We start from the raw sequence: 255519 nt of genomic DNA, 5'->3' as shown, positions 1-255519 counted from the left end.
CGAAACTACATTAGAGCTAGCAATATTGGAGTCCGCCCGAGCTGTGAAAAAGAAAACGGCACGCGTCCTGAAAGAGCTAAGCGAAAAAAACTAACAGCTCCGTCTCAAACAATGCATGCTTCGCATAGAGCGTTGTCGGATAGCGGGAGGGTTGCTTGAACTTCTGGATTAGCTCGTTTAATGTTTTATTTATAAAAACTAGTTGGGCCTGTTATCGCACACCAAAGTGAAAAATTGAAAAAGAACTTAATGCAAGATTTTAATATTGAATGGAAATTATTTAAAACTGTTTCATGGTCGATCTTTAGCTCCTGGGCGATGGTTCGACTTCTAACATGCCGATCAAATTATTTCTGAAATTTTATCAATATTTTTTTTAACATCAAAAATGCCTGAACAGCATCGACGAAACCTTAATTGCACGCAATTAGCTTTTACATAATCGCCATCATAAGCACCATTCACAATTCCAGCGGCCTGGCTTACATTTTCACCTTTATCAAAGAAAATGAAGAAGAAAAATGTACCGAATTTTCTCTTTGTTGACTTCCATTGTTAACACACTGCTACTCACAACTGAATGGAACAAACCAAAAATAGCAAAATAATTTTTTTAGTGTGAAATTTCACCTTGACAACGAAAATAAACTTTAAATTGTTTCATCGATACTTTACGGGAAATCGATCGCTACAGCCAGCTATCAAGAAAATAATGAATTTATTTTTCCCCAAAATAATATTTCATTTATTCACTGATATGGTAGGAAACAACAACGCGGCTATAAAGCTTAAAAAAACCAAGGGCAATATTATATTTATGAGCATTTTTTTTTTTTTATTTTTTATTTTTTTGGTGGTGAGGTAAGGTTCAAAATGCCTTCGCACTTATAGAGACCGTTGTCTACCGCGTCGTGGGTGTGGCCACCTCCTCTTCTTCTGGGGAGACACCCTTCGCGGGACTGCTTTCTATATTACTCCGGGAGTGCCCAGAACGGTCTCCATAAAGAACCAATTCTATTCAGCCTCGTCTGGGTCCACCATATTTGTAGCCAGCTTTCATGCTATAGGCTCGTCTTCTTGTGTCTATATCTGTGCGGCTTTCCCATAGTACGTTGTCGATGTATTTCTTCACCGCGTTCCAGCTGTCCTCGCGTTCTAACATTTTGCTACTTACGTTGCTCGGCGCGATGTCGCCAATCTGCTCCCTCAGAGCGTTTCTTTCGGCGAGCCATCTGTGAAAACAACGCTGTGTCCAGCGCCATCGCTCAGCGCTTCGTAGTACTATATATGCACTTGGAGTCGGTTACCTTGCCCATGCGGTATACGTATCTCCGGAAGTATTCGTGGCCCGAGAGAAGCTGAGTTAAGAAGTAATTCACTTCCCCGAAGTTTCTTTGGACCCATTATTGATTGATGGAATAAGTTTCGCCGCCCATCTGCCAATCGGCTTTGCCACCGCAGCATGGTTTGTTATCTCCGTTCTGAGAGGCTAGTGATGACGTGTTTCTTCTGGAATCCCACGCATCCGTTCGTTCCCGGACCATGAGGTCGTCGGGTATCTGCTCGCTGATCACAAAAATTGCTGCGCCTGAGACAGTGCGGTTGACCTAAGGCAGCTCTGAGTGCCGTTGTTCATTCCACATCCTCATTTATGAACATTTGTACGCATGTAAATGTGTCATCCGCATACGCAACCTACGACGCTGTGAAAAAACTACTATTACTACCCTTATTATTCGCGTTTTATACCCTTGCGAAAATGCAAATACCTACATGAAAATAATTGAACACCGATTTGCTCCAGGCATCATAGTGGCAATATCCAGCCAGTTAATTACAGATTATTTAATCTCCTTCGATATTGTATTGCCGTTGGAATATTCCGCACTATTTTACAATTAACCACGCGAGCCATCCCCTACACATTTGGCGTAGCTGAAAATGTTTATGAAATTGAAAATAATTCAAAGGCGGCTACATACATTAATCACAAGAAGGTTTAACAGCAGGAAAGAGAACTAGATGAATGCTGCCTGCCGCCATTTATAAGTACAAAAAAAATGCAAAGGCAACAGAAATAAATGCATGGCAGCACCTGAAAATTGGCAATTTGGGGAACAATTTGTGTTGCACTTTTTAATTCAATAAACTCAGCTGCAATTGTTTTGGTAAATTGGGGAAATTTCTGCCAAAGCTGCAGTCATTTCGATAAGCCGACAAACCGACAAACTCTTATCTGGCATGTCCGCCGCTGGAGAACCCGAACGATCCGCAATGGTGTAAAGCACATCCGGTGCATCCGATTCCGCCAAACAGACGCAGTTGTGCATTAAATTCAATTACATAAGTACTCACGTATACACAGATATGGACAGGTGTATGTATGTACATATTTTTATTCTCGTTTTTTGCATTACGCACTTTCATGCATTTGTGCCGCCCAACTCTCTCGATTGCATAACGGCAATGAAATAAATCCATTTATTTGTTCATAATTTCCATAGCGACCACAACAATCGCCGTGCAAACAATGCTTTCGTGACAGGCATTGCGGCATCAGCAGTAACAGCGGTAACAGCCACCAAGCGAGCACCTGCAACAGCTGCCGTGCAATCCTTTCGATATACTCAGTCAGCCAGCCCATTCTAACAGAAATTCGACCAAATCTGCATCCGTTGTAGTTTTCATTACATTTATTGTCATGTGTTTTGTGTAACGTTTTTTATGGTTTTGTAATTTCTGTGATTGCATTAATTTCGCGTTTATATTCGGGTTGCCTGACAGAATCGGCTGTGATGGGGGAGGCGCAGGAGTGAGAATCCACCGGAGGGCACTTGTTACTGTATACGCCTGTTCTTATGCGTATTGGAAGCGGAAGCGCGCAAACAGATAAATTTTCATTTTTTTTTTTTTTTTATTGTAGCTTAATAAAAATTATATAAAAGAAGTTAAGGTAGTCAAATAATATTGCTTGGAAATACGAATGGGTCTAGGAGCCAATAAATCTATATTTTGTTTGTCAATCATTTTAGTTGTTTATGAACTGATATATCACTAACTAAAATATCGTTTGGGGGAAAAATCCATTATTTTCTCGGTAGATGGCTGTAGTGATTGACATCTCGTGAAGTATCGATCAAACAATTTAAAGTTTATGCTTCTTGTCAAGTGACATTTCACACTAAGGAAAGTCTTTTGTTGTTTTTTGTTTGTTCCATTCAGTTGTGAGTTACAGGGTGTTAACAATGGACAACAACAAAGAGAAAATTCGGTAAATTTTACAATTTTTCTTTGATAAAGGCGAAAATGCAATCCAGGCCACTGAAATTGTGAATGATGTTTGTAGTGCCGATACTAGGTCTGTTCATGTAAAAATTATCCAGTAACTTAATTTCCGAAAATTCCCTCTCAAAGAGAAAAATATCAAAACAAAAGTGCATGAACGCAAAACCAGTAAAAATTTGCAAGTTTTACGAACAGCCATTAGAGGAGATATCGATAAATCTGCTGATTTGTTTTTTTTTCTTTCGCCGTGTCCATGTGGCTGTCAGCCCAGAATGAAACAAGGCAGTGATATCAACGAAGTGAACTCAACGAAATATTCAAAGAAGGAAGATGAAATTGCGAAGAATGCGATTGACTCTTAGAATTCACGTCTTTTGCAAAACTTCTGTGAATATCCTGGTTAAAAAATGTATCCAAAGAATATCCATTTGTAAAATTTACTTTGAATAATAAGTGGTGATTGTTTTAATTCTAATTTGATAATTAATGTGAATGCCAATGCTGATACAAATGAATAACCCGGTTATGTAATTCTGGCACATGTAAGGGTATAGCTCGCCTTATAAATCGAATGTATATTTTTGGCAAACGCAATTGTGCTAATATGTCGTTTGACAGGAAGTTGAGTGATTATCTTCGGACCAATGCTGTTCATTAGAGCTTAAGTTCGCTAAGCTAAATCATTGTTTTCAATCAAACACTTTGCAAAACAAATCGCTTTCTTCTGTGCTTAACAAATTATTGTATCTAATGAGACGAATTCAGTAAACTTAAATTACGGAAACCGGAAACTCAAATAATATGCAACAGCAGCTACGGAAACGCTATTATATTCTCGCATTTTATTTTCAGCTTTGTGCTTTTAGCAGAGTCCTAAACCATTTGGGCGATGAACGACGTCTCTTCTTAATTTGACATTTTATTTTATATCAGCCTGGTTTATCTTTGCTCACTTTCGGCACTTTCGGTGTCGTTTTATTTGCTATTTTAGGTGCTGCCGTATTGATATGCAATATTGTGGAGGTTTTTTACTGTTTTAAAATATATATTTTACAAATATTCGAGCGAAGTATCTTTACAAGAAAGAACACAGCAACAAGTGTTTTATTTATACCGCTTAAAGAGTTGATTCTTCCTTTGCTTTCACTTTTCACAGCATCACAACACTTATGAGGGAAAAAATATAAGTCGTTATTTTTGACAGTAATTTTCTTAACACCATGTTTTTTGCAATGAAGTACTATGAATAATAAGTCATGGCGTAAGTGAAGAAAACTGCAGTTATTGTTGACGGCATAAACACACGCATTATGCAAAATCTTAAGAACCTTGTCAGACTCGGTAAAAATTATTCAAATTCGTTTTAAAAAATTGCTTATGAAAGCAAACAAACCCATACCAAAATGAAAAGAAACAATCTAGTGATCACAAAGCAGAAATATGAAAATGGTGACGTCACGTACTTATCTGCTAAATTCGATTCCAAATACACGGTCTTCTTATGTGATCTGGTGCAATTGTTTCAAGACTTGTCAGCTATTCTCATTAGTCTGGCATCACTTTACTTCCGTCAAGCTGACAAACAACAAAACACTACAAAAGAGTTTAGCTCTGAAAATATTCATAGAAAGTCGCAAAACAACAAAAAATTAGATGTGTGGCAATAGTTTATTTGATTCGATTTAAAACGTAACATACAAATTAAAAAGTGCGTCGAAGAATATCTCGGCCTCCGCCAAAACCGACAGGAACAGCAAAAGACTGATTTGGGGTCGAGTAAGCCTCTGGGATTGTGCGTGACTGTTACTATTGCTGCCAAGGCAGATTACGAGGTGACAAATGGCCGGGTCTGCGCTGAGAAGGCTTATGGCGGAATACAAACGTAAGTAATGGAATTCGTTAGGTCAACTAGCCCCACCAGCTGGTGGGTTTCATTTGCAATTGAATTATTTATCCAATGAAATAAATATATGGAAAGTGTAATTTGTTTATTAAATTGTATGATTTAATGCGTAATTGATTATGTATTTTCAGAGTTGACTCTGGACCCGCCGGAGGGCATCGTTGCTGGGCCTGTAAGTGAGGAGAACTTTTTCGTATGGGAAGCGCTGATAGCGTAAGTCGCGTAATTAAGACTATTAATAACAGCTAAAAGCAAATCAATGCTAATATTTGCTCTTTGATTTGAGTTTGCCTGTGTGGTAATAAACCTAACAGCAACCGTTATTCTCAATTACAGCGGACCAGAGGGAACGTGTTTCGAAGGTGGCGTGTTTCCAGCTCGTCTTATATTTCCGCCTGACTATCCGCTGAGCCCACCTAAAATGAAATTTACCTGTGACATGTTTCACCCCAATAGTAAGTATATAATATCACCAACGCTTAGATGCTTCATAAACCGTGGGTTTATAAGAAACCTATTAAATCAAATTTTGAAGAACAATTTTATACACAATCGGAGACTATCACTCCATCAGCATCCCCTTGATTTTTTTTTTTTTTTTGAGTTCGTTTAAGGAGTTAAAGCCACACTTGCGGGCAATACTGCTGTTTCCGTGGCGCCGCAATTTAATGGCGGATTCTTATAGAACTCGACAAAAGAAAACGAAATGAAAGAGTAAAATTTTTTGATATCTCGCTTAGTTTTCGAGAAATTAAATAAAAAATAATAATAATAATAATTTTTTCTTCAGTTTCGATAGAATTCGGCGAGATAAGACAAAATATAGGAGTACAATTTGTCAATATCCCGCGCTTCAAAAAAATAACCCTCATCAGTCCAACTCCGGCTACACAATCCACAGTATTTTTGCGTAGAACTCCTTTTCGCGTGGGCGGCCTTCGGCCGTGCTTCAAAAAAATAACCCTCATCAGTCCGACTTCGCCTACGCAATGCACCGTATTTTTGCGTAGTACTTCTTTTCGCGTGGGCCGCCTTCGGCCGCGCTTCAAAAAAATAACCCTCATCAGTCCAACTCCGGCTACGCAAGCCACAGTATTTTTATTCAATAACTCGAAAACTAAGCGAGATATCAAAAAATTTTACTCTTTCATTTCGTTTTATTTTGTCGAGTTCTATAAGAATCCGCCATAAGATTGCGGCGCCACGGAAACAGCAGAATCCCCCTCTTGCGTTTGGAAGAGTGGATTATTTTTATAAATTTTATAATTTTGACGTGCTTTGTTGTATAATTCATGGTAACGTAATAACTTGAACTATTTTTTTTGTCCAGTTTTTGCTGATGGACGTGTTTGCATATCAATATTACATGCGCCTGGCGATGATCCCATGGGCTACGAATTATCTGCTGAACGTTGGAGCCCCGTGCAAAGCGTGGAAAAGATTCTACTTAGTGTAGTTTCAATGTTGGCAGGTAAGTAAACTAGGAAGTGAATTAAAAATAAGCATTATAACAAAACTGCAGCAACTAGTGTCTGTATTTTATTTGCAGCTGACATTAATTATAAATTTGCATTTTTATTAAAACAATTCTTTTTTCTTTTCGCTGCGTATATAAAATGTTAAGTATGCAATAGCATTTCACGTTCAAGAACCATTGTACCTAATGTTTAAGAAACCTAATTAATTCAAATGCGCATTAAAACATTGTACACAAACTTGTATGAACGCGGCAAAGAAATGTACTGCAAATAAGTATCAACACTGGTTGAAGCGTTTCAAAGAGATTCAAATTAAAAGCATAAAACAAAAGAAACCGAAATGGGGACGTAGAAAATAAGAAATATTAAATGCATAGAACGCTTAAAACCCACATATCCGTCCAATATTGTTATTATTACATTAAAATATTTCCCTCTCCTTTATTACGCAGAACCAAATGCCGAGTCCGGCGCTAATGTGGATGCAGCTATTATGTGGCGTGAACGGCGCGACGAGTTTAATGCAATCGCTAAACGTTTAGTACGTAAGACGCTCGGTATACCATCATAAAACGTAGGAGGATTCTGTGAACAGTGTTCCGCTACCTCCACAATAAAAAACAAATAATCAATCAATAAAGCACAACGCAACGGATGTAGTGTTACATGCAGTAGCCCGACGTCTAAAAACATACACACGCAACAAAACCAGTTAACATCAAGCAAAAATTTAACGAAGCAACAACAAAATGCATGGCGCCCAGGAATGGACGCCAAACGTCTGCAATTGTTGGAAGTCTTGAAATATATAAATACTTATATTATTCCCACGTGTTGGTTTCTGGAACTCAGTTTTATATGCTTTTTTAATCTCTGACTAACTATAAATCGAACAAACCTGCAAATGCACCTTTAAAATTCCCTTTTTGCACTTTAACCTTATTGTATTTTTATCTCAGTTGCATTTTGTAAACGCCAGAGAATTGCTACTATTTTACATGCTAAATGCATGTATAAATGCAATAGTAAAAATAATATTCATATACCGCAATAGAAACATCTGAATTATTTATAAAGTAAAATATATAAATGTTTAGATTTAATGGAATAAAACAAAAGGTAAAACAAAACGTAAACAAAATTCATAGCAAATATGCCAAAAGAAATTTAGTTTTGCTTGACGATGTCCATAAAATGATCGCTATTTGTTCAACAAGCCATTCTTATGGGCTGTACTGTAGATATTAATAACACTTCCCCCTCTAATTACTTATTTTAAATTTTCTAGATGAAATAAAAATTTGTCCTAGTTTTTGGCATTATAGAGAATTATTGTTAAAATTAAACGCAAGAAAAAAGTTTGTTTATGTATTTAAAAAAAGATATAAATGTATAAAAAATTATTTTTGAATATTTTATTTTTTAATAACAACTTTAAAATATAGTAAATACGAATTCGTAAAGAGTCAAGCATAAACATTATCAAAATATGTGAGTACGAAGTAAAATATAATATATGCGATGTATATATTTAATAATTAGCATTTTTTCATTGTTATTGTTATATGTCGGCATAGGCGATTGGTGCATTGAGGATTTAAAATCTAACGACTTAACGCAAAACTAACAGAATATGTTTTTACTTGCAACAGCATTACCCATTTTTTAAAGCACTCGATTTTTTTCTTAAACCTTTTTGTGCTTGACACACAAATAGTAGGTTGTAGGTTTTATCGACAGTAAAGGTTTTATCTTCATCAACAGCTTCAAGCTTCTCATGAAAAATTCATTAGGGTTTCGAATATGGTTTAAAATTGTATGCCAGTTAATTGTTGGGTGCATATCGGAGCTGTTGGGACCATATCGCGTCCTAGCTTAATGATTGAAACATATGGTTGGTTGCATATATTTTGTTTTTGTTGTTGTAGCAGCATAAACATTTCCCGTGCATATACGAGGAATGCTGCTGGTCCTTGGCCGGATATAACACCGTGTCGTTCCGGTTACGTAGAACCGACTGTCGACTACGGGTATATTCAGAAACGCATTATAAATGCGCAGTAATTGCAGCGCTGGCAGCACTGCCAATGTGACAAGTGTTGCAATTGATAGATTGGCAGTATTAAAATTTTTCCTGCAAATAATGCGCGACGTTTGATACAAAAATGGCGTTTTGGAACGCGATGCATTTGCAGTACTGCCATATTTGCATTTCTGAACGCATTGCCAACACTGCAAAAGTACGTTGCGCATTATAATGCGTTATTTGGCCTCTGGTGACGATACAGCATGCTTGACTGAGCTTTGTATGTGTTAGTGCAGTCGGGTGGCGTCGTGTCACACATACTTGTTGTCGGTAAAAATCAAAAATTTTAGATATTAGCGTCAATCACCCGACACGCACACATATAAACTTTTTGTCAAACAATGCTTGACCGTCACCAGAGGCCAATTGAATATACCCTACCATAGATTTTTATTTTGCAGTGTTGTTGTTGTTTTTGTAGCAGCGATACAAGCCCTGTCAGTGTAGTGTATATGACCGGTCGTCTTCGTCTAACTCATCTAAAGGTGGACCCAGGAAACATGCTGTTTCGACTTTTTGGCTTCATAGGGAGAGGTGTGTTAGATTAGTTGGTTTTGAGGCGCATGTGAAAAGGTGGTTAGCGTCGTACGGGATGCCTTCACATGCAGGACATATATTTGGTATGTCGGGGTCCATTCTGGATAAGTAGGAGTTTAACCTGCTATAATATCCAGAACGTAATTGTGCCAGTGTTACGCGGGTCTCACGGGGAAGCTATTTTGCAATGTAAGCCCCTTCTAGTGAAATACACTTGCACATCGTGAAATAATGCCATAAAGCCTTTGCAAGTATATTCGATATTCTACTTCTTCTCTTCAAAATAACTTGCTAAAGCCGACTTGATTTGGCTACCCTTAAAATTTCCAGCCCCGAACTAAGTTGCTTAAACCAATTAGATATTTTAAAGAAGGTAACTGGTCCCTCCAATGAGACATTTTGCAAATTTTCCAGGTCTTTAAAGGAATACGCGCCAAAATATTTGGCACGGCTTCTTTGAAGCGCAGGGCATTCACAGAGGAAGTTTTGTACCCAATCAATTTCTTCTTCATCTCCACAATTTCTGCAAAAGTCATTGTGAGGTACACCCATTATACTGGTTAGGGTATCAATAGTGAAGTGACCACTTATAACACTGTTGGTGGTTGATCTGTTAAATCCAAGCAGACATTTTGTCCTTTCGAGATGCAGTTTTGATCAGAGCGCTTTTAAGACCCTGCGGTTGATAGTCAGAGACCAACTTCTATTGGTTTCCGCGATTACGCTGAAGTCAATCGCAGTGTACAGTTCGTTTAGAGTAATGCTAATCCTTTACCACTCGCCGAAGTTCCTGCTCAGAGCCTTTCCTTGTACACTCATCCGCTCTGTCATTTCACTCCACTCCAGAATGGCCGGGGAACCAACAAAGTGTGGTTTTGCGTTGTTGGATAAGCGAGGGCGATCTCCTGCGGTGAGGCCAGTACCTTGTTTGCTGCTTGAGTATTAATAATAATGGTAAGGTTTGTCGGAGGTACGTCCATTAGTTTTATCGTTTTTTTTTTTTTGCTTATAGCGTAGATCTCAACTTGGAAGACGCTACACCGGTCTAGGTGTCTAACGGAATAATTTAAGGATTAATTTAAACAAGCAATCAGATGATAAAACTTCTTCACTATGCCCAAAAATAGTACCTACAATCTTCGATGCCGACTTTTCCACTTTGAATTTCTTTGATGAATTTGAATGGTCGCAACACCTTTGCACATTTCGTCCAAGTCACTCCGACATAATTCCAAAAGTTTTCCTAACTCTTGAATCATCTTTACTTGTCGAGCGGTGGGAGCAATCGGAGTACCCAATACGGACTATTTTTTTATACCCGCGCGTTTGTGCACAGCAGTATTATAACACATATTGCTACCCACTTCTTTATATCCGACTTAAATATTGTTAAGGACGTATGTTTTGTTTGACTCAAAAAATTTAATTTTACTAAAATATGCGCGGGTATAAAAGGGTCGGTACCAACCAAATTTAGCCTTCCGTGCTAGTTTTTTAAATGCAAATGTTCATGTGAAATCTCTACAAATCATTCGTTGGCAAAATGTAGTTCTGCTGCTATTTGCCAAAACTTACAATAGATCATTGAAAATTTTTTGACTTTTTGAACTTTTTGAACTTTTTTCCGGGCAGTCAGCTAGCCGACGCGGGTCAAAATAGACCAGCCCATTTCTTTGTTCAGGACAGTAGTAAAAAATCCATTTGGAGGTTGTAAAGTCAACTAAAGAAACACAGCATGTACGGGTAACATCACATTGTTATGGGAACTGCAGATATGTTCGCATAAAACTTCACCCAAACATCTTCTGGGATATAAATATGCATTTTTCCGATCAGCAGAAAACTTCCCCCAAACATTTTCTGGGATATAAATCTGCATTTTTTCGATCAGCATAAAACTTACCTCAAACATCTTCTGGGATATAAACCTGCATTTTTGCTATCAGCATAAAACTTCCCCCAAACATCTTCAAGGATATAAATTTACATTTTTCCCATCAGCATAAAACTTCACTCAAACATCTTCTGGGATATAAATCTGCATTTTTCCGATCAGCAGAAAACTTCCCCCAAACATTTTCTGGGATATAAATCCGCATTTTTCCTATAAGCATAAAACTTCCCTCAAAAATCTTCAGGGATATAAATTAAAATTTTTCCGATCAGCATAAAACTTCCCCCAAACATCTTGTTTTTTTTTTTTTTTTTTTGTTTTGTGCAAGTAAATTACAAGTGATATTTTCATATTTGAGCCGTAAGCCCTGGCAGCTAGTGCTCCTTTTTTTTTATTGTAAAATAATAATTTATTGTTATTTTCCATACATTAAATTAATTAATTAAATCTGCATTTTTTCGATCAGCATAAAACTTACCTCAAACATCTTCTGGGATATAAATCCTCATTTTTCCGGTGACGTGAACTTCTAGTGCTTCCTTTTTGCAACTATATCATATAGTGCTATCCTTTTTCTTCATATGAAGGAAGAAAATATATTTTAATTTATATTTTATACAATCAACTTTTTCTACATTTTCTCCATTATAACTTTAACATTTTCTCCATTATTGAACTTTAATTTCCTAAAGCAATACTTTTTCTTCTCATTTCCATATCCGGTATAAACAGTTGTCAATTGTCTGTCATTCAAAGCAAAACAATCAGCAGTTGGCAGCAATGCCAATTTGACAGCAATAGTTGAGGGCTGCCTCCAATTAAACAGTTTTATTGTTTGTGTGTGACAAGTTGTGCGAGTATCTTGCATCTCGCAGATACTGTGGAAAAATATCTGCTACACCAAGCCGAGGCAAAGCGCACCTCGGTCGTTGTTTTTCTTTTCGTTTTCATGCATTTTATAACTTTATAAATTTAACCAGTATCGTAATAAAATTTTAGTGAAACGTGAAAACAGTTTATTAATAGCAAAGGTATGTTAAATACTAAATTAAAGCTAAAACAAAAAGTGCCTTTCGTTGGGAGCAAGCAGTGAGCTTGGCATCTAAATACTTGTGAAATCAAAAAATTCAGTGGCCGCTTGATCGGTAAGATAGTCAAACGTTGAACGGGGAGGTAGGTGCATATGCGGTAAGCAGGCAGGCACAAGTGAATGATTCATTGAACGTATTCGAAAATGGTTAACTTGACGGCCTGCTGCCCTCGTTTTTAGGTCTATCGGTCGACGTTTGTTGGTTAGTTGATTGCTTCGCTGGCTAACAGTTTGACAATAGCGAATTATAACAGAAAAGTCAACAATTATTGGTTGCACAAGCCAACCTATCCAAGGTGTATTTTTATAGCCCACAAGTCGGAGTAGAAATAAATGAAAGCATAAAGCAAATAATTTTAATTGCAATCCTTTCAAATCAAGCTAATTAAATAAAAAATACATAGTTCAATTAATTTTTATAAATACATAAATGTTACCAAAGAAAATATAACCCTTCTCACGCATTTCATAGAATGCTAAGTTAAAAAACAAATACAATCGCTTTGATGGAACTTCAACGGCAGCTGTTGTTGCCATTACAGTTAAATAGCGATTACCACATATTTAGGATGTGTCAATATGTTTGTACTTATTTATACATATTCACAATTTCATTTTTTTTTTTCAAATGTATGTAGGTTCGTATGTTTGCAAGCATAAATACTAGCGAGCGCATTCGGGCGGAACTGCGTATTTTGCGGCGGCGACGCGCTTGGTTAGGTAATTAACGAACAGCAGCGGGGCAGCAGTGGCCAAGAGCAGGCCATAGAGCAGACATATGATGAGTCGCTGGTGTAAATTACCATATAATAGAGCAAACATATGTCGGTATATACGTACATAGGTGAGCACATACCAGCTAGAAACCACTAAATCCCATTTTGTTATTAAGGCTTTCGCCATAGAATCGGTGGATTTGCTGGGAGGCATATAGCCCGGCACACGTCGAAAATTCTTACATACATATTTATATGAGTACATTAGACGGTCAGATGAAACAAAACGTGAATTTGAAAGCGCTCAACAATTTATGTACACACATACAACCATATATTGTAAACAAAAACATTTATTGGCAAAGTTTTAATAACAAAAAATTAACGCACAAATCTGTGGGCGCGTTAAGAGGAAAAATGTACGCTTGTGCTTTTTTAGCTTATTTTTGAAATCTCAAAGAAAAGAAAGGAAATTCAAAAATAATTTTTCATATCTTAATAAAAAATCAAAACTGACCGATGCTATGTACAACCACACATACATATGTATGTATGTACTGACTGTTGTTCTTAACGCGATGCAAGAAAGAAAGTACTTTCCATTTCTGCTCTGCTTTGTTTTTGAGGGGATTTTATAAAGTGTCTTTTAAAGGACACGAATAGATGTTGTTCTAAAATAAAACTTGTAAAAATTTAGATTATTTCCGGTAACCCTATTTTTATTCAAAATTCAGCTCTTAACAATTACTATGTGTGAAAAATGGCATCATTTGAATGACAATCAGCAAATCTACAAGTTGCCATAAAAAAAATAATAATAATTAGCGCTCACACACTTTTGGTGTTTGGCCGAGCTCCTCCTCCTATTGGTGTGCGTCTTGATGTTGTTCCACAAATAGAGGGACCTACAGTTTTAAGCCGACTGCGAACGTCAAATGTTTTTATGAGGAGCTTTTTCATGGCTTTACACTCGGCGATTTGCCATTGCGTGCCGAAAGGCGACTGCTATTAGGAAATAACTTTTTGTTGGTGTTTCATGCACGGAGACTCCAATCTACGTACTTCCAAATGCTGGTCACACACCAACCCATTCGGCTACTGCGACCGCAGCAGGCTCAAGGGCTTGCTAACACATTATCGCAATGAGTTCAGCAAACTCGATCCGGATGTTGTGTTTCAGCTCTGGAATAATCTTTTGCTCATTCAAATAGACTTTACTTTTCGAAAAACTCAGAACCAGAACAAAATATAGAATTATACATCTGTCCAAGAATGATAGAGAAATAGAATGCGCCTACCGAATTCACGGTGTCGTAAGAGTCCATGAATAAACAAACAAAAGGAAGAGGAATTACTTGTGTGTGAAGAAGAAGAGTAGGCGAAAGCAATGGAAACAACCAAGCTCAAGAAATTATACACACACATACACACTTTCTTGCCACGGCGTCTTCCTCATAAAAACCCAACAAACTGCATTTGGAGGCTTTCTATTAATTTGTGCTTTCAATTTAAAATACGGCTCTTGGTTTTCAGTAGTTTGTTTCGTTTTAATCTCACAAATCACAATATTACCAAGCCATCCACTGACTTTTCATCAACAGATCATTTCTTCTCCTTTTGTTTGTTTTGTATTGCGAAGGAAGCTTACGACAGACTTGTAAAAATCGCGAAAAATAAAGTAACTGTTTTTTAAATTCACCTTGCATCTGTCTACTTGACAAAATGAAACCAAAAAAAGACGCCGTCTGGAAATCATCAACTACTGGCATCTACATAGCTGCCACTTGTGAAAGACGCTTTATTACATAAACTGTTAAACTTTACTCACATATACTGATGGGTGAAGCGTATAATACAAAAACTCGTGAAGTTCTGACTTCATAAAGTTAATTTTTGTTTGCTTTAACCAATTTGATTCTACTATTTTGTGATTTAGATATCGATGCGAAAAAAATCCGTACAAACCCCCTTAAAGAAATATTATATAAAATCTTCCCGCGTTTAACAGAATACAGTAGGTTGGTCATAACACACTACCCCTCACGTTGTAGATAATACAAACGTGGCGCTATCTCAACACCGCTGCTACTGTGCTTCGGCGAATTTAACAAATTCCGGTGCTTTGAGTGACGTCAACACAGAAAATAAACAAATCTGTGCGTGCATAGTTGCTTGCATGTGAACAAGTCAGTGAGTATTTAAAATTTTTGTTAAATTGTTTTTTTTTTTATTTTTTTTTATTTTTTTTTTGTTTAGTTGTTTATTTGCCTTTGAATGGATACATTCTTACAGACTATGTTAAGCTAATATACAATAGTTTAATAATTACTAAGAAATAAAACGGTTTAAGATGGTTGACTAAGATGCCATACGGCGATGTAAAATTCACCCTGGTTCTTAAGAAGCCAATTTTCAAGGTTTCATACTATCGAGGTTTCTTATAGGGAACATCAAATTGAATTTTACTCAGAAGGAAAGGGCAATCAATAGTTCCAGTAATGATATGGCCAAGGCCAGTATAGGAAGCCTGCATCGCGCTAGCATATTTACGATATTGTTCCAACTCCAGTATATGCAACCTTATACTCCATCATTCTTGGGTTATTCCGTTAGCATAAACCCTGCTGCCGTAGAAATGAACTAGTTTGGCTCTCACAATTTGGTCAGCCCTTGACTATGAATGTATGTTAGTCGGAAAATTGAGAAAAGATATGTTTGTTCGTTCAAGAATGGGAAAAATTGCAAACTACATAATATTAATTTGAAACCAGCAGTTTATTCAGCGGAATTCGGGTATAATAATATCTACGAGGGCGGTTCAATAAGTACCCGTGTTTGATGACAGAGGACATTCCAGAGGGAAGTTGGTGTTAGATTCGTGTGCTGTCATCTATCAAAAGAAGGCAAAATAAATTTCAGACTGATTAATAGGTTAGTTTGGATTTGGCAGCTATTCGAGTGAAACGTGTTTCGAGATTTTCGCTAAGATGGGAAAAGAGCAGCATCGTTCGGTAATTCCCTTTTTGTTTTTGGATGGGAAAAATGCGAGGAGATAAAAGCAAAGTTGGATGCTGTCTGTAGGGACGCTTCGCCACCTATGACCACAGTTAGATCCATTTTTGATGAGGAGCGACCAGGACGTCCGGCAGACGTGGTTACCGAGGAAATCATTCAAAAAGTGCACGACTTGATTTTCGAAAAAATTGTCTGCCCGATGGGTGCCACGATTGCTCACAAGCAACAACAAGCAGATGCGGCTGTTAACTTCGAAACAGTGTTTGGAGAAATTTGAGCGAGATCCGAATGAATTTGTGTCACTGTTGATGAAACCTGGATTCATCATTCCACTCCAGAAACTAGAAACTAATGGATTTCTCCGGGTGAATCTGCTTCAAAGAAGACGAAGACAGTCCTATCGGCCGGGGCCGGAAAGGTCATGGGGATGATTGTTTGAGAAAAAGAAGGTCAGCACCTTCACCCCGATAGCGCACATTCATCCGGGGTTGTCGCCACCAAACTACATGAATTGCGTTATTAATTGCGGACGCACCCCACGTATTCACCCGATCTGGCTCTCTGCGACTTTTTCTTGTTCCCTAGCATAAAGAAATGGCTCGCGGGGAAAAAATTTAGTTCAAAGGAGGAAATCAGCGCCGCGAAAGAGGAGTAGGGGGAAGTGTATTTTTCTAAAAGGGCAAGGTTGAAGTGTAAACCACATTTTCATTCGTTCATTCAACAATCGTGGGCAGAATACGAAATGGGTGTTTTTCCAAAACAAAAACTATTTTTTTTTTCATTTTAGTTCTTAACCTCCTTTTACTACTTTCGAAAATCTTTTCACCAAATGTTAATATTTTCAATTAGTATTAAATTTTACAAATTTGATTTTCACGAAATAAATATTGTAATATTCTAAAACCTCAAGTTCTAATTTTTTTTTTTCGAAAATGTTTTTTTATTCAACTTTTTTTAATTTCATTTTCGTCAAATAAACTTTTTAATTTTCTTAAAACTCTCATCTCAACTCAAGTTTTAAAATTTTTTGTTTAATTATTTTTGTATTAAGAATATTTTTTAGTAGTAATAACTCCAAATTTTAAAATATATTTAAAAGTAATCTTTTAATACAATTTTTGTTTTTTTAATTTCATTTTCGTGAAAGTAATTTTTTAAAACTTCCACCAAATTTTTTAACTTTTTCATAAATTATTTTTTTATTACAAATTATTATCACTAATCGTTGAAAAAAAATTGAAAAAAAATTTAAAAAAATGGTGTCTTCATTTCTAACACGGGTACTTATTGAATCCCCCTCGTACGTGTAAAGATCCCAACTGCTTTATCTATGGAAGTAAACCGAATTTACACTATTTTTTTTTTTTAGAATGAATCCTGCACTACACATTTCGTCCTCTTTTAATATACGAGAAATATTTTTATTTATCTTCTTCCAATTTTTTGCTTACTTATAATCAGATGAAAAAACGAAATGAAGTAAAATCACCCTTTCACCTTCTGCTGGGTTTACAATTACATTTACAAAACCGCACCAGATGAAATTATGTAAATATACACATATGTATATGTACATATATGTGTGCAAAATTCTGCTTACACGCTTTGAATAATGCGAAAAAAAAAAAATTGCAAATAAATGTACGTACGTCATGTTTTTAATGACGTCGTTTACTGTACGTTTAATAAATACCTTAATATTTTAGTTCGATAAGAGTTCTATTATGTACAAGCACGCATTTGTTGGGCAAACTGAAGCCAAAAAGTAGTTTTATAATTATTTACAATTAATTGAACAAATTAAATTCATACTGGCATAGTTTCCACAAAATTAGTTAGCAGGAAAAAAATTTTTTGTTATTTTTAATATATTTCCTAGAAATACTTTTCGCTTTGAATCTATTTATGACGTGAACTTTTTTATCTTCCGCTTTTTAATTTTATTTCAATACTGTTGAATAGGGTGTTTGGATGTTTTTGTTATTTGCTTTGTATTTGTTAGGCAAAAACCTTAGACTCTGCTCCAGCATTTCTGAGAAGAGTCATGATTTGTATATAAACTACATATATAAGCTTCTATATACATATGTATGTATTGTATTGTATATATATTGTATACGTGTACAACTAGACCTTATGAATTAGTGACTAAGGTTTTGACGTAACCAGACCTTAAGACTTGTTGTAGCTAGAGCTTAAGACGTATGCAGTGTACAAAAATACAAGTAAAGACACCCTTCTTTTTTCCAATTTTTTTTTTTTTTTGCAGACATCTAGGTGTGAGTATGACAGGCCCCTAGGTGTGTGATGGTGTGAGCGCTTGGTCGTTTTGCTTAAGCTTATTGGCGGGGTTGCTATATATGTCAAATTAGAATTTTTATAGTAACATTAAGAAAATATACAAAATAAAATCTTTGACTTTTAAATCTTACAATAACAAATATTTTTAATACATTTCGTAGCTATAATAATGTTTTCCTATTGAGTAATATCTAAATTTGTATGGCAATTTTTGTAGCTTTTTGATACGAATTTCTGTGAAATTAAGCATTTTTTATGCAACCATGTTATATGAGTATAAAAGAGCGTTTTGGAATCAACTGTCACCCTGTGACTGTACAATGACCTTAAGACAATTATCAACAATAATCAAACACGGAAATAAAGATTAATTCGATTTGAGCAGCAAAACACAACAGTCATTTTATTTGTGCGGTAAACTATTATGTTTCAACTTAGCGTTTTTCAATATTGGTACTTACATTGAGTAAATCGGTTAATCCACACAATGAGCTAAATTAACCACACTCACTTTCAATTTAGCGGTAATTATCAACTAAAAACCCCTATTTCATTATATATATATATATAATTGGCGCGTACACCCTTTCTGGGGGTTTGGCCGAGCTTTTCCTTCTATTCGTGGCGTGCGTCTTGATGTTGTTCCACAAATGGAGGGAGGTACAGTTTCAAGCCGACTCCGAACGGCAGATATTTTTATGAGGAGCAGGCAGAAATACACTCGGAGGCTTGCCATTGCCTGCCGAGGGGCGACCGCTATTAGAAAAAATGGTTTTCTTCATTTTGGTGTTTCACCGAGATTTGAACCTACGTTCTCTCTGTGAATTCTGCCGGCCGCTATTTCATTAGCCAGTGAAAAAAATACGCATGGTACCATCTTACAACAAACGCACATTTATGTAAAATTTCTAAAAAAAAGGTTATTTTACACTTGGATATGCAACTAGTCCTGCTAGATATAACGTTCGCTTTAACCACCAAAAAAACTTCCTGCTATTTGGAGCACATTGACATTTTTAGCATTTCAAGTAATCGAATAAAAGCTTGAAATTTAGTCCGCTTATTCGCCATTTTATAAATCGCGTTCTAAAAATCACTCCAACTTTAGCGGACATCCTCGTTCGCTGATGAATCATTTTAAGCCGATTTGCACCTTAAATATTCAATCGCAATTTTTATTTACATATTTGTGGAGTTCCCAGTCTCACATCGGACGCGTGCCCAAGTGGCGGATAGGCAACCGCTTGGCAGTTATGCAGGGTATATGGGGGAAAAATACCACTCACGGACCAAGAACTGGGATATCTCAACGTCTGCCCCTAAATGGGCGGTTGCAGAATGCGTCTGACTCGGATCGAGCGGCTTAAAATAGCTGTTCGCGCCAATTATACCAAAGGTGGAAATATCACCGCGTGGATAGGAATTGTAGGCTAATAACCGATTACTCTGAATCGAATACTGTTACTGAAACCAAAAGGCACAATGCGCCCACCAGGTGGCGATATAGCAACTAATTATTACTATAATTAATTTCTATTTTAAATGGCTCAGATTTAGAAGGTGGCACGCTCATCACATATTTTTTTTTTTTTTTTTTTTTTATTATTATTTACATTGTAACTAGTTAATAAATTATAAACTAACGAACAATTTGGATTTAATTTTGTACAATACAACTAAATTTAAAAATACTCTGCATCAGGCTTGCAGGGAAATGGGCTACTGCGTGAGTTGGTGCGGTTTTTTTCGTTTCAGCCTTTCTTTCCATTTAACGGGGTCAATTAGGGCTGAGGCTTCGCTATTTACATGGTGGCGTAGTCTTTCCATATGAGACTTAGCGTTGATGTTGATCGAAGTGGCAACTGATTCGATGCCAAGGTCGCGTTCGATATCGGTGTTACGGACGTACCAAGGTGCATTAACAGCGCATCGTAGTACCTTATTTTGGAATCTTTGGATGGATTTTATGTTGGTTGAGCTTGAGCAGCCCCATAGCTGGATCCCATATGTCCAAATTGGTTTAAGCTCCTGCTTATATAAAAGAATTTTATTGTTTGGGATAAGGCTGATTGGTTGCCCATAAGCCAGTACATATTAAAAAAGATTTTTTTTCTTTCATCAATTTACAAATAATCGTCAATTTAAAAGATTTATGCATTAATTTTATTCCAAAAAATTTCAAATTTTAGCAAAAAAATCCTTAGTTCTGCTCTGCTTTCCGTGACATCTCTTTAAGTCTTCGCGGAAAACATCAGACCACTTTCCACATAAAAAAGACTTTCTTCGTCAGCTAGTGTTCTACTTACATATAGTAAATATGTCTATACATATTAGGTAAAGTTCGACTGGGGTTATTTGAGCATCTATATTAGCGCGTCTTTGAGAGTTGAGATTAATGGGAATATTCATTTGAGGCTCATTAAATTGTCGCGGTGTGCCGTATCATCCTTTTAGAAATTTCGTTGCTTTTTGTTTCCAAGCTCATCTTGAGATGATGGAACGGATTTGGCAAAGTTCTTTTGCGACTAACAGAAAGTTGAGTAAACATATGTAAATTTGATAAGTAAATTTTAGCAATTGTCTATGCATTAAATCGTATACTTTCCAAAATGATTTAAGGGGACAGATACCTGTAAACGGCCATATTTTCCCTGATTCTCATTAAAATTATTTAAAATGAAGAAGTCAGCATATTTTTTTCAAAATTGGCATACAGTTTATTTATACATTAAAATAATATACAATACATTTTTTTTATTTTAAACATTTAAAATGGCGGATGTGCACTCAATTCTTCCAGGAAGGTCGCAGCGAGGCTTCTCAATCGGCTTTGTAGAATCGGCGTCAGTGACCTAAATACAAAACACCAAAAATTTTTTTGTTTGCTAATGTCATAATTTCTATATGAATTAAAAAAAATGGAAAAAAAATTCGTGGAAAAAAATGCTTAAAAAAATGAGTTGTGGGGCAAATTTTCCTACTATTTTTGCTTCGAAAAAATTTTTTTCGAAAAATTTTCGAAAACTTTCGAAACACATAGAAAGTAATATCATAAAAAATATGTGTGCAAAATTTCAGGAAGATCATGAAAAAAAAAACAAAAATTGTTTTTTCCAAATTTTACAGTTATCTTTCCCCTTAAACGTTTGTTTCTTAAGGTATGTTTGCAAGAGAATAAAGCACAATTATCTTCCAACTACCAAAGTATCCAACAACATCCAAAACATGCAAATCTCGTTAACAAATGGATGGCATCTTATTTACGTTAGTCGCATGCAGAACTCACAAAGACAGGATTTTTTGCAGTCCAATTTTACTAAACGTTTTGAACATACTCCCTATTGAATTTCTTACTTTTTACTACGTATTCAAAAATCAGTTTTTCGCTTTGTTTGATTTTTCAAATTGCAACTGCCTTCAGTCAACTGTTCTTTGCTTGCAAACAGGAAAACAAACACTTTTCCAGCAGGAATTAGCAACTTCCCCTACAAGTCAACTGTCACTTCGCGCACTCAATTTCCCCTACTTTGCAAGTTTTTTACGTACGCGAACGCAAAACTTGATCATTTGTGATAATTTCCGATAATTTTCCATTAAAACAAACCGGTACTTATTAACAATGAAATATAGGTATTTGCTTTTCCCTCCCTCTTGAATAAAATACCTGATTGCTTAATTTTTTCATTCCACACGATCACTTTTACTCTTCTTTATAAGCGCACATTTGTAAACAATTAATTTTAATAAATCAGTATCGTATTAGTGCTGCATTAAATAATTTCGTCACACTTCCGGAGTTCTGTTTTGTTTTTATTTGCAGTGTTTAGTAATTTTTTTCATGGTTTATTTAAAGCCACGTAAATAGGTACGTTTTTATATAACTAAGCTCTAATTGAATAAATATACCCATTACTCATGTGACCCTTTCCTGTAGGAAATATAATTTATATATTTATAAATAATCATGAAAATAGCTTCATTGTTTTTCAAAATATTCACCTAGGAAGTCAGTACACTTCTGCATTCGCTTCAACCGATTTTCAAAGCACTTTGCCACTGAGAAGTGGTTACCTCCAAAACGCGCTTTTTAAAGGCTTCAACGAGGCGTTCTATTTTTAAAGTACAACAAAAATAAATGCTTAGGTACCAAATCAGAGCTGCAAGGCGGATGAACCATTAATTTGATCTTTTGAGTGCTCAAAAACTCTCTTGTATGAGCCCATATGTAAGAGCCCTCGGTGAAGGATAATGCATCACAAAATGAAACAAACAGAGAACAAAAACAAAATAACGTTTGAGGGGAAATGTTTCACGTTCTGTCATGACAAATTACAATAGCGCCATAATTGAACATGGCAGAACCTCATACCGAATCGTATAGTTTTCTCTGAATTGAATTTTACAAAGTAAGAAGGTTAAAAATTTAACTATTACGAAAAATAATTAAGATTTAGATGGCAACTAGTTTTGAAAAAAAAATCCAAAAAGCGGTCCAATAACTCACTATAATATTGTCCAGTGATCGTTCTCCTTTTTTTCTAAAATCTCTATGAGGATAACGCCGTTCGCATCCCAAAAAATAGTCGCCATGAGCTTTCCGGCTGATGGGACTGTCTGCGTCTTCTTTGAAGCAGATTCAGAGGGCGAAATTCATTAGTTCTGGAGTGTAATGATGAATCCATAAAATGACGGCCGCCGTAGCCGAATGGGTTGGTGCGTGACTACCATTCGGAATTCAGAGAGAGAACGTAGGTTCGAATCTCGGTGAAACACCAAAATTAAAAACAAACATTTTTCTAAAAGCGGTCGCCCCTCGGCAGGCAATGGCAAGCCTCCGAGTGTATTTCTGCTATGAGTAAGCTCCTCATAAAAAATATCTGCCGTTCGAAATCGGCTTAAAACTGTAGGTCCCTCCATTTGTGGAGCAACATCAACACGCACACCACAAATAGGAGGAGGAGCTCGGCCAAACACCCAAAAAGAGTGTACGCGCCAATTATATATATTTATATTATCATGTAAAATATTAATTGCCATTCCGGTCGACACATCTATGGTCTCTGTTACTTCGCGCACTTTCGCTCGACGATCAGTGAGAATCATTTCGTGGACTTTTTGAATGATTTGCTCGGTAACCACGTTTGTCGGGCGTCCTGGTCGCTCCTCATCAAAAACGGATGTTCGCCCACGTTTGAATTCGTTGAACTAATATCTAACTGTGGTAATAGATGGCGAAGCGTCCCCTTAGACAGCATTCAACTTTGCTTTTATCTCCTCGCATTTTCCCCCCTCCAAAAACAAAAAGGGAATTACCGAACGATGCTGCTCTTTTTCCATCTTAGCGAAAATCTCGAAACACGTTTTACTCGAATAGCTGCCAAATCCAAACTAACCTCTCAATCAGTCTGAAATTTGTTTTGTCGTCGTTTGATAGATGACAGCATACGATGCTAACACCAACTTCCCTGAAGAACGCCCTTTGTCATCAATCACGGGTACTTATTGAACCGCCCTCGTGCTTGTTGTTGTATTTTTAAGAGGCCCTTTCCCTTTCAACTAGTAGAAAAGTACTCATTTCCAGCCGGAAATGGGCAATAAAAATAATTTCACTACTGGGATTCACTTAGCATTTTGAGTGTATGTAAAATATAATTTTTTTTTATTTAAAATATAATTCAAATTATACTAATGTAATCGCACTAGCTACCAAGGCTATCGGCTAATTGTAAAATATATTCTATTAAGTTTCTGCAAATTTATCGACTTTCACAAACAAAAGCAGCATCTCCTGAGCTAAGGTATGCACTGCCAGCGCCAAAATAAAGTGTACAACACATATTGAAATATAATATTTCGACTATTTATTTAGTTATTTTTTAAATTCTTTTATAAAATTTAGGACATAGTAAACTTATATAAAATATAATTAAATATTATATAAGCAATGAAGAAAATACAGCGAAAACACCTCAGCGAAAAAAATCGTCAAAAATTACGTACATTTTGAGCCCCTTGAAACTTGCACTTTGTTAGACTAAAATTTAATGGGCTATAAAACTGCATACCCAGAATTTTTCTAAACTAAGAAAGACTGAAATTTTGATAAAAATTTGGCCATTTTTTATAAGTTTTGTACTATGATATATTCGAAACTCTGCGTACATGGTTTTTGTTATAGTACAAACTTATTTGATTGATTTGATATGCTTTAACAAAAAAAAAAAAAGGTATAAATAGGCAAAACTTGTCAATATTGGTGTGCACTTTATTTTGATGCTGTCAGTTTGTGCTATGAAGTGCGTCTATTTGATAGAAATGAACTGCATTCACTTACATACATAAATGTGTTAATATAATATGAATATATAGTTACAAGTATACTTTTTTTCTGTTGTTGGAGGCACGTGTGTATGACACTCGTATTTATTTTTAATTATAAACAAATCAACAAATCGCATTCACACAGCACACATCACACATCGCCTAACAACTTAAGCCAATATCAGATGTGATAAGCACAAAGGAAATGCCTAGGCACTCACACCGGCTCATTCAAACATTGCCATTAATAAATATGTACATCAATTTAATAAAACCCGGAATATCACACCTAATGAAAGCAGTGAAGTAGTTGGTTGATAGGTAAGAAAAGTAAAAAAACAACATCAAAGTACTTATTCTAACGGCTGGTGAATCGAATCGAATGGTGCATAGAAACCTTTCAGCGTTGATAAATAACCCCAAAAATAAAAATTCTCGCATGTTATGCAAAACAAACAACCACAAACAAATATGTACTCGAACAATAATGCGGCGTACGAATTTAGCCCCAGTACAGTGCGCAACGACATTCGCTTATTTGCAGTCAAACCACACATACATGCATATGTATGTATACATGTATTAAATAGCTATCTCACATAGTAGAATACGAATAGGTTAAAAAAAACATATTTTTGGTCACTGTAGGGACGCCTCGGCTTTTACCGCAGTGCTATTCTCGAAAACGTTTTTTTTTTTTCAAAATCGGACAGTGGGCACTTGTGGAACAAACTGTGGGAAAAACAGGAGAAATGAGGCTGGAGTTAAACTTTTTTAGCCACAGGGGCAGTTTGATTGAATATTAAACTGGCCGAAAAGACTAGCATTGGATGCCGCAAAGAGAGGCAGGTCATACATGGATGTTCGCTATACTTTTATAGAAATTGGGACTTGAAAACAAGACTTGTAATGTAGTTGGCTAGCGCCACCATAACACCAGTTTTATCCAAAGCGGCAATACAATGTGAAAACGGAGAGATCTCTTTTTCTTTCATAGCGTTACTACGCGGGGTGCGTCGAAGCTTCCTCCAAAATGCTCCTCTAAAGCGGTATATCTTGAGCTGTTGCTTCGTAGTTTAGATTAGGTAGGACTCCATCAGACAGTTAAAAAATTAGCAGTGGAACAGAACTCTACGTTTGCCGGAATAAGTTCGTAGCATTTATTACCGAAGACTGTTATTTAAACAAAAAACAATAAATATATCAATAAGTTAATCAATTATATATTCGCCGTTGCTGGTTATAACCTCTTCCCACCGCTCGACCAATTTGTTGATGCCGTTCTGGCAAAAATCGCCTGGTCTAGTGTCAAAGAAGTTGTGGAGCCAGTTTTTTAGGACCTCTTTGTTATCGAAGGTAACGCCCTTCATATAGTTTAACAGGGAGCGGAAAAGATTGCAATCATTCCATGCAAGGTCCGGAGAATACCGCGGATGCTGAAGGACCTCCCAATCGAGCTCCTGGAGTGCGGCTTTGACGACTTGTGCAACATGGGGCCTGGCGTTATTTGTCGAATAGCCTCATTCCCGTGGTGTAGCTGGGCAATGTACAGCTTCTTGTTTACCGTGGCATTCTTTTCAAGCATTTCCCAGTACACCATGCCCTCCCAGTCCCACCAAATACATTTCATGATCTTCTTTGGTGAAGATCCGGCTTGACGCTCGGCTTTGGCGTACCTCCCAGAGCCACCCACTCTTTTCTTTGCTTTATATTGACTTATAGGCACCAGTTTTCATCTCCTGGGTCGATTCGGTACAAAAAGCGCTGGCTATGACCGCGCGTCGCTCGATTGCCGGCGAAATGCTGAGAAGCAATGTGAAGGCAACATTCTGAGTTTTTTTCGTTGAGCTCGTAAGGCACCCGGCTCGAAATTTTTCCCTAAATCTCATTGAATGAAGGAGGTTGAGAATGGTTTCATGATCGCAATTCATTTTTTTCCGCCAATTCACGACTGGTTTGGTCACAGTTCTCCTTCAAAAGTGATTTGAGACATTATTCATCGAATTCAGAAGCCCTTCCGCTGCGGGACGTGTTATCGACGTCAAAGTCGCCATTTTTGAACTTTGCAAACCATTTCGGTGCAGTAGACTCACCTATGGCACCTTCTCCATACACGACGCAAATGTACTGGGCTGCTTCGACAGCTTTTTGACCTCGATGAAAAGCAAAGAAGATCAGGTGTCCATACAAAAGCAAAGAAGAACAGATGTAGAAAATTATGATTTTTGCCTCCTGAGTATTCCATTTCTAAGCCTCAAAACTAATAAAAAAATAAATAACTCAAAAATACTATTAACATAGTTTTGTACAGGAGAAAGAATGAAAAGCCAAACAGCAAACAAATCGTTGTAAAATAAAATATAAAAAAGCTTTGAACTTATTCCACAACCCCGTACATGAAAATAGATTCAAAAGTAAATGCTGTTTATTTTTGCCCAAAACCGTACCACTGTGCACCGCAACAATTCCACCTTTCGTCTGCTTTATTAGCGTGTAGCCGTACACACGCACATAATGGCTCGTGAGACTGCCATTATCACTTTTTTGGTCGCGTTATCAGTTCTCCCGATATGACTGAACTAACCAAACTATTATTTATATAGAACTTGCGCGCGTGTGTATGTGTTTGTGTTTTACTTACAGCGTCGGTTTGCGGTTGTGAGCACTTTTATAATTTTTGTTTGTTTTTAACGATGGAATTGACAACAACAACAATTTGCCTGCTAACTGGTTGTGGAAAAAACAAGTTATCGTTATTGTATTTCTACATATTAGCCTACATTTGATGTTAGTGCGGGGATACTAGCTGACTAACAAGCCCACCACCACTGTCACGAAGCATCTAATTAAAAATGAAAAATATGCGAATACCCGTACATGCAAAAGCATACTAGTAATTATATCTGCACTGATGTTTTTGTTTATTTTAAGATATATACTAAAACAGTAAATTTCAAGCTGCGCAACAATGACGTCACTAATCGCAAAATATTTATGCGCATACATATGTACGTGATGATACATACGTACGCCAACCATTTGACGGGGTATCTGAAAACGACTTTTAAGTTGTGTTTCGCTTTTCGCAATCGCATTACTAAATTTGTAAATCGTTTGACCAACAACAAAGCAACATTTCGAAAAAGCTACATATTTGTAATAGGCGTTGTACATGTGGTTTATTTTTAAATTTTTTTTTATTTTTTCATTGCAAATGCGGCTGTTTGCGCAGGCGGCTAGAATTTGCATTGAATTTAAGTAGATATTCCGTTTGGGCAGTTAAAAAAATGCTGTTGCAATCGAAACGCATTGAATCGTTAATGTTTCGGATGACGCGGTACAAATAAACGCATACATATGTATGTATGTGTGTATCTCTGTCGCTCTGTTATTTCCCCAACCACTTTTGAGTGCATCGCTAAATTTCTACGCTGGCGTCTTTAGTGCGGTAGGTTTTTATGAAATAATTTACATCTTAATCATAAAGGAACCAATTCATCGATTTATTGAAAAAATACGATTTTTGCAATTCTGTAACATTTAACTTACAATAAAAGTCATTCAATCCAATAATTGAAATTACAAAGTGTGCGCAGATTAAGATCAATAAATACATATGTACGAGTATGTATATGTGTATGTATGTAAGTGTATTTCTATACAGATGCTATTACAAGGTGGCGCAAAATTAGTCATTCAGTTTTTTTTCAAATAATTTTTTTACTAAAAAAAATTATTTCGAGTGATAGATGTCTTTATTTTACCTTTCTGCGCTTCATTGCTTGTCTGCTTGTATACTGCAGTGTCAAATATGATTGACGGACGTCGACATTGGCCAAAATTATAAATTTCCCGATTTTTTTTTCCTTGTTCACTCCTCTTGGAAGAATAGGGCTTCGACAAGACTCAGTCTTGCGTTGGTTTCGTTAATCTGTTTTTGATTTCTGACAGGGTAGGTGATTAGCCTGTCGCTACCAGTCCTAAGTAGTGGGAATGCCCACCTGTCGTTGCTTAGTAACAACGCCTTCTTACTGCTTGGAGCGCCATCCGTGTCCCACATTTTTCTGGCAGAAGGATCGCACAGATGGTTGAGGACTTCGTTAAATTTCGTGTGCCTGCGCTATTACCGCGGTCGTCCGCTTCTTCTTGCTAGCGCCACTGATGCAATGCGTAACTGTGTGTGTTTCTTTGTTTTTTGCCTGTTTTAGCAGCCACAATGCAAATAATGCGCAGCCTATGGTACGGGAGTAAGGATGGGAAGAATACGTTTTTTTTGGGGTTGAGGAATGGAGCTAGAGAATTTTTTTTGTTTTTTTAGAAACAGGGAAAGTAGGTAAATTTGAAAAAGTGCGAGGACCGTGCTTTACGTGGGATTCGAACCCACAACCTCTGGGATAGTAGGCTAGTGTACTTACGCTAGGCTAACGAGGCCACAATCTCTCTGAATCTCCCAATAGCGTGATTAATTTTGCGCCACCTTGTACATTTGTATATATGTATGTGCAGATGCGCCTAAGTGCACTTATTTGTTAAAGCAAAATGTTCACTTACCTAAACATACTCGTACATGTGTATGTATTTAGATATTTGCTTATATCAATTTTCGCATGAAAATTTAATTGCTGAGAAATTAACAACAAAGCGAGCCGGTCCGAAAATTTCCACTTTAACACGTGAACGATTGAGTCATTTGTTATTGCCGCACAAAACACGTTTAAATTAATTCAGTTTAGTGATAACTACACCGTAATCTCGATAACCGACCGGACAATTAGAACCCGAGTATAAAAATTCCTTGAAAATAATAATATTGTGATCAAATTGAAGACTCTTCTAGGTTCGCACTACAGTTGTGTAGTGTTCTTCTTAAAAATGCCATCTAAAAGTATATATTAGGTCTGTTCATGTTAAAATTATCCAGTAACTTAATTCTCGAGAATTCGCTCTCAAAGAGAAAAATATCAAAAAAAGTACATGAACGCAAAACCAGTAACACTTTGCAAGTCTAACGAACAGCTGATTGTTGGCGGGCAAATCATAAAAATTCAAAAATTTTTTAGTTGAGCTTGAGCTATCTCGTATTAAAAATAAATAAATAAATAAAGCAAATAAATTGCGAAATATATTCAAGCTTAGCATCACTTCCTTTTATGTAGTATGTGCACATACATAGGGGAGGGGCCCAGTTGTGACGCAGGCCCAGTTGTGACGCAGGCCCAGTTGTGACGCAGCTAAATATTTTTGACATGCGGTATGAAAATGACAGTTTGAGCCCTGCCAATCATGTTCGTTTGACGTTCAGCAGTTTTTGTGCAGACACCAACGTTAGTAGTCGCATTGTGTATACACGCACCAAACATCGTGTTGAAAATCGTGCGAAAAAGTTATTTTGATTTTTTTCAAAGTACCAAAATTTTGTGAAATTAACAGTGAAAAGGCGAGTGTAATGCATCAAAATATTGTATTTGCCGTATATTTTGTGATTCTATATGGATTTATGTGATTATGTGGTGTCTACAAAAAACTTGCTTGTCATACACAAAATAGCATCGTGACCCGGTTGTGACTCAACGGGTGGCCCAGTTATGACGCACCTTTTTTTTGCACTACGATCATATAGAACTGCCGAATTCCTACATTTTTGTTGTTGTTTAAAAAAAACCAACTGCCAACTCGATCAATTGCAACGTATGCAAGCGTCCAGTTCATTTAAAGTGCGCCAACATGCAGGCAAGTTATTTCACTTGCAAACACTGCGAAAGTGACGTGGACGACGACTAGGAATATTTAGATGACGATGATGAATAAAAATCGTTGTCATTTATGGCCATTGAAGGACATTTTCTTTTGTATTTTTCATTATTTTTGCCATTGAAAGCCTTCAAAATAAATAAATCATTAAATCACAACAATTGGTGTGACATTCCTTTCATATTTTCTCATTTCCAGTAAATTTCTTGAGGTGCGTCACAACTGGGCCACTTTTTTTTGTCCTAAAAAAAGTTATCCTGAAAAAATTTGTTCCAAAATTTTTTGAGTAACTCAAATAAACATACTTTCTTTGGAGAAAAGTTGCGTTTGGTTAATAGTTAAATGTTAAACTTCTTCATTTTTCAATTTGCGGAACTGAGGAAAAAATTTTAATTTTTTTCAAAACCCGCGTCACAACTGGGCCCCCTCCCCTACATATATTTCCAAATTAGTTAAAAACCAAGATACTTCAATGCTTTCGATTTGTATTTCGGAAACTGCAGTAACTGTGACTGGAGGTTGTGGTTCAGAAGTACAAACCTCTTTATCATTGGCCGATTCCGATTTAATATATAACGTCAAATAAATTTTGAAAAGTTTATGTAAAATATATTCACTTACAATAGATTCGTCATTTTAATCACAATTTTTATTTAAATTTAGAATTATGACTCAATTAGGAAATTTTAATTCGTGTTCTTTTTATTTTGCGATCAGCTGAAATGTCATTTTGCTCTCTCACTTTCCCCTACTTTGCAAGTTTTTTGAATACATGAAACAAAACAAAACTTTATAATCTGTATGCATAAAATTGTTTTTACGGATTGATATTTCTCCTGCGAAAATGTTGAGGAAATATTGCGTAAAATTTGTGGCGACCTGGCTTCGTCAAAAAAACGGTACAAATCCAACAAATATCAATAGATGTGCAACACGTCAAGGAAATTAAAAGACTTGGAGTTCCAATATCGTTGGATTCCCATTAAAAACTTTGTTTCTATTATTGACATATCGCATGGAAGAATCCAAGACAGATAATTAAGGCTTAGGCAGGTCTTTTGTTCCAACAATGCGCACTCTCTTTGAAAACAGCATCGCAATAGCATTTATTCAACCACTCGTGAATCATCCAGCTCGATATTGTTGTTGTGGTTGTATGATAGCAGCATAAAAATTCCACATGCTTGTAAAAGGACTGCTGCTGGCAGTCCTTGGCCGGATATATATCCAGGTCGTTCCGGTTACGAAAAACCGACTGTATATATACTCGTATATGGCAGTGATAGATAAGTTCTATGTAAGCTGGTGAAATTACTGATGCAATTTGGCAGACTATTGCGCAGACATTTCATGTCACCTTAAAAGCTGTAGTTGGCAGTTAATCTTCATCGACGGTTCCAAAGCGAATTACAATTCATTTGTTGTCGTGAAAGAAAGTGCGGCATTCATCAATCCTTTCAATGTGTGCATCATCACTCGGTTTCTTTCCAAAGAGCATATATTTCGTTTTCTCTCAATTTATACGTAGACCCACTTCTAAAACTGAATTTTTCAATCGCTTAAATAGCTTTTTGACAATATAAAAAACATTATAAGTAATTGGCGCTTACACCTTTTTTGGGTGTTTGCCCGAGCTCCTCCTCCTATTTCTAGCGTATGTCTTGATGTTATTCCATAAATAGAGGTACCTACAGTCGACTCCGAACGGCAAATTGTTTTTATGCTCCTCATATTTTCATAGCAGAAATACACTCGGAGGTTTGCCATTGGCTGCCGAGGGGCGACCGCTGTTAGAAAAAAACTTGTTCTATCTTTTGGTGGTTCATGCACGGAGATTCGAACCCGAATGGTTGTCACACCCATGGTTGTCATGCTATATCCTATCTATCCAATAATTTTAATTCCTTCTACCTGTTATCTCTTTTTTTGCCTACCCACACCGCGATGAAAATCATTTGCTGTCAACTACTCAACCATCCAAGTCTCATATGTTTTATTATGCGAGTAATCATATCAATCATATTGTAAGAGGCACTTATTAACCAACATTCCTCCTTCTCCTCTCTTCCAGTTCAATATGTTCAAGATTAATACGAAAACGGATGCCATCGCCATACAGCGTCAAGCAAAGGCCACACCGCTCGTCGATGACTATGAGATCTCCAACAAGGTGCTTGGTCTGGGCATTAATGGCAAAGTGGTGCAGTGTACCGATCGCAAAACTAAACAAAAGTATGCACTAAAAGTCCTGCTCGACAATCCAAAAGCAAGGCGAGAAGTAGATCTGCACTGGCGTGCGAGCGGTTGTCGGCACATCGTCAATATCATCGATGTCTACGAAAACACATATGGCGGCAATAAATGTCTGCTCGTCGTGATGGAGTGGTGAGTTGTGTGGTACACAATATTAAATATTTAAATTATATTTATTATATGTACATATGTATGTAGATAATGATGTATCTAATTTATTGTTTTTATTTTCCTGTCTTGCTTGTTAGCATGGAAGGTGGTGAACTGTTCCAACGCATACAAGACAATGCCGATGGCAATTTCTCAGAGCGAGGTAAGTACTAGAGCAGACATCATCTTATCTAAACCCATTTTAAATGCATTCCATTTTGATTGCTTAGAGGCTGCACAGGTCATGCATGAAATCTGCATTGCCGTACATTACCTGCATAGCCGGGATATTGCACATCGTGACTTAAAGCCCGAGAATCTGTTGTACACCAGCAATGATAAGAATGCGATATTGAAATTGACAGATTTCGGTTTCGCGAAGGAGACTCTCGTGAAGGACACATTGCAGACGCCTTGCTATACGCCATATTATGTTGGTTGGTATAACTTTGTAGAGGTTTTATTTTATTTACATATTTCAAGTCATAAACATATTGGGTTGGGGAATAAGTTCGTAGCGTTTTTACCGAAGACTTTTATTTAAACAAAAAACAAGAATTGTATCAATAAGTTATTCAATTATATATTTCTCGTTGCTGTTTACAACCGCTTCCCACCGCTCGACTAATTTGTTGATGCCGTTCCGCCAAAAATCGGGTATCTGGTGTCAAAAAAGTTCTTGAGCCAGTTTTTAAGAATCTCTTTGTTATCGAAGGTAACGCCCTACATATGGTTTGACAGGGAGCGGAAAAGATAGTAATCATTCGGTGGAAGGTCCGGAGAATACCGCGGATGCTGAAGGATATCCCATTAGAGGTCTTGGAGCGCGGCTTTTACGACTCGTACAACATGGGGCCTGGCGTTTTTTGACCATGTCGACCAGGTATTTTCAGTCGAATAGCCTCATTCATGTGGTGTAGCTGGGCAATGTATTTTCAAGCATTTTCCAGTGCACCATGCTCTCCCAGTCCCACCAAACACATTTCAGGATCTTCTTTGGATGGATATTCGGCCTGACTTTCTGCTTTGGCGAATCTCCTGAATCCACCCACTCCTTGCTTTGCTTCATATTGATGTATAGGCACCAGTTCTCATCTACCTTGACGATTCGATACAAAAAGCGATGTTTATCACCGTGCGTTGCTCGATGGCGGGCGAGAGGCTGAGAAGCAATGGGAAGGAAACTTTCTTAGTTTTTTTCGTTGAGCTCGTGAGGCACCTAGGCTCTCAAGTTTTCCGTAAATTCCATTGAATGAAGGTGATTGAGAAACGTTTTATGATCGCAGTTCATTCTGCATTCATTTCCGCCAATTCACGACTGGTTTGGCGACCGTCCTCCTTCAAAAGTGATTTGAGACGTTCTTTATCGAATTCAGAAAGCCTTCCGCTGCGGGACGCGTCATCGACGTCAAAGTCGCCATTTTTTAACTTTGCGAACCATTTCCGTACTGCAGACTCGCCTATGACTCCTTCCCCATACACGTCGCAAATGTCCCGGGCTGTTCGATAGCTTTTTCACCGCGATGAAATGCAAAGAAAATCAGGTGCCGAAAATGTTAACTTTTTTTGGTTAAACCTAATTTGCAGAATATGCTGTACGCTTCTTAACTTACTCTTACTTTTTCCATAAGATAATGTTGAACAATATATAAAAATTAAATTAAGGGGGAAAAACTACTATAAAAACCCTTATGAAAAAAAAAACAAAAAAAAAAGACAAAGGGAAGTTGTGTACAGATATATTATGCAGATATTTGATGACTTAAACATGCTGAAGCAGATCTAATATTAATTCGTTATTACAATAACTACATTTTATCTTAAACTTATCATTAAGTTTTTCGATTCGTGAGAATATCATTTCTATTTTGTTTTCGTTGTGTAACAGTCTTGTTGAATAATCCCATGGTAAATTAAGCATCATTCTCAGAAGCTTATTTTGTTGTATTTACAACGTCTTTATATGTGTTTTTGCACATGTTCCCCATACAGGACATGCATAGAGCATAATTGATTGGAAAATTACTTTGCATATTACAAGATTATTTTCAGTACTGAGCTCCGATTTCCTGTTGATTAAAGGATATAGCATTTTGATTCCGATATTATATTTATTATTTATGTGGTGAATGTGATCACGGAAGATTAGCTTTTTGTCTAATACTACGTCAAAATATTTAACGGTGCTTGACCAGGCATGATATGCCTATTAATATTTATGTTTATGCTGGGCAAATTGCATGGACTTCTTTTTTTGATAAAAAATATGGCTTGCGTTTTACTAACATTAAGTTTTATTTTCCGTCTGTGAAAATAATTTGCGATATGATTCAGCGCTCTTTGCATTTTACTCACTATGTCATGAGCATACTTGTGCGAATAAAAAATACCGATATCGTCAACATACATGGCGTAGTGACAGTTGTCAAACTTAGGGACATCAGACACATAAATATTAAATAAAATAGGTCCTATAACTGGTCCTTGAGGGACACCAGCTGGAACTTCCGTTAGGTCTGAAAATTCATTATTTATGCAGACACAGAAATAACGATTTTTTAGAAAGCTTTGAACGATCTTGATAAGTTGGATTGGAAATTTAAAATCTATGAGTTTAATTATCAATCCATTGTGCCAAACAGAGTCAAAGGCTTTTTCAACGTCGAAGAGGACTAAGGCGGTGGACTTTTTATTAATGAAATTAGATTTTATATGGTTGCAAATTCTCTGGATTTGGTGTGTTGTACCGTGAAATTTTCTAAATCCAAACTGTTCAGCAGTCAATACATTATTTTCATTAATAAATGCTGTAAATTTATCTTTTAGTACTTGCTCGAATATTTTACCGAGACTACTTAAAAGGCTTATTGGTCGATAGCTTCCGATTTCATTTGGGGGTTTTTCGAGCTTTGGTATTGGAGTTACTTTTGCCGTTTTCCATGTATCCGAAAAATACTGAAGTTTAAGGCATGAATTGATAATAAATGTAAAAAAATAACTGCTATTTTAGGCAAATTCAGAAAGAGTTCTGTCGAATGCATAATTAAGTACCCTTTGCCAAACAGCACACAAATCGTTGTAAAATAAAAGAAAATATAAAAACGCTACGAACTTATTGCCCAACTCAATAGTAGTAGTTATTGTAGACCACTTAGAGATACACTCAAGAAATAGTGAGGACTAAATCTCAGAGAGCTTTGAGTGCCGCCTGACTGGCGCTCAGAGTGGAAATTCGCTCAATCCAGAAATTTCTCTCGAATATACATAAATTACCGTATCTATGAATTTTTCCAAATTCCAGCCCCCGAAGTGCTCGGCCCTGAGAAGTACGACAAAAGCTGTGACATCTGGTCGCTGGGCGTCATCATGTACATACTGCTCTGTGGCTTTCCACCATTCTACAGTAACAACGGCCTCGCCATCTCACCAGGCATGAAGAAGCGCATACGCACCGGTCAATATGACTTCCCCAACCCCGAATGGGCCAATGTCAGCCAAGCTGCTAAGGATTTAATTAAAGGCATGCTAAATGTAGATCCCACCAAGCGTTTGACAATCGATCAAGTAATCAGAAATAAATGGATTGCACAGTATACACAAGTGCCACAAACACCGCTTTGTACGGGTCGCATGTTGAAGGAAGGCGAAGAAACATGGCCGGAGGTACAAGAGGAAATGACGCGTTCGTTGGCCACTATGCGCGTCGACTATGATCAGGTGAGCGAAAAAGTAAATGCAAATTTGATTTAAATCAATGCATTTAATTTAAATCAATAACATTTTACAAAATTTCTCCACTCCCAACAGATGCACGTCAAAGCGCTAGACAAATCCAATAATCCATTGCTGACAAAACGACGAAAAAAATTCGAAGAGGACTTGGCGGCACAAAATAAAAAGTAAATAGCTTTTACTAAAAAAAAATGCAATTAACCCAAAAACAAAACAAAAACACATATATGCATATATTAAAACAATAAATATTTGTAAATGGTTGCACTCAAGTACATAAGGTTTCTGGCCTACAGACGCGTTCGTACGGAGTGATGCAGCGAAATAAACTACTTACAAACACATTACATACTAAGTGGATGCGAAATCATAGATGTTATATAAGTGGACTTGATTGAGGTGCGTGCTAAGCTTACGCATTCCAGCGACCCATTGCACATCGGAGAGTTTGGACAAGTGAAGCGTACAAGTTGACGCAATTTTGACGGTATTTTGTGTCATTTTTACATGGATGCAATGCCTAGTATTTACAAATAAGTGAATACATATACATAAAGTACATACATACATATATAAAAATATATGCAATAATACGAAAGTGCTCTTTTTTCCTTTACTATGTAAAAGCTTAATTTAGTAGACTAGAAGACGCGCGTTGGCGGTATATGCAACAACCGCTAATTAATAAATAACTGTATGTACGTGCATACATAAAATTCAGTACAATGCAAACACACAAGCACGCAAGCATATACATACGTATGTATCATATTATAGGCAAAAAAGAAACTGCTTCAAGAGATGGCAGATAATTTTTTCAATGAAAAATCGTAAAATATACTTATTATGTACTCGTATATGACATACATACTACAGAGATTTATACACATATATGTGTGTAGGTGCGAAAAAAAGTTTCGCAGCTGTTGGCGCATTTTTTTTCTTAAGAGCTTTTATACGCATACATATATAAAATCATATAAAAATATGTACCATGCCAACTTGGCAGCAAATTATGCCTCATATGTAGTTACAATGTGCCCACATGCCAACCCATGTATATTTATGTATGTATGTACATTTCTTACACGACTACATATGGCACGTTTGCTGGAAGAACGCCTTATTTCCACTAAAAACAATATCAAGAAATTCGACTATAAAATTTTCAGTTCACTGTTCCGCACTAAGTGAAAATTAAGACAGATTTCGCCCTAACGAGAAACTGTTAATGAATTTTTCACACATATATACTTATCTCAAAAGTATTTTTATTTATTATTTTTTTTTTTTGTTATGGCTCGCTTTTAGCAATGAGGTTTGACTATCTTCCAGCAAATAAACAATATGTACAGTGCAATATATAAGTATATGTACGTAGGTTAGCAGTTAAGTGTCTGTACCTCAGTAACTAACTAAATTTGTATTGTTGATTAAAAATTCTGTTATTTCAATGAAGACGTATGCAATTATTAATTACTTACATACCAACATAAATATTTAAACTTTTATGTTTTATGGTGAAAAAGTATTGTACGGATATATGTATTACAAATTTACTTGTGTGAAAATTGTGGAATGAGAATATTTTTATTGTATGTATTGAAAAACATTAATAAAATATTGACTTAATTTTTCTAAAAGGATTTTAAAACACGCGACCTTCAAATAGTGGCTAGCAATTATCCAGGTAAAGTAAGCGTATAATTAAATATTCTACTGAAATAATACTGGTTGAACACACGGGCTGAAAAGTGCCGAGCCTAACAAAGATAACTCACTTTTTTTTTTAAACTTAGCTTTATTCATCAATGTGATGTCCATCAAGAACAACGCAATACTTCTAGCGCCGCTCTAACATTTCAATACCACTTTTGTAGAACGATTTATCTTTTGCCTCAAAATAGGACACAGTTTCAGCGATAACCTCTTCATTCGAGCGAAAATTCTTCCAGCCAGTAGTCGCTTGAAAGCCTTGAAATCCAACGTAGAATCTCTCTTGCCAACAAGTGATACTTTGGACTAAGTAGGGAAATAAGTAGTCAAATCCTCTCTCGAAGAACAAAACTAACACTGTACAAGGCTCTTGTCATGCCCGTTCTAACGTATGGCGCAGAAGCTTGACCGATGACAACATCCGATGAAGCGACGCTTGGAGTGTTTGAGAGAAAGATTCTGCGACGGCGAATATCGCAGGCGATGGAACAATGCTGTATGAGCTTTACGGCGCAATAGACATAGCGCAGCGAATAGAGATCCAGCGGCTACGTTGGCTGAGTCATGTCATCCAAATGGTTACAAACGCTCCAGCTCTGAAAGTGTTCGATGCGGTGCCAGCTGGTGGTAGCAGAGGAAGAAGAAGACCTAATCTGCGTTGAAAACATCAGGGGGAGAAGGACTGGACTTCACTTGGTGTTTCCGACTGGCGCCGGTTAGCACGAGAAAGAAACGACTGGGGCGCTTTGCTAAACTCGGCCAAAATCGGGCAAGCGGTTATCGCGCCAATTAAGAAGCAGAAGCAGTCGCTGGGAGCCAAATCTGGCAAAAACTGTGGATGTGAGAGCATTTCAAAGTTCAATTAATGTAGTTTTGCCATCGTTTTGATTGACTTGTTGCACGGTGCGTTGTCTTGATGAAAAAAAACCAATGAGCAAACGCGGCACCCACTTTGAACAGAGCTTTCCCAGAGCTAAATGTTCATGCAATATAAGGCCTACTCAACCTTTGGATATCTTCACGATATCAGCTAACTCACGCATCTTTACTTTTCGATCATTCAAAACGATTTTGTGGATTTTTTTCATGTTTTCTGGTGTTACCGGCTCATTAGGACGTTCAAAGTCAGCAAACCATCTTCTTCTTCTTAATTGGCGCTATAACCGCTTACGCGATTTTGGCCGAGCTTAACAAAGCGCGCCAGTCGTTTCTTTCTCGTGCTAACCGGCGCCAGTTGGACACACCAAGTGAAGCCAAGTCCTTCTCCACCTGATCTTTCCAACGCAGAGGAGGCCTTCCTCTTCCTCTGCTACCACCAGCTGGTACCGCATCGAATACTTTCAAAGCCGGAGCGTTTGTATCCATTCGGACGACATGACCCAGCCAACGAAGCCGCTGGATCTTTATTCGCTGCGCTATGTCTATGTCGCCGTAAAGCTCATACAGCTCATCGTTCCATCGCCTGCGATATTCGCCGTTGCCAACGTGCAAAGGTCCAAAAATCTTACGCAGAATCTTTCTCTCGAACACTCCAAGCGTCGCTTCATCGGATGTTGTCATCGTCCACGCTTCTGCGCCATACGTTAGGACGGGCATGATGAGAGTCTTGTAGAGTGTTAGTTTTGTTCGTCGAGAGAGGACTTTACTGCTCAGTTGCCTACTTAGTCCAAAGTAGCACTTGTTGGCAAGAGAGATTCTGCGTTGGATTTCAAGGCTGACATTGTTATCGGTGTTAATGCTGGTTCCTAAATAAACGAAGCAAACCATCGCTTTGTAGTTATTTCTGATGTAGCGGAGTAACCAATTAATGAATAGGATGTAATGAAATTTTAAGGTTAGTACTAATTGAGAAGGCGATGAAGGCAATAAAACTAGTACCATCTATGTGTTAGGCCCGGGACTTTTCAGCCCATGTGTTATTATTTTCTAAATTAGTTTAATTTTTAATTTTCTTACGCTTCCTTTTATAAAGGGCCTTTCAAAAGACGGGTCTGGATGTTTTTTTAAGATAAAATTTGTAAAAATTTGGAATGTTTCAGGTTTCACTATTTTAATTCAAAATACGGCTCTTATTCAATTATAAGTGAACAATAGCACCATCTAAATGTCCACCATTAAATGTCCGCCAAGCAGTCGATTCATGAGTGCCTAATTGTTGAGAACGTCGAGATGTCGATGTTAAAGGTTGTTCAGCAACACTTTGTGCTACAGCAGCAATATTCTCCTTTTTTTATCCTCGACAGAACCAGTTTCTGGATTTTTTTTCACCAAACTTTGAGTTGTCGACGCATTCGGACGATTATTTCAACTAAACTTTCGGACGGGGATTTTTTAGTCCAAATTTTTACTATTAATGAAAACATTGTTTTATCGAAGGCCAATTTAACTCATTTTAAAAACCACAAAAATTCTATCGAACCTCACTTTTTGGTTTTTTCAAGCGAAACAGTGCGAGTACCTTAAAATATTAGCATCTGATGGGGGGGGGGAAAGTAATTAAACTGATGCCTCCCGAATAATAGCGTTGCTGAAGTGAAAGGGTCTAAGCCGGAGCCTGAGCCATTGAGCCTAATAACTAAAGTGAATCTTCAAATTGTCACTTCGTCACAATTACTTTCATTTTGTAAGGAAAAAATAAAATTAATAAAATTGTAGAAATAGGCAGAATAGAAGTAAAGGAAAAATCATCACTTCTAACCGTTAATTCCGTATACGCCTTATCGTGCTTAATATTTCGACGAAAATATTAAAATAGGTCTGTTCATGATAACAAATTTCAAATTTTAAATTGTAACAAATGTTGCAAATTATCAAGTGCAAATTGCAAAAAACACTTGCAAAGTAGGGGAAAGTGAGAGAGCAAAATGGCATTTCATTTTGAGGAGAAGTTGCAAGTTTTTAATGGATAAATTTTTACTTGTAAGAATTTGCAAGTGAGAAAAACAGCTGATCGCAAAGTAAAAATAAACGAGAATGAAAATTTGCGAATTGCAATTGCTGATAGAATATTCTTCATCTGACAGCAATGATGAAATGGGACAATGGGCCGCAGCTAATCAGCCAAGTATCAGCAACAGGTCATCAAAAAGTAACAAGATCGCAATCAAGGCGCATTCATTAAAGGTGGTATCACTAGACCAGCAACAACGATTTGCCTTGGTCGCAATATTGTTGTAATTATTGAGTGCTGCAAACCGACCCAAAGTGTTAACATTTGGTTGATTGAACGTATAATTGATGAACACCAATGTTGCCAGAATTGAGAACGTGATGATATCCCTCAAAAAGTAACACCGTCGCAATCATTGAAGCTCCCGTACCGTTTGGTAAATCTATTTTGAAAGACTAGGGATGAAGAACTAAGTATGATTTCCTAATTTTAACCGAGTACTCTCTCACACTTACTCAAATTAGCAAAACAACTACCACACTCCAGGGATCTCATCATGCCCGTCCTAACGTATGACGCAAAAGCGTGAACGATGTCATCCGATGAAGCGTCGCTTAGAGTGTTTAAGAGAAAGTTTCATGCAGTTTCATATGTTTATATAAATAACCGGCATGCGCCTTTTGTATTCTCTATATGCCATATACATGTCGACTTGTTTCGACATTCCTTCCCCACAGAAATGTGATTTATATCATACGCTTCACAAAAGTATCAGTAGAAAGTCTGCTGACAATTTCTTCGACCTTCTTTTTAACTTTCTTACAGATCATAACTGAAATATTGCATTTACTTTAGTTTAATTCATTAAATTTATATTTACACCAATAAAATTTTGAGAACTTCATTAAATTAAAATTTGTCGCTTTTAAAAACACAACTAAATACTACAGAAGTGATTTTTAATGAATGATTTAGTTTTTTTTTTTTTTTTTTTTAAGCAAAATATAATATTGTAACAAATAATCAGTATAATTTAAGAGTAAAAATTCAATCGTTTTCTGATAGTCAATAACTTAAATATAGTTTGTGTTATATTGGTATCGATATTGCCCTTCGACCTCATATATCCACACTCTGTGCACAGATTGTGATGTATTTATACATATGCAAACTAATTAAAGGTACAATTAATACATTAAAACTGCTTAAAATGTATGTAACAGTTCCAACCCACTAACGAAGTTTAAGCTATATTTGGGTTAGTTGTTTAACCTTTCTTGGAATGTTTTGTTTTTTTGCCTTTCTTTCCAGCCACGCATGGATACACGTAATCTCCTAATACAACCGAAGTAGGTGAAACAGGTGAACGAGCAGATTTCTTTTCCTTCTCAACTTTAATTGATATTTTCGGTGAAACAGGATTTTTCTTTATCGTGATCACTTTTTCCAGTTGCTGATCCTGCCCTTTTTTTTCTAATTCATTTTCCTTCTCATTTGCTTTAATTTTGTCATTGGCAATTGCTGCATGTGGTTTGAGTTTCCAACGCATTTCTGCCTCTAGTTGTAACTGAGCTGGATCTCCACTGAACATTTCAAAGCCTAACTCCATATTGTTGAGATCAAAGTCGCGACTTACAGAACACATTTCAATGCCGCCATAATAGAGTTCACCAGAAGTTACGTGCACAGATTTATCTAAGAAAAATACAGTTTGCATCCAGTGCGTACGCATTGCACAAGGGTCCGTGCTAAAACCCATTGGCGTATGCGACTTTGTAAAGAATACATGAAAATATGTAACGATGCCATCCATGTAACCGCTGCGTCGCATTTCCAACATATATTTACAACGGAAATTTAAATCCTTCCTTGTAGCTGTGTACATGTTCAGGTACTTAATGCCAAATTGTGTACTCAACAACTATAAGAAAAAAAAACGAGTTTTCAGACAAATTTCATTTGTGAATAAATTCTTGCGCCTACTTGCTGTGGCTGCACCAACTGAAAACTCGGTTCGGACAATGCACACTCACGCATGCACTTCATATTTACGCCATATACATCGTTCCACCATTCCACCCGCTCATTTTTAATTTTATTTTCCTCCACAGCAGCCATAAATAATTTTGCTACATCCGGCAAAATTATGCCATTCTCCTTCTTCAGCCATTTGTCACGGGCATAAATTACCATGCCGCAAGCCGCCTGAAACAACATGGAATAGCCCAACCAATTGCAGATAATAATATCGACCTCCGCAACTGGCAATTCTATATTCGCCAAAGATCCCTTAATTACGTGTATCACACCGGCATAGCCATTGTCACGCACAATTTGTTCTGTATAGTCTAAAACATTTGAGGAATCTACAGCATAAACATGAGCAGCACCAGCCTTAGCGGCGAACAGTGAGAGAATGCCAGCGCCGCAACCTATGTCCAATACCGTCCGTCCTCGAAACAGATGTTTATTTTGTATTATGGCCGCCTGGTAGAAATTGATGCAGCAAAAGTCCTTCAATTGCTCACCAATCACTTCTACGTGGGCATTGGTATCCATTTGAAAATCGCGGGAGGTCATAGAGTATACAGGTTTTGCTGGCAAATTGACGAATTTTGGAGACCGACACATCTGTTCTTGTTTTAGAGTCTTCGCCTTATGTTTTGTGGGAGTGAACTGTGGAGTTGACCTGCGCGCATCACCCCTTCGCGTCATCATTGTAAAAACACACAAATTTTTCGAAAATAAACTCTTTCAAATTAAGTTAAGTACAATTCATATGATTTTTAACGGAAAAGCGACAATTTTGGCGCAGAATGCAAACAGGACATTCAAATGTTTCTTCTTATTAAATTACAGCTGTCAATAACTGACAAATGGAAACAGCTGAGCGAGCTATTTAGTGATTGAGATCCCGATTGGCTGATAGTCAACAGCCATTGCTTAACAAATAGGCTGCGTTTGTTTCTTTTTCTAGCAATAGTTCTTGCGTTGGGAAATCTTAAAACAGAAAGCCGCATACTCCGCAGGCTAATAGTTTATAAGTAATTTATTGTTAAAGTTGTGTAATTCAGCGAAAAGTTGGTGTTGCCAGACACCTCACATAAGCACGATGTTCGCATGCAGAGACGTTCACTGGAAGGTTGTTTATACAACTGTAGTACTTTTTGCTTTAGTTTAGAATAGAGAAACATTTTTGAACATATAAACATAAAAAATTGAATTTTATATGAGCATCGACTAAAAGGGTTTTTGTGAATTTGTAAAATTTTTGTATGGAACTGTTCTCCTCGTGGGAGAACTCCGCCCGCGCTTCAAGAAAATAACCCTCTTCAATCCAACACCGGCTACACCATCCGTTGTATTTTTGCGTAGAATTCCTTTCCACGTTGAAACCATTAAACCAAAAGTTAAAGCGTCATATGCGTAGCTGTGGCAAGGATGTACAATAACCCCTATCCCCATCATCAACACTAAACTGTAATACTTCACTTTGTTCATAATTTTATTTTCATTTGAAGGTATCCGTCAACACTATTGTTTCTATTCCAATGAATTGTTATTCTCATTTACAATTGGAAAGTGATGATTTTGATAAATGTTTCCACGACAGTCGGTTCTACGTTACCGAAACCACCCGGATTTATATCCGGCCAAGGACTGTCACTCCAGCAGCATTCCCCATATGTAAGTATGGGGAATGTTTATGCTTCTACAACAACAACATAAATGCATTTGCATTTAATTTTCATTGAACTATTACGAATACAAATCTAAAAATAAGTAAAAACATGCGTGTGTGTGTGCATTTTGTGAATTTAAGTGAAGTTTAGAAAACTATGTATTATAATGTGCCAAACTACAGTGAAATTCTCGAAGGCACTTTGAAGGCAAATAATTATGAAACTTTTTATTCCGGAGTAATTGGAAGTTTGTACTTTGCCTAAAATTGCCCATGTCGCATTATAGTAAGCCTGACGCTTTTCGCTGTGAACGTGACATGAAGGTGAAGATGCTTTTACCAATAACATTCAATTATAAAATTTATTCATATTCAGTTATTTTCTTATTTTTTATTATTATTTTTTTTATTTATTTATAACAAAACCGTTTCTTCATATGCTACATTTGTTCAAATCTATTTTTGACGTGATAACGTCTTATAATTCGATTTAGCCGATTTATTTCAACAGAGTTGTTCTTCTTTGGAAAGAAATATTAATATTAAATATTAATTATACATAGCTGCATACAGTGGCTCCTATTCAAAATCGTCCAGTGTTTTCTTTTTTGGAACCTTTACTACATTTACTACATATAAATCCTAATTTAAAACTTTGTGCTACTTAAAAAAACATCTGAAAATTTCATCAAATTCATCAATTTTTTAATCAACATTTTTAGAAACTTTACGGGTGTATAGTTTTGTAACCTCGCAACTATACTCGCACTTGCACGCTTGCCAGAGGTCTCTTTCATTTCATACCTTTTATTATTTTCATGTCAAAGCATTTGACATTTCTTTTCATTTTTTCAACAGAGTTGTTCGAAGGGAAAGTTTAATGGAAACGGGAGAAAACATTTATAGAGAACGAGAATTAACCTCCTGGATATCCCGAGCATGTTCTTGTTCATAAACACACCCTTTTGAAAACGAAATGATTTTTACCACAAATTTTACTTTTCTTCCGCTTTTACTCGAAAATTTTAAAGCCAGCAACCCAGTGTTTTGCTAAAGGAGCCAATTTCTTAAGAGCAAATGAGAAAGCCTTACAGAGCAAGCCTTTTATTGTGTAATCACTACGTTGGTATGCATACTAAGAATGGTATAAATTGTTATTTATTGACAACCAACATCTTTAAATTTTTATTACAAACCGAATTTTATTATAAAAGTTGTATGCCATTCACGGTAGAACTTTCTTTTGTATTACAATATCATCACTGGGTCATTATCAATGATATTCACATCAAAATCGATAGTGAGTCTTACATCGCTAAGAGTGAAGATTAGGTAACAATATTTGTGCTAGGTAAACGGTAAATGGAAGCGTTGCTCTTTTTAATTTTGTAGGTTTACCGGCTGTAGAAGAAAAGCTTTGACATTTGACTGTGTTTGACGATAACCGCCGTTATCTATCTCCACGTGTTGTTATCGAGTTAATATGGCGCTTTTCGGTGCAACAGCAACACTGGTACGAGGTTGCTGCCGCCAGCAACGACCGCTCGCCATTTTGGCAAAAAAATCGAATTTTCTACAAACCGGAATCGAAGTCGGACATATTAATTTTCGACTTCAGTCTCAAATAGGATTTCTTGGTGTTCGTTTCGCGAGTAAATTTAATAAAGGCAAAATGGGTCTTCCCCGTGTATTTTTCGATATGGCTGCCGATGGACAACCACTTGGACGCATCGTTATGGAGGTAAATAATTTATTTTCATTTAACACCTGCGAGGAATAAATTCATTTAAATTAGTAGAAGCATGAAATTGACCACTTCTTTCACTAAATTGGTATTTTATTGTGTAAAGAATGGCGTGGATATATGTGGAAATGGTGTAGTTGGATGTTTATTTTTTTTGGAGGAAAAATGTGAGGTTAAGTTAATATTACGGAATGTGCAAAAGAACAATAAAAATGAAGGAAATTGATTAAAATTGCTATTTGGTAGAGTAGATTAGTGGGTGTGTTCCGTCAGACGTTGTACAATTTCTCTATATGGTTGCGCATACTGACACAAACGAAGAGATACGTGTACATACATATTGGGTTTGCTTATGCCGGATTTTGAAAGTGTGCGTTGATGCGGTGGCCGATGACGCCAAGCTTTCGGTTAAGTGGCCTGTTTATGACTTGTAAAATTTTTTAATTTGTGATTACCTTCGAAGATATTTGGTAGAATTTACATATGGCAAGCTAATAAAATATATTTAGAGCCGGTTCTATTAATTTGCTCTTGTTTATCACATTTTAAGTAGGTAGTATTGTCACGTGTTCATTGAAATTAAAAGCGTGGTAAGGGGTCGAATTTGTAGCGTTTCAGTGGATATCTCGAAATTATGCTATTCAGTAGGTTATAGAGGGAAGGCAAGTTCGGCCGGTAATTCAGTTGAGCGTATATACTAATGAGCTTGTATTCGTGTGAGTACCGATGTTTGTACATGTGGATGGGTTACGCTGTGTATGTGTATGTGTGTAAGGTTCTAGAAAAGGGAGACTCGAGATTAGTAACTTTCCATTGCCGACCTTCAAAACCCATCCCAATAGAAACTGGTCAGCAAGTTTTTGAAATGTGTGAAATGCATTGATTTTTTTTTTGCATTTGGAATTTGTATATGCATATGCATGTAAATATATGCACGTGTAGCGTTCAATGAGAGTACATTATCAAAATGACCATGTGACCTTGAGTGAACAAGTTGTAAATGGCATTGCAGTACAGCACAGGCATAAGAAAGAGATGGTAATATGTAACTAGCATTTTGTATCTATAAATGCTATTGGATGTCTCGCAAAATTTTAATTTTAACAAAATATTGATTTTTTTGCAGTGTACATAAGTTTTTGGCAAGTTTAATTTTAGCCTACTATTTTAGTTGACGAATAAATTATGGTTGATTATGGGAAAAATGAAGCAGCTATTGGAATCTGGAATGTAATCAATTATAATTATGCAGTGCATTTATTACAAATCAATTTCAATTGCCGTTTATAAATTATAAAACTACTAACGCCTCAACCGAATTAACAATAGCTGAAAAGCATGGCTGGAATAGTGTACAAACAAAACAAATTAATGCGAATAAATATTTCCTTATTAGAAGTTTAATAATAACGCAACATAGCAACCTCTAAAATATATATAATATGTATATAATAATAATTTTGTATCTGTGGTGTTCCCAATGGCCGATACTTTTCGACCTAAAAGATCTATTGTGTAGTACATGTTTTAGAAGTATTTAATACTAATCCTATTGACTGGCACTACTGCCCTAGCAAGTTCATTATCAATTTCATTACCTTTTATTCTAGAGTGACCAGGAACCCACGGAAGTACAGTTTTATATGTTGTACTAAGCAGGTTAAGTTTCAGCTTGAAATACGTTAAGGCATTTGCTCATTGATTCGGAGATTTTCGTGTTAGGACCTATATCCCCTCACCGACTCCAGTGTCTGGTTTCAAACCGTCTGTGAACCACTTGAGACTTTTGGGATCGGCCCGAGTTCCTCCCAGTTCCATTTTTACGGGTCTGAAGTTATTTTTTTAAACACGGTTAATAATGGTATGTTAATGAAGAAGTTATATTCTGATCCGGCATCTCTGTTATCATACTTGTATGACTAAAGTCGGGAAATTTTTAATGCACTTTTGGCTGCACATTTTTTAAGTAAAATTTGGCTTCTATAGCAACTGTTATTGGCCAAGCAATATGTTAATGTACGTATTGGGTGATTTGTTTTTTTTTTTTAGCTGCATGAGAACTGTCGGTAGTTTGAAAACTGAGTATGGCAAACTGTGTTGACATTTGTGGTCTATAAGGTTTGGCAAGTCATCATGAATAGTTTAAGGACAGAACACGCTGCCACATTGTGGAAATTTACTCTGAAAAAAATAAATCTGTTCAAAAAATTCTTTCCAACAATATCTGTTTTGTATTATCATTTTAAATTCTCAAGCTCTTAAAAGGACACTCTATATATCTACAATCAAAATCAATAAATACAAATTGGATACAGGAAATTTACATATAAATTATGGCATTTGCTCTTTTGTTATAACTTATTGGTCAATTTTACTTTGAAACGAAATAACTTAAAAACTAAATGTTTTCTAAGGGTGCGGCCATCGCTTTTAGAATGTGGACGACAGCCTTTAACAGTGGAAACACTTTGTTGAAAAATAATAATAATAATGATAATTTTACATTATAAAAATGTTTGCATTGAAAATGATATGGTATTTTAAATACAATATGTTGAATAAATTTACTTAAAGGGTCTTGATTTGAGTTCTATGAACAATCTTGATTAAGTTAACAGGCTTTGCTCGAATTGGTTCACTCTACCCGGATTCTACTGTATTACGTTTGATTGATCAAATTAAATCAATATTCATTAATTGTATTTTTTATATTTGTAATAGTATTGAATGATATATGTAAGTGACTAAGTTAATGTATGATTCATGATTTTCTTTCAGTAACTTACTAAAGATTTCTGAAATTGAAATATTGTTAATGTTCACATAATTACATATTTGAAAATGTACGTGTGTGTATGGGTAATAATTAAGGGGTATGCAATTGTACTCGGACATGCAAATGTAGTACATACCTTTTTACTCCTCAAAAAAAAGTCCAACTTAAATTTTAACAATTCATACACTTGTGGATCGATATGGCATACCCACTAAATGTAAATTGTGAATAATTTGTCGATATTTACCATTAGGATTGGGCCACAACAAAACAAATTTCACATGCTATTTATTATGTCTAGAATACATACTGCATACACACAGCAACGTACATATACAAATACTCAAAATTTGGTATGTACATGGGCAAACGAAACGATTATTTTACAGAAAATTTGCGAGGCGATGAGGAAGTCATAAAGTCGATTCATCGATTTAATTGTTATTAAATTTTAACCAAGTACTTCAATAAACGCCATTAGTTTAAACAATAAAGCTAAAAAAAAGTCAAAAAACTATGTCTGTAGTTGTAAATTTAAAATATAGTTTTTGGGGTAGATTCTATGTCCAGATAAGTACTAATAAATTTAATAATAAAATGTATATTTTCAATAAATAAATCTTGTTTAATCAGCGCAGCATATATAGTATTTTCTATCTGCCGCTTCATCCGACAGATGAAATGATAAAACACAAGCGTTAGCAAATTATAAAACCAATAACAAAATGTGTCACGTTCTAAATTAAATTGTTCTATATATCTATATATGATTTAAATAGGATTCGAACCCAACCAATCTTTTTTTTATATCAAATCTGCAATGCAAATTCTCAACAAGCGGGTTGTAGAGTTCTCAATTTATTATAAGGAGCACTTTTTTACATAGGGTCATAAGGTTCTTAGATATCAAGTTGAGATATTGGTAATTCTGCACTTGGCCTCGAAGGAAGTTCTCCAACTGGTATCAAATGAAATAATCTTAACTTTTATTTAAAAATATTTATGTATCGTAAACTAGTTTAAATTAAGATTAATTACATAAAATAAAATTTATTCCATTTCCGTAATTTAATTGATATGAAAACTTATAAGTTTATCGAAAAGTATTATATATTTACTTAGCAACGACACAATTATAATTAAATACTATTTTGGGGAAAAAGAAATCCATTATTTTCTCGGTAGATGGCTGTAGTGATCGACATCTCGTAAAGAATCGATCAACCAATTTAAAGTTTATGCTTCTTGTCAAGGTGGCATTCCAACCTAAAACAAATTCGTTTGCTGTTTTTAATTGGTTCCATTCAGTTGTGAGTTACAGGGTGTTAGCAATGGAAGTCACTAAAGAGAAAATTCGGTACATTTTATAGTTTTTCTTTGATAAAGGCGAAAATGCAAGCCAGGCAACTGATGTTAAAATATCGATAAAACCACAGAAATAATCGAAGTTAACGGTATCTTTGTAGTCATGGCATCACCCAGGCGCTAATGGATTTATTTTCTCCCAAACTAATATATAAACTTGTTAAATAAAAATTTTGTATATAGAAATTGTAAGGCTAATAAATTGTACCAGAAAGTGGTTAATCGGGGGTATTATGAAATTCGATTTCCGGAATCGGATTGTACTTGCACTTCAGAGGTCCTATCGATTTTATATCGAATTCTTTTGTTGAATAAATCTGAATAAGTATTATTAGTTGACACAATAGGTACTTTAAAAAAAATTTTTTTTTAATTTTTTGTTTTTATTTCTTTTTTTTATATTAAGCTTCATTGTTTATTTTTATCGATAAATCTTTACTTAAAATGCATCAGAGAGGCCAGTTTATTACTATGATAACGCAAAATGTTTCTTTTTATTATTACCGAATACCTTTTAGATTCCGAGTCAGAAATTCAAAGCAATGCGAAGGTAATTCCGAACACCCACGAATCCTTTCTCGAAAACTCCTCAACTTCAGCAACTGTTCAAAAATGAGTTTTTAGGAAATGATAAGAATCAAATGATAACGAATTTTATTGTAAGTTTATAATTTCGGGTTTCGGGAAAGAATTTTTGTATGGGTAATCTCGCTTATTGATTACGGATTGGTAGTTAAGCTCAGAGAGGTATATAAACTAGTTATATGTGAACCTATTACAAGTCTCACTCACATTCAATACATAAATATTAAATTCTTTTGTGAGCTCACGCGCACATTCAAGTTTATATGTAGTAAATAGCCAGTGTACTGTGTACGCCCGCATGTTCATTTATTACAAATAAATTGATTAAATGATAGCATTTGATAGATTTCCTAATGGATTGCATTGCAATAAAATCGAAGAGTTAAAGGATATTGCCATCTATTGCACTTTTACCAATCAATCATTGCTTATGGTCTGTAAACACTTCTTTCATAGACTGATATTTCCATAACAGCCGTTAGTTTAGTTGTAACTGTATATGTGCTTATATAATAGATTGAGTCACAGCTTGATTTGACTTTTAGAATTAGCTTACGTAACCCGAATTTGATGTCATATTTTAAAAAACAGGTATACATATGACAAATGTGTGCGTAAGCTTTGTATGCAACACGGTTAATAAATTGTGTGCATGTTTGTTCATATATATTTGTGCCATTACTTGTTATAAATGAATGCGAATAATTGGAGTGAGTCAGAGCCTTTTCAGTGTGAATCTCTATAAATTTTGTAACAATAAGTTTGAAACTACACCCACACATTATGCAGTATGCAGGAGTTTCCTAATTCCAACTCTCTCAACAACACTCTTCTACATCATCCTTGTAGCTTCACACAGATGTTGTGCCCAAGACTGCTGAGAATTTTCGCGCACTATGCACCGGTGAGAAAGGCTTCGGCTATAAAGGTTCATCCTTTCATCGAGTGATACCGAATTTTATGTGCCAGGGCGGTGACTTTACACAACACAATGGTACCGGAGGCAAATCAATTTTCGGCAATAAATTTGATGACGAAAATTTTACATTAAAACATACGGGACCTGGTATTCTATCGATGGCCAACGCCGGTCCAAACACAAACGGATCACAATTTTTTGTTTGTACTGTAAAAACTACATGGCTGGACAACCGACATGTCGTTTTCGGACAAGTAGTAGAGGGAATGGATGTTGTTAAACGTATTGAGGCACTTGGTAGTCAATCGGGCAAAACGTCGAAGAAAATTGTTATCGAAGATAGTGGACAATTGGAATAAGAATATTATAAGAAATAAGTACATGTTCGTTCGTATTAATAGAATGACTTGAAATATACACAGTACATACTTACAAATGAATTAAAATTAAATCACTTACTTTATTTGTATTAGAATTGATTAGCTGTAAATATAAGTACTGCAGGAATGTGGTGTAAAGTTTGAATGCCGTATGAGTACAGAAGTATACATATGTATGTGGGAGTGCCAAGTGATTTGACTTGTTTAAATGTGGTGAGAGGTCTACATGCTAGGTGCATGAGTGTTGGACCCGCAATGAAATTGAATTATTCTAAACTTAACGTGTGATGTGTTTTGTCGTCTATTCCGTAAATAATTAAATAAAAAAAAAAGTTTTGCGCAAAAAGCGCTAACAAAAAACATACTAATCAATATTAAATTACAATATGTTACAGCTCCGTCCCGATGTTGTGCCCAAAACTGCTGAGAATTTCCGTGCCTTGTGCACTGGCGAAAAAGGTTTCGGTTATAAAGGCTCCTGTTTCCATCGTGTGATTCCCAACTTCATGTGTCAAGGTGGTGATTTTACGAACCACAACGGTACTGGTGGAAAATCCATCTATGGCGCTAAATTTGCTGACGAGAACTTCTCCTTGAAGCACACCGAACCCGGTATTCTATCAATGGCTAACGCAGGACCCAACACCAACGGTTCGCAGTTCTTTATTTGTACTGTGAAGACAGCTTGGTTGGACAACAAGCATGTGGTTTTCGGCAAGGTTGTCGAGGGCATGGATGTAGTTAAAGCTATTGAAGGTTTGGGATCACAGTCCGGCAAGACAAGCAAGAAAATTGTAGTCGCTGAGAGTGGAGCGCTTTAAGCAGCGATTTAAATTAACATCCTAAAATATATATGAAAGCTTAAAGTAGCTAAGAATAATATAACATTCAAGCCGCATTGTCGCATTTAAATTTATCAGTACTTCAACTTTCTAGTAAAGTATTTGGAAACATGAATTTAATGATTTTCCTGCAGTGTTTTTTCTATCATGAGCGAATAAAAAATAAATTTGGAACTCTATTAGAATAATCACAATTTTTTGTTTAATTTTGTACCAACTAAGTCTATATAAATTCTAACGTATTTGGTGCCCAGGTCTTTCTCTTCTATTTTGACTAAGATAAATGCAAATATCTGTTACACGATTATAGGTGGTCATGTTTCGACATTCTAATAAAATGTATTTTCCATTAATTTAAATTGTTAGGGGCTAGCGAAATCATTTGTTCACTTTTGGCAAAGGACTGTAACTCACAACTGAATGGACCAAACAACAGCAAAAAAAGTTTTAAGTGTGAAATGTTACCTTGGCAACGACCATAAGCTTTAAATTGTTTGATACTTCACGAGAATGTCGATCACTACAGTCATCTACCGAGAAAATAATGGATTTATTTTTACATAAACTAATATAATATCTATATATATAATTAGCGCTTACATTCTTTTTGGGTCTATGACCAAGCTCCTACTCCTATTTGTAGCGTACATAGCTCCGCACTTGGAGGGACGACTCCGAACAGCAGATATTTTTTATGAGGAGCTTTTTCGTGGCAGAAATACACTCGGAGTTTTGCCACTGTCTGCCAAGGGGCGGGCGAAAACTTTTTCTATTATTTTGGTGCTTCTTCATGCACAGAGATTCGAATCTACGCACTTTCGAATGGTAGTCACGCACCCACCCTTTCGGTTACGGCGGTTGCCGTATATAAATATGTGCGTCAAAACATTACGACATTCCATAGACAAATTTACTATTTTTCAATAAGATCTGTTGCGGCGCAGCAGTCCCGAATTATTTATGTTCTCTAAATACTGCATTAAATCCAGTACGTCAATTAAAGTTGTTTTGCCAAAAGTCCACAGATTTGGTCAAATATCGGAAGAGTAATCAATTATATTTAAAAAAAAAAATGGAAAGCATTTTTTTTCTTACATGAAAAATTCTTTCATGTGAATGTCGAAACATATCAGTATATGTACATACTTATTTAGAATTTGAATTAAGATTTGCCCAGACGTAATGAAACCTATCCGAAATTGCAGCTTCGCACGGATGTTGTACCAAAAACTTGTGAGAACTTTCGTGCTTTATGCACCGGCGAGAAAGGATACGGCTACAAAGGTTCCACTTTTCACCGAGTCATTCCTCATTTCATGTGTCAGGGCGGCGATTTCACCGATAATAATGGCACTGGTGGGAAATCCATTTATGGAACCAATTTTAAAGACGAAAATTTCACTTTGAAACACGAAGGACCAGGAATCCTATCCATGGCGAATGCTGGTCCGAATACCAACGGCTCTCAATTTTTCATTTGCACTGAAAAGACTGAATGGTTGGATAATAAACATGTCGTTTTCGGCAAGGTTGTCGAAGGCTTGGATATAGTGAAGAAAATTGAAGGCTTCGGTTCGGATTCTGGTAAAACAAAGCGCAAGATTGAAATTGCTGACTCTGGTGTTCTGGATTGAAATTTTACATCAGAATTTAGTCTCTAGTTTCAAATACATACATTTCGTGAGTTTGGTTCGGTTGTTGTGCTGGAGTGATATCGATCGACTGCATTAATTAATAAAATTGTCTTTCCATTATACATTTATGAATTATTTAAAATAAAGATTGGAATAATAATTGCCTTTGCACTTTGACCAGCAATACTACACATAAATGAAACATTATTCAAATTTACACTCATCAGTACACTATGCATTGCTTTAAAATAGTTTGGGAGTATAACATTTTCACGCAATCACACATCCTGGCATTGTAGAAAACACTAGTGTGTACATTTTCGATCCCATCCGAGCCGCCGAACTGCATATAAAATATTTGCGTTAACTGTTAAAAAACGTTTTACCAACTAGTGTTTGCCAATTCTGCATAATTATTTTCAGCTCCGCAAGGACGTTGTACCCAAAACAGCAGAGAATTTTCGCGCTTTATGCACCGGAAAGAAAGGATTTGGTTATAAGGGATGCACATTTCATCGTGTAATACCGAATTTCATGTGCCAAGGTGGTGACTTCACAAACCACAATGGCACTGGTGGCAAATCCATTTATGGTGACACATTCAAGGATGAGAACTTTAAACTAAAGCACACTGGACCCGGCATTTTGTCTATGGCTAATGCTGGGCCGAACACCAACGGCTCGCAGTTCTTTATTTGCACCGTGAAGACAGCTTGGCTGGATGGACAACATGTGGTCTTTGGTCAGGTTATTCAAGGCATGGAAGTGGTAAAAGCCATGGAAGCATTGGGGTGTGCGAGTGGAGGACCCATGAAGAAAGTAGTTATTGCTGATTGCGGTGAAATAAAATAGTTTACCGAACGAATGTAATTGGATAAAGTATTGTAAGCGGAGCAAATGTGGTTTTGTGATAGGCGTGACTGGAGTTTTGCCACAATGGGCGTGAATTAAATACATATATACATATATAGGTTTATTAGAGTTGTACGCATTGCAACGCATTCGATTTAAAATTTGAAACTATGTGACGTTGTTGTAGCAACTCACTATGTGATAGAAACTGTTGCTTGGAAAAGAAAATTTATTTTATGACAGCAGATTTAGGAAATAATACCAAAGGTTACATCAATTCAAATATTCCAGAGAGTATAAATAAATCGTAAGATATACATACATACATATGTACATTATATTAAATTAGACAAGGTTAGGTAAATAATGTAGAGGCAGCAGAGGAAGAGGATGGCCTCCTTTGCGTAGGAAAGATCAGGTGGAGCAGGACTTGGCTCATTTGGTATGTTCAACTGGCGCCGGTTAGCACGAGAAAGAAACGACTGGCTCGATACAATCAGCCACGCCACGCTACTAGATGACATTTTACAGTCGACACTCCCGCCAGGGCTGAAGAGGTGGACCGCGAACTACCTGAGTGGTCGTCACTCGTCGGTGATATTTCGAGACCAAACCTCCAAACAGAGAAAAATAAAGCAAGGAGTACCGCAGGGTGGTGTCCTTTCACCCTTGCTTTTTAATTTCTACATTTCGAAACTCCCCCAGTCACCAGAGGGAGTCTCACTGGTCTCATACGCCGACGACTGCACGATAATGGCGTCGGGCAATGACATTTATGGCCTATGCTCTAAAGTAAACGACTACCTCGCCCGCCTTTCTCGCTTCTTCACTGCGAGAAACTTAAAACTTTCTCCCACTAAATCCACAGCGAGCCTTTTTACCACCTGAACAAGGGAGGTCAAGCTGCAACTTCAGGTGCACGTCGATGATACCCCAATACCGACGGTTAATAACCCCAGAATTTTGTGAGTCACCTTTGACAGCTTGCTCTCTTTCTCAGCGCACACAACCGCTATTGCAACGAGAGTACAGAATCGCAATAAGGTCCTCAAGTCGCTCGCCGGCAGCACTTGGGGCAAAGACAAAGAAATGTTGCTGTCGACTTTCAAAGCAATAAACCGACCGGTTCTCAACTATGCCGCGCCTGTCTGGTCGCCTGTGATACGCAGTGGACGAAGCTCCAGACCTGCCAGAATACTGCCATTAGGACCGCGACAGGATGTCTCCTGATGTCCCCAATTCAACATTCACACGACGAGGCTAACATGCTCCCTGTTAAGGAGCACAACAAAATGCTCGGCAAGCAGTTTCTGCTAGGGTGTCACCGTAGGCCTCACCCATGCAGACACCTGCTCGAGCCTGAGCCACCTCCCAGGCACATCAGGAGACACTTCCTCAACTACGTGGACGAGATCCTGGACAAAACGGACAGACAACTCCAGGATCAGACAGTATACAGACAGGCCATTAACGACATCCATCGGAAGACCCTTACCACCTTCTTAAGCTCCCGACCCCCGAATGCCGTTATCAGAGTGTAACCACCACCCATCGCAGATGAAGAGCTCCACCTTCCCCGAGAGTCCCGCATAACCTTGGCACAATTACGTTCCGGATACTGCAGCAGGTTAAACTCCTACCTATCCAGAATCGACCCCGACATACTAAACATATGTCCAGCATGTGAAGGCACCCCGCACGACACTAACCACCTTTTCACATGCCCCAACAAACCCACTCATCTAACACCCCTCTCCCTCTGGACCCAACCCGTCGAAACAGCCAGTTTCCTGGGCCTACCGTTAGATGAGCTAGACGAAGACGACCGGTAATTACACTACACTGACAGGTCGAAGATACTGCTACAACAACAACAACTGGCGCGCTTTGTTAAACCCGGTTATCGCGTCAATTAAGAAGAAGAGAATCAATGACGACGACGTTTTCGTTTTGACACTCCCTTGAATTCGAAGGAGATGGTCTCGCAATCTCTTTTGAAGGAGGACTGTCGCCAAACCAGTCGTGAATTGGCGGAAAAAATGAACTGCGACCATGTCGTTTCCACGACAGTCGGTTCTACGTTACCGAAACGACCCGGATTTATATCCGGCCAAGGACTGTCACTCCAGCAGCATTCACCGTATATAAGTATGGAATATTTATGCTGCTACAACAACAACAACAACAACAACTGCGACCATAAAACGATTCTCAATCACCTTCGTTCAATTGGGAGCCTGGGTGCATCACGGGCTCAACGAAAAAAACAAAGAAAGTTGCCTTCAAATCGCCTGATCGACATGGTCAAACCATACTCCTTCACAACAACGTCAGGCCCCCTGTTGCACAAGTCGTCAAAACCGCACTCCAAGAGCTCGAATGAGAAGTCCTTCAGCATCCACGGTATTCTCCGGACCTTGCACCAACCGATAATCACTTTTCCGCGTTATGAAGGACGTGACTTTCGATAAAAACTGGCTCAACAATTTCTTTGGCACCAGACCAGTGGATTTTTGGGGGAACGGCATCAACAAATTGATCGAGAGATGGGAAGGCGTTAGAAATGGAAGCAGCAACGGCGAATACATAATTAACTGATTGATATAATTATTGTTTTTTGTTTAAATAAAAGTGTTCATTAAAAACGCTCCGAACATATTGTATTTCCCAAGCCAATATAAAGAAAAATATGCTCATTTCATTCAGGTAAGGAGTAAACGAAAACTAGAATAGCACCAACTCATTAATAAACCCAATCTAGAACAGCACCAACAAGATGTTTTCAATCAACTGCAAAATTGAAATTGGAGGAAGCACTGATAATTCAAGTGAATAAAACTACAATATTGCAACAATTTTTAATTGAAATATTTTGACGTGATAACGTCTTATAATTCGATTTAACAGGCTGCACGCACGAAAAAATGTGTCGTTACCTTGCTCATTAGTGTTACCTTGCTCATATGTAGTTACCTTGCTCATTAGTGTTACCTTGCTCTTTAGTGTTACCTTGCTCATATGTAGTTACCTTGCTCATTACTGTTACCTTGCTCTTTAGTGTTACCTTGCTCATTACTGTTACCTTGCTCTTTAGTGTTACCTTGCTTATTAGTGTTACCTTGCTCATTAGTGTTACCTTGCTCATATGTAGTTACCTTGCTCATTGCATTGACTGAACTGCAAATTCTTTCACCATTCGAAAGCTACATCCTCCACGAGTAACATGGATTATATTTTATTTTGGAAATAGGGCTCGAGATATAGGTCAAAACGTGGACCCGGGTAACCTTCGGATGTGTATGTACAATATGGGTATCAAATGGAAGCTGTTGGTGAATGCTTTAGTCCAGAGTATTTTTCATGCCGCTCCGTAACTAGGGTCTCGAGATAGAGACCAAAACGTGGACCCTAGAATGTGTTTGTACAATATGGATATCAAATTGAAGCTGTTGGTGAATGCTTTAGTACAGAGTATTTTTCATGCCGCTCCGTGACTGGGGTCTCGAGATATAGGTCAAAATACAATATGGGTATCAAATGGAAGCTGTTGGTGAATGCTTTAGTTCAGAGTATTTCCATCCGCTCCGTGACTAGGGTCTCGAGATAGAGACCAAAACGTGGACCCTAGAATGTGTTTGTACAATATGGATATCAAATGAAAGCTGTTGATAAGTGCTTTAATACGGGGTAATTTTCATACCTATTGATGACTAGGGTATCTAAATATATGCCAAAACGTGGACCCGCCGTGTCTTTGAACCGAATTAAACCAAACTTACACACATTGTTAAGTAGGTATTGAAGATGATTTCCGTATAGTTTGAATACCTATTGGTAGATAGGGTCTCAAGATATAGGTCAAAACGTGGACCCGGGTAACCTTCGGACGTGTATGTACAATATGGGTATCAAATGAAAGCTGTTGATAAGTGCTTTAATACGGGGTAATTTGTTATGTTATGTTATGTTATTTTATGTTATGTTATATTATGTTATGTTATGTTATGTTATGTTATGTTGTGTTATGTTATGTTATGTTAAAGTAATATATATTATGTTATGTTAATGTTAACTCATTCTCTATATCCATACAAAATATCTATCAAACAAATAAAATTAAAATTTTCTTTTGAAAAATGCAACCATTCAATCAGTATTTTCTTATGACGTTATCACGTTAAACTATCGTCAGTAAACCGACTTTACAGACAACCTCTTTTTTTTTATTATATGTACTATTTTTACACATTACTATGTGAAATGATGATGAATAAAATCACATACATACATAAGTACATTATATTGAAAACATAATATGATATACATATGTACATATCGTCACATGAAATCAAAAAAGCCCTAAGTTACATTTTAAAAATTTTACAGGAGAAGCAAAAAACCTTTTAAAATGAAAAGGTTTTATTCACCGTCACCGGCTTTTCGAATTTTGTTTATACCAACGTCATTATTGGTTGTTGGATTATAAAATTTTAAAGGAACATGTATAGGGTGTTTTTTTTAGAGGTTAGGTTTTCAAGTTGGCACTACTTTTTTCGTAGATGGTCTTTTTGACAGCTGTCACTTGAATTATGCTCAGTTTGGTTTACCATTTCATAATGAATAGACTTACACCTGAACAACGTTTGCAAATCGTGCAAATTTGGGCCCAAAACGAGATGGCCACCGATCCCGATTTTCACAAGAAAATTTTGTTCAGCGATGAAGCTCACTTTTGGTTGAATGGGTATGTCAATAAGCAAAATTGTCGCATTTGGAGTGAACATAATCCACAAGCCATTGCTGAGACGCCGTTACATCCTCAAAAAGTCACTGTTTGGTGTGCTCTATGGGCAGAGGGAATCATTGGTCCATATTTCTTTAAAAATGAAGCCGGCCATAATGTTACAGTCAATGGAGAGTGCTATAGAGCCATGATTAATGACTTTTTCGTGCCTAAATTGGACGATGTTGATGTGGACGACCTTTGGTTCCAACAAGACGACGCTACATGCCATACAGCCAACGCAACAATCGATTTATTGAAGGAAACTTTTGGTGAGCGCATTATCTCGCGCCGTGGACCTGTGGCGTGGTCTCCAAGATCGTGCGATATAACACCGCTGGACTATTTCTTGTGGGGCTATGTGAAGTCGTTTGTCTACGCAGATAAGCCCGAGACGATTGATGTCTTGGAAGAGAATATTGGGCGCGTTATTGCTGACATACGGCCCCAATTGCTGCAAAAAGTGGTCGAAAATTGGGCCTCTCGGCTGGAATTTATTCCAGCCAGCCGCGGCGGCCACTTGCCCGAAATCATTTTTAAAACATAATGGCAAACCCTTATCTTTATAATAAAGCTAAATTCTTGGCCATAACATTAAATTATATACGTTTTATTTCATCTTGAAAACCTAACCTCTAAAAAAAACACCCTATATAATGATACGGTGCATAATAATCAACTAAAAAGTCGATTTTGAATTTTTTGTAACTTAGGGCTTTTTTGAATTCATATTATGTATATATAAGTGGTAACTGATGTTCTTTATGTTGTAACTGCATACAAAATTTAGCTCAAGAGGCAGCTTGGTCAACACATCTATAGAAAGATGCACATGCAATTTTTTATTTTATTTTTTCAATTAATATTATATTTTGATTTCAATATTTAAATGTTTTGTTTTAATACTTACACACACAATATTTAAATGTTTTGTTTTAATACTTACACACACACACATTGTTCTCCGTTGATTGTTGGTGAGGTCCAAGCAGGCGTGTATATTGCCTAAAATATCCATAAAGAAAGCCAAACGTGTTTGTTATTGTGTTATTTAATTTGCAAATTTATTTCGCTTGTGGTGGGATACGGTACACTAGGAAGGCTAGTTTACTGGGGCGACAGCCCTTGGTCGGGAAAGCCCCGAGTCATTCCGGTAACGTAGGACCGGCTGCCATGGGAATGATTTTGCTTGTATTCTCACCTGGTATGGCGATAGTGTACTACCTCCTATTTCATTGTGTTATTGATTGGGGGTACTGGGTTTGATTGTGCAGACAGAGTGATAATCTCCTAACAATTTAATCCATTTTATTATATCTTTGCGTTGCTTGAAATGCATCCCGCGAGTGCGTTTTTCCAAACCACACCAATATTGTATTGATGTAGGTGTGTATTTCGCACATTGTTTTCAATTATATGGTAGTTAAGATTTACCAAAAACGTATTTTGTTTTAAATACGTGACACACTAATTTTATCTATTGGTACTTTATTCCAATCTCATTTAAAAAACGTTTCTCGATCGCTACCCCTTTGTATAGATTCGCCTTGGTTTCAACAAATTCCGAATTCCATTTTTCCCCATTGTTTGTGAAAATGGGTCCAAGCTCAAAATTCTCTATTTGTAGTTGTAAAGCACAGATGCGAGACGATGCACTTGCGCGGAAATTAAAGACCTGAAACCAAAAGTATTAACACTGGAAAGTTGCACTTGCGCGTCTATGCAAATGAAAATAAAAACTTATAAAAACCATTTATTTACAAATATCCCAACATAACTTACTAATTGGAGTGTCAGGTGGCCGCGAAATAAAACAAATGTATCATTAATGCTTCCATCCGGTAATACCTTTTCAACTAAAACAAAAACATAAATGGTAAACATGGGAATCAAAACAAAAACTGTAGACTGTCAAAAACGCAGACGAATTCTTGCAGACGACGCACGTGTAATTCTTTAGTTTGTTTTACCCTTTCAAACTGCACATTTTAAATACAAATAATATAGAGCTTATAAAACGTTTTTACATTAAAAAATGGTAAAAAAGAAGATTGACAACCGCATACGCGTCATGATTGAAAATGGCGTCAAGTTGGGGCATCGAACAATGTTCATAATAATAGGGGACAAAGCGCGCGATCAAGTGCCGATACTCTACGATATTTTAACGAAATCTACGGTGAAGGCCCGCCCGACAGTATTATGGTGCTACAAAAATAAAGATGAGGCCATATCTAAGTATGCAATGAAATATATGTATAAAGTTTTGATTTCATTGCATTTCTATTGGTTTATTTTAGTCATGGCCGTAAGCGTGCTAAGAAGATTGCGGCTGGTAAAATTGATATTAACGATGCAGACATGTTTGACACATTTCGAGTATCCACAACTATACACGGCCGCTACTACTCGGAAACGCACGCTGTTTTGGGTCGCACTTATGGCGTATGCGTGCTGCAGGATTTTGAGGCGCTCACGCCCAACCTGTTGGCGCGTACTGTGGAAACAGTTGAAGGTGGAGGTTTGATAATATTATTGCTAAAAACCATGCAATCACTTAAACAACTGTATACAATGAGCATGGATGTGCATAAACGCTTTCGTACCGAAGCTCACCAAACGGTTACTTGTCGTTTCAACGAACGTTTGATACTCTCGTTGGCTGAGTGCAAGCGCTGTCTAGTGGTCAACGATGACTTGACCGTGCTGCCGTTAAGTTCGAAAACAATCAATGTTGATGCTGTTAATGTAATTTTAAAATTGAATTTTTAATATATTCCACTTGCATTAATATATACAATTACAGCCCGCTGAAATTGACAAATCTGAGAACAATGAAATGTTGCAAGATTTGAGAGAAAGTTTACGTGATACACCTCCCGCCGGACCACTTGTAGCTCAATGCCGCACATACGATCAAGCAAGGGCTGTTGCCCAGTTCATTGAAGCTTTGGCGGAGAAGCAGTTAAAGTAAGCAAATTCCAAATCTTAAATTTTCTAATATCTAAATGTAATGCTTAACTTTTCAGACCACCCACAACGCTCACCGCAGCACGTGGTCGTGGTAAGTCTGCTGCCATGGGACTGTCAATCGCCGCAGCAATAGCCTTCGGTTATGTTAACGTCTATGTGACTTCTCCTCATCCGGAGAATTTGATTACGCTTTTTGAATTTGTTCTTAAAGGCTTTGATGCTCTGGACTATCAGGAACATTCTGATTATACTATTATACGTTCCACCAATCCAGATTACAAAAAGGCCATCATTCGCATCAATATCAGCCGTTCAAATCGCCAGACCATACAATATATTGCACCCACCGATACACATCTATTAAATGCAGCCGATCTGTTGGTAATTGACGAGGCTGCAGCCATACCTTTGCCTTTGGTAAAGAAAATGATGGGACCGTATTTGATATTCATGGCGTCTACTATTAATGGCTACGAAGGAACGGGACGCTCGCTTAGTTTGAAATTGATGACACAATTGCAAAAGGATAATAATGCACCACCACCCGTAAGTATGTCGTTAAAAATAAATGGCGTTGAAATACAAAACCGATGTCTCCTAGATAAAACTCGAAGAGTCGATTCGTTATAGCGAAGGCGACGATATCGAAGCCTGGTTAATTAATTTACTATGTTTGGATACCACTACTGTACCTAACATCAGTTCGGGTTGTCCAACTCCAGAGGCTTGCGATCTCTATTACATAGATCGTGATGCCTTGTTCTCATATCACAAAGCAGCCGAATCCTTCCTTCATCGATTGGTCTCCATTTACGTAGCTTCGCATTACAAAAACAGTCCGAATGACCTACAAATGATGAGCGATGCACCGGCGCATCATCTTTTCTGCCTTTTGGGACCTATTCAACGCAAGGATCAACTGCCAGAAATACTTGTTGTCGTTCAAGTGGCACTTGAGGGTGAAATTTCTTCACAAACAATAAGCGACTCATTGGGCCGCGGCAAGAAAGCGAATGGTGATTTAATACCGTGGAATGTTGCAGAGCAATTTGGTGATCGTGAATTTCCGAAGTTGTCCGGTGTGCGGGTGGTGAGAATTGCTACGCATCCGAACTATCAAAGGGTAAATTGTTAAAAAATTTAGAACCAAATTATCTTAATATTTGGTGCATGTAAATTCTAGATGGGATATGGTAAACGAGCAATTAAACTGCTGCGAGATTATTATCAGGGTAAATTTACAGACATAAGTGAAAATCCGCAAGGTGGAGAAAATGGGAATGGTAAGCAAAAAAGCATAACGTCTTACAACAGATAATATACAATATATATTTCACATAATTCCACAGGCATCGAAGAAGTTGACGAAGACCAGTTGGGTATTCTAAAAGAGCAAATACGTCCACGTCGCAACATTCCCACTCTACTGAAACGTCTGAATGAGCGCGTCCCGGAACATATCGACTACTTGGGCACGTCATATGGACTAACGCAAGAGCTTCTTAAATTCTGGAAAAGTTTGGGGTTCGTGCCCGTATACATTAGGTATGAGTTAGAAATTTCATTTAATATAATACCTTCGATAACTATTTTTTTCTATGCAGTCAAAAGTCCAATGACATTACTGGGGAACATTCCTGCATTATGTTGCATACACTAGATAAATCGGGCGCGTCTCCAGAGAAAAAATGTGCAGAATGGTTGAGTTTATATTTCAACGACTTTAGACGTCGTATTATCAAACTGTTAAGTAAAACTTTTAGAGAATTCTCAGCCACTTTAGCATTATCTATAATCGATAACAAATGGGCGACATTTGAGCAAAAGGGTAAAGCGCACAAATCAAATAATGAAATTGTTTCCTCTTTCATGCTTCATGTTTCAAATTGCAGCGCTCGACAAGCATACGCTCGATGTTTACTTCTTGCCCCATGACATTGAACGGTTGGAAGCATATTCGCGTAATCAAATTGAATATCGCTTGATACTAGATTTAGTGACCGACATAAGCTATATTTATTTTCAAGGAAAAATGCACGAACTTCAAATAGATACTTTGCAAAAGGTGGGTATAAAATAGCGGAAAGAAAATACCAGTTTGCGTGAACGAAATTTCTTTCGTGGATGGCATACCATGTCACACTCAATCTTAATTAAAAATATGCATAATTTCAGGCCGTCCTTCTCGGTATCGGCGTGCAAGGAAAAACAGTTGATGCAATTGCAGCAGAGCTGAATATGCCGGGCAACCAGATTTTGGCTAAATTTTATGATATGATAAAGAAAACTGCCAAGTATATGCTTGGTGTCATCGAAGGTCACATTGAGAGCCATATGAAGAGTGAAACGCAGTTGAATCGTGGTGAAGAGTTTGTTCCAGTTTCGTTGTCACTCAATGATGAATTGGAAGAAACTGCCCGGCAATTATCTAAGAAACAGAAGGAAGAGCTGAAAAATCTAAAAAAGGAAAGCCTGAAAGAATTTGCCATTAAGGGTACCGATGAAGACTGGTCAAAGGCGTTGACGAATAGTGATGGTAAAACCAAGCTTATATCTGTTAAAAGGTATAGTTTTTAATGATATCTTCATATATAAAATGCTAATATACATTTTGATTGTTTGCTATAGTGGAATTAAACGGTTGGAGGATGGAGTAGAAGATATTGCACCCAAAGATCAGCCGAAAGCGAAAAAGGTCAAAATGGGGAAAAAGATGAAAGCCTCTATGAAGTCTTTGATTTAGTTAATTTCCTTTTAATATGAAAGTAGTAAATCTTGTTACTACAAATATTGGAAAAAGTAGCTTATAATAAAATATAATATACCTTAGCCGGTAGTCGTTTATTTAAATCCTCTTTTTTTATTGAATATATTTTCATTGACTATTTACTTGAAAATTGTATGCAACACTACTCAAGACCTTTTAGCGTCCATTGCAGTTTAATTTGTGGCACTAGAGCTGCAATTAAATAAAATCAGTACACATACAACAGAGATTTAGTCACAATATACCCGCAATGCTTTACTACAATTAAATTGTATTATAGTTTTTTGAACCATTAAATATCCTAAAAAGCCTAAGCGCTCTCCTGCTTCTCGATCTTCTTTTGACGTTCGAGTAATCTTCGCTCGCGTTCGAACTCCTTCATGCGGAGTACATAGTCCTCATATTCGCATGTGAGATAATCGTGTTTCTCGTGATGGCATTTATATACAAAGGGGAAGGTATCGGCGCGGCAAGCCCGATACTTTAACAGCTTGTGTGCACAGTAGTCTCGATCTTCCAGGGGCAGTTTTGCGGATTCCATCTCTTCGGCCGTGGCGATCATGACACGTTCCTTGCGCGACTCAAAACCCAACATTGGATCAAATGAGGGCACACAGTCAGGGCCGGGCGTCACATCTGGCTTAATAGCACGTGCATAAGCATTACCCATATTGTCCTTGCTATATCCGCTTTGCTGTGTGTGAATAAAATTAGTAATTTTACACAAATTAAAATTTTTATAAACAAATTACGTAAATACGACAATTTCTGGCGAGCTCTCTTCTTGTAGGCTGTTGCAGACAAACGTCAAAATCAGATTGGTTTAACTGAGTTGTAATAGATTTGTGAGAATGCCATTTATTTCAACCCAAGGCGAATTTATTTATTAAATCCACCTTGTTTCAACCGTATTGAAAAGAATTGCAGTAAAAAATTATGGCAGCACTGTTCAAGTAACACCATCAACTGGCGGCAATGATTTGACAGCTTTCAAAATTAAATTTTATGCAGGTTAACGCGAAGCGGAATTTTAATTTGAATTTTTTTCCCAAGTTGGTCCCCAAAATTTTGTTAAACAAGTTATTATTTGCACGAATAATTTCTAAAAGGAAGAGCGAAAAATGGAGACACCACGCCGATTGACACGTAATATGCACATGCAACATATTCAGAAGATAAGTACACCACTGCGGATACCACCGTCGCCGTTTATGAAGAATCTCGGCTACGGCACTGGTGTCAATGTTTATAGATTAGAGCGTTCGCCTAAGTGTGGCCAAAACCGTTCTCCTTGGGCTGTCAAGCGTATTTCCAAAAGGATATGTAATAATGAGAGTGCGGCGGAAATTTTCAATTCACGCATTCACGAAGAAGCAGAAATCTTAAGGTAATTTTTTCAATTTCCACGTTAAAACTTCAATTTTATTAACAATTTTTGCAGAAAACTCTCGCATCCAAATATTGTTGGATTCCGTGGAGCAATTAAAGGTGCTGATGGATTACAAACTTTAGCCTTGGAATGTTGCAAAACCTCATTAGGTTCTATATTAGAAGATCGCAACGAGGATAATCTGGGGCCTCTACCAGCAAAGTACACCATCAAAATGATTGTTGATATAGCTCACGCACTCGATTATTTACACACCGAAGCCAAGTTATTGCATGGCGATTTAAAATCATTTAATGTGCTGGTGAAGGGCGATTTTGAAATGTGTAAATTATGCGATTTTGGAGTAAGTTTGCAAATTGATGAAAATGGTGTAATTAATTTCAAGAAAAATCCTCATTTACGTTATGTTGGTAAGTAGAATGGAGGTAAAACATCTCATATAAAAAAAAATATATATTCTGATATTAATTTCAGGTACAAATATTTGGTCAGCACCCGAAGTGATAGATGAGTTAGAAATTATTGATTGTAAAGCAGATATTTTTAGTTTTGGGCTTGTCATCTATGAAACAGTTGCACTAGTACCACCTCATACAATAGATATAGTAGATAATGAAAAAGATGAAACTAAGAATTCAGCCGAATGTTCTAATATAAGTAGTTCAAACGAACATAGTTTAGTTACGTCGGAAACAGAAGAAGGTGAACTCGAACGTATGGAATCAGCCTGCGGCACGCGCCCACCATTTCCGCAGGCATTTGAGCTAACAACTGATTACAATCAAATTATTGAGCTATTTTATTGTTGCACGAACGAGTTGGCAGAAGATAGACCAACCGCAAAAACTATATGGTCTATGCTGGAAAATGAGAAAAACTGTACTGATGACAAAGAGAATCGGGAATCAAAAAATATGAATAACTAATTTGTAATAAATAAGAATGTATCAGTTTTCAATATGAAAAGTCCTAATAAATTCATAAAATTATTTAAAATATACTGGAAGTATCGGTAGCATAGAACAAACATTTATGCGGATGTTATTTTATTTAGTAGAATGCAAGTTACACTTATTATCAAACATTTAGTTTGTAGCTCGAATAGGTTAATACCAAACGTCGAAAAAGCAGTACAGGTATCCCTCGTATAACGCGATAGTTACGTTCCAGAAGAATTGCGCGTTATGTAATTCCGCGTTATCTAAAACATAGTTTTCATATATTGTAAATTTGGGGGTTATGTTCCAATAGGTTTTTTTTAATCAAATACATACAAAATAACAGATGCACATATATTTCAACTCAATACTAAAGTTCAGACTTTCTTATACAATTAAAAACACAAGATATGAATAATAATACATATGTACATACATATTTCAAAATTCAAAAAACAAAATTTAAATAATTATGTGCACATTAAAAATTTTAAAAACAAACTAAAACAAATTAAAGGTTTATTAAAAACTTTATTGTTATTCTTCAAACTTCTTATGGTAATTAATCTATATCACTGTCTTCAAAGATCTTTGCACGTGGGCGTTTTGGAGGAGCAATAGCTTCATCAGAAGATATTTCTTCAACATAGTTTCCGCTATTGGATAAGAAACTAGTTGTGGGACCTTGTGGTTCTTCTACTGGTTTTATAATTGCAAAATCTGTTATCAGTTTTTGGTGGGTGGTTTTTTTAAGCTCCTTTTCTGGTATACTCACACATGTTGTGAAGGCAAAAAAGGGTAATTCCCGGTTTACATTAAAAATACATTACATATTATATATATGTAGTACGCAAATTAGTGTTACCAGATTTTATAATTATGTATTTTTCCCTTCGCGTTATATAAGCCTAAATTTCGCGTTGTACTGAAATCTAATTTTTCCAAATCGCGTTATATCGAAACCGCGTTGTATAAGACCGCGTTATACAAGGGATACCTGTATATTGTGCGTGAAGTTAAGCGTCAACCGATGTTAAGTGCGCCTAAACTTGCCGCTGATATTTTGTCAATGTTGGTTAAAATCAATGGCCGAGTGGGTAGAAAAGTCACAGTTACGTATAAAGGAATACACGAAAAGGCTGCGGTTGACTTTTGCTTGGGAGCACATTAAACATGATGAAACTTGGTGGAATGATGTCATTTTCCTGGCTGAGACCAAATTTAACTTAGTAGTGGCGGGGAAAGTCATGGTTTGGCGGAAGCCTAATTAGGAGCTGAAACCGACGGAAAACACGGCGGTGGCATATGAAGGAACTGGAAATTTAGTTTTTCTAGGGGTGATTATGAATAAGGAAATGTATTTGAATATATTAAGGCAGAATTTGAAACAGCCAGCAGAGAAAATGGACATTATGCATACTTGTATTTAAGTTTTAAGCTGTACCAAAATAATGACCCTAAGCTTAAAACCCCTATTGTACGAGAATGTTTGCTCTATAACACAGGCCGACAAAATTTAACCAACATTCAGACCCAGAAACCAGACTATATATTTCCGAAGGTTTATGATGCGCTGAATCCAAATCTGGCCTCAGAATTGCTCTATTAGTTTGAGTTTTCGAGATATCCTAACCTAAAAGTGCAAAAAACCCCATTTTTGCCCATATTTGAGGTTATGTAGCCTTGCAGATGTTTTCTTTCACCAAAATTAAAGGATGGCATCTTTAAATACAATCCTTCTTTTTTCAAATGGCGTTTTGTTTGCTCAAATATCATTTTTTTCGCAGAGATATCGCATTTTGAAATTTTCATGTTTCGAAATTTTCCTACACCTGAAAATCGATTAAGATAACATAGACATGATATATTCGATTACTAATTTTCTTGAATTGAGTCTTATTTTTCTTAAAATTTTGTCTCACACCATAAGTGTGCTGACTCACCACATCCCTACACTATCTAACCTTTGGGTACCGAGTCACACACAGCCCTAACCCCTAGAAACCACCCCTATCATACCGCGAGCAGGCTAACCCACATAACCGCAAGCAGGCTTTCCCACAAACTCCAAATTTACATACTATTAATCCATATATTTCAGGCCCTCAAACCCAAGAAAATTAGTAAGCGACTATATCATGTCTATGTTATCTTAATCGATTTTCAGGTGTAGGAAAATTTCGAAACATGAAAATTTCAAAATGCGATATCTCTGCGAAAAAAAATGATATTTGAGCAAACAAAACGCCATTTGAAAAAAGAAGGATTGTATTTAAAGATGCCATCCTTTAATTTTGGTGAAAGAAAACATCTGCAAGGCTACATAACCTCAAATATGGGCAAAAATGGGGTTTTTTGCACTTTTAGATTAGGATATCTCGAAAACTCAAACTAATAAATTAATTTTAGTTATCAATCCGAATTTTGCATGGACAGAGAAGCAGATATTAGTTTAAATTATTTCGGATACTTTTCCTTGTAGACTAGTGTAATTGGCCAAAAGTTATTGCTACCCCTCCCCAATCACGCGATCTAAACCTCATAGAAAAATTGTGGGATCAGTGAGTGCGACAGATACCAGTTTCTTCTCTTAGGGAACTAAAATATGAAAAACAATCGATTTAGTATTAAATATACATTTTGTTAATTTTTAGCACTTTTTTATACTTATTTTGTTACCGTATTCAAAAACTTTTAAACTATTGCAATATATTGAATTGATATAAATATGTCAAACCCCAATCTAATGAAAAAAAATACATTTTTAAATTTTATTTAAGAATAATTCAAATTTAGGACCACACAATAAAAAAAACGGATATTAAAATTCCCCACTATATAAATATATTACATTATATTATATATGTATATACATGTATATACATATACATATATGTATATCTTTCTAATCATAGGTTAAGTGTTGCTTACAAGTTTAGCGACAAGTGCCTGATAAACGCCTACTTGACCGCAACAATAAGCACACATATATGTACATACATAATTGATTCTTACGCATGACCCTAGCCGAAAATAATTTCAGTTTAATTCCAACAGTTTTTGGCTTAATACAGCAATTTATAAAAAAATTTAAGTGAAGTTTACTCCATTCCGTATAAGCATTTGCCCGAAGTTACATCTTTGTATAAATATGTTAAAATTGTATGAAACATTTCAGATAGCTTTCAAAGAGACGGCCATGGAATATTTGCAAAACGCTAGCCTTAATGGATTTCATTTGTTATACTACGTAAGACGACATAAATATCAACGGTAAGCCACACTCTTTTAAGTTTTTAATTCTTACGAAAAATACCCGTCTAAGGGATGCCTCCGCGGTAAATTATCCCTGTGCAGTGAGGCGGATTTCACCCCTCGTCTATCGGCACTGTTCAGAACTGTCATGGAGCCTCTCCCTTGATCCGCAATATATTTCTGCTGCGCCCACCAAATACGGCTCCACGTGAACTCTAATGCGGTTAGATATATTTAGTGCAAGGGGTGGTGCCAGCTTAATTGCCTATTCGTATCTTAAGATACACCATCAGGTGCCCTGAGCTTATATTTTTTACTTGCGCATCTCCACAAGTGACAAATGACTACGTCGCACCCTGCTCTTGAGCAGACAATTTCACTTGTCTCCACACCCCGAAATGCCACCCTCCACCGGCATTAAGCTTCGACAACTGAAATGCAATGGACTCTTGAGCAAGATTATGGAGATAACCGATTTTATGAACAGAAACGAAACTCCACAGCAGTTCTTCTCTGATTACGAATGACGGCTACAATGTGCACCACAAGGATCGTGAGCGAAGCAATGGTGATTCTTCTTCTTCGTTGGCGCGATTTTGGCCGAGTTTAACAAAGCGCGCCAGTCGTTTCTTTCTCGTGCTAACCGGCGCCAATTGGACACACCAAGTGAAGCCAAGTCCTTCTCCACCTGATCTTTCAACGCAGAGGAGGCCTTCCTCGTCCTCTACTACCACCAGCTGGTACCGCATCGAATACTTTCAAAGCCGGAGCGTTTGTATCCATTCGTACGACATGACCCAGCCAACGTAGCCGCTGGATCTTTATTCGCTGTGCGATGTCTATGTCATTGTAAAGCTCATACAGCACATCGTGCCATCGTCTGCGATATTCGCCGTTGCCAACGTACAAACGTCCAAAAATCTTACGCAGAATCTTTCTCTCGAACACTCCAAGCATCGCTTCATCGCAATGGTGATTGCTTAACGTTTATAGTACACTGAGTGGTATTGTCTCGATCGATAAACCATTCCGCGCATTATCGCACCTAAATTAACTTTGCACTGACAACACCTTCACGACTATTCCTACTCTTATAGATGTACGTATTGGCTAGCGTACATTCGCAAGATGATCACTGCTGTTACGGCTCGCTTCGTACCTACTGGACGATTGACGCAAATCCGTCAAAATTTCCCAACGAGCTTGACCAACTACCGGAGAATCCAGAATAAAGGTTCTCAATTTGGGGATTCGCCAACTGGTAAGCCACCATAAGCAGTCTAAATAGGTGGAGCACCTGAACACATGTAACTTAATCTCTGGTGTAAGTAAGCTCTGATCTACCGTAAGGTTTGTTGATTCAGGCAAAGCACAATGTCAGAGTGGAAGAAGGCTGTATTACTTTCCAAAAACATCATTTCACCAGCGGAGATGTTAAGATGGACATCAGGAAGGTAAAAACCTTCGAAGACATTGGATGCGATGGTCTAAACATTTTGATGGTGAGGAACATAGGTCCACCGGGACTAGGTCTTCAATTTGTATACAGTCACTCTTAGAATCCCTGAAAAGATAAGAACAGGAGGAATGACCACTACTGAAGCCTGGGAAACTCGCCAACCAAAGGAGTCCTCTCGCTCGATATCTCTCCTTTCCCCTGTAGTGAAGACATTTAAACCTCTTCTACTCCCGATTTTCATAAAGCGTCTGATCTAGATATCAACATGGTTTCCGTAAAGTGCATAACACTCGCACAGCACTTAATGCCAAAAACACATAGGCAAACCATAGATTTAACCAAAACCACCCCCAGTAGCGTTGGATCTGTCTAAGGTTTTCGATACAGTTAGCTATGCCACAGTAGGGTCCCATTAGTAAGTTGATATTAAACCATCTACTCTCCCATAGGGACTGAATAGGTGGTCCGTAAATCACATATGTATGCTGGCGATTGATTGACTGGAAAGATTCAATATATCTGTACCAGTGTGCACGACAACCACTGGACCTCCCAGTACAAATACCACCACAACTTTCATCGGAAGTCGCTTACCGCCTTCGGGAGTCGCCGAATGCTGTTATCGGCGTCCAAGTACCACCCATTGCAGGCAAAGGGTTATCTTGTGAAATCCGCGTTTCTCTGACATAATTTTGCCCTGGATATCGTAGCAGGTTAAACTATTTGTTAAGCGGCCTAATGTAACAGTCGCTTACTGTTTATTGTATCAGCTCATTCTTCTATTCTCTTTCTATCTGCATTTGGACAGTTATTTTCATACTTTCCAACAATGTTTTTCTTTAATATGTAAAAAGTATTGATACATATGTATGTATGTATATATTTTCCGTTGCTTATGAATAAACAAACTGTTCACACTAAGCATCTATTCACGTGCCCCCTTAAACCCACTGATCTAATGTCCCGACGGCGACCGGTGACTTCACTCCTCTTAACAGATCTTTCTAAGCTAAATAAATAAATTAAATGAAAATGAAATAAGTTGCTATAATAACAACACAGCGCATACATATGTATATGCCTATTCTCTTTGGAGTTTGTTTCATACAAGATTTTTTAAGAATTTCATAAGAAAAGTGTAAGATTAGACATGCTGTTCTTAAAAACATGGGCCATAGTGTCTGTTGTGGTATCAAGGAAAAATTTCCTATCCGCTTAAAAATTACATACTGGAACGACTAAGGTAGGAAAAGTGTCTGAGTACTTACATTTAAAATTTTAGCATATTTTTTAGTCCGATGCTTGACTTATTGAAAACTTTAAACGCTTTTTCTCGAAACTTAATTTTTCAAGTGAGATTATAACTAAATTTTCCAGGTTAACAAAGAAGTAGTTCTCTAAAAATCTGCAGCGCGTTCTTCGAAGTGTTGAAAGGACTCTTCCTCAGAAATCGTAAATCGAACCTGTGAGATGCCGTATATTTGTTTTTATGGGTCTCAGTTAATTCTTTTAGTCTACCTACCGTTAGTAGCAGTTCTAGCCTTGCTTTCAACTTGTGAAAGCTGGAAGCTCGTATGCAGGACCCAAGCCCTGTCTCAGATCGTTTCCTTATTTCACGAAACACCACTACATATATCTCATATTCTGACGCCATCCTCGTACGGAATAATATTTACAACAATTCTTTAAACCATTATGCATGTACATATTCATACGTATGTATATACATTTTGTCAAAAAAGTCTCGGGAATTGTTCATTTAAAAAGCGCGCGTTACACATATGTATGTCTAATTTTTTTGCTAGAATGTTGCTACAACTGTGCTCTATAGTGTCGCAGAGTTTGAGCGCGATCTGTCAATGAGCTTGTTTTTGGCATTTAATTATATCAGTCAGCCGCAGGTATGCTATGCGATTTTCACTATGGATAAAAATATCAAACAAAGAATTCGTCTTAAATTTTGTCTTTTAAACGGAATTTCGTGTGCCGAATCGTTGAAAATGTTGCAACAAGCCTATGGCGGGTGTGCTTTATAAAAATCACGGGTCTACGAGTGGTATAGGGCTTTTGGAGTGGGCCGAGAAGATTTGCCCCGACTGGTCGCCCATCAATGCCTTCAACGGATGAAAACGTCGACAAACTCAAGGAAATGCTGCTGGAAAACCATCATGTAAGTTTGAGTGGGGCGGCCGCCGTAGCCGAATGGGTTGGTGCGTGACTACCATTCGGAATTCACAGAGAGAACGTAGGTTCGAATCTCGGTGAAACACCAAAATGAAGAAAACCATTTTTCTAATAGCGGTCGCCCCTCGGCAGGCAATGGTAAGCCTCCGAGTGTATTTCTGCCTGCTCCTCATAAAAAATATCTGCCGTTCGGTGTCGGCTTAAAACTGTAGGTCCCTCCATTTGTGGAACAACATCAAGACGCACACCACAAATAGGAGAAGGAGCTCGGCTAAACACCCAAAAAGGGTGTACGCGCCAATTATATATATATATATATAAGTTTGAGTGCAATCATTTTAAGTCTTGCAACATTTTACATTATCAATTGGGCATGAGAAGCGTGTCTGTTCAACTCGTTCCAAGAGACTTGAATTTCTTTCAAAAAATCTATCGAAAGAAGGTGGCTGAAGACATGCTGGGACCCAACGTTTATCCAGCGCATCATAACAGGTGATGAGATGTGGATATATGAGTTTGACATGCAAACCAGTCTACATGCAACCAGGCGGCTGAATGGCGCTATCCACATGAGCCGAAACCCAAGAAATCCCGTCAAAGTCGGTCAAAAGTGAAAGTCATGCTACTCTTTTTCTTTGATTATCATGGTGCTGTGCACTCAGAATTCGTTCCAAATGGTTCTACGGTAAATAAATAATATCATTTGGAAGATATGCGACGTTTGAGAGAGAATGTGCGTAGAAAACGGTCCAATTTGGGGAAAGAAAACTCATGGATATTGCACCATGATAACGCACCGTCTCACAAGGCTCATATTGTGAACACTTTTTTGACCAAAAACTCGACAAATATCATCGAACAGCCACCGCATTCGCCGGATTTAGCGCCCTGTGAATTTTTCCTTTCCCAAAACTTAAATTGCCGCTTCGAGGACGCCGCTTTGAGTCCATAAAGGCCATTTAGGAGAATTCGCTGAAGAAACTGAAGAAGATTTCTTCAAACGCGTTCAAAAGGCGCTTTGATGACTGGACTAATCGTTGGCTTATGAGCATTGCTCTGAGTGGAGCTTATTTTGAAGGCGACAAAATACATTTTGATGATTAAACAATTATTTTGCGTTTTATTGAACAATTTCCCGTATTTTTTTGACAGAATGTATATATCATTTTTATTACCATACAAATCAGTTCTATCTAATAAGCAAATAAACGTACACAAATCTTTACATATGATTTTTTCATATTTTGCAGACTGTTATGGTGTGTTTTTCTAATGGCTGGAATTATTTGCGGTAATTATGTAACGCTAGGAAGCGTTTTTGAAATTTTAAAGGAGCCAACTGTGACCACACTTGAATCGAGTCAGTACAGCGTACAGAAAGTGCCCTTCCCATCGCTGGAAATATGCAGTGTAAATAAGATGAGCCGAAGTGCAGTGAATGCATATATAGAGGAAATGTAAGACGGACATTCTTTAATATGTTTTGTATATTTCTAAATATGCATATTTTTAGGCGCAACCAAACAGATCCACCACTATCTCAACAACAGTGGTTACAAAAAGTTAAATTATTCGCCGGCTTCTTCGACAGTAGTTCCGTAGATTTCAAGGAAGTTGCGGAATTTCAAAAGACATTTTTCAACAAACAAAAATATACTGTTAGGGAAACTATAGCCAAGGTATAGTAGACATAGATATAGTAACGTTCATTCATTAATTCAAATTATTCACTATTCTTTTTACAGTTAGCGCCCAAATGCGAAGATCTCATATTGAAGTGTATTTGGGAAGGGAAAATCTACGAATGTACTAAACTTTTTGCTATGCGTTTTACGCCGAATGGATACTGTTGCACCTCCGAATTGTACGACAATATACTATTTTATAAAAAAGACTAATTAGTTTTTCAGTCAATGACTTAGGGTCAGTTTTATAGTAAAATATTAACCTTGCTCTTCTGAATATAATAGGACTTGGTTAAACGGCTAATAGCCTACCCATAAACCTGACCAAACCAAGTATGTATTATTTTCTTCATTATAAGAATTAGGTTGAATGGGTCAATTAGTAAGTTCGTTAAATGTCAAGGTCTACATATCTATCTAACTATCTCCACTTATCTTACTCTGGTTACTCACAGTAAGATTGAAAGAAAGGCACTCGGTGCTATTGATTGATGATCTCACTGAACTGAATGTAATTGGTCAGCCAACCCGGAAAAATATCTGCATATGTGCCGTTTGGTAAATATGTGTTGAGAGACACAAACATGGGACCAATTTGGTGCACCCTATAACAAGTACATTTAGTAAATCTAAAATTTGTGTAGAATAAAAAATCGTTATTTCATTCCGATCAAAACAAATAGCCGGTAACCTGATAAATGTTGCAGTAACTTGGCCCCGAAATCTTTAAATTAAACTGACCCTTAGTAATTGAAAATGAATGATTGTGCTCAAAACTTGCTTTAGTTAAAAAAAACTTATTTTTTAATTTATTTCAAAGCCATGACCAACTAAAGTCTCGAGGCGGTGATACCATGTTACAGGGTCTCTCCTTGCTTTTAAATACATCCACAGATGATTACTTCGTAACGGATCGCAGCTTTGCTGGTTTCACATTACAAATATTTAACCTAGGTGATTTCCCTGATGCTTCCTTAGGTGGTAGTGTTCAGGAATCGTTTATACCACGGGGCAGTGATGTTGAATTGCGTGCGAGTGCCTTCATACAGACAGCCACGAGTGAGTTGAGCATATATAGTGTAAATCAAAGGTATTGCCTTTTCTATGGTGAAGTTATCCATGGTGGCAATGTAAAGTACAGCAGAGACGTGTGCATGACACGATGCAAGTCCCGTGGTACATTACAGTTATGCGGTTGTATACCATATTACACGCCTTTGAGGGTTTTTAAAAAAAATACCACCCCTGTTGAGTATTGTACGCTAGCGGATTTGGAGTGTTTAGAGCAACATCGAGGTAAGTGGTATGAGTAGAAAGTATCTATGTAAGATCAATCTTAGATTTGAAATATATCAAATGTTGGCATCAAATACAGTTAATTGAAGCAGCTAAGGTTTGTTTTGTTTTTTGGCATTTAAGGTTTGCTCACAATAAATGGCTCCCAGAGTTGTAAGCATTTTTATGTAAAGACGGTCAGCTGCAAATTTTATGTCTTTGGCTTGATTTTTTAGTATTTGCTATTTCTGCTATAAATAAATGAGAATAGTTAATTCGTGCGTTACAGAAGACATATAAAGAAAGGGTATTTCAAAAGACGCGCCTAGATGTAGTTTTAAAATAAAACTTCTAAAAGTTAAGATTCTTTTAGGTTTCACTATTTTTGTTCAATTATATGTGAATAAACCCATACACAGTTAGAATTAAAAAAAAATTATTTTGTTGTTTTTTCTTAATGTACATATATTTAAGAGTACACACACAAAATTTAATATCGGTCCGGTTAATATTTTCGAAGCTGCACGCAAATTTGAAAAGACGTTTCAGAGAATTTGTATCTTATGTAAAGTGCTTTTCCAACTTTAAACGGGTTTTTCTCAAAAATGGTGTTTTAGAAATCGGGGACCCACATTACTCGAAAACGGCTACCATTCGGAATTCACAGAGAGAACGTTGTTCGAATCTCGGTGAACCACCAAAATTAAGAAAAACATTTTTCTAATAGCGGTCGCCCCTCGGCAGGCAATGGCAAACCTCCGAGTGTATTTCTGCCATGAAAAAGCTCCTCATAAAAATATCCGCCGTTCGGCTTGTAACTGTAGGTTCCTCCATTTGTGGAACAACATCAAGACGTACACCACAAATAGGAGGAGGAGCTCGGTCAAACACCCAAAAAGGGTGTACGCGCCAATTATATATATATATATATATATAACACTAAGTCTTCAAATACAGTTAAAAGATAACATAATATGTGTACAAATTTTTTGGTCAATAAATTCAAAAGCTTTCCAGAAAAAATTCTGGAAAATTCGCTTTTTCGGCCTTCTAACTGTGTATAACCCCTTAACTGCGGTACCCCAGAGTTATATGCCATATGTACATACTAGTTTTAGGATAACTGAGTACAGTGAGAGTTTATTTTAGACGAAAATATAGGAATTGCGATTCAACAGCCAAAAAAAGGGCTTCGGAGTTTGATTCCTAGTGTTTTGCGTTTAGTGAAATATGCGTTTTCCATCTTAGATGCATTCCGACATATTTTGTCACATTACTTTGGGTGGGCAAGTATTTCGCTTAAGTGTAAAGGTAACTTGAACAGAGTTTGTGTTATTTGATTTTATTTTCCATTTATTTTATTTTAGGAATTGAGTTATTTCATCAAGCCTTTTTTGGCGTAAGAGGGCAGCCACTTCAAGAAGGGAGTCATATTCATGTCGTGTCGATTCATAAATGCCTAATTTTTGATAATGTCAAGATATCGATCTGGAAGGTTGTTTAGCAACACTTTGCGCTACAGCAGCAATATTCTCAACAGAATGTCAAGTTTTTGGTCTGCCAGTCCTTTTTCTATCCTTAACAGCACCAGTTTCTTGAATTTGTTCACCAACCTTTGAATGGTCGACTCATTCGGACGGTTAGTTCCACAAAAAAACATTACGAGTTTTACGATATGTTAAAGATTGACCGTTTTCATAATAAATTTCAATAACTTGAACGCATGGTTCTATCGTGAAAAATTGTAGAGCTGTCTACTTGACAAATGTAAAATAAAAAAAATATATCGTCACTCATAAAACCTTGGCATCAATTTTGAAAGATCCTTTATTATTTTGATAAAAGTAAAGGGAAAAATTTATGTAAATTTTCCATCGTAACGAACAAAATTAATAATCCCTCTTTTGTTTATACAGTTATAACTCTGGCTTCCCCTAAAAGTATCTAGTAAAAAGTGTTCACATTTGTAATGCGGTTATAAATGTTAGCATAAAATATAAGATTAGGTCAACAAAGCATAATTAAGTTCGTTCTGAAAGAAAGTTTACGATAGATACCTTTCTTAAATGTTAAGCTCAAACTGTAGTTAGGATTTAGCGGCAATACCGTATGGTAAAGATTAAGGGGTTAGGGGTAGTCATAGGCCCGAGAAATGATGATGATTTTCAATATTTTTTTTTGCTAGTCAATTACTTTATTTTACAAAAATAAAAACATAGCATTAATACAAAGACTTTCCCAAATTTCAAAAAATTAAAAAAAAAAATTATAGTAGTAAAAGTTATCGCTGTTTGTGTGGAGCCCGTCGCTCCAGAAGTCCCTTGCGGTGATCATAACAAGTCCTTATAGATTCATCTAAAATCAATCAGACAAGAGAAATTAGTTTTATTAATAGATAATCTTGTGCCTTATCGAAACCTTTTTTTCCAAAATTTGATCAGGCACTAGTTTTTTAAGTTTTTCAAAAGCAGTATAAATTTGATAGAACTCTACCAAGCGGTTTTTAATATACAGTGATCACCAGTTCAAAAAACATTGAGAAAAACGCACTTAAAGTTTTGCTGTCAATTTATGTAGAGTCATACGAGTTATTTCATTAGGGCCATATAATAGTTCTTCAGCCGTCATAGCAGCTTCCAAAATATCGATTTGCTGTTGCCTACTACGTAGCATTCTACCTTATCGAGTGTTATCGTTAGCGCGCTTATCTGCCACTTTCATACATACGTGCAGCATCCATTTTTCCAGGATACCGATGAGAATTAGGCGAGAGAGAATTATACCTTCATTGAATATACAAGTAGCTATGTATGTATGCAGCAATTTGTGCGATAGTATAAAAAGTATTTACTGTTTTTGGGCATATTTTCCATACAATTTAAAAATATAAATAATTGTATGCATTTTCTTGGTATTTTTGCAGTTACTTTGAACACATATAGCCTTCTTGGACCTGCTACCGATCAGCCTGTGTCATGGCAATCACTTGATTGTCCAAATTGCTTACCTGTATGTGAATATAATTCTTACTCTTTTCATAAACTAGTATCCCGCCTGTCGGACGCATTTTTAATACCATTAAATATGAAAATTCTGAAATTAATCGATAAGGAGCGAAAAAGTTCCGATAAATTTAATTATTCTTATGACGCTTTGTAAGTAAGTCTTTGCAAGAGTGCAAACTAAGATATATGTGGACTCATCTATTTTTAATAAGTATTTGTTTACAGAGAAGCACTTATCAAAAGCTCGGATGACCTTAGCCTTGTTAAAATTTATTTTGATACATTGTACGCTACCCAATATTCGAAACGGTCACTCTACAATTGGTACCAAATGTTATGTAAGTCAAATTCAGCTTAAAATGGCAACTTTAAAAATTTAATTATTTCTTCCTTTTACTCTACAGCAAATATTGGAGGAATTATTGGAATTTTTATCGGATGCTCGCTCATTAGTGCATTCGAAATTATTTATTTTTTCAGCTTCAAGCTAATTAAAAACATTCGCAAACACAACCAAATTACAAGAACTTCTTATCAGTAATTTATTTATTGCATAAGAATAGGCAAGGCGCTTTGAGCATAATTACTTTAGTTTATGTACAAATTTCGCAATATAATTTGGAGTGCTAGTATTGCGATTTTATAAGCTTTACCGTTTAAAGCTGGTTGGTTTCCTATGCGATTAGTGATGCAATTTTTTTTTTTTTTGTGAGTAAGGTAGGGCACAAAATGCCTTCTCATTTACAGCGACCGTCGTTTATTGGTTGAGTGGGTGACCACTAAAACAACCCCTCCTCTCCTTCTAGGGAGAGGTAGTGACGCTATAATAATAATTATAATAAAAATAATATTTCCATATTATTAATAATAATAATCCCTATTTCTGTTCTAGTATCATAAAACATTTACTAATTGCCAGAACTTAGCGGAATAAATATTCGGTCGTTCTGGTAACGCAGACCCTACTACCGTGGGAATGCTGTGTAGATTAAGATTCGACCTAAACGAAATCTATATGCAGATGTTAAAGAAGTTAGGATCAAGAGCTAAACTACAGTAGCTTGATATTTATCACTGTCCTATCAGGAGTAGCTCTCTCCTAATGTCTTGCGCTAAATTCATTTAAAATTTGCTCTTGGTTTTAAGAATTTCTATTGAAACTTTTAGCAGAAAGCGTTTAGAAATGTATATGCTTGTGATAATATTTACACAAGTTGAAATAAAATTAGCAACATTTAAATAATTTTATTAAAAATATATGGATGTGTTGCTGTTGTGGTTGTTGTTGTAGCAGCGATACAAGCCCTGTCAGTGTAGTGTATATAACCGTTCGTCTTCGTCTAGCTCATCTAACGGTAGGCCCAGGAAACAGGTTGTGTCCAGAGGGAGAGGGGTTTAGAGCGGCATGTGAAAAGGTGGTTTGTGTCGTGCGGGGTGCCTTACATATGTTTGGTATGTCGGGGTTAATTCTGGATAACTAGGGGTATAACCTCCTACTACAATATCCAGCTGGAGCTTTTTATCTGCTGTAGGTGATGAAAGCAGAAAGCAGAAACTGTTTGCTGGGTAGTTTATTGCGCTCCTTTACTGCAAGCAGTGTTGAAGAGGGGGCATCAGGAAGCAACTCGTCGCATTCCGAATAGCAGTGTTTTGGCAAGTTTGTAGCTCTATCCATATGGATGTGTTTATGTGTGTGTACGTAATTCAGGAATGTGCAGTGGAACTACATTTCTTATATTCCCACACATTTTAACTTATAGTATTCCCACTCCATTTTCATACAAAATATTATTTTGCTATTACCGGCCGCCGTAGCCGAATGGGTTGGTGCGTGACTACCATTCGGAATTCGCAGAGAGAACGTAGGTTCGAATCTCGGTGTAACACCAAATTAAGAAAAACATTTTTCTAATAGCGGTCGCCCCTCGGCAGGCAATGGCAATCCTCCGAGTGTATTTTTGCCATGAAAAAGCTCCTCATAAAAATATCTGCCGTTCGGAGTCGGCTTGAAACTGTAGGTCCCTCCATTTGTAGAGCAACATCAAGACGGACACCACAAATAGGAGGAGGAGCTCGGCTAAACACCCAAAAAGGGTGTACTATGAATTTCGCTGAATATTTAAATATTTCAAAGATTGAAAAAAATAAATATTTGTGGTCGCAAATACCAACCGCATAAGTGGAAAATATATTTTCGAGAAAATTCACTTTATCTGCACTTTTTAAAAGCACTGCTAGTTAGGGAAGCTATTGGCTAATACCACAGAGAGTATTTCTTTTGATTTACCATCTCAGCATTCATTACTTTCATAAATAAGCTCACTTCAGTAATGAGTTTTATCTACAATTCACTCCTACATACGCTCACATTTATATATACAGTTGTGTTCAAAAGAATAGGAGTGACCTCAAGATAAAACAAAAAAATCTATTTAATAAAAAAAAAATTAAGAAATAAATTTAAAATAATTAAATTTTATTCAGTAATTTTTTTTACCACACATTGTTCATTTTATACAGCCTCTTCATCTCTTTTTTATTAATATTATTTGAATATAAAAACTCAATAATTCACTGTTAAAAATAATAGGAGTGTAACACAAGTTAGTTCTTTTTTATTTATTTTTTATTACTGCTGCGCATCTGCGTGGCATGGAATCCATGCCTCCTAGATTGTGTTCCATAAATCTGTGGTTGGTCTTGTTGGTCTACGATCTGCAACACTCTCTTGATATCCATCCATAGATGTTGTACAGGGTTGAGGTCAGGCGACTGAGTAAGCCTCAACCCCCTTGCCTCGTGACCACTCCTCCTGTATTTTAGGTCGTTGTCTTGCTGGAACAACCACTCAATGGCATATCCCATTCAGCTTATGGCAGCATTACATTTTCTAAAATTCCCAAATACACCTGCTGATCCATTTTTCTTTTATCAAGTGGATTGTCTCAACGGCACTATTAGAAAAAACTTCCCCAAACCATCATTTTCGCACCGCCATATTCGACTGTCTTGCCCGTCGTTCCCCCGACAGTCGGTTCTACGTTACCGGAACGAGCCTCGTATATGCACGAGGAATGTTTATGCTGCTACAACAACAACGACAACAACTGTCTTGCCCGTGTATTGGGGATTATATTCAGCATTTCGCAGACAACGGACATACTGCCTAGACTCAGTTCCTCCAAATACACCAATCTGAGTTTCATCCGTCCACAAAATATTTCTCCATTTTTGCTTTGGCCAATTTACGTGTGCTTTCGCAAATTTTAAGCGAGCCGCAACGCCCTGTTTAGTCAACAAAGGCACTAATTTGAGCTCCAACAAATGTTTCCGAACTGTTATGTCGCTTACATTATGATCTGGACGTTTTTTTAATTCTCAGACGACGCTGTCTTCTCTGGTTATTTTACGTGCGACCACATTTTCCGGGTGTATCTTTATACGACAGGGCGTTTGCTATCACTTGATTAGAACACACGAGTACTTCCTTTATTTCTCTATATGTTTTTTTCTGTTTTTTAGTTATTCTTCGCTGCAGTGTTTTCCTTGACTCATTTTTAGAAATTAAAAACAAGAGGAAGTGCTTAAATCTTAATTATTCTTATCTAATTTGTTTCTTTTATACTTACTTTTCAGTTTTCTACATAAATGCTAAATAACAATTTTTTTTAATAGTTTCTAACTCACACTCCTATTTTTTGAACAGCACAGAAGCAAGTCTCGCACAGAAATGAATGTGTAAAAATACTTTCATAGCAACTACCTCAAGATTATGCTTCATATATTACTTGGGGAATCCTATTAGAAGCACCGTTCGAAGACTGCATTGCGTACATGTTTTTACATGCTAGAAAATTGTGATTGAATATAGTTGGCATAGGCAGTGCTTTTATTTTAGACACAGCTTTATATGTTGGAACCCGAAAATATAGGGTTTTCCAATAACAGGAAATAGCGTTTTTCTTAGAATATCATAATAACACCTCTTATTAAAAACCCCTTTAGTTGACCACCTACAACTCTATTATTAAAACACCAATCGACTTTAGTGTCAAATATTTTTTGTCCCCGTGGGCTTTATTAAACAAAAAACAATCCTACCGCTTGCAATAATGCATATTGTAGAACTAATATATATAATATGTATGTAGGCATGTATAAAATGTGTTTATTTCACAAAATTACTTTTTTACTCTCAATCGGTTTTGACAATTACAATAATATGTAGCTTAAAAATTTATTTTCTAATTCAAATCAGCATAAGCTTTTTAAATATTGCTTAAAATTCTCATATCTAAATCTCTGGTCTTTTCTATTTCGTCATTTTGTGTGTTACTTTGCTATAAAATCCATTACATATGAAGGCATAAATTGATAAGTCTTTCGAGTGGTTTCTATTTTATTTGCTCTAAGTTATTTTACAATTTTTTCAGTTCAATAGTACAGAAAAGTAGAAAGTTGTAATTTTATGTATCTAACCACTAATGGACGAGCGTAAAATAGGATCGAACTGTCTTAATTGTTATTTACTGGTATGTGTGTATATAGGACGTATAGTATTGTATAAGTACTTTAGTTCACTAAAAGGCTATAAGACACATGCAAGTTGATGTTTTACTTTACTGTTTTTGCTTTGCTTGACTTTCTAATTGCTATTAATATAATTTAGTTATTTTTTAAAGGCCATTTGATTTTTAAGTGAGCGAAGAATTTTTTGAAATTACCAACTCTTTGGTGAATTTAAAATGATATCTCTAAATTCGTGTAAAATAAATAAAAAACTTTAGCTTGAGCAAATTTTTTACGGAGTTGTACAATTAATTATTACGGAATAATTGCTTATATTTCCTTTTTTTATTATCAGACGTTCATATACTGTGCACTGATGAAATATTTTTCTAGTGATAAATTTATGTGTAAAAATTTGGTTAATACGCTCCAAGAGAACTAATTTCAAATAATATAAGAAATCTCAATTTCACGAAATTTTTTCATAAGAACATCGTGGTATGAATAGTGTATGTGTAAACAATTTTAATAAATCTAACACTCAAATCAAATATCAAGTCAATAAGTATAATTGACGCTGACAGTAAATTAAATTGGATCTTGTTTGCCTTGATAATTTCGGTATATTTACTAAAACTTGCTGAAAATCATATATATAAGATTTTTACTTAGCTTTGTTTACTAAAAAATAATTATGTATGCTCAAGAATTTCATGAAATACATTGTACAGCAAACATTTTGCGTTCCAAAAAGGCATCATAATACAATACAAGGAAAATTTTGACACGAATTACATAAAATCACAAATTTCTTTTCGGAATGTGAAGTTTTAAGGAGCTTCATAACGTACACTGTCAAATAATACATATGTATGTATATTTTAATTCAAAGAATTGTATGAAATAGCACAATGAAAACAAACTGACAATTTAACACTAAATTTAAATGTATGTGTATAATAAGTAAGAAGACAACTACAATAAAACATGATTAAAAATATTAACAACACACGTTTTTCTGGCATCTATGCAGATATGTATGTATGTAACTATGTGTATATGTGCCTAATAATACAGTTTGTGTAGTTAAATCGCGACAACGGGCATAGTTTTTGAACATTAACTCGTAACAATCTGTTCAATCGCATAAATAACTTTTCACTTTACACATTCATTTATAATTAAATAGTACTAGTTTGGAATGTAGAAATAAAAAATAAAACATGAAACATGAAAATTTGTGTGTATATGTCTTTTCTCTTTTATGCCTAAGATTGCTTAGATTTTTGTAGACTTGAAAACTTTTTCAAATTGTATATATATATATACTTCGCACTTCTACTTTGTTCGATTTTCGAAAGTTACATTTGCCCTCGCCTAAATATGTCGATCTTTTCATTCCATTCTCAATATTGATTTGCCGCTTCTCTTATTCCATTCAAAGATGTAGTATGCCATCTTTGGACTCGCCACCACCTACAACTGTAGAAGCTGTTGATGACGTCTGGTGATGTTGTGACGTGATAATCAATGCCGGTGAGGGCACCGTTGACTGTTGCTGATGTTGCTGTGAAGTAACATTGTTGTGATCATCGAGTGTTACACCGGTCAGATCAACAATTTCATCTTGCTCGTCTTGTTCATTCTCATCAGATGTATTAGTCTGATTAGTATGATGTGAACCACTCGATAGTTGACTTGTGCGCGAGAATGAGCCGCGCCGTGGCGAGGTAAGCGTACGTTGGTTTGCCGGCTTTACGGTAATTATTAAATTGGAGCTATTTGCCACCATCATATCGGTGACCTAAAAATTTTAAAATAAAGTTTTATTAATGAGTACAATACATTGGGAATTGTCATTAAATCGCACCTGATCCAGCGTTTTACCAGCCACTTCAATACCATTTACTTCTATAACCTCATCATTGACTGCTAAAAGCCCAGTACTTTCAGCAAGGCCACCAGGCACAAGCCGCGATATGAAAATACCAGGTTGTTTTTCTAGTCCGTTTGCGGTTACGCGTACCGACGTTCCATCTCTGTGTAAAGAAAGACATTGTGAATATTGATAAATATTTTATAAGGTCGTAATGTGATAATTGGAAAGTTTGCTTTTACAAACTCGGTTACATTTTAAATGGATGTGTTATACCGAATTTGTTTCTTATTTGAAAATTGAAAGCTCAAACCATTAAAAATTGTTAATATATTGTTACAATAATTTAATTAAAGCTCGAACTAACGGGTTATGATTGTGACTGATCTTATATATTTGCACTGGACGCGTTGATATTAATTTATAGGTAAAAGCTACACGACAAGAAAAAAGAATATGAAAACGCACGATTTTCTGAATTCATATCAATTTTGTTTAATAACGTTTAACACCTCCAAATGACGGTGGGACTATGCTTCTCAATATTGTGTGTCGTTTCCACGACAGTCGGTTCTACGTTACCGAAACGACCCGGATTTATATCCGACCAAGGACCGTATGTAAATATGGGGAATGTTTATGCTGCTACAACAACAACAACGGTGGGACTATATTTCTAAATAATTTCATAAATAAAAGTTCTACCAAATCAAATTATCCTAAAATTAAAATTCAAATCAGTGGTTAGCTAGAGATTTCTAACCGATTTAGAAATATTTGAATGCGCATATTGGTTTTGTTTTTTGTTTGGTAGCATATCAATTTTCCACATAACATAGTTCAAAACTCATTTTTACTTAGTTTCTGTAATTTATATAACCTACATAATTACTAACATTGGGGAACTTGCCTTATATAGAAACCCAGCGGTTTATCGCTACCATGCTTTAACAATCGTACACGACGATGCGTTTCAGGAACAATATCGACATCAATAATAGCCGATACTTGACGGAAATCATGTGGTATTGAAATAGTTGGTGCCTTTGCCTTAACTGGCGTCTGACCTAGTATGCTGCTGATTAGATTGTTGCGTGGCTTCATTGTGCCAAAACCCGGAAACTCCTCCAAATCATCTAAATCAAGAAGGAGTAATAAAAACGTAAATGTATTACAAAGCATCTACTCACCTTTACGTTGCACGATTATGCGCAGCAATGGCCGTGCAATTTTTAACGCTCTACCAAAGTTATCATCATTATTAATTGGCAACAGGTCGTTGTCACGTGGATCAATGTATAAAATAATAAATTGTAGGGTGTGCAGTCTATGCAGTTTTTCAATGAGGGCAGAGAAATCCTCGAAATTTTGTATATCGCCATGACGTTTAAAACTCCAGCGACGAAATTCTGCATCAAACTGAGGAATATAACAAACAGAAAATTACATTTTTTAATTTTTCATTAATTGAAACCTAATTTATGCACATGCATACACATATTTGATGTCTTTGGAAGTTATTTTTCCATGTTCGAAAAATATTAGAATTAGCATTAGTGTCTATATAAGATATCAATAATAGCGGCACAACCGTTTAAGGAATTCGCTGAGTGACGGCTTTGAATAAATTATTGGGAATGTAATGCGACTTCTGGGCTATAACAAACACTCCCCCATAACATGAATGTTCGTGTGACTTTAGGTACATACCTAATACATATATAGTTAAACAATTGCGGCAATGAAAACTGTTTTATTTTATCGAGGTCATGAAAACTAGAGTGTTTATACGCTATCACATTGTATCTTCAAATATGCAGTATAGCTACACGCACTTGATTTTTTATAAATTATATAATATATAATACTCAATACAATTAGTGTTTTTATTTTTTAACAATTATTAACTTTTGAGGATTCTATTTTTTGTTTTTGGTTGTTAGAACGTTGCTTAGGGTGGCCTTGTGAACCCACACAGTCAAAGTATTCTAAACTTATCTACGCTCACAGGTGCCTCGATATTTGCTCGATACTGTTCTAAATTTCTAGGTTTAATTTACCAACGCTCTGGACCAAACAATTATTTTTTAAATAGTTAAATTGTCGAAGATAATGCAGTACGTCGATAGATTTAAAACTCGATAGTTTATGAGGACGCCTGTTGCGATTATGAAGAGCAGGAAGTTAATATTAGATGTTGTTATAAATATGTGTATATAACACGGCGATTTAAGAATATGTAATTTGATTTTCAATGTAAAGCTTATCGCTTTATGTTGCAAAAAGCCTAGCCCAACTTAGCGGCTAGCTTGACAAAATTACCGACGGTGGCGGTACAGAAGGTGGCAATGGCGCTGCTATGAATCATACTGCTGTGCCCCGATTTTACAAAGCAAATTCGAACTACATATATCGCTATTATTTTGATCTAACAGTTTAATAATCTTAAGATTTATGAGTTGAATTACACATCTTCAAATCAACACTATTCAACGCTTATAGGTAGTAATTTTTCTTCTTTTTGTACATTTCTCTATTTCACCTTTGATTTCACTTCAATTAGATTTGTTTCTCCGGTCGCCATCGAATTCGTTTTACTTTTCGACATTTTGTTTTATAGCATTAAAATGCCAATACACCAAATCGAATCTTGCTTATTTTTTTATTGTTATTCACACAATTTTTCACAAAACTAACAGAAAATCTAAAATTGGTTAAAATTATAAAAGAAAGAACGAAAAGCAATGTAACTCAACAACAAAAAATAAAAGATGATAGGGATTTAAAGTGCAGAATACGAAAATGAAAAGCGCAAAATTTGTAAAAGATTACCTAAACTTCTATTGTGAATATATTCAATTGAGTTATTATGAATGTTGTTTTCAAATAAATTATTATTCAATGGGAAATATTGTATCTTTTTCAAAGCATGGAATTAATGTATATTTCTTATTATAAAATTATATTTTATAAGAAAGATATCTATTTATATTTATAAGAATGTTATGTGAAAAAATAGCAGTTGATATTAAAAAATAGCTGTTTGCATGTCAGATTCAAAATTAACATATGAAAAAGTTAAAGTTAACAGAAACAGATGACGTTACACGTTCCCACGACAGTCGGTTCTACGTTACCAGAACGACCCGGATTTATATTTGGCCAAGGACTGTCACTTCAGCAGTATGGGGGATGTGCAGTATGGGGAATGTTTAGGCTGCTACAACAACAACAACAACGCCGGGTTATAATAACGGTCCACTAGAGATGGCTAGTTTATAATTATGTTCTGGATAAACTCCTATTTATCCAGAATTGGCCCCGATATACCAAACATATGTTCTGCATGTAAAGGCACCCTGCACGACACTAACCACCTTAAACCCCATTCATCTAACACCCCCTCCCTCTGGACCCAACCTGTCGATACAGCATGTTTCCTGGGCCTACCTTTAGATGAGCTAGACAATAATGCCCGGTATATATGTACACTACACTGACAGGGCTTGTATTACTGTTACAATAACAACGTCGGGTTAAATATTTTCATCACTAAAATTTTTGGCAGAAGTACCTCCATATTAGCAAAAAATGAAAATAAATTCTTTTGTAGTTATAAGTGATTTCTGTTATAAATATTCTTTATTTTAATGTTCTTTATTTAAAACAGAAGGCGCTGGCCCCCTTTTTTGGGTGTTTGGTCGAGCTCCTTCTTCTATTTTAGTATGCGTCTTGACGCTATTCCACAAATGGAGGGATCTACAGTTTTAAGTCGACTCCGAGCGGCAAATATTTTCTATGAGGAGATTTTTCATGGCAGTAATAGACTTGGAGGTTTGCCATTTCCTGCCGAGGGGCGACCGCTTTTAGAAATAATCTTTTCTTGTTTGGTCCTTCACCGAGATTCGATCCTACGTTCTCTCCGAATTTTGAATAGTAGTCACGACCAATTGATTCGACTACCGCGGCCTACAATATATATATGTATATATCTGTCATTAATATACCAACTATAGTTTACATTGGTAATTCTTCTGTGCCAGTTACTATGCAATAAGAATTACAAATTTAATATTAAAATTCATTTGAATAGCAAAATTAATCAAAAGTAATTGAAGGATACAACTCTGCGTCGTCTTTGCGCATACACCAATAGAACTTGCATACATTTCTCTTCACCACTCATGTACGAACGCCGATATTAAAAGAGAACGTCAAAATACGTTTTTTAGGTTTTCGTATTAACAACGTTTTGCGTGGTTTATTTAACAATTTTCACTAAATTATTATTAAAAAATGGATGCTCGACCAAATCAAACAATTTACATTAATAATCTTAATGAAAAAATTAAGAAAGAAGAACTCAAAAAGTCGTTGTACGCCATTTTCTCTCAATTCGGGCAAATTCTAGATATTGTGGCGCTAAAAACGCTTAAAATGCGTGGTCAAGCGTTTGTGATTTTTAAAGAAATTGCAAGTGCATCGAATGCGCTCCGTACTATGCAGGGATTTCCGTTCTATGATAAACCAATGCGCATTGCTTACTCAAAGTCAGATAGCGACATAGTGGCCAAGATAAAGGGTACATTCAAAGAGCGTCCCAAGAAAGTCAAACCACCAAAGCCGGCACAAACCACAGAAGACAAAAAGTAAGTAAACTTAAGTTTTTTTGTTAATACTAAGTTGTATTTTAACAACGTGTATTTTTTTATTGCAGAGATAAAAAGAAGAAGACGTCAAATGCTGAAAATGCGAATCCAAATACACAAACTGAACAACCACCAAACCAAATTCTTTTCCTCACCAATTTGCCGGAAGAAACAAATGAAATGATGCTTTCCATGTTGTTCAATCAATTCCCTGGCTTCAAAGAGGTGCGTTTAGTGCCAAACCGTCACGACATTGCCTTCGTAGAATTCGCCACCGAATTACAAAGTAATGCTGCGAAGGAGGCACTGCAAGGCTTCAAGATAACGCCGTCACATGCTATGAAGATCACATTTGCCAAAAAGTGAGAGTTTAATCACGGGCTAAAAGTGTTTAGAGGTATATACACGGTAGATATACATAAATTTAACTTAGCACTAGCATTTTTTTTATTTGGTAAACTTCCATACGTGGAATTCCAGCATGTGAATAAACTTTTCCAATATAAAATAACAATATTTTTCCTTTACCTGAACTTGAAATGATTGAATTAGTATGCTCATGCTATTAAAATCACCGCCTTTGAGGATTTTTTTGGTTTAGCAAAAGTTCATTTATCTCTGAATCCATTCAAATAAATGTACGTTGAAAAACAATTTTAATTTGGAAATAAAGTGCATGCCATGCTTGGCAGAGTAATACAATATGTAAGTTAATTCAATTTATTACGTTAAACACTCATTTTTGTAAGTATATTCAGTATTTTCATTGTATAGAATCAGTTATTTAGTCAAGAACTGGTTGCTCCTCCTCCAATATCTGTTCGGCTTCAGCAATCTCAGGCATATTTTCAATAGGTATTGGCTCGCCTACATACTTTTCCATGTTCTTAACAAGTTTCTCAGAGTTGCCGCCAACAAACACATCAATAATGTGATTATCCTTGATGAACACGAAAGTCGGCATGCTGTTAACATTGTATTCGAGAGCAATTTCTTCACAATCGTCCACGTTTACTTTCACTACAACTGCTTTATCAGCATATTGAGTGGCTAATTCTTCCAGCTTCGGGCTGATAATCTTACAAGGTCCGCACCAGTTTGCAAAAAAGTCAATGACCACCAATTGACCGGAGCTGCGTGCTTCTTCGATCTTCTTGTCCAGGTCCTCTTTATTTTGAATTATGTATACCATGATTTCCGGGTTGCAATCAAATTGATTTCTCGATATATGTAGCAATTTCTTATTTGGACGAAAAATTTATATTTTTAATATTTTCTTTATTTCTTTAACAGCAAAATCACAACAGCGTGGTTGTGAATTCAAACGAATTTTTTTTCTTGAGCAAAGTGTTGTAACGGCACAAACATCCCTAAAATGGCGCTATTATAATTAATATAATTATACTCGTATATAATTTTATATTACAAATTAATCAATACACCACAAATTTTGACAAAATCTTGTGACAGACGCCTAAACAATATATTGTACATAATATCATTAATAATCGATTATGCTGATTAACAATATATGTATGTACATACACACATACATATATTTAATTTATTCTTCCAAAACATTTTTAAATATTGTAAATGTTAGCTATGTTAGCGATGTTTTTGTTGTTTGTAGAACCGTTAACGTTCGCGTCAGTTTGCCGAGCTTCTTCTTTACTATTGTTGAGGCCCATTTGCCTCTTCTCCGCTATTCATAGGCTCTCCCACATACTTTTTGATAATGCTAACTAATTTGTCCTCATTGCTGCCAGCAAATCTTTCCAATACTTGATTCTCCTTTATCAATACAAACGAAGGCATCATAGTAACTTCGTTATCAATGGCTATTTGTTCACAATCGTCAATATTTACTTTTGCAATGATCAACTTGCCTTTATACGTAGTGAGTAATTCTTCAAGTTTCCTATTTATTAGCATACAAGCTCCACACCAAGGCGCAAAAAATTCTAGCAGTAAATGTTTACGTCCGGCATCGGTTAGAAGTTGGTCATAAGTATCCCGATCAGATATGATTACTAGCTCATTTACCGTATCATTCAAAATTGGTGATGGAGGCAACGCAGGTGGAACCGGGTCAGAAGGAGTTGAAGGTGGTTTATGTGCTGATGCTGGTTCGTTAGCTGTTGGGGGTGTTTGAGACGGTACTACTGGTGCTGGGGAATTACCAGTGGTTGTCGTGGTTGCTGGTGTTGCTGATGCTGAAATAATTTGAGCTGCCATATTTTGAGCCGTAGTTGCTGGATCATTTCGAACAGATTCATCGGGTACGGAAGCCATTTGGGCTGGTACAGCAACTGTTGGCGCGTTTCGAGCCGCAACCGCAGGTGCACTTTGAGCAGGTCCCGCAGACAGTGAAGCTCTGAGAACATTTCTGTTGGATGGCGCACGCCGAGAAGACATGCTAAAATAGCTTATTTAAAAAAAAAAAACACGCCAAAAAATAAATATAAAAATTTTGGTGCTTAAATTTGTCAAAGAAAATATTTTCGAAAATTAAAAAAAAAAATGAATATGTTAATAAACTCTGTAAGACTTACATATGTATGTATGTATGTATGTGTGATTATAATGTTTTGCATTCTGTGTTATTAATAAAGGGTCTTTCAAAAGTGACACCTAGAGTAAGTAAGGAATAATTCCGAGACGGTACCTTTTTCTATGTAATTTTAACCATGGATACAACAACATCATGAAACTTATTATGAAAATAAGAACTTTAAGAACCTAAAAAATAAATAAACAATTCGCGTTTACATTTCTCTTAGATGTTTGGCCGAGCTCCTCCTCCTATTTGTGGTGTGTATCTTGATGTTGTTCCACAAATGGAGGAACCTACAGTTTTAAGGTGACTCCGAACAGCAAATGGTTTTTTATGAGGAGATTTTTCGTGGCAGAAATACACTCGGAGGTTTACCATACAATCTTGTGTTTTCTGTATAATAGATCATTATTTTTACGAGTGTAAAGAAAAACGTGAAAGCAAAAACTAAATAAAATGCAAAGAAAACAGTTTTTAGACATAATTATTTTTAGAAATGATTAACTTTGCATTCATATAACGAAAAAAGCGTGTGTCTTCTTATTACTTATTATAAAATGTAATATCGAATTTCGAGTGCGTATTGCTGCCATAATTCTTTGAAACCTCAGTAAACGTCGTTTACGGATTTCCTTCCACTGTTTATTATTAGCAGTCAATTGCGGAATTAAATTATAAACTATTTATATCTTTAATAAGAATTAAACGAACAAAATACCGAAATGTTCCACCAAAATAATTTATATGACGATAAACTTTTCACAACAGTATTTCGTTCATTTCGTTTATTTCAAGTCTAAAACGTAATTATTGTTTTTACAGACCAGACTTAGAACTAATATGAGCTTAAATTAATACAGATAATTATTAAATAAGTTTAAAAAAAGTTTAGAAATTTATAAAAATCGCTCTTTGAAACCGAAAAGTCAAGCGGAATAGAACTCGAGATCTCATTGAATTCTCTTAAAGTGCGGGTAATAGGACATTACGCGCATAATTCGCGTTAAAAATTTAAGATGAAATGGGTAAGTATTGCGTAGAGATCTAGTAGGAATATGAAAGTGAATGCAACGTAATCTCTCCTTTAATTACACTAAAAACAATTGACAGCTGATTGGCACTTTTGCAGGTAATCTGCCTTATGCGAACGTACTTTTAGACACATCGTTTTTATTATTATTTTTAAAAATAATTGCGAAAGCACGATCTCATGAATGTCCAAAAAATTGTACCGTATGCTTTATTTACAAACAAAAATTAAGTATTTTTATTGAAGCACTGCGAAAAGACTCAACGCTTAAGGGGGGAGCCTCATGTAGAAGCCTCAAAAATCGATTTTTTTTTGTTTCGATAATCTGAAAAAATAGTATCTTAGGAATATACTGTGAAATTTTGATGCCGAAATTCTCAATATTATAGCTTCTACAGCCCACTCACTAGGTAGAGAGCGGTCCGCGCGCTCCTGTACCTCAAACTTTAAACTCAATTATCTCGAAACGACTTTTTTAAAAACTGCTCGTGTTGTAACTCGAGTTAAAGTTATCGACCGATTTGTTTGAAGTTTGGTGAAGCCTTTCTGTACATTACTATCGGAAGGATAAACCTAAAATTTCAGATATTTCACGTTGATAAATTTTTTTTTGGGGGTTAAAAATGTCAATAAAATAGCCCTAAATTCTGACTTTTTTTCAAAGGCTTATTTTGCAATTATTTTTATACTTGTTTTTTTTTTTAATTTTATAGATCCTTTCCGTAAATATGTTATAAAAAATCAATTTCATTTTTTTGTTTCAGATCGATAAATCAAGAGTAATAAATAGAGCAGATTGGGACCTTGCGCCGTAGGGAGCCGAAAAGAAATGATCCTGAGCCGCCATTTTGAAAAAAAAATGAAAAAAAAAATTTTTTGTACTCTCGCAAGGTTAAATATAGTTGTGTTCAAGCTTCAAAATAATATAATTAATAATTTATCCCCTTTAAAAATACAGTGCACTCGCGGTAACTCGAATAGCCGCTAAGTCGAACGACGTGCTAACTCGAACACATTTTTTCCCCTATTGACTTCTTTGTAACTCGAACAATAAAAAAGCGCTATAACTCGAACAAAAAAACAAATTTATTTGTACACACATTCTTTTCAAACATGTACATTTTGTACATAGATACATATGTAATAGTATATGTATATAAATTATATCTATACTAGTGTATTGTCCATATGAATATTTCGGCGTTAATATCCCGTTAGTTTTCTGGGAACAACATCTTGCATTGACCAAATTGCTTTAAATTTGTCATTTGTAGTATATCAGTGCACGTGAGTAATGGATCGTAAAAGGTAGAAGTGTTTAACATTAAAAGAGAGGGCTGAAGTCCTTAACAAAATTAAACGTGGACGTAGTGTTACTTCTCTAGCGAAGGAATATGGGGTAGCCAAGTCCACCATAAGTCTTATAAAAAAGAAAGATAAGGCAATTTATGGCTTGCACTAACGCTACCGGCAACCATAAGCTTAAACTTCTCGTTATTGACAAAGCAAAAGAATTCCTCGTGTTTTCAAAAATTTTAACTGTCCGGTGGAGTACAAAAATTCCAAATCAGCCTGGATGACTTCGGCGATTTTCAAAGACTGGTTTCATAATTCGTTCGTGCCGCAGGTAAAATCCAGATTCATTAAAACAATTTTTTTAACCAAGTTAAATGACTTTAATATTTAGGTAAGAAAAAATTTGAAAGATGGGGATTATCTGAGAAGGCTCTTCTTCTAATTGATAATGCCCCATCACATCCCAACGAAATCGAATTAAAGTCCGAGGATGGTTTAATTTTAACTATGTTTATGCTGCCGAATGTGACACCATTGATCCAGCCAATGGACCAAAATGTAATTCGTATAACGAAACTATACCACAGAAATTTTCTACTGGCTTCCATTTTCAACAATCGATCGAAAAATCGATATCGATGACTGTTTTTTTAACATAGCACACTCAATTGATAAGTCGAACAAATTCGATAAATCGAACAGCGCCTGTTTTAATTAGTTCGAGTTATCGCGAGTGCACTGTATGTTTAAAAAATTACCGATTTTGAGGCTTCTACATGAGGCTCCCCCCTTAAAGAAAAAAACAAATTAAAAATAACACGAATTTTAATCTCGTATCAAGAAAAACAAATTGTTTGGGCTATAACTGAAACCCCATAAGTATCGGGTTATTTAGAAAATTTCAAAGATGGAATATCCTGCCTCAGATTTTTGATTGATTTTGATTGAGCAACATTCCAAAGGAGTGGTACTAATTTGTGGAATTTCGTAGCCAGAATAGATTAAGTTCAGAGGAAACATTTGAGCTAGAATGCTTAGAAAATGAGTTTGCGGCATTTTCTGCAGTTTCACCGTTTGATCTTTGAAGAAAAGTGTCATTAGGATATTCGAATTTTTTTTTAATAAGTAATTATTATAAAGTTTATTACAAAATTATGCAAGTAACAATTGAGGATTTCCAAATAAAATGAATTTATTATATACGTTTATGAACACGGCATATTTCTTGTAAGATCCAATTCTTAGATGTTTTAAGTGCTTGGTATACCATTAGCACATTTAATATTACTTGGCAGCATTTAAATTAGAGAAAAAATACATACAGTTAATGTTTTCGAATAAGCTATATAAAAATTAAAAGATAACAAAAGATACTACATTTAATTGATATTGATTCCAGTATATTCTATTTTGGTACACGAAACCATTGATTGTGGTTGAAGGTAGCGATATTGGAAAGCCAGACTGGGAGCTTCGGGTCTGCCGGAGGGGCCCACGAGAGGAACTATAAAGAAGAAGAAACCAACGATGTGCATTACTTAAAAGGTATTTAACCTTGTTATTAAATTTTCTCCCGCCTTCGCCTAGGCCACACAACACAGACCCATGAACATATCTTAAAAAGAGAAAATCACCCTATCTGTACAACCTGCAACACAAACCAAACATTGGACCACATCCGCAACAAATGTCCAAATCACGCCAACGCAAGAAAAGAAATACTAAACTCAGAACAAATAAGCGACATCCTCGCCATTCCCAGTCACTCAAACATCGAAAAAATAAGCAAATTCATTAAAACTATCGAAATGACAATATAACAAATAATCCAGACACCCACAGACGACACAGAGCTGATGGCCTCTGCAGCCAATGCTCAAACATAATTTTAGTACTGGTATTCATACCAGTCACTAAATAATAATAATAATACAATAATAATATTGAATATAATTTAGTTGAAAAATTTTTGGGAATTCGGAACGAGATTTTGTAAATTAAAAAGTAAAGCCTTTTGAAAAAATATTGTGTGCGAAAATATTTTAAGTGATACAAACTGAAATACTGTCTCATTTATAAATTTTCCAACGATTCCAATGATTCCAATTTTTGCAAATCGGATCAGAAAGTGTTGAATTTCCTCATGTTAGAGACTATTTACATTTTTTCTCCTTAATAAAAAAATAAATAAATAATTAGCGCATATACTTCTGTTAGGTGTTTGGCCGCGCTCTTTCTCCTATTTGTGATGTGCGTCTTGCTGTTGTTTCACTTCGAACGGCAAATGGTTTTTATGAGGGCTTTTTCAGAAATACACTCGAAAGTTTGCCTATTCCTGCCGAGGGGCAGGAATCTACGCCTTTCTGAGTAGTAGTCGCGCACCAAGCTATTCGGCTGAGGCGTTATTATTCTGTAAAAACAAATTAAAAAATTTACTTAAGTCCATTTCCGTCAGTTTAATCAGGAGCCTAATTTGAACGAAACCGAAGGTCATGTAAAAGGAAAATATGCACATATATCATACTTTAAAAAAAAAAATACATTTAATTTGGAATGGCTGTATAACATTTTCAGTTTGTATTCAATCTTTTTTAAAATAATCGAAACTTTATTCAAATTAAATTTATCTTTTTTAAATTCAGTGAAACTTATAAAACCATATTTATGTATGTATTCTGGCGTTATTCATAATTAAAAATGAATTTTGCAACTCTGGTTCATTATTATTAAAAATGGTTCAATTTCATTTGAGAGGAGTTTCATTTAATAGAAAATGCTGTAGTACATATGAATATATATAATATATGTATAAACGCCCGCATAATCCTCGTAGCGTCGACTCGACAGTCGAAGGAACACTCGTATGTAAACAAAATTCCTTCGACTCGCTGCAGAGATCTGATGAGTATAAGCATTTCTATAGCAAACCTACCCAGAAATTGGGAACACTCTAATACCAATGCAAATAAAATAATCTCATTCGTCTATGTATATATTTAGTGTTTATATGTCAGCAGATGGGTTAAGTACAAGTTAAAAGTTAAGTATGTAACACATAGGTACTATATTACATAAATTCGACAACCGTTATATCAATTAACGTTGGACCTTGAATGCGCTTAGCTTATGCCGCTATGAAAATGTTACCTTATAACATAATTATTTTGTGTAAGGCTCGCAGAGTATTAAGACGTCGCAGTTGAGTTATTAAGACTCTGGTGCTTATTTTACTGTATTCCTAATTATCTTGTAAAAGTTTTCTTTTAATTTATATTTATTTTATCTGAAAACAACAAGTTTCTCTTCTATCGAAATGCTGCACACTGTCCGAAGCAATGCTGATTTTGATAGGCAATTGGCAGCCGCTGGCGGTCGTTTGGTGGTGGTCGAATTTACAGCCAGCTGGTGTGGTCCCTGCAAAAGTATTGAGCCCAAAGTTAAAGCTTTGTCGCGAAAATATCAAGATCAAGCATTTGTGCTAAGAGTGGACGTGGACAAGTGCAGCCATGTGGCACATGATTTCCGAGTGTCTTGTATGCCGACATTTGTATTCATACGAAATGGCCGTAAGGTTGATCGTTTTTCGGGAGCTGACGAAAGGGAGTTGGAGTACAAAATGTCCAAAATGGCAAAGAATTTGAAAAAGTGAGAAGAAGGAGAGAGAGATTAGAAAATAGAAATAGGGAAATAATGTAACTGTGTATCCAGAATGTTTTGTAATCGTAATTGTGTTAATTAATTTTGTTGAAATTTTATTGAACTTGATGATGATGTTGTAAACTTAAAATAATGTAAAATGCATCTGGTATGACATTGAAAATCTAAAAGAATTTTGTAACACTATAGAAGTTAAGTAATTATTGATTAACTGAGAAATATAATAAAACAGACATTGAGCTACAAAATCTGGATAAACCATTTGCAGAAATGCGCACACACCTTCATGTTTGTGATTTATTGTTCGTCAGTTCGGTCAGTTTATTTAAATTTTTTTATATGAAGATATAGAATATTCAAATTAGAACGGAAAATTTGAGCTATAAATATAATATTCAAAGCAAAGGATCATGGAAAAGCAGATTAAAAAAAACTTAAAATTTGTATACATGCAAAGGAGGGGTTTCTAAGAGCTTGAGAGCTTATAGTGATTATACAAAACAGAAATATTGTTGGAATGGATTTTGTTTTACGAGTACTATAATCTGGTAGATAGTTTGATGGCATTTATTTTTTGAATATGATATCCGGCATATGTCCACCGCGGCTACGAGTTACATGGTCCATTCGATCAGTCCAATTCTTAACTACTTTTTCCAATTAATTTAAAAGAGCTGAATCAGCAAAAAATACAAGGTAAACGAAGGTCATTTGGCTTCAATTCCTGCACAAGCTGTTTTTTACTGGCACGTGACTCAAGTAAATTACGTAAAATTTTCCACGAACATATTTTTTTCAAAATAAATTTCCACACTCCGGAAACATGGTTCTGACGTTAAACGGTGAATGATGACTTTCCAAATCTTACTGAACAGAAATGTCAACATATTCTCAGCTGTCAAGCCATAGTAATCGATATCGATAGTTCTCATGCAGTTAAAAAATACCCGATATAACATAAGCTAAATTGATTAAAAAAAAAACCTTGCCTTCGTAAATCTCAAACTTTAAATACTCTTTCAAATTTTAATTCTGATCTCTAAAATATTGTAATGTTATGTTTTTGATATATAAGTTATTGATTTTGATTAAAATTTGTAATCTCTTATTTATCTGTTGTTAGAACATCACAGAAAATCTCGTAAGCCTTATTCTTTTGTAAATCACACTTCTATTTAAAATGGCCAAACCAACTCCATCTAAACTTAAAAATTTGCTATTTCATCATTAACACTTTCGTACAAATTAATTTAATTTTCCTTTATTGTGGAAATATTATACAACTTTAAGAATGCTTTGGTCTTTCACCGAATTTCGAACCTCATGCTCTCTGAATTCCGAATATAGTCACGCACCAACCCACTCGGCTACGGCGGCCGCCATAACTATGAAATGAGTTAATATAGCTATGAAATATATACATTATTTGTGACATTATACGTGACTGCATTGGTGCGTGACTACTATTCGGTCTTGCCGAAAGTGACACCTTCCGAAAAGCGCTACATTATTTTTGACGAATTTGACAATTGTGTGACGTCAGCACAGAAAAGAAGCAAATGCTTGTGCGAAAATGTATGCGCACGTTGACGTTATGCAGCATATGTGTGCACGATTTATTGTATATTCTGGGCTACTCCCTCACTTTCGTCTCTTTGTTTATTTATTTTTTGCTGCTCAAATGGCAGCTTTACTTCACTCGTTTGAAGCGCTTTAAAGCATCGAGTACTGGAATGTTCTATTTGACAGACCCTTTAGGCCTCCAATTTTGTATTACTAGCTTATCTTCCAGTTATTACCTTTGGCTACTGGGTTGCTTTCATATTGCAATGCACTTACTCTTTCTTATTAACATCGCACTTTATTATTTTGAAACTTGATATCAATTTTTCCTTTGAAAACGTGTTTCGTTATATATTGGCAAAAGTCATATACAAGGGATGTGCGTTTGGATGAGTTATGGAGTAGAGGGCACAAAATAACTTAAGGTCAAAGTGCAATCTTCCCTGTTTTTCATTAAATTTTTATTTTTTTTTATTTTTAAAAGCTTACATGATAATAAAATTATAAGTAAACTCAAGCAAATGTAGCGCTAGCAGGAGAGGTTTTCGACTGCCATTTAATTTTATTTCACACTGAGCATTTACGCATAGGCGAATGAGCATAAGCTAATAGCGGTGGTTCGTGTTTTCCTTGCGATGCGGTAGTTTGAATGTTGAAATGATCTGTTTCTTTATTGTGGTTTCGTTTGTTTGTTTACATTCTGATGGACATTTTGGCAACCAAACCACCAAATTGCTCAAACAAAATACAGTGCACTCGCGGTAACTCGAATAGCCGCTAAGTCGAACGACGAGCTAACTCGAACACATTTTTTCCCCTATTGACTTCTTTGTAACTCGAACAATAAAAAAGCGCTATAACTCGAACAAAAAAACAAATTTATTTGTACACACATTCTTTTCAAACATGTACATTTTGTACATAGATACATATGTAATAGTATATGTATATAAATTATATGTATACTAGTGTATTGTCCATATGAATATTTCGGCGTTAATATCCCGTTAGTTTTCTGGGAACAACATCTTGCATTGACCAAATTGCTTTAAATTTGTCATTTGTAGTATATCAGTGCACGTGAGTAATGGATCGTAAAAGGTTGAAGTGTTTAACATTAAAAGAGAGGGCTGAAGTCCTTAACAAAATTAAACGTGGACGTAGTGTTACTTCTCTAGCGAAGGAATATGGGGTAGCCAAGTCCACCATAAGTCTTATAAAAAAGAAAGATAAGGCAATTTATGGCTTGCACTAACGCTAGCGGCAACCATAAGCTTAAACTTCTCGTTATTGACAAAGCAAGAAATCCTCGTGTTTTCAAAAATTTTAACTGTCCGGTGGAGTACAAAAATTCCAAATCAGCCTGGATGACTTCGGCGATTTTCAAAGACTGGTTTCATAATTCGTTCGTGCCGCAGGTAAAATCCAGATTCATTAAAACAATTTGTTTAACCAAGTTAAATGACTTTAATATTTAGGTAAGAAAAAATTTGAAAGATGGGGACTACCTGAGAAGGCTCTTCTTCTAATTGATAATGCCCCATCACATCCCAACGAAATCGAATTAAAGTCCGAGGATGGTTTAATTTTAACTATGTTTATGCCGCCGAATGTGACACCATTGATCCAGCCAATGGACCAAAATGTAATTCGTATAACGAAACTATACTACAGAAATTTTCTACTGGCTTCCATTTTCAACAATCGATCGAAAAATCGATATCGATGACTGTTTTTTTAACATAGCACACTCAATTGATAAGTCGAACAAATTCGATAAATCGAACAGCGCCTGTTTTAATTAGTTCGAGTTATCGCGAGTGCACTGTATGTGTGAAGTTTGTTTTTTAACTCCCTGTATTGCCTTATATTAATTCGCTTTAATTTACCTTTTCAAATTTCTCTTTTTCCAGTTGCTGTCGACAAGGAAACAAATGATAATTTTCTCGTCACTCAAAATCAAGGCAAATCTTGTGCAGGATATCAGCACAAAATGAAATGACGAAAAGCCGTTCCATTCCTTCCATCGTCGTAAACTTCTAGCTCCAACTAAATGCCGGCTGCTCAATGTAGTTCGTGTTTTTATTATTATTTTCTACTTTCTTTTGTCGTAACATTTTAATGTAAAAAACTTTGTTGTTGCCTACCGTCTTGAGATAACAATTGTATAAAACTGATGGGCAATTTGCAAAAGTGTTAGTGTTCTGGTAAAAAATATGTGTGTTGGAAACTGATAGGCGAATTGCCTGAAAAGTTGCCCATGTAAGCCTAGAGTTACTCCTTTTAAAATTATGTTCCACAAAGAACATATCACCACGTTGTTTGTGAATACCTAAAAAGAGGAGAAAAGAAGAAGAATAATTTATTTTTTGTCTACAGGCTTGTTATTTTCAATTAGAATTGAAAAAGCGTTCGTACAAATAATCTTATAAAGATTGAAAAAAGATGAGTTCGCCAGGAGAAAATACACACGCCACTACAAAAGAAAATGTAGCCGAAATGGAGGAAATAGATGAGGCAGAAGTAATAATTAAAATTGGAATGGGGGTCTTCATCAAATTTTTATAAATATATTGTGTTTACTTATTTTATTTCAGGAGGAAGCTTTATTGAAATCTGACGACGAGTATGACACTGTGCGTACAAAGATCCAACCAGTATTGAGTGCTTTGGCTCCTCCAGCAGCAATACTCACAGATGAAGATTCACTCATGAATGAAGCAGTACAATTGCAAGATGATGCAGCGGGAGCTGATGCCGGCTTGAGTGATGAGGATGAAGTAATGACTGAAGCACAGGAAGTCTTGGCAGGACAGCTTAAGGGAGGTGGGCTCGATAGCGATAGTGATGATGACGACGATGAATCGGACGAAGCGGAAAAAGCACTTGTGGCATACAAAAAGTTAATTAAAGAGCTGGAAGTAAATCAATATGTTTACGATAAATATGTGCAGCTCTGCGAATTAGCACAGTAAGTAAATTTGAATGTTGATATAACGAAGAGAAAGCGCGAACACTGAATTTACGGTCAAATAATTGCAGCAATACAGACGATCTGGATATTATACGGGAGGCATATAAACGTTTTTCTACTGCATATCCCTTGTCACAAGATTTGTGGCTTAAGTATTTAAGCGTTGAAATGAATGTTGCGTTATCGCCCAAAGAAATGGAATTTGTTGAGGGCCTATTTCGAAAAGCTTTGGATGACTATTATTGTGAGTAGAGGAGACGCGTTTTTAAGGTACGAGTGTAGTTATTGATTTTTTCTTACTTTTAGCAACAACCATTGCGCTGGAGTTTGCATCAATAGCCCCACGTTGTGCCGATCCTGAGAAGATATGGCGTGAACTGTTAGGCACTTACGGACTGCACTGCCTTGATGGCCAACAGTTTTTTAAGCTATATCGCGAGTTTCTCACAGCCCATAATTCTATGAGGTAAAAAATATTTTATATTGCAGATATTATGTATGCAATAACATTATATTTCATGCAGTTCGGAAGCAAAACAAGAGGCGTACATCAAAAGTTATTTGCAAGAACTAAAATATCCCCTCTTTAACATGGAAGAGAGCTACATAGAATTTAAGGTTTTCTATGAAAAGAACAAAGATCAGATAAAGCATGAAATGAGTTGGGAACTCATCGACAAAAATTACTTTAAAGCTAAGGATCACCTGCGCAAAATTTTGCACTTCGAACAAAAACTTAAAGAACTGGATGTCAAATGTTACCGCGAACGTGCGGAAGTGTATATCACTTACATCAAAGAGTCGGATAAATTCCTTGATGAAAACGTATTGCAAACAGTTTACGAACGCATGGTTGCCGATTGCTGCTTAAATATAGATTGCTGGCTAACATATATTGACTTCATTGCATACCGCGATGCATATGGGCGTCCGGAAGAGCTACAAAATTTACCCACCTTTCGCCAAACCGCAGTGGATGTTAATAAACGCGCTCTGCGGAACTGCACATGGTCGGAAAAGCTATATGTAAAGTACATGCTACTGCTGGAACAGATGGGTCGGTCGCGTGAGGAGGTGCAAGAAATTTTGGAAAGCGCAATGTCAGCTGGTTTTCAAACCGCTGAGTCTGCTGTGACTGTTTGGATGGAGTATTTGACATATTTGCGGCGGCACACTGACTACGAGAATGAAGACGAGGTAGATGTTCTTTCAATACACAGAATAGAGATCAAATTTATGCAGTTATTTAAAAAATTTCAGTGCGATATTTTGCGGAAGAATTTCAATTTAGCCTGGACAATTCTCGGCCAACAATGGGGTGTCTTGGCCGATTGTAATTGTGAGATATTATTACTCTGGGGACGTCTAGAATATGGGCCACTATCCGATGCGAAACGCGGCAAAGAACTTTGGACTACCGCAATGGGTTTGTATAGTGATTTTAAATAAGTTTAGTTTTAAAATAGTTTGTCTATTCATAATGTGGCAATGTAGAAAGTTCCGACAACGCGACGCGTTCTGGTCTGTGGATAGAATTTGTGCACTTAGAGCTGCGCAGAGATTTGGAAGCGACGAGAAAGTAAGTAAGCTGAATAATATAAACAAATATTATTTATCAATTTCATCCAATATTTACTTGCAGATTGTACCGTAAAGCACTGCATTCACCGGGTCTTGACAATCCATCAGTTATCGCTGCGGCTTGGGAACGCTTCGAGCGTTGTAATGGCACTACGAAAACTCTTAATAATTGTACAAAAGAATGTACCGAATTCTTAATTCAATATCATGCACAAATGAGCCAATTTAAGACGGACACTGCGACAAGTATGAAGGGTAATAAAGCTACAAAGCGCAAGACAACAGCTGCCACTGAGTTCGCTGTACCGGAGAAGAAAACAAGAACGGAAGAAAAAAAGCAAGACATGCAACCGAGTGGTAGTGGCGGTGGCGGTGGGATTGGTGGTCTGCCTGGACCAAAACGCCTTGAATCCGCCACATTCAAAGAACACGAAAATCAAGAAATAGATTTGACAAAAGATCATTTACGTATATTCCTTAGTAATTTGGATTACAGGTAAAATACTTAAATATTAAAAAAGGTAACTAATAATAAGACGATCATACTTTAGTTTAACTGAAGACGATATTCGTACCGAATTGCGAGACTTAAAAGTTGTAAATGTGACACTGATACGCTCTGGGAATGGCAAAAGTCGCGGTTTTGGCTATGTAGAACTAGAGAACGCGGTACTAAAATGCAGTTTATCAAGCCATTTGCTGGATTATAGAATATTACACTTACATTTCAGGTTGAGGTTGAGAAGGCTTTGTCGCTGGACAGAATTTCTTTGAAAGGTCGGCCATTGTACATATCCAGTGTTTTGCGAGATAAGGAGAAACGGCAAAAGTTCAAATATTCAGGTTTAGTTTTTAACTGGTCCAAATCTTGTAATTAACGTTATTAAGAGTGTTTATATTAATGCAGATGATTTGGAACCAAAGAAACTTTTTGTAAAAAGCTTGCCTAATGACACCAAAAAAGAAGAGTTGGAACAAATTTTTGGAGCATTTGGAAAGCTGCAGGATGTTCGCTTAGTATATCACAAGTAAGCAACTTACTCTTTACACATAGTCATATAAATATATGCTGTAATTTAATTTGTAGGAGTGGCAAATTCAAAAATATCGCTTACGTGGAGTTCAAAGAAGAGGCAGCAGCTGGCAAGGCAGTTCTTGGTACTGATCAGCTTGAACTGCGCGGTCATTCGGTATGTGCTTAAGGAAGTCACGTTAATTTAATTAGTCAATTCTATTTCTCTATATTTAGATTTCAGTGGCGATCTCGGCACCACCACCTAAATCTGCTACTTCAACGATAAATACAAATAAACTTCTGGGTTTGAGCAACAAACGTAGCAAAGCGTTCGAACAGAAGCCTCGTATGTCGCTCATACCAACAGCAGTGCGCAAACAATTTACTACTGCGCTGGATTCTAAAATCTCACATATAGTAAACAATAAATCTACCAATGGAGCAGCTCTGTCAAAAACAAATGATGATTTTCGCAAATTATTACAGAAATAAATTAGGTATTGCTCGTGTTTGGATAAAGATCGTAATGCGGAATTTTTGTTGAAAACAACTAGGATTAGTCCGTGACTCATACCTTACCAGAGACAATTGTCTACCGTATTGTGAATTTTAGTGATTAGAATTGAAATATTTAAAAGCAATACAGAATATTACTATGTATATTTAACTTGATTTAATTTATTTCCTTCCTTCCATATTAAAATAAAGGTTAATATATTTTTTGTATGAACAACGTTGCGTTGTGATTGGAAAATTCCTATGAAATCCAGTTTTTATTATTAGAAAATAATTGTAAATTTGAAACTGTTTATACTTTGAACTTGACACTCTTGCTGACGGTCGCCTTGATACCGGATATTTCGCCACCGTACCGCTTCGTCTCCTTGCGTACAGTGCGAACTGCTCCCTTGCGTCGTACCAACGCTTTGCGGAACTTGTTGCGATGCTTGACACGCGGATTCCGCAATTCTTTCTTTCGTGCTGGTGTGAGACCCTTATTTTTGGCGATTTGATAGGTAATACCACGACGTGTATCTTCATCCGCCTCCTGTACACCATCTGTAACTTCCATTTCGTCGCCTTCTTCAGCGTCATCTGTTGCCGCTTGTACTTTGTCATCAATTTTAACTTTTTCATCGTATTGTTTGAGTATTCCTAATTTAGGTTTCTTTGATTTGGTTCTTTCTATGGCATCCTTCACTTCTAACACTTGAAATTTATCACCATCAACAATACGCTCCAACAGCGCCTCTAATTGCGGACGTATTATGTTGTCATATTTGTCTTGCAGCTGCTTTATTAGTTTCTTTAGTTGAAGCAATCGCTTTGTAACTGGATGATTTCGTACAGCGGCACGTTTAGCTTTAAGCAGCAGATAAAACGCCACATTGGAACAATAGCTTAAGGCTATATTTTGATACAGTTCTGCAAATTGCAATGCCGGAATCATCGGTACATTATTTTGGCGCACATATTTCATCACTGGCGATACCAGTTGCTCCACCTCCGTTAAATAGTTTTCAAAATCGTTCGTAAGTGGCGCGAATTCTGGTGAATCTTCTTGAAGCAATCGTAATTTATCCCGTTTCGCTATACCAGCTAGGTCAGCGCTGACTTTGATTGTTTCCACTACATCTGCCTTTACCTTTTTGTCCTTTGGTTTGACTGCATGAAGTAAAGCATCATCCAAAAGAAAATCCTCTTCTTTCATTTGTTTCGCCAAACGCATTTGTATTTTTTTAGCCTCCTCTTCTTCTTCCTTCGCCATCTCTTCCTGCTCTGCAGTGTAGGTGCTGTAATCGGGATCCACAAAATCTGTATTGTAATAATTCCTGCTTTTGTTGCCCCAATCGGTGGTATCCGGAAGGTCATCATCACTTTCGGCACCTTCTATGTCACTATCGCGCATTAAGGCGCCGACATCATCGCCATCCTCATCTTCTTCGTCATTACTTTCATCAAAGGCCATTAGCTCATTTTCATTTGTGTCATCGCTTTTCCTACGGCTTTTTCGAACCTGGCGCAACAATTCTTTCTCCTCTTCGTTATATTCATCTTCAGAATCAGTAGGTTCATAATCGTCGGCATCATTATATTTTCTTGTTTTATCTATATAAATTTTATCACCCATTTTTCAATTAAGTCCAAGCACAATACTGTTGTTATTGGCAAATAGTTCCAGGTTCAAATTGTACACGTGAAAACTCACGTTTAATCAACAAACAGCTGTTTACTATTTTTTCTGCTTCTTATGTGAAAGTTTATTCACTGTAGCAAATGGAAGAAATTCAATGAAGGGTTGCCAAAACTCAATCTATGAATATTGTGTAATATGCTTCTAAATACTACACACAAAGCCTGGATTTGCAGATTTTGGTTTTGAGAAAATTGCCCACTGCTTGCACTACGTGTTTGATGGCAATTGTGTATGAACTGTAATTCGTTTGTTTGCTTTCTATTATTATGATATGTGACTTGCTACAGGGGGTGTGAATTATATGTCTCTTTTTCCAATAGCAATTTCATATAAGTGAAAAATATATCTACTGTACTTTTAACGCCAAGGCAACTCATTTGAATACTTATAATGTGGCTGCTCTGAAAAAAGTTCTAGTATGAAATTTGGCTGTTGTTGTTGTAAGGTCGCTATAGCCGAATGAGTAGATGCTTGGGTAAAAGTGAGCTCGGATCTCCGTAAAATATAAATTTTATAATTTCTAAATAAAACATTTTAACGAAACTCCTCAGTCTGATTACTTTTTAACGGAATTGAGGAGTTATTGAGGAGTTTGTGTTGATTACTTTTTGATGACGAAAATGAGTAGCTGATGGGCCAAACTACTCATTTTGATTACTGATTACTTGTTGAGAACAAAAATGAAAAATGCCTTTAGAGCATAGTAGATATATTTTTCAGTTATAAGAAATCGCTATTGGTAGAAGAGACCGATAAGGGGAAGCTATCAGAACTTTCCCAAGGCTAGAACAAAAATGTATAGTTGGATGAGGATAGTGATGTTGATAATATGAGTCCTTATATGATATCCAGCTGCCTTGTAGGGATTGTGCACAAATATATGCTCGTATAAATGTATGTGTGTGCCATTTATTTTATATTCATGGCTTTCCACTAAATTTCTTTTATTCTTCCTCTTCTTGTAGTTTGCTTATTTTATGTACTGACGTCACGGCACATGGGTATATGCAATCTTTTATGTATTGTCTCATTACTTATGGTAAATGGGGATGAAAAAATAATATTTTACGATAATTCCTAAATTTACAAGTAATAACTTTTTTCCACCTCAGTAGACGTTTTTTGCGGATTTCCTCCAACTGTCTTTTCAGCAAGCAATTAAATTAATTATTGAGTCTCTTTGCCTTCCTTCATATCGTGAATAATTTCATATCGTTATATAATTTTTTTTATTATATTCAATATAATAATTAATAATTATTAAACAAACCAAAAACACTAAAATATTCCACCACACCAATTTCTATTTCGTTATCAAAAGTTCACCGATAATTAAATTCAATGCACAACTCATAGCAAAAAAAAGAGCTAACAATTTCAAATCAAATTGAAACCCTTCTTATATTAATTAGAAAATGTTCAGTGATCACAATATCTTGAATTTTTGTCATATTTCTGACGATTCCTGTTTTTTATTCAATCACTCATGTAATATCGGTATTTGAAATTTGGAAATATACCAAGATTGTAGCAATTCAGAAACCTGGGTCTTATCCAAAATATGTTCGTAGCTACCGTCCAATTTATTTGCTTTTCGAATATTTTCTGGTATGTTAAAAATTATGGACAAACAAATTTTTAAAGAAATGGGTTTTCGCAACTTTCATTCGACGAATCATACACGAAATTTATTTTCAGATTTTGTGTGTTCAAGTTTTAACCGTCGCTCGCAGGGCTACATTAGCTGTCAGTCTCGATTTAGAAGAAATGTACGAGTACGATTTACCTACCAACTGATTTAAATACAAATATTTTTCTTATTTTGTGTAGATTTGCTATTTCATAAATGTTATTTACTGTAAAAAAATTTGAATTCGCTTCATATTAAATGCTGCAATCCAGTTACTCGAAAGAAAGAGAGGGAAACTTATTGGGGCCACTCCGGTGTGTTTGGTTTGTTTGGTTGCCTTGGAATAAGCCAACAGCTTCCCGATGAAAACAAAAATAAAACCTCGGATGAGGCGATCCTTCTTTGATGACGATTGGCAATCGATTTAAGGACTTTGATTTGAGAGCGTGCACGTCTTTGCCGTTATTAAAGAGGTGCGTTGGATGGGGCAAGGCAATTGAATCGTATCGAATCGTGCGACGTGTCGGATTTCTAGTTGGAGATAGACTTCGCCGTCGAGATGTGTCTTTCACTCCGATGAACGACCATCTCGGCATTATTCTACATATATTAATTAAAGCGAGATTCTTCAAAATTTCATTCATTTGGGACCACGCCCAATGGAGGGGAAAGGCGGTGTGACTAAAGATTTTACCCAACATTAACTGGAATCGCCATCTTGTTGCGGCCCAGATCCTTACTAGACAGTAAACTCTTGCGGGGGTAGTTTTGACATGTTTTGACATGACAGCCGCGTTTTCTACCCTCTACAAAAAGTGTCAATGATGATGGTTGTTTGACTGCTTTTAAGGGGACAAATACCTATAAACGGCTATATTTTCCCTGATTTTCATTAAAATTATTTAAAATGAAGAAGTCAATATATTTTTTTCAAAATTGGCATACAGTTTATTTATACATTAAAATAATATAAAATTATTTTTGTTTTATTTTAATCATTTAAGATGGCGGATGAACACTCAATTCTTCCAGGAAGGTCGGAGAGTCGGCGTCAGTGACCTGAATACAAAATTTTGTTTTTTATTAATGTCATAATTTCTATATGAATTAACAATAAATGGAAAAAAATTCGCCGAATAAAATGCTTCTAAAGAAAAACTGAATTTTGGGACGAATTTTCCTACTATTTTTGCTTCAAAAATTATTTTTTCGAAAGATTGTAAATTCACATATTATAAAAAAGATGTGAGCAAAATTTCAGATCGGTCAATAATTTTTCGAGTTATCGTGCACGCCAAGTCAAAAAATATAGTTTTGAGAAAAACGCGTGTAAAGTTTGAATACAACGTAACTATACCTCTCCCAGCGCTCGAACGCAAAGAATAGAGTCGTCACAGTTGACAATCTATAATATAAGAAATACTGAAACTTACGTTCTAAAATTTTTTTGACATATTCTTAAACGATTACATATATTAACATTTTATGGAAAAAAATTATGTCTTTTCCCTTAATTTCCCTTTGTACACACTTCGTCAAATTCTATCAAAAACTTTAATTGTTCCAAAAAATAAATGTAAATCGAACAGTACTATTTTTTCCAATACATTATTTATTTAATTATATCCAATATATAATTTGTGGAAGGGTTCAATTTTTGTTGTTCCTTTCTCATATGAAATATGTAACATTTTCCCACATCGTGTCATATAATGGGATGACATTTTAGAGAAAATTATATTCTCGCAATTTTATCATATAATACGATGACATTCTAGACAAAACAAAGGCAAAAATATATTTTCTATAAAAAAAATTAGGCTTATTAAATTATTCCGAAATTTTCCCAAATAATTATCAATTACGTGTGCAATATGGGCCAATACAAATTAACAGCCCGACCTTCAATTTTGCAATAAATATTCTGCGTATTGTACTTCGATCCGCTTCAACGTTGTCAATATTTTTTTATTATCTACCATAATTATGTACGCATACAGATGCAAGTAATTTTACGATCGTAAGCATGTATGTACATACATACATACATATGTATTGAAATACCAAAATTTCCAAGCTGAACTGCCAAGTATATACCCGGAAGATCAAGGGTCACCTTATCACCACTCTATTCAATAAAGCCCCCTACAACCAATGCTCGCACAGCCTCAATTTCATTGCTGCAGACCACAGCTCATTTGTCAGTGCACAACAACAATTGCGTTGTAAAATCATCGTGGCCACTCAGATAATGTTATCACTTAATTTGTCGTGAGCCGCCACCAAGCTCGCGAGGCATTTACCGAAATACAATATATTGCATACATACATATGTGTATAATAAATACATATCTATGCATATACAGTTGTGGTGAAAAAAATTCGAGCACCGAAAAATTCCAATTATGTTATTTTTTTTATACATTTTAGTTCGTTTGGTATAAATAATAGGGCAGTTCATAATTAAGTGCCAATGACCTGCAAATACTTATTTACATTTAGTTGTTGCGCTAGCATTGTAATTCGTAGGCCGTAATACTATGTTATTCGCACTTAATTGAGAACTACTTCAATGTGTACATATATTTTTAGTTGGCAATAGAAATATGCTCTCATTTCGTTTTCTATAAAACATTGTATTTCATTATTTCTGCCATTTGGTGGCTTCTAATTATCAAATAGATTTTTTTTTTATTGTTGTCACGTGCTTTTGTTTCTTTCTGATTTAATTTTAACATTCAAACCGCTGAATTGCACAAACAAAACATTTAAATGTTGTTTTTGCTTTAATGACTTCACTTTATGCAGATTCGCCTTGGTATAGAATTTTTTTTTTTTTTTGGGTTGACGCCTGTGGAGAGGCAACTCTCATGAGTAGATACTGTTATACCGGCATAGCAGCATGCACGACATGTAGCCATAGCCTATACCTACGTACTAAACAACTCCCCACTATCTACCACTCTCACCGCTGATCTGCCAAAAAGGAATTATCTCACAGGGCTCCATCCAAGTTATTGTTGGCGCCTACGAAACTCCTCTCCGCACATTAAATCGTCATGAATGTGTATTACATATATGCAGGCAGATTATAGCTGATTTCAACATAAAATCCACAATATTTTCTTGGCTTTAAATTTTGAACGTTTTGCATAGCGTGGGCGTGAGGTGATCAACATCTTCTTCCTTCTCTGTGCAGATGGGGCAATTCGGAGAACTGCCATTGCCAAATCTGGTATTTTGGTATAGAATAAAGAAATATAGAATTGATTACTGATACTGCTTTGCATAATGCCACAAATGTTTCCAGGCGGCTCAGACCTGGATAGGACCAAGTTTGTGCTGAATTTCTAGGCTTATTCAAGTGATTCGTTTCCTTGAACGGGTAGCAGAATGATCCTCAATTCAGGCAGTTCGTAGAGGTTGGAAAAGACAGAGAAATTGAAAAGAACTGTACAAGAGGGATTGCAGCGAATGAATCAATAGGCCAACGGTGTGATCTTTAAAACTCCTCGAGTGGAAATTGCAACAACTTTAAATCCTAAAGGTTTTTTGGAAGGTAGACGTTTCGCTCCAGGTTAGGAGCGGTCTTTAAGACAGGATGGTCGGTCCGCAGGCCATAACAGAATATTTACACACCTATATAGAAATATGAATACAGTTACTTCGTAATTCAGTTTTTTTTAAATATTCAAAATGTTATGCATTATAAAACTAGGCGCAAATTAGTTCTCCAGCTAATTATGCCCCTCATTACCTACTCTGAGGTGGTATACAGTAAACTTGACTCCACATCCTGCCATAAACTTAATGTGGCATTTAATAATGCCATGCGGTATGTATATGGGATTGGTAGACATGATCATATATCCGCCTGGCGAACAAAGTTACTGGGCTGTTGCCGTAACAGTTATTTGTCTGCTAGAAATTGCATATTTATGTGCAAACTTACATTGTTCACGTCCCCTCCCTACCTGACAGAGAAGTTGATACCAGTAAGATCTCGCAGACACAAAAAATTCATCGTTTCAACATTTAATTACCTAACATCCTCTAGATTATTCTTCATTAACGCTGTTAAAGTGTGGAACCCATTACCGGACACTGTGAAGGCTGGACTTAACAGATTTAATTACAGGGCACAAGTCTATAATTACTTTAGAAGTGTTTGACTACATTGAATTAGGGCAATAAATTTCTCCCTATATATTCTAATATCAACTTTTTCTTTTCTAAATTCCTCTTTTCTTTTCTTACTACCAAAGCCTTATCGTCTTACTATTATAGTTAAGTTACAAAAATTGGATTATTTATTAATGAACTAGTAGATAAATTTAGACTAAGTAACTTTCATGTTAAAATCATTCTAGTTATACGAGAATATACTAATGTTGAAGTACTTTTAAAGACCTTAGTCTTACTTTGTACTATTGATATAAATAAATAAATAAATAAATTCTTGGATTCTTGCAAAGCTCCTATAAGATTATTGCATGTTAAAAACCTGCTTTCCTATGGGAAAGCTTTGCCACATTGAATATTGAAAATGCAATTCATACATTACATTTTTAAACTTTATCACCTTCAAGCACCAAAAATTTGCTATTGTACCAATAAATTATGAAATCCTTAAAAGTAGAAAATGCGGTCGCAGTCCGCTCATTATTTTGTTTTTTTCTACGAAAGCAGGCCGTCCATATGCATGTAAAAGGTGGCAATTTGAAATGAATTGTTTTTGCATGGAAATGCAAATGCGAAATCCGTAATGTAATAACATAACTCTTGTGCGCCACGTAAACAAAATTCTTACTACCAAACAATTTGCATTAAAATTGAACAAAATTTATTATTTTTACAAAACTAATTTTTATATAATAAAAAATTACAAAAATAATTTTTATATAATAAAAAAAATAATTTTTATATAAAAAAAATTATTTCTGGAGTGGAGTTAACTGCTTCTTCGAATGTTCCGACTTGAACAATAAGAGGGAGTCTGCGATCTTAAAGACGCTCCCTTCCAATATACCTACAAGTAAAAAAACAAATGCATATAAGACACCCGGCTGTCAATTATAATCATAGCGCTTGAATGCTGCGATTCCATAAAAATTCTTATTTTGCAAGCAATATATACATATACCTATGTATGTATGTATGCAAAAGTAAATGGTATGTAAATTTGTAGACATTTTATGGTATGGTCTGATGCTTTGTCAATAAAATTTTATAATCAGCATTAATTGGCAAATAATGTTATCAAGTCAATTTCAAATAATTTTGGAAAAATTCACAAAAACTGACATTTGAGCGATAACGGCAAATAATATTAATTATACAGAAGCTTGTGTACGCAAACATATTTAAATAAATCAATAAATAAATATTCGCACAGTTCAGTGCGTCAGTGAATAGTTTTCTTAAATTAAATTAAATCCTTGACTGTTGAGAGTCAAAAGAGGCGTTCATTTCTTTATTTCTTGACTTCATTTATTACTTACATTTTTGATAAAGCACTTTTATATGGCTTAAGTTTATAATGGACAAAACGGCAGTTAAACACACTTAATTCCAAGTTTACGCTATTGAAATTCGTTCGCTAAGAGCAAGCGGATGATCCTCTAGATTAATATTGACCTCTCTAAAATTGTGGCGTAGAATTTTATTTGAATTTGTGATTAAAAATCATTTTTGGGGGGCATTCATGAATGTACCCACAAAATCTTATATTAAAAAAGTGATTTAAAAGTTGTATTAAACTTTGTTATCTCTCTTATGTGACCTTTTTATTCCCCATACCCTGCTAGTACACAATAGCAGGAATGGCGAACCTATTGCACACGTACCAGAGATTCGTTGTACAAAAAAGGGACGGCACGCGAGCTATACACTTACATACATATTAGAAACAAAAGCTCAAAATATTAAAATCCTAAAATGTTTGTGTTGCAGATGCCAATTATTTCTTTTCAGAAATACTAACAGTTTAGTTTGGGCTCCTTTCATTTAATTTTTTTATTATGTTTTTGATTAACATGAGTTTTATTTACATATATATCTCGCATGTGCGCCATTAAGTTTTCAAAACTCTATAAATTCCCGTGGCGTAAGGGTATCTTCCTTGTCGGGTTTCAGGAAACATTCGACATTTTATGACCGATCCTGAACGCATTAATAAGAAATTTGGCAACCTAAGCCTTTTTAAAGCAAGTTAATATTTGTAAAATATGCGCTGGGTATAAATAAAAAGATCGCTTTTGCCAGAACTTACACACTTACACACTTCCATACTTGTTTATTTATTTTCTCCACCACGTGACGAGTAGCCAGAGGCTCGTACCAACGTGTTCATCGGGCTGATAAATTTCGTGTATAATGGAATGAAAAGTGAGGCGTGTTTGCGAGAGATGCATATACATACATATGTACCGAGATACTACATCTGTATGTAGGTGTGTATGTATGTGAAACATGCGGTTTTCGGTATACCTGTATGTCTTATTAGCATTAAACTGGTTTTGTTAAGTTAAGTTATGGAATACGAGTTTGCATTAAGGCGAAATGAAGGCTTGACATGAATAAATACGAATTGTAAGCTGTATATGATATTTACTATGTATCAGAACCAATTAAATGATACGAGAAACTCGTGTTTCTTGTAAAGCAGTTATTTTTTAATAAACAAAGTTATAATTACTATATCTAGTTATGTAGTTATTGACATTTTTTTTTCTAAATCCGAATACACTGAGCTTAAAAATAAAAAATACAGCGATAAAAACTCTTAATTCGACGTTTAAGGGCCTGCTCATTAGACCTCAAATGTTTGCTATAACTTCATAGATACGAAATCGTCGACAATACCCTTTTTAAGGGCACCAATCAAGAATGAGGTATCATTAAATTGTGCGCCACCCGCATGCACCTTTCGTCACAACTCATCCCACACATTCTTCACAATATTTAAGTCGGAGAGTGAGGTGGATACGCAAAAATGTGTACTTTGCGGTTTCATGAAATCGGTCGAAAAATATTTGAGAGTGGAAGTGCAGAAGAGAAACTTTAACTCGCAAATAATTGAAGGCGTGTAGCTTTACTTATGCCATTAGGAGCTGGTTCACTTGTTACCTTAACAGCATAGGTAACAGTGAAGAAATTTTAAAAGTGGATTTTGTTTTTTCTTAAAAGATCCGCCAATACTTCAGAAATTACTTACTGAGATAAATGCTTACTGAAATAGAAGTGTTTCTATTTCTCTCAGTCCGATGCGTACCATATCGAAAACTTTAAACGTGTTTTCTTCGAAACTATTGTACAATATATTTTTCAAGTACACCTGTAACGCCGTAACTCATTGCATCCTATTTTTCTCAGCAGGTTGAGTGGAATTCGAAACCGCTCTGTTTCTTCTTCTTCTTTACATGGTTCATGTATTTTCATACTGTACACCACGTTTTTCCCGCAACTCGACACATTTCACATAAAATGGATGCCTACAGTGTGATTTCGGCTAATTCGATTAGTATTTTCATGACTGTTCAAATAGTTTCCCTGAAGTAGACCTTTTACGAAATCTTCTATTTGGCTGTTTTCCGACGTACATTTTGTGCAAAATAGAACTTAACCCTCTATCCAGCAGAGACTATAAATAATCGTCAAAAAATCATGTAAGATTCATATATCGTTAATTTTGGTACGCTAAAAACGAACATTTTTATTCACTTTTACTGTACCAAAAAGTGCACAAAAAGTATTACATGTGTATATGAAAAATTAGCCGTCATGCGGAATAACCGTCTGTAGACGGCCAATAAATACTTCACAAAAATCACTTTTATTTTTTCAGTTTCACTATAACTAATAGTTGCATTGAAAAATATACAGAAAAACATACCTGTTTTGAATTTTTGAAGAAATTTCTGCAATGTTTGGTCACTTTTTCACAAACGAAAAGATGAAATTTTTCAACTGTAATTTTTTCGACTGATTTCAACGACGGCCATTACTAAACTGGCGATAAACATCAAAACTAAACAAATGAACACTATAAACGATTTGGAACGGTTCCGTCATAGTCGTTTCAAGGCAGCCATGCCGGCTCCCACGAAAAAAGAAAATTACATATAAAACCCACGAGGGTTTTATGATGACCGTCTGTAGACGGTCTTAGTGGATAGAGGGTTTATTGTTTTAGATATTAAAATTTAAAAAGTTAAATATTTAATACTTATTATTTGTTTGAGAGCGGGATATAGCTCTTCTTCCCATCCCTTAGCACACTGCCCATTTGTTTAACGTATTTTTCCCCCTCATATAAGGAGAATCTTTTAATTATGTTATGCACCTGCACCTAGATCCTCCCCTTCTATGGACTTCTATGTTTTAAAGTATGTGTGTACACAATTTGACAGTAAAATGGTGGATCCACCACCCTCTGGTCAAACGTTCAAATACCCAATTGAAAATATTGGCTTCGTCTATTCGTCACTTCTCTTCCCACTCTCTTTCTGATCGGATCAGTTGAAGAAAGATTTGCGTATGAAAGCAAAAACAAAGTTATCGAGTAAGTTTCGCCGTTTCCTTCATAAAACTGGCATAACTCACTATTTTACAAACAAATGTAATTTTTCGCAGCTCTATTCCAGCGCTGCCAAGATATGTTTATTTATCCAGTTGCTTCATCTATTCGCCACTCGCTTACGTTTGGCGAAAAGAAGAGGCATTATGCCCCCATAGTAAGCCGCCAAATAATATGATATATATACATATGTACATTTATATTTGTACAAAATCTTTCACAAATGCGGTATGTTTGGGTCGACCTTAACATGTGACGCTATTTTCTTCAGTGCGCATTCTGCGTAACTACTTTGATGAATGGGAGTTAAAAGAAGTCAATTGACTGTGAAATATTATATTTCAATTATGTTCTGATGTATTGTTGATTGGTTTTTCATGATTCGAAAATGTTTACTTCTGACCTGCAAGAAAACTTCACATCGTTTGATATGCCTGCTTTGAGAAGAACTAGACAGTCATACACTTTGTGTCACCACGACTTTGCTATTGACAAATGAATATCTCATTTCGCTATATCTTTTACAATGTTTTATAAGATACAATATGGTACCCTATCTCTGGTAGCACCCAATCAGCTGCGCAAAATGTAAAAACTAAAATGAAATGAATGAAAACAGTAAACAACTCAGCGGAATCTTATTGGTGAACAGTGATGGGCTCGTCTACTGCAGATGTAAGTGTATGTGTGTGTGCATATGTCTATTTATACTATGTAATATACGTATGTATAAATGTATATATATTGCTTTTGAGCAGAGGCCAGAAGGCACCAGTTTCAGCTGTTTATCAACGACAAAATACAACAATATTTATTCCATTATGGTCAGCTGATTGGATTTTTTGCATCATCTATGATATACGTACAGTAGTGTGCAAAACCTAAGCATATTTTTTGCTGCCAAGTTATATATGAGAGCTTTTATCCAAGGTAATACTCGTAGCCGCCGTAGCCGAATGGGTTGGTGCGTGACTACCATTTGGAATTCAGAGAGAACGTAGGTTCGAATCTCGCTGAAACATCAATATGAAGAAAAACATTTTTCTAATCGCGGTCATCCTTCGGCAGGCAATGGCAAACCTCCGAGTGTATTTCTGCCATGAAAAAGCTCCTCATAACAAATATCTGCCGTTCGGAGTCGGCTTGAAACTGTTGGTTCCTCCATTTGTGGGGCAACATCAATACGCACGCCACAAATAGGAGGAGGAGCTCGGCCAAACACTCAGAAAGGGTGTACCTGCCAATCATATAGTACATATATATATATCAAGTACGAACTGTTTAATGGGATTGACTTGAGCGTAATCGCGGAAACCAATAAAAGGTGGTCTCTGACTACTAACTGCAGGGTCTCCAAAGCGCTCTGGCCGACTCTGAATCTAAAAAGGATTACAGAATCTTGTATTCAACAGATAAACTACCAACGTCCTCACAGGTGTTATATCTTGTCGCTGCACTATTGGCAATCTAGCCAGTAGATGGGTGTACCTCTCAATGATTTCTGCAGCAGTTGTCAAGATATAAAAATAAATTGAGTCGGTATAAAACCGCTTCTGTGAATGTCCTGCACCTCAAAGAAGTCGTGCCAAATATTTTGGAGATTATTTCTTTGAAGACTTGGAAAATTTGCGTCACTAGAGGCCCTAATTACCGTCTTAAAAAGATCTAAAGGGCTTAAGCAACTTAGTTAGGGGCTAAAAATCAAATGCAGGTATCACAATGGTCCTTAGATCCACCGAGCGCCTTGTCTTCGACAAGCAACCTGACTAACATAACCTAACCTGGGTGAAGTACCCAAACGCTTAACGCCAGCGACTGTTAGCTGCCGGAAAAATGTTAAGTGTAACAAAAGAGCTATGAATGGAATTGGAAAAATTGCAACTTATACATTTTCACTCGATTCATGAAGGTCGCAAATGGTTTTTATGACGCGTTTTTATGGCGAAAATTCTCTCGGTCGATTAATAGCCACTAATAAATCCACGAAGACCGCCTATATGTACGAGTACGTTTAACCAAGTTACTGTGATTATGCACAATACTGTACATATGTAAATACATATTTGCATTGCGCTATGAATTGAGCGGACATGTGATCTTTAATCGACTTTGGAAATGGAGGGTTATCAACTCGATTCAAAAATTTTTGTCACATTTGCTTATTCAAAGTCGTAGAAAAAAGGGCATCGACTGGTACTAACTACACAAGTGGGTGTGGAAAAATATATGTGCAATTCTATTGAAACTGATGGATGGTGAAAGGTGTGGGTATCATTAATGCGTGTCATAAGGTGTCAAAAAACTTATTTAAATCTCTTTATATTTATGGGAAATTCATCATTAAAAACGAAACGAGTTCTCCTTCAAAAGAGTGTTGAAGCTGGGGAAACAAGAGTAGATGGGAGTAATAAGTGAGTAAGGGAAATTAGTGCTGTGTACTCGTATATTTATATATTTGTGTAAAGTAAAAAAACAGTAAAATAGAGCATACATTTCGAATTCGGTTATATTTTGTGTGGAAAAGGGGTTTATCTTTTCAATAATGCATACATAATTTCGTATATACATTTGTTTTGCTGCAAATATGTATTAAAATTTCGGCACATGCACATACATACATGCATAGGTGGGCGGATGGGTGTGTGCGTCAAGCATGTGAAAATTTTAAAAATAAAAATTAGATACATATGGAACTACACTCTGACGACGAGCGTGTATATTGTACTTACTATACATACATACATATACACAAATGTATTTGCCTTCTTAACAGCATGTGTGGACGGTTTTTGTAGATTTTGTTCGCCATCCCACTTTTTCAGTTTCATCTTATTTTTTGGCGCGTTCATTTTTTCGTTTCACTTTTAAAACAGTCATATGAATATATTATGAATGTGTTTACTTATACATATGTATGCAGGTATGTATATATATGGATGTACAAATATAATATATTTTATGTGTACGAACATACATACATACATACCAATGAATATGAGGTCTATGTACGCATTTTCATACTTATATTATCAGTGCTACGCCTGATTTAAAAACATAAAAATGTATTTTTTTCTTATTTCTTTATATACTTTAATACTTCTTGTTTCATTCCAATTTTTGAATATAAACAGCGCGCCGACATTTTGTTAAATCATTTGGTGCAAGGCAATATTTCGAACCACACACATTGTTCAGTAGAGTGATTCGAATCTAAGCGTATAATATAAATAAGTAAATATAATTAAATTTATAAACATACGCACAAATTTCTAGTGACTGCTTTAAGTGACATTTTGCATTGCAAGTTATTTAAAATAACGACAAGCGTAAACAGCAAGCAACATTTCCATAAGAAACGTCTGAGAGGAGGTCTAATTGTGATAGTACCAGGCACCAGTAGCAACCAGTCATATTTTTCCAATCACTACGAACTATCGGAGCAGCAGATAACTTAAGCTGTTTTGCATTTAATTAAATTGAGACTATATTTAAAAAATACAAAAAAAACTGAATACATATATTCAAATATATATACTGTGAATGTTGATCGGCAATCGCATTGGGTGCGTGGTAATAAGCAGAAATTATTCGCCTGTGTGCATCTTGTCAGCAGCAAAAATTGATTTATTTAGTTCAGCGCAAGTTAGTGATCAACTCAGTTGTTAATTCGCAACTACGAAGTAAAATAAAAGTCCGGCGAGTTCGCAAATACCGCACAGTAGCCACATATGAGTTTATAAGAGTTCCTCTACAAACAAAAAAGTAAGTTTTTCCACTTATGTTTTAATATGCATGCAAATTCATTCATTACACATTGAAAATCATTCATTGCGCCATGCCAAAAGTCGTTTGAAACTCGTACAGTTTGTGCGTAAATTTTATTTTAGCTTTTAGTCAAACGTCGATAAATATTTAGGTATTGCCTTGTGTGTGGTATGAATTTGCACTAGCCTCTCGAATACCTGTTTGTGTGTTACAGTGGTGGGCATTTCGAAATTACCAAATTTATGCCACAGAAAATATTCAATAAATTTAGCTAGAAAAGATTATTTTAAGGTGTTTGTTGTCCGTATTGTTACAAACGAATTTGAGGGGAAATACCATTAAAACATCTCCATCTCCATTGTATGCAAAACGGGATTACTTATGGGACTATTAACAGTTGACCGGAGAGAGTGAAATGAAATGTTCCTCCTCATTGTTTAGATTTCCATATTTATGCGCGTAAAATACACAAACACATACATACATACATATCTCTTAACTTACCAAACTAAAAATCTTTGTGATCTCCAAAAAATTAAATATCTCTTCTAAACATACGTAAAAGTATTAAAATCTCTAACTACTTATTAATGCAGTAAAATACTAGTTTTAACCACCATTGTATATGCTACACATATGTACATATGTATAATTAAAAGCTGTGGATGTGTATAAACAAAACTGGTCGTTTAAAGGTCAAGTAAAAATTGTGTAGACAGAATTGGATTGTTTTGCATATTTTTCATGGTGGGTACGTAGCCTGGTGCACACTTGTGTACACACACTTGTACTTACACGTATGTGGGTAATATCTACTTTTCACATTTGAATATGAGAAACAAAAAATACTGAGAGAATTAGAAATACCTACGAAATAATATACATATGTACATACATTTGCTTGTTATGATTTTGTTTTCACAAAAGTAGAAAATAAATAAAAAAATTTATGTATATTAAATTAATTAAAATTTTAAATGTCTGAGCGTAATCGGTAACGAGCGATCCGGCATTTATATAAAAACAGTTAAAATTATTCAACAAGCGCTTGTCGTACCCTGTAAACGGTCATGCATTCCTACTGATCTGTTATAGGTATCGCTAAAAATGCAAAATTTTATTGTTTTATAGAAGTTAATTAGATTAGCAGTGAACTTATCACACTTGAGGCTAGCATAGTTTTGCATAGCACAGTGCTTTTAATAACTGTAAACCATATTAACCCACCTATATGAGAGCATATTACACTTATGTATGTATGTATATGAAACGCCCAGGAACTTCTTCCAATTCTTGTCATAATCAACAGCTTGCTCTTAATAGTTCTTTTGCGTCCGTTGCGGCAACGCATTTTACCGACGTGTCGTGGAAAACGTGCCGCGATGCCATATGAAAGTATTGCCGCATATAAACAAAAAAAAACAACACATTTGTTCCTATTGTGAAAGCAAATATAATATTCGTTGTGCCTAAACAGGTTTTTGTTTTATTATAAAATTAATGCTTATTGAAGCAAAAGGGGGTTTGAATAGAATTTATGGTATTCGTAGACGTTAGGCGCGGCCATAACTTCGAGATCGGCACGCACATACATTTTTCAGAACAATTTGGTTAAGCCTAGCCTTTCCTGTACTCTTTCAATTAATTTAAATTCCATTTATTTTCTACATTTCATTTAATACAATAAAAAACACCATCGATAAGAATTTGCGCTATACAAATTTGATATTTTTCAAACATTTGCCATTTTCGCCGCACTTACCGTACGGCAAAAGTAGAAAGTTGCCATTTGGGCATATTAAGTGGCGCCTTCGACTCAAATACACATAAACTATATACATATTTTGCTGTCAGTCAAACTCGTTACCGCAACGGAGCCATTGTGACGGGCCTATAAGTTGCGCGCTCTTAAATGGCAGGCTGGGTATACGTTTTTGTCTATAGTTTATAGCTAATGCTTAGGGTCACTCAGACATTGTATATATAAAAAAATTTGACACAAATTCATTGTAACTACATACATACATGCATATGCAAGTGACGGCATAGGTCTTAAGTTCTATTTTTTTTTAAATTAAATGGGACTGACATCGCTTAGTAAATAAAATAAATGCGATTATCTTACAAAACTATACATACATACCACACTTAGAGCATTTAAGTATGACTTGGATAACAACCACATCCGAACCTTGACAACCAAGCTTTTTGCTTAATGTTCGTTTTATTGATTATAATTCATTGCGGCTATTTAATATTTGTATTTTTGTATTTGGGATGTTTTTTTTTTTATATTTGAAGAATATATCCAAAGTATTCAAAATGACAAGCTAATTAATCAAGTTTTTGTATTTGTGAACAAATCATTGAATTTAAATTGCGGCTTTTTTTTAAGGCGAATATTTTTTTATTTACTTGGGAATATATAACAAAACATTTATATCATACTCGTGCTCTATTAACTGTTGTTCTTTTTGAGACATCCCACGTTTGGTTCACTGCTTCTAAATCACGAGGATTAGGACCCTAGAGGTATTTCGTGGACGACCGGGTCGGTCGTTTTTTTATTTGAGGGTTCCATTTCAACGCTGTTCTGCTTATGCTTTCCTTGCCCTTTCTGAGAGTGTGCCCGATCCTACGCCATTAACGACCTCTTATCATCTTCTGGATTGGTTCTTGCTCGGTGATCTGTCACAAGTCGGCGTTTCGGATAGTGTAAGGTGAATAAACATATAATCTGAAGGTATTTGTTTGGAAAGCTTTGTAACTTCCGCGTAATGCTTCTCGACACCAGCCGCTTTTCACTGCCATACATACATATGTATGTATAAGAGTGTGGATTTTACACATGTGTTAAATATTCTTATTTCAGTTTTCTGTGGAATTAGTCCACTTTTCCAAATTGGCTGTAATCGCCCAAAAACTGACCTAGTTTTACGCAGACGATTTTCTGCATCTTATTCAGCTCCTCCGTTAGTCGATACCCGCCTACCGAGATAGCAGAAACTTTCAAAGCAGTATGCACTGCTGCTCCCTCGATTACACTATTGTTGGGATTTGTGTTATTGAGTCGCATTGCTACCACTTTTTTGCTGTTTATTTGCAGGCCAACGTTTCATGCAGCAATGAATAGTAGATCGATTTTGGCCTGCATGTCGGAATAGATGTATGAAAACAGGCAAATATCCTCAGCGTAGTCGGGGTCATGTAGTTGGCGGGATGGCGTCCAAGTGATGCCTTGGCTCCTTTTATCTACTTTTTGCATTACTTCGTCAAGTGGCGAATATGGAAGATATTCTTTGTATTTAAAGATATATACTTTTTTTTGCAATTTATAAATTGGCTTACACACAAATTTGTATATCATTTTTAGCTTAAACGACATTTTGTAGTAGTTAAATTGATTTAATAACTTTGTTAAGTTAGTTTAGTTCATTTTTACTTGAAATTGTTTTGCGTTTGCTTAAAAACGAAATTCTTCGCTTCTTCTAGCACAAGAAGAAAATGCTAAACACAAAATAAAGAAGTGCTTAGCAAAATAAACGAATAGCGCTCAAACCGATTGTGTTTCTACATGACATAATGTCCTGAAGGGTGCTGAAAATGAAAAGGTTTTTTTCTTAGAGTGGACTTCGCTCTTTGGAAATTGCAAACCTACGGCCTCAAAGTGCATTTCTTTCACGAAAGGCTAATCATAAAACCATCTTTGTGGGACAATATCAATAAGTACACCACAAATTGAATATGAAGCCTGGCCTATCAGCTTTTATTTGCGCTATTAATATTTTTCGAAAGAAACAAGCTCACTTATATGCCAAAAATCGAACCAGTTAACACAAAATTATATGCAAATTGCATACATACATACATAAATACATAAAAAGTATACACGAAATATGATATTCATTATCAATGCAAAATATGTGTTTTTAAAATTAAAAAAAAAATGCTAAGACCGGTTCAACAAAATGGAAGCTGAAATTCTTTGCAGCAGAAAAGCAACTCAAAAGTTGTTATATTATATTAGTGCGGCTGTGCTCAAGCCCATTTGCGTCAATTTGCATTAAGCATAAACAACTTTCATCAATGCAGATGCTCTTAATATTTGTTATACGGTATTCTAAACACATTTGTATTTGCTAATAAATATTTTGCTTAAAAGTGCTGCGCATATTTCTGCAAACCCTCTTATTTTTGTTTGTGTGTTTACTCTTGGCCTTCTTCTGTGGCCACATGAGTACTTGAACAACTCTACGTCAGCGAGTATTGAATTGGCATATGAAATTGCGTAGGCTCCAAGGAAATTGTTTTAGCTAAAATATGTTTTAAATAAAAAATATTTCTTGCTGTTTTTTGCATACATACATACATATATGTATGGATGCTAAATAAGAATATAGCGGAAATTTTTCGATATTTCCATTGTTTGGCAGAAGGCCAAAAAATATCCTGACGACAGTACTTTTTTGCGCAGAAATAAGAAGCACGGGACACAAAAACAGTGGGTGTTGTGACGCGGCTTTCTAAGCTTTTCACTGCCCGAACACGCACACCTAGAAACTCGTGTTTACATACACATACATATAAATGTATGTACACATGACTTCGCAAATACTACAAAAGCTTTTACGTACTTATGTATGTATGTATGTATGTATGTACATTCATAAATAAACGTGCGTCATAGCAGCATGCCATGTGAGTATCTACACGGCACCAAACGTATCGCAGTGACAGAGCGGCGTGTAGTATAAGTAAATAGTATTTCAACATTTTAAAGCTATTTGCAATATTTTTAAGATACGAACATATATGAGCTTCACAAAAAATGCAACTACATGCATACATATGTAGGTATATTATTATTGAAGAAAGGTATACATTTATATATTTTTGCACGAATCGATGATCTTAGGGCTGCCTAATAAAGACTCAAAATCCTTTTCTTACCGTATTCCTGTCAATTAGTGAGTCAGCTACATAAAATGTGTTGTTGTTTCCTTGACTTCTAAATGTAGTCGCATTCTGTTTTACAATCAGTACACACCCAATCTACTTTTTAGTCGAACACGAAATTTATCATCTCATCAAGTAGTTTTTCGATTGTTTTATTTGTTTCCATATTAAGTACCGACCTTATCATGGTTATTTCGGAAATAATCAATTTTTTTTGGCGTTTTAAATTAAAACTCGAATCACAAAATCATGATGACACAAAAAAAAAAAATAAGTTTTTACCAAAAATAAATACATAGCTGATTATATTTTTTGAAATCAGTTAATGCCACTTTTGCTCATATCGTAAGTAAAGAACTTGGGTGACAGTTAACTTTCAAAGAACAATAATATGTTCGAATGGACATACATATGTACATATGTATGAAAGAGTATACATGAAGAGCAAGTGACGATGAAATAAAGAATATTTAAAAACACTTAATTTTAAACTGTGTGTTCTAGGTTTTTCGAATGTGTAGTACAAATGGAACTGTATCTCTGCATATCAATAAGTTTGTATGAATTTTTTATGCACGCAATCGATAAGCTTTGCACTTTTGTCTTCTCATTTCCATTGCGCGCCAAATGAATGCCCTTTTGTGACCTTCGTGCACATCGAGATTAGTTAAAGCAGAGTGTAAGCAACAGCGAACGAGCCCACTTTCTGGTGGCGCATTAATGAACCGACGTCATGCAAAGGCAGCAAAGGCAAATAAGAAAAACCAACAAAAACCTAGCCAACCGCACAAGCCGAACAAAAACAAAATATATGTACATATATATGTCCATATGCACATATCTATATGTACATATACAATGTCCATAAGTATAAGTATATATAAATATGCACACATATTTGTTTGTGCTTCTTTATATACTGGTATGCCGATAAGAAATATACCAAAAAATAAAATCCATTGAAATTGTGACTTGCAAAAGTAGAAAAAAGCTACCCTGCGAAAAATTGTGCAACTAATCTTTAAAAAGAGTACTGGGGGATTTCGCTTCATGGCTCAAAATTCAGACTAACCTCACTTCATACCAGTTCGGGTATAGAGGGATACAATCACTTTCTTCATAGGACATGCTCAACCAAAAGGGAACAGTTCATTCCATACAAAAAGATTGAAAGTGGCAGTAGCCGCATGTTCCTTCCCAACTGATCCCGGACACATCCCGTACAAGTCACAATTTTCGCAGGTTACAGTCATTGCAAGAGCTACAGATAGTAATAATGTGCATGTATATTGCAAAAAAAACAACAGCAAAGTGCACATTCCGAGCATTTGAGCATACGTGTTCACATAAGAAAAAGTATAGTTCAGACTAATTGCGTATATTTATGTGAATGCATTTAAACTGTATGCCAGTGAAGAGGGCAGGTTTATGTTGAAAACCTAAAAAATGTAATTTTCAACCTTTATCCCATGTGTACTCACAAACATATGTACATACATTTTACATGAATGTAAAAACATATACCTACATACATACATACATATGTATATCACAGATGCATATACATATAATATTGTGTATGTATACTTTTAAAGCCACGCAATCACAATGCGCATACTCGTGCAAGCGCCGTCAGACCAACCTCCAGTATTCGAGTCGAGCCCCCTTAACTGGATTTGGTGAATAATGTCGTTGATGAGGGAAGAAAGAAGGTGGGTAAGAGAGTAGAAATCGAACAACAATGGCATAAGAAGGAGAAGAGCGGTGCAAACAAGCGGAATTCTTTAAAGCAATAAATGGCAGCTGTAAAGACAACAATGAACAAAAGATTTGTTGAAGAGAGGAATGTGGACAAGAGGTAAACCAGATACCGAGACCGCTTAGTATTTGTGTTTGTATAAGTAAGCAAAGAGACTGACTTAGCTATTTGCAGCAAGCAAAATTGTATGTACTAGGCGTAAAGTCGTCAGTAAGTTGGTGCTTTTGCTCAGTACATTGGAGCGCTCATATTGGCGTTGCGGAAGAATGTTGGGCGACAAGCAAATATGTATGAGTATATACATACATATGTATGTACATAAAATGTGCATTTACATTTATACACACATATACTACATATGTATGTATAATGTATAATATGAATACGGCAAACTGTTGTTGTTGTCGTCGCACTTGTGCAATGTAATTCGACGATTTCTCATTTCTATTTTAACCAGCTCTGAGTGTTTAATGTATGTACATATATATGTATATGTGTATACATACATACATGCGTACCTAAGAAATGCGTACATAATACATGTGTTGCTCCATGAGAGTGTGAGCTGTATCCAGTCGTAAAGCTCCACATCGGCTGTTGTAATTTCACAGAAAACTGATGATATTCCGTTGGCAGATAACGAGCTATGAGAATGAGAAAAGAGAGATAGAGAGAGTATATGCGTTATACATACTTATGTTCGTATGTATACCATATTGAATGCTAAAAATTGTGAGCACGTTTTGCTAAAATACTGTTAAAGCAAACTCCTCCTTCCCTTCCAAAACATTATTGTCTATAAATAAGGGGTGTTTGCGGTTTTATACATAAGTTTAAAAATAGCAGTGCAGAATAAGTAAGCATGCAAGTACATACGAGTATAGGATATGTACGTACATATGTACTCGTCAGCATCCTGTGACCAGAATAACACTGAATGAGGAATGAAACTAACTTGGGTCGAGATGGAAGAGGGAATATGTATGTATGTATGTACCCGCATCTTGCTTAACCACGTGGTTTTACGTGTGTATAACAGTTAACATACTGTTTATTTTTCAAAATTACATTTATGACGGCAACACCGATAGACGGTTTGCGCTATGCTGGCAAGTGATTTAAAATACATATGTATTTCAATATTTACAAGGCTCAAGTCTTAATACATACATACATATTGATACATTCACCTTAACACGCATAAACGCTTTCATACATTGCATTTATACATTGTTTGGCAAAAACAAGGGACAGAAAAAAGATATATGTAAATATTTATTAAAAAGAATTAAGAAATGTGTATAATTTGCAAAATGGCTTAACAAACAAGACCAGATTGGCTGGATACTAAGTATACTATTATTATTTATGTGTGTATTTTTAACAATAATGTGTTGAGAACAAAAAATAAAAAGCCAAAGAATTTAATTTTATGATTTTTTTTTTAATTTTATTAAATTCTTTCAATGTCCTAAGTATCGGAGCGTAAGAGGCATACACCGTTCTAACCCGTTCCAAAAAGAATGAATTGGGTAATTTAAAAACAAATGCATTCTAAAAGAAGAGGGGAATCAACTACTATTCATAATATCAGAAATAAACCAGATCGAAAGAATACTCCTTCTATTTCGTAAAGCGTCATTTAAAATAATAAATATTTAACACATTTTAGCTGATGGCAATTCACAAACAAGCACTTTGAAAACATAAAGAAAATTTTTCAGTCCCACTTCCGCTATATCGTGCTTTAATCGCGCCTGCATGGTGCTGATAAAAGTTCAGTCATGCTAGTTTCAAAGTTCATGTATGCATACATGTACATTTACATATTTATTTGTATGTACAAATACAGAAATGTGGTGGGATTGTAAAATGCGCATACAGCGCATACACTTTCTTTTATGTGAAGGATTGATTGGGCGATAAGTTAAAAACAACAAATAAGTGACAACTATGATTGTGCAGGAGACCGATTACACATAAAATGAAATTGATTCCCCATGATCAGCAGTGTTCAAACACTTCGTCGGTATTTGTGTGTGTGCATACACACATATAGTACATATGCATATATCATACATTGTCGACCAGATTATACGATACGCTGATTCATTACTGAAAATTTTATCACGTAGCCCATAAGACACAACAGATTTTCAATTATCCATTCAGTATGAAAATAGAAGAGTTATTATTTGGATATGGAAGGGTATTATGTAAGAATGTATTTAAGGAGACATTTGGAAAATATCATTTATCATTAAAAAATTGTAGATGCTCTACTACAAAAGCCAATAAACCGATAACAAACCCCTTTCGAAATACATATGAATGTATATGTGTAATTTAAATATAAAAAATTAGTTCGATATAGAAAGACTCCGGATACATTTAGGTGGTTTGGGTTATCATAAGAGGACTGAGATAAATTCAATAGGGTGGATGTACATATTTTTGGTCACCGTTTAATAGAATTGTCGTTTAAAATACTTCAGTTTGTTATTAGTGAATCGATTTTAATAGTGATGTAAACGCCATATTCACTTTAGTATAATATAATTAATTCTTGTAAATAGAATTTAATTCTTTAAAAGGAACGAGATTACAACGAAATATTCATTTAAGTATAAGCGACATTGGCTTCATTTAGATTTTTTATAATCGAAAAACAAAAGAATTCTGCCTAGAAAAAATCCAACTGATTAAGGAAATAAGCTTATTTTATATATTGTACATATGTATGTATGTATATGCATGTGTTAGGTTAGGTCAGTTGACCTGGCTGGCTGAAAGCTACCACATAGACCTATTGATCCTTAGTGTTACCAGATGGAGCTAGACATTTACGTTTATTTGTCTACGTCTTTTGTGAAACTAAGTATACTTTGGAGCTCTATCCCCGAGATGTATTCTAACTTCTCATTGTAAAACTCCTAAGCATTTTAATCTGGATCTAACTAATGCAAGGAAGGTGTTCTAGCGTTTCCCTCTTTTCTAGTTCATTGCAAAATCTGCAGCTATCGTTGTTTGTAATTCCTATCTTGCATGCGTGCACCGCTAGCAAATTGTGGCCTGTCAGCATACCTACGATAGTTCTGCTTGCTTTTCTAGACAGAGCTAGTACGAATCGGAAGTATTTATCTGCACTCTGTGTACACATGATTTTTAGCGGTTTTGCAAGTGGCTAGACTATTCCACCTCCTATCTATCCGTATTTTCATGTCCACAGCGATGTCGTTGTATACCGTATTTAAAGGTTTCAGTATGTCGTTTTCTTGTTCGAATTGTCTGTAAATAGCGCTTTTGGCAATCTCATCTACAATTTCGTTTCCTGCAATGCCCTTTTGTCCGGGTACCCAATAGATATGCAACCGTCTATCACCGGCTAGCCTCTCTATGGCTTCCCTGCTTTTTAGAACATTTTTAGATGAAATTTCATATGAGTTCATTGCTTTTATCGCAGCTTGGCTGTCAATGTATGCATGTGTATATGTATATAAAAATGAAAATCTGTATTCTAAAATTTTGATATACCTTTAAGGACTCTCAATCACAATATGAATTGTTTCTCTTTATGGGGTTTTCAATCGCGTTTGGAATTTTTCATCTTTCTTTCAACCACAATTCACATATCTTGCCATTGATAATGACAAGAATTTAGTACTAAAAATATTTCTTCTCCCACATTAAATCATTTGAAGTGGACTTTTTAAGCCCTTGTCAGCTGATAGTTCGTATAAGTGTTTTGATAATTAGTAGCGAATGAGAAACTGATTACCCTAGCTTTTCTGAACTTGGGAGCGTTTAATGTTAATAAATCAGTGCTGACAGATTTCTTATTTCCCCTGATTACAGCATCCCTTTCACACAATTCGTAGAATTAACACAAGTGGTTACTTTTTTTAATGATGTTAAAAATTAAGATATGAACTTAAAAAACAATAATAATAATTTACATAAATATTCATAGTATGCACATTTGGGTAATTATTCTGTTCCAAATAATCCCAATTCGAATATGCTGATACAGCACCAGTTGCGCACCACATTTTGTCTAATCGTCTATTGCGTTTGCGTTGCCAATGTAGGGTGTTTAAAAGCAAACGCCCACTGGGCCCTCGTATGTATGTTTATGTATGTATGAAACTGTCGGCAGAAAATGCAAATACACATATATTACTATACATATAAAGCCACATATTCCGAAAACCTGTCACTTATACGTATGTATGTATGTATCTATCATAATCCCCGCCACCGCCTACCTATTTACAAACATATGACTGATAGCACATACATACATATACTCGTGCATACATATACATACATACATATATACATATGTTTGTATACCATCACAAATTCCGCTCAACTAGGCACCTACCTATGTATGTATCTTGACGACCGTCATTTGATAAGCGGTGCGCGCGTATTGCTCTGCCATAGCACGTTTTACGCAAATTGTATTCACAGTTGCGAAAATATTTATGCTGTTTATGTCGTCTGCGAACGAACTATTTTTAACATTCGAAAATACGTGTTTAAAAGTACATATTCAAGTTTAAGAAAAAATAATAATTTTGTGGCTCACAACAGTTTGTAGCCATAAGATGTGCATCTACCTACATACATAGGATGTACGTACATATATACATATCCATATATGTTACATATGTATGTATAAGTATATCGTTGAAAAGTGAATAAGTCCTTCAAAACCTTCAAAGCCAATTGAATGTCAGCAAACTTCTTATGCTTGGTAATTGGATGAAAACCTTGCATTATATGTATTTACTGCTGCGAAATTTAAAATTTTTTTTGCCATTCAATTGTTTTGCATGTTTTGTTCTCTTTCTTACAATACAAATATACATACATACGCACATATATATCCGTATATATTTATGCACATCTGTACATGTGTGCACTTTTTCTGGATACATTGTACTCGTATAAGTACATACGAGTGAAGTATCGCGTACGCACCAAATTGTTGTAAAGCCTTCATGGAGACATAGTATAAACGTAGCGCAGAAAAAATACTGAAAGCAATAACTAAGGAATATGCCAAAATAGAACGCCTTGAATCACCACTTCGTGTATATGGCATCCATATTGGTAAATAAGATGAATATACGAATTCATGAACGTTTCGCTTTTTGGAGGTCTGTGCACCACTCACTCGGTTAAGTGGTTACTGACTGATGCATACTGACAGTCGAATATTTGCGTTTGTTTACTTTTGCGTATGGCACTGACATACATACATACATACATATGCACAGCAATTGACCAGTATTTAATACCTGTTTGGGGAAGTTTGCTGCTGAGCTGTGGCACGTACGGCACAATTGCATGCAAGAGCAAAAACAAAAGCATTTTGAACCAGCAACGCAGCTATGCACATACATACATACATCATATATATATGTGTATGTATGTACATATATACCCTGCATATTTGTGCTCATATGAAAGAAAAGATTTAGTCGAGTTAAGTGAGACTGAGATTAATAGCCTTTTAGCGGTGTTAAATCTTGCAGATCGCAAATATTTTACTTTTCAAGCATTATCTTGAGTCTTTATTAACAATATTAGCAATAGTTTCAGCTCACAGAGTTTTCGCCACAACAAATTATCATAAAAATTACTCAAAACTAAATACATATATGTATGTATCTCATAACTGGCACTTTCGACTCCGGCTGTTTATCCAAATAACTGCAGATACGTATTGCGAATGTGTGCGTGCGTACATTTACCCAATTGTAATCTTACACAGTCACATTCACTTGTGCTGTATGCACTTACAAAAGGTGTTTTTAATGCATTTCACGTTTACACACACAATCGAATAGGAACGAGCCCCGATTCCTGGAAAACAAATACGAACGTGAAATAAGTGGAATAAGCCAGGGTATTTTTCTTTAACGGCTATTATTTTTTCTATACAATTAAAATCACAAAGATTATGCTCTGAGTAAAAACCCCCGTTGGCTGTTGAAATGTGGGTACGTGAGATACATTCTCAACGCAAAATTATTGATACACCGTGAGAATAAAATGAAAACAATTAAATGTAAAAAAGTCCATAGGTAAAATGAATGGTTAGGTTTAAAATCTTAATAAAATAAAAAATAAATTAATAAAATAAAATAAATAAAAGATTAACATAAAAAAAGTTGAACCAAATAAAATAGAGTATGTGTGTATGAAACATACATACATATGTGCATATTTAATTGAGTTCAACTAGTGCCTTTCGTAATGTAATATAAATATTCATAATCATATTTCTTATAAATAAATAAAATAACTGAATTTGAAAATAATATGAAAGAATTATGTGTACGTGTATGTGAGTATATGCATGATTCACCAGGTTTTCCAATAAGTAATACCCTGCAGCCGGAGCAGGGCAAAACACCCAAACCTATAAAATTTGTTATTTTGAACATTGAAAGCGCCCAATGATTATTAAAATATTATTGTCTTATTACTACGAATACATACTTGGACTTCGTGCCTATACGATCAATTAGTTGCTTGTACTTATAAAAAATATGAAACAAAGACGAATCTAGCTTGGGTCTGCATTCAATTGCAAACCAATGGGGCTTACACACATACATATGCATTTTAATATGTACGCGTAAAGTAAGCGGTATATTCATAAATAGCCAAAATTCTCTATTAGCTAATGAAATATCGAGTAATTTAAAAAAGATAACACATTTATAGGTTGACAACAGCAATGTCTGAAGTTATGTTTTGAACTTTGGCAACACACATGCGAAATGAGAGCGGGTTGGGCGTGTTCGCAATAGTTTCGAGTATAATTGGGGCCACATCAATATGTTAGTATAGGCTATAGAGGGGGGTAAAAACAACATTCCAAGTGCAAAACTGGTATACTAGTATCATACTGTACGAAATGAGAGTGATAGACAGTTAAAAGCATAAAGAATATGTATGTATGTATGTGTTTTTATAAATGCGAGGTATGTGTATAAAATATTGAGAGTGAACCAAACGCGCCTCCAAACTGAACGTATAAACATATACACACCCAGTGTGTATGTATGAATGTCAGCACGTGTGCTGCGAGCTTAATGCAAATACATACACACATATTTAGATGTACATATAGAAATGTGGTATATACACGAAAGGCAAGAAAATACGAGTTTGTGAGTACGCAATTATATTATACATACATACATATGTATTATACTCGTACATTGCCGTGTTGGCGAATAGGTGGGTAACTGCGTGTAGTTGGTCGTGGGTTGGTAGATTCGGCATACACTCGCACAGACGCGTATTTGCCCACTTTTTCTTTGGAAGTTAGCTGAGTCATGCGTACTCGAACGCTCTCGGCTCTCGTATTTTGCTTCTCCAGCTAAATTACCAATCTATTATTAGTATTTGTTTTTGTTATTCTGGTGTAGAGGAATAAAATGCTCAGACGTATTTTACTCGTATGTTTTTCTCCATTTTTTTGTAGTCTCTCTTCCATAATTTTCAATACTATATCCATGCTAACATATACATATATATAAGCATTTTTGTACTCTCATACCTTTATACAATACATTTTATACTCACTCAGTACGTACAAGTTACTAATTGTCAATTTTGACCTTCAAGGTTCCTTCAAACTCAACAACGGAGCCGCCGCAACGAGCTGTGAGCTGTGAAAACGAAACTGAAACGGTTATTCAACCAACAGACTGAATTGATTCCGAGGCGAACGTTTAAAGACGACGGTTGGTCGAGCGGGAAATTAAAATATCGTGCAAACCAGAAGTCTAAAGAAAGAATTTTGAAAAGAAGAAAACTTAGAAAATTTTACAGTGGAAATATATTTTATAAACTCCACATCACTAAGGACGATCATTAAGCATTAGTGTTGCAATACCGAAGTGCATTTTGGGATAGATTCGTGTGTGATTCGTGCATTTATTGGTTGTGTTTAATTTGTCTTTGCATTCGTCTGCATTTTGAGCAAAACAAAAGCCAACAAAACACAATATACCATACCAAAGTATTGCGAATACGTAAAATCAAAAAGTTGCATATCCAACAACAATTACGTCTAAATTGCATCAGCAAGCAAAATAAGTGTAAGAGTACAAGTAGAAACTAGAAGGTAGAAAGCTTTTAAATACCTTTTGAAGAAAAAGTGAGCCAAGAGGAAGGTATAGGAGTCAAATATCAAAGCTAATAGTGAAAAGACAACCCACTATTGCTAACTCTCTTGTTCACAATATATCTGGGAGATATTGCAACTACGCGTATACCCCACAGCAGCGCGCAGGTCTTTAGCGAAAATAAGCGAAAACTATTTCAGAGTAATCAAAAGCTGTGAGAGCATTTACAACGTATTTGCGAAAAACTAATTGCGGAAGCAAATAAAAAGTGAAAAAAGTAGATACCTCGTAGTACAAAAGCTAATCAAAGAGGGAGAGATGGAGAAAGATTTGAATGGTGCAATGCAGAGCATGTCTATTAATAGCAACGGCAGCGCAATTGTCAATGGCTGCTGTCGCGGCTCCGACTGCATCGTCAGCGACAAGCTTTCGTGCCACAGTCAGCAACAACAATTTGGCGGTTGCAGCAACCTGAGCAACAGTCAAAACAACGGCCATTGCGTGGCTTGCAAGTGTAGCGGCAACATTAAATCCGCGGACGAGACAGATAACATACACGTTGGCACATTCGGCAACGGCGCAGTTGGCAGCGTAGCCAATGTTACATCCAGTTTTTCGTACAAACCGACATCTGCGCAGCAGCTACAGCAACTTCAGCAGCAGCAACTGCAGGCACAGCCACAAATACCATTTCCACCATACGCTAACGCTAGTGTCGCGGAAAAATACAAAATGGTTCACGAGTTATGTCAGCAATTATTGTTAACGGACGAACAAATCAAGGAATTAACTTATCGCATCCTGCATGAAATCAAGCGCGGCCTCAATAAGGACACACATGCCAAAGCCGATGTCAAGTGCTTCACTACGTATGTTCAAGATTTGCCCAATGGCAACGAGCGTGGAAAATTCTTGGCTCTCGACCTTGGCGGTACCAACTTCCGTGTGCTGCTCATTCATCTTAAGGAAGAACACGATTTCCAAATGGAATCACGCATTTACGCCATACCACAACACATCATGATTGGATCCGGTGAGCAACTCTTCGATCACATCGCCGAATGTTTAGCCAGCTTCATGTCCGAACATAATGTATACAAGGAGCGCCTACCACTGGGTTTCACCTTCTCCTTTCCTCTGCAACAATTGGGACTCACCAAAGGTCTATTGTCCACTTGGACGAAGGGCTTCAATTGCTCTGGTGTGGTGGGTGAAGATGTTGTACAACTTTTAAAGGACGCCATTGCGAGACGTGGAGATGTACAAATTGAAATTTGCGCTATCTTAAACGATACCACAGGCACACTCATGTCATGCGCCTGGAAAAATCACAACTGCAAAATTGGTTTAATTGTGGGTACAGGATCGAATGCTTGCTATGTTGAACGCGTAGAAGAGTGCGAGCTGTTCGAGGGCGCAGAAAACGGTAAGCCACATATGCTGATTAACACCGAGTGGGGCGCTCTGGGCACTAATGGTATGTTGAACTTCCTACGCACCGAATTCGATGATGAAATTGATAGACACTCGATCAATCCGGGCAAACAGCTGTTCGAGAAAATGATTTCTGGCATGTACATGGGCGAACTGGTGCGCTTGGTGATTGTAAAATTGGTTAAGGCAGGCATACTCTTCAATGGACAGGATTCGGATGTGTTAATGACACGCGGCCAATTCTTCACAAAATATGTGTCTGAAATCGAAGCCGACGAACCAGACAATTTTACCAACTGTCGCATGGTGTTGGACGAATTGGGCCTGAATGACGCTACCGATGAGGACTGCGCCAATGTCCGCTACGTCTGCGAATGTGTCTCGAAACGTGCAGCGCATCTAGTATCCTGCGGCATTGCGACCCTCATCAACAAAATGGATGAAAAGAACGTGACCGTAGGCGTTGACGGTAGCGTATACCGTTTCCATCCGAAATTCCATTCGTTGATGGTGGAAAAGATCACAGAACTGGTCAAGCCAGGCATTAGCTTTGACTTGATGTTGTCCGAAGACGGTTCCGGTCGTGGTGCAGCGCTTGTGGCGGCGGTAGCGTGTAGGGAGGATAACATTATAACGAAGTAGAGGCAATCAGCCGTCAAAAAGAGTATGTGAGTACGCCAGCAAGCGATAAAAAGGCGCAAGCTACCAGTGCCCCCCCTCCCCTACACAACATATGTATGTATACATCTGTACGTGAATTAGGCTAACGCTGACACGCCAACACAATAACAGTAACGTTAATTCTTATAAAAAAGTGGCGGCCGTCACACAATTTAAATAGTAGAAGTAGTGATGTAACAAAAACAACAAGAAAACCACAAAAAAAAACGAAACAGAAACTATGATGCAGCAGCAATAACATTACTTGGCGTTTTACGCGCAAACTCAGTAGTGAAAGCAACAAAGTGATAGCATAAAAATAAAACAGGATACAAAGGATGGAGAGGAGTGCTGTGTGTGGAGTAGCAGTGCAGAGCAAGAGTGTGAGAGATAAGGAAGGCCGCAGGCAGCCCTCCAAAGCGTGCAGTGATGTGACGAGTATTGCCGCAAAATTTGTAGATAAAATAGCAGCAACAACAACATAATCAAACAGTTGTCACTCGTTTTGTATATTTGTTGATTTTTTAGCAATAAAAACCAAAATTATTATAATTATTATATAATATATAAAAGATAATTGTAAATTGCACTATTTTTTGTTTAAGAATTTCGTTTTAATATTCCTATTTAAAAACGAAGGCAATTAACGAATTTGAAACATTGTAAGATTTGGCACAAAAACGTATTTTTATTTAGTTTTATGTTGCCCTTGAGCCTCTAGACTACATATTTATTCGGTTACATTTAGCAGACAAAAGACAACTGCATTACTCTGCTTTAAGGCAATTTCGTATATTCGAGTAGATTTAATAAAAATTTTAAAGAAAATAATGGATTATGCAAATTTTTAAGAACATGTGCAAGGCACAGTCATTGAAATAAGTAATATAAAAAGTTCAGTTTGTGCCGTTTTACTTTGTGAAAAAAGCAAAAAGTATAAACGAAAAATTAAAAAAGAAAAAACAGCGAATAAAATGTATTGCATCACTGAACAACCTCCTTTATTTTCATTCATCAGAAAAAGAAAATGTTCACTCATACATTCATAAAATTGTAAAAATGCGCATCCCTAATGTAGAGTTAGTTTGTTAGTTAATATTGTATAATTGTATCACTTTTTATGATTCCAATTTTAATTTTCCCATTATTTTCGTTTTAATTAGATAAAGTAAAAGAAAAACCCACAACTATGTGACGCATTTCCGTTTAAACAAAATTTATGTTTATGAAATTTTACTTTTTATTTCGAATTTCGTGTTGTATTTCGTTTAACTTTAATGGCTACCCAAGATATTCTCTCTTTTATTTATATATACACATAAAAGCATATATTACAAAATGTTTAGGTAAATATAATGATAAAAATTAAAATAAATTCCTATTTTAAGTTTAAAAACTTTTTAAAGCAGCAAATTGTTATGCAACGTTAATACAAGTCTTGCTTTATTTATAGTTTTAAAATTATAAATATATATAAATAATTAAAAATACATACCTGAGTAAATAAATTGGCATTAAAATGCATATTTATATAAAACAGTAAAAACACGTTTTTTTATTATTTCATTAAAGAGTTGTGTGCTCATATTTCATTTGGTTGGATTCATTTGTATTGATTTCTAATTTCAGCGGTTTTATATAAATTTTGGTTGTGACTTAGTTCAGCTTTAGATTAATTTTTGATGGCAGTTCGTGTTAGATGAAGAAAAATTAAATAGAAAGAAAATAAAATGAAATAAAGTATAATAAAATAATATAGAGTAGATTAAAATAAAATCAAATAAGGCATTGAATAAAAAACAAAGTATTTATTTGAGTTATTTGAGTATTTATGTGAGTTATATATGCAAATATTTTTTATTTAATTTTTCTGTTTTTATATCGAGCTTTAGGCAATTACCATTTTTCGGCAACCAATTGCCACATTTAACCTCAGTTGAACTCGTTGGCGTTCAATTAAAATTACATCGCCTTCAACATACTACAATAAACGCAAAAAGAAACGTAGAGAACTAAAAAATATTAGTGCCATTTGATAGAAAACTGAACTTCAATAAAATCGAAAACGTCAAAATAATTTATACTGACAATGCCATGAAGTGTTGCATTCAGTTCTGCAGCATTGAAATGCAGCTAATAAACAATAATGCATACTAAAGCAAATTAAAGCATTCTAATTGGAAGACGAAAATTGAAAGATAGGAGAATGTCAAAACGGCATGTACATACAAGTACAAACACACATGTATGTACATATGTGTGTACATTAGAGCGCCCACCAAATATATGGGATGTGCAAAAGTATTGTTCTTTTCGCTTCCCTGCCATTGGCGGATAGGTCGCGTTTTTAAATAAGATTTGCATTAGAAAATATTTCTTCCTAAACGATCCTCCTAGTGAAAAATAGACATTTTAAGCTGAAGAAATGTTCTGCAAACGAGCCTTCTGTAGAGCCGAAAGTGAAGCGCTGACACTGGGTTTTCATTTATGTATCTTAATTCAAGCAAAATAATTACGATCTTAAAATATTCTTTTTTAGGTTATAATTACATTAAAGTGAACACGAATTTGTTGTTACGAACTATAATATTAAGATTTATTGTACGTAGTAGCATAATTTTGGTAAATTTGAATTTTTTTTAATTATCGTATAAATTTGTTAAAACGTGATCTATTCAAAAATTAGCGAGGAGCGAAAAAAAATAATAATTTTGCACCTTTGCGTGCTCTAATACACATATCTACATACTCGTATATGTAAAATCAAGTAAATCGCATTATTTTCTTGTGGAATATCTATGCAAGTATTTGTATAATTTTCTTGCTAAAATATGTAAATAAGTAAATATGCATATATGTACATACATACACATATACTACATGATATTCTTGAACATTTTTATAGATTTATTACCTACATATATGTATGTATGTATATAGAAAATAGCAGCACATTTGCTCAGGCAACAACAAATGAGCAACTGACAATATGTTAACAACAGATGTTACCCAGCAGGCCATTATATTTGGGTCTCATTTGCTTTGGGTACGCAAAAGCAAATCATTTCAAAAGACTCGAATAAATACGGTCAAAAGGCTAATGTTACAAAGCCACTTCCGAGCCTAAGTAATTTTAGCGATATGTGCATATGTTGTAAATACCGGAAATAAAAGCAATAAACTAAAACTGAGACCTAAATGGGATCATAAAATCAAACAAAAGTGAAGAGCGATTAAATATAACAAAAATGAGAGATAACAGAGAATCAACAAAGCTCGTTATTATTAAATATTTAAATAATTTAACGTAATACAAAATTTATAATGCATAATTATTGAAATTTAGTGTTTGTTATACTGAAAATAAAAACGATAACTCAAAATTCTGAAGTAGAAAAGGTGTAAAGAAAGTTTGCGAAAATCAAAGTCTGCGCAGAACGATGCTGAAAGGAAAAAAATTTTGTAAGTTTATAAAAAATACATTCAGATGCATACTTACAAATATACATTTCTGTATATGGATGTATATTTTGGAACGACAGCTATAGATGAAAAACAGTATTAAGACAAGTGAATTAGTGATGTGCCGCTATTGGGTGCTTAAGAATGCATACCTGTAAATATTTATGTGTATGTATATGCATATGTAAATATTAAGGTGAACCATCTTTTTGGCGCATACTCAAAATAAACAGCTGTAACATTTGTTGCGAAGTCTCGCTTATTAAATTACGCAGTTTACTTATTCAAGTTATTTGTCGTTATGTTTTGTTCTTGTAAATTTGCCGTTTATCATTTCTCCACCTTAAGTTATTCGTCGTTAATTATTGTAAATTTGCTGTTTCTTATTGATCCAGTTTATGTACATATATAACCATCGTTTTGTAAACCGGGATGCGTTTCCCCCACTTTTCTGGCTGCTTATATTAATGTACGGTAAATGCAATTGGTGAAACCGTTCACCCAAAATTGTAAAGGATGGTTAAGTTTCAAGGGCCGGTGTTGATTTTGAATAAAATACAACTTTTTAAGAAATTATTGTCATTTATCTTTATTATGATAATATTGGTATGGCTCAATTACGTATGGAATAAAATATCGGCCAAATGTTTCGTTAGCTGTGTGACAAGTGGCACCGTCCTGTTGCAACCACATACCGTCCACATTCATATCTTCCAATTCGGGCCATGAAAAGTTCGTTATCATCTCACGATAGCGAACACTATTCACAGTAACTGCCTGACCGTCCTCATTTTGGAAAAAATACGGCCCAATGATGCCGCCGGCCCATAAACCGCACCAAACAGTCACTCTTTGTGGGTGCATTGGTTTTTCGGCAATTACTCTTGGATTATCATTCGCCCAAATGCGGCAATTCTGCTTATCGACGAATCCACTGAGGTGAAATTGTACGCACATTTGGACGATTAAATTGGCAGAAAAAATCACGAAGTGCTCGATATGCATTTTGATTTGAACGCCCGTTTTCATAATAAACCTGAATAACTTTAATGCGTTGCTGGATTGTGTATCTTTCCATGGTTCAAATTGAGTTGATCTGGAATTGAAAACTGTCAAATGAAATGCAGAAAAAAACTTGAGGTTTAGGCGTGGTTCATATTCAACATCTGCCCTTAAAATTTAAACAGGACGAGAGCATATGTATGTATGTACTTTAAGCAGTCGCCGGTCAGCTAGGAATGTGGAAGAATGCATCGCGTTGAGTATTTATTAATTATTTATAGTATGTACGTGTTAATTTAAATTTTATAAATAAACAGAACCAAGCGGAATTGTCTATAGATTGGATCTTGTTAAATTTGCGCCACTGAATCGGCGATACCATTGTATTGTAATTTCGATGAAATTTTTTTTCAAACTAACGCGATATAAAACAACAAATTCATATGGAAATATAAGCGAAATCAAAATTTTAATATTAATTAAAGGGTGATCAATTTAAAGGTACCGGATTTTAAATTGAAATGAAACTACGAAACCTCAAATTGTTTGGGCAATCTTTATTATTTTTGTGTAGAACCATTCATGACATTTATTTTTGAAAGATAATCCCTTTTAAATGTGCGGCGTAATTCGGCCATCCGTAAACACCAATTTTGAATGACTCGCGACTCGCTGGAGGATTTCGGTCGGTGTATCGTGAATAATTTTAGTAATGCTGGCTGACAATGCCACAATCGAAGCTGGTTCATCCACAAAGCATTTAGACTTTACATATCCCCACAAATATTAGTCCAAAAGTGTGATATCACATGATCTTGGTGGTTAATCCAGTGGTGCGAGAAGAGACGACGCAGTAAATCCATTGTTGCACGAGCTATATGACAAATAATGCCCTCTTGTTGTGGAGATCAGGGACTTAAATTTTCCGCATCAAAAAGTCGCTTACCAGTGCGCTAGAGCGTTCACCATTCACTGTTACATTGGCATCAGCCTCGACTTTGAAAAAATATGGGCCAATGATTCCTTCCGCCCAAAGGCCGCACCAAAAGGTTGTTTTCAATGGATGTTAAGGTTGTTCTTTAATACCTAGTTGTTCTTCAACCCAAATATGGCAATTTTGCTTATTCACGTAGCCATTAAGCCAAAAATGGGTATCATCGCCGAACATCATACAACAATCACAGAGCGTCGATTTTCGTAATACAATTTCACGATTTGTAATCGTTGCTGAGGCGTAAGTCTCAAGTGAAGGATGAAATTTCAAATGAATACTGAAAAAATTATGTATTGGAAAAAGTACTTCCAATCTGATCACCCTTTATAAGATTTTTTATTGCGAAATGTGAATTAACATAGAAAGAATTTGTATAGTAGTAATATTGACCACTAATCTATAGTGGTAGTCCAAATTGTCCGCATAATGTTAACTGAAAACTTGATTATACTTTCGGTAGTAGTCTGGTCAAATAATCATTTTTTATAGATATTTTTTAGGAATTTTTTTTAAGGAAATAAAATGCGATCGTTTTGATGTTATGTTATTATTGACATCAAATCGAATACAAAAACTTCAGGACATCTGAAACGAAAAAGTTAAACTGATTATTTTTCTGTAGGCTTGTCATTCTGTCAGGTGCTACTTTCGTTTCTTTTCAGCCCTAACTTTCCATACTACAGTCTGATTTCCACTCCAAAATCATAAGTTTTTTTCAAAAGTCCGCCATTTTGTTAGTATTCGAATAAATTAAGGGCAGTTAATGGAATATTTAACTTTTGGAATTGAAAATACTTGAGCATACATACATGATGGGAAAGGTCGGGGCCTTAGCTATCGTGCAATGAAAGGTTCAAGGCAATCAGGGCGAAATTGAGGGAGTTATGGCACTTTTACTATATTACACGCCCTGCATTATTCAGCCGCGTCTTGGAAAGCAAAAGAATTGGTTTTGAAAAATTCTACTTTCAAGCTCCCTTAAAATGACAGAACCAATTCGCGTATCTTTAAACAAAAAGTTTTTGAAAATGCATACGGCGGTTTGTGTAACATAGTGCATTGAAAGTAAATAATATTCAATATTCAATATTCAATATTTTTGAAATGCTTTTTAATTTACGAGCAATAAATTGTAATAAAATGAAAAATTTAATAATCATTGTCTGCATCTTCAATTCCTTAAAGAGTTATTTTACAGCACTTCTTCTAATACTTTTCCAATCATGCCACGATATTTTGAGCGGTTATGTACAGTTGGAAGGCTGAAAAAAGCGAATTTTTCAGAATTTTTTCTGAGAAAACTTTTGAATTTATTGACCTAAAAATTTGTACATATATTATGTTATCTTTTAACTGTATTTGAAGACTTAGTATGAGTAAAAATATTTTTTGGAAAGGAGCTACAGCTGATCTCCGGGAGCTCCTCTCAAAAAAGACATTTTGCGGTGACCACTATATCACTGAACTGGATCCTCTTAAATTAAAAAACCAAACAGATTTCGTTAAAGTTATGTTAAATCTAGTAATTAATCGAAGGAATAGGCAAAATAAATTTTTTTGACAAAATGGTGGTTTCTAAAAAACACAAAAATCGATTTCTGACTAAAATTTCGGACTTAAATTGCATATAAAGAAAAAATACAATATTTATCGGTGAGAAAAAGTTTCGATTAATTATATATATATATATATATAATTGGCGCGTACACCCTTTTTGGATGTTTGGCCGAGCTCCTCCTCGTATTTGTGGTGTGCGTCTTGATGTTGTTCCACAAATGGAGGGACCTACAGTTTTAAGCCGACTCCGAACGGCAGATATTTTTATGAGAAACTTTTCATGGCAGAAATATACTCGGAGGTTTGCCATTGCCTGCCGAGGGGCGACCGATATTAAGAAAAATGTTTTTCTTAATTTTGGTGTTTTCACCGAGATTCGAACCGACGTTCTCTCTGTGGATTCCGAATGGTAGTCGCGCACCAACCCATTCGGCTACGGTGGCCTCCTTTCCAATTAATTACTAAAAACTATATTTAAGAAGCTCGTGTTAAAATTTGAGACTAATCGGTTTAGCCATTTCCGAGTACTGTTGGTCACCGACTTTGAAATAACCATTTTAAGAAAAACGCGCTGCCGCTTCGGCCTTGTACTTTCAAGCACTCTGAAACTCTTTTCAAATTTGCGTTTAACTTCGAAAATCGTTTCACCGGAACGATATACAATTATCTACATATATGTACATTACAAAAAAAAAAATAATAAATAAAAACAAATCGATTTTTTGAAAGTTCTAACTGTGCATAACCCCTTAAACTAAACTGATTATAATTAAATAAGTATCACCTTTAAAAAAGATGGGTCACCCTAATGTATGCACGTACTGCGTAAAAGTATATACGAGTACATACTTATGCGCCAAGAAACCGCATTGAGAAACTGCAAAGTAATCAAAGGTAATAGACGGACTCCTATGACAATTATATCTACAATACTTGCAAATGAGTTTGTATCGAAATATTTAAAAATGTATGTGATTAAAAATGATTGCTTGGTTTCGATTAAGTATTGCGCAAATAAAGATATGTATATGTAAGTATGTGTTGTATGCATGTATGTATGTATTTAGTTGTGGTAAGTTTAACCGAAATGCTGGTGTATGTAAATCGAGATTATGAGAGGAATGCCCATATGGGAGTCGCTAGGTAGTGAAATGGATGTTGCATAGTTAGAGCAGTTGTAAAATATGATATGTACAAATGTACATATGTATGTATGTACGATAGTATGAGGGAAAAATTGTTAGGCACAAAATTTTATGATAAATAATGAAATATGGTAAGAAAGATAATTGGCAAAATATTCAAATAGAAAAAAAGTAAAAAAATAACAAAATGGCGTTTTAATATTGGCAGGGGAGGGACTAACGGAAATCGTATGGGGATGCTGCAGTGCTAACATCACTCTGTATAGAAGCGAGGCGCACTATTAGTCCGGGAGCCAGAGGTCATTTTGACCTTATCATTTCATGCCGACTGATTTTAATACTGAAGGCAGACGCCATCCAATAGATGTCGAAACCAACCGTCAGCTGGTCCAGTAGCGGTGGGTACGTGCGTGGGATGCTGCGAAACGTGTCAAAAAAAAAAAATTTAACAACTCATTTAATACCGGCAGAAATTTTTTTTGTGTATTGTTGACATTTAGAAGAATAAAAAAATAGTCAACTGTAGTAGTAGTTTTACTTTTTAATTTATTTTACAAGTTCGTCAGCTTAACGTATTTTCCCCCCTCTATTGACTACTGACTATTTTTTTTTATTCTTCTAAATGTCAACAATTTGCAAAACAATTTCAGCCGGTATTAAATGAGTTGGTAGAAATTTTTTTTCGACACGTTTCGTACCCTCCCACAATCACACCGATATTCGATATTCATGAAAGCTAAATCATAAGTATAGTCAAGAATTTAACGGTAGAAAAATACAGTCCAAAATCGACCTCTGGCTCCCGGACTATGTAATCGAATTAGAAGGTCCAATGCTAAGCAGCTAGCGGCCGCTCGGCGCTTCGCTATTTAATAGACACAATTCATTTACGCACCGAATTCAAAGATTATAACATCAAACATCTTAAATGCATTGCCCTCGGTTTTATCGGCTATTTTGTTACGTACATAATCTCCATGCCCAAGTTGTAAAATAAACGATCAAAATGGAACAACCTTTTCCCCTCAGCCCTACCAGTTATGCGTTCAATGCACTTACATGCATGCATAGCTTGAATAAAGATATTTTCAAAATACGAAAAATAATTAAAATGCCATCAAATATTTTATATCGTGCATTCAGACGCGAGTAATGACTTTGAAAACCAAATATACAACAAATGCACAGCTTATCCATACACGTGACGCATTAACAAAATTTTTTTGTACAATTCAATTGTTTGACGGATATATTAAACAAATTGCAGACCATTGACTTGTCATTGCTTTTGAATAAATCTAGACAGATGATTGAGTTTTTGACGTAAATGTACAGTGACGCACGGTTAAATGCGCCCTAAAATAGGCACAATTGGGTGTATCTCTTTTTTTTACACGGTTCCTAAGAAAAGCGTGCAAAAAAACAATTGTGTAAAAATATATATACGATATATGGCAAATTTGGGGATATGTTTCACTATTTTAAAAAGTCGTGTAAGATGGAAAAAACTGTAAAAAATTGTCCCAAAAAACCGTACAAGAGAAGTAATAATGAAATCCATTGATACATAAAGATTTATGAAACAAAAACATTTCATTTTTACTGCAAAAAAATGTCAATCCATAAGTACAAAACATATAAAAATTCAAATAATGAAGAGAAATGAAATTAGGAAAAAATCAATTTTGCAACTACGGGATCCGGCACTCGAAGTGTAACCAATTAAGAAGCCCATAAATTTAGTTTGGAAAATTACTTTTATTCAATTCAAAGTAAAAATTGTGTGAAAATAATACAAAATTAAGAATCAGTTTATTTTTGCTCGATAAGTCCATCTTTTGCCTTGACTTTGGCCTTGAGATGGTCCAGAAACAAATCGCTAGCTGCCCGAATGTGACTCGCAGGCATTTTGGCCCACTCGCGGACGCGGCTTTTTTCAGCGTCCCGAGACTGGTAAAGCTTTTAGTTCGGCCCTTGTTCACCAGAATGACTCAAAGAGAATACACCATCGGATTTGCGTCTGCTGAATGTGAAACCCATTGTGTGGACGTTATGAAGTTCGGAACGCTGTTTTCTAGTCATTCTTGGTGCACTCGAGTTTTGTGAGACGATGCTGAGTCCTGTTGAAACGTCCATGGTCTGCCACCGAATTTTTTGTCTGCCACGCCTTCAAAGCAACTTCCAGAATATATATGTATATATAATTGGCGCGTACACCCTTTTTGGGAGTTTGTCCAAGCTCCTCCTCATACTTGTGGCGTGCGTCTGGATGTTCCACAAATGCAGGGACCTACAGTTTTAACCCGACTCCGAACGGCAGATATTTTCTATGAGGAGCTTTTTCATGGCCGAAACACCCTCGGAGGTTTGCCATTGCCTGCCGAGGGGTGACCACTATTAGAAAAACTTTTTCTTAATTTTGGCCTTTCACCGAGATTCGAACCTACGCTCTCTCTGAATTCCGAATGGTAGTCACGCAACGGCAACGGCGGCCGCAAGAACGGTTGGTAAAGATAATTTTGCATTTCCTGCTATGTAAAAGGTGGTTAAATTTCAAGGGCCGATGTTGAATGTGAACCACACCTAAACGTCAACGACACCGTTGGACTTTTTTCTTTGGGGTTATTTCAAAGAAAAGGTGTACGTCGATAAGCCAGTAACAATTGAAGAGCTAAGGGATGAGATAATTCGGCACATTAACGGCATAGAATCTCAATTATGCCGCAGCGTCATCGAAAATTTGAACCATCGGATGGAGGTGTGCCGCCGAGGCCGTGGCGGCCATTTGACCGATATTTTGTACCATACGTAATTGAGCCATACCAATAATATCATAATAAAGAGAAATGACAATAATTTTCTAAAAAAATTGTATTTTAATTAAAATCCAGCCTTTGATACTTAACCACCCTTTATAATATTAAATCCATTATTTTCTCCATAAATTCACTTTACACACTAAAAAAATTTTTTTTTTGTTCCATTCAGTTTTTTGTTTGTTCCTTTCGGTTGAGTACAGGATGTTAACAATGGAAGTCAACAAAGATAAAATTCGGTACATTTTACAGTTTTTCTTTGATAACGACGAAAATGCAAACCAGGCTGCTGAAATTGTGAATGGTGTTGCCGATACTGTAACAGCTATTTACGTGCAATTGTTCCAGTAATTTTTGATTTAAATAAAATGTCGATAATGTCGACAAATCCAGAGAAATAATCGAAGTTTATCGGCATGTAAGTAGTCGTAGCATCGCCCAGGAGCTTAAGATCGACCATAAAACTGTTTTAAGCCATTTGCGCAAAAAATTTACGCCAAAATAATGGATTTCTTTTTCCCCAAACAAATATTTACATTCACACAATGCTTAATGGGGTAGTCAGAAGCCCGAAAAAATGATGATTTTCAATAATTTTTTTTTGCTAATCAGTTGCTTCATTTTACAAAAATAAAAACATAGCATTAATTAATCATGTTTTGACTTCACTTAAGCAAAATTTAAAACAAATAATTGAATAATTGTAAAAGTTATCGCTGTTTGTGTGGAGCCCGTTTCTTCAGAAGTCCCTTGAGGTGATCATCACAAGCGCTCGAAGATTCGTCTAAAATCAATCGGTCAAAAAATTAGTCGAAGCTTTTTCTCAAAATTAACAGAAATATTTTTCAAATTTTCGAGAAAAAAACCGTCAACTAATTGTTAAAAAAAAATCGAAATTTTTGAAAAAGAAATACTTCAATCTGACTACCCCAAACCCCTTAATGCTAACACCCATTCACAATTTGTTTATGTAGTTGCTTACGTCCGTCCATAATTGCTTTTACCTGTTGTTTATAATTTTTTTTACAAAATATAACAACGAATTTTGCATGCGTATTGCTGCAATAATCCTACGCAACCCAAGTAGTCACCTTTTTCTGGCTTCTGCCAATTGTTTACTACAGGCGGTCAATTGTGCCATTAAACAAATTGCTGTAATTTTTTGCCTTTCTTCCATGTTATTAAGATTACTTAACCAAATTTAATATGATTCAGATAACGTGAAGCTCCAAGTAAAAAAAAAAGTACAAACTTGACAGCTAGTTTAATTAATATTATAATAAGCCTGCCTGTGAAAACTGTTTGGTTAATTATAGAATAATACTAAGACAAATGCATGTTTGTGCAGGGCTATCTTATAAGCGGTGTTAAAAGAGAGAAAAATGCTATTTTTTAATATAAATGATCGGATGTTTATTTCATTATAAAGAGGTAGAGGAGAAGGTGTGCCATTAATAGTGGAAAATAACATCAGGCAAATGATCACCACGACCACGCTTATAGGACAATATCCTTTTCATGAAATTTTCCATAGCCGAATTGCAAAGTGGCTGCTCTATGTCCTCAATAGCCTCACGAATTCCATCTTTGAGGTTTTGAATCGACACTGGGCTGTTGGCGTAGACCTTCTCTTTCACGTAGCCCCAAAGAAAAAAGTCACAATTGTGATTACCTCTTCGAGAGATAACACGGCCCGGAAACTTTTCCCGTAAAATATCAATGGTTTCGTTGCTTGTGTGGCACGTGCCGCCGTCTTGTTGAAAATAAACGTTGTCCAGATCCATACCATCCAATTCCGGCCATAAAAAATCGTTAATCATCTCTCGATAGCGATAGATAACACCTGTTATTGGAAAACACTTTATGTATCTAATATTGTTTTTTCTATGCCCCTGCTGTTATGCTTTTCGACGTTAAAAATGTCGGCATCTGACGATTACTATCACTGAACGGGTTTCTCATTTAGTCAGCCCTTGCTAACTGTCGTTAATCCCAGCAGTGGAGGGATAATTTTAGTGGCTACACGACGCAGTAGGCGACAGTCGCTGTAAGTGCGATGACATTTTGAACCCTACCTCACCCACCAAAAAACAAAAACAAAAAAAGAAAAAGTGCCTTAATCCGGGGAGTACTGTATGAGTATATAATTCATTATAGCATTTGCTTATTTTATTTACTTTTATCATTTTAGCCTCAATCGGCGATTGAACTCTGGGTCATAACTCGTCAAGTTTGTATTATTTATGGGTTGTAAATGCCTCTGCAAGTGTATAATTATGGGCGGAAAAGGAAAAGCAATTATACGAGCAGTTGTAGGTGTCTCATTGTATATATGCATACATATGTACAATAAGTTGAGTAGCCCCTTATACAATCCACAAGTGTTAATGAGTTATACAAGACTGCACAAGTTGGCTGCTGGAATCTGACTAACTTTATTGAAAAATATAATAATATGACGCAGACATGTTACAAAATGTCTACTACAAGGAAACGTAAAGGTCTAGCTCCATCTGGTAACACTAAGGACCAATAAGTCTATGTGACGGCTTTCAGCCAGCCAGGTCAACCTAATCTAACTTATCGAAAATTATATTTTACTCTTAATCTTAGAAATATAAAAGTTCTTAAATGTATTGATTTAATTCTAAGAACTGCAACGGCAACCGCAATATCAGATGTAGTTGTTGCTGTTGTTGTTATTGTTACTTCAGGAACAAAAAAATATATTTGCGACCAGCTTTGGCTGCAACGGCAGTCACAGTTATTGTTGTTGTTATTCTTATTATATTTCAGCTGCAACGGCAGTCGCAGCTATAGATGTTGTTATTTCGGGAATTTAATACCTTAGCATATTTTTTTTAGTCTGGAAAACGCCAGCAGTTGTGCCTCAAAACGGCAAGCGTTGCTGACCATCAAATACTACTTCTAGTGGAAATGCCGTTGGCGTGGGAGTCATGTTTAACTTGTATTTTAAATTTATGTATTGTATTAAAAACAATTTTCTAAAATTGCTTATTGGTTTGAAAATTTATTTAAAATTGAATGATTTTCGGTCTGCAAAAGTTACAAAATCATAACATTGGGTATGGGAAATATATATATTTATAATTTATATTTATATTTATAATTTAATAACTTAGTACATTCTGCTAGTAGCAGTTTGCCAGCACGGTTTGCCATTTACGATCTGTCTAGGGCAGGGTAATTACACTTTTTGCTGTTTCCTCAACGCTGTCCAAGAAGTGCATCGAAAGCAACTCACTGAATACTGGGGTTTCCCAAGATTCTATGGACCGCATTTTCGTAAGTTCATTAGTACCAAAAAGTCATTAAAGTCCCTCGAAATTAAATGTGATATACATATGTATGTATGCACTCCGAAATTCATTAAGGGGCCAAAACAGCTGCAGCTTTCGCTTCAGTTGTCGGCTTTACTCCTTGTCTGTCATAAAGTTGCCCCATTTCCTGCACAAGTATATCTATTGTGAGCTTTCCAGCGATTACGCAAACCGCATCGACTGATACCGTCCTGTATGCGCACTCGACTCTTAGTGCATTTCGCCGGTGCACTTGAGCTACTGGTCTAACATTCGATTGCTTAGCTCCTGCCCATATAGGATAAAGGAGATAATATGCGACTTATTCATTGTGATAATTATCGAGTAAATGCCTGATTTGCTATCTGCAGCTTCGGCTGTACAAACGAAGGCATAGCTAGGGATAATGGCCGCTTTAAATCTAACATAGAGGTCATATATCCATATACCAGCCCAACTATAAAATGGTTAAGTTGGGTGAAGTGGCTGTCCTTCGACGCACCTAGGCCAGTTAGAGGACCCTTGCGACACCAACGTAACTTTCCAATCTTTACTCTACTTGGTACTCTCTAAACCATTGTGGGGCCTTTAAAAAGCTGACTATAGAGTCAAACCACGTCAAGTGGGCCCCGAATTTTCCATCAAATTCCCGATTTTAAAATCAAATGCATTTTTGGATGGAGAATTTGTCACATAATAATTGCTGTGAATAGTTTTTTATTTCGCTTTTTGTTTATGTAATTAACAATTGAATTTTTTTGCATGATATTCTTGTAAAATCAATACAGTGCACTCGCGATAACTCGAACTAATTAAAACAGGCGCTGTTCGATTTATCGAATTTGTTCGACTTATCAATTGAGTGTGCTATGTTAAAAAAACAGTCATCGATATCGATTTTTTTCAATTAAATTTATTTATTTATTTACATATGGATATGAACATGAATATGTTTAAAATAATTAATTCGTTTCAATATTTTTCATCAAATATTTGGCAGTCTTTGTGTCAGTAACACAAAAAAGTCAGTTTTTACAGAAAAGTTAGGCCGAAAAGAAAGTTGTAATGTGTGTTTGTCTTTTCTTGCCTGCAGCAATGTTGAATATGACTTTTTCACGCAGCAATTGAAGAGTGTTAACCTTTGAGGGGCTTACTTGTTCAGTTGTGGCCCACTGAATTACCTTATTGATAGAGCTAGCCTCCTCAGATGATATCCGCTCACATGTCTCAGTTGTGTTGTTAAACTCAGACTCAGAATCACTAGTTTCAATTATTACTCCTGTGTCGGTAAATTCGGCACCATCATTCCATTTGCTAACATCATAAAGCGAAAATTCGACCTGTAAATTATGTTTTTCATGTTATGTTCTTTCAAGATGAGTCCACTTATTGGGTAATTCTTTTTTCTTTGGGACAGAAACCATTTGTATAAAGCGGCTTTCATTTTAGGAAACTCAGAAGCTTTTAAAGTTCCCCTCTTCCCAGCCCCAAAAACGTGTTGTTTACTGCTTTTAAAATTGCCTTGTCTTTCTTTTTTATAAGACTTATGGTGGACTTGGCTACCCCATATTCCTTCGCTAGAGAAGTAACACTACATCCACGTTTAATTTTGTTAAGGACTTCAGCCCTCTCTTTTAATGTTAAACACTTCAACCTTTTACGATCCATTACTCACATGCACTGATACACTACAAATGACAAATTTAAAGCAATTTGGTCAATGCAAGATGTTGTTCCCAGAAAACTAACGGGATATTAACGTCGAAATATTCATATGGACAATACACTAGTATACATATAATTTATATACATATACTATTACATATGTATGTATGTACAAAATGTACATGTTTGAAAAGAATGTGTGTACAAATAAATTTGTTTTTTTGTTCGAGTTATAGAGCTTTAATATTGTTCGAGTTACAAACTAGTCAATAGGGAAAAAAATGTGTTCGAGTTAGCACGTCGTTCGACTTAGCGGCTATTCGAGTTACCGCGAGTGCACTGTATCTCAGAAACTACAATTGATAATTTTATGAAATTTATTTCGGTTACAGAAAAATGTGTACTCTATCGATTTAACGTTCATGGAATGTGTATTTGTTGAAACAATAATTTTTAATACAATAATAATTTTTTATAAACAATCACAATTTTTTTTGCGTTCTTCACGCTCTAAATAGACAATATTACAGTCAGATTAAGCGAACAATGCTCACCTTTAATAATCTGTAAAAAAAACTTTGTTCATCCAATCCGTTCTGAAGATATCGAATTTTTTGTCAAACTGTGTAAAGTTCTGATGCGCAGTACAGTCTGGTGCAACGCGCCGCGCTTCGCAGTTGGCCTTGCATTGTCCCATGGGATCATACGCTAAAACGTATAGCACTTGAAAAAGACATCAAAACGGATTAAAGATTCAAAAATGAGGTGTTTCATTACTAGAATTTTTATTACATACATCCATATCTACATGAAAACATACAAAATTTAATTAGTAATAATACTCTCGAAGCAAGATGTGTACTCGGAGAAGATTTTACTTTGAATCTTTTTGTTACTTGCAGGTTCAAAGTGATGAAATTGCCGCGTTTTTTTTGATAGCTATTGCCTTATTGAAGCGTTTGGACATTTTTTTCCCTGTGCATCTTGATCTTTTTGCGAACAAAAAACGGCAATTGAGCCGAGCACTGTGCGAGAAGCGGCCGCAATACGCGGAGGGGCATGAAAAAGTGATTCTACAGCCCGGCCTCACGTTGTCAAACCCGTTAAAACCCTCCTGGAAACACTGAAATGGAAAGTCCTACCCCACCCGCCATATTCTCCAGATATTGCGCCGTCCGATTATCACCTGTTCCGATCAATGGCACCTGGTCTAGCTGACTAGCAGTTCCATTCATATGAAGACATCAAAAAATGGCTTGATCCGTGGGTTTCCCGCCACGGTGTACGAGATCTAACAAAAATATGGGAAAAAGTAGTAGCCAGCGATGGGCAATATTTTCAATGATTCACTTGTAACCAAATTTTTCAGAATAAAGTTGTATTTTCACCAAAAATAAAAAATAGTTTAAAAAAACTAAAAAACACGCTTTTATTGCTAATCGAACTAAAAAGTATAAAATAAATTTTAATGATAAAGAGACCTATAATGAAGTAGTAGCAAATCGAACGATCAGTCATAGTCAACTACCTCACAACAGAATTATAACAAAAATTAAGATACAAATGGAGTAATTCAAATTAGAGTTAAAAGCGTGGGATGCATTTTGCTTCACTTTCATAACCTTCTGTACATAGGTAGTTGCCAATAGAATGATTGTAATATTTACTATATCAAGCATCCCACATTATTTTCTACTTTTTAGTTCGATTAGCAAAAAAGCGTGTTGTTTTGTTTTTTTTTAAACTATTTTTTATTATGAATGAAAATTATTGTTATCATTGCAGTCAGTGAATTAATGATTCGATATATTCGTGTTATATTTAATTCCTTTCTTATCGACTGTGAGTCTAAAGCTATGCCGTTATCGGCCGTGATAAAGAAGTAATCGGGATGAAGAACTTATTTCGTGGAGGGAGCCTGAGAAACGGCTACCCCACTCCATTGGCCAGTTTTTTTCGATTTCGCGGTGTGGTGCACTATGAATTCCTTCCACCTGGCCAAACTGTTAATAAGGAATATTATTTGAGCGCTATGCGTCGTTTACGTGAAGCAATTCATCTAAAAAGGCCAGCATTTTGGGCCAACAACTCTCACGATAATGCACCGTCTCACACTGCACTCGTTCTTCGTGACCATTTCGCCAAAAATTCCACGCATATCGTTCCGCAACCACCGTATTCGCCTGATTTGGCTCCGTGTGACTTCTGGCTATTCCCAAAACTCAAGAGACCACTCCGGGGAACGCGTTTCGAGTCGATTGAGGAGATAAAAGCTGAATCGAAGAAGGTGCTGATGGCTATACCGGAAATGGACTATTTGGCATGTTTCGGGGATTGGAAAAATCGTTGGCATAAGTGTATTTCATCGAGAGGGGATTGTTTTGAAGGGGATGAAATTGATTTACAAGAATAAATAAAGATTTTTCATTTTAGAACCAAATTCACCTTACTTTCTGCCCACAGGTAAAAAAAGAAAATATTAATCCTGGCAATCCTAATAAGGATAATGGAAAACTTTTATCAAATTATTGCATTGTCATCGGTCCTTGATCGGTGTGCAAAATTCCAAGTCGATCAGATTTTTAGAAGGCAGTGAAAATTAAGCTCAAAGATTCCGTTACATACATACATACAACCCGACCTAATAAAAGTGTGTTAAAAAGCGAGAACTTAGTTGCGCACCTAATATATTTTTTCAATTTTTACTTTAGAGATGCGCCATTTCATTATAAACAAAAATATTAAAAAAAAAAACTTATGTGTGTACATATGTATGTACTTCGCTAGCTATCGTTATGTATAATAATAAATAAACAAAAGTGTTCATAATTTAAAATTTACAGCAGTTTTTTGTCCCGCCGTCAACCTTGAAATAACTCAGACGTCATCCCAAAAACCCCACACAGCCGCCGATTTGAAATTAATCGTTCTAAAAAACGATTGCATATACTTCTACATACATACAATATGCATAATCAATCTATTTTTCCTAATCTCGATTTCTTTAGTAATTTCCTGAAAAGAAATTCAAGAAATTGAAAATTGTTTTTCCGCCTCTAAAGTGAAGGCTTAGGAACTACGGAAGAGTATATGAATATGTATATAAGTATACTTGTATAAAGTGGCCTGACATCTTAAAGATTTACACCGCTTTTTTATTTAAAAATGAAGGAACTACAAGCAAAACTATGCCGAATATAAAATTACCGAATTGTTAATAATAAAAGACGCAGTCTCCTTCCTTGAGAGAATTTTTATTTTTGTCGCTTGTTGATCAATATTTGGCGCGTGTATGGAGTCAATTGAATTAGCGGTTGTAACTTGTTTTCGGCGGTACCAAATTTGTCACTTTCAGTTTGCGGGAACATTCATTGAATACCGAAAACAAGATTGCAATCGAGTTAATACATCTCATTTGCGTCATATTTTGGTTGGTTTCAATTAAATTACAAAGCAAGCATTCGAGTACAGTGAAATTTGGCTAAATGCTACTTTCTTTGGTAAGAATTTTTTTTAAATTCTCACTAAATACGGAACTCTACTTTTTTCATAATATCTATGTAAGGAGCTTTAGACATGCTGACGATCTTACGGTCATAGTCTCAGGCAAATTTGGTGGCACCGTTTTTAGTTTTCATGAACCAAGCGCTGATCCTCATTTCAGACTGGCGTCGTACTGAAGTATTATCTATTAATCCCAGCAAGACAAACAATGTTTTATGAAAGGACAGAGGTAGGACAGTTGGACCGTGGTAGGAAGTCCATGTGCTATTTTAGGTAAACGTCTAAATTGGAATTTTCACCTCGAAACAGTGATAGAAAAAGCCACTAGAGCCATTTGGGTCTGTCGAAACCCTTATGGCAGAGCATGGGGTCTAGACTCCAAAATGATTCATTGGATGTATACCATGATGATTAGACTGATTATCACCTATGGTTGCTTGATAGCTAAAGATGCTGATGTAATGGAGAAGATTAAGTTAAGGTTGGAGCATTGCTGCAGGTTGTCGAAAAAAGGAGCGCCCAGTGACCTTAATCGTCTAGCGCAGAACTCGAACATTTACAGGGAAAGTGCTCAGTTTACCTCTTTCTGGCAAGCTCATCAGCAATTTCTTTTCCCTCTATGTGGAAAAAGTGTTAATATCTCCCTCGCTCGGACATTTCCTAATCAAACTCCAGTTTTTGAATAAGAAATCTGTACGAAGTTCCGTACAGTGCTACCATGTTCCTTGACAGATTGCCTCCAGCTGCCAACCTCCTTTAACCTAAAGGCTTTTTGGAGCAGTGATGGAAATAACGTAAAAGTCAATGACATTTTAGGATAGCACTGGGGCAAAGCAAAAGCAGGGCAGTTAAGGAGAAGGTGCTTCGATGGTTCCACCTCACCTTCCATCAACTGACGCTAAAAGGACTCGAAATAATGCCGAGTTTCACAGCATGCGCACCTCCCGGCCGCGAAATTCGAAAACTGAGATTTTGTTAACCTCAGGAGAGCGCCTCCGATTCTCTCGTGGCCAGATATATTGCGCAACCTTACAAATTTGTGTACTTGCCCAGTGTTCGCTGAGTTGGCGCGAGGCTCACCTTTCCAGAAGCAGACCGCAGGTAGCCAACGGGGTTCCAATCCTCTCGTTTCACGGGGTAACTACCTTGCAGTTTCCTGCAATGCCACTATGACCAGGTACCCAGTGAGCCTTACATACATATATCGAAGAATTCGGATGCGATTGAAAGTGAAGTCAGGCATTCCCCAAGCAGTTTCGAGTGCATCATCATCGAGCCCAGGGTTGTGAAAGCCTTGGCTGTTTGGGGTAGATATTAACCTTCGTGACAGTTATTACACAAGTGGGCAGGCTTCTTTTATTGCCGATACCTCGGCTTGGAATACACTGCAGTGGTCGGGTAACCTGAAATTGAGTGTGATGGGGAGCTCTTTGCAGAATACTCCTCCGCCAACCCATGCATCTAAATTCGAGCCATCCGTAAACAGGTTCACCAAGCCCTGTCTCCAAATATTGCATTCCGCCCACTTTTCCCTTGAAGGAATGTTGATCACTCGCCAAAGGGACTAGTTCTTTAGGGTACTTGAGTGTCCGTAATTGAGGTTAAGCTTGTAGCCTGAGCCTCTGTAAAATATCTGTAAGTCTTAGAAAAAAAAATGCATAATAAGCATCTGTAGTTCCCATAGATAATCTAATGATTTCAATTTCGTTGAAGGCTTCGTCGAAATCCACAGAACTGGAAAAGAGCTCTTAACTTTAGCCAGATGTAAATTATTTAAAATTCAAAAAAATAAGCGTATGAAGCACCCTATACCGAGTACGAGCAATACCCAGGAGCCAAGAAGTCGTCGATTTACATATAACGCCAGCGTTATTTTCGCAGAGTAGTTTAGAATATTCGATTGAATTATACCACTAGATATTTGCGAGCTAACTATAAATATCGGTGCATACGAATGAGGAGTCCATCAAAGATTGTATACAAACAAACATTTGTGTATATGTATGCATAGAATTTTTTATAGCAACGGCGCTATTAATTTCAATTGATATAAAATTGCTGAACAACAGAACATATGAATGTGTCAAGTGACAATTGAGGACTCTGTTTCTCAATTAAGGGTACCGATGTGGTGGATAATTTGCCAACTATCAAGCAAGAGAAGCTTTTTATATACTCATTTGTTACGTGTATGTGTATGTAAGTAATAAAATTTTTTATAGAAATTAAATGTATACTAGAGATGCGCAACGGAAAAAAGTCATGCTTGCCGGCAATAGGAAGGAAGTACGAGGTCCTCTTAAACATTTAAGAAAAATCAAGATGATTTTCTATACGCCCCACAAAGGTTTGGATCATATCGAATTTTAAGGTCCAGAGTTTCGCGAGTGCTTCCCAACGTTTGGTGTAATCGTAAAACGGTTAGTGTGAAATAAAACCCTTAAGAAATCGCCCAGAAAAGAAGAAAAATATGCAGGTTATTTCTTCTGGTATCACTTGCAAAATTATGGCGGTTGACTGAATATTTGCAAAGATGTTACGATGAGAATCCTCTGAGCGTAAATAAATCTAAGCTGCGATATGTTAAAATGACTTTAAAAGCTATTGCGTTGATGTGAATCGCTTTACGCTCGATTTAGTTTAGCTTAGGTTAGGGTAACACTATTTAGGTTAGGTTAGGTTAACACATTTGGGCTCTTGGCCAGTTGGAAAATCTTTAGCTTTCTACATCTAAAACTCTTGAAATTATCGAATAGGAGCTGGGTACTGACAGAAAAGATAAAAAATCATTGTCCCTCTCTTCGTCTCGGCAGTTTCTACAAAAGTCGTGTGCCTGCATGCCTAGTCGGTATACATACTTGCCTATCAGACAATGCCCTATAATGACAAATATTTTTAAGCCAATATTCTACTTATTTAGGCTTAATATGAGTGCTTTTTGTGCTAAGTGCCAGTGACAGTTGTTTGGCAATTTTATAGGTGTATTCATCACGTCATCTAACGCAATTTTAATCATATCCCATACTTAAGTGAGTTTTTCAGATATAAGTGGTTATGGAAGTTTGCGAGGCAATTTCTAGTTCATCAATGAATTTCTCTAACGGATAGTTTGGTGCTGTGCCACACAAGTTCGCACCATACGCAAAGGCACGGAATTCACACTACACCTATTTTTGGGTGAAACGATCGAGTGATTTTGCTAATAGATCTACAACGTTTCATGGCTACCATGAAAATTGTCTACCCATGTGAGAAATTTTGTAATAAAACAGTCCAAGAAGCTTCAGGAATCGGTTAGTATCCTATCAGCTAAGGGTTCTGATGGCATATTTCTCCTCCCCATATATCAAACTCACAGAAAAAGTATTATATATTAGTAAAATACTCGCATAAATATCCCGGTTTAAACTCGGAAAACGAAAAATTGTATTGTCATGACACCCGGTTCTATCATAGGTTACATAAAAGTGGACCCAAAAGGACATAAACTAGCCATAGGCATGACATTTTTAATAAGCCGTTATTTGGAAAATACACTAAGTGGCGCTACATGTGAGAGTGAGCATACATGAAAAGGCCTGATAACTTTGTACGTGTAATCAACCATAAGTTTGGGGTCACTTAAATTTGTTTGTGGAAATATTAAAAGGTTTTACAAAACGAGGTGTTATTTTGATATTCAAAGAAAAATGCTATTTTTTTAATATAAATGATCGGATATTTATTTCATTATAAAAAGGAAAGTATCCTTTTCATGAAATTTTCCATAACCGAATTGCAAACATAGGGCAGCCATCTCCTCGATAGCCTCACGAATTCCATGTTTGAGGTCTTGAATCGACCCTGGGCTGTTGGCGTAGACCTTCTCTTTCACGTGGTTCCAAAGAAAAAAGTCACAAGGTGTTAAATCACAAGATCTCGGTGGCCAATTGTGATCACCTCTTCGAGAGATAACACGGTCCGGAAACTTTTCTCGTAAAAGATCAATAGTTTCGTTGCTTGTGTGACACGTAGCGCCGTCTTGTTGAAAATAAACATTGTCCAGATCAATACCATCCAATTCCGGCCATAAAAAATCGTTAATCATCTCTCGATGATAGCGGGCTATTCAAAATAACTGTTATTGGAAAACCCTTAATTTGGGAAAAAAGAAATACATTATTTTCTCGGTAGATGGCTGTACTGATCGATATCTCATGAAGTATCGATGATACAGTTTAAAGTTTAGGCTCGTTGTCAAGGTGACATTTCACACTGAAAGAAATTATTTTGCTATTTTTTGTTTGTTCCATTTAGTTGTGAGTTACAGGGTGTTAACAATGGAACAGAGAGAAAATTCGGTACATTTTACAGTTTCGTCGATTCCGCTCAAGCATTTTTGATGTTAGAGATGCACCGGAAATGTTGAAAGATGTCGAAAAGATCGATAAAACCACAGAAATAATCGAGGTTGACCGACATGTTAGTAGTCGTTGCATCGCCTAGAAGCTATAGCAAACATTTCATGCAAAAATAATGGATTTCTTTTTCCCCAAACTAATATTACTGAATAGTGGAAGTGAAAGAGTGAGAGAAGTGCAAAATTAGTTGGCTCGGGATTGAATATTTCGCTTCACACCCATCTCTAATGCACACACACATATATATGTACACAGATTTACGAACATGTACATACGTGTATGTACAACCACATTTACCCTATAAGTCATGAGAGCATTCAATTTGGCCATGACTTCCAATCGTTTCTTCAAGAGTCGGCTAATTACTTCAATCGAACGCAGATAAAAGTTATTTAAAATAAATGTATTCAATATGTAATATACTTTCCATTTAGAACTACAAATGTATTAACATTTCATAAGAACCGCATAAACTTTTTCAACAAAAAAAAAACTTTATATACCATAAAAAATTATAAACTCAGATAAATAAAACTCATCGGTAACACGTTTTCATCATTGACACTGACTCAGATTCAAAGAGGGCTTAGCAATTACCTACGAAGCTTATGCACATACTTATGCACTTCCATGTATACATATAAAGATGCATATCACTTAGCCAAGCCCAGTCAAAGCTTTTTAATGGCAATCGTAATAAAATTCTCGAAAAGGGGAATTCCGTGTACAAAATTACGGATTACTCTTAAAGTGTACGATGAATAATTTTTTTATACAAACTGAAGAAGTAATAAGAAATAAAGTACCGCAGAAGACAATCCCCTTACAAGCAGTGCAACTGCATATTTATTTATGGGAAAGGCAGTGATAAATCAGCTAAGTAAACCACTTATAGTTGATATAATATTTTATTTATAAGCTGAAGTGAAATTTTAACTAATATGGCACACATAAATTCTTTGTTCGCATATACTTTCAAAAACTTTATCGATTTTTTCGATCACGCCTATAAAAATGTCACAAAAAAGGCCGTTAAAAAATTGACGAGCCTTCAAAATACTATCTAGTTTGTGTTTGTCCTATAAAAAGGTTCTATTAAAATGGCCACGGAGAGAGACAACCATCATATCAGAGGATTTACTTCGCAAGTACCAAACGGCCAGGCCCCACAAGATGATTACTTTTTTTCTTTGCTTTTCAGACTTCTGAGTCTGATCCATGTATTCAGTGGCCGACGAGAACGCGCCGATTTAACCTTCCACGATTATGCAGCCTTAGCCATGGATTTTTGTAGCAAATGTTTTTGTCGGTTTCTTAACCACGACATCGGTAACAGACAGCGCTCGTTGTTGGCGCAGTAACCGTCTAAACATTTTCAGGTACTTTAAACCAAGCACGATTCGCTGCTGGCTGCGCAGAGGAGTGTACGCATCTTGGCTACAACAGAATACTGAACTGGGTTAATGTTGAGTCTGGAAGCGAATCTGCTGTGTGTCACAATATGATTGACAGCAGTGTGGCTTTATGGATATTTTCGTGATGAAATCTGGTATTGCAAACGACTATATTCCAACGAAGACGAATGTTCCAACTAGGAGATGTATTTCATGTCCACTGTAGCTTTAAAACTTTCAAACACGATTTGTATATCGTAAATATCATAAATCCAAGCGGTATTTGGTAACGTCGTCTTTGACCTCGTTGGGTTGGGCGTCAATTAGCGAGATGTTGAAGAGTTTCTTTTGGGAAGAAAACGAGGGTTGTTTTCATACCCAAGGCAGGGACCAGACCCCTCCACGACTCAGCCAAGGACTTTAAGCTTATAAGTCTTACCTCATTTATCCTAAAAGTGCTTGAAAGATTGATTGATTATCATATCCGAGAACATATCGAATCCAAATTATCTCCAGCGCAACACGCTTACCTGAAAGGGAAGTCCAATGAATCAGCCTTACACGAGGTCGTAGGGACTGTGAAAAATCTCTGGAAGGTAAACAATTCACTTTGGCAGCCTTCATAGATATAGAAGGTGCTTTTAATAACATCAGGGCGAAGTCAATTATCACTGCATTAGATAGACTAGAGGAGGCAAGATCTATCTGTCTCTGGATCTCGTCCGTGCTTGGCTGCAGGGAAGTTAATGCATTCGCAGTCCCTCTTGCGTCACTAGATTCGTTCACAGGGGGACGCTGCGGGGAGATGTCCTTTCGCCCCTACTTTGGAAAGTTGCTATTGACGAAGTTCTGATAATGCTAAATAAGGGTAGAGTTAAGGTAGTAGCATACGCCAATGGTATCTGGACCGTTTCCCTCAGTCATAGCTGAGATTTTGGAAAGGTCACTGGATGTACTTAGTCGCTGGGCTGCCACTTGCGGCCTCCGAGTCAACTCTGACAAAACGGAACTGGTGCTATTTACCAGAAAATATAAATCTCCACCCTCTCGACTTCCCAAATTAAACAACCACGTTCTCCCGCTTTAATTAGAAGTTAGGTATCTTGGAGTGATACTTGACTCCAAACTTTATTGGAAGCTACACATTGAAAATCGGGTAAAGGCCAAGTTTTGCCAATTTTAACGTATGGATGCCTAGTTTGGTGGGAAGCTCTTTAGAAGGTCTTTAATAACACTAAACTGGGGAGGGTGCAAAGGACTGTATGCATTGGCATCACCGGAGCATGTCAGACTTGCCCCAATGCTGCCCTGAATGCCCTTTTGCACTTACTTCCCATAGACTCTTCAGTTATTTCCATCGCAGCTCAAAGTGCAATCAGGTTAAAGGAGATTGGCCTCTGGAGACAATCGCTCGAAGGACATGGTAACATTTTCTTGGCAACTAACACAGTGTTCCTCCGAACTTCGAACAGATCCCTCTATCCGCAAACTAGAATAGAGCAATCTTTCCAAATAGGCAAGATTGGATCGAGGGGAAAATCTGCACCGAAGCTTGCATCTCTGTATACACTGACGGTTCCAAAATGGAATCGGATGTCGGAGCAGTGGTTTTCTCTAAATCAGCCAATTTATCCATTAAACTGCCAAACACTGCTAGAGTTTTTCAAGCACAAGTCTTTGCGACCCTGCAGGCATACAAAATGCTTAGGGAACGCGGGAGCGAGGGAGATATTAACATTTTCTTCGATAATCAAGCCGCGATTAAGGCTCCTGTAAGGAGGAGATCAAATCTCTTGGGTGTGCAGGTGATATTTTTCTGATCTGGGTTCCAGGACATAGGAATATAGACGGAAATGAAATTGCTGATGAGCTTGCCAGGAAGGGGACTGAATTGGTCTCAGAGACCTCCTACCCGGTCATCGGCATCCCCCTGATAGTTGTTAAAGGGGAACTGCACAAATTATTTCTCAGTGAAGCGCAGAAAAGATGTAGCTCCATTTTCGCATGTGCTATTTCGAAAACCCTTTGGTCCCAATACGATATACGAAGGACTCAGAAAGTCCTTCGCAATTCAATTTCCAAACTCGTAGCTGTGTTTACCGGTCAATGGATAATCGGCACACACGCCGAAAAGCTAGGGTTACCATTCAACTTGAAGCTGTGGGGACCTTTCAAAGAAGGAGACTGTTGAACACTTTCTCTGTAAATGTCCGGGTTTGGCAGCTGGATGATTAAGGCCACTGGGCGCTCATTCCTTCGACAGCCTGGGGCAGTGCGCCAACCTAAACCCAATCAATCTCCTCCATTATATCACCAGTCTGGCTGGCTGTACATATGTAGATATCTGCCTATTGGAGGTCTCATAATGGTATCAAAACGGCGCTTCAATGCTACTTGAGGAATACCAGACCGGCACTTTAACCATTTCACCTCCCTACCTACCTAAGGAAGTGTATGCCCCCAAATATTAGTCGTATTAGTTAAAATGTTTGTGGTTGTCGTCTTAAAAAGAGGGCTTCCTCTTGTAAAGCTTTGCGCTACTTGTCATTGGAGATGGTTTTTGCGTCGCTGGTTTCAAGCTTAGCGCAATACCGCGTTCTAGGGCGTCTTATTTAAGAAAATATTTATGTAGCGAACCATTTTCTCAAAGACAGACGCTCGCTTACTGATGAGCCCTGCAAACCTGGTGAGGGTCTGCTGAGGGCTTATACGAAATACTTTATCTCGCCCTCAACGTAATTTTTGGTTGTTACCCAGATGAAATTTGATAGAAGTCCCAAGTTTTGAGCAGCTTGAATCGTGTGCGAAAGAATTCTTGCTGGTCATTTCCAACTGAATGATAGTCAAAAACTATTCCACCGACTTGCACTATATGCTCTACTATACGTGATAAGCTATGCAGGCTAAATACGTATTCAAGTTGATTCTCCAAAAACAACAACAAAACATTATCAAAATTAAAGTGTTACTATTTCCAACATAAACAGCTACCTGGTGCTACTAAATTAGAAAGCGACACACCTCCCCAAAACAAAACCAAATCAAAGTGCACATCAACACTTTGCATATACATTTGTATGTATGTGCGTGCATATGTATGAATGTTCGGGCCTGTGATGAGGTTATCGCTTCACTTCAAATTTGCTGAATCCATATGTCTGTATGTATTTACATATATCGTACATACACACGTTCATAATCGTATACGTACTTCAAATTTTTCAAGGCCTCTGGCCATTTGCGACACTATTATCAAGATATTTTCTGGTATCTGAATTTGTCAATACGCGCACAATAAAAATTTGCACAATGAAAAAAAAAACAAATACTCCACTTTATTTGCTAAAATTTAAATAAGCCCTGGCAATAAAAACGCCACAATGAAGGTGACTCTGAAGGTATATGGGGATGTAAGTATATAGTACGTTTTTATATGAGTATGCATCATACATACTTATGTGCACATAAATAAATACAATAAAGCACATATATATGTATGCCAACTGATAAATCAAAAATTAAATTTTATAGGTTGGCTATTTCACATTTATTTCGACGTTATTGTTCGTAATTTGTCTTTAATTTTACACTCGTGTCGGTGTAACCCACCCTAATTAAGTTTGATTAGCTGGTGCGACGTGCGACAATAGCCCGTGTGTGCGTTGCAATTAAGTACTGTATATACATACTTAGGTATACATATGTTTGTATAGATATACCTATCTATAAATTTATAAGGAAATTCATATTTTATAAAATGTATAAAAAAAACTTCTAGGCTTGTCAATCACAAAATTTTTGTTGAAGTATCAATAGCTTCGCTACTTGTGAGGATATTTTATTAAAATGAGATGGCAAAAGTTAAAAATATGTATTTCGTCAGAATGTGCAATTTATGCAATATTTATGAAATCGAACATTATTTTCCGTTACTGACCACAAGCCAGCGATAACTTAGGTCAGCTAAGGTTAAATGAAGAAAAATAATTCACTTTAGGCTGAATTTTATCGTTGTGTTAACACGTTCGCGGACGGGAAAGCTACAGCATTTATGTTCTTAGTGAAGCAAAATGACGTGAATACGAATAAGTTTTTATAAGTAATATATACATTTCAAATAATGACCAATTGATTCATATTATTTTACCTTTTCCCCCATGTATTTATAAATTTCCTTAAGGGGACAGATACCTGCAAAATTTCGAAAAAAAATGTTTTTTTCATAAAATGTTAATATAATCCATTAAGAATATGTCAAAAAAATTTTAACGTAAATTTAAGTATTTCTTATATTATAGATCGTCAATCGTGACGACTCTTTTCTTTGCGTTCGAGCGCTGGGAGAGGTATAGTTACGTTGTATTCAAACTTTACACGCGTCTTTCTCAAAACTATATTTTTCGAATTGGCGTACTCGATAACTCGAAAAGTTATTGACCGATCTCCTTGAAATTTTGCACACATCTTTTTTATGATATTACTTTCTATGTGGATTTACAATTGGAAATTTTTTCGATAAAATAATATTTTCGAAGCAAAAATAGTAGGAAAATTCGCCCCAAAATTCTTTTTTTTTAAGCATTTTATTCCGCGAAAATTTTATTTTCCGTTTTTGTTTAATTACACTAGTCTACAAGGAAAAGTATCCGAAATAATTTAAACTAATATCTGCTTCTCTGCCCATGCAAAATTCGGATTGATAACTAAAATTAATTTATTAGTTTGAGTTTTCGAGATATCCTAACCTAAAAGTGCAAAAAACCCCATTTTTGCCCATATTTGAGGTTATGTAGCCTTGCAGATGTTTTCTTTCACCAAAATTAAAGGATGGCATCTTTAAATACAATCCTTCTTTTTTCAAATGGCGTTTTGTTTGCTCAAATATCATTTTTTTTCGCAGAGATATCGCATTTTGAAATTTTCATGTTTCGAAATTTTCCTACACCTGAAAATCGATTAAGATAACATAGACATGATATAGTCGCTTACTAATTTTCTTGGGTTTGAGGGCCTGAAATATATGGATTAATAGTATGTAAATTTGGAGTTTGTGGGAAAGCCTGCTTGCGGTTATGTGGGTTAGCCTGCTCGCGGTATGATAGGGGTGGTTTCTAGGGGTTAGGGCTGTGTGTGACTCGGTACCCAAAGGTTAGATAGTGTAGGGATGTGGTGAGTCAGCACACTTATGGTGTGAGCCAAAATTTTAAGAAAAATAAGACTCAATTCAAGAAAATTAGTAATCGAATATATCATGCCTATGTTATCTTAATCGATTTTCAGGTGTAGGAAAATTTCGAAACATGAAAATTTCAAAATGCGATATCTCTGCGAAAAAAAATGATATTTGAGCAAACAAAACGCCATTTGAAAAAAGAAGGATTGTATTTAAAGATGTCATCCTTTAATTTTGGTGAAAGAAAACATCTGCAAGGCTACATAACCTCAAATATGGGCAAAAACGGGGTTTTTTGCACTTTTAGGTTAGGATATCTCGAAAACTCAAACTAATAGAGCAATTCTGAGGCCAGATTTGGATTCAGCGCATCATAAACCTTCGGAAATATATAGTCTGGTTTCTGGGTCTGAATGTTGGTTAAATTTTGTCGGCCTGTGTTATTATAGAAATTTTTGGTTTTTTGTATTCGGGTCACTGACGCCGATGCAACAATGCCCGCCGATTGAGAAGCCCCGGTGTGATCTTCCTGGAAGAATTGAGTGTACATCCGCCATTTTAAATGGTTAAAATAAAAAAAGAAATATGTATGCCAATTTCGAAAAAAATATATTAACTTCTTTATTTTAAATAAATAATTTTAAAAATGAATTCACATAAGAAGCGAACGCGAATATTGAGACTATTTCATGATTCTAATTTAGATCCAGATATAGGTAAGTATTACGGTATTAAGGGAATAATTGGAGAGGAAATCAGTAAAGTTGATGGAGACCTTTGTGATAGACTATGGGCCATTCAGCGAAAACTCAAAAGAGTGTACCCCTATTTGGGTATGGGAATAAATTTCCGTCCTTTCTTAGCCAAAGTTACGAATTATTTAAACAATTAAATAATACCTGATTTTATTATGTGCCATTGAAAGCTACAACTTTACTCCACCTTTCAGCCAGCATACGGATTCCTCTGACGAAAAATTTGAATTCTTTTGACTTCATCCATTCATTGAGTCAATTTGCGATGCTCTCGTAGGAAGTGAACCGCTCTTCAAAAAGGGGTGACTGTATTGATCGGAACAGAAGGTAATCCGAAGGTATAATGTCTGTGGAATATGGCGGGTGGGGCAAGATCTCCCAATTCAGCCCTTCTAAATATTTCTGGACCGATTTAGCAATGTGTGGCCTGGCGCTGTCATGCAGCAAAATCAGTTTATCATGTCTACCATCCCATTCCAGCCGCTTTCCTTTAAGAGTTCGATACAAACGCATTAGCTGCAGTCGAGAACGATTGTCAGTGATGGTTTCAGATGCTTTAAGGAGTTCATAATAAAGATGACATCCTTCTGATCCCATCAGATGCACAACATAACCTTTGCAGCATGAATCGTTTTTTTTCGCTGTCGGTGGTCCTGGTTCACCTGGCAGGCTCCAATATTTTTGACGCTTTGGGTTATCATAATAGATCCATTTTTCATTGTCAGTGACGATCCGATGCAAAAAACCTTCTCTTTTCTGCCGTTCAAGAAGCATCTCACACGTCACCAAACTGATGTGGCGCCCAGTTACCTGCTTTCTGGATCACTCAATCTATGCTCACAATAAAGGCGAAAAGTAAAGTATAAGGTGCCTTCCTTCTCTGTAGTGGATTCTGTGTTTATGAGACTAATGCAATCATATCTATCGAACGGCAAGTCATTATTTATGGATAACTATTGTACTATAATAGTGTCCGACTGAGCAATCGACATACCAATCGCAAAATGAATTCAAAATTCGTAATGCAGAAAAATTAAAAAAATGTGAACATATATGGAGAATACAGGGCAACGTCTATGTTAGTAAGTGGAAGTACAAACGGGATGTGCTTTATATCAGAACGAAAAACCATCCCAAAATAATTGGCGTGGAGAATTAATATGGTATCTCGAAGGAAAAACCAATAGAGATTGCTAATTATAACGCAAATATGTCTGGTATAAGATATCAGTTGGTACAAGAAGGTTCTATACAATCTATTAGATATTTCTGTATGGAATTCTTATTACATTTATAAGAAGATAAATGAATAAAATATTAGTCTCCTTTATTTTGGAGACAGTCTAATAAATACGCTTGACAATGGCAAAACAACAAACATATGTAATGTTAGATACGCTCCGGCACCTTTAGATTACAAACATAGAACCTGAAGTGCCACGCAAAAAATAATAAAACTCACATCATACCGATGTCAGAAATGTCATATAAATGAACCTCCACTGTTTCCTGGAAGATCACAATGTCTACAATTCAGATATGGCATCCTAAAAACATCATAATGTTGGACAGAAATATTTAATTTTGTTTTCATATAGAAATATTATGAAATTATGGATTTAATTTATTAATTTTTTATATGTAGACAAATAAAGACCTATTGATAGTTAAGTCTCATCGCATGAATTGAACGTTCGATAGTTCAATTTCCGGTTAAAGCATCTGCTACTATTAAAAGTTACGTATTTGATAGCCTTAGAAGCTGCATCGAGCACTTCTGTCTTAGTCCACTTAGTCTTCTTGTCCAGCGCTCGCTAAGTGTATATGTGGCACACTTTTCCAAGAGCATTGAAGCATTCAGATACGAACAAAAAGGAAGTGAGGCATTCACAGACTAATTTCGAGCGCACCATCAACATCAAGTATGTAGATTCGAACCTCCGTGCATGAAACCACAAAATTATAGAAACAAGTTTTTTCTAATAGCGGTCACTCCTCGGCAAGCAATGGCAAACCTCCAAGTATATTTCTGCCATGAAAAATTTCTCATAAAAATGATCTACTGTTCGGAGGCGGCATAAAATTGTAAATCCCTTTACTTGTGGAAATTCATTAAGACGCACACCAAAAAAGGAGGAGGAGCTTAACAAAACCAAACAGACTCTTCATATGAACGTATGTGAAGTTTCAGTTCTTCTGTCAATTCATTCATTCCTTACAAGTCATTTAGTATCGACGTGCCACAGTACCGTGTCACCTACAATGGAAAAAATCAAGTATAGTGCAGTGATTGAATTTTATTTCTGGAAAGTTTAGGTTAGTCAGGATGCTTGCCTAATGTAAGAGATACCTGCATTTGATTTCCTTCCCTTAACTAAGTTGCTTAAACCACTCTTCCCTTCAGTGAGACATTTTGCAAATTTCCCTGATACTCAATGAAATAATTACCAAGGAAAGTTTAAAAGCAAAAGAAATTTATGATCGAATGTTGAAAGTGTCTAAGGACTTTTCGCTATCAAGTAGTAGTACAGTAGAAAGATGGGTTACTGAATTTAATGGGTTGTTGGTCATACAAGCCTTGAAGACGATCCACGTCAAGGACGTCCAAAAAGAGCAACACCAAAAATCGTAGAAAAAATACAGGATATCGTATTTGAAAATCGTTGAGTGAGTGAAAGAGATTTCATAGAAGCCCTAGGCAACGCATTGGGCAATGTAAGTAATATTTTGACTGAAGTATTGGGTTTCAGAAAGGTATGTGCACAATGGGTGCCGCATTCGCTAACAATGAAACAGAAACTCATTCGAATCCGACTTTCTCAGCAAGATTTAGAGCATTTTTGAAATGATAAAGTGGATTTTGTGCATCTATTTATCACTGCGATTGAGACTCGGGTCTATCACCATGATGCTAAATCAAACCTAGGGGCTAAATAGTGGTGTGAACCTAGTTTTTCGGTTCCGAAACGAATTTGTGTCCAGAAATCGGTTAAGCAGGTGTTAGCATCAGTTTTTTGGAATGCGGAAGGAATTTTATTTGTGGATTACTTAAATTCATAAACAAATAAATTCTGAACATTATTATAACCTTCTAGACTAGCTCAATGAAAAAAATTATTGAAAAAATACACAGTTTGCAAAAGAAAAAAATTATTTTTCATTAGAACAATGCACCGTGCCACAAGAGCATTTTGACAATGGCTAAAATCATGAATCAAAGTTTGATTTGTTGGAGAATCCACCGTATTCACCAGATTTGGCCCTTAGCGACTTCCATCTGTTTCCAGATCTCTAAAAAAAATGTATGTGAGAAACGAGTTTTTTATCAAATGATGAGGCCATAACTGCTGTGGAGGCGTATTTTGCAGCCCTTCCTGATTCTCATTTCAGGGATGAAATTCATGAATTGGAATCTCATTGGAACAAGTTTATTGATGTTCAGGGAGATTATACTGAATAATAAAGTGTATTTCAAACCATAAAATTGTGTTTTTCTTATCGAACCGCAAAACTTATTGAACAACCAAGTCGTATATACAAAAATGCCGAAATATCAACAAGAATTTTCTCAAAATGGCAAATGCGTTCTTTTTTTTCTTGTGACCATTTATCAGATACTATGCACAATTTATAACCTCTAAACTGTTGATTACTTTATCGAAGCTTTTTTTCAAATTTCAGACTATGCGGTCTAAATAGGGCACCCTATATACATACATATATGCCTGTACTTGTATGTACACATACCTACATAAAGCGTACTTTTCTAGTTCATGCACTTAAAATGAACCACTTTGTCGCATATACTTTTAAAATGCACACACACACACACACACATTCATACCCACATATTGTTTTGATGCAACCAATCAAAGGTATAAAAATAAGATCAACACTTAATGGCATGTAATTCTCTTACATCATGCGAGTGTGCAAAACACATTGTTCCGACCACGTGAAGCGCAACGATATGCCAACAAAAACAACAAACAAAAAAATGATACAAAATAAAACGCTTAGAAATCAACTGTGGCAAAATGTTGGAACGTGCGAAATATTTCGATCTGATGGGAAGTGATCACATGAATACTGACTAGGCCTTGAATGGGCATATGGGGGTGTGTACAGCGTTCTACGCCCTGGGTAGCCAATGGGGAAAGTTGGAAGGTGGCAATAATAGGCAAAGCATTTGAGTGATTCAAAGATAATAGGCTTAGATAATTTTCGCAGGCCAGTGCAAATGAATAGTGTTAGTAAATAAATAAAATAAACATGCATGCAATCATATGTCGGCAAAAATTAAGATACAGTTGTGCTTGTCCATATATACACTAAATAGGGGTATACATTCATATATAAGTATGTAAATCTAGGTATACTATAACGTGTGTGACGAGGATATTACACAATAGATCGTGCCATTTGATGGAAAATGGATTTCCCGCTTTTTACTTTAGTGTATTCTGTCAAAAAAGTAGTATCGGTAACTGATAATTTAAAAGCCCATTTTAAGAAATTGTCAAATTCCTCAAAAGAGAACAGCATGTAAATAAAGAATATTAGGTCGGTTCATGAAGCAAATAATTTGTAAGACGTTTTGGTGTTCATGTATCCAAAAAACTTGCAAAGTAGGGGAAGTGAGAGGGCAAAATGACATTTCATTTTGAGGGGAAGTTGCAAGTTTGTACTGGATAAATTTTTCCTCATAAGAATTTGCAAGTGAGAAAAAAAGCTGATTGCAAAGTAAAAATTAACACGAATTAAAATTTGCGAATTGAGCCAATGTGGTAAATTGGAAAAAAGCTGATTAAAATGGAGAATGTAAGACAATATATTTTATATGAAATTCATAAAGTTTACTTGAAGTCATATATTAAATAGCACAGCCCCAATCTTTTTTCTTTGTTTTTTTGTCGGGACAGACTAGCAAGTACAGCACTCAGACACAATTAAGTCCCTTGTACTGCACTCGGGTTCCCTGTTTAATTTTCTTTAAATCTACGCGATCTCCGAAGAAATCTGAGTAGATTTTGTGGCGCTAAGAAGCCAAGGAAGTTAGCCTCAAAGCCCATTCTGACTAGAGAGTCAGAGATCTCGTTACCCACGATATCCACTTGTTCCGGAACCCATGTTAGCATCAGGTTATTATGTCTACCGACATAGTTCAGCCTGAATTGACAGTTCCCATTGTGTTTCAGCCTGCAGATGGCCTTCAAGGCCTTTCCTTGGATGAAAACATCAAGTGGTGGTAGACTAATCAGAGCATCTAATGTCGGCCCTAAAGTAGTTGCTCCGAAAAGCTCCGACGCAACAGATGGCCCCAGTGCGTTGTAGTCTCGATAAGGTCCCACGAGAGGGAGTCTACTCATGCAGACCACTGATGCATAGGTGATAATAGCTCTTATCATAGCCGTGTACATGGATCCATAGGACCTTGCTAGGAGAAAGACCCCACGTTTTTCCAAAAACACCCTTGCACTGCCAGAAAGCTGTCAGAGCTTTGGATGTCTTTGTTTCAACGTGTGATTTCCAAAGAAGTTTACTATCGAGGATTACTCCAAGATATTTAAATTCCTTGGATAGCTAGATTGTGACTCTTTTTAGCTTAGGCAGATCGAGTCCATCAAGCTTCCTTCTTCTGGTGAAGAGGACAATACCAGTCTTGGTGGGATTTGCCGATAGCCCATTCGCACAGCACCAAGTGTCAATCATATCCAAAGTTTTCTGCACTTTCCTACAAATGTTCATAAGCGAAGGGCCTATTACCAACGTCGTCCGCATATGTTTGTGCGTAGACTCCCGAGTCGTTTAAGGTAGTGCGCAGAGGATCGATCACCATGCAAAAGAGCATTTGGAGACAGCACACGCCTTGAGGGCAACCTCTATTAGCCCCGGCTGACACCAGCAGATCTTCCTCTGCTCGCACCGAGACGATTCTTTGGGCCAGCATCGCACGAATCCAATCACCATTGCTGCAGTCTCAGAAAGCATTGAAGGTATTTTTTGTGTTTTATGCTTCTACTTCTTGGTTATTAAGTAATTTGGCAATATACGAGTATATACATACATACATGCATAGACGGAAATGCAAGGAAAATATGAAGAAAGCTGTGATTGCCTCAATACAATTGCTAATGGAATGTTCTTCATCTGACAGCGATGATAAAAGGAAAAAAACCAATGGGGGAAAAATAAAATCATGTGATGCTAAGCTCGTTATTTTGCATTTTATTTGCTTTATTTTTGTTTTTTAATTTCATAGGAGGTAGCCCAACTGAAATTATTTTTAATTTTTGTGATTTTTCCCGCCAACTATTCAATCAGCTGTTCGTAAAACTTGCAAATTGTTACTGGTTTCGCGTTCATGTACTTTCTTTTATATTTTCCTCTTTGAGAGCAAATCCTTTCAAATTAAGGGGTCCCGGTGGTCTAGAGCTCGAAAATTTGGAGTATTTTCAGACATTTTTTACAATAAAAATAAAGAAAAACGATATACATATTTTTTAGGCTTTTTATTTAACTTCTTTTACATACAAAAAGTAAAGAAAAAAAGTTTTCTAATTTTAATAAATTTAAAAATGGCGCTGAAAATTACCCTGCAAAAAATTAGACCTGGACGGTGTTACCCATTTGGCTCTTCTATTTATCTGAAACACAAAGCTATGTCTCGTACTAGAAAAAATAAATTGACAAAATGGCGCGGTTTAGAATTTGGCACTCTAAAAATGGGGCTTTTTCAGTTTTTAATAGAAAAAAAACGAAATAATTGAAATAATAATATGATTCTAGTACGGGCGATAGCCATTGATGTTGTGAATAATATTTTAAAATTTCAGACGATTCGATTGAATGGTTCTTTTTTTTGACAACACCAGGTCGAAATAAGTAGTTTTGAGATAATTGAGTTTAAAGTTTTGACCATTTAAATGTGACCATTGATGCCGCCGCGTGACGAATTTGACTCTACCTGCTAAAACGGCTGTAGAATCGAAAATACTGGGAATATCCTTCCGAAAATTTGACAGTATATTCTTAAAAGTCTATACTTTCGAAATACAAAAAAAATTATTTTTTCGAAATTCTAGACCACCGGAACCCCTTAAGTTACTGGCAAGTTATTGGATAATTTTTACATGAACATACGTATTATCTGGGTGTTATGCAACAAAATGGTTATGAGAGAGCAAATTCGTCGAAAAAGTCGCGATTTGTGGAAAAAGCTCTAAATGAATTTCTAGTTAGGTGGGTTGAAAAGTATTGAAAACGACACCTATTAACCAATAGAGGAATCAAAATTTATAACCATTAAAAATTTCATGTTTCATTTGAATACACAAAAAAAATTATTTCGTTCTGTCAATTCATTCTTTATCTACGAACCATTTGAAGCTGACGTGTCAGCATATCATGGAAAGAACCGAACTGTGATAAAATTCTGGCGAGATTCCGAAAAATCATTACAGAGATAGTATTATTCATTTTATTTTTGCGTTCTTACTTATTTGCATACAAACTTATAGCTTGGGTGAATTTTTTCTCTTCTCAAAATTCAAATGACCACTTCGAGACCCTGTTTTCGAAAGATGTGATCTGATGACTGGAGAGTTGTTTTTTTTTGACGTGATAACGTCTTATAATTCGATGTAGCCGGCTGCACTCACCAAAAAATGCGTCGTTATCTTGCTCATGTGTCGTTACCTTGCTTGAACTGCAAGCGAGAGCGCGGAACGAACGACAAAGAGCCACAATCGGTCCCCGCGTTCGTCAACGTTCGACATCTGGCTCTCTCCTACTTAAGTGAGCATATATATGTATGTATATGCGCATATGTATATAAATTCACATATTTGTATTTGCATGTGCCTTCTTCCTGTGTGCATGTTAATGAACCATTTCTCTGTTGAGAATAGGACGATGATAGGAAAAGTAGGAAATGAAAGAGGGTGTTTCGAGTGTAATGTGTCTTGAAAAAGGCAATACCATGATGTTGCCTCTTAGTGTTGTTGACTTATTAACGTCCGATGCACAATCGAAATTGAACATATCTTTCATGAATTTGATAAATGTTTCGTAACTTTTCACGTTTGTGTAAATGCAACTTGATCAATTCCATAGCGATTCCATTTACCTCCTTCTCTATGCCCATACAAAATATCTATCAAACAAATAAAATTAAAATTTTGTTTTGAAATCTGCAACCATTCCATCAGTATTTTCTTATGACGTTGTCACGTTAAACTATCGTCAGTAAACCGACTTTACAGACAACTTCTTTTTTTTAACAGAAGGTATGCATACAAAAACACCTATTTATTTTTATTCCATATTCATATTGAGTATTACGTTACATTTAAAACGAGAATTATTGGAATTGTAGAGATAAGACTATTGTTTACGGCAAAGTTATCAGACAATGACTACGATTAAATAGTAGAGTGCTTACAAGTTTACTTTTGCAATAATGTGCAATTTTAGTGTAAGCCCACCTACCTAACGGCACGCGCGTAAAAACATGTAATTTATGTGAAGACATACATACTCACATATATATATATATATATATATGTATTAGGCGTTTGGCCGAGCCCCTTCTCCTAATTTTTTTTGGTGTGCATTTTTTTGTTTTTCTACGAATGGAGAGACCTACATTTTTATGGCATTCCAAACGACAGACGATTTTTATGAAAAGTTTTTTCATGGCACTCGTGGCTTTGTCATTGGCTGCCGAGGAGCGACTGCTCTTAGAAATAACCTTCTCAGCCGTTTAGTGTTCTGTGCCCGGGGTTTCGAACGCCAGCCCCACCGAATGGTAGTCACGCTCCAACCCATATTATTTATTAATCTGCACATACGTAAATAAAACTGCCGTGTTTGTAAGAGATTTACAATATTTTAGTGTTTTAGCGATTATTTATATCAGCGAAATTGGTAATTTCCGTCTGTCAACAGGATGTCATTCAAGTGCGAGTATAAGAATGTAATTAAGATTTTCTAGAAACATTAGAATATTGTAAGACGCACTTATTGGCATAGTATGAACATGAAATAAATACAATTTTATTACATCTGGACAAGTCTGCTATTCAGAAAAGTATCAAATAGGGACCTGACAACTTTTCAAAGAGGTATGAATTATTGTACCCATGTGGACCTCAGTGCCTACAAGAATTTTTCTAATATCTATTAATTATACGTCTTTAAAGAATTATTTTAAATTAGTTACAAGCGCTGACTAATAAATAACGAGATGTACATCATTTCATTTTGATTCCCCTTCAATATACATTTCTCCTTCAATCTCCGTTGTTCGAAAGAGAGCGAGAAGTTCTCTACCTACCAGCTTCTCTCTCACAGCTTCAACGGGCACAAATCTGGCTACTTCTAATGCAGATTTCACCTTAGAAATTATGAGAATGTCGCAATTTTTTTCAAGAAGTTCAGTGAAAACTCTAAAGTAAAAGTGTTGATTAGGTACACTTTGAAGGTTTAAAGGCGAAATATGTCTTACTCAAAAATACTTCACTTAGTTGTCTCATTCTGATAAGAAGTGTTAGACCACTACTTGTATATACTTTTAAAGTTTTAGCTTTTGTTAATTTTGCCAGTTCAGCTGTTGAGAAGAAGAGTACGACTGAGAAGAGGAGTACGTCTGAAATAAAGTGTTTCTAACAAAATCTATACCACAAGCAGAAGCATTGAAAATTTTAACTGCAATAGTAAATACAGTCATACTACTGGTACTATAAAGAGTGTTCCTATTGTGTTTATAACTGCCAAGTTTAGGTTATCCTTCCACCTCTGTGACTGACGTAAGCGTCGAAAAAGTTAAGAATATTGCACTCGAAACCCGACGTGAGAGCATTAGGGAGATATCAGCCGAAACTAGATGACTTACTTGAGTTTCAAAATGTCCCTACAGCCCTAGAACTATGGTGTGTTATAATAGTTCTCGTCAAAAAGTGCTTTAAAGTCACGAATTCGAAAACTCACAACATTTCTCATTCCTTGTTGCAAAGTTTGGATGAAATTAAAGATCTTGGCGTTATTTTTTCGAGTAACTTTTCATTTAATAGACATACATTTTAAAGCTTACTCGGTATTAGCTTTTTTGAAGCGAATAATTTAAATTCACTTCTTTTACACTTATTTATTTACTTAAATTATTATATCGTCTTTCATTCGATCCAATTTGGAATATGTTCTTTCATTTGGGTACCATCCACATAAACAGAATTGAACGTATCCAAAAAAGTTTTCTTAAATACGCTCTCCGTTATTGAACTTTATTGAACCGACTCACACCAGAAAAAAGGCGTCGTTGGACCGCCACTGGTAGGATCGATGGAGCAGGTTACCTAAGGGTAGATGGACGCATGAATTAACGCCCATCCTTACGACGTGGTTAGAAAGGAACCATGGGGGAACAAACTACCACCTAACTCAATCCCTGTCAGGACACGGGGTATTTAGAAAATACCTCCATAGATTTGGCAATGACAGTTCAAAAAACTGTCCAATCTGCACGGAGAGGGAAGAAGATGTTGATCACGTCTTGTTCTAATGACCAGGCAATGCTCCCGTACTCTTTGAAATTTTAAGAGGAGAAAATATAGCTGATTTTGTGCTGAAATCAACTAATAACTGGAAGAGAATCTACGCGCATGTAACACATATTCACCACGATCTAAGGCGCGGGGAGCTTCGTATATATGAACAATAATTATAAGCCTTTGAGCTAGTCAGTCTCGTGAGGTTATATCTTTTTGACAGTTCCGCGGGGGTAGTGGTAGATAGTGAAGAGTTGTTGAATACGTAGGTGTAGCTGAGAGGCTATCAGTCGTGCATACTCAAGGATGGTAGATATCAGGTTTACTCGATATATATATATACATATATATATATACATATATATATATACATATATATAATTGGCGCGTACACCCTTTTTGGGTGTTTGGCCGAGCTCCCCCTCGTATTTTTGGTGTGCGCCTTGATGTTGTTCCACAAACTACGGCGGCCGCCTATGCTCGATAGGTATGGTGAAAAAACATTTTTGAGGGGAACTTTGGATTCTACGTCATTCGTTTTGTGTTTTAAAAAATTTAGCTTTAGCAAAACGAATGACGTCGGCATATCTGTCAAATTCGCTCAAGGCCGAATAACGGTTTGCTAGGTAGTACACCTCTAAAAATCTTACGCCATGTTGCATACTGATATGCCGTACTCAAGAGAGTTTCGTCTTCAAGATTGTCATCCCAGAAAAAAAGTCGCAAATAAAATACAATAGTCATCAACCTATTCCTCGGTGCTTTGAAGGTCGTCTTCGAGCCTCCTGTTATTCAATCCAACTAGTTATTCAGACAAATCAAATCTATTAATCGTGTATACAAACTTATTAAGTTAATTTACCTGCATTCCACTCATATTTTTAATTCGAATTTCTTTTCCACTCTTTTATTGTGCTATTATTGTTGTTTATTATCATAATAAACGGAAATATGCGCAAAAAATTTGCAATAAATTTTCTTTTACGATAAGATATAATATTTTTATGTGCGCAGTTTAACTCATTGGACCCCACAAGTTATTATTGATATGAAGACTCTGCAAGTCCATTTGTCAAAGATAACAAACCGCTCTAAACATACGCTGACAATGGCAATTCAAATGTTTGTACACCAACAAGATAAAATTGATATTATGCACCGTAGTTAAGCACCACGATTATTTTACCTTGCAATAAAACCGTTTTTAGTACACTGTAAGACCCACCAGCCAAGAGTTTGTACCTTATCAGAATTACTTGTCGTTTACAACTTGAATAAAATTGTACAAATACATCAGTAGGTTGATGATATTAATTCATATAATTACATACCCCACTCAGCTCAATAAATTTATCTTTACTAAGCATTTATGGAAAGATAATTGTTCAGCTATGCCATATACTTATAAAAGAATGATGTCGAATTGGGGATATAAAGTGGTGGATAAAATTTATTTTTATTGGATAACAGAACGCCTTCGAGTTAGTTTTTAAGTGATGAAGATAAATATGCATATATGTATATATAACACTAAGCTGCAATGGCAGTAAACATTCATAAAAGCCGTACTTTGACGGAAGAAGAAGAATATGATAAATGATTGTTTTCCTAATTTCTTGTTTTCACATTTATTTCGTGGAAGTTGTTTGAAGTTAACTTTAAGCCAAGAGCCTACATTAGCAATCCGCAGAGGGAACATTGAAAGCAAAGTAGCAAATCCATAAACATACCATCGTGAAAAGATTTTTAGAGGTGTACTACCTAGCAGACCGTTATTCGGCTTTAAGCGAATTTGACAGATATGCCGACGTCATTCGTTTTGTGTTTCACTTAGCTAAAACTAAATTTTTTGAAACACAAAACGAATGACGTACATTCCAAAGTTTCCCTTAAATATTTTTTTTACCATACCTAAAGGGTAAATCTGGTATCTATTATCCTTGTATACATACATATCCCCTGAAGCTGCGTTCAAATATGCATCAACTCCAAGGATGATACATAGATTACCAGGTTTGCTATTTAGCTATGGTGAAAAATAAAGTTGTGAGGGGAGCTTTGCCTGTCGTGTCACTCGGGAATTAAGCAACTCAAGGCCTTTCTATTCGCCATGTCCCCGCTCGCTATCTTTGTGCTCGATTAAATTGCCGAAAAAATTTCATTTGAAAGCAACAACAAAGTGTTGCCACTAGCGAGAGTGGCTTTAGCTCATGACGCTGGTATAACTCACTGTCGTACAAACACATGTCGTTTAAGGCAGCTCTATTCTCGCGTTTGCTATTTAGCTATGGTGAAAAAGAAAATTGAGAGGGAAACTTTAGCTACCACGTCACTTGGGGATTCGGCAGCCGAATTCTGCACGATCATTTCACATGTCTACACACAGTCGTCCAATCAGTCGTTGTTCAAAGGGCATTGCCATTGGTTGATTTTTTTGTTATATCAACAACACAGTTTCAGCTTTTTGTTTACACACCTGAAATTACCAAAAACTTTAGGTTTTGTTGAGAATATTGCTGCTGTAGCGTAGTGTTGTTGAACAACCTGCAACTTTGATATATCGAAGTTCCCTACAATTAGGCATTCATGAATCGACTGTTTGGTGAATTTTACTTGTTAAGAGACTGGATTTTATAATTGTTAAGAGCCGACAATCTAGGCTCGTTTTTTTAAAGGCCCTTTAAATCTAATTTTCAAAAATTTAATAAATTTTCATCAAAACTTCACACTTTTCAACCAGAGTTTTTAAAAAAATTCGGGTATACAGCTTCATAGACCTTCGCAGTCACTCAAGAATCTCGTTTTAAAAATTTTATTTGCTGAAAAACGTAGAATTCTTTTGAAATTGAATTTATAACAAATTAAAATTAATTCGGGATTTTGTTAGTATAGATTAAGTAGCTAAAGCGAACTTTTAAAAATATTTAAATAAAGTTTTGTAATTCGTTTGTGACTGATTGATAAACAAGGTAGACAATAATTTAAAAAACGTTTTTATTTGATTGGCTATAATTAATTGCTTAAAATGGATAGCCGAGTACTGAATCCAAATTTACTGCTGAATTCATTTATCGGATAGTCGGCGGAGAACTAAAAATTATAAAACAACGAAATTTTTAGTATTCTGATTGATGCTTGTTTGTTGTGATTAGTTTAGTTTTATTTATTTGTTTCATTTCGTATCTTTAATTTTACCTAGAACTTATATTTTTGAATGGATTTTCAAAATAGAATTTTTTGTCTGCGCTTGAGGAAATTCACAACTAAAGTATGAGTATAAAAAAACGCCAAATCAACTTTATATGATCGAGTGTCAGATTTAAAATTATCAAAAATAAAAGATATTTTCTGCCTCCAGAAGAGGAGAAGAAAATAACGGAATGGATAATACAAAAGTGCAAATGCGGTTAAAGAGACTAGGCAAACTCGGCTCAAGTTACTTTTCAGAAAAAAATCAATGTTGGTTCGTAGAGACACGGAAAGCATTAGCAAAGCCAGATCAGTCCTATCAGAGAGTTCGTTACGACAATGGTTTTCAGTTTAGTATTCAGAAATTGAACAATATTTCTTAATTGCTGTAATCCTTCGCATACGAAATGCAAAAAGAACCCCCGAAATCGGTTATGTTTTACATTTATTTACAGTTGCTCCATTTTATTTCTTTTTATTTGTGTATTCAGCAGTTGGACGTCTCATTTCGAACCCATACTCGGTGATAGCAATAGTACAAAACTCAAATTTGCACATTTTTGCATGCATGAATTTTGTTTTTGAATTTTGTTAGATGGAGTGTCCAAATTTCATTTTCATATTTTTGCACGTATTTGTTTTTTTTTTTTGAGTATCAAAATGTAAACAAATTATCTAAACAACAACAAAACGCAGATCACTTGTACATTGAAAGAAAAACACAAATCAGATGTTCTACTGCTATCACCTAATTTTATGTGCATATCCAGCAGTTTAACGTTTAGCTGGAATTTCCCCCTGAACTTTCCTTTCATATTTGCTGCTCCTTAATGTTCCCCAAATAGAGAGACCTACAGTTTTATGCCACCTCCTATGGTTCTTATGAGGAACTTTTTTATACAATGAAAATAGAAATATACTCGGAGGCTTGCGACTGTCTTCCGAGGGGAAGGCATACTGGTTATATCAACTCAAGCAGGATATTTTGTGTTGTTGCTTTCCACGTAATTCGCTGAATTTCTTAGAGTCTTTTGCAGGTGGTGTGCTAATATCTATTCAAATTGCAATGCCTTTGAACTTTTAACTTTTTAGAGAATTTTGTAATGAATATTGTAATTATTTTATGTTTATTTATTAATTAGTTAATGTTTTTAAAATATGTTCAGCCTTGTTAAATAACTTTTTTGTTTCAGAAATGTTAAAAAATATGTTGATTTTTCCAATGTCCGACTACTGAAGCCTAAGTGTCCGAGAACTAAACAAAATACGTAACCGGAACGATCCGGATTTATATCCGGTCAAGGACTGCACGGGCAATGTTTATGCTGCTACAACAGCAACAACAACAGAACGAAAAAAAAGTAACGCCCTTCTTAAGCAAAACGATTACAGTGAAACCAACCATGGGCGGGCACTAACCGTCAAGCAACTTTTGCCCACCCATGAGAGGTGTCCGCTCAAGGGTAAGGTGCTTTTTTCAGAACTTTTTAATTTTTTAATTATTTAAATAAAAGATATTGATATTGATATTATATCATTTAAATAAAAATGTGTACGTATTTTTTCAAAAGTACAGATTTTATTAAGGTGCATAAGTACATTTAAGTAACAACGAAAATAGAAATAAATATTACATTTTAGTCAATAAACTAGATAATTAGATTCATTACATAAAAACTTGGCAATTGTCGATTGAAGTTTTTCTTTTTTCCTCACACACAGTCATTGTCCTCACACATCCACTTTGACGATGAGTTTTTCCAGTTTGCAACCTGATAAGAAAAATCGGACGCATACATACATATATACTAAATGTAATGAATTCATAATTTTTTATCTGGAAAAATTATATAATTAATTAAGACAGACAAATTGATTTCCTCATAAGCGTTAATAAAATCACGGCGCAACACACTAAATGTGGGCATACAAAAAGTCACATCTTATCCGGTAAGTCCCCTCTTTTCCATTTAGTAAGTAAGTAACTGCTCACTCACATTTTTTTTATAAAGGGTGGTTAAATTTCAAGGGCCGATGTTGAATGTGAACCACACCTAAACGTCAACGACACCGTTCGACTTCTTTCTTTGGGGTTATTTGAAAGAAAAGGTGTACGTCGATAAGCCAGCAAAAATTCAAGAGCTAAAGGTTGAGATAATTCGGCACATTAACGGCATAGAACCTCAATTATGCCTCAGCGTCATCGAAAATTTGGACCCTCGGAGGAGGTGTGCCGCCGAGGCCGCGGTGGCCATTTTGTTCCATACGTAATTGAGCCATACCAATATTATCATAATAAAGAGAAATGACAATGATTTTCTAAAAAAATTGTATTTTATTGAAAATCAACACCGGCCCTTGAAACTTAACCACCCTTTATTTGTCCGCCTGTGAGGATTCCGCGTCTGTCAAATCGTGTCAATTTTATGAAAAATAACTTTCCTTGTCCGGAGAAGAGAGTACCCGCTTAAGAGAGAGTAATTTGTTCCGAAATTTATACCTAAACTTGGTGTAGAAAAAAATATCCCCCTAAGGCAGATGTACGTCTAATAGAGGTGTCCGTTAATAGAAGTTTCACTGTAATTAAAAATAATGAGTTTTATAAAAAAAATATTTATTTTTAACTGATATTAAAATATTTACTGAATTTAAAATAAGTTTTATAGTAAGAGTAAGCAAAACATTATTTAAGTTATGATTTTTTGTAATCTGAAATAAGTTAAGTGTTCGACAACTAATTTCCTAATTTCCTTAATTTTCATTAAAAAAGTAGAAAAAGTGGGTTTCTATCAATTTTTTCATCAATTTTGTCCTTCAACTCGCATAAGCGAGCAAACATTGTGGATCCGTGAGTTGCCGGTTGTGTGAGGTTGGAGTAGCGTTTATGATGATATGTACATAAATATTTAAATTTGTATCCCATTTCTAATGCTGTGGACTAATATTTGGCTCATAGCATAAGCAAAAACTCGGACTAAGTCTGCCAACAATTTCTTGTTTTATATTGGTCAATATTTACGGCAAATTATAGCCAGAAACTTTACTTTCATTTTAACAATAGACGGAAGACTCAAAAAGTCTTAGGGGACTCCACGCCATTCAATTTCCAAACTCGTAGCTATGTTTATCGGTCATTGGACGATCGGCACACACGCGGAAAAGGTAGGGTTATCATTTAATCCCCATTGCAGAAGCTGTGGGGAATTTTCAGAGAAGGAGACTCTTGAGCACTTTCTCTGTAAATGTCCGGGTTTGGCAGCTGAAAGACTAAGGTCACTGAGAACTCCTTTCATCGACATAACCTAAATCCCATCAAACTTCTCCATTACATCAACACCTCTGCCTGGCTGTAGATATCTGCCTATTGAAGCTCTCATAATGGTATCAAAACGGCGCTTTAGTGCTACTTGGGGAGTGCCAGAGTGGTACTTCAGCCATTTCCCCTACCTACCTACCTATCACTAGCAACGTTGAATAACTCAACGGAAAAGGTCATACCAGACGTAACAAATAAAGTGCGCAGTTTAGTTTTATGCATACTATTGTAACTACATATGTATGTACATATGTACTTAAATATGATATGACAAATGTTTGTAAACTATTCTTAGGTTGTAGATCAAACTTGCTTTTTCTGTTCTCAAATTTGTTGTAATTCGTCGGAACAATATCCATGCAAAGCCGCATTTTCATTTTCGCTAGAACCCCACTAGTTGCTTGATAAAGAACAAATTTGCACGAAATCAGTAATACGTACAACAACAGCTTTATTGCACTCAGGAATAACAAATAATATTTATTATATTTAATATATTGCTGTCAGTGCAATATAATGAGCAGCGCTAGAGCAACAAAATTTTGAAGCAATTTCCTGTGCTTTCATTCAAAACTGCTTATCGCCTTGTACACGTTCTACAATGCACTAACAATAATTAAAACACGAAGAAAAAATGAAGTGCATCACTTTGTTTTGCCAACTGTGTTTTTAATTGGTGAAATTCATTTTGCATTAGTCACTTCTATTATTATTTATTTTGGTGTATATTTTTCTACACTTTTAATTTTCATGAAATTAATTGAGTAAGCGTTTCGATCACGTTTCTGCATTTTTAACCTGTTTTCTTTGCTTTGCATTTGTTTATGTTTATGTACTTTATTTACCTCTACGCTATTTTTTACCTCTTTGCCATTATCTGCCACATTTTATTCGTTATTGCTTGTAATTGATTACTTTGCACCATAAAAACAAAACGAAAACTAATTAGGCAAACAGTAATAAAAACAAATACAAAAGATTTCTCCACTTAAGCGGCTTTTCATAAATCAGCTAATTTGTATACTAACAGTAAGTAGGCAGGGCATAAAGTCACAGGTATATGCACATATTAAATATTATGACAATAAATTTTAAATTTCTCATGTAAAGAATTTAAACGCGGGGCTTCCCTCAACCTACAACACTCATATTAATAAACAACTAATGTTTCTAAGGAATTGTGTAAGCAAAAATGATTTCAATATAAGCAATAAAAAATAAGATTTTCTCATTTGTTGGGTATACAAGAAGCACAAGCCTTAAAAGTTTATTTTTATTTTTTTTTTTATTTATTTTATTTATTATATAAATAGAAAAGTCACGGTGAATAAATTTGAACAGGTAGGAACAATATAACGGCACTTATTCACGTGGATACATTTTTAACTTTTTTTTAATTTTCTTACTGTAGACTAAGGCTAATTTATAGGTAGATATTGAATGCCACTCTGGCACTTCCCAAGTAGCACTAAAGCGCCGTTTTGATACCATTATAAGACCGTTGGAGGCAGATATCTACAGCCTGCCAGAGCTGTTAATATAATGCAGAAAATTAATGAGAGAGAAGTGCTCAACAGTCGTTTTCTCCGAAAGGTTCCTACAGCTCCTACAATGGAGATTAAACGGTAAACCTAACTTTTCCGCGTGTGTGTCGATCGTCCAATGACCAGTAAACACAGCTACGAGTTAAGAAATTTAATGGCGTAGAGTCCCCGAGACTTTCTGAGTCCTCCTCCTATTGTACTGGGGTCAAAAGGTTTTCGAAACAGCACATGAAGAAGTGGGGCTCCATTTTTTCTGCGCCCTCCTGAGAAATAAGTTGTGCAGTTCCCCTTTAACAACAGTCAGGCGGATGCCATTGACGAGTAGGAGGTCTCTGAGACCAATTCAGCCACCTTCCTGGCAAGCTCATCAGCAATTTCATTTCCCTCTATGTTCCTGTCTAAGTTCAGAGCAGACTAAAGTTTGCATTGATATTGCTGCTACGAAGTAGTTAATTCAAACCCTAATTGAGATGTATGCAAACCCAACACAAACACGCTGCGAAAGATGGATTTGAAATGGGATAGAGCTATGATATTTGTACAGAATTTGGCAATTGTTTTGTGCTTTTATATTTCATAGGTGTTGGGGTAGTGCACTACCCTCAAATGGCCTTCTGAAACCAGACTAAGCCTGTTTGTTTCCATCACCTCTCGCCGCAGGCCTACCGTCAAGTTTTATGTACATCGCTGAGAGGGAAGGCGATTAATTGCCGCTGCTGTGTCTCAGCCTGTCCAAACGCCTTCATGTTCCCTTTTATATGTGTATAAAAAAATCAAAAATATTCTAAAACTACACATGTACATATATTGGATGTGCCGGCTGTTTGGAAAATGTACAGATTTTTGAAAAGCTAGCGGAATGTTTAATACGTAAGTTTATTTCTAAACTGATAACTCTGTACTAGGGTCGCATGCGTATGTTAAGCATTGAACTGTATATATTTTTCGCTACGTAAAAAGAACAGAAAAATCATCCTGATTAGACATAAGCATGTGGGCTTCATACACGTTTTAAATTCACATGTTTTATGGAAATTTAATAAAAAATTTCCTTTAGTGAAGTGATAAGCGTTTATTACAAAAAAAAAGTACTTCTACGATGTCGTATTATATACATATATTGTACATATGTTCATACGCTGGCGAGTATATGTAAATTGAGAAACTTTATCAACGAATAAAATAATCGCATTGTCACCCATACGTATAAATCGACTAACTGAATATATAAACACATAGATTTTTTACGTATTAATTTAGTATTTAATTAAATTAAGTCTTTTACAAATATGTACCCTCTGCTACTAATCAACTTGACTTTCGCTTTCAAGCCCATTCTGATTATAACATACAAGTAGCTGGTAATCAAAAATGCCAGACACACATACTCACATAATGACACTTTAATCATTTATTGACTCTTATTGAAACAACGTCAATTGGGGGTAAATAATCAGTTTAAGTCCCTAAGGTTAATCCAGTTTTTTTGGGAACTTTTTAAGAAAAATAGAGCTTTTTAAACAAAGAAGAAACATGGCCGAAATTTTTAGTTCTTTCAAATACCAAAAATAAAATTTAAATTAAATTTTTACGCAAATTTATGGTCGATCTTTAGCTTCTGGACGATGCTACGACTAGTAACAGGCCGGTCAACTTCCATTATTTCTGTGATTTTATCCACATTTTTTTAACATCAAAAATGTCTGAACAGAATCGATGAAACCAAAATAGCACATAATTAACTGTTACAGTATCGACACCATAAACACCATTCATAATTTCAGCGGCCTGGCCTCGCCTTTATCAAAGAAAAACTGTAAAATGTACCGAATTTTCTATTTCTTAACTTCCATTATTAACACCCTGTAACTCACACAAGGTTTCAGACAGAGTGACTCGCTGTCGTGTGACTTCTTTAACCTGATGTTGGAGAGCATCGTACGAGCCGCAGAACTTAATCGCTCAGGCACAATATTTTATAAGAGCGTACAATTGTTGGCGTATGCCGATAATATCGACATCATCGGCCTTAACAACCGCGCTGTTAGTTCTGCCTTCTCCAAACTGGATAAAGAGGCAAAGCGAATGGGTTTGGTGGTGAACGAGGACGAAACGAAGTACCTCCTGTTATAATTTCGAGGTTGTAAAAGACTTCGTTTATTTAGGAACCAGCATTAACACCGATAACAATGTCAGCTTTGAAATCTAACGTAGAATCTCTCTTGCCAACAAGTGCTACAAGGACTAAGTAGGCAACTGAGCAGTAAAGTCCTCTCTCGACGAACAAAACTAACACTCTACAAGACTCTCATCATGCAAAGTAGTTTTTTACTATGAAATGTCACCTTGACTACGATGATTCTTTGATCGATACTTTACGAGATATCGATCACTAGAGCCTAAACTATTATACCCAAAAAATTAGCAACCCCAGTCACTATAGACGGAAAATCGAAACCACTGATTAGATTAGATTCCCCAGAGATTATAGGTCTCTTTCATTTAGAGGCACAATATCGCGAAGTGGCTGAGAATTGTACTCTGGAGCGATATCGGGCGATATGATTCCCCTTGACAGACGTTTTCACCTCTTATAAGCAATTCAGGTATAATTAGAGGGACGAGCGACTAATAGATAACCTCGCTAAGATAGTTTACTTCCATTTTGTCCAGATATTTTACTCAGAGCATCTGCATACAAAAATCTATGTACAACTCGTCTGAGTTATCTTGGATACAAATGAATGAGATGAATACGTAATTGATTTTATCAATTTAATTAATAAATATGTAAATAAATCAAACCTCCCAAAGGTACAGAGCACTTCAGTATTCATGAACGTGACTAAAACGCTCGTCGTTATGCTCTAAGGTAGTATTTTGGGCCCGTTGATATTTCTCTTCTTTATCAAGGGCATAAAAAAAAACTGTTTTCCATATGCAAAAGTTTTACTTTATGCGGTCGATCTTAAAATCTATGCTATTGTAAGAAATTTATTCGATTCACAAATCCTCCAAAAAGAGCTTGATAAAGTTCCTTGTTGTTGTTGTGCACGTTTTTAAGTATTTCGCCCAGTGTTTTTCTCCTTTGAAAGCATTTTCTTTTATCTCTAATTGTTGTCTGTGTCACTGAAGTTTTGGACTTAGAAGTTATTTTTGACCCAAAGTAGGATGTTTAGTCATAGTTTTATTTTATACAGGTGAAGGCTTACTAGCAACTCAAGAGATTTTAGGGCAGCGGTCTAGACTTTAGAATAGAGTTTAAGGTAAAGTTTCCTACGCGAAAGGAATGGAATTTCAATTCATTAGTCAAAGGGAATACAACTGCACTTTACACTGACGAATCCAAGATGGACTGCCGCATCGGCGCTGGTGTATATTCGAAAGGCCTCGAAACACCCGAGATTTATCGCCTGAGAAATTGGAATAGTAACTTTCAAGCAAAAGTTCTCGGGATTAGGGAAGCTTGCTGGATAATTAAAAACCATCCACAACAACACTCGGAAGTATATATTTTTCAGATAGTCAAGCAGCTATCTTAGCTTTAAAGTCACTTATAACCAATTGAAAAATCGTCAGATAATGCAGAGAAGAACTAATGCTATAACGCGCACAGAAGGGAATTGGAAAGCGAATGAACTGGCAAGACAGGGAATCCGAAGCCGTAGAAATAGGTCCTCCCCAAGGCGTGCGACAAAGGGAAATCTTTGGAAAATCAGAAGCAGACCGCAGGCAGATGGACTAATACGGATACCTGCAAAATAACTAAATAAACGTGGCCCAATTTCAACAAATCTAGAACTGACGTGATGTTAAAAAAGCCACGAGCAGACATATTCAGAAATACGTCAAATAATCCCCATGCCACGAAGTTGGGGGTGCCCGTAAAACGATAGACGTAGAAGCTGCAATCAAGAAGAAAAAGAAACAGTCAGAATGCTGGGTGAATTATCGATGATTAACTTGAAAAAAATTGCACAAAAGAAAAAAGACGGTATAGGCAGATTCATAGTCAAATCAAGATGGTTCGACTAATAAAAGGCAGTGGTTCAACAAGTGGTGTACCAAAATGGCATCTTTTGTTCTAATTGTATCATTTTGTTCTGGACTGTGTCACTCAGGCAACACTTCCACCACAACTACTATGACTTTTTTATCGCAAAGTTTGATATCTTTAATGATAATCGCACTAAGAAAATCATGTCATACAGGAGCTGTTTGTATGGTTTACAGGTACTTGAAGTATTCATCTTGTTAAAAAACTGGAATGTAATTAAATCGTGAATTTGAATATCTACATAAATTGAACCAACAACAGTTTGCCGAATTTCGATGTAAGGCATTTGTCTATAGCACGAATTTCGTGAAGCACGTCAGAAATTGTTTGTTGTGCCAAAGTGTCATGGATGATACGGTAAGATTGAGACATACTGGGGCACAATCGGTTCCAACAAATGAAAAAGTGTGTTGATATTCAAATAAATATTTTGAAAAACAATAAAGCTTTTTTTATAACACTTGTAAATATTTTTTTGTTATGTGTCTATCTAGCAAATTTCGCATAGAAGTATTTTCGAAATTTTTGCTTTGGTTTGCTTTTTAGTTCTGTTACAGATCGTATCACTGATAATCTGTTGCATAACCTTTACATGAGCTTTACTTTCCGCGTTTTCGAGCGAACTCGAATGCATGTGCCTGTTTGCCTTGAATAAATTATACTAATTTGTGGTATACATTCTGTCAAAAAAGTACCGGGAATTGTTCAATCAAACGCAAAATAATTGTTTAATTATCAAAATTTATTTTTTCGCCTTCAAAATAGGCTCCATTCGAAGCAATACACTTACGCCAACGATTAGTCCAGTCATCAAAGCGTCTTTTGAACGCGTTTGAAGAGATCTTCTTCAGCTGCGTCAGCGAATTCTCCTTAATGGCCTCTATCGACGAGTGGTAATTTAAGTTAAAGAAAAAAGTCACAGGGGGCTAAATCCGGTGAATACGGTGGCTGTTCGATGATATTTGTCGAGTTTGTATTCACAATATGAGCCTTGTGAGACGGTGCGTTATCATGGTGCAATATCCATGAGTTTTCTTTCCACAAATTAGGCCGTTTATACAAATATCCTATATTTACCGTAGAACCATTTGGAACGAATTCCGAGTGCACAACACCATGACAATCAAAGAGAACGAGTAGCACCACTTTCACTTTTGACCGACTTTGACGTTGTTTCTTGGGTTTCCGCTTATGAGATTAGCGCCATTCAGCCGCCTGGTTGCATGTTGACTCCACCCATCATTTACCCGCGTCTCATCACCTGTTACGATACGCTGGAAAACGTTGGGTCCCAATTCACTTGCTCAAGCATGTCTTCAACCACCTTCTTCCGACGAATTTTTTTTGAAAGAAATTCAACGCTCTTGGAACGAGTTGAGCAGACACGCGTCTCATGCCCAATCGATGGTGTAAAATGTTGCGAATTGATTCGTGGGACACGCTGAGGTCACGAGCTATCTCTCTCAAACTTAATTTATGGTTTTCCAGCACCTTCCCACTCGTAGACCCGTGTTTTTGATAAAGCACACTCGCCATAGGCTTTTTGCAATATTTTCCACGATTCGGCACACGAAATCCCGTTCAAAAGACAAAATTTAAGACAAATTCTTTGTTGGCTATTTTTATCTATAGCGAAAATCGCGGAAGCACACCTGCGGTTGACTGATATAATTAAATGCCAAAAAAAAGCTCATTGACAGATCACACTGAAACTCTGCGGCACTATAGAGGATAGTTGTACCAACATTCCAGCAAAAAAATTTAAACATATATAATATGTAACGCGCGCTTTTTAAATGAACAGTTCCCAATATTTTTTTGACAGAATGTAAGTATAATTACCAAATGTTCGTTTAAAATAATTGTACATTTTAATTGCGACACAGGTGATTTTTCAAACAAAAATCACCGAGGAGCTAATTATAAAAAATCAAACATGTATATACATACATACATACATATGCATCTCTTCATATATAGTTACATATTATAAGAGGTGGTGCAAAATTAATCACCCTATCGGAAGATTTACAACTTTGCGAATGGCGACGTACATCAATCATATTTTACACTTTTAAATTTGACTACTGCGGTATGCAAACAGACAAGCAATGGAGCGCGTCAAGGTCAAAATGAAAATTTCCATCACTCAAAATATTTTATTTTATTTAGTGAACAAGTTAGTATTAAACTGTGCAATTATTGGAGTTATAAAAATAAATAAATAATTGGCGCTTGCACTTCTGTTAGGTGTTTGGCCGAGCTCCACCGATTGGAGTTATAGCGTTGGGAAAATTAGACAAGTTTCTTTCAATCTCTTGTCTAATGCTGAAGAACTGAAAAATACTACGTTATTTTGTGGGAACTGAATGCAATGAATTGAGTTCAATTGGACTCGTGTGGCAGAGTTTTATATGGAACAAGACACACAACACCGCCAGCCAAAAAACAAAAATGTCAAAAAATCAATTCGATATTCGAGCCACTTGAAACTAAAACTTGAATTTTTTTTTTTTTGTTCACAAAGTTTAAACTTGGATTTATTAAGTTTTTGAAGGATAATGAACTATATTTTTATAAAAAAATTATTACTAAGTTGCGGTTTGAAAATTATAATATATTAATATATTATTATTATTATTAATTAAAATATAATTAAAATTATAGATTAATCTAATATAAAAGCTCTAGCTACCAGGGCTATCGGCTTAGTCAAGTGATAGTAATTGTAAGTAAATATGAATTGTAAGACTAAATAAGTTGAAATATATTTATAGCTTTAAGAAAATTTGACAGTTTTATTATAAAGGGAGGTTAAATTTCAAGGCCCGATGTTGAATGTGAACCCCACCTAAACCTCAAGTTTTTTTCTGCATTTCATTTGACATTTTTCAATTTTAGACTAACTCAATTTGAACCATGGAAAGATACACAATCGAGTAACGCGTTAAAGTTATTCAGACTTATTATGAAAACGGGCGTTCAAATCAAAAGGCATATCGCGCACTTCGTGATTTTCTCGGTCAATTCAATCGTCCCCTATTTCCCCCCGTGGATCCGCCCCTGATCCAAGTAGTAGTCGAAGTTGATAGTATGGTAGCGGAACCGTGCGGATTTACTTCTTTGTATTCATGCTTGTAGATATACCAATTGGCGCCCAGCTGAGACTTTAAAGCTCTGGAGTATATGGTTTTAATTGATGTTGTACTAAGAGGATTTTAAAAGTGCAAACACGATTTTAAGGCAAGATTTGCGGCATAGTCAGCATGATGATTGCCGAGTATGCCCGAATGTCCGGCAATTAACAATTGTTGCATGTGATATATTGGGCCTACATCCATTCGAACGTTTCTTGCAGCACTGAACACTGATTGGCTATATGTGCATATAAAAACCTTTTGTTTAATCTTTACAAGATTTAATGCTGAAATTATGCCCTGTAATTCAGGGTAGTAGTCCGTGAGAAAGGGTTTGTAACAGCAAATGCGATGCCATTGACTTGCTTGGTGCCATCAGTGAAAAATAGATTCCAACCACTTCGTTTCAGAGGGTAATTATAATATAATTATCGTTAATGAACCTTGATTGGCAGCCACTATTTTCGAATAGTTTTGTGATTTGCGTGACTACTATTCGGCAGTTTAAAAGCCACTGGACATGAAACATTAAACGAAAAAAATTTCTTTTACTAAAAGCGGTCGCCTCGCGGCAGACTTTGGCATTTCTGCAATGATACTTTTATAAAACTCATCAGAGGCAGATTAAGAGCAAGAGGCACGCCATACATTGGAGTAGAAGTTTGGGCGAAACAGAAGATATATGATCCAATTACAATGGAACCTCTACATACGGACCAAAGTCTAATAACTAAGTTTTAGACTGGATTTTTAGAGCAAAACCCAATTCGATAACCGAAAATTCGAATGACCGAACGCGGACGCTTGCTTTCTTATTTTTACGTTTTCATCATCTGGGTAGCAGGCAAGCAAAATATTAGTTTGGGGAAAAGAAATCCATTATTTTATTGGTAGATAGCTGTTGTGATCGATATCTCAAAAAGTATCGATGAAATAATTTAAAGTTTATGCTTCTTGTCAAGGTGACATTTCATACTAAAAAAAGTGCGTGTAGTACACATAACAGAAGAGAAACTTTCAAGGCGGGCAAAGAAAGAGGGGGAGACCCGAGAGAGAATGAGAGAGAGAGAGAGAGAGAGAGAGAGAAAGAATATATATCTAAATAAATTCACAACATTTGCAGAAAATACAAATAGACAAAATTTACAAAAAACGGAGAAGGTGTAGGTAAAGGCCGGACACAAACCGTGGCAACAACGCGCACCACTCCGAGCGTTTATCACCCTCACAAACGTAGCGATTCCAGGACCGCAGCAACGGCACAGATTACGTCAAGGCAATACCAATCCGGAATGGACCGCACTTTATAGTACGCATAAGCACTAGCCAGGAAACGGAAATAAGCGCCAAAAGTAGGCACCAAAAAAAAACGCCAAAAAAATTGGAAACAAAAAACGCCCCAAACAGTAGGCACCAAGGAAATATGACGCCAAAAAGTAGGCACCAAAAATATATTTCCTACAAGTTTGCGCCAACAAACAAGCGCCAAAATGTAGGCAGTGTTATTTCTCACTAGAAATTAGCAACCACAAGAAAAAGCTCAGGAAAAATAGCCTAAAGTGTATCTAAAATATATATATCTCTCTCCTTTTCCTCTACGTTATATCTTTTTTCTCTCTAGCGGAACAAAAATACCCAAAACGTTGCATGGCCTTGAAATTTTACTCTCCATTCTCACTACAACAGCAAATTGCATGCAATTTTGGTTTCGTCATTAAGTTCAGACATTTTTGATGTTAAAAAAATGTGGATAAAATCACAGAAATAATCGAAGTTGACCGGCATCAGTAGTCGTAGCATCGCCCAGGAGCTAAATATTTACCATAAAACTGTTTTAAACCATTTGCACAAATATTTTACGCAAACATAATGAATTTATTTTACCTCAAAAATATATTGCTTGCCAAAAATGTCAACAAAAAAAAACAATAAAAACCTCTAATAAGCAGACACGAGACTCTTATTCGTAGGCATCGAAGAATTAACTATTCTTGCATAAAAAGAATACTAAAATTGAATGATAAACCAATAAATTGTGAAAACTTGTCAATAAGTCCTAGTCGAGCAAAACTTCCTTTGATGTGACATCTGGTCAAATATGTACATATAAATGTACTCGATTTTGTAGGGGAAACTGCGAGTTTTGCACTACTTGCATGGTAGCATTTCAACGCCCCACTAAGTTTATAAACTGATAAGGAATTAATTATTCTAGGAATTTTCTGTAGCAATAATAAGAAATCGTACCGATTAAAGAGGCAGAGAAATTTCAGTGCACTAAAACGGAAAACAAGCCACCACATTAGTTCAAAGAGGTTAGACATGGTTTCCACATTCAAGCATAGGTACATACCATATGGGTACTCGTATAAATTTACATGAACGCATTGTGCGATTTGAGCCGTTAATAAATTGAATGCCAGGTGCTTAATTAAGAAATCAATTTGAGTCACAATTTCTGCCCGAATGTAAATGTTTATGTAAGATAGGTAAGTTTTAGGAACGAAGCTGTTTGAGCCGATTTCTGTTTATAATAAGTGAACCTATGCATGGACCTGTAGTTTTTGAATCATTAATTCACATTCTTCAAAATAATTTCATATATTTTATCGTTTTCACATTGCTGGTGCGATAGGTCTACGAATGCTTGCTTATCAAGTCATATAACGGAAATTTAAAAATTCCAGCAAAATAGATTACCGAAATGTGTTTCGCCTGAGACGCATTTCCTACCTTGTTAATAACAGTGACTAAAATTAACTTAACGGTGGTATTACGATTTAATGCGCACTTATGATTTACCACACTGAGTGTGTATACATACAAACATACGTTCAATCCCGTTTGTGTTGCGCCTAACGAGGAGAAGTGGGCGTTGGCATTGCGATCGTTGCAGGTGTTGGTCGTTTGTCTCAGACAAATATACCTTAGTATACGAGGTGCGGCTATTAACTAATGAGACAGACTTAGTAAAATATTTCATTTTGATGTTGTAGTTTATTATTTATTAATACGACGGTTGCCTTTTATATTTTCGACCCAATAAAGAAAACACAGTGAAATATTAACGAAAATGGTTTTATTGTGTTTCAAAATATTCTCTCGGAAGTCAATACATTTTTCCATTCGCTTGAACCAATTTTCAACGCCCTTCTGCCACTTAGAAGTGGATATCTCTAACACGAGCTGTTCAAAAGCTTCAACAGCTTCTTCAGGCGTTGAAAAACGTTGACCGTGCATTTTATTTTTGATGTTTTTTCCCCTTATTCACTCCTCTCGGGAGCATAGGGCCTCGACGAGACTCAGTCTTGCGTTGATTTCGCTAATCTGTGTTTTGATTTCTGACAGAGTAGGTGATTAGACGGTGACAGCTGCGCATGTCATAGAGAATGTGAAGATCCCGATACCCCAATCGTTGACGACGGAATTGTCGTTCCGTTACCCGACCATGACGAGGTGAGAATAGCGATAACGCGGCTAAAGAACAACAAAGCCGCGGGCGCCGACGGACTGCCGGCTGAGCTATTCAAACATGGCGGCGAGGAGCTGGTAAGGTGCATGCATCAGCTCCTATGCAAAATATGGTCGGATGAAAGCATGCCTGCCGATTGGAATTTAAGTATGCTCTGCCCAATCCATAAGAAGGGCGATCCTGCAATTTGTGCCAATTACCGCGGGATTAGTCTTCTAAATATCGCCTATAAGGTTCTAGCGAGCGTATTGTGTGAAAGGCTGAAGCCCACCGTCAACCAGCTGATTGGACCTTATCAGTGTGGCTTCAGACCTGGAAAGTCTACCATCGACCAAATATTCACAATACGCCAAATCTTGGAAAAGACCCATGAAAGGAGAATCGACACACACCATCTTTTCGTCGACTTCAAAGCTGCATTCGACAGTACGGAAAGGAGTTACCTGTATGCCGCTATGTCTGAATTTGGTATCCCCGCAAAACTAATACGGCTATGTAAGATGACGTTGCTCAACACCAGCAGCGCCGTCAGAATTGGGAAGGACCTCTCCGAGCCGTTTGATACCAAACGAGGTTTCAGACAGGGTGACTCGCTGTCGTGTGACTTCTTTAACCTCATGTTGGAGAGCATCGTACGAGCCGCAGAACTTAATCGCTCAGGCACAATATTTTATAAGAGCGTGCAATTGTTGGCGTATGCCGATGATATTGATATCATCGGCCTTAACAACCGCGCTGTTAGTTCTGCCTTCTCCAAACTGGATAAAGAGGCAAAGCGAATGGGTTTGGTGGTGAACGAGGACAAAACGAAGTACCTCCTGTCTTCAAACAAACAGTCGGCGCACTCGCGTATCGGCACCCACGTCACTGTAGACAGTTATAATTTCGAGGTTGTAAAAGACTTCGTTTATTTAGGAACCAGCATTAACACCGATAACAATGTCAGCCTTGAAATCCAACGTAGAATCTCTCTTGCCAACAAGTGCTACTTTGGACTAAGTAGGCAACTGAGCAGTAAAGTCCTCTCTCGACGAACAAAACTAACACTCTACAAGACTCTCATCATGCCCGTCTTACCTTATGGCGCAGAAGCTTGGACGATGACAACATCCGATGAAGCGACGCTTGGAGTGTTCGAGAGAAAGATTCTGCGTAAGGTTTTTGGACCTTTGCACGTTGGTAACGGCGAATATCGCAGGCGATGGAACGATGAGCTGTATGAGCTTTACGACGACATAGACATAGCGCAGCGAATAAAGATCCAGCGGCTTCGTTGGCTGGGTCATGTCGTCCGAATGGATTCAAACGCTCCGGCTTTGAAAGTATTCGATGCGGTACCAGCTGGTGGTAGCAGAGGAAGAGGAAGGCCTCCTCTGCGTTGGAAAGATCAGGTGGAGAAGGACTTGGCTTCACTTGGTGTGTCCAATTGGCGCCGGTTAGCACGAGAGAGAAACGACTGGCGCGCTTTGTTAAGCTCGGCCAAAATCGCGTAAGCGGTTATCGCGCCAATTAAGAAGAAGAAGGTGATTAGACTGCCGCTACCAGTCCTAAGTAGTGGGAATGCCCACTTGTCGTTGCTTAGGAACAACACCTTCTTACTGCTTGGAGCGCCATCTGTGTCTCACATTTTTCTGGCAGAAGGACCGCACAGATGGTTGAGGACTTCGCTAAATTTCGCGCTATTACCGCGGTCGCCTGCTTCCTCTTGCTGACGCCACTGATGTGTTGCCATGTGTTTTTCTTTCTTTTTTTTTTGCTTGTTTTAGCAGCCACAATGCAAATAAAGCGCAGACTATTGTGCGGGAGTAAGGATGGAAAGTATAAGTTTTTGGAGTTGAAACAGGGAACAGGTAAATTTTGAAAATTGCGAGGACCGTGCTTTACGTGGGATTCGAACCCACAACATCTGGGATGGCAGGCTCACTTTCGCTAGACTACCGAGATGATGTACGAGAACAAAATTAGATTATATATGTATATATATATATATATAATAGGACTATGAATAAGTTCGTGCGGTTTTTTTTCGAAATTTTAAACTTTATTGACGTAAAATGGATACAAATTTAATATTCAAAATATTGTCCATCGCTTACTACTACTTTTTCCCATCTTTCTGGCAATTCACGGATTCCCTTTGTGAAAAATTCGGTCGGTTTTGCCGCAATCCACGAATCGATCCATTTTTTGACTTCATCGTAATTACGGAAGTGCTGGTCAGCCAGGCCATGTTGCATCGATCGGAAGAGATAGTAATCGGATGGCGCAAGGTCTGGACTATACGGCGGGTGGGGTAGGACATCCCATTTGAGCGTTTCTAAGTATGTTTTGACCACTTGTGCAACACTTGTGCAACATGACAATGCAAAATAACTTTGTCGTGTCTATCGGCGTATTGCGGCCGTTTTTCTCGCAGTGCTCGGCTCAAACGCATCAATTGTCGTCGGTAGACATCCCCCGTAATCGTTTCATTCGGTTTCAGTAGCTCATAATACACAACACCCAGCTGGTCCCACCAGATACACAGCATAACCTTCAGGCCATGAATATTCTGCGCCGACGTCGATGTTGAAGCATGGCCAGGGTATCCATACGTTGCCCGACGTTTTGGATTGTCGTAATGGACCCACTTTTCATCGCCAGTCACAATTCGATGCAAAAAACCCTTTCTTTTGTGCCGTTGAAGCAGTTGTTCGCATGCCATAAAACGGCGTTCAACGTCTCTTGGCTTCAATTCATACGGCACCCAATGGCCTACCTTTCGGATCATTCCCATGGCTTTTAAACGTTTGGAAATGGTTGATTGATCAACTCCCAAAGTTTTTGCAACCTCTTCTTGCGTTTGAGCCGGATCTTGATCGAGCAATTCCTCCAATTCGGTATCCATGAACTTTGGCGGCGCACCCTCGCGTTCTTCGTCTTCCAAGCCAAAATCACCACTTTTAAAGCGTGCAAACCACTTCTGGCACGTTCGCTCAGATAGAGCATGCTCACCATAAACTTCCACCAAGATACGATGACTTTCGGCTGCTTTTTTCTTCATATTAAAATAATGAAGAAGAATTCCCCGCAAAAACACATTATTTGGCACGAAATTCGACATTTTCAAGTGTGGTAAAAATATTGTTGTTTACGCTTCAAATAAAAAACTTATACTGACGTTTGTGCCTTACGACAGTAGCTCTCCAATGAATGTTTGGAAATGTGGATCGATGGAATAATAATCAAGTTACGCCATCTGTTGTAAAACCGCACGAACTTATAAATAGACCTATTATATATATATATAATTGGCGCGTACACACTTTTTGGATGTTTGGCCGAGCTCCTCCTCCTATTTGTGGTGTGCGCCTTGATGTTGTTCCACAAATGGAGGGGCCTTCAGTTTCAAGCCGCCTCCGAACGGCAGATATTTTTATGAGGAGCTTTTTCATGGCAGAAATACACTCGGAGCTTTGCCATTGCCTGCCGAGGGGCGACCGCTATTAGAAAAATGTTTTTATTAATTTTGGTTTCACCGAGATTCGAACCAACGCTCTCTCTGTGAATTCCGAATGGTAATCACGCACCAACCCATTCGGCTACGGCAGCCGATTACAAAAATAAATTATTAAGTGCCAAATCAGGGCTTTGAGACGGATAACCTATTAATTGCATCTTTTGTGTGTTGAAAAACTCTCTAGTGTCAATCGATACTTTAGAGCTCGCATTGTCTTTGTGAAGGATGACTCGTCTTCGACGGTTGGGTTTCCTTAATTCTCCGAAAATGTCTGTCAAAGAAATGGTTGCGTGCTACTCATTCACAGAATTTACTGTTTCAAGTTTCTCTAGTGCTACAATTGAGACAAACCAAATTTTCTGAAAAAAGAGACGATCATTTACTTTTAAGTGCTTCTTCCGCACACACCTTTTGTTGGGTTAAGCTCGTCTTGGAACACGAATACTGTCAATTTCTGTTTTGTTTTAGGTTCACATGTATAGATCAAAGATTCTTCAACTGTAATGATGTCATAGACGTGTTTGACCCACCGAGTTCAACGTGAGTTTCTTTAATATTTTTTTAAGTTTCACTAATCTCCAAGGATGCCTCTATTTCGCGATATGTCACATGACGATCTTGCGTTATCGATTGACGAACAGCATCGATTATTTCAGGCAGAACAGCCGTTTTTGGATGGCCTTTACGAAAATCATCTTGCAAGGATCGATGGAGCTCGTTGTACCACCGTTTCAGAGTGTCCAAATGTGGTACTTCAGCGCCAAGACGCAAAGTACTCTTAAGTTGAGCCGTGCACTCCTGTCTCGATAATCCACGTGGAGAATCGTAATTCATCATCGCTCGAAAATGTTCACAAGTTCATTCCTCCTTTTGGGCGAGATGAGTTTTCAACTAACTGAAAAAAGAACATATAAAGCTCGTAAGTGAAAACGTTATATGTAAGTTTATGCTACGAAAAATCCAAAATTTTCGATAAATATATCATCACACGTAGTGTTGCAAAGGCGCAAAATATTAAAGGCAATCGTCAAATAATTAAATCCTCTGGAAAAAATGGATGTTTCAACAAAATTATTTATACTTTGATTAACTCTGTACCTTGCACTGCTAATATTTTGTTGGAAACGCCTTACTACGTCTTGATCTTTCGCAAAGAAAACATAGAAAATAGTTTAGCCTATCGCATGAAATTTACATTTCCTTATAAGAAACGACCTCGACACAAATACATATTTTGATTTAGTCCATCAGATCATTCCCATCAGGGGAGTAAATAAGTAAGTTTTGTACTTATTTATAATTTTACCTTCACGTATCAAAGCTTTTTTACCAAAATACGCTTCTCGGGGTGTTTTCCATGACCCACTTAGCACTACAAAAAGTAAAACATGAAAATCCGAAGCCAACATACCGTTATTCACTCATTGTTGCTTGCAAATACTGGTGTTTGTAAACGCATTTGCAAAAATAAATATTTTAGAATAGTAAAACTACAATCGTAGATAAAATGCTTTTCGGGGAGCTGCTCTTACTTGGCTCGCAATTGCATATACTATACATACAGCATATATGTATATATACGGTGTGTTCAAAAAGTATCGCGATTTATGTGTTTTTTCAAAAATTATTTATTCATTAATACCTATTTTGTCCCCTTCAAAGTAGTCCCCATGAGATATTATGCACTTGTGCCAACGTTTTTTCCAATCTTCGAAGCACTTCAAAAAATCATTTTTTTTTTATCTTTTTCAGCTCCTCCTTCGAAGCCGTCTTTATCTCGTCAATCGTAGCGTAGCGTCGTCCTTTCATGGGCCTCTTCAGTTTCGAGAACACAAAAAAGTCGCAGGGGGCCAGACGCACAGTGCGGCCGATTCCCGAAAAGCTGGCCAAAACTTAAAAAAATAAGTAATTGATTCAAAATTTCTTACTCGGGGGTTGTCGGGGTCGCTGATTACGAATTTGATCTTAAAATTTTGAAAATCCACCCCCTTCCACCCCTATTGGCCACCCCCTCACGTGAAATAGCGTATATTCTAGAACATAATCAAGATACATGTAAATTTATATGTTTTCGGGGTCGCTGATTAGCAAGTGGTAGCAGCTGAATCTTGTTTTATTCAGTAACCATTACTTTTTTGAGTAACCTTTAACAGGTTTCAAAGCAGCATATGACGGCGTTGTATTACTATACAGTTTGAAAACTCAAATTTTATTAAAAAAATTGCAAAAAATGTATCTACGTATTGCTGCAGCTAAAAATTTTGTGTCGAGGTATTGATATGTACTAAAGATTTCTCGTATTTTACTAACCTTCCGAAGATGATTCCATTTGGTTTTGTTCAATTTACTCCATTACAAAATCTTTCAAATGTGTACAACTTTCACTATTCACCGACAGTAATACGATGCTCAAACGAAGGCCACGTTGCGACTGAAAATACAGAGGATACTTAGGGTACAGGACGTTGCTATGAACGGTTTTCCCTACTCAAGGCATTACTGTAGCCAACCCAAAGACAAAAAAAAACTCTATCTAGAAACTTTTTTTTCGACTTTTGGCCAGCTTTTTGGGAATCGGCCGCACTGTGAGACGTGGGGAATACGGTGGCTGTGGCATCATTAGTGTGTTGTTTTTAGCCAAAAAGTCGCGCACAAGCAACGATGTGCAAGCAGGGGCGTTATGGTGATGCAAGAGCCAATTTTTGTTCTTCCAACGGCAGAATTGTGGCGGATTGCTTCGCGCAAATTGCGCATAACTTGCAGGTAATATTCCTTATTGACCGTTTTACCCTGTGGCAAGAACTCATGATACACAACGCCCCTAATCATTGGAAAAAATCGAATGGCACAAGCCAATCGATATGTCTAGGTCCTCAGCAACATTTCTAACGGTGATTCGACGATTGGCCAATACCATTTTCTTCACTTCATCAATTTTTTCGTCTGTTGTTGAAGTGCTTGGGCGTCCGGCACGCTTTTCGTCGTTCACATCTTCTCGGCCTTCTGAGAACATTTTGTACCACCGATAAACGTTGCTTTGGTCCAAAGCAGCTTCTCCGTATGACCGCGCACTTAATTTCGTTTTTCACCTAAAATTTGATACAGGTTCTTTTTGAATAGGTAAAAATCGAAGACGAGCCGAAACACGTGCAAGCAAAGAAACTGTCAACAATTAACTGAACATTCAAATTGGCTGAACTCGTCGGCATGAGTGAGAGACATGAGTACCCACATATCACCACAAAAAAATCGAAATTCGAATATACATAGGTAACCTGCGAAAATTCAAAATTCGCGATATTTTTTGAACACACCTCGTATACTTACATCTGAGGGTAATATAATATTATATATTTAAACTTGCACTTTTACAGCAAACTGATTTGCATACAAGCTGCATGTGGTTGAGTACCGTCACTAAGTCAAATATAAAATCAGACGCGTGGGCGTACACTACCTATTGAGAGCCTAACACTTAATAGGTACTCAAAATGCTTAGTTTCATTAAGCACATAACCACAGTTTTTGTGTCATATGACTTTCGGACACGCGGTGAGTATATTTGAGAATGGTGAGGTCAGTTAATTTCACGGTAGAGAGAATTCAGAAGTTGGCGACATCCGCAAACCGTTATCCCGCTATCAGTGAATTTGACAGAATCAGCTATTGGGCTGACGAAATAATAGGTAATTTATTTTCATTTTATGGTTGTAGTGTTTTTCATTTTTATTGCTTTACGAATTTATCGTTTTACACCGTACTCTTTCTTGTGTATCCAACTGCTACGTCAAAGCCTGAAATACTCTCACGGATGTCGCAACCTTATAATCTGTCATTCTTGAGTTAATTTAAATTTTAAGCTAACCTATTGTAATTTTTTATTTATATGAACTCTATGAGTGTGGGTGGAGCAACCTCCTGGTGTCAAAGTGCAACTAGCCTATTGCCCGAGACTCTCCCAGATATAGACGTGATAGTTTACCCGACTAGTTAAAGTTTTAAAGCTGCACTGGACTAGTCTAGTACGCAGTTTTAATACTTGGCGGTCTAACAGGTTGGGGAAATAACTACAGAGCATCACTGGATATGCAAAGTGGATATACAGTTGGACTGCTACACTCAGTCCAGACAAAGAGAGCCATAGACGTAGCAGAAAGAGTATATGTATCTATCACCTGCAAGGATGGTAGATTTCAAGATTTGCTGATAACTATGGTAGGAGTACTTCGGCTGCCACGTCTCTTCGGATATGTTTAATATGTTTTTTAACAAAATTTTTCTGGTGTTCTTGTCTAGGTCTGCTACATAGACCGCCTCTAAAAATATGTAGTTTAACCATGTATCATATGATATAAGCTAATAGTAGCATCACAATTTTTGCTCCTTACTTTCCGCCATCTAATAGGTTTTACAGCATTAGTTTACAGTGAAGAGATAAGTCTACATCTGCCGTTCGGGGACGATTTACATGGTCTAAATGAATGTCATAAGAGCGTTTTAAATCATGGACCACAATGTCATTCAGCATATCGATGCAGGGCTTTTTCTGTAAGGCGGATAGAAATATGCGTAAGAATTGAAACACCAAAGTTCTATTGGCTTCTCCTTGGTGCCTTATTGCCAGCCTCTCCGTGGAGACTTTGCTCATTATAATAAATATACAATCATCATCATAAACTTGGTTCTGCAATTTCGCTACAAGATTTGCAAAGTCTGACTAAAAGATCATGTGCAAATTACTGAATTAAGTCAGAGCAAAGCAATGTGATTAAGATAACAAATATACGAGAGTTATATAGAAAATATACATACATACATGTATGTATACTGAAGATAAACGAATCAATTGAAACTAAGCAGGCTATAATAGCACTGATATGAAATGGTAAAAAGTCATATATTTTTGGCTTGACCATCAGTTGATTGAACCAGCAAGCCTTCCAGCACTTCTTGACAAGTCACCTCTTTCAAGGTTAGCTTGTCAGGAGAGAATTAACAAGCGTTCAAAAACTATAGAGGGATTAACAAGTTAGTGGAAGGGATAACAAGTAAAGTGCACTCCCCATCTGTCGCGACCTGTAGTTGCGTGTCATATGCCGGTCCTGTCCACACAATGTCTGTCGTCTGCTATACCCGCTTACACCACCGTTTCCGCCAAGACCTTGGCTTATTTAACGCGCGTGGCTGTTTATATATGTATGTATGTCATTTAATATTCCAGCTAATAGTGCTGGGTGTATACATATGTATGTACATGCATGCATTACTCGTGGCGCGTAAGCAATGTGATTGGCGCAAAACGTAGGTGTGGCACAAAACTACACGTAAAACAGACGAATTCCGAGGTATAGTCAGCAGACAGAATACAACGCGCGAACGGCTTGGTTGAGCAGGAAGGGTTTGCCAAACGGTCGAAGAGATATGAAAGAGACCATGAGGTTGTTGATTCGTCGCGTAAAGGTAAATGAAGACGAGTTTTTGTGGGATGAGTATAAGAAAATACTCGTGAATATGTACGCATTAAACATATGTACGAGTCATGTGAATATATCTACATATATGTATATATATAGAAAGCAATGTCCGTCTCCCTTTCTGTTATCAATTGAAATGTGAACATCAAATTTCATCAGCCACTTTTGAAGACAAACAAGTTCATTTTTGGATAAGGTGACATTTTGCATAACGTTTTAGTACTTAGCAGCTAAGTTTAAAACGCAATTGATGCATTCTACCGACTCATCATTATTCCTTGTCACTTTTTCATTCTACTTACTCATGTATGTATGTATCTATACGATTTCACTCATTCACATTCTTCCACTCGTCCCCTTAGGAAGCGCATTGCAAAATGCCCTTGAGTTTGTCCTTTTCGCCCACATCCCAAAACCACTCAACATACATACAGTTTCCTCTTATATTGAGGTGATATTCTTTTTCAGTTTTGACTGGTTTTTATTCTTTCTTGGTTTGGGTCATCGAAAGCACAAGACGACTACGTGAATGGTGGAGAAATTTCTAAAATATAACGAAATTCGTAAACTGGCACAGAACTGGAATGTGGCTAGTTCTTTTTCAAACGACGAAGAGGTCATGTGAGAGATAAACATAAACATTTTGTTCTCTGCAAAGAAGAGAAATAAACCGTGCACCCGAAAAATCAAAGGTAGAAGGAGAGCAGATAGAAGCAAGACGTCTGCAAAAGCACACGAAAGCTTTGTCATTGGACCAAACAAAAAATAACTATGACGAAGGTCGGAAACAGCTGGTATAACAGTAAAGAAGGCTTGTCCGTACAATGGAACAAAAATCAATGCTGCAAACAGTAGCAACAAAAATACTATGTACAAAAACAATGAAGGACGCCGCAATAAGAGATGCGAGAGCAGTCGCGTACATTGAGTGGGCGCCCCTATTGGATATACAAACATATGTACATACATATGTATATTGGAAGCAACACCAGAACGTTGCAAACTGCCGGGCCTGGAATGAATGTGAACATGTCAATGAATGACTACTGCACCAGCGCGTGACTCTTTCCTGACCTAGTGACGACAGAAACGAGGGCGGGGTCCTAACACCCAGAAGCGTTGATATACTCAACTAAGGTGGCTAACGGATAGTATGACGCGTTGGTTGCCTTGGCGCGTGTTGATTTTATAGTTTTGAAAAACATACATACAGAAAACAAAGAGGCTATACATTAATTTAACATACATACATACACACATATATATACATACATATGCATTTATCAAAATATTTACGTGCATTCGATTGTGAATATGTGTGGGTAAATTTGGATACAGGGAAGAACTAATAAAAAATTTAGGAAATATATTAAGCATGAAAAGTCTTAAGTTGAAGCTTCAACGATAGCAGAAAATAATGAAAGTTGGACGAGTAATACAGAATGTACAGTTGCACATACTAAAGTGCATGCACATACACACGTAGCCAAAATTATATGTAGATACTGATTCACAAAATAATATTTGTTTATACGAAAAGAAAAAGTTGTATTCTGTTTATTACGATAACTCAGTCTTAAAGCCCACTTACCAAAGTTTTGTCCTCCCACCTGTGCGTCCTGGGTTGGACATAAATACATATTCGGTAGATATCTAAAGCAATTTCTCTTACACAGAGAGTAGGGCATATTTGAAAAGCCCATTTCGCTAAGAACTTGAGCCTTTCTTGCGTACACGCCAAAGGCTGTGCTGCTTTCACACATATGATACTTTAGCGTACGCTATGAAGCCGGCGCTTCGTAGTCTTGTGATATGCCAATACAGGGTCCGGCACTCGAAGTGTAACCAATTAAAAAGGACATCAATTTAGTTTGGAAAATTACTTTTATTCAATTTAAAGTAAAAAATATGTGAAAGTAATACAAAATTAAGAATCAATTTACTTTTGTTCGATATGACCAACTTTTGCCTTGACTATGCCCTTGAAATGGTCCAGAAACAAATCGCAAATGCCCGAATGTGACTTGCACGCATTTTGGCCCACTCGTGGACAATGGCTTTTTTCAGCGCCTAGAGACTGGTGAATATTTTAATTCGGACTTTGCTTTACAAAATGGTCCAAAAAGAATAATATATCGGATTCGCGTCTGGTGAATTTCAGAGCCGTTGTGTAGACATTCTGAAGTTCGAAACGTTGTTTTTTAGCCATTCTCGGTTCACTCGAGCTTTGTGAGACGGTGCCGAGTCCTGTTGAAACGTCCATGGTCTGCCACCGAAATGTTTGTTTGCCCACAGCTTTAAAGCAACCTCCAGAATACGTTCCTGATAATATTTTGCATTTACGTTGACGTCAGGCTCGATGAAAACGATTTGATTGCCTGTGGCGGATGCTGCCTCCTGGTGGCCAGTAGATGACTAAAATTCTCGTATAAACGGTCGCTCAAATAAACCCTATCGTTTTGGCAGTTTACAAATTGCTCAATTTGAAAAATTTTCTCGTCAGAAAACACAATGTTCGGAAATAGACCGCTTCCGGTCAAGCGAAGCAACTCCTTCGCTTGCTCAAGTCTGACTTGCTGCTGCTTTGGTGTGAAATCATGCGCCTTTTGGATCTTGTAAGCCTTGACTTTGAGATCACTTTTCAGTATACGGCGGATGCTGGGGTCAGATTTTTCAGTTCTTTCGCCATTTGATTGGCACTTCGTCGAGGATTTCGCTCAAGTCACTTCATCACTTTTTGAACCATTTCACATGACGTTGCAGTCTTATGATGACCACCTACCATGCTACCAGTATCATTGTAACGAGTAATGGTGCGATAAACAATCGCTGATGGTGATTTTCCAGTCAGATATAACGCAATCACACTATTACGTTTGAAATCCATTACAGCTTTTCTTTTTTCGCGTTTATTCTCGGCAAAATGCTTCCGCGCGCTTGTAAACAATACTCTAGATTGTCCTTTAGCCAATTAACAGACAGCAGAAGCCTGTGCATCAGCTACGCGAAAGGTCTGAAGTTGTCCACACTAGATAGTACACTTTCAAGTTTGACCCTTGGAAGCACACAATCTTCAGAATATCGTTCTCCGGCACTTCTGCGAACAAAATTTTCTGTTTTTGTGACCGCTTCCAAACGACATTCGTCGCTGAAGATGATCTGTAAGAAGAAAAACAAAACCACAAAAAAGTGTGAATACAGACGCCTTAGATATTGTAACGGTTCTTGCTATGTCTACATAGCTCAGGTTCTTGGCTTTCAAAAGAACTGCAATTTGTTGCTTTTGTCCCGATGTCAAATCCGACTTTCGGCCGATTTTCTAAAAAAACTGGTAAAATTGAAAAAAAGGATAATCCACGTGACAAATTCAAAAGATATCTATATTTTGTACTTACTGTTGTTATATATTAGATATATTCACTATTCAATTCTTTCACTTTTCAGAAGATCTCAATTAGTTTTTTTATGCTCTTCACACAAGATCGAATTAATTTGCACTGGCACTTGCACACTTAACTTTTCACTTGTAAGCAAATAAACTGATCCTTTTCTAATCGTAGCTGGCCAATTGACCGGAGATTCTTAAAAACATCTAAGAACAGGTCAAAACCCCCTTAATACCCTTTTTTATTTGGAAAAGACCAAATTAGATTGAAAATTTTACCTGATATTTGAAGTTTGAAAGAAAAAACATAAAATAAATCTGTTCGCGAAGTTAATAGAGCACTACTGCCCGCATCTTTCGAAATGAGTAAAAGGAGCTGCCGTTACGGTGAATGGCAAGCGCTATCGAGCCATGCCGACTGAATAATCATTTGACATACAGCGCGCTTAACAATCAACAATCGATTTATTGCAATATTCAAGCCACCATTGACGCCATGCGGCCAAAATTGGGCTGATCGAATGGATCGTGACCATGCAACTCGTAGCCACGGCGGACATCAGGATTCAATAATAAAATATTTGCTCAGTGAACAGCTTTCTCGTTCCTTCTTGACAAATCGGCTCCCTTAGCAAGACACTGGGTTAACTTTTGAGGAAAAGAAAAATTAGTAGGAAAAGCATTTCATTTCCAAAAGTGTGTGCATATGAGCAAGAACTTTCTATACCGAGGACGCGTCCAGGATCAAAACGATATGAAATACATTCTGACACCGCTTAAATCAGGATATCATAGACCATATTTTTGGGCAACGCGTGAGTTACATATGTAAAACCAAGCATTACATATATAAAACCAAGCATAGATGAATTCATTGCAAGTATAACTAAAGACAAAATGTAATATTAAACCAACTTCCGTTTTGTTTGCAAAAATTATTATTAAATTCACAAATCAAAATTATTTTTCGGTCGCAATTCCAGGAATTGCAACCGTTCCAAAATTAACTAACTTTACTGTCCACTACAATAAATATTGTAGTATCAGCATTTCCGTTCCCACACTAAAATGTAATATTAATAAGTATTTTTTCATAAGCCAATGTAATTTAGCAAGTAAGAAAAACAGAATATATCGAGTAAGCAAATATGTAAGCTTTGATTAAACTTGAAGTAAAAGCATAAAGTCAGTCTTGTTCCTCCCTTTCAACGGAGTAGTTTGTCGAATTGAATTAAATAAATAAATTTTAATAATCAAAAACAGAATTAGTTTTTTTTTACGCAACTTAACGGCAAAACACGTAAATGGCGCAGTCGGTAGGATCCTTTTAAACAGTAAAAAAGGATCCAGTGAAACGAATTCAGCAACAACACCAAATACAGGATAACGGCAAAAGAGAAAACATCTTTAAAATGATAAACCACATGCCAACGTTTACCGGTACAGGAGAAGTCACGGTCAACAGCTTCTTCAGCAGCATAGAATACCTGTTATCAACCATACAAGAGGAAAGTCTAAAAAAGGAAGCGGTCCGAACAATATTCTACAAAGTCATACAAGGACAGGCCAAGGACGTCATCATAAATATACCGACACCAGACAACTGGCAGCTGATTAAAAAACTGCTAAAACTTAGATACAGGCCAGATACGGAGCCACATCAAATATACAAAAAAATTAGTGAACTAGCTATAGAAATTCAGAATATTAAATATAAAGCGGACGAACTAGTAATATATCATAGGGACGATCATGGTATAGATTTGAGTAACATAGATAGTATATTAATAAATACAATTAAAGAAATGTCGCAAGGCACCTTACTCGATAAAATACACGATATGAGGGATTTAGGCAACATATTGGACATAATGACCAGACGTAGATACGAAGACAGTTGCATTCGACCAGAGTATAGAAAATTTAAGGTGAATAAATACAATAATGCAAATATGAATTATAATAGAAATCAGAATGAAATTCAAAGCTATAACCGCCCTAATAATTATAATAACAATTTTAATAAATATAAAAACAGGTATGATAATAATTATATGAATAGAAATTTTAATTCTGGACACTTTAAAGTCCCAAAAAATACTTCAGGAAATTTCCAAAGGTCTCCACAGGTAGGAAATCCCAGGGCAAATTCCGGCCATTATCGCTGGAATCAAACCGGGCAAAACCGGAGCGAGCCGATGGAAATAGATAATATCGAAGTAAATCATTTTCAAAGAATCCCACAGATGGGAAACCCCAGGCCAAATGTCAGCCAAAATCGCTTGACTCAACCTGGGCAATATCTAAGGGAAACAATGGAACATAATGAAAAAGATAACAATGTTAGAGAAAACCAAAATCACGAAAATATTTTTTTTCGGAAACAACCTCAGACTACTTACCCATCATAGAACTTACTATAAACAATAAAAAATATACTGCCTTAATAGACACAGGAGCAAGTGTAAGTATAATAAATAAAGATATACAAGATTTTAGAAAAATACCGTTAAGACAACCGATCGAATTTAAAACAATACTAGGAAAAGGTATAATTGAATTCGAGGTCATCTCAGATGCACCCGAAGAATTTAATGTGAAAGACGCAAAGATTAAGTGGAAAGTCGCCCAGTTAAGAGGAAGAACATATAGTTTTATAATGGGGACCGATCTATTAAATTGTTTTAACACAATGATAAATTTAGTAGACGGAAATGTTTCTTTCAATAACAAGATAACAAATTTTATAGTAAACCCATACAAAAGTCTCCAAATATGTACTCTGGAAGGAGTCAATTTTGACTGGAATAGGTTACATCTGGAACATCTGAATACTGAAGAATATAAAGAAGTCATGAAAATTTTAAATAGATTTAAAAATTTGTTCTTTAAAGAAGGTGACAAACTGACTAGTACAATGAATATAAAACATACGATTAGAACAACGACGGACGAACAGATAAATGCTAAATTATACAGGTATCCACCACAACATGAAGCTGAAGTAAGACGACAAATCAAGGAAATGGAAGAGCAGGGTATAATCAGAAAAAGTTGCTCTCGTTTTGCGAGTCCATTAATAGTTGTACCAAAGAAGTTAGATAATTCAGGAGAAAAAAAGTACAGGATAGTAGTGGATTATAGGAAATTAAATGAAATAACAATAGATGATAAATTTCCACTACCAAACATCGACTCAATTTTGGACAAGCTAGGAAGAGCACAATACTTCACAACCCTAGATCTAGCTAAGGGATATCATCAAATTTTAATAGAAGAAAAAGACAGGGAAAAGACGGCTTTTGTTACACCCCACGGACTATATGAATTTATACGAATGCCGTTTGGACTGAAAAATGCCCCAGCGACATTCCAACGACTTATGAACGAAACATTACGCGAATTCATTAACAGAACATGTGTTGTTTATCTGGACGACATCCTAATATTTAGTACATCTCTAAAAGAACATGTAAAAGCAATAACAGATATCTTCAAAGTATTAGAGGACGCAAATTTAAAAATACAAATAGACAAGTGTAATTTTATGAAGAAGGAAACCGAATTTCTAGGTCATATTTTGACAAGTGAAGGATTAAAACCCAATCCAAATAAAATAAAAGTAATTCAAGAATTAGATATACCAAGAACAGAAAAACAGATAAAAAGCTTTCTGGGTCTTACAGGATACTATAGGAAGTTTGTAAAAGACTACGCCAAAGTGGCCCAACCGATGACGAAATATTTAAAAAAAGGCGTAAAAGTGAATACAAAAGACCCTACCTATGTCGAAGCGTTTGAAAAGTTAAAACAACTGATTAGTTCTCATCCAATATTAAGATATCCCAATTTTGATAGACAGTTCACATTAACTACGGATGCATCCAATTATGCAATTGGTGCTGTCCTTTCACAGGAAGGACACCCGATTTGCTTCGCATCCAGAACATTAAACAATCACGAAAGAAATTATTCAGCAACAGACAAAGAATTTTTAGCAATTTTGTGGAGTGTAAATTACCTGAGACCATATTTGTATGGTAAGAAATTTAAAATTCTTACTGATCATCAACCCATTAAGTTTTTATGTACAAAATACAAAGGAAAGGATATATCGCCAAGACACCAACGATGGATACTCAAACTAGGAGAGTACGATTTCGAAGTAGACTATATAAAAGGTAGAGAGAACAAAGTAGCGGATTTTCTCAGTAGAATAGAAAAAAGTGAAGATAATATTTTAAAATATGAAGATGATGACAGTTCCAATAGCATAAACCTAATTTCGCTCGATGGGGAGGAAGACAACGTAAGCATGGCAACAGTACATTCAGCAGAGGAGAATTTGGGTGATCATTTTTTTATAAAAGAAGAAATCGTGAATAAATATAAAACTCAAATAATCTTAACGAATAATAAAACAGAAGAATATAAAGAAATACATGGGAAGAGAATAATTTTTATTGCAGAGAGTGATTTTGAACAAATGGGAGAAATTTTCAGAAGATATATTCTAAAAGGAAAAATTGGAATATTTTCGGAACTAACCGACCACAGCTATAACATAGTACAAGAAAAACTGATTAGTATGTATTCGAATGACAACAAACTTCAATTCACTAAGTGTACAAAAAGAGCACAAGACATTGAAACAGAGGTTGAAGCCATAAAACAAATCTCCTTTTACCATGTTAGAGAAAGTTTACATTCCGGTATTTTAGAAACATACAATCAAATAAAAAATAAAATCTATTACCCTAAGTTAATGGAATTGGTTCACTTGGTTATAAATCAATGTGAAATTTGCCAAGAGGTCAAATATGATAGGAAGCCTATAAAACCGAAATTGAATTTCTCAGAAACGCCAGTAAAGAAAAATGAAATTATTCACATAGATACGTATATTATGAAGGGAAACCACTTTTTAACAGTTATAGATAAATTCTCAAAATTCGGAGCAGCGTACCTCTTGAATGATAGAAATCATATTACCATTGTTGAACAGTTAGAAGAACATTTTGCTAAATTAGGGAAACCAAGGAAAATAATTGCAGATAACGAATTTAAGGCCGCGAGAATAAGAGAATTTTTGGACACTGAAAATGTAGAGCTTCATCTTACAAAACCTAATAGCCATACTGGCAATGCCGATATTGAAAGGTTTCACAACACGATCGCGGAAAAGTTTAGAATTTTATATAAATTAGAAAAAGGGTTATCAATTAAACACTTAATACAGAAAGCCATACGAAATTACAATGATAGATTCCATTCAACAATAAAATGTACACCAAACGAAGTACATGACAATAAAATAGATCCGGAAATAATAAAAAACAATTTAGAAGCAAGGAAGCATAAAATTATAAGCAATCTAAATAAAACCAGGGAAGACTATAAAGAAGAAAGAATAGAAGGATTCATAAAGAACTATAAAGCGGTTAGGCATAAAGAACAACCAAAGTATAGGAAGGAAAAATTAGAAAACATTCATCCTAACAATATTAAACGACCTTTAAAATTTACAGACAGGGATCATGATGATAGCAATAATACTAACAATACGACAATGTAAAGGTTTAATGGCTTTGACGGAACTAACGGAACAAACAGGATTTATAGATTTACAAATTAGAAACCAAGAAATACCCAAAGATAGTGACATAGTACTACACATGATTGACGTTTACAAATTAGAAACTATTATCAACGAAATGACGGACAATATAATATTAATGAAATTAGAAAATAAAGAGACACTACAACGAGAGTTGTTAGACATAAGGAATAAGTTACTAACGCTCATGCCAGTAAAAACTAGAAATAAACGCGGACTAATTAATGCAATATGTATGCAGTATGTCAAAATGGTTTTTTGGTACAATGGACGAAGACAATAGACAAAATATACAAACGCACTTTTTACAGACGAATGACACAATGAACCAACAAATAAAAATAAACAATTATTTCAGTTCAGCTATAGAGCATCTCAAAGAAATTGTTAAAAGTGATAGAGTAAAAATTGAAAAAGAACTTAATTCTATTAATAAATTTATGTATGACGAATATAAACAAAATTTATACTTAGACCAGTATACAAAGATTCAGTTATTAAAAAGTAAAATTGAGCAAATACAAGAAAATGTTGTATCAGCCAAATATGGAATATTACACCCAAATATTTTATTGATTATTATTTATAATATTGATTATAATAAGCTTAAGTATCTACAATTAGGCACAGCCATTTTAAATAACACCTATCTAATATTCGGCATTAAAATACCTAAAAACTTTGAATATGTAAAAATAAGAAAGGTTATTCCAATACCTAATAAAGAAAATAATGAAATAGAAGCAAAAATAGAAGAAATATTCATTTATGCAAATAAAACTTTATTATTTGAAGAAAATAAATCTTTAAAAAGATTGAAACCAAGTAAACACTGTATATTAAAACAAAACTGTCACCTCACCAGAAATAAGGATCTTGAAATTCTAGCCATAGACGTAAAAACGATTATTGTTAAAAATGCTGTAAATTTACAAATGAATCAAACATGTAATAAAGAGAAACCAATTATGAACGGAAACTATATCATAAGATATAATAATTGTTCAATTAAAATTAGTGACTACTATTTTTCAAATTATATCGAAAACATAGAAGAAAATAATGAAAGTGTAAAATATGAAGACATTCGGAACTTTACAAAAAAAATTACATTCGATGAAATATTGGAGGAAAATAGATCAAATATAGAAAACATTTTTAAATTCAAAATTCATAGTAAAATCTCACATATCTGCAATGTACTAAGCATTATCATAATTCTAATAACTGTCATTGTTGTAATCAATAAACACAAACGTATAACTATTAAATTAAATAAAAGAATTCAGGAGAATTCTAATTTAAGGGAGGGAGAAGTTACATATGTAAAACCAAGCATTACATATATAAAACCAAGCATAGATGAATTCATTGCAAGTATAACTAAAGACAAAATGTAATATTAAACCAACTTCCGTTTTGTTTGCAAAAATTATTATTAAATTCACAAATCAAAATTATTTTTCGGTCGCAATTCCAGGAATTGCAACCGTTCCAAAATTAACTAACTTTACTGTCCACTACAATAAATATTGTAGTATCAGCATTTCCGTTCCCACACTAAAATGTAATATTAATAAGTATTTTTTCATAAGCCAATGTAATTTAGCAAGTAAGAAAAACAGAATATATCGAGTAAGCAAATATGTAAGCTTTGATTAAACTTGAAGTAAAAGCATAAAGTCAGTCTTGTTCCTCCCTTTCAACGGAGTAGTTTGTCGAATTGAATTAAATAAATAAATTTTAATAATCAAAAACAGAATTAGTTTTTTTTTACGCAACTTAACGGCAAAACACGTAAATCGTGTGAAAGATGGACATTTTGACAATCTGAGCCCGATACGTTTCAAATATAGGTGGCGGGAGTACTTACTAGGTTGCTTTAAAAATACAGAAAAACAAGAGTTTATTTAGCAATAAGCAATTAATCACAGCCTCCGAATTGTAGATTTTTATGAGCAGCTTTTTCATGGCAGAAATACACTCAGAGTTTGCCTGTTGAGGGGCGACCCCTGTTAGAATAAACTTTTGTGATGAATCCGCCTCTTCTATAAACTAATCCATTGGGGTCATAATGTTGAGGCACCTTAAGGGGTTATATACAGTAAGCAGGCCGAAAAAAGGGAATTTTCCCGAATTGTTTCCGAGAAAACTTTTAAATTTATTGATGTAAAAATTTTTACACATATTATGTTATCTTTTACCTGTATTTTAAGACTTAGTATTAGTAAAAATACTTATTTGGAAAGGAGCTACAGCAGATCTCGGGGAGCTTCTCTCAAAAAAGACGTTTTGTGGTGGCCACTATATCTCTGTACTAGATCCTCTGAAATTTAAAAACCAAACAGATTTCCTTAAAAAAATGTTAAATCTAGTAATTAATATTTTTTTGATAAAATGGATAATGACTTTGAAAACACTTTCAAGCACTCTGAAACGTCTTTTCAAATTTGCGTGTAGCTTCAAAAATATTCACCGGAACGATATTAAATTTTTCTTAAATATATGTACATTAAGAAAAAAAAAAAATTAAAAAAATCGATTTTTTGAAAACTCGGCGTTATTTTGGCGAAACTTCGCAAATTTGCGATGAGTTTTGAATTTAAAAATTAATTCACAAAATATAATTCTGGGTGTAAGTAAAGTCTTTTTTTTCTAATACCATACTTGGCAATTTATTATAATTTAATTTGTTACCATTTTAACCAAAACGGTATTTAATTCTTCCACTTACTTCGCCCTTCTTAAATGCGACCTTTTGTAAGGGACTGTCAAAATTCCAATGGCACAAGTGAGCAAACCTTTGATAAATGAATCACTCCAACAATATTTTTGTTCTGTACTATGATTTTATGTTCTCAAGGCTTAAAAAAAACTTCCGATATATGAACCATGCCAGTTCAAACTTCTTTTAGAAATTAGCTACTTTCGATTCACCAACATCTAGCGAATAGTAAACAAAAATGTGTAAAAACTTTGCACGCAAATGTAAATACAACGATGAGATCCTGGGACAGATACGGTTCAATTTATGGTCCGTTTTGTTCGTTTTGTTTTTTCTTCATTAAAACTGATCCGCGATACTGAGCTGGATAGCCTGAGGAAACACGATAATTGTTGTAGCTTTCACATACAAATTTTTCGCTAGGCGAGCAGAGAAGGGGTCAACCGAAAGCAGCATATGTAAAAGAAGAGGTATTTTCAAATATCATTAATTTAACTGGAGTTAAAACTTGGGTACTTCAGCATGCATTTCCATCAAACTAATTTAAGCTTCAGAGCAACTTTTCTAAAAAAAAAATCAAGGCTGAATCAATCAAAATGTATTCGTAGAAAGCACAATTTCTAATCTGTTAAGTGGTTGTAATTAAACGAGCTATACTGTATACACATTTTACATTGCATATTTTTAGGCTCAACTACGATGGAGCTCATTGATAGCAAAATTAATGCAGTACTGCTTCTAGGCAAATTCCAGTCATCGGTGGATAGTCTTTCGCTGCCAAGTTAAATAAACTACAAATTTCTTGCTGTTTGGATGATTCAGTCGGTACCCAGTCCAGACCCGCGCCCTGCACATGCTGCAGTTGTTGTGACCTGATGTTGGAAAGCAGCCGCGCCAAATGGAGTGATTGCGGGTGCAGAGCTGTACAGCGGAGGGTGATGTCGTCACTTGTCCTATATCTAACGTTATGCAGGCCAGAACATCACCGAAGATGGCACCAGCCACTTGATCCATGTCAAGTTGCGAGAACCAAGTGCTGGAATTGAAACAGGATGGGGGTAGGGGTTCGGGGAAAGTAAGAAGGGATGAGTGATGTTACTCTGGTGCTGGGGATAAGGTACACTAAATAGGGCCATTTTATCGGGGCGGCAGCCCTATGTCGGGAAAAACCGAGTCATTCCGGTAACGTAGAACCCGCCGCCGTGGAAATGGTTACTACTGGTACCCTACTCTACCTACTTCCTCAGGTGTTCTTACTTTGTCCTGGCATGCCGTTTATGTCTAACAGAAGACCCCTAAAGAGACGCCCCCAAGCCACCCGAAAGTTTGTGGAGATCTCCTAACTGGTGCTGGGTATCTCCTCCAGCCTTACTACATCCTACTACCATCCAAAGGTTTTAGGTTTGTCTTCTCATTTTTATGGCAGTCCAAAAAATTAAGCAGGGGTTTAGGTTTAAAAGGAGCTCGTTACGCCGTAGATCATTACCCAGAATGTACTGCTCGAAGGCTATGTGTTCTATACATATCCAAGTAGCTTAGTTTTGTTTCTCTTATCAATCCCAAGGGCTGCGCCGCCTTTGCGAGCCACATCTCCGATGTTACTCGAGAAAATGTCAATCGGGCTTTAAGAGTTTTCCACAATCTATGAAGTCTGGCTAATAAATGTAGTCAAAAATTGTCACTGTTAATCTCATCTAACGAAGCAGCTGACGCTCTTCGTCTGAGATGAGTGGTTGTTGTTGTAGCAGCATAAACATTCCCCATACATATATGGAGAATGCTGCTGAAGTGACAGTCCTTGGCCGGATATAAATCCGGGTGAGTGATGAGTAGTGGTTGAAATCGGATGAAAGCATTCAGTGGGCGCGGGTTTAGCAAAGTAAAAAAAAGACTTCAATAATGTCGTTCCACGCCTGTCTGATCAAGTAGTTGTAGTTATGACCATGCGGGTGCTCCCGGTGTTGTTATTGATGATTAAATTTTACAAGCTCCCCTCACAATCTTGAATACTGTAGTTCTACCTGTCATGTGTTATTTATTCGAATAGTATTGTGTACAAATTAAAAAACAAAAAAGTTGTGTCAACTCTTACTCATTAGATTGAGCTTAGAAAATATATATGTAAATATAAATAAATTTTAATATCTACATGTTCTCTTTGTTGCTGTCAGTCTCCTCATCCTTTTTACCTTTTACAGATTTACATTTCTCCAGAAGCGCATCCACTTCATCGCATTGGGTTGTTATTTCCTCAATTGTGTTTTGTAATTCGGTTAATGCGTTCAGAAATCCATTAAGATGCATAGCGCTAACACGAAGTTGTTTCTGCTTTTGACGCAAAATATCAGATTCATTATTTTTATGATAATAATCATAGTTATTAACACAAAAATGAGTTTGCTGTTGCAAATCAGAAATCTTGTCCATTGCTTGTTCAATGTATGAATTCATCGTGGAATTTTCTGTAAAATTTTGCACAAACAAACGATTTAAAGATTTTAGTATGTGTTTTAACTTACTTTTTATAAATCGTTTAACTGCCAACAAAATAAATCTAATTAAATGCTCTTTTGAAACAAATTTACAAGTAAAGACATTACGCGGGCGCAAGCTGTCAAAATTGTCTGTTCTAAGGTAGGCTACAGACGATCAACATGCCATAGTCGGGGTTTGCCACAGACGGCGAATAGCTCACATGTGGTTTTATGCTGATGGCGTAATAATACGTTCACATATAAGTAGATGATCTACTTTTTCCCGCTTAATTCAAAATCCATAATTAAAAAGCGCGATTTCCCATACAAAATTTCTCTCCCAAAATCTGAGATTATAAAATAATCCTAGATAATAACCATAATTTTCGAAATGTAAGGAGAAACATCAAAATAAAAACTATATGAAATGGATGCCGGCAAAGAAAACAGGTCTGTAAACATAATTCTAATAAAATTTTTGTCAAATATTATTAATTATGTATTCATTTTACAGAAAAAAGCGTGTGTCCATAAATGTTTTTTCCTCTTATTACTTATTATAAAATGTAATATGGAATATCCCATGCGCATTGCTGCCATAGATTTTTGCAACCTCAGTAAACATCGCCCACGGATTTTCTCCAACTGTTTATTATTAGCAGCCAATTAATTGCGCAATTAAATTAGCTATTCCTTCTCCTTGTATTTTCTTCATATCGTTAATAATAATTAAATAAAAACACCGAAATACTCCACCAAAATAATTTCTATGAAGAAAACCCTCTCAAAGCAGTATTGACAGCTGATTGTAAATTTTGCAAAAAAAATATGGCAGCAAAACGCATTCGAAATTCGATATTGCATTTTATAATAAGCAATAAGAGGACAAAGCGTTTATGCCCACGCGTTTCTTTCTGTTATATGAATACATGAATAGTTAATAATACCCAACAATTTTTTTTTTTTCAAATTATGCCTACAAACCTGTTTTCTTTACCGGCATCCATTTTATTTAGTTTTCACTTTGACGTTTCCCTTTACATCCATTTTACATAAAACACAGTGTTGTATGTCAAAAAGGATGGTAATAATCTAGGACTATTTTGTAATCTCAGATTTCGGAAGAGAAATTTTTTATGGGTAATCTCGCTTTTTATTGGGAGTTAGGCACAAAAAATTAGATAATCTACTTATATTTGAACGCCTTATAAGACACATTTAGTGGAAGGTGTAGATGTGGAGTAAGCCACAAAAGTTGATAATATCGAATTTGCCCTACTTAGTTCAAAATACTAATAATGCCGTAACTACGAATATTGGACTTTATCATATCTTATGATTTAAACATAAAAGGGACTCGATTTCATATAAGTGAAATCTCATATTTTGTATTACGTGTTGTACGGTTATGAGAACATTAAAAGCATTAAAAATGGTGGACTTACGGTGGTAGATGTGGAAGAAATGCCTTTTAGCAAAAAAACAAAAAAGTTAGGCCTACCTCAAAAGTGCAAGAATGATAGAATAGTAATAGAAGTAATTTATCTTCCTTTTGTCCACTTCTTTTTTATCGTTCAGCACGACAACCAGTTGTCACAATCGCAAATATATCGTAGCGGTTTTCGTAAGACACCACCTTTAGTTTTTGTACGTCGGAACAAAAGTGGTGGATTCCGCACATTGGTTTCATAATTAGTGTTATTATTCTCATTTTGAATTAGAGTATGTTTAATAAATGAACACCGCGTAAAATTTCTTCAATATAATTACGAAGTAATCAAAATTAGGTTAATTTTTATATAAATATTTATTTTAAGTCGTAATAGTAGCCTCATATGCTGTTACATAGGCACACTGTTTACTGAGCACACTCTGGTTGCACAAAGCTGTCAATAAGTTTGGTATGTTTTGACATTTGTTCTATCACTCCAAAGTTTATTTTATTGTTGTCATAAGCAGAGCACGTGGTGACATCGCAAAAGTTTGCCAAATATTAATATCTCAACAATTTAAGTAGAAAAAAATGGTAATAATGAAAGCGAAAAAGATAAAGAAGCCCTTCAATTCTCGAAAGTTCTTGCGTAATTCGGATGTTGCTGAAAAAGATGCGGCGAAGGAAGAGTCTGAAAGCGAGGTGGTACCTGAACACATACGCATAATTGAGCAGGAGGTGCAAATTGTACGTGCGCTTGCATGTAACGATCTCAACAAACGTAATCGTCAAATTCGTAAACTACGAAAATGGCTAGAACTACGCGCGTGCAGTTCTTTTCCTTTAACGGAGGATGACTTTCTACGCATTTGGAAAGGACTATACTATAATATGTGGATGTCGGATAAACCATTGGTTCAAGAAAATCTAGCCGAACAGCTGGGAAAATTAACTGAATGCTTCGATGGGGACGTGAACACTAGTGTGAACTTTTTCGGAGCGTTCATGCAGACAATGTGCAATGAGTGGTTTGGAATCGATCAATGGCGTATTGACAAATTCATGATGCTAGTGCGCCGAATGTTGCGCTATATGTTTCGTGTTCTAAAACGCAGTGGCTGGACAAAAGAGTCCATCAAGCTCTTTAATGACCATATGAAGTTGACAGTTTTAGCTGACGAAAGTCCTGCAATTGGATTAACGATGCACTTTCTAGATATATTTTTTGAAGAATTAGCCAAAGTGTCGGAAGGAGATATTAGCGCAGAACAAGTGGGAGACTTTGTGCGCCCTTTCGTTACGTATTTGGCAAAAGGTCGCGATGCTAAGCTTGTATCACATTGTCGCTTACAAGTGCTAAAACATATGCTATATCAAAGCGCTTTGGGACGTGAATACACCGAGAAATTCAATGCATGGGAACGTATGGGCTTCCCAACTACTTCTATTAATGATTTGGAAAAGGTTGATGAAGATAATGAGGAAAACGGAGAAGAAGATGATGGAACAGAGACCACACAAAAGGAGCAGCACTTGGATCCACGCGCCGGAGATGTTGACGTATTTATGCCAGAACTGCCATTAGATGCCAAATACGTGATTGAAGAATTGGAAAGACTTATCTATAAAGATGACGATATTAGTACTAAGATCAGAAAAAGTTTGCGTAAGCAATTGGATATTTTCAAAACATATCAGCAAGGCGAGTTTCCGTTAGGTGTCAAAAGGATTCAACGTTTTAAAGCAAAAGCAGAGAAACCATTGATGAAAGATAAAATTGAGCAGCTAGAAAATGTTGAAAATGAATTATTTAGTGTAGGGCGTAAACTAAAGCAGCTGAATAAAAGAAAACGTCGAAAGTTGCTAAAATCCCTAAACTTCGAAGAAATAGATGAATCAAATTTTGATCAAACAATTCTGAAAGCAATACCGAAGCAATACCTGAAGGAACGTAAAAGAAAAGCAACCTCTGGAATGAGTGGTTGGGTGGAAGAAGAAATCAGCGAAGAAGATTTATTGCCTAACAAAAAATTAAAAGGGAAGAAAAACATTGAAGTAGCGCCTGCACAAGATAGTACGAATACAAAAGAGCACGAAACACAAGACGTTGATGAAATAGGAGTGACCACTCATATCAATAAAGAAGCAGAGAGAATCCAGCTGGATAAAACTAAAACAAGTAAAACTAATGCTTTGAAGGGACCCATAGAGCAAGACAAAACAAAAGATAAGCCCATCAAAGTCCAAGGCGTGACGACTCAGATCAACAAAGAAACAGAGGAAACCCAGCCTAAAAAAAATAAAGCAAGTAAAACTAATGTTCCGAAGACACCCCTAGTAGAGCAAGACAAAGCAAAAGATAAGCCCATCAAAGTCCAAGGTTTGACGACTCAGATCAACAAAGAAACAGAGGGAACCCAGCTTGATAAAATTAAAACAAGTAAAACTAATGTTCCGAAAGCACCCATAATAGAGAAAGACCGTACAAAAGATAAGCCTATCAAAGTCCAAGAAGCACAAGCAAAGGAAGCAAAATCCAAGTGGGATACGCCATTGGCTGAAGGTGAAGTAGAATATTTTATACCTTCACGAAAAATACAATTGAAAGAAGCCAACGTAAATCTCGTACCTAATCCGATGGCGAAGAAATTGACGAACAAAACATCAACACCTATTAGCGCCAAGAAAGGTAAAGCTGCATTCAGCACACCAACAATGGGCAGCGTGAAACGAGTAAAAATAGCACTCAAGCACAACACTATGCAGAATCCCAGCGAGTACATAAAACAAATTAAAAGTTCGCCCAATTTACCATATGATGCAGACAAGAAGCCTGGGAAGGGATTGCTGAAACCCAATTCAATGCCTAGTCCAATCAACCCATTCTATAAAAAGAAAATTGGTCTACGCTTGGCGAATGATACTATTTGAACTATATACTTAATATGGTTAGCTTTTAGATGTATTTAAATTCTGTAGAAATTAAGTAATTTAAATATACTCGTATATTTTCGTAATTGAATTGTCTCAATTAAATAAAGTAACAAATATTCCAATAATCGAACAGGTGCAAAATTTTTTGATTGGTTACTTTTAACACAACATTGTTCGGAGTACCATATCTAGTCGAACTCGAAGACTGGTTTTCCCTCATTATCCCATGTATTCTTGCATTTACGGAAAGCGCACACTAGGTAAAGGGCTGTAAAAAAAGTAAAATGTGTTACGTTAATATATCGATTTTAGGTATACCTATGTGGTGGCTACAAATATGATATTTGGAAATATATTTTTTAATGAGTTTGTTCTTAAGAAATTTATATTTAATTTATAGCGACCACAAAATTTATTTATTTTCAATATACTTGTAGCTTCCCATTCCGACTTTGAAAGCGTTCCTACGGCCTTTGATGGACTGCTTCTTGTTAAGCTTTTTAAATGCTGAAACTCAGGATCTTTCCCACAGCGATTAGGGTACACAGTTTCCAGCCCGTTCATGCGTTGCAGCAGTGACCGACCTATAAAATAGTTATTTGTTCTAATTTTCTATTTCCTTAAATATAAAGTAGCTTACCTTTTTCTAACGACTCCTTGTAATAATCAGGGAAAGTGGTTCTGCGCTCAAGTTTTAAACCATGTTTACGGCAAAGTTTAACTAATGTTGGGAAATGTACCAAAAATTCGGGACAATCAACAACACCCTCCAAATGGAATTGATATTTAGCACCAAAAAGCGGTGGTGGATCTGTGTCGCATGCAAACTCGATTTTATAGAGCTCATTGCCAATGCTGCGGGCATTTGGCGACTGCCGCAGACGACGCATTATTTCGTTCGCATCCGGGATTGTCGCTATAAAGTATCCACCGGGTTGCAGACATTCGGCCGCATTACGAACCATGCACTCCGCTTGAGTAAGAGATTCAAATGAATAATGAAAAGCAAATTGACATGACACCAAATTCAATTTCAACGATTTGTCCATATAACGTTCGCGCAAGCGTACCAATGTGGCATCACACGCAAAGAATTCCGCTGAAAACTTATTGGCAAATTTAGTTTTGTCAGCTCGCGATTGCATTTGTTCATATCGCTTTTTACATTGATCCACCGACACTTCAGCAATATCTGTACATATAAGATGGGTAATATTTGCTTTTTCCCATTTCAGAAGGTCACCTCCCTTGCCACAGCACAAATCAAGAACACGCATAGGGTCGCCCACGCGAGTTTGTTCTTTGATGCGATCCAAATACTCTACAATAAGTTGGCTCTTGAGCCAATTATTAAAATTTCGCATATATACTATTCGCGATTTGAGTCGCTCTTTGCGTCCGGTCTCTTTCAATTCATTATAGTGCGAGGCAACAAGGCGCATGTTACCATCTGGGTTAGGTTCGATGGTATCTTCATCATGATACCCATCACTTTCATCATTGGCAGTGCTTTCGGCAATAGATTTTGCCGGCGGAGGGCCATCGCTATCATCACTGTCAGCTGAAAGAGAAGCAACCTGTTGTTGTTGCAATCCAATATGTGTTTGTCGAGCGGATGAAAACTTCCGTTTTTTTGCTTGACGTGTTTCATCCTCACTGCTCTCATCATTATAGTCTCTAGTGCTATAATTTTCGGCCATTCTAATAGATACAATAAATAACAAAATTTACCACTACTACCATTAAACGTAAAATAACTGTCCGCAGAAAAAATTACAATTCTATTTGACAGCGAAAAGCTAACTGAAAAAAAGGTTGCTTCGAGCACATCAGGGCGAACTAACTGAATACTGAAGGTGGTGTATTCACAAAACAGTAGCTATATTTTGACAAGTCTGAAATTAAGCTCCTTTCTAATACGAACAAACGAACAAAAAAAAAAAAAAAGAAAGAACGAACGTCGCTTGTTAAAGTGTGAAAGCAAAAATTAATATAATGCCTCCAAATGCTGTTTTTATGCAAATGATACCGTGGCAAGAAAGTGTGTGTGTGTATAATTTCTTGTGTTTGGTAGCTTTTTTCTTTCGCCTACTCTTCCTCCTCAAGAAAAATCCCTTCCTTTTCTTTGTTTATTCATGGAGCATGACGAGACAATGAATTCGGAAGGCGCAATCTTGTATTCTGTCATCCCTGTAGAAGCAGGGCGCTTTGACATTGAAACCAGCAAATGGGAAAGCAAAAACAAATCAGCTGCTATGGCGAAGGCACTTGCAAAATGGCTGCTCGATAAGAAGGTCGCATAGACCTAACGGGTACAACAAAAATAAATTATACAAGCCAATCTATCTACAGAGAATTCCGCTGAAATTAATGTATATGTATATACATACAATTTTCATTATACGTTCGTGGATAATCTTCACAGATATTGTATGATTAATGTATGAATAATATTCACGGGAAAGTGGTATACAGTTTGAAGCAAATGTCCTGTTATAATATAACATGCCCTTTTAAAATGAACCAATTGAAAATAAATGTAGACTTAAAAGTCAAAGGGTTTTATAAGAAATTGACGAATTGAAGCGATCACATAAGTCCTGGAAACCGAATTCTTCATGGTTAACAATCTACAAAAATATCTTTAAATATTCGCCAGAAGCTTTTTAGAAAATTTAAGATGAAAACTATTGCACAGCGAATTTTACAGTAATTTCGGTCTGTTAATCTTCTGGCAGAACGAAATTACGGTAAAAATCGGAAAATAAGGAAAAAGTTTGAAACTCAGAAAAAGAAAAAAAGGTATATCTCTTTTATAAATGAAGCAAAAGTATTCAAATTTAGTAAAAGTAAATATAAAATAGAAATATGATGAACAAATGTAATCAAATAGACTCCAAATTACTCCTTGTCAAAGTAGGTGACGCGATTGCTAAGCTTAATTTGTCTTGCTCCTGTAATTTTGTTGATTGTGCATTTATAAAGGTCGCGTCTACAGATAAAATCCGTCTAACAGTCGTTTGAAGAATGCATAGCTGTTAAGATGTCGAGATACCTATGTTGAAGGTTGTTCAGCAACATTTGGCGCTACAGCAGCAATATTCCCATCAGAACGTCCAGTTTTTGGTCTTGGTCTGTAAGTCCTTGTTCTATCCTCGATAGAACAAGTTTCTTCACATATTTTTTTATAATACTTGAATCGCCCGCTCATTCCGACTATTATTTCCACTAAAAACACAAATTTTGCAATACGTGGTTTCAAAGATCGACCATTTTCATAATAAGTTTCAATAATTTTTATACGTATTTGTTCTATCGTGTAAAATTGTACTACTGTCTGTTTGACAAATGTCAAATATTATTTGTATTGGCAATGCTCAACTCAGGAGATTAATTCAACAGAAGAATTATATAATACAAGATTGCGCTTTCTGAATTCCCTGTGACCTGATGCCCCGAGAATATACAAATAAAATGAAGGCAAAGAGAAGGCGTAAACCTTACAAACTATCAAACCTGATAAATATCATGCACACAAACATTTTCTTACTACGGCATCTCGCCATAAAAACGCAAAACAAGTGCATTTGAAGATATTTTTATTAATATTCACAATTTTACTCGTGGCACTTCGTTTTCATTAGTTTGTTTAGTTTAAATGTAATTTCTCTTTCTTTTTTAGGTTTTAATCATTTCTATTCTTCTTGTGTATGACGTCAACCGTGTCAAAATCGCAAGAATTAAAGTAACGGAAGGCGCCACCTTCTGTGTTCAATTCGTCTTGGTGGTAACCAAGGCGAATTTATTACAGGTGACAGCAAACACATATAAGTAAAACCCTACATGTATTTGTTGTTGCGTTTGGTGCAAGCATCATGTCAAAATCAGCAAGCAAATGTAAACATACGAATGTAAACATACCAATACATACAAACAAAGCATATCATTTTGACGCAAGCCATACCTACGGCGAAAAATTCAGCTGGGTGAATGCTGTCACCTTATTAAATCCACCTTGGTGGTAACCAACAGCTGAACCTAGGCGAATTCATAAATGTGTAGATTCGCCTTGGGACAAGGTGGTAATAAATTCGCCTTGCCTTGGGATGAACCATCTGATATTCGCCTTGGCTGAGCCCAAAAAAATAAAAATAAAACTGGAACAGTTGAGTGTGTGCATTTATTTTCATAGATGACCTTAGTTTTATTGTTGCTTCAACTTTCTGAGTAGTTTTTTAATATTCTGGATATATTTACTACTCAAGTTAAAATGTTTCAATTGTTAATGGCAATAATAAAGAAGTACAAAGTTGAAATTGACTAAGGAAAATAATTGTGAAATCCACTGTAAAGTAAATTACAAAAAATTAAATTACGACCTGACAATATGAAACTGTGAAAGCAATATCTTTTGATCAATGGCTAGATAAGTTACTTGCGCGTGATAAAAATTATTTAGGCAAAAACATTGAATATTCTTATGAACGTTGCTCATTGAAGGGCCAAATGTAATCATGTCCCAAACCGGCGGGTTAAATGAGGAGAAAAGGGCTGCTACACGCCAATGGATCGAACGGCAAGAACAATTAGGTAGTGCCGAAATAGAAGAGGATGATATATCTTCATTAGCAGAGTCGTCCATCATATCCAGCAGCGATGGCGACTACGAGACGGAAGCCGAAGCTGATTTCGACACTACAAATGATACCTTAACAACTAAAATATTGGGAAATCAGTATTGTAAGAAAAAATATAAAAAAATTCATAACTTTAGAAATATGTTTATATATGTATTTGCTTCATCTGCGCAGCTCCCACCGATATGGCTGTGGTTATAGATAATCTGCGTGAACTACTGAATTCGATAAATAGTGTGCAAACTTTGGAAAATGTACACATCGAAAATTCTTCAAATGTTAGAATTGGCAACGTCACAAATATTAACGGAAACATACAGATTATACAACGTATTAAAAGGCGTTTGCCTGAAATATCTCGCCAAACTTCAGCCGTATCAGCAGGGGCCCGAGGAAATGCTAGCGATTCGCTAATACTGCAGGAAAGCGAAGAACAAGAGGAGCGTGTAAAACGAGATGCATTCATCGACAGTATAAGTTAATACCTTGACGACTTCGCTAACTAATGTGCCACATAAAATTATAGACAGTCCGACGATTGATCTAGAATTTTTCGAAAATCATTTTCCGTTAACTGAATTCTGTGACACATTCGTTAGTGATGGTTCTGATTGTTGTTGGGCTAAATTACCTAGTTACATTTATTGTTTACATATTTAAATTTTGAAGAGTATAAAATACCGAAAGATTTGTGTGCTGTCATACCACGCAGTACTTGGCTTGCACAGAAGCCCATGGAAGATTATGATTTCATACCAGAACCAGTGAATTTAGTGATTATATGTGAGTATTGTATACAAATAATGAAATGGTAATTCTTCTTTTTTAAATAAAATGCATATGAATTACAGCACATACCGCAACAGAGAGCTCCGAGAAGCAAGCAATAAATATACGCATAATCCGTGACATACAGGTAATATATAAAATAATTAAACTGCTTAGAAGCAGACTGTACTGGAATTATTTTTACGATTTAGATAATCAGTTTTTAATTTGTTTTATTTTATTCAAACTGAGTGCTTCACACATATTGCACAAAAAAAGATAATAAATTCTGCCTTGCCATATTGCATCATTTGTCTTAAAGTATTTATATGTCTTTATCGATATTTTAAAACCTTTCTTCACTTTTGTTATTTAACAAGAGTTAAACATTTATCACTTTACAATCATCATATCGAAAATCCGTTAGTTGAATATAATACGAGTGTATGCATTAAGGCCTACGCATTTGAATGAATCTATGAATTTGAATGCGTAGGATAGGGAATTTAATGCGGTAGTGAATTCAAATCACAAACCAGCTAAAACAAGTTGTTATCTTTTTCCTCAGTGCTTTCATATTGAATCACGCGAATGGAACGACATCGCTTATAATTTTCTAGTCGGCTGCGATGGTAACGTGTACGAAGGCCGCGGATGGGGTGCGGTTGGTGCTCACACAATTGGTTACAATTCAAAATCCATGGGTATCGCATTTATTGGCTGTTTTATGCGCGAATTACCAACCGAAGCTGCGATGAATGCATGCAAACTTTTTCTTAAGAGGTTCGTATTCTTCAAGACTTTTGTCTGTAACTACTGTATTATTCGATTTTGTCGCAGAGGTGTGGAGGAAGGTCACTTGGCACCTGATTACAAACTTATTGCTCATTGTCAGTGCCGTTCGACAGAGAGCCCAGGTCGTAAGCTGTACGAGGAACTACAAACTTGGGATAATTTTTACAATATTGGCGAAGACCACGATGAAGCGTAGTAGGAAATTACTATTGTTATACATACATACAGAATTGTAAGAAATTAAGCTGGAATGTCGTACGAAGCCTTCTGAATGCGTTTCTCAGCGCTTTATTCAGCTCATATAAATAGTTTACGAAAAATATAGTTGAATAAATTGATGAAAACCGAACAACTGTGGGATTTGGATGTGTAGTTCTAGCTTTAAAATTTTCGGAAGTTTATTATATTATATAAAGTAATTGCCTTTGATAATATTTTACACCAGCACATTACTGTAACAATAAATGGTAAATCATTGGTATTATCAATCTAATTATATTCTCTCTATTTACCATAAGCTTTAAATTTTGATTGTTTATATTTTTATATGCACTAGCATTACATGCATTCCATGTACCTTGATTTGTATTAAATAAATGTAAGCATTTTTTATGAATATCTCATATTTTTTTATTTATTCTTTTCCCATCGTATGTAGAAACGGAAATTCCTTAAATACAACTCAAGGGGACAGCGTTGATGTTGGGTGTTGCGAATAAATGCCGCTTACGCGTCTTCAACAGCGCGCCCTGCAAAATAAACTTATTATACTTATTTGAATATAAAAATTATTTACATACATATATAAAAATATATGCTTTCACATGCATATAAAATGTGAGATAAACTTGGAAACAAAGCTTAATAAGCATAAACACTGGTTTGACTGGGGTTGATTAGTAAACATTCCGATATCTAGTTAAAAAAAGAAAACACTAAAGGGAGTGTGAGTGACACATGAAGTTATTCATTTCTACAAATTCGGTTTTTTTTGTAAGCCTTAAGTTGCTTTTTATTCTGAAGCGTTTTGCATCTTGGTTATGCACTTTGCGAGGGAGTGGGATTTTTTCAACGTTAAAATTTCATATTCTAAATCGATTGGGGAATCACTAATTATGTGCAAGTCACTCTTTGTTATTGTTGTATGATATATGTATGGGGAATGCTGCTGCAGTAACGGTGGAACCGATTGTCGTAAGCGGTCTCCAAGTCGGTCTCTAAAAATTATCAATCGATTATCTGTTAAAATAAATTTCAATATTTTCACAGTGGGGAAGTTTTGTTTTGTTTTCAATTCTTCGCTGAAAAGTGAACAAAGCATACAAGCAAATTGTTTTGAGGCACAACAAGGACATGTTAGTTTTAGTTAGTGTGTACGTCTCAACAAAATATTTGGGAAGAAAACGACCAACTGATGGTGATTTTAACTTACTACATCGCATACTTTTTTATGTTAACGTATGCAAATATTTAGCTCCGTGATATTTTACTTCTCATCTGTAAATTCAATGATATAAAATACGCGCAAAATATATTAAGTGGAAACAAAAACAATGAAAAAATAACAATTGTAAAAAATTTGATTTCAGCAATTATTATTGCTAAAGTGTTTTCATGAAAGAGTTCCGTAAAATTGAACTGGTACATCTTGTGCAATTTATATAATACACGTAACCAAGTACTTTTGACACCACAACTTAAGTCGACTTAGCACTTTCTATTTATTAAGAACAAAATTTTCGTATTCTAGTGAAATATTTAAAATATTCTTAATTCATAACATCTTAATAAAAATGCAAAATTTTCGCATTGCTCAAAAATTAATATCCGCTATAGTCAGTTAAGCTGTTTTGTCAAAAGTTACCAGATATGTAATTTTACACCCAATAAACTATAGTTCTTTAAAAATGTGGAACGAAGTAAAAAAAATAGAATATTTGCATATCACATCGGAAATCAGAAAAAATGAACGAGACGGTTTGTCCGCCTCCGTTATGAAAATTTCGATATAGTCAATCCTCCGACAAGGCAAGTGAGAGTATTGCGATTCCTCTTAAATAATATTAAATACTATACTTACGTGCTGGTTTTCCATCGCTCCATGGAGTGAACTTAACATGAGTCTCGTTCCGCTTAGCAGCCTACGAAAAAATATTAAATCAATCATATCAGATTCCTCATTCGATATTCTGCATTTAACTTACATCGGCTCGCAGATTGCTCTTAAGTGCCTGGCGCACAACGCGAGCACAGATGTTGGAGTATTGAATGTAGCTGGAAAAGCAGAAAAAAAAAATTTCAGCATGTTATATTGAAATTACGTAATGTGGAGCTGGTATTGGATGTGCCCACAAATGGTGGTGCAAAACTTTATCACCAGTTTTCCATTGTTGTCTCATCATACTTACGTAAGCCCAGCTGCTCTCCATGCGTTGGTCATTTTGCTATTTGTTTTCTTTTAAGTCGTGAAAAAATGGGCAAAATTTTAGACAAACTACTGCACTCACCAACACCGCTGAATTTTCCAAAAAAAATCGCTGTTTGGCAATTGGAAATGTGACAGTTGTAGCTGGTTGTGTTTACAAGTTGCTGTCAGTTCATGCGATTGTTCTTCTTCTTGATTTGCGTAAAGTAGGGTCACAATGAACTTGTCAATAGAGTTTGGATTAAATGTTTTTCTGGAATTTTTAATACCTAAAAATCAAATTCTGAGATTTAAATAAATGGATTGGGTTTCCATCAAGGCGAATCTATTAAAGGTGGTGTTGGTGAATCAGCTGATTTGTTTTTTTTTCTTTCGCCGTGTCCATGTGTTTGTCAGCTTAGAATGAAACAAGGCGAGTTCATTATTTGTTTTCTGTTTCCCAATACTTTGCTTTACCAATCAAACATAATGTACATTGTTGTTGGTCTAGTGCCACCACATTTAATGAATGCGCTTTGATTTTCATGGTAGTGACGAAAGTTTTGCTTATAATGTGTAATAAATTTACTTTTAATCGCTTATTTTAATTACAAAATATGTTTGTTAAACCGTACAAAATTAATGGGCGGGACGAATTGTCTAAGATATTGAGAAAAGAATAAAACTGAGCTGAGTTAACCAAAAAGAAAAAAAAAATTATAATACTATTTATTACTTTGTCAAAATATAAAAAACTGCGTAAATATAGCGGGGATTATATTTATATATTGTATTATAACGGTAACGCGTACACCCTTTTTGGATGTTTGGCCGAGCTCCTCCTCCTATTTGTGGTGTGCGTCTTGATGTTGTTCCACAAATGGAGGGACCTACAGTTTTAAGCCGACTCCGAACGGCAGATATTTTTATGAGGAGCTTTTTCATGGCAGAAATACACTCGGAGGTTTGCCATTGCCTGCCGAGGGGCGACCGCTGTTAGAAAAATGTTTTTCTTAATTTTGGTGTTTCACCGAGATTCGAACTGACGTTCTCTCTGTCAATTGCGAATGGTAGTCACGCACCAACCCATTCGGCTACGGCGGCCGCCGTATACACAAGAATACACACAGAAAATTTAATACCGTTCCAGGCATTATTTTCTAAGTTTCACGCAAATTTTAAAAGGCGTTTCAGTGTGCTTGAAAGTGTTTTTCAAACTTTAAACGCTTTTTTCTCAAAATGGTGTTTTCAAAGTCGGAGACCAACATTACTTGAAGACGGCTAAACTGATTAGTCTCAAATTTTAACACGAGGTTCTTAAATATATTTTTTAGTAATTAATCGAATATATTTTCCCACCGATAAATATTTTTGTTTTTTATAAACAATTTAAGGCCGAAATTTTAGTCAAAAATCGATTTTTCTTTTAGAAACGGCCATTTTGTCAAAAAAATGTATTTTGCTTATTTCTTCGATTAATTACTAGATTTAACATTTTTTGAACGAAATCTGTTTGGTTTTTAATTTCAGAGGATCCAGTTCAGAGATATAGTGGTCACCGCAGGGCTCCCGGAATCAGCTTTAGCTCCTTTCCAAATAAGTATTTTTACTAATACTAAGTCTTAAAATAGAGTTAAAAGATAGCATAATGTGTGTACAAATTTTTAAATCAATAAATTTAAAAGTTTTCTCTGAAAAAATTCTGAAAAATTCGCTAACTAAACAAGTGTTTTAAAAGTGCAGGTAATGGCAAACCTCCGAGTGTATTTCTGCCATGAAAAACATTCTCATAAAAAGATTACCGTTCGGATTCGGCTTGAAACTGTAGGTCCCTCTATTTGTGGAACAACATCAAGACACACACCACAAATAGGAGGGGTGTACGCGCCAATTATATATATTAAAAGTGCATATTTTAGAACAGTTTTCGACAAAAAACTAAAATCTCTCAGTCGTTAATTATGCATATTTATCTGGTTTTCCGTTCCATATAAAAACAAAAGAAGGTTCACATGCAGTTGGATTTATTTTTAAATAATTTGGCTGTGCTTTTATTTCAAAAGAGCTATGAGAGAGATGAAAGAAAAGATTTAAAATAGCCAATTTACAGTCACTCACACCTTATTTGACGCATATACGACTTTTTTGTAAAGTATTTCGCGAAAATGGAGAAACAGAGTATGCAGGCATCTTATTTATTTTGTTTTATTTCATTTCTCAACAAAAAATTAAAAAAAAGGGTCTACTAATTTCATTGTAACGCAAAACAAACTAATAAAAACAAAGTGCACAGAAATTTCATGACGAATAATTCAGTTGCCAGAGTTTGCTCAATTCATCATACCAATTACAAACACTTTTAATTTACATTTATAAAGCTTAATAGTAATAGTTTTGAACGCTGTTTATTTTCATTGCCCGCATGTGTATAGATAACATAATGAAAATTACTAACTTTCGCTTAAATTAAAAAAAAAAATCATTCTCATTATTTGCCACCCTTACACGTCACTTCGCACTCGACTAGTATCTAATTACATACTCAAAGTATTTTGTAGCATACGTTTAGGAAACACTCGCAACCTGCTCTTTGTAGATGTTAAGAGGGTCGCATGGCGTATGCGTGATCTTCACTGATTTGGTACAATGAAACGCTGAGCGAAATGAAAGTTTTTTTGTCTTGCTTTTAGTCATTTTTAATCAAAAATATGTTTAGCCACAGACATAATACATACGCGTACATCCATGCATACATATTTGCATTCTTATAATCATTTAATTCATTTAATTCTACTTATGGCTACCGGAATGCAAATAAGAATTCTGCTTTGAATAAATGCCCGTCACACGTCTCAAAGCTAAAAATCCTACTATATATTTACTGCACTAACAACACGCGCATATTTTTATTACTCTGCAGCTGACGGAATTATTTGCTCTTAAGTGTAGTTGAAATGAAGAAATAATAAAGGTCTTAAACGTAATCTAAAAGGAACCTGCTTGACGTTTTTATTACTAACTGCATGCTAAAAAAATAAAAATTATAGAACTAAATGAGACGATAATAGATTTCAGCCAACTTGGAATAGTTTTTATTGCTTTATTTTGGCTTCCATTAAAGTTTGTGTTTGCACTTTCCTAAAGGGCCACCAGAATATGAAATTAAAGGCATCTGAGGGAAATTTCTTTTAAAAGTGGTAGCGCTTTATACATTAGGTTTAGGTGCTTGCGACGGTGCTTTGAAAAGCGCAAGGAAAAATATAATGGCAAAAATAGAAGAAAATAAAATAAATAAGAAGAAATGAAGAAGAGAAAAAGTAGAACGACACCGCTAAAGTGGAAACAAAGTTATGGAAACTTAATCTTGCTGAAGTGGTTTAGCTGAATAAATGATGCTGAGTCGATTCCAACTCATCATTTTGTAAAGAGATAAATGCTTTAGAGGGTATTTGGCCAAATTACTCTTCCCATTTATGATGTACGTCTTGATGTTTGTACCAAAATGGAGGAATCTACCGCCATTTAGTGTTCCTTGCCCGGGTTTCAAGTCCGGACACTTCCTAATAGTACTCACGCACCAACTCATTCGGTTACGGTGTCCCAAAATAGGGAAATTAAATAGAAATTATGATATGTTGAGTTTCAACGTAAAAATTTTTTGTCGAGAAGTGCACGGTTGTATTATCAAAAGTTGCAGATTGTTTAGACTGAGAAGCTCTCTCGATTGCCACTGATGCATCCTTCACACCAGAAGAACATTGCAATATTACATTTTCTGATTCTTAAAAACCATATGCTGAATTGAGGGTAGTGTTTATGTAAAGGGTGATCAGATTGCAGGTACTTTTTCCAATAGAGTTTTTTTGACAGATCATGCTGGACTATTGCCTAACTAAATACGTAATTTTATTCAGTATTCATTGACATTTCATCATGGAGAGACAACAAATCGTACAACTGTATTACGAAAATCGACGCTCTGTGAAAAGTGTTCATCGCGCGCTCAGGCCAACTTATGGTGTTCAGCTTACACCCTTTTTATGTGTTTGGCCGAGCACCTCCTCTTATTTGTGTTGTGCGTCTTGATGTTGTGCCATAAATGGAGGAACCTACAGTTTTAAGCCGACTCCGAAGGGCAGATATTTTTTATGAGGAGTTTTTTCATGGCTAAAATACACTTGGAGATTTGCCATTTCCTGCCGAGTGGTGACCACTATTAAAAAAACGTTTTCTTCATTTTGGTGTTTCACGGAGTTTCGAATCTATGCTCTCTCCGAATTCCGAAAGTAACGCACCAGTCCATTCGGCTACAGCGGCAACCGTTTTGCCATATTTGGCGGAAGAGCAACCCGAAGCCATTCAAAAACAGCCATTGTATCCATTGAAAACTCGACTGGAGGAATCATCGGTGGCACTTACCATAGAGCACAGCTCCTTCTAGCTCAAGACTTCTAAAATCCACAGGACTACTTCCTTCGAGAAAAGATTTAAGATTAAATTGGGAAAGCAGACAACTTGGGATCTCTTTAACTCATTTATTTATATTTACATAAGACAGCTATTTCTGGATGTACGCTTAGTAAGAATTGACATTGTAGAATTTCAAACAGCCGGTGGCATATGAATCAGGGTTTCAGAAGTCAGTAGAAAAGAGCCTGTGCCAATAGGCAAGTTTCCAAATGTTTTTTAAAGCTAATGGTGTAAGTCTTCGTATGTTGATATTTTTCTTACTTACTTCATTGGCTGTAACAACCCGCTACCAAGCCAACAGCCTGCCGAATAATGTCTCGCCAGGGGTCTCTGTTTACCGCACAACTTTTCCAGTTTCTTAACTCAAGAGAAACCAGATTATCTTTGATTTGGTCCTTCCACCGGATACGAGGACGTCTTCTTCGCCGTCGGCCACCAATTACCGTCTCAAAGACCTTCTTCGCCGGAGCAGTTATTCCCATACGGACGATATGAACTAACCACATTAGTCGCCGTAATGTGACTCGTTTGACTATGTCTATATAGTATCTCCGTCAAGCTCATACAGCTAATGGTTCATTCGCATGCGGTAATCGTCATCTATCTAGGCGAGCATGACCAAGAATTTTGTGAAGTACTTTCCTCTCGAAAACTCCAAGAGCGGCTGTATCTGATTGTTTGACTGTACAGGCTTCAGCGCTATAGAGAAGCACCAGGATGATAAGGGCACTTTAAAGTATTATTTTTGTTCGCCGAGAGAGGCCTTAACTACTAAGTCGCGTATTCGCCCAAAGTAACACCTGTTGGCAAGAGTTATCCTATGCTTGGTTTCAAGGCTGACATCGTTGTTGCTGGTAATAGCGGGACCCAGATATATGAAGTTCTTGATCACATCGAATTGCAAGATGTTAACTTCGATCTGTGGTACAAGACACCGCGGCTGCCTGTAGGACGCCTGTATACGAGGTATGGCGATATGTTGGTACTCATGTCTCTCACTCATGCCATCGAGTTCTGCCATTTTGAATGTTCAGTTAATTGTTGACAGCTGCTTTGCTTGTGTTTCGGCTCGTCTTCGATTTTTACCTAGTCAAAAAGATGGCCGCCGTAGCCGAATGGGTTGGTGCGTGATTACCATTCGGAATTCACAGAGAGGTCGTTGGTTCGAATCTCGGTGAAGGCAAAATTAATAAAAAAAACATTTTTCTAATAGCGGTCGCCCCTCGGCAGGCAATGGCAAACCTCCGAGTGTATTTCTGCCATGAAAAAGCTCCTCATAAAAATATCTGCCGTTCGGAGTCGGCTTGAAACTGTAGGTCCCTCCATTTGTGGAACAACATCAAGACGCACACCACAAATAGGAGGAGGAGCTCGGCCAAACACCTAACAGAAGTGTACACGCCAATTATTTATTTATTTAAAAAGATGGATCAAAGAACCTGTATCAAAGTTTGTGTGAAAAACGAAATTAAGTGCGCGGATGCATTCCGAATGTTGACTGTGTCATACGGAGAAGCTACTTTGGACCAAAGCAACGTTATCGGTGGTACAAAATGCTCTCAGAAGGCCGAGAAGATGTGCACGACGAAAAGCGTGCCGGACGCCCGAGCATTTCAACAACAGACGAAAAAATTTATGAAGTGAAGAAAATGGTATTGGCCAATCGTCGAATCACCGTTAGAGAAGTTGCTGACGACTTAGACATATCGATTGGCTCGTGGCATTCGATTTTGTTCAATGTTTTGGGCATGAGACGGGTCCCCGCAAAATTCGCACCAAAACTGCTCAATTTCGACCAAAAGCAGCATCGCATGAACAGTGCTAATGAGATGTTGGACTCTGTGCGCGACGACCCAAGTTTGCTCCAGTGACGAATCGTGGGTTTATGGTTATGACGTGGAAACCAAAGCATAATAATCTCAATGGAAGTCGAATGTTAACGTTTTGCTTACCGTTTCTTCGATTGCAGGGGCGTTGTGCATCATGAGTTCTTGCCACAGGGTAAAACGGTCAATAAGGAATATTACCTGCAAGTTATGCGCAATTTGCCAGAAACGCCCGGATTTGTGGAAGAACAAAAATTGGCTCTTGTATCACGATAACGCCCCTGCTCACACATCGTTGCTTGTGCGCGACTTTTTGGCCAAAAGCAACACACTATTCATCAGCCACCGTATTCCTTAGATCTGGCCCCATGTGGCTGTTTCTTGTTCCTGAAAGTGAAGAGGCCCATGAAAGGACGACGCTACGCTACGATTGACGAGATAAAGGCAGCATCGAAGATGGAGTTGAACAAGAAATAAAAAGTGATTTTTGGAAGTGCTTCGAAGATTAGAAAAAACGTTAGCACAAGTGCATAATATCTCATGGGGATTACTTTGAAGGGGACAAAATAGATATTAATGAATAAATAAATAATTTTTGAAAAAAAAAAACACAAAATTTGCAATACTTTTTGAACGCACCTCTTATACTTGGTTTTGCTCTCGTTTACCGCCAGATTTATTGCTCCGGACTCATTTTCAATAGTCGTAAAAGCGTTGGCGACATCTCGCTTTGTATGACCGATCATGTCGATGGCATCAGCATACGTAAGGAGCTGAACACTGTTATAAGAAAAAGTTCCGTTTCGTCTGACAATAGGTCACCGTTGCTTGTTCAATGTCATGCTGCACAACCGTATCAGCTTAGGAGGGATTCAGAACTCAGAGACACTGCTATATAACGGTTGATTTTTTAGCTATTATCTCTTTAAACAGTTGGTTTAAACGCACGTTTCGTGCTTTGTTTCGCTGGCAAACATCTTCAGTTTGGTCTATAATTTAACCATGAATCGTCTTACAAACGAACAACGCTTGCAAATCATTGAATTTTATTATAAAAATGCGTGTTCTGTTAAGAAAGTTTATCGTGCGCTTCTTCCATTTTATGGTCAGTTTAATCGACCCCCTGAAGCGGCTATTCGAGGTATTGTGACTAAATTTAGAACCAAATTTACATTATTGGACATCAAACCACCAACACGCTTACGTAGAGTGCGAACTGAAGAAAATATCGCAGCTGTATCGGCCAGTGCTAATGATGACCATCAATTACCGATTCGTCGTTGTTCGCAGCAATTGGGCCTCTGTTACTCAACAACGTGGAACATTTTGCGAAAGGATTTAGGTGTGAATCGAAGCCGAACGACCTACCGCAACGCAGAATTTTTGGTGAATGGGCTCATGGAAAGTTGGCCGAAGATCCACTTTTTTATCGAAAAATTGTGTTCAGCGACGAAGCTCATTTTTGGATCAATGGATACGTAAATAAGCAGAATTGTCGATTTTGGAGTGAAGATCACCCAGAAGAATTGCAAGAGCTACCAATGTATCCAGAAAAGGTTACAGTCCGGTGCGGTTTATAGGCTGGAGGTATCATTGGACCTTGCTTCTTTAAAGATGCTGCAAATCGTAACGTAACTGTGAAGCGTGAGCGCTACCGTAAAATGATAGCCAATTTTTTTTGCCCAAATGCAAGAGCTGGACTTGCATGACATGTGGTTTCAGCAAGACGGTGTCACATGCCACACAGCATACGTAACAATGGGCTTGTTGAGAGGCGAGTTCGGTGAACATTTTATTTCACGTTCGGGACCTGTCAATTGGTCACCCAGATCGTGCAATATAACGCCTTTAGATTATTTTTTGTGGGGCTATGTTAAAGCTCATGTCTTTTCAGACAAGCCTGCTTCAATTAACGTATTGGAAGACAACATTAAACCATTTATATGTGAAATACCGGCCGTAACATTGAAAAGAGTATGCCCAAATTGGACTAAGCGGATGGACCATTTGAAGCGCAGTCGCGGTCAACATTTGCGTGAAATAATCTTCAAACATTAAATAATATGGACTGTACTATCGATTTGAATAAAAATTTCATGCATTTTTCTGAATTTTACGTGTGTTTTGTTGAAAAACTTTCCTATAGCTCTTAAAAAATCACCCTTTAGTTGGTCGCAAAACGGACTATCAAAGACGAACAGGTGGTGTACGTCAACTTGGTTCTCATGGGTCTTCTCCAGGTGTGTAGATGTTTTAGCGCACACATTGTAATGTGAAATCTAAGTGAAATACCGGCTGCCGTTAAAGGACATAGTGAGCGCGAAATTACTTCACACCCAAGATGCAAAATTTCATATCCACCACTTCTGAGTCCTAAGGAAAATGGAAAAGCGCCTATTCTAATTCTTTTGAATAAGCGATTAGACTACCTAATCGCTCAATAATACCATTAAAATGCGATGAGCTCTTATTTGCACTGAGTTCACATACCACCAAAGAAGACCTCAGAAAAAAATGTTTAAGGGAATTGCGCTAATACCAACCTGAAAATGTTCAAATAGCTAATTAGCTTCTCTGCGACAAAAAATAAAATTAAAAATAACTTGTAGCCATAAAATTATGCTTCTTCTAGCTGTGTTATAAGAGTTATTAAACTGTGAAAAATGTAAATTACAAGGGCGAAAATACTCAGGACTTTAACTCCGATCTTAATTTAGAAAATCAAAGTGGATAAAAATTCAAGGAGTATTAAAAAACAATTCTATTTTGAGACTTACACAATCACAAACGCATTACCTTCACCTTGGCTTATGTTTACCTTATGTACTTCTCTGTTCTGATTAAAAGTAATATTTACTGCATTGTTTTCCCTTATTACGAAATTGTTTTCTGTACTGAAATGTGTGTGCGTGTGCTTGTGTGATGTTTTACACTTGATGCGTTAAACCTTTCACATATATATTTGTAAATAAAAGCGTTTCACCTTTCGGACAGACACACATACCTACATAAATATATATGTATGTGTATATGTGTCTATTACAACCCTGCAGAAAGAACTTAAAAATGATATCTACTTCTTTACCACTACTATTTCACCAAACGTGGACCAGTACAGAAAGGACAATATGATAACCAGTTCAAAAGCTGAGCAAAAGTTTTTTCAAAGTGCCTTGTGGTTAGTTTTTGATTTCTTCGTCTACTGTTGCTATATTAAAAGTTCTGTGGATGTCATCATTTTTCGTGTACCTGCCAGTATTGACAGGTTGAATTTTTTTTTTAATTTTTATTATATGAGACTTTATAGCCGTTCCCCACACCTGTAGTTCATATAGCCAGACTGGTTTAACATAGTTTTGTACACTAACAACTTTGTCTGTATAGAAAGTCTGGATTCTGTGCTGACTAACCAATGAAGTTGTCGAAGTCTTTCTTTTATTTGTCTGACCTTTTGCTTTATGTGGTGATTCCAATTTAGTTTCGAATCCAAATGAACTCCAATGTATTTAGTAGTTGGTTTTATTGTAATTGCTTTGCTATTTATTTTAATTGTAAGTGCAGTAAATTTTATTTTGGTAGTAAATATAACCTGTAACAATCCTAACATACGGCATACTACATAGTATGGTGGCCGGCTTTAGATAAGTTTATATTAAAAGAACCATGGTATATGTACAAAGAATGGCCAGTCTTTGCATCTGCGGGGCCCTTAGGACTACACCCACAGAGGCACTAAATATTATGCTTAACCTTTTACCAATAGAGCAATTCGGTAAGCAAATAGCTACCAAAGCAGCTCTCAGACTAAGAGAAATCGGCCTACTCAGCATGAACCAAAGAGGACACTCTTTCAATTTTAGAAAAATTCCCCTGCTTTCCTGGCACAACGGGTTTCTGTAAGACCAAGGATATCAACTTAAATAAATCCTTCGTCACAGTATTTCCTACCAAAGAGGTATGGGATAACGGGCTTATTGTTAAGAAAGATGGCTCAAACCTAGACAATAAAGTAGGTGGAGGGGTTTACTCCGATAAACTCGGAGTATGCCAGTCATTTCGCCTACCTGATTATTGCAGTGTATTTGAGGCGGAAGTTACTGCCATAAAACAGGTATTTACGATAATAAAAACGAGAGTATTATCCACAATTGAAGTCTTCATATATTCCGACGGTCAAGCGGCAATAAAAGCGCTTGAATCTAAAACACACTCGTCAAAAACAGTTTTAGAATGTTTTAAACTTCTAAATGACGTATCTAAGTGCTACAAAGTGCACCTTATCTGGGTACCAGGCCAGAACTTGCTCGAACCGGTACAACGCTCGATCTCCAACCGGATAAGGCGCTGATACTCATGCCTATAGCCACTTATAATTTACTTATAGACACAACATGCGAACTAAGCAGACAGACATGGCCGAACTGGAACAGCGGTCGATCCAAAATCTTGTTAAGATTTAACAGAGAAGCTATAAGAAAAATGATAGGGGTATTAACTGGTCATTGTTTAATAGGCAGCCATGCTAGAAGGTTAGGACTCCCGTACTTCGATTTCTGTAGAAGCTGTCTTAATACAGAAGAAGAGGAAACAGTCAGACACCTTTTATGTGAGGGGGAAAGCTTAGCTATGAGAAGGATGCGCACTCTTGATACAGCATTTTTAAGCGATGTAGCGGGCATAGCCCATCTAAAACTAACGAAGCTCTGCTCGTTTATTAAAGTTACCGGATGGTTTGAAAAGGAACACGTAGGGTAAGGATAAGCTCCAGTGATATCACAATGGACCTGCGAAAGGTCTAAGTGTGTCGCTACGACCACCACCCAACCTACCTTCCTACCTATAACCTGTATGGTTTTGTCTTCATTTATTTTTAGGCACCAATTATTGAACCTATTCTCAACTGCGTTTGTGTATCACTGCAGTTTTTTAGTTGCAATAGTTAAGCTTTTGTCCGATGCCAATAGTATTGTATCGTCTGCGAACGTAGGAATTGATGAATTAGTTTCGCCAGGAGGTGATACGTCTGCGGTGAACAAAACATATAGTAGAGGTCCAAGAACGCTTCCTTGCGGAACTCCAGCAGTTATTTGATGAATATCTGAACATTGATTGCCATATTTAATATAGAAACTTCGGTCGGTTAAGTAGCTTTTTATGATGAGATACTAGTCAAAAGCTATCATTATTTTATTTTGTGGAGTAAGCCTATGTGCCACACTTTGTCAAAGGCTTTAGCTACGTCCAAAAATACTGCCGCACAGTAACGATTGTTCTCAAGGTCTGACTGGATTTCATTTGTAATTCTATGGAGCAAATGTGGTATGCGCACTTGCCGCTGTTAATTTAATGTGATGCAGTCCCTATTCGATTTTCATATGCTGTGACCTGTAAGAGTTTAGGTACGCCACAATGACTTTTGCTGAAGCTGTTATTAATTAATGCAATTTCTACATCAAAAATTAAAAAAATAATTGTAATTAGGAAGAATCGTGGCCTGTACTACGTTAGTTGAATTAACAGGTTGCTTTAAAGAGGAGGAGGAACCTTTGATGCATGTGGCATCACAAAGAGTCCAACTGCAAGTCTCTGTGTGATGGCAAGAATTGTTAAGTTGCAGTGCCTAACCTAACCTAAATAGTATTTCGTATGATCTAAACTGCTTTAGTGGCTTCAAATATTTTCGCATTTTAATTATGTAAGCTCGAGGCTGGCTTAACAATAAAACAAAAAATGTAATTAGTGCTATTATTTATTTGCTCAAGGCTGGTTTAACAATAAAACAAAAAACTTAATTATTGCAATTATTTATTTGCCAATATTTCGATCTCAATTAGCAATCATCTTCAGGAATTCTTTGCAGTGTCTGGTCGACTGACAACAATTAAAAAAAACACCACAATTTAATTTGGTGTTTTACTGCTAATCCAGCGTTGTTTTACTGATAATGTGCGGTCACAAAAGCGAAAATACGAATACCATATTTTATGACATTTGATTTAACACATTGGGTGCTCTCTTTAGACCAGCTACAAGTGGAATAAGTGAGGCTCTTCTATTGCTTACCGATCTAGCTGTAAGCACAGCCAGTATAGAGTTAATTATGGAATGCGCTATAATAAATTTTAGATATAAAGGAGTGAAGTTTGGTTGATTTGGGAATGTCAATCTGGATCTATCTATTAAAAAAGGAAAACAAATCCAATTGGAGCTAATGTGATGAGTTTAGTACTAGTCCCAAACCGAACTAAGGAAAAAGTAATTCAGCAATCAGCCAAGCCTACTACCCTGTAGAATATTACTATCGTCGGTTTCGGCAAAAGAAAAGTGATGTGGTCTTAGAACATGGAATTGCTGAGTCTGCAGCTCCCACTTGCCCAGCTACCCAGTGATGATATCACTAAAATCATTAATTTTGAAAAGAAGTTCACAATTAAACTGGAGGACAAGGTAAACTGTAGTACACCTGCATTCGAAAAGAAATTTCAAGAGTGTACTCTGCTCGAAGCATTCTGTGCCGATGAGTAGTTTTAAAAGCATCTTCTATCATCAAGAGAAGTTGGGGCCTTGTTATCAAGATCCGAGCTCTTCCTTGCTATGAGTCAACACATGATCACGGAAAGGCTTAGAAGTGAAGAGTAAACGCTAAAGAAAGTTGGCTGGAATCAAAGTGGGATATAGCCCACTGACTTTGGAGATATCTCGCCCAATGGGGGCCAGAAGAAAGTCACATACGCTCTGCCCAACTCTGCTCTATCTTAAGTTAACAAGGGAACTGGGTTTGGGAGGTACTGTGAGGAGTAGAGGGCACAAAAGACCATGAGGTCGAAGTGCAAACTCCAAACTAAATCTATCTGTCTAATTCAGCGGGAGATAATGCACACTTCCAAAGAGAACCAAGCGTAAAAATTATCAGGCATGTAAAAAATAAAAAAAATGTGCTTCTGCCATGATTACAAATTCATTGGAGGCGCAATACTTTGGCACCATTGGATTTGTACGCATGGCTATGCATATTTACACATTTTACACATGTGCATATGTGTGTGTGTATTTGCATATGGTATTTAATTTCTTTCTGTTGTAGAATATTTACAAAATACAATAAATTTAAATTACGTTTTGCTTGTAATTACTTATCTCGTCCACTACTGCAAAGCAAATACCCGGGAAGTCATACACATTAAACTCTGAATTTTGCATGATTTGCGCATTCTTAGAAAAAATCTTAGATAAGAAAAAAATATAAAAACAACAAATATAAAAAAATCCACATACGCCTTGGATCTATACAAATACTTACTTACAAAATAAAGTTGTGTTATACAAATTTATATTTAAATTTTATCTTATTTACGAATTTTGATTAAAAAATAAATAGTTAAACGCAAAACAATAAAAAGAGAGATTTTTTTTAAATTTGAATGCAATATATAAGGTTATTCAATAGGTGCGCAAACGATTGCAAATCGTGCAAATTTTTTATGAAAATAATCGTTCTGTTGCTGCTACTTTAAGAGCATTACGGCCATTTTACGGTCCATTTAACAAGCCGTCCCGTTTTGGGGTTATGTGAAGTCATTGGTCTACAGTAACAAGCCGGCGACGATTTGTGAGCTCAGAGCCAATATTGAACGCAAAATTGCTGGAATTTCGGCCGATTTATGCAAAAGAGTGGTCGAAAATTGGGTTCAACGATTAGACTTCGTAAAACGTGCACGCGGTGGTCATGCAAAAGAAATCGAATCTCATACTTAAATGTGTATGTTCAAACTCGATAATAAAAAAAATTAGTTAAAAAAGTCAAACCGTTTGTGTTTTATTCAAAAAAGTTCAAAAGTTGAAGCGCTCTTACTGAAAAACCCTGTAATATTCTGCTTAGAGATATATAAGTATAGGCCATCAGTTGTATCAGGCCAGTCCATAAGTTCGTGCGTTTTTTAAGGTTTTAAAATTAATAAAAACGATGTTTAAAGTATTTATTAATCAATAAAATATTTTCCTTCATTATTTACAATGTCTTCCCAAGGTTTAGGCAAATTTTTAATTCCCTGCTCAAACAATTTTTTGTCCTTGGAGCCAAAATACGCTTCGATATCTCTTTTTATAGCTTCTTTGGAGGAATAGTTCTTGTTACTCATATGGGATTGAAGCCCACGGAAAAGGTGATAATCACAAGGTGCAATATCCGGAGAGTATGGTGGATGCGGCATCAGCTCCCATCCGAGCTCGATCAGCTTGCTTAATGTTTGCCTTGCGGTATGAAGTCTTGCGTTGTCGTTTTGAAACAAAACTTTGCGTCTATTCACTAAAGATGGTCGATTTTTGTTAAGTGCCTCATTCAGGTTTGACAACTGATGGGAATAATAATCGGCAGTTATCGTCTGGTTTGGTTTCAGAAGTTCATAATAAACAATACCGGCCATATCCCACCAAATAGACAGGAGAATCTTCTTGGGGTGAAGGCCATCTCTAGTGGTCGGTTCTGGTGTTTCATCTTTATATAACATTGGCGTTTGCGAACAGGATTATTGTAAAGGACCCATTTTTCATCACCAGTAACGATATGGTTCAAAAAACTTCATTTTCAAGCCGTTGCAGCAGCTGAGAACACACATTCACTCTCTGCTGAAGGTTGGCGACAGAAAGTCTATGCGGAACCCATTTTCCCAGCTTTGAAACCTTTCCCAACTGAACCAGGTGCCTGTTCAATGCGATGAATTTAACCTCAGAGCTATCATATCGACTGTCAAATTTGGCTCAGCTTCCACGAGTTCGAGCAATACGTCGGAGTTAAAGACTTCAGGGCGACCAGCGCGCAGGGCATCCTCCACGTCGCTGTTACCACTTCGAAATTTTGAAAACCACTTTTGCGCAGTCCTTACACTCACGGTATCGTTTCCGTGAACAGTGTTTATTTCTGCAGCAGTTGTTGAATTTTTACCACTTTTATAAAAAAAATAAAAAATGCCTCTTATACGCGTTCGAACATTCCATTTTATTTTTAAAAAACACGTGCTTCTATGCGCGATTAAAATCACTTGTTGAGTGCACAATATATCAAAGAAAATACAAATAGTTCCGTTATATTCCGCGAATAATTTTTTGTATGCAAAAATCGTAGAAAAGTGAAATTATGGGTAAAATACGCACGAACTTATGGGCTGATCTGATATAACAATGTATAGAGTGGGCCATCGGCTATTGTTTTTTAATGCTATAAAACACCGGCACTATGCGCTCAAAGCCGGCGTGATAGCAGTTGCTCTAATAATAATAATAATAGTAAACCCCCGTTCAATATCGTGCAATGATTGTACTTTATTAGAATGACTTAATCTTTCAATCGATTGTTCCGAACCTCACTCTAGTAGCTTTCAAGCTTGTATAAATCATGTGTTTAGATAGTTTATTACTTTGCCCTATACTATAAATGACTAAAGCGATATTCGTGTTAAGAATTCGATTGTTCTTGGATTTTCCGCACAAATCGACCTTTAACCGACAACCTAAATAAAAAAAAAATACTAATCGAGCAGAATCACAGCCTTGAGGCATTCAATTGATAACACGACTTCCGAATTCCGTGCTTAAAATACTACATATATATAATAATATATGATAAGGGGTTACATGGGTTTCGTGGGTAAAAAAAGGCCTATTTTCAATATGTTTTTTTCCATGTAAAAAATTATATTATTTATTAAATTCAAACCTTTTTCTGTATAGATACATATTTGAAGAATAATTTCTGAAATTTAAAAAAAAAAAAAATTGAAACTCCTCCATTGTGACGTCATTTCCGGTGACCCCTCGAGGTGCGTCCGCGTTGCCAGCATAACTCCTGACAGACTCATTAAAAATGAAAAAACAAAAATAATTGTTTTAGTTAAGACCATAAACTCGTGCTTGAACGAAGGAATGAAAAAAAAGTAAAAATTGGAATTTTAGCAGACATTTTTCCAAAAAAATGAAAATTTTGGTCAAATTTGCTTGACATTTTGTTTTTTTAAATAGTTAAATAGTTGTAATTGAAAAAAAAAAAAAAAAATCCTTCGTCCAAGCACAAGTAAATTGTATCTCGAACACCTGTGTAAAATTTCATCAAGATCGGTTGAGTAGTTTTCGAGAACATTTGACAACCGACTTTGAAAACACGGTTCCGAGAAAAACGCGTTTAAAGTTTTGAGTAACAATAAAGGTGGCTTGGAGCGCACACCTTCCAAAGGTTGTATCTCTGAAACTATTGTCTGGATCGACTTGAAAGTTTAGGATGATATTCTTGAGATATTGCAGAAATAAGTTAATAAGCAAAAAAACAATCGATTTTTTGAACCCACGAAACCCCTTCATAAAGGTGCTATACCCAAAAAGTTCTCGGACTACAGGATTGTACAGGAGAATTCAGTTTATGGCCGCCATGATGAACCTTTTTTTGGTCTGTGTTGCTCTGTGTACCCACCGATGTTTGCCATTAATCTTCTTAGCATTTCCGTGACCTCTGCTTTATGGGCCCAGAAAGTAAGCCCGCAGTCAAGCTGATTATCTAGGTATTTCACTATTTTTGTTCACTAGGGACGTGTCTCTTATTTGTATGCTAATCTCGGGTGGCATATGTCCATGTGTCATCAGGATAACTTTGATCTTATGTTTGGCGATTTCCAGGCCATGGTCCTCAAGTCATATTTGCGTCCTTATCATAACTTAGTTCGTCTTCCTCTTAACGTCCTCACTACCCGGGCTGGTATGATCGTCCGTGTATCCCACTAGATATGTATCTTCTGGCATTTCTATGCTCAAGATCTTGCCGTAGCTCAAGTTCCAGATATCCGGGCCGAGGATAAATCCGATTTCGCATTCACTGTAATGTTAAGTGATTTCAATGTTTATGTGATATTATGGATTACTATGGAAGCCTTTGTCATATACAATATGTAGATTTATTTGAACTTTCTTTCAATACGATTTATTCCCAAGCCTTTGCCATACTTTTGACTTATAAAAGGAATAAATTATCCCTGAATTTACATATCGTACACTCACCGCTGGATTTTCAGTATTCAAAAGAACACTGAGATCGCGGGATTAACATCCCTAGCATGCATGCATTGAGTAGGCATGTGTATATGTATGTTTGCAGAGTAAATTAAGATTATTTGTTGAGTCACTATGAATAAAATATT

General features: G+C 36.1%; 22 protein-coding genes and 2 long non-coding RNA genes across 38 annotated transcripts; 14 read left to right on the top strand and 10 right to left on the bottom strand.

Moving 5' to 3' along the window:
• Positions 1–4849: 4849 nt before the first annotated feature.
• LOC128857792 (ubiquitin-conjugating enzyme E2 G2) lies at positions 4850–8192 on the top strand. Its single transcript, XM_054093552.1, has 5 exons — positions 4850–5167; positions 5320–5401; positions 5525–5643; positions 6519–6659; positions 7119–8192. Exons 1-5 carry the CDS (start codon positions 5125–5127, stop codon positions 7235–7237), a joined length of 504 nt encoding a protein of 167 aa, XP_053949527.1. The 5' UTR covers positions 4850–5124; the 3' UTR covers positions 7238–8192.
• Positions 8193–12003: 3811 nt separating this feature from the next.
• On the top strand, positions 12004–38155 carry LOC128857789 (MAP kinase-activated protein kinase 2). Of its 5 annotated transcripts, none has more exons than XM_054093543.1 (7): positions 12004–12214; positions 32449–32762; positions 32879–32943; positions 33011–33217; positions 36082–36509; positions 36588–36679; positions 36809–38155. In XM_054093543.1, the coding sequence occupies exons 2-7, from the start codon at positions 32455–32457 to the stop codon at positions 36825–36827; spliced, it is 1119 nt and encodes a 372-aa protein (XP_053949518.1). In that variant the 5' UTR covers positions 12004–12214; positions 32449–32454; the 3' UTR covers positions 36828–38155. The 5 variants fall into 5 exon arrangements, with proteins under 5 accessions (XP_053949518.1, XP_053949522.1, XP_053949521.1 ...); XM_054093547.1 differs by having other exon boundaries at positions 36786–38155; XM_054093546.1 differs by having other exon boundaries at positions 12005–12214; positions 36082–36497.
• Positions 38156–41963: 3808 nt separating this feature from the next.
• Positions 41964–43976, bottom strand: LOC128857788 (uncharacterized). The gene is made up of 2 exons (XM_054093542.1): positions 43102–43976; positions 41964–43039 (listed from the first exon to the last, which is right to left on the bottom strand). The coding sequence occupies exons 1-2, from the start codon at positions 43834–43836 to the stop codon at positions 42386–42388; spliced, it is 1389 nt and encodes a 462-aa protein (XP_053949517.1). The 5' UTR covers positions 43837–43976; the 3' UTR covers positions 41964–42385.
• A 2129-nt stretch (positions 43977–46105) lies between these two features.
• LOC128857791 (peptidyl-prolyl cis-trans isomerase-like) lies at positions 46106–56224 on the top strand. 3 transcript variants are annotated; one of them, XM_054093549.1, is made up of 2 exons: positions 46106–46541; positions 55469–56224. In XM_054093549.1, the coding sequence occupies exons 1-2, from the start codon at positions 46284–46286 to the stop codon at positions 55895–55897; spliced, it is 687 nt and encodes a 228-aa protein (XP_053949524.1). In that variant the 5' UTR covers positions 46106–46283; the 3' UTR covers positions 55898–56224. The 3 variants fall into 3 exon arrangements, with proteins under 3 accessions (XP_053949524.1, XP_053949523.1, XP_053949525.1); XM_054093548.1 differs by lacking the exon at positions 55469–56224 and adding an exon at positions 52120–52620 and having other exon boundaries at positions 46108–46541; XM_054093550.1 differs by lacking the exon at positions 55469–56224 and adding an exon at positions 52965–53605 and having other exon boundaries at positions 46166–46541.
• On the top strand, positions 54372–55205 carry LOC128856359 (uncharacterized). The gene is made up of 2 exons (XM_054091658.1): positions 54372–54399; positions 54579–55205. Exons 1-2 carry the CDS (start codon positions 54372–54374, stop codon positions 55043–55045), a joined length of 495 nt encoding a protein of 164 aa, XP_053947633.1. The 3' UTR covers positions 55046–55205.
• A 6316-nt stretch (positions 56225–62540) lies between the features above and the next one.
• LOC128857785 (RNA cytidine acetyltransferase) lies at positions 62541–66503 on the top strand. Its single transcript, XM_054093539.1, has 11 exons — positions 62541–62918; positions 62981–63428; positions 63487–63650; positions 63710–64199; positions 64255–64776; positions 64837–64936; positions 65003–65198; positions 65258–65481; positions 65546–65718; positions 65829–66217; positions 66282–66503. The coding sequence occupies exons 1-11, from the start codon at positions 62716–62718 to the stop codon at positions 66394–66396; spliced, it is 3024 nt and encodes a 1007-aa protein (XP_053949514.1). The 5' UTR covers positions 62541–62715; the 3' UTR covers positions 66397–66503.
• Positions 66458–67281, bottom strand: LOC128857787 (NADH dehydrogenase [ubiquinone] 1 beta subcomplex subunit 7). The gene is made up of 3 exons (XM_054093541.1): positions 67173–67281; positions 66666–67114; positions 66458–66612 (listed from the first exon to the last, which is right to left on the bottom strand). Exon 2 carries the CDS (start codon positions 67088–67090, stop codon positions 66731–66733), a length of 360 nt encoding a protein of 119 aa, XP_053949516.1. The 5' UTR covers positions 67091–67114; positions 67173–67281; the 3' UTR covers positions 66458–66612; positions 66666–66730.
• Positions 67282–67372: 91 nt separating this feature from the next.
• LOC128857786 (lymphokine-activated killer T-cell-originated protein kinase) lies at positions 67373–68843 on the top strand. Its single transcript, XM_054093540.1, has 3 exons — positions 67373–67807; positions 67862–68220; positions 68285–68843. The coding sequence occupies exons 1-3, from the start codon at positions 67542–67544 to the stop codon at positions 68734–68736; spliced, it is 1077 nt and encodes a 358-aa protein (XP_053949515.1). The 5' UTR covers positions 67373–67541; the 3' UTR covers positions 68737–68843.
• A 2877-nt stretch (positions 68844–71720) lies between these two features.
• On the top strand, positions 71721–85675 carry LOC128857782 (pickpocket protein 11). 6 transcript variants are annotated; one of them, XM_054093533.1, is made up of 9 exons: positions 71721–71842; positions 71927–72021; positions 76897–77103; positions 77160–77325; positions 77392–77510; positions 78152–78627; positions 81530–81761; positions 81837–81949; positions 82016–85675. In XM_054093533.1, the coding sequence occupies exons 2-9, from the start codon at positions 71948–71950 to the stop codon at positions 82150–82152; spliced, it is 1524 nt and encodes a 507-aa protein (XP_053949508.1). In that variant the 5' UTR covers positions 71721–71842; positions 71927–71947; the 3' UTR covers positions 82153–85675. The 6 variants fall into 6 exon arrangements, with proteins under 6 accessions (XP_053949508.1, XP_053949507.1, XP_053949509.1 ...); XM_054093531.1 differs by lacking the exons at positions 71721–71842; positions 71927–72021 and adding exons at positions 74623–74705; positions 74840–75120; XM_054093532.1 differs by having other exon boundaries at positions 71721–72021.
• Positions 85676–85986: 311 nt separating this feature from the next.
• On the bottom strand, positions 85987–90770 carry LOC128857784 (partitioning defective protein 6). The gene is made up of 5 exons (XM_054093537.1): positions 90539–90770; positions 89187–89415; positions 88907–89132; positions 87991–88159; positions 85987–87924 (listed from the first exon to the last, which is right to left on the bottom strand). Exons 1-5 carry the CDS (start codon positions 90602–90604, stop codon positions 87559–87561), a joined length of 1056 nt encoding a protein of 351 aa, XP_053949512.1. The 5' UTR covers positions 90605–90770; the 3' UTR covers positions 85987–87558.
• Positions 90771–92199: 1429 nt separating this feature from the next.
• Positions 92200–93347, top strand: LOC128857779 (U1 small nuclear ribonucleoprotein A). The gene is made up of 2 exons (XM_054093528.1): positions 92200–92645; positions 92714–93347. The coding sequence occupies exons 1-2, from the start codon at positions 92293–92295 to the stop codon at positions 93009–93011; spliced, it is 651 nt and encodes a 216-aa protein (XP_053949503.1). The 5' UTR covers positions 92200–92292; the 3' UTR covers positions 93012–93347.
• Positions 93343–93931, bottom strand: LOC128857780 (thioredoxin-2-like). Its single transcript, XM_054093529.1, has one exon. It carries the CDS (start codon positions 93835–93837, stop codon positions 93430–93432), a length of 408 nt encoding a protein of 135 aa, XP_053949504.1. The 5' UTR covers positions 93838–93931; the 3' UTR covers positions 93343–93429.
• A 168-nt stretch (positions 93932–94099) lies between these two features.
• LOC128857778 (uncharacterized) lies at positions 94100–102120 on the bottom strand. Its single transcript, XM_054093527.1, has 2 exons — positions 101972–102120; positions 94100–95073 (listed from the first exon to the last, which is right to left on the bottom strand). Exons 1-2 carry the CDS (start codon positions 102115–102117, stop codon positions 94320–94322), a joined length of 900 nt encoding a protein of 299 aa, XP_053949502.1. The 5' UTR covers positions 102118–102120; the 3' UTR covers positions 94100–94319.
• LOC128857781 (thioredoxin-2) lies at positions 100583–101433 on the top strand. The gene has a single exon (XM_054093530.1). It carries the CDS (start codon positions 100842–100844, stop codon positions 101175–101177), a length of 336 nt encoding a protein of 111 aa, XP_053949505.1. The 5' UTR covers positions 100583–100841; the 3' UTR covers positions 101178–101433.
• Positions 102121–105083: 2963 nt separating the features above from the next.
• Positions 105084–109004, top strand: LOC128857776 (squamous cell carcinoma antigen recognized by T-cells 3). Its single transcript, XM_054093524.1, has 13 exons — positions 105084–105271; positions 105346–105719; positions 105791–105966; positions 106029–106188; positions 106247–106919; positions 106983–107148; positions 107217–107301; positions 107365–107799; positions 107855–107972; positions 108035–108146; positions 108211–108331; positions 108391–108493; positions 108553–109004. The coding sequence occupies exons 1-13, from the start codon at positions 105194–105196 to the stop codon at positions 108808–108810; spliced, it is 2859 nt and encodes a 952-aa protein (XP_053949499.1). The 5' UTR covers positions 105084–105193; the 3' UTR covers positions 108811–109004.
• A 21-nt stretch (positions 109005–109025) lies between these two features.
• LOC128857777 (something about silencing protein 10) lies at positions 109026–110555 on the bottom strand. The gene has a single exon (XM_054093526.1). It carries the CDS (start codon positions 110447–110449, stop codon positions 109127–109129), a length of 1323 nt encoding a protein of 440 aa, XP_053949501.1. The 5' UTR covers positions 110450–110555; the 3' UTR covers positions 109026–109126.
• A 6530-nt stretch (positions 110556–117085) lies between these two features.
• LOC128857774 (uncharacterized) lies at positions 117086–138900 on the bottom strand. 2 transcript variants are annotated; one of them, XR_008453944.1, is made up of 3 exons: positions 138812–138900; positions 138425–138744; positions 117086–117174 (listed from the first exon to the last, which is right to left on the bottom strand). It is a non-coding gene; the product is annotated as an uncharacterized LOC128857774 (long non-coding RNA). The 2 variants fall into 2 exon arrangements; XR_008453945.1 differs by having other exon boundaries at positions 117091–117174; positions 138444–138744.
• An 89-nt stretch (positions 138901–138989) lies between these two features.
• LOC128857772 (hexokinase type 2) lies at positions 138990–141711 on the top strand. The gene has a single exon (XM_054093523.1). The coding sequence runs from the start codon at positions 139675–139677 to the stop codon at positions 141430–141432; it is 1758 nt and encodes a 585-aa protein (XP_053949498.1). The 5' UTR covers positions 138990–139674; the 3' UTR covers positions 141433–141711.
• Positions 141712–143152: 1441 nt separating this feature from the next.
• On the top strand, positions 143153–188644 carry LOC128857775 (uncharacterized). The gene is made up of 4 exons (XR_008453946.1): positions 143153–144912; positions 187567–187836; positions 188096–188323; positions 188386–188644. It is a non-coding gene; the product is annotated as an uncharacterized LOC128857775 (long non-coding RNA).
• A 35970-nt stretch (positions 188645–224614) lies between these two features.
• Positions 224615–225233, bottom strand: LOC128856366 (uncharacterized). The gene is made up of 2 exons (XM_054091667.1): positions 225119–225233; positions 224615–225061 (listed from the first exon to the last, which is right to left on the bottom strand). The coding sequence occupies exon 2, from the start codon at positions 225048–225050 to the stop codon at positions 224745–224747; it is 306 nt and encodes a 101-aa protein (XP_053947642.1). The 5' UTR covers positions 225051–225061; positions 225119–225233; the 3' UTR covers positions 224615–224744.
• Positions 225234–226762: 1529 nt separating this feature from the next.
• On the top strand, positions 226763–229437 carry LOC128857770 (ribosomal RNA processing protein 1 homolog). Its single transcript, XM_054093521.1, has 2 exons — positions 226763–226974; positions 227033–229437. The coding sequence occupies exon 2, from the start codon at positions 227097–227099 to the stop codon at positions 229434–229436; it is 2340 nt and encodes a 779-aa protein (XP_053949496.1). The 5' UTR covers positions 226763–226974; positions 227033–227096; the 3' UTR covers position 229437.
• Positions 229438–229487: 50 nt separating this feature from the next.
• LOC128857771 (mRNA cap guanine-N7 methyltransferase) lies at positions 229488–231263 on the bottom strand. The gene is made up of 3 exons (XM_054093522.1): positions 230080–231263; positions 229871–230023; positions 229488–229707 (listed from the first exon to the last, which is right to left on the bottom strand). The coding sequence occupies exons 1-3, from the start codon at positions 231137–231139 to the stop codon at positions 229628–229630; spliced, it is 1293 nt and encodes a 430-aa protein (XP_053949497.1). The 5' UTR covers positions 231140–231263; the 3' UTR covers positions 229488–229627.
• Positions 231264–233570: 2307 nt separating this feature from the next.
• LOC128857768 (peptidoglycan-recognition protein LE) lies at positions 233571–236257 on the top strand. Its single transcript, XM_054093518.1, has 6 exons — positions 233571–234179; positions 234251–234553; positions 234746–234859; positions 234928–234992; positions 235413–235627; positions 235685–236257. The coding sequence occupies exons 1-6, from the start codon at positions 233954–233956 to the stop codon at positions 235833–235835; spliced, it is 1074 nt and encodes a 357-aa protein (XP_053949493.1). The 5' UTR covers positions 233571–233953; the 3' UTR covers positions 235836–236257.
• Positions 236245–238200, bottom strand: LOC128857769 (protein stunted). Of its 3 annotated transcripts, none has more exons than XR_008453943.1 (5): positions 238048–238196; positions 237844–237913; positions 237720–237780; positions 237072–237136; positions 236245–236388 (listed from the first exon to the last, which is right to left on the bottom strand). XR_008453943.1 is itself a non-coding variant. In XM_054093520.1 (5 exons), the coding sequence occupies exons 1-4, from the start codon at positions 238077–238079 to the stop codon at positions 237126–237128; spliced, it is 174 nt and encodes a 57-aa protein (XP_053949495.1). In that variant the 5' UTR covers positions 238080–238198; the 3' UTR covers positions 236245–236388; positions 237084–237125. The 3 variants fall into 3 exon arrangements, 2 of the variants coding, with proteins under 2 accessions (XP_053949495.1, XP_053949494.1); XM_054093520.1 differs by having other exon boundaries at positions 237084–237136; positions 238048–238198; XM_054093519.1 differs by lacking the exon at positions 237072–237136 and having other exon boundaries at positions 238048–238200.
• Between the last annotated feature and the right edge of the window lie 17319 nt (positions 238201–255519).

Source organism: Anastrepha ludens, chromosome 3, assembly GCF_028408465.1.
Source record: "Anastrepha ludens isolate Willacy chromosome 3, idAnaLude1.1, whole genome shotgun sequence".
NCBI classification, from domain to species: Eukaryota; Metazoa; Arthropoda; class Insecta; order Diptera; family Tephritidae; genus Anastrepha; species Anastrepha ludens.
Note: the sequence above shows the minus strand (reverse complement) of the source record. Positions and strands in the feature narration are given on the sequence as shown.

Bases quoted from the DNA above. Each gene is read 5' to 3' on its own strand.
- LOC128857778 (XM_054093527.1), bottom strand. From the start codon at position 102,117: ATGAGAACTATCGATATCGATTACTATGGCTTGACAGCTGAGAATATG. The intron at 95,074-101,971 runs GTTCGTGGAAAA...TTTTTAAATAAG, and splicing joins ATTTATTTTGAAAAAAATAT to CTATTTTAGCATGTCTTCTC.
- LOC128857771 (XM_054093522.1), bottom strand. From the start codon at position 231,139: ATGGCCGAAAATTATAGCACTAGAGACTATAATGATGAGAGCAGTGAG. The intron at 230,024-230,079 runs GTAAGCTACTTT...ACTATTTTATAG, and splicing joins CAAGGAGTCGTTAGAAAAAG to GTCGGTCACTGCTGCAACGC. The intron at 229,708-229,870 runs GTATATTGAAAA...CTTTTTTTACAG, and splicing joins GTCGGAATGGGAAGCTACAA to CCCTTTACCTAGTGTGCGCT.
- LOC128857768 (XM_054093518.1), top strand. From the start codon at position 233,954: ATGTCCCAAACCGGCGGGTTAAATGAGGAGAAAAGGGCTGCTACACGC. The intron at 234,554-234,745 runs GTTAATACCTTG...TAAATTTTGAAG, and splicing joins TGCATTCATCGACAGTATAA to AGTATAAAATACCGAAAGAT. The intron at 234,993-235,412 runs GTAATATATAAA...CTTTTTCCTCAG, and splicing joins GCATAATCCGTGACATACAG to TGCTTTCATATTGAATCACG.
- LOC128857782 (XM_054093531.1), top strand. From the start codon at position 74,933: ATGCCGTATATTTGTTTTTATGGGTCTCAGTTAATTCTTTTAGTCTAC. The intron at 75,121-76,896 runs GTACGGAATAAT...CATATTTTGCAG, and splicing joins CATATTCTGACGCCATCCTC to ACTGTTATGGTGTGTTTTTC. The intron at 78,628-81,529 runs GTAAGTGGTATG...GTATTTTTGCAG, and splicing joins GTGTTTAGAGCAACATCGAG to TTACTTTGAACACATATAGC.
- LOC128857770 (XM_054093521.1), top strand. From the start codon at position 227,097: ATGGTAATAATGAAAGCGAAAAAGATAAAGAAGCCCTTCAATTCTCGA.
- LOC128857791 (XM_054093549.1), top strand. From the start codon at position 46,284: ATGGCGCTTTTCGGTGCAACAGCAACACTGGTACGAGGTTGCTGCCGC. The intron at 46,542-55,468 runs GTAAATAATTTA...AATTATTTTCAG, and splicing joins TTGGACGCATCGTTATGGAG to CTCCGCAAGGACGTTGTACC.
- LOC128857772 (XM_054093523.1), top strand. From the start codon at position 139,675: ATGGAGAAAGATTTGAATGGTGCAATGCAGAGCATGTCTATTAATAGC.
- LOC128857780 (XM_054093529.1), bottom strand. From the start codon at position 93,837: ATGGTATACATAATTCAAAATAAAGAGGACCTGGACAAGAAGATCGAA.
- LOC128857792 (XM_054093552.1), top strand. From the start codon at position 5,125: ATGGCCGGGTCTGCGCTGAGAAGGCTTATGGCGGAATACAAAC. The intron at 5,644-6,518 runs GTAAGTATATAA...TTTTTTGTCCAG, and splicing joins TGACATGTTTCACCCCAATA to TTTTTGCTGATGGACGTGTT. The intron at 6,660-7,118 runs GTAAGTAAACTA...TTTATTACGCAG, and splicing joins TGTAGTTTCAATGTTGGCAG to AACCAAATGCCGAGTCCGGC.
- LOC128857776 (XM_054093524.1), top strand. From the start codon at position 105,194: ATGAGTTCGCCAGGAGAAAATACACACGCCACTACAAAAGAAAATGTA. The intron at 105,272-105,345 runs GTAATAATTAAA...ATTTTATTTCAG, and splicing joins AGGAAATAGATGAGGCAGAA to GAGGAAGCTTTATTGAAATC. The intron at 107,973-108,034 runs GTACTAAAATGC...CTTACATTTCAG, and splicing joins ATGTAGAACTAGAGAACGCG to GTTGAGGTTGAGAAGGCTTT.
- LOC128857786 (XM_054093540.1), top strand. From the start codon at position 67,542: ATGGAGACACCACGCCGATTGACACGTAATATGCACATGCAACATATT. The intron at 67,808-67,861 runs GTAATTTTTTCA...CAATTTTTGCAG, and splicing joins GAAGAAGCAGAAATCTTAAG to AAAACTCTCGCATCCAAATA. The intron at 68,221-68,284 runs GTAAGTAGAATG...TATTAATTTCAG, and splicing joins TCCTCATTTACGTTATGTTG to GTACAAATATTTGGTCAGCA.
- LOC128857781 (XM_054093530.1), top strand. From the start codon at position 100,842: ATGCTGCACACTGTCCGAAGCAATGCTGATTTTGATAGGCAATTGGCA.
- LOC128857787 (XM_054093541.1), bottom strand. From the start codon at position 67,090: ATGGGTAATGCTTATGCACGTGCTATTAAGCCAGATGTGACGCCCGGC.
- LOC128857785 (XM_054093539.1), top strand. From the start codon at position 62,716: ATGGTAAAAAAGAAGATTGACAACCGCATACGCGTCATGATTGAAAAT. The intron at 62,919-62,980 runs GTATGCAATGAA...GGTTTATTTTAG, and splicing joins AAAGATGAGGCCATATCTAA to TCATGGCCGTAAGCGTGCTA. The intron at 64,937-65,002 runs GTAAGCAAAAAA...ATAATTCCACAG, and splicing joins AGGTGGAGAAAATGGGAATG to GCATCGAAGAAGTTGACGAA.
- LOC128857779 (XM_054093528.1), top strand. From the start codon at position 92,293: ATGGATGCTCGACCAAATCAAACAATTTACATTAATAATCTTAATGAA. The intron at 92,646-92,713 runs GTAAGTAAACTT...TTTTTATTGCAG, and splicing joins CAAACCACAGAAGACAAAAA to AGATAAAAAGAAGAAGACGT.
- LOC128856359 (XM_054091658.1), top strand. From the start codon at position 54,372: ATGTTCTCTAAATACTGCATTAAATCCA. The intron at 54,400-54,578 runs GTACGTCAATTA...ATTTGAATTAAG, and splicing joins TAAATACTGCATTAAATCCA to ATTTGCCCAGACGTAATGAA.
- LOC128857777 (XM_054093526.1), bottom strand. From the start codon at position 110,449: ATGGGTGATAAAATTTATATAGATAAAACAAGAAAATATAATGATGCC.
- LOC128857769 (XM_054093519.1), bottom strand. From the start codon at position 238,079: ATGACCAACGCATGGAGAGCAGCTGGGCTTAC. The intron at 237,914-238,047 runs GTAAGTATGATG...CTGCTTTTCCAG, and splicing joins TGGAGAGCAGCTGGGCTTAC to CTACATTCAATACTCCAACA. The intron at 237,781-237,843 runs GTAAGTTAAATG...ATTTTTTCGTAG, and splicing joins AGAGCAATCTGCGAGCCGAT to GCTGCTAAGCGGAACGAGAC.
- LOC128857784 (XM_054093537.1), bottom strand. From the start codon at position 90,604: ATGTCGAAAAGTAAAACGAATTCGATGGCGACCGGAGAAACAAATCTA. The intron at 89,133-89,186 runs GTGAGTAGATGC...TTCTTGATTTAG, and splicing joins CATAATCGTGCAACGTAAAG to ATGATTTGGAGGAGTTTCCG. The intron at 87,925-87,990 runs GTGCGATTTAAT...TAAAATTTTTAG, and splicing joins CTGGTAAAACGCTGGATCAG to GTCACCGATATGATGGTGGC.
- LOC128857788 (XM_054093542.1), bottom strand. From the start codon at position 43,836: ATGATGACGCGAAGGGGTGATGCGCGCAGGTCAACTCCACAGTTCACT. The intron at 43,040-43,101 runs GTAGGCGCAAGA...TTTTTCTTATAG, and splicing joins AGTTGGTGCAGCCACAGCAA to TTGTTGAGTACACAATTTGG.
- LOC128856366 (XM_054091667.1), bottom strand. From the start codon at position 225,050: ATGAATTCATACATTGAACAAGCAATGGACAAGATTTCTGATTTGCAA.
- LOC128857789 (XM_054093543.1), top strand. From the start codon at position 32,455: ATGTTCAAGATTAATACGAAAACGGATGCCATCGCCATACAGCGTCAA. The intron at 32,763-32,878 runs GTGAGTTGTGTG...CTTGCTTGTTAG, and splicing joins CTGCTCGTCGTGATGGAGTG to CATGGAAGGTGGTGAACTGT. The intron at 36,510-36,587 runs GTAAATGCAAAT...CACTCCCAACAG, and splicing joins ATGATCAGGTGAGCGAAAAA to ATGCACGTCAAAGCGCTAGA.